The sequence below is a fragment of the Vulpes lagopus genome, chromosome 8, assembly GCF_018345385.1.
Source record: "Vulpes lagopus strain Blue_001 chromosome 8, ASM1834538v1, whole genome shotgun sequence".
NCBI lineage: Eukaryota > Metazoa > Chordata > Mammalia > Carnivora > Canidae > Vulpes > Vulpes lagopus.
The window spans coordinates 30,985,736-31,274,093 of NC_054831.1; the positions used below are offsets into that span (position 1 = coordinate 30,985,736).

The following is a 288,358-nucleotide window of genomic DNA, read 5'->3' on the forward strand; positions in this document are numbered from 1 at the left end:
ATTCTACAAGCATTAATATCATCAACATTCTAGATTCAACTCTTTTTTGATAGCTGCATAATCAGGGCCCTGGGAGAATTTATTTGTGGCTGCAGGACTGAGATCCCTGCTTTCTTACTAGCTATCAACCAAGACTGCTCTTAGCTCCTACAGACTATCCTCAAGTCCTGACTTCATGGCCCTCTCACCAAATAGCAGCTTACCTGCCTTCAAAGCCAGCAGAATTTCTCTTGAGTCTCTCTGACTTCTTTTTAGGAGTTACCTAATTAGGTCAAGCCTACCCATCATCTAGTTTTTTATTAATTGAAAACCAATTGATTAATAACCTTTTAATGGAAGTGAAATCCCTATATTCACAGTCCGGCCCACACTGAAGGAGAAGTAATTATACATCAGCACATGGGAAGCTTGACACCATCCCAGATTTCTGCCTGCCACAATCTGCCCTCTAGCCCCTGGTGATTTACAAGTAAAATATTCACCCTTTTCCAAGGTTCTGATTGGCCTCATCCTAATCGAAATATTATCAGCTCAAAGTCCAAAATCTCTTCCAAATCAGATGAAGATGAGGCTTCTTAATCTATTAATTCTTCATCAGTGGATCTGTGAAACAAAAGGGGCAAGTTATCTGGTTCCAACACTCCCAAAATACAATGGTGAGACAGATATTAGAGTTGCAGGCATTCCAGTTCAAAAAAGAATAAAGGAAAAAAAAAAAAAAGGAAAAAAAAAAAAAGAATAAAGGAAGATAGGAGTCATTGTCCTCAAATGCACAGCCACTTGCCAAAAGTGATGAAAGAGTGCTCCTCTCTTCCCTGATACAGTAGTTGGTTTGGGGTTTTTTTGTTTTGTTTTGTTTGTTTTTTGTTGTTTTGTATTACCCTCACCTGAAAGGGTTTTATGCTTTAATAGGCATAAGCACCAGCTTTTTTGGCTCAGTTATCTGTTCCCACCGCTGACAATCTCACAGATTCAAATCACTATATTCACTTCCTGATTCAGTGCTGGCACCAACCCACAAATCACGTTTCTCTCAGTGTAACTTTATATCAAAACCCCCTTTGCTCTTCCCTATCACTAGGTCTTGTATAAAATTATAGCTAGGAGTTCACACATATTTCCATAAGTCTGAATCTCAGGCTATGCCACTTAAACAGGCAAAATGCTCTGAAAGCTCTTGTTATCTAATCCTGGAACAATGAGTCTAGTCACCCAGCATACACAGTAATCAGTGGGCCACTCAGGTGACCTTCGTAGGATTAAGAAATTTAGCTTGTTACAATTAAAATGAACTGCACTCTATTATAATGAATACTCCACAAATTGTTAACTGGGTTTATTTGGAAAAATTAAAAATTAAAAATTCTTCTAAGGACATATTTTAAGACCTGCCGAAATTAGGGATTGTTGCCAGGAAAGTCTACACTGGTATTTATTTAGTGCAGAGTTAAAAATTATAGGACATCAGGAAAAATACATTCACTGTTTTAAAGTTCTTTATAACATACATTCCCACTAATATCCAGATATTACCTGCTTGGTGTTTTGTGGGAAATTACCTTTATACAATGATAACCCCCAAATATACTCCAGACAAGCTATCCCAGAGGTCACAGAAAGGCTAACATACCATGAAAAGCAGGGGGAAAAAGAAAATTAACATCCTTAAGATAGGGTACAAATGGAGAAGAAAGACCAATGATTTGAAACATGGTTGTGGGGCAGCCTGGGTGGCTCAGTGGTTTAGCGCCACCTTCAACCCAGGGCTTGATCCTGGAGACCTGGGATCGAGTCCCGCGTCGGGCTCCCTGATTGGAGCCTGCTTCTCCCTCTGCTTGTGTCTCTGCCTCTCTCTGTGTGTGTGTGTGTCTCGTGAATAAATAAAGTCTTAAAAAAAATGAAACATGATTGTGCAATGCTCATGTGTCCTCTCTTTTTGGCATATTAGCCTTCCTGTTGATGGTGAGGTAATTAGGACTGGAGTTGATGTTTGAGCAAAGGTTCAGAGACTGAAGATGCGTAAGCTAATAACACTCTGACTCTATCAAAGAGAAGTAGGAACAAGAGTGCCTGGGCACATCTGTAGTTTGCTAATTTACCTAGTGGGCAGGTACAGGTTTTACACTCTTGGAACAGATCATGTGGAATGCAGTATGAATGTCACCACTGGGTGGCAGAATTAAGACCAGTAAGTGTTCTTCTTTTTCTTTTTCTTTTTCTTTTTTAAGATTTTATTTATTTATTCATGAGAGACCCAGAGAAAGAGAGAGAGGCAGACACAGGCAGAGGGAGAAGGAGGCTCCATGCAGGGAGCCCTATGTGGGACTCAATCCTAGGACTCCAGGATCACTCACGCCCTGAGCCAAAGGCAGACACTTCAACCACTGAGCCACCCAGGCATCCCAAGACCCATGAATGTTAATGACGTAACAGCTAAAGGGTTAGTATCCAAGATCTAAAAGAACTTATCAAACTCAACACTGAAACAGCAAGTAATCCAGTCAAGAAATGGTCAGAAGACACGGACAGATATTTCTCCAAAGAAGACCTACATATGGCCAACAAGCACATGAAAAAGTGCTCTGCATCACTTGCCATCAGGGAAATACAAATCAAAACCACAGTGAGATACCACTTAACACCAGTGAGAATGGCTAAAATTAACAAGACAGGAAACAACAAATATTGGCGATGATGTGGAGAAAGGGGAACCCTCTTCCGCTGTTGGTGGGAAAGCAAACTGGTGCAGCCACTCTGGAAAACAGTGTGGAGGTTCCTCAAGAAATTAAAAATAGAGCTACTCTGTGACCCAGCAATTGCACTACTGTGTATTTACCACCAAGATACTGACGTAGTGAAATGCTGGGACACCTGCACCCCAATGTTCATAGAAGCAATGTTCACAATAGCCAAACTATGGAAGGAGCCACGATATCCTTCAACAGATAAATGGATAAAGAAGATGTGAGATATGTGTGTGTGTATATATATTTATATTTATATTTACACACATACATATGTACACACACACACAATGGAATATTACTCAGCCATCAGAAGAGACAAATACCCACCATTTGCTTTGATGTAGATGCAACTGGAGGGTGAAATAAGTCAATGCTGAGTGAAATAAGTCAATTGGAGAAGGACAATCATCATATCACTCATACGTGGAATATAAGAAATAGTGAAAGGGATTATAAGGGAAAGAAGGGAAACTGGGAAAAATTAGAGAGGGAAACAAACCATGAGAGACTCCTAACTCTGGGAAACAAAGAGTTGCAGAAGGAGAGGAGAGTAGGGAATCGAGTGACTGGGTGATGGGCACTGAGGAGGGCATTGATGGGCTAAGCACTGGGTGTTGTACTATATGTTGGCAAATTAAATTTAAATTTTTTAAAAAGACCTACGAATGTTGAGTGTCTCATGTATATTGAGTGTGTCATGAATATTTAGTGCTTAATGAATGTTAGATACCTCTTGTATGTTTAGTACTTCATTAATATTGGGTATCTCTTGGTTTTTCCAGCCTTTTCTACCTATGTTCACAAGTATATGCCCTGCTGACTTTATCTATCCACCATATATCACAGGGTAGTAACTTTATCTGTTATTTTTAAAAAGATTTTATTTATTTATTAGAGACAGAGAGAGAGAGAGAAAGAGAGAGAGAGAGACAGAGACACAGGGAGAGGGAGAAGCAGGCTCCATGCAGGGAGCCTGATGTGGGACTCAGTATTGGGTCTCCTGCATCACACCCTGGGCTGAAGGTGGTGTTAAACAGCTAAGCCACTGAGGCTGCCCTATCTGTTAACACATGAGTTTTGTCCATCCTATTTCTTTTTTTCCAGGGCAGAACTGAATATTCTCAAACAATACAGTTCTGGGCTATGAAGTTGCTATTGTACCCATGGTGATGGGGTTGCTCATAATGCAGACAAACTTCTTATAACTCCTTACTTTTATCAAGGTGAAATTCAAAGAACCATGGTAATATCTAAGCACAATATTATTTTATTTGGGACACTGTTTTACAAGACATTTACAGACATTAGATGTTTTCTTCTCACTGCAGATATGTAGCCTAATTTTGGGAAGCAGCACAGAGATTCTGAGACTGGTAGATTCTGAGATTAGTAGACTAATAGTCACAGGCTATTAATCAATCATATCTGCTTTCTATGATCCTTTTTAAATAAATCCTAAATCCTTTTATGATAGTGTAATAGTTCTTACATGGGGGATTATCCCAAAGATCCTTTGTAAATAGACAAAAATGAGTCCACTTGCACATTTGTTTTTTTGTAATATTGTTTATACTGTGCACTACCTTATTTCTTTAGAAGAATGTGTTTAAAATGCATGATTTCTGACATACAACCATCTTGCCGGCAGTTCTTAGCCTTCACTTTGCATCAGAATCATCTAGGAAGCCTCAAAAAAATATTCTTGCTTGGACTCCACTCTCAGAAATTATTATAATTTTTCCAAGTTTGGGCCTAAACATCCATATCTTAATCATACTCAGTTAATAAGCAGCATTCAGTCAGAACCAGTACATTAGACATGGGGCAATCTATCTAGACAATGTGCTATAAATTTTGGTGATATAACAATAGAGTATTGTTATCAGTACCCCATCTGGGGTAGAACCTTCTCTGTAATTTTTCTGCTATTTTTGTTAGAAGAATCTAGTGGTGTTAAATCTCCTCTTCAACAGACTTGGGTATTTTACATGGTAAGGACTACAACCAGTTTCCTTGAACATTTTCTTTATTTGTTCTAATGTGAATACTTCCAGGTTGATCTCATTTTTTCTCAGCAAGTGTTACAGAAGGGATCCTGTTTGATTAGGGTTCTTACTAGATCCTGTACTTTAGGGAAGATGATTAAGAAGGAGCTTCCTCGAGCTGAGATAATTCCCAATAAGGTGTTTTTACAGATTCAGGTGTGGGCTTTTCCTACACAATAAAAAGAATTTACCAGTCAGCCTGATCTACTCTGCTCCTGGAACCTTAAGCGAATAGAAGTTTGTATTAATATACAACTGCAACAAATTCCCACAAGCTTAGTGCCTTGAAACAACACCAGTTTATTAACTTAGAACTTTGTAGGTTAGAAGTCCAACTCAAATCTCATTGGCCAAGTCAAGGGGTCAGCCTCCTTCTAGAGGCTTTAGAGCAGAATACATTTCGGTGCCTTTTGCAGCGTCTAGAGGCCACTTGAATTGCCCCCTCCTCCATCTTTAAAGGCAGCAACAGTGGAATTGAGTCCTTTTCACATCCTATCATTCTGAACTTTTTCCATAGTCATATTTCTCTCTAATTCTGACTCTATTGTCTTCCTTTTTCACCTTTAGAGACTCTCATGATTACATTTGGATCCACCTGGATAATCTAGGCTCCTCTCCCTATTTTAAGGCCAGCTGATTAGTAACTTTAATTCCATCTGTAACTTTAATTTCCCCCTTGCCGTATAATTTAATATATTCACAGATTCCAGGGACTGGGGAGCAGGGACATCATCGGGTTGCTGTTATTCTGCTTACTATAGGTTGCCTAATTAATCTTTTGACCACAGATGTTAGTGTGCCTTTTAAAAATCCCTGAATAGGGTGGAGTGGGGTGGGGTAGGGGATTTGATAAAGGTGTCAAAAGCTACAAACTTTAAGTTATAAGATAATTTAGTACGGGGGTGTAATGTACAAACCCGACTATAGTTAGGACTGCTGTAGAGTATATCTGAAAGTTGTTAAGGGAATAGATCCTAGAGATTCTCATAAGAGAAAAATAACTTTTTCTCTTCTTTATGTGAGATAATGGATATTAACTAAACTTACTGTGATAATCATTTCATAATGTAAGTGAAATCATTAAACTGTAGATCTTAAACATATATATAGTGCTGTATGTCCATAACATTTTAATAAAACTGGAAAAAACACAAAAATTAGTAAGCCCTCAGTATATAGGAAATATATGGAGGGATTGCAAAAAAAGTTATGTGAATAAAATCAGGTTCTTGTACTGGAAATCATTGTTTCTTTTGATTAGAATTGAGCTGAAACATTAATAACAAAAGCTCTACCAATTCTCAAATTAGCTTTATTCTTTCCCCACTAACCAGCCAACAAAATCTTTAAGCTCTCAGGGAAAGGAAAAAAAGAATAACTAGCAGTAGTAAGAGCTTATCCATCCAACCAGGTCTAGAAGTGCTTGTTCACTAGTCTTGCTCCTACCCTGGCAGATACACAGAACCAAATGGTAGAGATTACCCATGAGTGGAAGTTGTATAAGCCATTCCCTTCTCCCAGCAATTCTACTACCCCAGGAGTGCCATGTTGGATGGTGCTATTTTACAGAATTGGCAAAAGAAGTCAGAAGGATATGCATATTCCTAGCATACCTTCTACAAAGACTGTAGCAGTTCATATCCCCACCAACAATTTATGATAGGAGCTTAAAAAATTATCTAAGGAGGTCTCTGACTAGCCATTCTTCATGAAAGCAGCAAAAGAGAATTTAGATTGACAGTTGGCAACGTTCTTGTGTTGCTTTGCTGTACAAAGGGATGTGGGTAGAAATAGAGTTATTGTGCATTCAGGCACCAAAATTCCTACTAACTGGGGGTGGGCGGGGTCACAAGAGGCTAGACGAGAAAGTGGGAAAATGAGGGAAACAAGTCTTTTGCATGGGTGGGGAGTGAAGTGGAAATAAACCAAAGCAGATTTTCTCCAGTTTGCCAGGTTAGATGACTTGCAGCGCCATCTTCTGGCAAAGAAGCCAAAAACTTTCAATTTCTATGCTGGTAATAAAGTTCTTTTTCTTTTCTTTTCTTTTCTTTTCTTTTCTTTTCTTTTCTTTTCTTTTCTTTTCTTTTCTTTTCTTTTCTGTTTAATTTCTTAAAAGTATGGCTAAACCAAAAACTGGGAAAAATCAGAGAGGTCTTGGGTGTTGGCGTGTTGGAGACAGGATGAGAGAGAAGGAAGCAGATTTCTTTGAAGCAATGATCTGAATCTGACCTTTGAGGTTTCTGGCAAAATCTGTGGACTCTCCACCGGCCTACATACATCACATGTACAACAGGTACAACCTAGAGTGTAACTTATGCAGTAGACAAGCTACCATCCTCCTTCAGCTTCAAATTTGGCTTCTCCAGTATTTCAGGTGTACTCCAGGTAAGGCAACTTAGCCATAGGCCTATTCTGGACAATAGACTTAATCTCTTGTTACTAGAAAACCTGTCCCTATCTTTGAAAGTCCTGCCATCTTTCAATATACCGGTAAGTAATTTACATACACATTGGATGTAAATGGGTAGAAAACCACATTACAGTCAAAAAAATTTCAAGACTTAAAAATACCTTCTTGCTAATCATCCAAAAATGTACTGGGAAAAAGACTAAATTACTTTTAAAAATGCGGTATCCCTAAGTAACAGACATCACGTTAAAAAAAAAATCCTGTTCTCTCTGTAGTACATGTGGGACCAATTTATAAAATACTTTATTCAAAATCAGCCTGTTAGTGACCTCCAGCCCTCCTCTCCCCTTTACTCCCTTCTTTTCTTTTTTTTTTTTTTTTTTACTCCCTTCTTTTCAACTCATATGTCTCCCGCATCCTGTTCCACCTGTTGCGCCTTGGCCCCGCCCCTCCGCCCATTGGCTCCGCCCCTTGGTCCTGCCCCTCCGTGCCACGCCTTCCACGCCACGCCCAATGCGCGCCGGCTTCCGCGCGCTTACGTCACACGCCCGCGCCAGTGACGCGCCGGCCGCTCCCCCTTCCACTGCATTCACTCTAGGGTTTTAGGGCGTGAGGGTGCAGGTCCTCAGCTGGGAGTCCTGAGAAGTTCCCCGCGTAGCCCCGAGTCCAGAGCCGGCGTGGCGGGGCAAAAGGACGTGGCAGGCAGGTAGCCTCCCAGTCCCAGTGCCATCTCCCCACCCCCACCCCTGAGGCCACTGGCAACCATCTCTGTGAAGTTGCAGGGGCGGTAACCCGGGCGCTCCCCCGCCCCCTCTACTCCCCCTGCCGCCGCCCGCGGTTTCCAAGCGGCTCGGAAACCAGTTTCTTGGCTCTGAGCGTGTGGACCTGTGTCACGGGGCGTTGCCGGAGGCGGGAAGGAGTCAAGTCTGAGGGGTCAGCCAAAGTCTGGAGTCTCGTTGCCCTCCTTCGGCTGGCCTGTGGCGGGTTAGATAGACTCTTTCTCTTCCAGGATGTCATTCTCGGAATCCGGGGTGCTGCCTCTGCCTCGCTAACCGCTTCAGGAAGACTGCTTCACCTAGACTGATGCTTACTGGTCCTTACCGTTACTCCCACTAACGCCCGGTGTCGTTGAGGTGAGTTAAACTTGTGGTGAGTTAAACAGTGATATGCAAAATAGTAAAATCATACTAGAAATGAGGAGACCTGACTGAGATCTGCTTATGTAAAGCCTGCAGGTTACTCGGTTTAAATGCACAGAAAATAGTAGTTTCCGTCTCATTAAAATGTTAATCCTGTGAAGAACAATATGTATTACGAAGCAGTCCTTAGACATTAGTTAAAACGCTACAGTGATAAAGGAATTAAAATAATAACAAAAATCTTGATATGGATAAGCAGTCACTTACTTTGCATATATGTTGTCCTAGATTTTAAATTACATATACAGTTTAATAAAAAATGAGTAGCAATTAACTGGTTAGCTTATAATCATGTATCTCAGTTTTACATAATTTGTATGGAAGGCATACAAAGTTTTACTACTTTCAGAGTTCATAACTTTTTTTATGCAGGTCTAATTTTTATTCTCTAAGCGCCAGCTCCAAGAAGCAGACATTTTTTATTGCCATGGTAACATCAGAAGTATTTCTGAAGGATTAAAAGTAATATCCAATATATGCTAATAGCTTTTTCTTATGATGCAGCAGTATTGTAGAGATGATGGAGGGGAGCCAAATACACAGAGAAGCAGTCCTTTGTTTCTACTTTAGATTTGTTTGGTATTAGAGAATCCACAGATCTATTTCATGTAAGATTGCTCTTTGTTCTAGGTGAAAGGTAAGGAGTCTCTTGTGGGAAAACAGGTTTTTATACAGTAAGAGTCAGCATTAGGAGTTTAGTAAGGGTTATGGAACTTGGCCACAGTTCTTTTGAGGTCATTTTAATACAATGACATTGTATTCCAAGTACATTTTACTCTAATCTCTCCTTTTTTAAAAAAATGGTTTTCTACCTCTATTTCTTTTTTTGTAAGATTTTTATTTATTTATTCATGGGAGTCAGAGAGAGAGAGAGAGAGAGAGAGAGAGGCAGACACAGGCAGAGGGAGAAGCAGGCTCCATGCAGGGAGCCCAGTGTGGGATTCCATCCTGGGTCTCCAGGATCACGCCCTGGGCTGAAGGCAGACGCTCAACCACTGAGCCACCCAGGCGTCCCTAATCTCTCCCTTCTAATCTAAATTGTGGATATGACACCATTTCATGATTATAAGTTATTTACACGTTGGTAGTTTCCAGAAGCCGTTAATTGTACAGACGTAGAAGAAAGACAAATGTTTTGAATAAAGTCTGATAGGAATTCCATTTTTGCTTTCTGCTTCTTTGAATAAGAAGAAAGAAGTCAGGGTCTTGACTCACCAAGATGGTAAATTGTCCATCTCCCACTATCTAAAATGTTACTTAATATTTGGAAAACCATGTATATGGATTGTAGCTGCAGACAGTACCATAAGCACTTCTGAAATCTGTTGACATTCCTCTACCAGTGTTTCCCTTCAGGAGAATTTGTCCATCAAATGGCTGAAACAACTGGAGACTTAAGGTTTCAGATTGGAGGGGATACAGTTTTCATTCATATACCCTGGTACTTTCTATAGTTGGTACACAGATTTTATTGTGTTAAGCATTGCTTATTGTGGCTTAAACATTTTTTAGTTAACTGTGGGGAAAGATGTCTATTACACTAGAGGCTAAGATATTTTTGTGGAGCATAGTTGACATAGTTGAAAAGTACACTGTATAGGAAAACTTTGGTCAGGGTTAGAACTTTGGAAATGGGGAGCTATTGAAGGATTTTAACTGGAGAAATTGGTTTAGCTAGCATTCTTCTGTCAGCATTTATTGCTTTTAAGTTTTGTTTTGAATGAATAATATATTTATATAGCTTAAAATTCAGAAGGAACAAAAGATTAAAAAAAAAATCTTCCTCTTAATCATTCGGTTCTCTTCCCTGAAGGCAGCCAATAGTGTACCAGTTTATAGTGTATCCCTTCAGAGGTATTACATATACAAGCAGTTATATGTGTGTGTACACATGTAGGGGTTTCATATATTTGTATGCACAGTCATATATAAGTAAATAAGTATAAGCATATACATGTATATTTCCTTTTAACACAAAAACGATAGTATGCCATATTTATAATTCTGATACTTAGAAATTAATCCATATCAATAGAAATGTTGCTTTTTTTTATTTGCTTATGGATATTTACATTTTACCATTTCAAACAGTGCTGCAGAGGAAAACTTTGTATATGTTTCATTTTCATATATTTGGAAGTATTTATAGGGTAGATTCCTAAAAATAGAATTGCTAGATCAAAATGAGCACTAATTATTTTGGTAGATACTATGAACTTTTATTTTCCATAGTATTTGTATCAATTTGTATTCTCCTCATATTCTGTTTCCTTATCTTCTCTTCAACATAATACAGTAACAAACTTTTTGAATTTTGCCATTCTGTTGGGTGGAAAATGCTGTCTCGTACTCTTTTTTTATTGAGGTAAAATATACATAAAATTTATCCCGTACCTTTAAATTGTATTTCTCTTTACAATCATTTGGTACTTTTGCTCATTTTAACGTTAATTATATTCCTTTTTGTTAACTTGTAACTTCATATCCTTTGTCTCTTTTTCCGTTAGATTGGTTTCTTTGTCTTGTGAATATGTGGGAATGTTTTATTAGAAAAACAAGGCCTTGGTGATATGAACTAATATATATACAAATATATGTATATTCTTTTTGTCGTTTGAATTTTGACTTATACTAGCCTTTGCTACACTTTTTTTTTTTTTTAAATAGGCTCAACACTGGGCCCAATGTGGGGTTTAAACTAAGGGTTGTGAGTTAAGCCCAATGCAGGGCTTAACATATTGAGACCTGAGCCGAGATCAAGAGTTGGACACAACTGACTAAGCCACCCAGGCATCTCGTTTTTACATGATTTCTATGTAGTTGTATTAATACCTTTAAAGCTTTTGGGATTTGTGTCATACTAAGCTACTGTACTCTAAGATTATAAAAGTCATTCTAATGTTTTATTGCTATAATGGTTTTGGGGGTTTTGTTTATTTATTCATTCATTCATAGAGACACAGAGAGAGAGAGAAAAAGAGAGAGAGAGAGGGGCAGAGACACAGGCAGAGGGAGAAGCAGGCTCCATGCAGAGACCCCGACGTGGGACTTGATCCCGGGTCTCCAGGATCACACCCTGGGTTGCAGTAGGTGCTAAACCGCTGCACCACCGGGGCTGCCCTGTTTTTGTTTTTTACATTTAAGTAGTTATCTAGAATTAGTATTGATGTAAAGAGAAGAAAATGGGTTTAAGTTTTTCTTTTCCACATTACTACCTAGTTGTCTAAGTACTATTTTAAAATTTAACTTCCCCCAACCAATTTGAAATATCACTGTGGTTATCACCAAGTTAAAAATATTTACTCGGTATTTTTTATTGTTTTGGGAGGTGGGGTGGTATGGTAATGAGCTACATACAGCATCATGACTGGAGCATTTTTTATGTCGACCTTCACTTAATCTCCCAGGTCATATATATGTATTGGTATCACCAACCTAGAGACATCTTCAGTTTTTTGCCAACATGAGAGAAGGGTGGTCCCCTAAATGAGAGAGGTGGAGGAGGCAACTGTGTATAACTGCTTATTACAGTCTTTCAACCAAGTCTGTTTTTGTTCTGATATTACCTCACTCTCAGAGGCACCTTATTCTTCTAATTATTGAGTTCTTTAGTGGGACTTGACTTATTTGCCACTGCTGGATTACGGTACAGCTTTCCCTAGTCTCCTACGTCAGTTACTGCTTGTTCTTTTGTCAGCTTCCAGAAATTTATTGTTGTTGCTTACTTTCCTGTTCTACCTGTTTGATCCCTTTAAGGTTGTGTTAGGTTTAGGGAAGAAGTTGAGGTAAATATGTATGTCCAGCTTGATATATATTTAACTCTAAATTGCAGTTTATTTTTTAACTTTTTAAAGATACAGGCTGAGGAAATTACTTTTGTATCTTCTTTTGATTTCCCTGAAGGAAAGGCTTTGGCCATTATCTCTTTATCATTCCTACTCTTTCTGGGTAATGGTACAATTCTATACAATGTTGAAGTTTTCTATTTTTTTTATCTACTCTTATTTTTTTTTTCTTGCATTGAGAAAGAGTTGGTATTAGAGTTGGTAGAACCCTTAAGTAGCATTCTGTTTAAATTGTTAGTGTTTTCAGAAGAAGGAACCAAGGTGCAGAGAAGTGAGGTGGTTTGCTTTTTGGTCGTGTAGCTTTTCTCTTCAAATCCATTTCTTTATATCTTACATGATGTAACTCTTTTGAAAGGTCAAATATCAAAAATGTCTTTGATTTTATGCTTTGAATGTCTTTAACATTATAGATATTAAATTGATATAATTCCTAGAGAGCTTAATACTATCAAGTTGGTATGTGATTTTCATTTGATATTGGAAACCAAAGTATAGAAAGGACAAACATTTGTATTTTCAGTTTATTAGAAATGCAAAATTAGAAAAAGATTACTATGTTTCTTCAGTTATATGTTAGGATGATTTTGTATGTGTAAGCCTATAGTCCATTTTGTCACTATTTTTAATTGGTTTGAAAAATCTTTTAGGATTGTAATTCAGGGACCCCTGGATGGCTCAGCAGTTGAGTGTTTGCCTTTGGCTTGGGGTGTGATCCCAGAGTTCTGGTATCAATTCCCACGTCCAGTTCTCTGTGTGGAGCCTGCTTCTCCCTCTGCCTGTGTCTCTGCCTCTCTCTCTCTGTCTCTCATGAATAAATAAATAAATAACATCTTTAAAAAACTTTTTTAAAAAAGGATTGCAATTCAGCTGAGAAGTCTCATGACTAGGAAATAACTAGCTTGGTCAAATATGTGTAAGACACTGAACTGTGTAAGACTGATATGTGTAAGACACTATATTTTCCCCTTTGCTTCTTCCAGTGTACTGCAGTGGTCTAGTGTAGACTTTGCAGAAAGGGAGAGTCGTGAGTTGCTCTGAAACTCATTTACCACAAGTCTTTTTTTTTTTTTTAAGATTTTATTTATTCATGAGAGACACACAGAGAGACAGGCAGGGAGCCCCATGTGGGACTTGAACCCCAGGCCCGAGATCATGCCCCGAGCCAAAAGGCAGAGACACTCAACTACACTCAACTACTGAGCCACCCAGGCATCCCTACCACAAGTCTTATTGTTCAGAAAGCTTTCTGCCCTTGACATCATTTGATGGCAATTAGAGTCATCGTTCTTCACTATCAGGAGCAGTACATCTCCTATACTATGTTGTCAGAGCCACAGTGATCTGTAATGTAGTAGGCACTAGAGTGCAATACTAGGGACTCTTGGAGCTTCCGTTTTGTTAGTGTGGTCCCTGGAAAGGAATTGGCAACTAAATTTTGAGGCAGAGCCAGATTGACTAATTTTGTTTATTTTTCTTGGCAGCAGTCACAGAATAATGATGGTTGTGAAATAATCTCATTATATGGTTATTATTTAATGTAATTTGATTCATGAAACTTAGTTTTCTAAGATGAGTTCATATCAATATTTTTTTTCTGAATAGCATGGTAATGTAATATACTCCTGTCCCGAAGAAATCATTAAATTCTGGCTGGTGCCCAGATAGCCATTATGCCAGTTGACCAAACTTGGATTTCAGAGGAGAGTATGTTTGGAATGACTTCTTTAACTTACTGATGATGCTGTATTGCTATTGTAATCATTAATTTCTTATTTCTCTTTAAGTTGCTAAAAGCCTTGTCCTATCTTACAAAAATTTTGAAATGTAATATGGTTATATTGTTTTTTAAGGTAGAAGAAGGCTGTTTCCCATAAAATTTCCTAAGGCATAATTATAATAATTATCCCATTGATTTTACCAGAGATTGGGTTCTGGACTTGGTCTTACAGGCCCTGAAAATAAATTTTGTCATTTAAGGAGATCAGATCATTGTAGAGGCAAAATAAAATTAAATCTAGTACTGATGGATGAAATGAGAACATGGATTTGTTTAATTACAATAAGAGATATGGTAAACTGTCACAGAAATTTTATATGGCCTTCATGACAAGCCCATTTTCTCCTAGAAGGGAATCATATGTAGAAAGCCTGCTTGATATGAATGGAACTAGAAAAGAGAAAGTTAGGTAAATTAAATATTTATTGGTTTTAAATTAATATAGTGAATTCATGTATCTCCATGATAAGGGGTAATCTTGCCAATAAGTAGTGCTAAAGATTGTTTTGTGACCATATCACTCTCTCTTTCCCTCCTCCTTTGACTTTTTTAAGCTTTCACTAACTAGCTTTTGGACTCTGGCTTCTGTCCCCACCTATCACTCTCCTGAAATTAACTATTGCTGAAGTTACTAATGACCCTAATCAAATACCTTGGTATGGTAAGGATCTAATTATGATACAGAAAGCAGAAATATGAAGACTAATAACATGTTTAGTAATTAATATAAAAATAATATCAGAATAAATTTGTATATTTAAAATGGAAGGCAGATAGCATATAAGGAAAGGCAGATAGCATATAAGGAAAAAGTATTATGACAGAGGAAGGCTAACATCTCATAAAGAGAGGGCTTTTACAAATTAATAAAAAGACTATTCCATGAGAAAATGAACAAAGAACATGAATGAGTAGTTCAAAAAAGAAAAAAAATACAAGTGTTCAATAAGTCAGGAAGAATTTTTCTAATTGATAAGCAAAAGAAAATAAAAACGAGACACCATTTCTCCGTCAAATGTAGTAACAACAGCAACAAATAGTGACACAGTGCTTACTTTGTGCTGTGCGCTGTTCTACAGTATAATACTAAAATTAATCCTCCCAACAGTGCTATGAGTGTGTACTGTTGTTATCCACATTTTACAGATGAACAAACTGAGGTACATAAAGCTGAGTAACTTGTCCAATGTCACATAACAAAAAAGTGGTAAAGTCGGGATTTAAATCCAGGCTTCCTGACTGAAAAGTTTTAGTGCTTGTTAGCTACTATCCTATATGGCTTCTCTGAAATTTTAATAAATAATAACTAGGGATGCTTAGGTAGCTCAGTGGTTGAGCGTCTGTGTTTTCAGCTCAGGTTGTGATCCTGGAGTCTTGGGACCAAGTTCTGCAAGGGGCCCCCTGCATGGAGCCTGCTTCTCCCTCTGCCTATGTCTCTGCCTCTCTCTCTCCCTCTCTCTCTGTGTCTCTCATGAATAAATAAATAAAATCTTTAAAAAATAACAATAACCAGTGTTAAAAGGATATCTAGAATAGGCACTTTTATACACTGCTGGTTAGAATATAAGTTAGTAGACATTTCTGTAAGGCAGTTAAGCTCTGTGTTCCAGAATTTTAACGTGTGCATATTCTTTGAACAAATAATTTATCCTAAGGAAATCCTGATAATAACTACATAAAAATTTATCTAAAGTTATTCCTGATAATAAGTACATAAAATTTTTATCTAAAGTTCTTCTGTAATAGCAAACAATGTAAACAATTTAAATATCTAATAAGACAATTAGTTGGATAATTTTGGGAAATGGATTCTTATTGAGGATAATAGAGTAATGCTGCTAATTAATTCACATAGGAAAACGTTAATCTCTTGTTCCATATACATTAAGTATAGACAGTATTTGACTTTCTGAAGCGTTCTTATAAAATTGAAATGTCACTATTTTTCTCTTTTTAGCTCATGGTTATATGTCACATGAGTAAAAAGATAAAGTTCATTTAACTTTGAGTAAAGCTTTTATTTTTTTTATTTTTTATTTTTTTTAATGAGATTTCTTTTTTTTTTTTAAGATCTTATTTATTCATGAGAATACACAGGAGAGAGAGAGAGAGAGGCAGAGACACAGGCAGAGGGAGAAGCAGGCATCATATAGAGAGCCTGAGGTGGGACTCGATCCAGGGTCTCCAGGATCGCGCCCTAGGCTGTAGGCGGCGCTAAACCGCTGAGCCACTGGGGGTGCCCCGAGTAAAGATTTTAAATATCTTTTTTTTTTAAGTAAGCAAATTACTAAAGAATTAGAATTGAATTAAACATGTAATTTTTAAGGAAGACATGTTTCATCTCTGTTAACTTTTTTTTTTTTTTTTAATTTCTAGTATATCTGTTAAGATGCCTTAGAAAAAGAATCATGGAGAAGTATGTTAGACTACAGAAGATTGGAGAAGGTTCATTTGGAAAAGCCATTCTTGTTAAATCTACAGAAGATGACAGACAATATGTTATCAAAGAAATTAACATCTCAAGAGTAAGTATATTTTTTCATTTGGTTATTCAACACATAGCCTGCTTTCAATAGTGCTCATCATTAGAGAATAAAAACAACAACAACCCAGCAACACGTAACCTAAAGTAAAAGACTGCCATAATCCCCAAGAGAACCACTAATTTTAGAATAGTCTGTATATCTTTTCAGATTTTTCCCTGTGATATCTGCTTGTGTTTATGTGTTTAACTGTTTTAAAAAAAGACAATACACCTACTGTTCTGTAAGTTAATCTAGTTTGAACATTTTTAAATGTTTTTACTTGTGGATTCAACTCAGTCTTTATTTTGTTATTTGAGCTGTGCTTTATTGGTACTGTTTTTAACCACTCTCATTGATGGTCTTTTAGATTGTTTATTGATGGTTTAATTTAATATTTTTTTCTGTCTCGTTTAAGATGTCCAATAAAGAAAGGGAGGAATCAAGAAGAGAAGTTGCAGTGTTGGCAAACATGAAGCATCCAAATATTGTTCAGTATAGAGAATCATTTGAAGGTCAGATAAATTTTGCAATAGAGTTCAAAAGAACTAAGCCATGTGACAACATTTGGGTATTTTACTTATTTATAATGTATTTTCAGGAAGGAAAGTATATTATTTCCTCCTCAATACATGTGCAAATGTATATCAGCATGATTCTAGGGTAATACCAATGTTACTGATGGGAGAGTCTGCACTGTGTAAATGAAGTGTCATTTCTTGGATTCCAACTAAATGCATGCTTTGCTTAGTGGTTCACATCTTCATTAGTGTGTTTTTGTTAAACTCATAGTCATTTTATTTATTTTTTTTTTCATAGTCATTTTCTAACATGCAAGGAGGCTTTCCCACTTAGAGTCTTTTTGCCCCAATTTCAAGGATTTTTTTATGGTGGTGGTATTTGTGGGTTTCGAAGCTGTTTTTCCATTATTGTGTAAGCCCGTTGGTGATAATGGTAGAGTCTTATATTTCTGTATCCTTAGTATCTTGTGCAAAGTGCCTGGCACATAGTGGGCACTTGGATGTTTGAATGTTTGAAGGGATACAAAACAGATTAGTACTTGCTTTGTGGCAAAAAAACTTTTTTGTTAACCTTAGATTTTAAGCAGTATTTATCTCAAAATTAATAGTAGATATATAAGGAGCAAAAAACATTACAGTTTATGTACTAAAGCTTAAACATTTTATCTTCGAATTGTTTCTTCATCCCTTTCTCAGATCCTATTTAACCATCCATGTCTCTCACACACATACACACACAACCTTTTTTTTTCTTTTGATAGTTTTATTTAGTTTTGATATGTGCATCTGGTACAAAATTCAAATGTTATATATCAAGAAAAAGTTTGTTCTCTATTTCTATCTTTGAGCCACCTGTTTTGTGTTTCCAGAGTTAACCATGTTACCAGTATCTTGTATTTCAGAAATATTTGAAGCATTAATAAGCCTCTTTATTCTGTTCCATTAATGTATTATGTTTAATTATGTTCCATAATGTATGTCTGTTTTTGTGCCAGTACCATACTGTTTTGATTACTACAGCTTTGTAGTATATCTTGAAATCTGGGATTGTGATACCTCCAGTTTTGTTCTTTTCCTTTTTGAAAAGAGAGGCTGCAAGTGCAGGGGAGGAGCAGAGGGAGAGGGACAAGCAGAATCCATGTTGAGCATGGAGCCAGATGTGGGGCTTGATCCAACAACTTTGAAATCATGACCTGAGCTGAAACAAGAGTCAGATCTTAACCTCCTGAGCCTTCCAGGCAGCCCTGTTCTTTTTTAAGACTGCTTTGGCTATTTGAAGTCTTTTGTGGTTTCATACAAATTTTAGGATTGCTTGTTCTAGTTTTATGAAAAATACTGTTAGTATTTTGATAGAGATTGCATTAAATCTGTAGATTGCTTTGGTGGTATGGACGTTTTAGCAATATTTGTTCTAATTTGGGTGTTATGGATGTCTTAATATTTGTTCTTCTAATCTAATTTGTTCTTCTAATGGAATATCTTTCCATTTTTTTTTGGTGCTATCTTCAACTTTTTTTCATCAGTGTTTTATAACTGTCTTTTTTTTAAAAAAAGATTTCTTTATTTTGAGAGAGAGAGTGAGCAGGGGAAGAGGGAGAGAGAGAATCTCAAGTAGACTTCCCGCTGATCATGAAGTGTGACATGGGACTCAATCTTACAGTCCTGAGATCACAATCTGAGCTGAAACCAATAGTCCAGCACTCAACCAGCTGTGCCACTCAGGTGCCCAATTAGTGTTTTATAGTTTTCAGAGTACAGATCTTTTACCTTTTTGGTTAAGTTTATTCCTAGATACTTTATTGTTTGTGGTACAATTGTAAGTGGGATTGTTTTTCTTAATTTCTCTTTCTGCTACTTCATTATTAGTGTATAGAAATGCAATGGATAAAGTTATGTATTTTGATTTTGTATCCTCTGAGTCCTTACTGAATTCATTTATCAGTTCTAGTTTTTTGGTGGAGTCTTTTGGGTTTTCTATTTATAGGATCATGTCATCTGCAGATAGTGAATGTTTTTCTTTTCCAATTTGGATGCCTTATATTCCTTTATCTTGTGTGATTGCTGTGGCTAGGACTTCCAGTACTATGTTGAATGAAAGTGGTGAGGGTGGACATCCTGTTTAGCTCTTGACCTTAAGGAGAAAGGCTCTCTGTTTTTCACCATTGAATATGATGATAGCTATGGTTTTTTCATATATAGCCTTTATTATGTGTGTTATGTTCTCCCTAGACCTGCTTTGTTGAGGGCTTTTATCATGAATGGATGTTGTACTTTGTGAAATGATTTTTCTGCACTTATTGAAATGATCATATAATTTTTATACGTCCTCTTGTTGACATGATGTATCATAAATATTTTGCAAATATTGAGCCATCCTGTGTCCCAGAAATAAATCCGACTTGGTTGTAGTGAATGGTTTTCTTAATGTAGTGTTGGTTTCTGTTTGCTAATACTTGAGGATTTTTATATCTATGTTCATCAGAGATATTAGCTTGTAGTTTTCTTTTTTTGTTGTATCTTTATCTGGTTTTAGTATCATGGTAATGCTGACCTCATAGAATGAATTTGGAAGCTTTCCTTCCTTTCCTGTTTTTTGGAATAGGTTGAGAAAAATAGATTTTTAACTCTTTAAATGTTTGGTAGAATTCATCTGTGAAGCTGTCTCATCCTGGACTTTTGTTTTCTGATCACTGATTCAGTTTCATTGCTGTACTTGGTCTGTTCAGATTTTCTTTTTCTTCCTTATTCAGTTTTGGGAAGTTATGTGTTTCTGGGAATTTGTCCATTTTTTCTAGATTGTCCAATTTGTTGGCAGATAATTTTTTTGTTATTTCTCTTCTTTCATTTCTGATTTTTTTATTTGTCTCTTTTCTTGATGAGTCTGGCTAAAGTTTTATCAATTTTGTTGATCTTTTCAGAGCACCAACACCTGGTTTCACTGATACGTTGTGTTGTTTTTTTTCTTTTTTTAGTTTCTATATTTTTTATTTCTGCTCTAATCTTTATTACTTCTTTCCTTCTGGTTTGGGGTTTTGTTCTTTTCTTCCTAGCTCCTTTAGGTGAAAGATTAGGTTGATTATTTGCGATTGTTTTTGCTTCTGGAGGTGGGCCTCTATTTCTATAAATCCCTTTTAGAGGAGTTTTTGCTGCATCCCAAAGATTTTAGACCATTGTGTTTTAAATTTCATTTGTCTTCATGTATGTTTTGATTTTCTCTTTGATTTCTTGGTTGACTCATCCATTGCTTAGTATTTAACCTGCATGTATCTGTTAAATCTGTTCTTTCCAGATTTTTTCTTGTGATTGATTTCTAGTTTCATATCATTATAGTCAGAAAAGATGAATTTGTTGAAACTTGCTTTGTGCCTTAATATATGATCGTTTCTGGAGAGTGTTCTATGTGCACTTGAAAAGAATGTGTATTCTGTTGTTTTAGAATGAATTGTTCTGTTAGATCCATTTGGTCCAATGTACCATTCAAAGCCACTGTTTCCATCTTTATTTTCTGTTTGGATGATCTATCCATTGATGTAAGTGCAGTGTTATAGTCCCCTACTGTTATTGTATTACTCTTGACTACTTCATGTTTTTAGCTTCTTTTCTTTTTGTCTTTGATAGCTTCCATGTTGGGTGCATAAATATTTACAATTGTTATGTTTTCTTGTTGGATTGTTCCTTATATGATTTTATAGTGATCTTGTCTCTTGTTACAGTCTTTGTTTTAAAAATCTAGTTTGTCGGGATCCCTGGGTGGCGCAGCGGTTTGACGCCTGCCTTTGGCCCAGGGCGCGATCCTGGAGACCCAGGATCGAATCCCACGTCGGGCTCCCGGTGCATGGAGCCTGCTTCTCCCTCTGCCTCTCTCTCTCTCTCTCTCTCTCTCTCTCTCTCTGTGTGTGTGTGTGTGACTATCATAAATAAATAAAAATTAAAAAATAAAATAAAATAAAATAAAAATCTAGTTTGTCTGATGTAAATATTGCTACCCCAGCTCTCTTTTCACCTCCCTCTCAATGATAAATGCTTTTCTCTCCTTTTGCTTTCAATCAGCATATGCCTTTAGTGAGTCCTAAGTGAGTCTTATCTTAAGTGAATCTCTTGTAGGCAGCATATAGATGGTTCTTGCTTTTTTTTATCCATTCCATGACCCTGTGTCTTTTGATTGTTTAGTCTATTTACAGTCAGAGTATTGATAGGTATGTACTTACTGCCATTTTTTTGCTTATTTTGTGGTCGTTTTTGTGGTTCTTCTGTCTTCCTTTCTTCTTTGTTCTCTTCTTTCATAATTTCTTGACTTTCTTTAGTGATAAACTTGGATTCCTTTCATTTTATTTATTTATTTGCATATCCATTGCTGTTTTTTGATTTGTGGTTACAGTTAGGTTTATATATAAAATCCTATGCAATTTAGCAGTCTGTTTTAACTTGATGGTTACTTAGGTTTGAACCCATTCTTTACGCTTCCCCCCGCCCCCATATTTTAGATATATGGTGTCACATTTTACTTTTTTTTTTTTTAATTTTCTGAATCCCTTGACTGATTTTTACACATATACTTATTTTACTGCTTTTGTGCTTCCCTATTTTTCTTACTCCCACTTAAGGTCTTTCCATTCAGTACCCTTTAATGTGTTTTGTAGGGCTGGTTTAGTGGTCAAGAATTCTTTTAACTTTTGTTTGTCTAGGAAACTCTCCATCTGTCCTTTCTTTTCTTTTTTTTTTTTTTTTAAAGACTTTATTCATTTATTCATGTGAGACAGAGGGGGGGGCGGTGGTGGCGCAGAGACACAGGTAGAGGGAGAAGCAGGCTTCATGCAGGGAGACTGATGTGCAACTCGATCCCAGTTCTCCAGGATCAGGCCCTGGGCTGAAGGCAGCACTAAACCAGAGCCACCCGGGCTGCCCCTGTCCTTCTATTCTGATGATAGCTTCCTAGGTGGAGTATTCTTGGCTGCAGATTTCTTTCAGCAGTTTGAATACATTATGTCATACCCTCCAGCCTGCAAAGTTCCTGCTGAAAAATGCCTTGATAGTCTTACGGGGTTTCCCTTTTATGTAATTGTCTTCTCTTGCTGTTTTTGTTTTGTTTAGTTTTAATTTAACTTATTCATGAGAGACACAGAGAGAGAGTCAGGGACATCGGCAGTGGAGAAGCAGGCTCCCTGCAGAGAGCCTGATGTAGGACTCAATCCCAGGACCATGACTTGAACCAAAAGCAGATGCTCAACCACTGCACCACTCAGTGCCCCATGTTTGTTTGTTTGTTTAAAGGTCTCTTTATTTTGGAGTGAGCATACATGTATGGTAGTAGGGTAGGGGCAGGGGAGAGAATCCTCAAGCAGACTCCTTGCTGAGCACAGAGTTGATACAGCGTTGGATCTCCCACCATCTATGACATCACAACCTGAGCTGAAACCAAGAGTCAGACACTCAACCATCAGAGCCACCCAGGCGCCCCTTATCTCGCTGTTTTTTTTTTTAATTTTTTTTTATTTATGATAGTCAGAGAGAGAGAGAGAGAGAGAGAGAGAGAGGCAGAGACACAGGCAGAGGGAGAAGCAGGCTCCATGCACCGGGAGCCTGATGTGGGATTCGATCCTGGGTCTCCAGGATCGCGCCCCGGGCCAAAGGCAGGCGCCAAACCGCTGCGCCACCCAGGGATCCCTATCTTGCTGTTTTGTAACGTTTCTCCTTATCACTACTTTTTGCCATTTTAATTATGTGTTGTGGGGTAGACCTTCTTATGTTGATTTTGTTGGGGGCTCTTTGTACTCCCTGGATCTGGATTTCTGTTTCCTTTGCCAGTTGAGGGAAATTTGCAGATATTTTATCTTCACATACATTTTCTGGTACTGTGTCTCTCTCTTCTCCATCTAGGATCCTTATAACGTGAATTATTAATTATCCTTGATTGATTGTGTCACTGACACAAAAGATGTGTCCATCTTTTATTATTTTTCCTTTCTCCTGTTCTGTTTGATTGCTTTCCATTACTCCTAGTCACTGATCCATTCTTCAGCTTCCTCTAGTCTACTATTTATTACATCTAGTGTATTTTTTTTTTCAAAGATTTCTTTATTTTAGAGCATTTGTGTGCACCAGTGTGGGGAGGGGCAGAAGGAGAGAATCTTAAAGCAGACTACCTGCTGAGTGGAGAGCTGATGCGGGGCTCAGTCTCATGACCCATGAGATCATGACCTGAGCTGAAACCAAGCATTAGACAATCAACCAACTGAGCCACCCAGACCCACAACATCTAGGGTATTTTTTTTTAAGATTTTATTTATTTATTCATGAGAGACACAGAGAGAGAGGCAGAGACACAGGCAGAGGGAGAAGCAGGCCCCATGCAGGGAGCCCGACGTGGGACTCGATCCTCGGTCTTGAGGATCACGCCCTGGGCTGAAGGCGGCGCCAAACCGCTGGGCTACCCAGGCTGCCCTAGGGTATTTTTTTAATTTAAGTTACTGAGTTTTTCATCTTTGATTGATTCTTTTTTGTTTTCTATTTATATATTGAGTCTCACTGAGATCCTCTACTCTTTTCTCAAGTCCAGTGAATATCTCTATGATTATTATTTTAAATTCTGTCAGGCAAATTACTTATCTGTGTTTGTTTAGGTCTCTTGCAGTGATTTTTGTTCTGAGTGTTCACTGAGGATGTATTCCTGTGACTCCTCATATTTTCTCTCTATGTCTGTTTCTGTTATGTTAGGGAAGTCAGCTACTTTTTTGGCTCTTGAAAGTAGTGGCCTATGAAGAAGAGTTCTTGTAGTGCCATGCAGTGCAATGTCCCCTGTTCACCAGAACCTGACATTTCAGGGTGTCTCCTAAGTGATATATATATCATACTGTTGTGGCAGAGCTGCTTTTGTTTTAAATTCAATTTCTGCAGTGCTTCTCTTTGCCTACTGTTGGCAGGGTTTGGTCCCTGTGTTGTTGGTAGGCCGGTCTGGGGCCACCTTGGGTTTGAGTTGAGTCAGACCTTGCATTTACTAGCGATGCAGGAACACCAGAATGCAGTGTGCTGTCCCTTGTGTTCTCCTGAGAACCTTTCCTTAGTGAGCAGGGCTTGGTCAGATCAGGTGTCTCTCCAGCCGACTCTTGGGGCACAAAGAGTCTGATGTGTGTAGTTGTCTTTCCCTGTCTCTTGGGCGTGAATCTCTTTGAAGGGTTGCTAGCCCCTCTTGGGACTGCTTTCAACCTGCCAGGCTTACAGTTTTGCTTTGAATGGGCTCTAGCCAGGGACATATAGGAAGGGGTAGGTCTGCAGGAGAATGTGGGTACAGGGTGCAGGGTGTTAGCAAGATTTGTGTGGCTCTGCTGTTGGAGGAGACCTGGAAGAAGGCCTGGCTTGAGGGGATGTGCCACTACAACGTGGGCAGGATGTGTTGTTAGCAAGCTAGGTGGAGAATGTTGACTGCACTGGTTCTTGAAGATGCAGCCTACCAGTTCTGCTCTGAGAGGTCTCCCAACCTCCCTGCCCCCCCCCTGCAAGCACACTCTGAGATTGGTAAACTACTCCCCCTCCCTTATGCCCCAGGATTTTTCAAAGTGCTGCTTCTGTGCTGCATTTCTGCTGAGCTTTTTGTTTTGTTGTCTCTTTAAGGGTGGGGACAGTTTGCTATTACTCTCCCAGTCTCCCCCAAAACCCAGGATGCTGATTTTTTTTTTTTTTTCAGGATGCTGATTTTTAATGTTAAGCCCTGCTGATTATAAGAACTCATGAAATTATGTCCCTCTTGTTTTTAAAGCCAAATGTTATAGGCATTCATCTTCCCTGTGCAGGTTCCCAGGGCCTGGGGTTAGGGTCTGTTTCTTTCCCCTCCATAGCATGGGTGTCCCTCCTGCAGATAATCCCATGGGTCCATTTAGCTCCTGACGCATCTCCACCCTTCCTACCCTCTTCCACGTGCCCTGTTCCCTACATTTAGCTGTGGAGTCTTCCAGTCGTTTTCCGGGTCATTTACACTGTTATCTAATTGTATCCGTGGGAGGAGATGAAGCGAGGATCCTCCTACTCTACCATCTTCTTTATTTTTTTATTTATTTTTTATTTACTTATGATAGTCACAGAGAGAGAGAGAGAGAGGCAGAGACACAGGCAGAGGGAGAAGCAGGCTCCATGCACCGGGAGCCCAATGTGGGATTCGATCCCGGGTCTCCAGGATCGCGCCCCAGGCCAAAGGCAGGCGCTAAACCGCTGCACCACCCAGGGATCTTAGATGTGCCCACGAGTTATACAGAATCTGTTAGCTCAGTCATATGGATTTTCAATCCATGACACATTAGAAGCTGTTTATCAAAAAGCGGATATAAGCCTACAGGTAACAAAAACACTACCACAAGGTGCAAGAAACAAGTACAGATGGAAGTAAGGTTATAAGCACAGAGTAGTAAGGGAAGTGAAGACTGTTCTTTGAATTGCAGTTGTCTCACTAGTAATTAAGTGGTAAGTAGTAAGTAGTGGTTTAGTAAATGTTAGAAGTGATACCTCTTCCTAATTTATGCAGAATAAGCGTAGTGTTAGTCTTATATAACAATAAAGGTGGAGGGAAATATGAAAAGTTCTTTTCTAGTCCTGTCTACCCATGGGAAGAGTCACAGAAGACTCCCTCTGTGGACTGAGACAAAAAGGGGAATAAAGTGTTGCCCTATTTATGTTATTCACAGATTATTACAATTTTTAAAAATAGAAGTAAAAGAAAGCTCCAGGAGTGTACAATCTTAGTCACTGTTAAATCCTCAGAGGTCACTGCAACATCTATTATTTGTTTAATAAGTAATTAAGAGAATGAAACAAAGCTGAAAAGTAATGGTTAATTGAAAACTAAGTTATAACCCATCTCTGACAAATTGGTGGAAAACGTTTTTATAGATGCTGTTTAAGGAAATATATCTTTAAATGAAACCAAGTTTGTCTCCATTTTGTCTGTATGATCAATGTGGATACTGCTATTCTATAAGCTGCTGTATTCTTAGTAGAAAATCAACAATAGAGCTACCTGTTAACGCAGGTTATTGTATAATCTATATGAACAGTATACCTTGATTTTGCACTCTGATTCCTTAAATACTTTTACTTTATGCTTTTGACATATGTTCTAAAAAATGTAATATTTATATTTTGTAGAAAATGGCTCTCTCTACATCGTGATGGATTACTGTGAAGGAGGTGATCTGTTTAAACGAATTAATGCTCAGAAAGGCATTTTGTTTCAAGAGGATCAGGTGAGTTAGCATGTAGGAGATTGAGTCTTATTCTGTGTTATTCAGAAGCAATTCAAGGTTTATATATGTATTTATTTGTAACTACAAATTCTTAATTGTAATTACTAGGACCCTTTGGTATCCTATCAGTCACATTTCTGTTTTGTTTTGTTTTTTATTTTTTTTCACATTTCTGTTCTAATTAGCTTCTACCTTAGTGATTTCCCCATCTCATTTCTTGTCTGTAATGATATTATATTTGTAATATATGTTATATCCTTTGTGTGTATAAATACATATATGTGTATATAACTTAATTATCCATTATAACTAGTTAACTATCCTATATTCTATCTGGCTTTCTGCTGTCAGACCATATTTCCCTAAAATATGGCTTTCCTAGGTAATTCCAGCTCTGGAAGCTTTGCACTGGTAACTGCATTAAATCAAATCTCTGTTTTGACCTCAAGGCTCTCTAATATATGACCATATCCTACCTAAGCAGTCTCATTTTTTTCTAGTATTGCCTCATGTGCACCTGTTTCTGTTTATTTAACAGATAGTCATTGAGCGTTCATTTTGTGTTAGGTGCTGTTTGTGTTAGAGATACATATTTATACATCTCATTCTTCTTCCTATGTATTTATTCTATTATTTCTCTTATTTGGTAACATTTTCCTCCCAACTCTCTTACTAATTTTCCACCAACTTTGTTTTTTTTACAGCTCAGCTAAAGTCCCAGCCTTCCCTTTGATTTTCCATAACCACTCTAATCTTCCAGGATCTTTTCCTTCTCTAAATTTCTATTGGATTTCTCATTATCACCCATTCCTAATTTTACGTAAGGGAATGGGGGAAGCACTGTGCTAGGAGTGTTGTGTTTGTTGTCTCTCTTAAAGTTTATAATCTCCATGAATTAGTATAATTTTCTTTATTTAATAGATAAGAAATTAACAGAGGTTAAGTAGCTTGCCCCAAATCACATAGTCTGCATTTGAACCTGCTTCTGTCTAACTCTAAAATTTAAATATTTGTTTAAAAACTTAAATTGTAAAATTTTTGAAAGGTTCAGAAATGGAAATAATTCTCTGCCCACTCTTCTATCCCTGAAGATTATTATTGTTTTTCAGTTCGGTGCATTCTTCTAGACTTTCTTTTTAATACTTGTACATGTACTTATATATATACATCAAGACACACATATTCTGAAATGGGATATAATATATATAGTCTACTCTATAGGTAGGGTAGTATATATAGTCTACCTTATAGGTTTGAGTAATCAAACCTATGAATAGAACAAACTGATGGTTATATGGGGAAGGGTGGAGAGAGAGTAGGCCAAAATGAGTGAAGAGCAGTAAGAGAGAGATACAGGCTTCCATTTGTAGAATGAGTAAGTCATTGGAATAAAAGGCACGGAATAGTCTGTGATACTGTAATAGCAGTGTATGGAGACAAATGATAGCTATACTTGTGAACATAGCATAATGTACAATCCAAAACACTATGTTGTACATCTGAAACTAATGTAACACTCTGTCAACTATACTCAAAAAATTTAGAAAGTAAGAAAAATGTTATTTATAAGAGAAAAATGCAGCTTTCACTTAAAAAATTATCTTGATTATTGTCACATGTCTGTCCGCATAGATCAGTTATATTAGTTTTAATAGCTTCATTATATCTTACTCTAGCAAAGCCTATGCTTTTTTGTTTTCGCTTTTACCTTCATATTCCATTTCCTTTTCATTTTCCTCCATAGGCAGCTATTTTAATGTCTTTAATAATATCTCTGTATTTTTACAAAATGGCTATCATTGTCTTGTATTTTTGAATGCATACCTGTTGTGTTATATCTCAGTTAGTTCTGCTTTTCTCCTGGTACTGTTTGTGATCCATCTGTTTTGCTTTCTGTGCATTTGTTGCTTCTGCTATATAATGCTCCATTGGTATTTACTCAAGTCTACACTTTCACTGCATTGTGCAGTAATGTGTGCTGAATAATTTCACATCAGAATTTTTTCCCCAACAAGGTTATAATTTACAACAGAGATCACAGTTTTCACTAATGTCCTCTCAGGATACTTAGGAAAACTATGTCTATAAGTAGGCATAACTAATCGATTGATAACACTGTGTAGATGGGGACTTTTAGCTTGTTGGCAATAATTTGATAATATGGTAAGGTTCTGGATCTTGAGTTATATTTTGGTTTAGTAGTATTGAATTGGGTAATGTCATATTTCTCACTTTATGTATTTCTTGTTTCCACAATCAAGCCTACTAGATCTAGTACAGAACTTCTGGTAAAACTTGGGTTTGAATCATTGTTCCTTCTTATCAGCTTGGTAATTGTTATGTTCACAAATGACTGAACTGTTTTGAGACTATTAATTCATTCGCTAATAGGGATGTTCATACCACATAGCCAACTTCACTGTTGTGGTGAAGTCAAATAGTAATGTATGTTAGTGTACAAAGTGCTATATTTTATTAGAATTTATCTAATACCTTCCGTTGCTTGAGCTTCTGTTTATTCATTTCTTTATTGAACTTTAAAATGCTTACTATTAGATTTCATAACATTCTCCTATAAAGTACACTGATACTCTGTGGGTCTGGTTCTGTAGTTGGATAAATGTTCTTGGCATATAATGATATATATGTATGTGTCTATATTATGTATTGTGTTATCCCAGAAATTATTATGGAGATCTACTCTATATGTTTTTATCCATCTCAGATTATTCCATTATAAACAATAAGAATTTGGCAAGTCTTTCTTTTAAGTTAATAGCATTTTTTCTGCTCTTCAGAATGGTGTTTTGTTAACATAAAGAAGAACATTATTTATTTTAGCTTATTCGAAATGGGAATTATTTAAAGAGAAACATCCTATTACTACTATATTCTAGTATCTGGACATTGAAGCAGAAAAACGTAGAGGCCAGAGGCTATTTTTTTGTTTTAGAATGCAGGCTAGCATGAATCTGAGATGATTTTGTGCATTTCTAGAATAGAAATGAGGAGAGAAAGACCTCTGAAACAAGGTGATTCTCCAATTACTCAAGCCATTCTCTTTGGTGTGATACTTCCTTGTTTGCATCTTTACTGGACGAAAATTCAGAGTTAGGAAGCAACCTGAAAGTCTATGACTTTTAATCAGTGGTAAGCAATGAAGTGAGCTAAACAATCTATGGATGGCCTTTGCCCACATAAATATGTAAAAGATTTCCCACTACATTTGCCTTATTTCCAAGTTTAGATACATTTCCTGATAGTCTACTCTCTTTTGATCATAGTTTTCATATATATATATATATTTTCAAAGGCAAGAGTCATCTTACAAGGGTTTGCTCTAATATTATGTTCAGTGAGAGTGTTAATTAAGCATATAGGTACCTTGAGTTTGCTCTGAAAATCTAGAGCCCTACAATATTGGGCAACTACTAAGGCTGCAAAATTGATTTCTGTCCAGAAGTTTTCATAAGGATCTTGGATTAGATTTTTTTTTAAATTTATTTTCTCTTTTATCCTGAGGCCAGTAAACCAAACCTAGTACATTCTCCAGCAGATTTCACCTGTAGTACCTATAAATTTGGGTGATTTTCTTTATTCTTGAAGGTTTCCAAATCTGCTGTCGTTTTAGGCTACTGGCAAATGACCTTGCCACCTGTGATGCTGAGACCTTCTAAATTAGGTACTAGGGCAGTTTCCTGGCAGTACAATATAGGAATTGGCTCACATATATTTCTTAGTGTGGGCTTGTCATAACTGAATGAAAGTCGTTTTCAGTTCAGGCATTCCAGGTATGGCCTTGATTGCACAGCTGATCATTTATATTGGTAAAAAGGAGTATACTTTTTTTTATTTTTTTAAAAAATATTTATTCATGAGAAACATAGAGAAGCAAAGACATAGGCAGAGGGAGAAGCAGGGTCCCCGCAGTAAATAAATGCCACCATAAATAAAATCTTGAAAGAACAAAAAAAGAATAATACCAGTCACATTCCAAACAAGTACCCACAATTTAATTTCATTTTATTCAGTTCATTCAGTCCTAGTAATTCTTATCTGGCCGGGTCTTGGGGCACTATGCTTTCATCATGTGTGTCAGCTTTTGGACTAAAAAAAATCTTAGAAATCTTGACTTAGTCCATTGTCCAATTTAAGCAGTGTCAGCTCTGAAGCTTGTAGCCAAGAGTCTATTTTTTGAATTGTCAGTAGTTCATTGTTCCTAGTACTGTCCTTTCCAGGAGTCTCTGGTAAGGAAAAAATGAGACTGAAAGTCTGTGGTTAATTTATTATAGTAACCAATAATAGAATTTCTATATTCTCTTCTATAGAAATGTAAAATTTTCTATAGGGATATTTGATAAGAGCTTGATGAATATTTTCCTTAAGGATAAATATAGGTAGCAAAGTCACTGGCATGTATCTAGAACCTTCTCATAAAGCATACATTTTCTGAAATATTTATATTAATAATTCTTAGGTAAACTTAACCCGGAAAAGGCTGAGCTTCTTTGTTGATTTGGCACATCTTACCGTGTGGCTGTTACAACAATATTGAGTTAGTAAATATATTAATAGTGTATTTTCTAATACTATTACATCCTTGAAAAATAATACTAGGTTATCTGTTTAATCAAAGTGACAAAATATCTAAAAATAAATATGGATCAAAAGGATTCTGGGAAGATGGTAGAGTAGGAAGCAGGAGAAATCTGTCTTTGCACCTACACAATTACAGTGGCAGAATCTATCTGATCAAACTATTTTGGATCTCTGGAGTATATTTTGTAGGGGTATAATTTCTAGGTGAAAGTTTGAATAATAAATTGTAGTTATTTTCAATTTTAGCTCTTAGCTAGGTAGCAATGGTTGCTACCCAATTCCCACCTTCCAGCATCCAGGCAGTCAACTTGCATGCTTTCCAGAAACAGTCTGAATGGACCTTTGGAAACCAAGGTTGACAAGGAGATCCATGTCCTCCAAATGTCAGGGATCTGTGCTCTGAATGTTAATTGCAATTTCTGATTGTGGAGGTGCAGACAAGGAGGTGGGCAGCCAGTGTTGTTGTACCTCCCCCATTGTTACAAGCCCCACCCCTTCTTGCTGAGGTGACTTCCTGGAGATTTAAAGGGCCACTGCCTTTTTTTTTTCCCTTCTCCATTTCTCCTTTTTCCATTTTTGGAGACAGACATTAAAAACTAAGGTATTCGAAAGCAGCCACATATATTAAAAAGGGAAATTAGAAAGTCACAGTGTATACCCAGAGAAAGATGAAGGCTCAGAAAAGACCTGAGAAGATTTTAAGTTTGCACCTCAGGCTGATTCTTGGCTCAGAGACACCATACGACAATTAGCAAAAATAGACAAGTTCAAGAAGAGTCTGATTTTCAGAATCACCATGTTATTAGAGTCCAGTCAACTGACTATTTTTCAAAGTCATAAGGCATATGAAGAAGTAGGAAAGTATGACCCATTCAAAGGGAAAAAAATCAGCTGACAGAAACTGTCTGAAAAAGACCTGATGGTGGATCTACTAGACAAAGACTTTAAAATATTGTCTTTCAGCTGCTCAAAGAGCTAAAGTAACACATAGAATAAGTTAAAAAAGTATGAACAAAATGAAAATATCAATAAAGATAAAAACTTAAACCAAAAATATTCTAGAGCTGAAAAATACAGTAACTGAAATGAAAAATTTATTAGAGCAATTTAGAATCAGATATGAACAGGAAGGAGAAAGAGTCGGTGAACTTGAATTTTAGACAATGGAAATTATGGAGTCTGAAGAACAGAAAAGAAAGACTGAAGAAATAAGAACAGAGCATAAGGGACCTTTGGGGTATTATCAAACTAATTTTTGCTTTGTGGAAGTCCCAGAAGGAATAGATAGAAAGGGGCAGAGCAAATATTTGAAGAATTAATAGCTGAGAACTCCCTGAATTTGGTAAAAGACTTGAATGTAAACATTCAAGAAACTCCACAAACTCCCAAATAGGATGAACTGAACAAGATCCATACCTAGACAGATTAGAATCAAACTGTTGAAAGTCAAAGACAAACAATCTGGAAAGCAACATATTAAAGTGAGTCATCACATGTAAGAGAGGAGCCTCACCAAGATTTTCAGGAGATTTCTCACTTTGGAGGCCAGAAAACACTGGGCTGACACTTTCTTAACATTTTAGGATGTTAAATGTAATCCCCAATGGTGGCTGCAAAGAAAATAGATACAGAATATATACAAAAGGAAATGAGATGAATTTAAATATTTCACTATAAAAAACTAAACACAAAAGAAAATAATAATGTAGAAAATGAGGGATAAAAGAGCTATGAGGCATATTGAAAACCAGTAACAAAATGACAGAAATCCCTCCATATCAGTTGGCCTTAGAAAAGAAGGAAATTCAGAAATATACTACAACGTACAATACAAATACAATATGGATCAACCTGAGAACATTATGCTAGGTCAAATAAACTACCTACAAAAAGATGAATATCAAATGATTCCACTTATATGAGGTACTTGGAGTACTCAAAATTGTAGACCCAGAAAGTAGAATAGTGATTTCCAGGGACTAGGGGTAGATGCAATAGGTAGTTATTTAATGGGTATAAAGTTTAAGTTGTGCAAGATGAAAAAGAGCTCTGGAGTTGGATGGGTGGTGATGGTTGCAGAACAACGTGAATGTACCTAATATCACTGAAGTATACATGCAAAAATGGTTAAGATGACGGATTTTGTATTGTGTGTTTTACTATAATTCTAAAAATTGAAAACAAAATACATAAAGGCAGTACAATTATAAGGATCCCTAGCTCTCTCCTAGGTGAGAAACCTTTGTTCAAAAAAAATAATCGAATGATAAAGTCAGCACAAATCAGAGAAAATTATTCTGGTGGCATAGACTATCTGCTTGCTGGACACATTACATAGAAGGTAAATAGTTCTTATTACCTCTTATTATTTCTAAAATCAGTCTACCGTTCTAAAAAAGAGAAAGCCAAGTTTTATTTTTCTTTTAATATCTTTAGCAATAAAAGTTTCTCAAACTTATACTTTAGTAAAATTTTAAATGTCTCATTGCACAAAGAAACTTGAGTTTTGGATTAGAGAAGGTGGACTATGGTATTGTTTTAGTGATCTAAAAGCAATCTGTAGTAATCAAAATAATGTATACATAAAACTAATTCAGACAAGCTTATAGTTATTATCATAAAGTGAGCAGGTTCACATTTTGTAACATGTATTTGAAAGCCTTTGAACAAAAAAAAAATGCCATTATCCCTGCAGTATTTTATAATATTTTATTAATATGAATTAATATGTACAAAGAAGTGAAAAGGGGAGATTAGAAGCAGGGTTATAATTTAAGGGCCTTTCCTTTCACCCAGCCTCACCTTAAGCAAACTCTAAGACTCTTCACTGGATAGACAGAGCCAATATGCCTATATGTATTCTCCGTATTCTCCTCAACTTTGTACTTTCCATCAGAATTTTGCCATGGAATCACCTCTTCTGTCTAGTTTTATCAACTTTAGGCTTAGTTGGCTATCCTTCTCTTGTGCTTCTTCATTCCTACTTGGGTAGGAATCAATAGTCTTTGCTAGGAGTCAGGAAACAATGGCCTGTGGGACAATCTCATACCACTGTCTGTATTTCTAAGTAAAGTTTCATTGAAACACAGTTATGTTTATTTGTATATAGTAATCTATGGCTGCTTTTATCCTACAGTGGCATAGTTGAGTTGAGACAGAGACAATATGGCCTGCAAAGCCTAAAAGATTTACTTTCTGGCCCTTTACAGAATAAACTTGCTGACTCTTGGTCTGTGAGCTCTTTTATTACCTTTTGCCAATTCCTGCACCTATCAGGTATATTATTGGTGTTGGATATATTTTTGTCAAATTATAAAGGAATATAGATATGGTAAATATGGTAATGAAAAACCCTATCTGTAAAACGAGGCATGCATGGTTTCTAAGATGTGTTCTAGCTTACAGATAGAACGCATAAAAATAAGACTCAACAACTTATTTTTCATCTTTTTGTACTTTTTCCTAACCCCTCCCTAGTTGAATTAATTGCTCTCTTAATGTATATATCGCGATTATAAAACATGTGCATTTTATTATAGGCATATTTATTTATAAATGCATTTCAACCACCATGTGAACTCAAAGTCAGAGAACAGTTTTTCAGTTTTCTGCTTATAATTCCTAATGTAAATATAGAAAGGAACTTAATTGTATAGCCCTCAGTAAATATGTATTGCAACTGAACTAAGAGGTTTGTTTTTAAAGAAAATTGATTAAAAAATATTTTTTGGTTATTTTAATGTAATGTTCTTTTTAAAAAGTACTGCAAAGAGTAAAAAGTATTTGCTTACTTCATTTTATCTAATGAAAATCCTCTTCTCTGAGGTGTAAACACTGTTAACTGGTATCCTCTTATGCTTCCTTTATTTTTTTCATTCCTACATACTCCATACACTCATATACAATTATATAGAGTTTAGATATGCATACCTAATGCATACCTTATGCTATGCATACCATTCTGTAACTCTTTTTTTTTTTTTAAACTTAACAGTATACATGGAAGTACTTAATTCTTTTCAGTGGCTGCGTAGTATTTCTAGTATAGCAATATGACAGTATATTTAACTATGCCTCTTGATGTATTTAGGTGTTTATATTGTTTTTGCTGTGATGAACATGCTGGGATGAACATCTTTTACCTCCTTTTTGTATCTGATACTGTATCTGTAGGATAAATTTGAAATTCCAGTTGCTCTTTTAAGTGGTATATGAATTTAAAATTTTTACATACTTTGTCAAAAGACTATAAGTCTTTTGTCAAAGACTAATAAGTCTTTTGTCAAAGACTAATAAGTCTTTTGTCAAAGACTGATAAGTCTTGCCAAAGACTAATAAGTCTTTGCATACTTATTTCCTTAGATTCTGGCCAATCTTTTGTATTATTTTGATTTTCTCAAGTTACAAAGATGTTTTAATTACTGTTATTATTTTTAAAGTTTTTTATTAATATTTTGTATATATGTTTATTGGCTTATCTTTTCTCCATCATTTGCTTTTCCAGTCTTTTCTCCACTTCTTATTTTGGCTGCCAGTATTTTTCTTAATGATTTGGAAGAGCTTTTGCATATTTCAGAATTAGCAATCTTTCAATTATGTTGCAGCTATTTTCTTAAATAATTATTACCCTTGATTATGTATTTTGCCAAATGTTTTAAATTTTATATAGTCAACATTGTCAGTGTTTTTTCCTTTGTCACTTAGGGGTTTTGTGTCATGTTTTGAAAGTCCTTCAATCAAAGATTATAGAAAATTAACTTCTGCTTTCTTTGATCATTTTATAATTTAACTTTTTCCTGTTTAAAAATACCATTGACTTGGAATTCTTTTGATGTTAGGAAAGGGGTAGAAATTAAATTCTTTTACTTTCAAGTAGCCAGCTTCAGAGAATGTGTTTATATATGGTGAATGTGGAAAGAGATGAAAGTCCGTGATGACTTCCAAATTTTCAGCCTGATTTTTTTCCTTTTGTGATTTTTATTTTTGTAGAAAAAAAAGATGTATTTAAAAATAAAGTGATTCACCATCACAGTATCATAAAATATAAAGTATTTCCATTTTTCACTCTTCTTTGGAAATTTCTGTTATTAATTCTGATTTATAGGAGATGCTTCAGTATCAGTCTCTTACATTTTATTTATTATTTTTTAAAGATTTATTTATTTAATCATGAGAGACATAGAGTCAGACAGAGGGAGAAGCAGGCTCCCTGCAGGGAAGCCCTTTCCGGGATTCTATCTCCAGACCTGGGCTCACACCCTGAGCCAAAGGCAGATGCTCAACCACTGAGCCACCCAGGCGTCCCCAGTCTCTTACATTTTAATGTTAGTGTGTACCCTGCACATAATGTGTCAGTTGGCTTGACTGTCTCCTTAAAGTTACAGTCGTTAATTATAGTGAAATTTAAAAATTATACCCTAAATTTGTTTAAGAACTTGGTTCCCCTCAACCCCAGATGTTCCTGAATGCTTTTATTGGTTAAGAAAAGACTACTATGAAATGTAAATTTTAAAATAAATGATAAATTTTATTTCCCCCTAGATTTTGGACTGGTTTGTACAGATATGTTTGGCCTTGAAACATGTACATGATCGAAAAATTCTTCATCGAGACATAAAGTCACAGGTATGTTTATTCTGTCACTAGTAACTTCTAAATTGAATAAGAATATTGGGCCAGCATTGTCTTTGCTAAAATTTTTGAACCCACACCAGTCTGCATGGATTATCTGCTTTCTTCACTGTTCCCCCTTCACTGTAATGCTAGAAATCTTTTTTTATATGCATCATGTGTTAGATCTCCTGCCTATTTCCTATATTCTCCTTTCTCTCAAAATGATGGGAAAAACTCGAAAAATAGATACATAGAAGGCCTATTTTGGGGGGATATTGTATGTCTGAAGATGACCTTATTCCTCTCTCTTACTTTGATGATAATTTGAATGTAAACTTCTAGGTTGAAAGTTTGTTCTCCTATAGAATTTTGAAGATATTGGTCATTTGTCTTTTGTCTTCTGGTGTTACTATTTAGGAATTTAAAGCCCTTGATTTCTTATCCTTGTTTTTTTCTTTGGATGACTTTCTCTCCTCATTGTTCTGAGATTTCTCAGGGTTGTGCTTTGGTGAGGTCCAGTTTTTTTTTTTTTTTTTTTTTTTTTAATTTTTTATTTATTTATGATAGTCACAGAGAGAGAGAGAGAGAGAGAAGCAGAGACACAGGCGGAGGGAGAAGCAGGCTCCATGCACCGGGAGCCTGACGTGGGATTCGATCCCGGGTCTCCAGGATCGCGCCCTGGGCCAAAGGCAGGCGCCAAACCGCTGCGCCACCCAGGGATCCCTGAGGTCCAGTTTTTATCTGAGAATGTATATATCCCCTAGAAATGTTCTGGAAATGTTGAGCAATATTTGTTTCTTTTCCTCTTTTTTTTTTAAATATAGAATATGATTCAGCTTTATTTTTTTTAAAGATTTTATTTATTTATTCATGAGAGAGAGACAGAGACACAGACAGAGGGAGAAGCATGCTCCATGCAAGGAGGGAGGGAGAGAGAGAGAGAGAGAGAGAGAAAGAGAGAGAGGCAGAGACACAGGCAGAGGGAGAAGCATGCTCCATGCAAGGAGCCCAGCCTGGGACTCAATCTCAAGACTCCAGGATCATGCCCTGGGCCAAAGGCAGGCGCTAAACCACTAAGCCACCCAGGGATCCCTGAGCGATATTTTTTTCAAAAATTATTTCTCTATCACTACCTTCATGGTCTTCTGAATTTTGTTTCTAGACATATATTGGAGCTTCTTAATCTAACCCTAAGTACCTTACTTGTTCTTTGACGTTTTATTTCTGTCTCTTAGTTGCACTCTAGGTGAATTTCTCAGCCAACTTTCCAGTTAACTAAATCCCCTTCTAATTTTGTATAAACTGATACTTACCTATTTACTTTTATTAAAATAGTGACTGTTTTTTCCTAAAATTTCTAAATGGTTTTCTGTATACAACTGTTCTTACTCTGTTTTTGTTTTTGTTTTGTTTTGTTTTAAGATTTTATTTACTAGAAAGAGAGGCTGTAAAATGTGTCTGGTTCAAGTATCCTGAATGATACAGAGTTTAATTCATGTTCCACAAACTCTTGCTTTTACTGTTTGGTAGAGGACTGGAGTTATGTATTTATGAATGCAAATTATTTGGCCAAATTACAGGAAAATTTTAAGGTCAGTTTGTTACAAAACTGTAACAATTTAATTTGGGCTAATTAGAATTTTTGGCAGAGTTTTTTTTTTGTTTTGTTTTGTTTTTGTGATGGAGGGGAAGGCCTGGGTTCATTTTTTAAATGTACTGTTGAGATATATTTCAAATATGGTAACATTCACCCACTGAAAATGTACAGTCAGTGATCTTTAGTATTTCACAGAGTTGTAAAACCATCACCATTCTCTAATTCTAGAACATTTTATCACTCCAAAAAGAAACTCTGTACTATTAGCAATCACTTTCCATTCCCTCTGTACCTACACTCTGGAAACCACTAATCTACTTTCTTTCTCAATGGATTTGGCTGTTCTGGACATTTATGTAAATGCAATCACATGTGACTTTGTGTATTTTAAATACATTGTCTTCTGTTGCTGCTGAATTGTAATAGTTCGTTATTCTGGATACAAATTCTTTGTCAGCTAAATAATTTGCAGGTATTTTCTCCAGTTTTGTGGGTTATCTGTTAATTTTGATGGTCTTCTTTGAATAAAAGTTTTTATTTTTGGTGAAGTCCACTTTATCTGTTTTCTTTTTTTTTTTTTTTTGCTTGTGCTTTTGGTGTCACATTAAGAAACCACTGCCCAGTCCAATGACATGAAGATATATTCCTATATATTCCTTTTTTTTTCTTTTTTTAATAAATTAATTTTTATTGGTGTTCAGTATACCAACATACAGAATAACACCCAGTGCTCATCCCGTCAAGTGTCCCCCTCAGTGCCCGTCACCCATTCCCCCCCAACCCCTGCCCTCCTCCCCTTCCACCACCCCTAGTTCGTTTCCCAGAGTTAGGAGTCTTTATGTTCTGTCTCCCTTCCTGATATTTCCCACACATTTCTTCTCCCTTCCCTTATATTCCCTTTCACTATTATTTATATTCCCCAAATGAATGAGAACATACACTGTTTGTCCTTTCCCGATTGACTTACTTCACTCAGCATTATACCCTCCAGTTCCATCCATGTTGAAGCAAATGGTGGGTATTTGTCGTTTCTAATGGCTGAGTAATATTCCATTGTATACATAAACCACATCTTCTTTATCCATTAATCTTTCGATGGACACTGAGGCTCCTTCCACAGTTTGGCTATTGTGGACATTGCTGCTAGAAACATCGGGGTGCAGGTGTCCTGGCGTTTTATTGCATCTGAGTCTTTGGGGTAAATCCCCAACAGAGCAACTGCTGGGTCGTAGGGCAGGTCTATTTTTAACTCTTTGAGGAACCTCCACACAGTTTTCCAGAGTGGCTGCACCAGTTCACATTCCCACCAACAGTGTAAGAGGGTTCCCTTTTCTCCGCATCCTCTCCAACATTTGTTGTTTCCTGCCTTGTTAATTTTCCCCATTCTCACTGGTGTGAGGTGGTATCTCATTGTGGTTTTGATTTGTATTTCCCTGATGGCAAGTGATGCAGAGCATTTTCTCATGTGCATGTTGGCCAGGTCCATGTCTTCCTCTGTGAGATTTCTGTTCATGTGTTTTGCCCATTTCATGATTGGATTGTTTGTTTCTTTGGTGTTGAGTGTAATAAGTTCTTTATAGATTTTGGAAACTAGCCCTTTATCTGATATGTCATTTGCAAATATCTTCTCCCATTCTATAGGTTGTCTTTTAGTTTTGTTGACTGTATCCTTTGCTGTGCAAAAGCTTCTTATCTTGATGAAGTCCCAATAGTTCATTTTTGCTTTTGTTTCTTTTGCCTTCGTGGATGTATCTTGCAAGAAGTTACTGTGGCCAAGTTCAAAAAGGGTGTTGCCTGTGTTCTCCTCTAGGATTTTGATGGAATCTTGTCTCACATTTAGATCTCTCATCCATTTTGAGTTTATCTTTGCGTATGGTGAAAGAGAGTGGTCCAGTTTCATTCTTCTGCATGTGGATGTCCAGTTTTCCCAGCACCATTTATTGAAGAGACTGTCTTTCTTCTGGATAGTCTTTCCTCCTTTATCGAATATTAGTTGACCATAAAGTTCAGGGTCCACTTCTGGGTTCTATATTCTCTTCCATTGATCTATGTGTCTGTTTTTGTGCCAGTACCACACTGTCTTGATGACCACAGCTTTGTAGTACAACCTGAAATCTGGCATTGTGATGCCCCCAGATATGGTTTTCTTTTTTAAAATTCCCCTGGCTATTCGGGGTCTTTTCTGATTCCACACAAATCTTAAAATAATTTGTTCTAACTCTCTGAAGAAAGTCCATGGTATTTTGATAGGGATTGCATTAAACGTGTAAATTGCCCTGGGTAACATTGACATTTTCACAATATTAATTCTGCCAATCCATGAGCATGGAATATTTTTCCATCTCTTTGTGTCTTCCTCAATTTCTTTCAGAAGTGTTCTATAGTTTTTAGGGTATAGATCTTTTACCTCTTTGGTTAGGTTTATTCCTAGGTATCTTATGCTTTTGGGTGCAATTGTAAATGGGATTGACTCCTTAATTTCTCTTTCTTCAGTCTCATTGTTAGTGTATAGAAATGCCACTGATTTCTGGGCATTGATTTTGTATCCTGCCACACTACCAAATTGCTGTATGAGTTCTAGCAATCTTGGGGTGGAGGCTTTTGGGTTTTCTGTGTAGAGTATCATGTCATCGGCGAAGAGGGAGAGTTTGACTTCTTCTTTGCCAATCTGAATGCCTTTAATGTCTTTTTGTTGTCTGATTGCTGAGGCGAGGACTTCCAGACCTATGTTGAACAGCAGTGGTGAGAGTGGACATCCCTGTCTTGTTCCTGATCTTAGGGGAAAGGCTCCCAGTGCTTCCCCATTGAGAATGATATTTGCTGTGGGCTTTTCGTAGATGGCTTTTAAGATGTCAAGGAAAGTTCCCTCTATCCCAACACCCTGAAGGGTTTTGATCAGGAATGGATGCTGTATTTTGTCAAATGCTTTCTCTGCATCTAATGAGAGGATCATATGGTTCTTGGTTTTTCTCTTGCTGATATGATGAATCACATTGATTGTTTTACGAGTGTTGAACCAGCCTTGTGTCCCGGGGATAAATCCTACTTGGTCATGGTGAATAATTTTCTTAATGTGTTGTTGGATCCTATTGGCTAGTATCTTGTTGAGAATTTTTGCATCCATGTTAATCAGGGATATTGGTCTGTAATTCTCCTTTTTGGTGGGGTCTTTGTCTGGTTTTGGAATTAAGGTGATGCTGGCCTCATAGAACGAATTTGGAAGTACTCCATCTCTATCTATCTTTCCAAACAGCTTTAGTAGAATAGGTATGATTTCTTCTTTAAACGTTTGATAGAATTCCCCTGGGAAGCCATCTGGCCCTGGACTCTTGTGTCTTGGGAGGTTTTTGATGACTGCTTCAATTTCCTCCCTGGTTATTGGCCTGTTCAGGTTTTCTGTTGCTTCCTGCTCCAGTTTTGGTAGTTTGTGGCTTTCCAGGAATGCGTCCATTTCTTCTAGATTGCCTAATTTATTGGTGTATAGCTGTTCATAATATGTATTTAAGATCGTTTCTATTTCCTTGGTGTTGGTAGTGATCTCTCCTTTCTCATTCATGATTTTATTAATTTGAGTCTTCTCTCTCTTCTTTTTGATAAGGTTGGCTAATGGTTTATCTATCTTATTAATTCTTTCAAAGAACCAACTCCTGGTTCTGTTGATCTGTTCCACAGTTCTTTTGGTTTCGATTTCATTTAGTTCTGCTCGAATTTTAATTAACTCTCTTCTGCTGCTGTGGGTGGGGTCCATTTACTGCTTTTTCTCTAGCTCCTTTATGTGTGAGCTTTTGAATTTGAGTTCTTTCCAGTTTTTGAATGGATGCTTGTATTGTGATGTATTTCCCCCTCAGGACTGCTTTTGCTGCATCCCAAAGATTTTGAACGGTTGTATCTTCATACTCATTAGTTTCCATGAATCTTTTCAATTCTTCCTTAATTTCCTGGTTGACCCTTTCATCTTTTAGCAGGATGGTCCTTAACCTCCACGTGTTTGTGGTCCTTCCAAACTTCTTGTTGTGATTAAGTTCTAATTTTAAGGCATTATGGTCTGAGAATATACAGGGGACTATCTCGATCTTTTGGTATCGGTTCAGACCCAATTTGTGACCCAGTATGTGGTCTATTCTGGAGAAAGTTCCATGTGCACTTGAGAAGAATGCATATTCAGTTGAGTTTGGATGTAAAGTTCTGTAGATATCTGTGAAATCCATCTGGTCCAGTGTATCATTTAAAGCTCTCGTTTCTTTGGAGATGTTGTGCTTAGAAGACATATCAAGGGTAGAATGAGCTAGATTGAAGTCACCAAGTATAAGTGTATTATTATCAAAGTATTTCTTCAGTTTGGTTATTAATTGGTTTAAATATTTGGCAGCTCCCACATTCGGGGCATATATATTGAGGATTGTTAAGTCCTCTTGTTGGATAGATCCTTTGAGTATGAGATAGTGTCCCTCTTCATCTCTCACTATAGTCTTCGGGGTAAATTTTAATTTATCTGATATGAGGATGGCTACCCCTGCTTTCTTTTGAGGACCATTTGAATGGTAAATGGTTCTCCAACCTTTTATTTTCAGGTTGTAGGTGTCCTTCTGTCTATGAGTCTCTTGTAGACAGCAAATAGATGGGTCCTGCTTTTTTATCCAGTCTGAAACCCTGCACCTTTTGATGGGGTCATTAAGCCCGTTCACGTTCAGAGTTACTATTGACAGATATGAGTTTAGTGTCACCATGATATCTATTCAGTCCTTGTTTTTGTGGATTGTTCCACTGAACTTCTTCTTAAAGGGGAATTTTAAGAGTCCCCCTTAAAATTTCTCGCAGTGCTGGTTTGGAGGTCATATATTCTTTCAGTTCCTGCCTGTCTTGGAAGCTCTTTATCTCTCCTTCCATTTTGAATGAGAGCCTTGCTGGATAAAGTATTCTTGGTTGCATGTTCTTCTCATTTAGGACCCTGAATATATCCTGCCAGCCCTTTCTGGCCTGCCAGGTCTCTGTGGAGAGGTCTGCTGTTACCCTAATATTCCTCCCCATAAAAGTCAGGGACTTTTTTTCTCTTGCTGCTTTAAGGATCTTCTCTTTATCTTTGGAATTTGCAAGCTTCACAATTAAATGTCGAGGTGTTGAACGGTTTTTATTGATTTTAGGGGGGGATCTCTCTATTTCCTGGATCTGAATGCCTGTTTCCCTTCCCAGATTCGGAAAGTTTTCAGCTAGGATTTGTTCAAATACATATTCTGGCCCTCTGTCCCTTTCGGCGCCCTCGGGAACCCCAATTAAACATAGATTTTTCTTCCTCAGGCTGTCGTTTATTTCCCTTAATCTGTCTTCATGGTCTCTTAATTGTCTGTCTCTTTTTTCCTCAGTTTCCCTCTTTGACATCAACTTGTCTTCTGTGTCACTCACTCGTTCTTCCACCTCGTTAAGCCTCGTCGTTAGGACCTCTAGCTTGGATTGCATCTCATTTAATTGATTTTTAATTTCTGCCTGATTGGATCTAAATTCTGCAGTCATGAAGTCTCTTGAGTCCTTTATGCTTTTTTTTAGAGCCACCAGTAGCTGTATAATAGTGCTTCTAAATTGGCTTTCTGACATTGAATTGTAATCCAGATTTTGTAACTCTGTGGGAGATAGGACTGTTTCTGAATCTTTTTTTTGAGGTGAGGTTTTCCTTCTAGTCATTTTGCTCAGTGCAGAGTGGCCAAAAACAAGTTGTATTGGGAAAAGGAAGAAAAGAGAGGGAAGGAAAGAAAAGAGAAAAAGAAAAAAGAGAAAGAAGAAAAAAAGGGGAAAAGGAGAAGAAAAAGAGAAAGAAAAGGAAAGAAAGGTGAAAAAAAGAGGGGGGAATTCAATCAGAAATCAAAAAGAAAGAAAGAGAAAAAATAACACAAAACAAAAATAAAAAAAAACAAAAAACACGTGGGAGTATCTTCTGATTCTGTATACTTTGAAAAGAAATCAAAAGAAGCAATCAGAAATACTTTGAAAAGAAATCAAAAGAAGCAATCAGAAATACTTTGAAAAGAAATCAAAAGAAGCAATCAGAAATTGAAAGAAAGAAAAAACACAAAAAAACAAAAAACACGTGGGAGTATCTTCTGATATCTTTGAATCAGAAATCAAAAAGAAAGAAAGAAAAAAACCCACACAACAAAACAAACAAACAAAAAACACGGGGGAGTATCTTCTGATTCTGTATACTTTGAGTCCCTTGACTTCCCCTGGAACTGGTCCGTGTCGCTGGTCTTCTGGGGGAGGGGCCTGCTGTGCTGATTCTCAGGTGTTACCACTTGGGGGAGCTGCTCTGCCCCTGCCTGGTGCAGGGCTCAGTGGGGGTTGTTCACCCCGTGAGGCCCCAGGAGGAACAGCCGCAGTGGCGGGGGGAAACTCTGGAAACCTGGATTCAGCTCCCACAGTGACTCCGGGGCTCTCCGTCTGCAGGGCCTGGAGGCTCCGGGCGGGGCCGCTGATCTGCTCAGCTGGGGCAGGAGCGTCCTCGCTGTCCTGGGCCCTCCCGGCCTCTGCCTGCCCCGGGGGAGGCCGGATCCTGGGCTGTGTCCCGGCGCCCTGTGCTCCGGCGCTTGCGCCGTTGGATTTGCGCTCCCAGCCGCGCAGCCGCCTCTGCGGAGCCGCCGTCCGAGTTCCTCCGAGCAGCTCCAGGAGCCGCGCGGCCCCCTCCGTGGAGCCGCCGCCCGAGTCTCTCCGAGCTGCTCCCGGAGCCGCGCAGCCCCCTCTGTGCGGAGCCTCTTCCTCTGCTGGAGCCCCCGCCGCCGAGCTGCTCCCGGAGCCGCGCAGCCCCCTCCGCGGAGCTGCCGCCCGAGCCCCCCCACCCGAGCTGCTCCGGGTCCCGCCGTGTGCGCTGCAGCCCTTAGGGAGCTCGGGGCGCTCTCCTGCGTGCGCTGCAGGTGTCTGTTAATGTCCCAGGGAGCCCGAGGGCATCCCCGCTCTCCTGGGTCCTGCTCTAACTCCCTGCGAGCCCCTTTCCGCCCGGGAAGGTTGGTGCAGCTCCTGCTTCTCCGGGCCGGGGCTCTCCTGTCCTGGGGACACTCGCCCCGGCCACAGCCCGGCTCCTCGGGGGGCCCCTCCCCCTTGGAGGCCTTTTGTTCCTTTATTTCTTTTTCCCCGTCTTCCTACCTTGATAGAAGCGCGAACTCTTCCACTGTAGCGTTCCAGCTAGTCTCTCTTTCAATCTCAGGCCGAATTCGTAGATTTTCAGGATGATTTGAAGGTTATCTAGGTAATTTGGTGGGGACAGGTGATTTGGGGACCCTACTCTTCCGCCATCTTGCCCCTCCTCCTTAGGGTCACTGATCTTCCTATATATTCCTTCAGGAGTCCTATAGTTCTAGTTTCTATACTTAAGAACCCATTTTGAATTAATTTTTGTGTATAGTATGTGATAGGGATCTACATTCTTTTGTATGTGTATATCCAGTTATTGCAGCGTTTTTGTAAACTAGATTCACTTTAAAGGAAAGAGTTGTCAACTCAGAACTGGACTGTAACAGTACTTCTATTTTTTTCATCTCTTTAACAGAATATATTTTTAACTAAAGATGGGACAGTACAACTGGGAGATTTTGGAATCGCTAGAGTACTTAATAGGTAACATATCAGTTTTAAACTTTGTTTTGACGTAATGTCCATGATGGTACATGTGTGATAATTTTGAATATCTTTTAGTATATTAAGCTTGTCTAATAATTCCCTTTTTGTTCTAGTACTGTGGAGCTGGCTAGAACTTGCATAGGCACCCCATACTACTTATCACCTGAAATTTGTGAAAACAAACCTTACAACAATAAAAGGTATTTAAAATGATATTCATTACATATATTTCCTTTAAATTTTCCTGTTAAATTTACTAACCTTCAGAATATTAATCTAAAGTCATTAATACACATACATATATGTAAATATATACCATACACCCATATGATGAGGATTACAAAAAAGTTATTTTACTATCTTACTAAAGGAACTTTAGAAAATTTCACTTTATTATTTATTTATTTGTTTGTTGATTTATTTAAGTAATCTCTCTTCCCCATGTGGGACTTGAACTCATGACCTCAAGATCAAAAGTTGCATGCTTTTCTGACTGAGCCAGCCAGGCACTAGAAAAGTTTGACTTTATTATTTAAATTATTAGAGTACTTTTGGTCTTTGTAATAATCACTTCCTATCGCGTTATAATAGTTAATATTTATTGAACACTTACTATATGCCAGGCACTGTTTGAATGCTTCCTATGTGTTCACTCCTTTAATCTTTATAATAACCTGTGAATTGTAGGTATACATTATTGTTTCTTTCCCTTGTAAGAAAGCCAAATAGAGAGGGGTAAATCAACTTGAAAGTAAGTCCCAGGTGTCTGGATCCCAAGCCCAAATCCCTAATAATTGAATTGTACTGTAGCTAACAGATTGTGTCAGGTGAGTGGGATGAGGAATTCTACTGAATTCCATTTACCCTTTATTTTCTCTCTTTCTAATTAAAATATCCTAGCCAAGAAATGTTGATCTTAAATTTGAAAGCACCCACTGGAGCTAAAAGGAAGAAAGTCATAGCTTTTTTTGAGAGTGGGAAGGAAGTTGTATTTAAAACCTGAGCAGTTGAGGCAGAGAATATCATCCTTTTGTGTAGGATGTGTATTTTTTTAGGTTTATTTATTTGAGAGAGAGTGAGAGAGAGAGAAAGCTCGCGCGCACACGTGAGCACGTGAGCCCGTGAGCACGTGTCTGCGCCTGTAAGCATGGGGAGGGGCAGCGGGAGAGGGATAATGAGAATCCCAAGCAGCCTGCCTGCTGAGCATGGGCCCAACTCAGGGCTCCATCCCAGGAAGCAGAGGTCATGACCTGAGCTAAAACCAAGAGTTGGATGCTCAACCTGCTGAGTCACCGAGGCACACCCCTGCCCCCTCCAAGCAATGTACTTTCAAAATGATTTTAAAGTGCAATGATCATGGACACCTGAATGGTTCAGTGGTTGAGTATCTGCCTTTGACTCTGGTCTTGATCCGGGGTCCTGGGATCGAGTTCTGCATCAGGCTCCCCGCCTAGAGCCTGTTTTTCCCTTTGCCTGTGTTTCTGCCTCTCTTGCTCTCTGTCGCTCATGAATAAATAAATACAATCTTAAAATAAATAAACAAATTACAGTGATCAATCTAGTTCATGGAATGTATTAGTAGATATTCTTAAGAGGAGTAGCATTTTTTTGAGCTAAACTAATTTTACATTTTAATGCTATTTTTGTTTCTAGTGGTTAAGTCAACTATGAAAAAATCAGTCTTTAGGAATGGATTTAATCACCCTTTGGAGAATTTTATATAAAATTAATTTTGTGGGGAACATGGTTTAAAAAGGTCATGGATAACCATCGTCAATACTAAATAAGTATTAAACTTAATTGCATTTACTTTTCTTACAAGTTGAATCTTGAAACTAAATAGATTTTGGGGGTTAAAGGGTTTATATTTGTAGTTTTTCATGAGTTTGGTTGAAGATAACCTTGAGATTTCAATAATGGATTTTATTCTTTTCCAAGAAGTTCAACTTTGGGGATCGGTGGTTTTTGTTGATTACTACCACTGTATCTCTGAACTATGTATCTTTTATTTTTTTCTTTTAAAAATGGAAATAGTATTTTTTTAATTATATAAATATGTTTAAGATAAAAGAGAAGAACTGTAAAGAAGATAGTATAAGTCCTTAAAGTAAGATCGAATAATTAATATATTTACCTTACATAATATTTTAGTAGGCTGACATCAGCTTATTTCAGATTTAATTTTAGTAAATTAATATTTTCTTGTTCGTCATTAAACCAGTTTTATTTTTATAATACTCTTTATGTTTTTGTATATTTTTTTATTGAGTTCGATTTGCCAACATATAGCATAACACCCAGTGCTCGTCCTGTCAAGTGCCCCCATCAGTGCCTGTCACCAAGTCACCCTAACCCCCTGCCCACCTCCCTTTCCCCTACCCCTAGTTTGTTTCCCAGAGTTAGGTATCTCTCAAGTTCTGTCACCCTCACTGATATTTCCCACTCATTTTCTCTCCTTTCCCCTTTGTTCCCTTTCACTATTTTTTATATTCCCCAAATGAATGAGACCATATAATATTTGTCCTTCTCTGATTGACTTATTTCACTCAGCATAATACCCTCCAGTTCCATCCACGTTAAAACAAATGGTGGGTATTTGTTGTTTCTAATGGCTGAGTAATATTCCATTGTATACATATACCACATCTTCTTTATCCATTCATCTTTCGATGGACACCAAGGCTCCTTCCATAGTTTGGCTATTGTAGACATTGCTGCTATAAAATTTGGGGGAAGGTGCCCTGCTGTTTCACTGCATCTGTATCTTTGGGGTAAATCCACAGCAGTGCAATTGCTGGGTCGTAGGGCAGATCTATTTTTAACTCTTTGAGGCACCTCCACACAACTTTCCAGAGTGGCTGTACCAGTTCACATTCCCACCAACAGTGCAAGAGGGCTCCCCTTTCTCCACACCCTCTCCAACATTTGTTTTTTCCTGTCTTGTAAATTTTCCCCATTCTCACTGGTGTGAGGTGGTATCTCATTGTGGTTTTGATTTGCATTTCCCTGATGGCAAGTGATGCAGAGCATTTTCTCATGTGCTTGTTGGCCATGTGTATGTCTTCTTTGGTGAAATGTCTGTTCTTGTCTTTTGTCCATTTCATGATTGGATTGTTTGTTTCTTGGGTGTTGAGTCTGATAAGTTCTTTATACATCTTGGATACTAGCCCTTTTTCTTGTATTTCATTTGCAAATATCTTCTCTCATTCTTTAGATTGTCTCTTAGTTTTGTTGACTTTTTCTTTTGCTGTGCAGAAGCTTTTTATCTTAACTAAGTCCCAATAATTCATTTTTGGTTTTGTTTCCCTTCCCTTCATAGATGTATCTTGCAAGAAGTTACTGTGGCCAAGTTCAAAAAGGGTGTTGCCTGTGTTCCCCTCTAGGATTTTGATGGATTTTTTTCCCACATTTAGATCTTTCATCCATTTTGAGTTTAACTTTGTGTATGGTATAAGAGAATGGTCTAGTTTCATTCTTCTGCACGTGGCTGTCCAATTTTCCCAGCACAATTTATTGAAGAGACTGTCCTTTTTCCAGTGCATAGTCTTTCCTGCTTTGTCGAATATTAGTTGGCCATAGAGTTGTTGAAGGTCCGCTTCTGGATTCTATATTCTGTTCCATTGATCTGTGTGTCTGTTTTTGTGCCAGTACCATACTCTCTTGATCACAGTTTTGTAGTACAACTTGAAATCTGGCATTGTGATGCTCCCGGCTCTGGTTTTCTTTTTCAATATTCCCCTGGCTATTTGGGGTCTTTTCTGATGCCACACAAATCTTAAGATGATTTGTTTCAACTCTGTAAAGAAAGTCCATGGTATTTTGATAGGGATTGCATTAAATGTGTAAATTGCCCTGAGTAGCATTGACATTTTTGCAATATTATTTCTCCAGTCCATGAGCATGGAATATTTTTGCATCTCTTTGTGTCTTCCTCAGTTTCTTTCAGAAGTGTTCTGTAGTTTTTAGGGTATAGATTCTTTACCTCTTTGGTTAGGTTTATTCCTAGGTATCTTATACTTTTGGGTGCAATTATAAATGGGATTGACTCCTTAGTTTCTCTTTCTTCAGTCTCATTGTTAGTGTATAGAAATGCCACTGACTTCTGGGCTTTGTATCCTGCCACACTGCCGAATTGCTGTATGAGTTCTAGCAATCTTGGGGTGGAGTCTTTTGGGTTTTCTATATACAGTATCATGTTATCTGCAAGAGGGAGAGTTTGACTTCTTTTTTGCCAATTTTTTTGAATGCCTTTTATTTCTTTTTGTTGTCTGATTGCTGAGGCTAGGACTTCTAGTTTTGTATTGAATAGCAGTGGTGAGAGTGGACATCCCTGTCGTGTTCCTGATTTTAGGGGAAATGCTCTCAATGTTACCCCATTGAGAATGATATTTGCTGTGGGCTTTTTGTAGATGGCTTTTAAGATGCTGAGGAATGTTCCTTCTGTCCCTACACTCAGAAGAGTTTTGATCAGGAATGGATGCTGTATCTTGTCAAATGCTTTCTCTGCATCTATTGAGAGGATCATATGGTTCTTGTTTTTTTCGTTGTTGATATCTATCACATTGACTGCTTTATGAGTGTTGAACCAGCCTTGTATCCCTGGGATATATCCCACTTGGTCATGGTGAATAATCTTCTTAATGTACTGTTGGATCCTATTGGCTAGTATCTTGTTGAGAATTTTTGCATTGATTTTCATCAGGGAGATTGGTCTATAATTCTCCTTTTTGGTGGGGTCTTTGTCTGTTTTTGGAATTGAGGTGATGCTGGCCTCATAGAATGAGTTTGGAAGTACTCCATCCCTTTCTATCTTTCAGAACTGGTTTAGTAGAATAGGTATTGTTTCTTCTTTAAACATTTGAGAGAATTCCCCTGGGAAGCCATCTGGCCCTGGATTTTTGTGTCTTGGGAGGTTTTTGATGACTGCTTCAATTTCCTCCTTGGTTATTGGCCTGTTCAGGTTTTCTGTTTCTTCCTGTTCCAGTTTTGGTAGTTTGTGGTTTTCCAGAAATTTGTCCATTTCTTGTAGATTGCCTAATTTATTGGCGTATAGCTGTTCAGAATATGTTTTTAAAATTGTATTTCCTTGGTATTGATTGTGATCTCTCCTTTTTCATTCATGATTTAATTAGAGTCTTTTCTCTTTTGTTTTGAATAAAGCTGGCTAATGGTTTATCTATCTTATGAATTCTTTCAAAGAACCGACTCCTGGTTTCTATTTCATTGGGTTCTGCTCAAATCTTTATTAACTCTCTTCTGTTTGGTGTAGGTTTTATTTGCTGTTCTTTCTCCAGTTCCTTTAGGTCCAAGGTTCTTTTGTATTTGAGTTTTTTCCAATTTTTTGAGGGATGCTTGTATTGTGATGTGTTTGCCTCTCAGGACTGCTTTTGCTGTATCCCAAAGATTTTGAACGGTTGTATCTTCATTCTCATTAGTTTCCATGGATCTTTTTAATTCTTCTCTAATTTCTTGGTTGACCTTTTCATCTTTTATCAGGATGCTCTTTAACCTCCTGAGTTTCTTCCATATTTCTTCTTGTGATTGAGTTCAAGTTTCAAAGCATTATGGTCTGAAAATATGCAGGGGACAGTTCCAGTCTTTTGGTATTGGTTGAGATTTGATTGTGACCCAGAATCTATTCTGGAGAAAGATCTATTCTGGAGAAAGTTCCATGTGCACTTGAGAAGAATGTGTATTCAGTAGTGTTTGGATGTAAAGTTCTATAAATATCTGTGAAATCCATATGGTCCAGCGTTTCATTTAAAGCTCTTGTTTCTTTGGAGGTGTTGTGCTTAGAACATCTGTCATTTGCAGAAAGCTCCATGTTGAAATCTCCCAGTATTAGTGTATTATTATCTAAGTATGTCTTTACTTTGGTTATTAATTGATATACTTGGCAGCTCCCACATTAGGGGCATAAATATTCATGATTGTTAGGTCCTCTTATTGGATAGATCCTTGAAGTATGATATAGTGTCCCTCTTCATCTCTTACTTACAGTCTTTGGGATAAACTTTAATTTATCTGATATGAGGTGGCTACCCCTGCTTTCTTTTGAGGACCATTTGAATGGTAAACGGCTCTCCAACCTTTCATTTTCAGGCTGGAAGTGTCCTTAGGTCTAAAATGAGGCTCTTGTAGACAGCAAATAGATGCGTCTTGCTTTTTTATCCAGTCTGAAACCTTGTGTCTTTTGATGGAATCATTTAGCCCATTCACGTTCAGATTTACTCTTGAAAGATATGAATTTAGTGTCATCATAATACCTATTCAGTCCCTGTTTTTGTGGATTATTTCTTTGGGCATCCTCCTTGTTTACAGAGCCCCCCTTAATATTTCTTGCAGAGCTGGTTTGGTGGTCACATATTCTTTCAGTTTCTGCCTATCTTGGAAGCTCTCTGTCTCTCCTCCTATTCTGAATGAGAGCCTTGCTAGATAAAGTATTCTTGGCTGCATGTTCTTCTCAATTAGGACCTGAATATATCCTGCCAGCCCTTTCTGGCCTGCCAGGTCTCTGTGGAGAGGTCTGCTGTTAATCTAATATTTCTCCTCATATAAGTTAGGGATATCTTGTCTCTTGCTGCTTTAAAGATTTTCTCTTTATCTTTGGAATTCGCAAGTTTCACTATTAAATGTCAGGGTTGAATGGTTTTTATTGATTTTAGGAGGGGATCTCTCTGTCTCCTGGATATGAATGCCTGTTTCTCTCCCCAAATTAGGGAATTTCTCAGCTATGATTTGTTCAAATATGCTTTCTGTTCCTCTGTCCCTTTTGGCACCCTCCGGAACTCCAATTAAACTTAGATTTTTCCTTCTGAGGCTTTCATTTATTTCCTTTAACCTTTCCTCATGATCTTTTAATTGTTTTTTTCTTCTTCCTCAGCTTCCTTCCTTGCCATCAACTTGTCTTCTATGTCACTCACTTGTTCTTCTACCTCATTAACCCTCGTCATTAGGACCTCCAGTTTTGATTGCATCTCATTTAATTGATTTTTTAATTTCGGCCTGATTTGGTCTAAATTCTACAGTCATGAAGCCTCTTGAATCCTTTATGCTTTTTTCCAGAGCCACCAGTAGCTTTATAATTGTGCTCCTGAATTGGCTTTCTGACAGCGAATTGTAATCCAAATTCTGTACTCTGTGGCAGAGAGTCTGTTTCAGATTCTTTTGTGGTGAGCTCTTTCTAGTCATTTTGCTCAGTGTAGAGTGTCTAAAAACAAGTTGTACTTGTTAGAAGCACAAACTCTTCTCTTTGTAGCCAGTGTTCCAGCTGTTCTCTCTTTAAATCTCAGGTCGAATTCATAGGTTTTTCAGGATGATTTGAAAGTTACCTAGGTAAGTTGGTGGGGCCAGGTGACTTGGGGATCCTACTCCTCTGCTATCTTGCCCTGCCCCCTCTATAATACTCTTTAAAGTTATAATATTTTGTAATTGAATAAAATAACAATGAATATTCATGGAATTTGCTGATTTTGTTGTTTTAAAGATTACATTTCTTTAATAAAACTTTAATTCCTTGGGCAACTGCTGTTTTTCTAATCTGGGATAAAGGATATATTTTATGGAACATATATTTTTGAAAAGCATTTTCATGCTCCTTTTGTTTCCTTTAAATGAAAAAAAATTTTAAGTAAACTCTGATACTTAGAGAAAATTTCTCTTTTTTCCCTTTCTAGTGATATTTGGGCTCTGGGGTGTGTCCTATATGAGATGTGCACACTTAAACATGCAGTAAGTAGAAGTTTCAGAAATATTTTAAAAATTATGTCCTGAAGTACGTGTAATATTTCTGTTTTTTAAAAATCATATGGTATCTTTCAGATCACCCTCTTGTATTAGAAATTCTGTCAGTTTTTAAAGTTCTCATCTTTTCTCAAGTATAAATTTAAATTGATTTTCCCATAACATATATGCATATATTACATACATACATTATATACTTGTTATTATAATACATATGTCATATTTTTTCCAGGAATTTTTTAAGATTTATTTATTTTGAGGAGACAGAATCTCCAGCAGACTCCCTGCTCATTGAAGAACTGGAATGGGGACTCAGTCCCATGATCTGAGTCATGACCTAAGCCGAAATCAAGAATTGGACGGTTAACCAACTGAGCCAGCAAGGCATCCCCCCAGAAAATTATTTCTAAATGACAAAAATAAACTTGCTATCTTTTTAATGTTACATTTACATGTGAATTTGATATTTTAACTTAACAATTTTTGTTTCATCTTAGCAATTTTTCTCAAAACACCCAGAGTATTTGGATTGAATTCTATTTGAGTTTGGAATTGAAATTAAAGAATATTTTTCAACATATTTATCAAGGGATTTTATCAGTTCAAATACCCTTTAATTAAAACTTTAATTTTGGGGCAGATGGATAGCTGAATTGGTTAGATGTCCAACTCTTGATTTCAACTCAGGTCATGATCTTAGCATGGTGATTGAAGTATGATCCAGCCCCGTGTTGGGCTCCATGCTCAGCAGGGAGCCTTCTTCCCCCACTTGAGCGTGCTTAAATATGTGTGCAGTCTCTCTCTCTCAAATAAATCTTTAAAGAAATTTTTTTTTATTTGAGACTTTGTTGAGCTGGCACATAATAAATCCAAAAGGGGCAGTTTTTGTCTTAAAGTTGGATTTTAATCCAACTTTCCATTTCAAAATTTTACTTTTTAAAAATCTTCCCTTGAGGGTGCCTGAGTGTCCCAGTCAGTTAAGCATCTGACTCTTGATTTCAGCTCAGGTCATGATCTCGGGATGGTAAGATAGAGCCCTTCAATGAAGGGCTCCTTGATGGGCATGAGTCTGCTTGAGATTCTCTCTCTGTCTCCCTTTGCACAGACTCCTGCCATGTGCCTATATGTTGGCTTGCTCTCTTTAACAACAACAAAAAATGCCGTATTAAACAATAATGTATTTTTATTACAGAAAACTTAAGAAAATAGATAAAAATTTAAAGAAGTGAATGAGTACCAAAAGCATTTCTTCCAATTGCTGATGAGTACCTGTAATATTTTGTGTCCTTCCAGGCTTTCTTCTAGATTGATTTGTGAAATGAGGGTTTTGGGGGCAGCCCTGGTATCTTAGTGGTTTAGTGCCGCCTTCAGCCCGGGCGTGATCCTGGAGACCCAGGATTGAGTCCCACATCGGGCTCCCTGCATGGAGCCTGCTTCTCCCTCTGCCTGTGTCTCTGCCTCTCTCTCTCTCTCTGTGTCTCTCATGAATAAATAAACAAAATCTTAAAAAAAAAAAAAAGAAATGAGTGTTTTTTCCTCTCTGCAGTTTATTTATATTGTATAAGTTGTGCTACAGACTGTTTTTATTGCTTCATATTATTTGGGGGTTATTTTTTCTTTGTTGTGTTTTTTTCTTGGCTGCATACTCGTTTTCTGTATTGCCTTACAAGAGTGTAGATTGCCAAAGTTGTGTGTGTTTTTTTTTTTTTAATTTATTTATGATAGTCACACACAGAGAGAGAGAGAGAGGCAGAGACACAGGCAGAGGGAGAAGCAGGCTCCGTGCACCAGGAGCCCAACGTGGGATTCGATCCCGGGTCTCCAGGATCGCGCCCTGGGTGAAAGGCAGGCGCCAAACTGCTGCACCACCCAGGGATCCACAGTTGTTTTTTTTTTTTTTAAAGATTTTATTTATTTATTCATGATAGTCACACACAGAGAGAGAGAGGCAGCGACACAGGCAGAGGGAGAAGCAGGCTCCATGCAGGCAGCCCGACGTGGGATTCGATCCCGGGTCTCCAGGATCGCGCCCCGGGCCAAAGGCAGGCGCCAAACCGCTGCGCCACCCAGGGATCCCTAGATTGCCAAAGTTATGTGCAATGGATTATTAGATTTTCAGATTATTTTAAGAAATTGGTCAGTTTTTTGACATAGTTATTTTAGGACTAAGTCAGTGTATTTTCTTTCATTTTTTTCATCTATGTTCTGTTATCATTGCTTCTGGATTTTGGAATTATTTACTCTTAAGTAGACACATGAAAATAAGTAATTCACTAACCTTCATGAAAAGTTTGTCAGCTGAGAGACCGTGAAAAATTGTTGTAGTGAAGGTAATCTATAATTATGCATTTAGAATTCCATCCTAGGTACTTGGATATTTTTAGACTACTGAATTGTAGTCAGACTTTAATATGCTGAATAATCATATTTTAAATGTCTAGGAAAGTTCAAGGCTTAGCAGAACTTTTTTGTGCTTGGTATAATCACCAATACTTAATTTACAGCATGTTTTGTTAATGTGTATATTAAGAACATGTTGACAGTGTAGAACCTGTTCTATACTATTTTAGCAGAGATGTCAAAAGCTTAATTTTATTTACTTTCAAAATGAAATCTTTAGATTTTAAACTGCCCTATGGCCGTCTTTCTTTCTTTCTTTCTTTCTTTTCTTTCTTTTCTTTCTTTTCTTTCTTTTCTTTCTTTTCTTTCTTTCTTTCTTTCTTTCTTTCTTTCTTTTCTTTCTTTCTTTCTTTCTTTCTTTTCTTTCTTTTCTTTCTTTTCTTTCTTTTCTTTCTTTTCTTTCTTTTCTTTCTTTCTTTCTTTCTTTCTTTCTTTCAAGATTTTATTTATTTATTCATCAGAGACACAGGCAGAGGGAGAAGCAGGCTCCATGCATGGAGCCCAACATGGGCCTCGATCCCAGGACTCCAGAATCACGCCCCCCGGCCCGAAGGCAGGCACTAAACCGCTGAGACACCCAGGGATCTCTGGTCTTCTCTTTCTTTTTTTAATTTTTTTTTTTAATTTTTTAAATTTATTTATGATAGTCACACACAGAGAGAGAGAGAGGCAGAGACACAGGCAGAGGGAGAAGCAGGCTCCATGCACCGGGAGCCCGACGTGGGATTCGATCCCCGGTCTCCAGGATTGCGCCCTGGGCCAAAGGCAGGCGCTAAACCGCCGCGCCACCCAGGGATCCCCGGTCTTCTCTTTTTTAACTTCAGTTAGAGTTTATGTTGTGTTACTCCTAAAATATACTATTCCCATTGATATGACTTACATTCCCCTTTGGAATATTTGCCACATTGCTTCATGTGTGGCTTTTGGGAACATCACACACTTAAAAATAATAATGAGCAGTGTTTAAAAGAAAAGAAATTAATACCTTCTTTTTTTTCCCCTAAGATTTATTTATTGGAGAGGGATAGTGCCCATGTGTACAAGTTGGGTGAGGGGACAGAGGAGAGAATCTCAGGCAGACTCCCTACTGAACTTGGAGCCTGATGCAGGACTTTATCTCACAACCCATGAGATCATGACCTGAGCCAAAATCAAGAGTCAGACACGTAACCTTTTGAGCCACCCAAGTGCTCTAATACTTTCATTCATTATATTTTTCCCAGGTACTTTTTGTTTTGTGGTCTTGTTCATTTACTGCAACAGGGGCATAGGTAGGCAGGTCTTAAGTGAAGACTACAAGATTTGTTTTCATCTTTATTATTATTATGTTCTTATAAAATCCTTAATATCTTTATTCCATCTTGCAGTGTTTTGAATAAATAAAAATCTTAGAGTAAGTTATAATGTTTTATGAGGACTGATATTCTCTTAAATATGTTTATTTATAAACAAGTGAACTTTGTTCTGAAGAAATATGCTAAAAAAGGAACATATGCTGACTAAAATATTTGTAAGGGGATTGTATTTCTGTTCTATAGGAAAAGGACTATTTCTCATTGTTTATTCCTATTTTCAATTTATGTGTGTTTCATATATGTTAATTTATTTTCTGGATTTTAGTTCGAAGCTGGCAATATGAAAAACCTGGTACTGAAGATAATATCTGGATCTTTTCCACCTGTATCTTTACATTATTCTTATGATCTCCGCAATTTACTCTCTCAGTTATTTAAAAGAAATCCTAGGGATAGACCATCAGTCAACTCCATATTGGAGAAAGGTTTTATAGCCAAACGCATTGAAAAGTTTCTCTCACCTCAGGTATGTTTGTTGTTGTTTTTTTTTTAAACTTTAGAACAGTAGGGTTATGATGCTTAACTAGGACATAACCTATGTTTTGAGGAGAGCACGTCACAATTCTGGGAGAATTAGATGCTTTTTTTCAGATGACACTGGAGTCACCTTTCTTTCCATTCTCATATTTTTCCTCTTTGGATTTGTGTTCTGGTTGTGAATCTATAGGAGGGAAAACATTCCTCCTGTGTTTTAACACTTACTGAACTTCTTATCCTTCTGATCACTACATGTGTGGTAGTTTTTCCCACACCAAGGACTTCTGCAACACAGCTGGGTGTCCTACAGTTTAGTTCAGTTCTGGCACTACCTGGAAATATAGATCATAAGATCCCAAAATCAGATGAAGGAGTGCATAGGGCAAGGTCTGAAAGAGTCTTGGGTACAGGAGCTTCTGTTCCAGTGAAACTGGGATGTGTTAGCCTTCTGGCATGTTTACCAACACAGTCCAGTCCTGTTCTTCAATATTTTATGGCAGCTTTCTTATGTAGACACGATTGATTAAATCATTGGCTCTTAGTGTTTGACTAATCACTAGTCCCTTTCCTCTCGAGGGGAGTAGTGAAGCTGAAAGTTCCAGCCCTCTAATCGTGTGGTAGATTTCCTTGGCAATCAGCTTCCATCCATAGGGGCTTTCTAGATATCACTTTATTAACATAAATTCAGGGGTAGTTGAAAGAGATTTAGGAATAAGAAAAGACACCTTTATTCTCATACCATTTAGTTACTTTAAGGGTTTTAGGAGCTGTGTTTGCCAGGAACTGGCATCAAATATGTATTTCTTATTCTAAATCACAATATCAGAAAATCATTCCTTTGTCTTTGTTTTCTTTTGTTTTGCTTTCCAATTTTTTTTTTTATCATGGTAAAATATCACAACATAAAATATTCATCTTAGCCATTTTTGAGTGTGCAATTCAGTGATATTAAATAGATTTTCACTGTTGTGCAGTTAATACCAGCATTCATCTTTACAACTCTTCATCTTGTAAAACAAACTCAGTCCCCTTAACCAGTTACTGCCCATTCCTTCTGTCACAACTCCTGGCATTCACCTCTCTACTTTCTGTCTTGGGTTTCTAACTGTAAAATTATGATTTAAAAAATAATTAAATTCAATATAGTTAACACACACAGGGTTATGTTAGTTTCATGTGTACAATATAGTGATTCAATGATTCTGTACAGTCGTGCTTATCAAGGTAAGTGTACTTTTAATTCCCTTTACCTATTCCACCCATCCCCCTACTCACCTCCCCTTTGGTAACCATCTTGAGTTGTAAAATTATTAAACATTTCTGTGCCTCACTGACAGGTAAACACAATGGCATTATAAATATATCATCAGGTGATTATAAGAATTAAATAGAAAGTGATAATGTACATAAAGTGCTTAATGTCTAGCATGTAATAAGTGCTCAATATATTCAGTATACATTAGATATTATTGATGTGTCATTTTATTATACTAATATGTATATGTTAGTATCTTAAGGTTTGGCAATTATTGGAAGTTTTGTGGGCATTTATATGTATAACAGATTGTTGATTTAAAATTTTTCCTCTAGTACTCACATGTATAATAAATATTTGTTGAGTTGAACTGAATTTTACTTTGACCAGATTTACTAAAAAATTATATCAAATCATTTCTACAAGTTTTTGATACAAGTGTGATCACTTGAAACTGGAATTATTTATTACATATTCTGTATGGCCTTTGTTAATTTAAATGATCACTGTTAAACTCCTCTGTAAATCATCCATCTAACAAAGTCATAGTTTTATTACTTTTATATGCTCATGGGCTAAGAGGGACATGTCATATATTCTCTGACTTAATCGAATATCTGCAAACAATATTCAGAAAACAGAGATGTGGATTTAACTGTTACTACCAGGAGAACACAAAATTAGTTCGCAAAAAGCCAAGTAAAATGTATAGATTGAAGGTTAATTATATAGGACATAGCAAGAATCTCTGAAACATAGGTGTCTTATAAGACTCCTTTGTTAGAAGTAACATTTTCAAGGACAGATTTATGATGCAATATACTATTGTTTTTTGGCAACCACTGGCGATTCACTGAATCTTGCTGAGGCCCCCTCCCCCAATAAACCGTAGTTAGGACATACAGTTTCAAGGTTGAAGCACTGGAATTCAGCGAGCCAGCAATGAAAGAAAATGTTCAAGCCTCATGTATCAAAATTTATTATATGCAAAGAAAAAAGGACAAATTATTAACAAGTGGAATATTTAGTATGTTTTAGTATATGAATAGCTCTTTGTTGCTATTTAGACATCACCTAGATTTCATTTTTTATGAAAATCTCTTCTTTGGTTCCTAAGTTTTATTTTCTGCTATATATCACTTATTCAGTATTCTAGTGAGAAAGTTTATAATACATTTTTAAAGGCTTTAACTTTGAAACAATTTGTGAGCTTTACTGTATAACATATGAACTACTATAATGTTCTGTAGGTTTTTAAAAAATCTCTTCTTCCTAAATTCTGTCAGCCAGAGCTTAATAGAGCTTAATTTGCAATCTTACACACCTTGAAGGAAGCTTGACAAATCATGGATAAGCTCTGATTTCTTAGGAATATAGGTGCTGTCCAATAGTAGTGCTTTCTATGATGTGAAGTGTTTTATATCTGCATTGCCCAGCATTGTAGCCACTAGCCACTTGTGGTTATTGAATACTTAAAATGTGCCTAGTGTGACCAAAGGGCTGAATTCTAAGTTAAATTTACCTAAAATTTTCATCAAAATAACTACATATGGATGGCAACTATATTGGACAACACAGCATAGAGATTTCAGAATCTTCTTGGATTCTTTATGCCCCATCTCTTAGTTCATATTTGCATTCACACAAAAAAGAAAGACTCACATTCAAACAATGACAGAAACTATCTAGTTTGGGGCACGTTGGAGTTCATAAAGCACCCATTTTCTTCCATGCAAAAGAAAGGGAAAACATGCAAATGTTTAAAAGAGAAAATATACTCTGCTCAGAATTGCCTGTGAACCACACCTTCACTTAATTTATTTTTTGGTGCAGTGGTTTTCAAGCTTTAGCATACATTAAAAAAAAAAAAAAAAACACTTGGAAGGCATTGCTGGGTCCTATCACTACAATTTCTATTTTAGTGATTCTGAGGTGGGAGCCTGACAATTTCCACATTTAATATGTCCCTGGTGATGCTGATTCTGCCAGTAGGAGACTTGAAAACTGCTTTTTGGGGGACCCTTAAGGGGACAAATGACCATCTCAGTCATGGTTTTTTGCCTGTCGGAGCTTCTGTTCCACTGCTACTGTGTGAATATTCTCTCCAGCAGGCCTCATTTCTCTTGAAAAAAGAAAAAATTAATTTGCTTTCCTTTCCCCACCTCATAAGAAAAAGCAGGTTTAAACTGAGTTAAATCATTGTTGGTGTCATAGTTTCACACTTAAAAAGAAAAAAAAAAAAAACAGTGAGTAGGGAGGAAAAATGACTTGCGGGAAATACTAATGATTTTTGGTTCTCAAAGATGTTCATGAATGCTAGGGAATAGGACCTGGAGTATTTTAGTAATAGTAAAAAGAGATACTTGTTGAGTTATGTAAGAATAATTGAATATTTTTCCATGAGTATCTTTACAATTACATATTAATAGGAGTGAAAACTCATTGGAGATACAGAGAAGATTCAGAGTAAAGTTGAAATAACTGATAGGTTAATCTGAGAAAGGGGTAATTAAGAGATTATTAGTTTTGAGGTAAACAAGGGATTTGGCTGTATATAGAACATAGAGGCTTTTCCAGATAAGACATAATTGTGTTAAATTGCTGAGTTTGTGTGGGCCTTTGTTGTTCATTAGGTTAATTTGAGAAGAGAACATGTCTGGAAAAGTAATAAAATTTATGAGTCGAAGGGAATTAGGATGAGAGGGCTTTGGTGAATGGATTTACTAAGGTTGAATAAATACAGTTTATCTGATAGCATATGTATGACTAAAAAGGGGGGAAAATGTAATATGATTAATGGGTAGGTTTTTTATTTTGGAAATTTAACATCTTTTCTAACTGTGTCCTCTTTCAATCTAAGCTTATTGCAGAAGAATTTTGTCTAAAAACATTTTCCAAGTGTGGAGTGCAGCCTATACCAGGTAAATGAAATTTAATATGAGTCCTTTAACCTGTATGCAATAAACAATATACTAATACTAATTAGTAATACTTTCTAATTATACCAGAGATATATGTAGATATAATAAGTTGGGGTTAATTGTAGATAAATTTAGCCCAGAGGGAAATGAATCTTTAAATTATTTTTGATTTATGACAGTATATAACACTTTCTGATGAATTAATAATAAAGTTTCCATTTCTTGTCTGCCTTATTTAAATGAAATCTATCTTGAAGTCTTTCATCTTTATCAGTTGCTTAGCTGATATTCTGAGCAGATTTTCATAAAATGTCTTAGTTAAGTGTAAATCTTTATATATCTTTCTTTGAAAAATACTTCATATTCTAAAATTTTTAAAAAGCGAATTATTATGAAGTCAGGTACCTTACCAAGGTTAATTTTCTTTTACTGTGGCCTGTAGCAGGAGACCATTTGTAGGATTGTCAGTATGGTTATATACTCTGTGTGTGTGTGTGTGTGTGTGTGTGTGTGTGTGTGAAGGAAATTATATTTTTTCTTCATAGGCTGATTTCATAATGGATTTTTAAAATCAGAAGTTATGTAAGATTTGAAGAGCATATTGTTTTTCAAACATAATGCTTTGCATATTCTCCATTTTGAGTTTGAGTAAATTAATAAAAATAAATACCATATTATGACAGTGAGTCCATGTTAGCTGGAAGTGGTATGGGAGTGGTAAGGCCAGCCATATTTAGCTCTTCCTAAAGACCCTTAGACCCATCCTCTCAGTGTGTGGAGATTGTCAGTCCCTGGGAAATCAATTTACTCTAAACAAAATTCACAAGAGAGACACAGCAGAATCAGCAATGTCTCTCCTGGCAGCCAGCCCTCATGAGAAGTCAAATCTTAATCAAAGCCTCATTGTCAGAGAGACCAGAATTACTCCTTGTCAGCACATTCTTTCCAGTTAGATAAGCCTACATAGGAATTAGAAAGTCATTTTATTGTAACAGGAGTTGGATGAATGAAATGTGGAATAGCATGAGGCTAAAATAGAAATTTTATTGCTGATGGGCTAATAGATACTTTATGGGCTCCATCTCCCCATATTAAGCTTTATCCTACTGGTAGCCTTTTCACTGAGAAATTACCCCCAAATCAGATTCCCCTCTTTTCTGGAAGTAATTGGGAGCTATTCAATATTTTTCTCTTGGGAATCATTTTTATACTTTTGTGACTTTAGTTCCTTCTTCAGTATGTGTACCAGTATATGTATTTCTTTGATTGTTTTAATATATTTAGCCAAGTTACAGTGTTATGATGTTGTATATATGTATTCTGATTTCATCTCACAGTTGAACTCTCAGAGGGAAATTTTTTTCTTCCACTTTTCCTAGTTCCTAGTTAATATCTTTGAGAGATATAAATAGTAGACTTTCCTTTAAATTTCTTCAGTTTAAGTGTTTTTCTTGAGTTTATTGTTCTTGGACTGAACTTTATCTAGGCTTCATTAAGAATTGGATACATAAGGGGCACCTGGGTGGCTCAGTCAGTTGGGTGTCTGTCTTTGGCTCAGATTTTGATCCTGGAGTCCAAGGATCAAGCCCCCATGTCAGGCTTCCTGCTTAGCAGGAGTCTGCTTCTCCCACTCCCTCTGTTCCCCCCCCCCGTACCCTGCTCCTGCTCACTCTCTCTCAAATAAATAAAATATATTTAAAAAAAAGAATCGGATAAATAATTGCTCTAGGGCCTATCCTTGTATATAAATTTTTATGTATCTCTGATTATTTCTTTGAAAGCAATCCATAAACATTGTTCTTGATATAGATTGCTCTCTAGAAAGTTTGACCATTTTATATTCCCACTGATAGTGTATAAAGGTACCCATTTCAGGGGACCCTGTGCTATAATGATTGTTTTAAAGTGTTTGTTTTCTGTAGGTCTGTAGGTATAGACATCATTCAGACTGTAGATGAAGAAATTATTAAAGTTGCTCAGAGTGATTGTATTAGTGTTTAACGGTTGCTCTTGAAATTTATGTGCTAGTTTTGAGAGTAATTTCTAAAACAGTAAATGTTTTTAAAAATATTTTTAACAGCTTTATTGAGTTATAATTCTATACCATTCAGTTCACCCACTTAAAGTCTACAACTCATTGTTTTTTAGTATATTCACAGATACATACAGTCATCACCCATAGTCAGTTTTAGGGATGTGCTTTTTTTTAATATGAGAAATTTCAACATTTTAAAGATGCATGGCTTTTTGCTTTTTTAAAATCCAAAATGGCTTTATTTATTTTTTTTAATAAAATTTATTTATTTATTTTTATTTTTATTTTTTTTATTTACAATAGTCAGAGAGAGAGAGAGAGAGAGAGGCAGAGACACAGGCAGAGGGAGAAGCAGGCTCCATGCACCGGGAGCCCAACGTGGGATTCGACCCGGGGTCTCCAGGATCACGCCCTGAGCCAAAGACAGGCGCCAAACCGCTGCGCCACCCAGGGATCCCCAAAATGGCTTTAATATCAAATAGTTATAATGAAGGCATGTGTTAAGGAGTGAACAGGATTTTAAAAGTCTCAAATGCTGTCAATGATTATAAAAATGAAAAAGTTATCTTGAAGAATTTTGAAATTAAAGACTTAATATTAACAACTCTAGGAAAAACTCTCTGTATCTTTTCATGTAGCTAAAAGACCAGCTTCAGGACAAAGCTTGGCTTCTGTTGTGTCTGCTCAGAAAATTACAAAGCCTGCTGCTAAATATGGAGTACCTTTAACATATAAGAAATTTGGAGATAAAAAATTGCATGAAAAGAAACCACTTCAAAAACATAAACAGGTATGATCATATTACAAACTGTATATTAGTAACAAATTTAACTTGATCTTTTTTTATTGCAGCTCAATTCAGTTATCTTGATACTCATATAAGATTGTTTTTATTAAGTTACTAAAGAACATTGCTATTCTCTGCTTCACCAGTCTTCTAAAACTAATAGAAGTCACAAAGAAATATTAGTACATATATTAAGTAGTTGGTGCAATAAAAAGAAAGTGACATCAGTGAAATCACTTTTGAACAACCTAAGCAGAGCCATTTATTTTTGTGCATAAATCAAGTAAATATAATATACTTTATAAAATGTGGGAAAATTTTGTATTTGAGAATTCACAACCAAATAAATCAGAATCATAGAGCTGGAAGGAATGTTATTATACAGTCTATAATAATTCAGATGAAAAGAGTAAGGCCTGTAGAATTTAGGTAAAATTCCCAGGAACACAGTTTGGTTGCAGGAATTTGACGTTTTTTTTATGTCAGTAGCTGCATACTTTGGCATATGAAACCTGTTTTGTTTTGGGCTACATATGCATATGCATGTAGTCCATGCATGCATATGTACCTACACATTTGTTTAGATATATATGAATAGTGAACACTGCTGTAAGAGAAATCTGAATTAAAATCTATTCATAAGGCAGTTCAAATGATTACTGTAAATTAGTCTTCAAATAAGTTGTATAAGTCAGCATCCAGTCAGGAGAAAAAAAAACACATAATAATTTGAGGAGAGTTTAATATAAATAATTAGTAACTATGTTTAGGGAATTAACTTTAAGGGATAAAGAACTCTAGAGAATATAGGAACAGCAGATATGGGAAGCAGCCACTATTCCTAGCAGTGAGACACAATACCCAAAGAAGGAATAGATTTTGGAAGATCTCCCCAACCCCACCCTTAACGGCTGAGATTCAAACCTGATTGGGTATGGTATGGCTATAACCCACTGGATGGTGGCGTTCACTGAGGTGTCATAGGCTGAGGCTGGCATTCATAAAACTTTCCACTGTAGAGCTACTGAAGCTCCTGGGAACCTGCCTAGAGTGCCAGTGAAATGTACTGGGAAGCTGCTTGGGAATCACTGGATCTACTAGGAAGCCTGCTGGAGTGCTGCAGGTGGAAGTTGCCAGTGTTGCTGAACTCTTTGGTAGTAGGCTGGGATGCCAGTTGGGTCACCAGCAGAATTTGGTGGTGGGAAGTTGGCCTTGAGGCTTGCTAAAAATCACAGGGAAGCTGGCAGGGCAGCAGCAGAACTCTCCTGAAAGCTGCCCACACAGGGGTGAATGTCAGTGTGCCCCACATGCTGCGGGTACAAGAAGAAAGAATGCCTGTTAATCAGAAACAGAAGCCATGTCCTCTGCACCTTTCAAAATCAGCTCCTGACAAAGCTTAACATCATGTTAGCAAGCAAGGAAGTGTTTATATTATCTAGCTTCTCACAAGGAGGACTATGAAGGGTGAATTTGCATTTGAGAGGCAATATGATAAACCTGCACACAAGTTTTCCCTCCCTCCCTCCTTTCCTTCCATCCTTCCATATAACACTTGTCTAGGTGTAATAGACCAATTCCAGCATATGTTTTATCCCTCTTCTTTATCACCAGAAGCCCTGGACCTCCTGACTTTTCCTTCATTAGCTGGTCTCTCCATATGGTTCTGGTTGTACCCTAATCTGACCCCCACCCTCTTGCATATCTCCCTGAACTCTTCCAGAAAGCCCTCTATAGCACATTACCAGCAAAATCCCCTGTATTCTAAACTTGTAGACATTTTCTTCATCTTTTTGCTCTAAAACCTTTCTTGTCCCTGAACATACTGTTGTACAGCTCTCTTACACGGTGACTGCTTTCTCTAATCCCTTAATACCACTGCGTCTAAAGTAGGATGAGGAAGGTGTTTTCCTTGCTTCTCACTGCAGCATTCTTCCATGCACCCTAACCATCCCCTCCCCCAAACTTTTGAGGCTTTTGCTACCAGACTCTATCACCTGTTAACCCTCTGTGTTAGGGTCATCTACAGACTGTCATTTTTAGATTTTAACACTTGACTCCTGGTCACCCTTCCACACTTGGGATTCAGTATCTTGGTGAATTCAGTATCCAAAAAAAATGATCCTTCCAATATTACACAGTCTTTAATTTTCTTGATTGTTCTCTTTCAATGATTTTGTCTACCGCCCTCGCCTGTAATCATACCATGACATTTATCATTATCAGTTATAGCAACTCTTCCATAGTTTCAGTTATAAGCATCCTATGACTTACCACTACTTTCTGTGTTTCCAGCTTATTCCTGGAGGACTCTGCCTCCACAACATCTTTGTCCTATGTGGATCCCAAGATTTTTACTAGTTATTTTCAATGTCCCTCTCCTCTCTCTCTCTTTTTTTTTTTTTTTTCCTTTTTAAAGATTGTATTTATTTATGAGAGACACAGAGGCAGTCATAGGCAGAGGGAGAAGCAGATTCCCTGCAGGGAGCCTGATGCGGGACTTGATCCCAGGAGCCCCAGGATCACGCCCTGAGCTAAAATTTTTGGTTGTTATTCATTCTTTTAAAGAACTATCCAGAAGACCCATTTTGTTACTGTGTTTAGCAAATTGATAAATATTAAAAAACCAAAAACTACAGAGAAACAATAATGGTTAACTCTTGAGAACACTGGGATGGGGGTACCTGGGTAGCTCAGTGGTTGAGCACCTGCCTTCGACTCGGGGTGTGATCCCGGGGTCCTGGGATCGAGTCCCACATCGGGATCCCTGTGAGGAGTCTGCTTCTCCTCTACTTGTGTCTCTGCCTCTCTGTGTGTCTCTCATGAATAAATAAATAAAATCTTAAAAAAAAAAAAAAAACAAAATGTGTGTGTCTTTAAAGATGTGTCTTTATTCCATGAGAGTAAACAGTAGGAAAAAAAAGAGTTTTAATAACTATTTTCTTTAGAGAAGTAATCCGCTAAGATTATCAGTAGTAGCACTAAAGATACTACAAATTAATATAATTCCTTTACCTGTTGTTCCTAAGAGTTCATATCTAACACCAGCTTATTGACATAAAAAAACATAAAATATGCTCATATAGAAAATATTCAGTGGCAAAGGTAATACCCTACCAAATAAATACTGTATTTATGTTTGTATATTGAGCACTTTTTAGAACCTGCATCCACCAGTCTCTATAATGCTACAGAATTGTGAATCTGAACTAAACTGAACTTAGTAACTTAATAACTAGACCTTGTATGTACTTTTTGTTCCTTTGTTCATTACATACCCCCTCCTCCTTTTTAAAATGTTCTTTTCTTTGACTCTTTCCTATGTAGGTGCTTGTGATATTGATACTGTATTTTGTGAGCCCTTAATACAAAGTAAAGACACTGTTTCTTCTGCCCTCAAGCATTACAGTTTAACGAAAGGGAGATAGGCTTGATAAAAAGCAAAAGGAGCAATTTGCGTGAGGACTGTTCATATTGTTAGCTTGTAGGTTAAAGAGTATAATATTGGCATTATGTCCAGGAGCGCTGCTGCATAGGTAGTGTGGTATTGATGTTTATAGTTCTCCACTGATCTAAGGGAGGTAGGAAACACTCAAATTGTTTTCTGAAGACTTTTATAACTCCTTTAGCACTTCATATGTATCTTCTAATGCTGTTTTTTTTTTTTTTTAATTTTTATTTATGATAGTCACAGAGAGTGAGAGAGAGAGAGAGAGGCAGAGACACAGGCAGAGGGAGAAGCAGGCTCCATGCACCGGGAGCCCGATGTGGGATTCGATCCCGGGTCTCCAGGATCGCGCCCTGGGCCAAAGGCAGGCGCCAAACCGCTGCGCCACCCAGGGATCCCCTAATGCTGTTTTATTAGACTCTTCTCTCTGAAGTTAGGGACCACGTTTTGCACAAAGTGGGTGTTTAATAAGATTTTTTTAAATTAGTGAATAAATGATTAAATTTCTGCTTAGACTGCATACTGCCATGGTCATCGTGTTCAGTGCTACTTTGTAGCAACAGACAGTCTCTTGTGCCAGCCCTTGAGGCTTCTTGTACCCCACCCAGGCACCACTGTACTGCCACTACCCACTGTCTAGTCAGTTTGTTGCTACTGAGGAGTTTGCTGTGCACTGGGTGACATATTTCAACAAGCCAGATATTGATGCCTACAATTGAATAAAGGGATGTGATCTGGTTCTGGAACCCAATATCATGGATGCTGCTTTGCAGGCATGTAACCTAATGATTTTGCTAATGTAGTTCACATCCTCAAGGTTGTTAAAGACAAAGTAAGACCTCATGAGGAGCTCTACCCCTGTGTCATCTAGGAACTTAGACTCATTTTAGATGAACTGGAAATCTCCACTCCAGAGGAACTGGGCCTTGACAGAGTATAAGCCCCACGGATGGGCTTCTCAAGGTTTATTCATAATGCTACTTAATTGTAGACAATCACCTGGAAATGCTGATGATAACAAATTACTTTATTCAAACAAGTTTTCCGTTATCGAGTACCAAACCATATAATGGTAACTTGGACTTTAATAAAAGGGAAATAAGTTTGAACTGAAAAGGGGGAAAAATTCGAATCAGGAAAGCAATATTCTTTAATATTTTAATAGCATTTAGTAGGGTTAAAGACAATGAACGTAGGGGTATATACATCGTTTCAAACTAGCATTTTCATTCCCTTTGTATGGATACCTACTAGTAGAATTGCTGGATCCTTTGGTAGCTTTATTTGTAGTTTTTGAGGAACCTCCATAGTGTTTTCTGTAGTGGCTGCACAAATTTACATAACAACCAGTAGTGCTCTAAGGGTTGGTTCCCTTTTCTCTACATCCTTGTCAACGCTTGTTATTTCTTGGCTTTTTTGATACTGTCCATTCTGACTAGTGCCTGTTATGCCATCTATGTGTCTCTTTTGAAAAATGTCTATGCATTACGCTGCCTGTTTTTTAATCATTACTTTTTTTGTTGTTATTGAGTTGTATGTACTCTTTATATATTTTGTATATTAACCTCTCATCAGATATATGATTTGCAAATATTTTTTGCAATTTTTTTTTTGATTTGCAAATATTTTTTCTCCCATTCATTAAGCTACTTTCCATTTTGGTGATGGCTCCTTCATTGTGCAGAAGCTTTTGTTTCCTTTACCTTTGGAGTCAGTTCCAAAAAACATTGCTAAGACATATGTCAAGGAACCTACTGCCTGCTTCTAGGAATTTTATAGTTTAAGGTTTTCATTCAAATCTTTAATCCATTTTGAGTTGATTTTTTAAATATGGTGTAAGGAAATTGTCCAGTTTTATGCTTTTGTGTTTAACTGTACAGTTTTCCCAACACCATTTTTTAGAGACTGTACTCATTTAAAGAGTTGTATATTTTTGCCTCCTTTGTTGTCAATTAATTGTCCATGTACATGTGTGTGGGTATGTATATATGAGTTTATTCCTCGACCCTGTTCTGTTTATCTTTGTGTCTATTTTTATGCCAATACCATATGTTTTGATTATTGTAGCTTGGAGTATGTAGTTGATGCTTGAACAAGGCAGGGGTTTAAGGGCACGAATTTCCCATGCAGTGGAAAATATGTGTATAACTTTTACTTTCCCAAAACTTAACTAATAGCCTATTGTTGACTGGAGGCCTTACTGATAACATAAACATTCAGTTAACATGTATTTTCTATGCTATAAGTACTATATATCGTATTTTTACAATAGTAAGCTAGAGAAAAAATGTTTTAAAGAAAAACATTTTGGGATCCCTGGGTGGCGCAGCGGTTTGGCGCCTGCCTTTGGCCCAGGGCGCGATCCTGGAGACCCAGGATCGAATCCCACATCAGGCTCCTGGTGCATGGAGCCTGCTTCTCCCTCCGCCTGTGTCTCTGCCTCTCTCTCTCTCTGTGACTATCATAAATAAATAAAAAATTAAAAAAAAAATAAAAAAAAAATAAAGAAAAACATTTTAAGAAACATACGTTTTCAGTACTGTAAAAAATCTATGAATAAGTGGATCCATGTGGTTTATATTCATGTTCATAGGTCAAGTGTAGTTTGAAGTCAGGGAGTGTGTTAGATACCTCTAGTTTTGTTCGTTCTTCTTTCTCAAGATTGTTTTGACTATTGGGGTCTTTTGTGGTTCTACACAAAATTAGAATAGAATTATCCTAAAATTATTAGAATTATTTCTTCTATTTCTGTGAAACATTTCATTGGAATTTTGATAGGGATAGCAATGGATCCGCGATTGCTTTGGGTATTATGGGCATTTTAACAATATTAATTGTTCCAACCCATGAGCATGGAATATTTTTCAATTTGTTTGTGTGGTCTTCAGTTTCTTTTATCTTTTATTCCATAGTTTTTATAGAGGTATAGTTTTTTATCTTATTGGTTAAGTTTATTCCTGTGTGTTATATCATTTTGAACAAATTGAATAGTTTTCTTAATTTCTTTTTCTGAGAATTTGATATTAGTGTATAGAAACACAACAGATTTTTTTTTTCACAACAGGTTTTTGTATATTAATTTTTTATCCTGCAACTTCACTAAATTCTTTTATTACTTATACTAGTTTTTTGGTGTAATCTTTAGGGTTTTTTTGTATATAGTATCGTGTCACCTGCAAATACTGATAGTTTTATTTTTCCTTTCCAATTTAGATACCTTTTATTTCTTTTACTTGCCTGGGACTTCCAGTACTATGTTGAATAAAAATAATGAGCGTCCTTGTTTGGTTTCTGATCATAGAGGAAAAACTTTTGTCTTTTTACCATTGAGTATAATGTGAGCTGTGGGTCCACCATAGATGGCTTTATTATGTTGAGGTAAATTCCATCTATATCTACTTTGTGAGAGTTTTTACTATAAATGATGTTAAATTTTGTCAAATTATTTTTTGGTATCTATTGAGATGATCATATGTGGTTTTTATCATTTATTTTGTTAATGTGATTTATTATATTGATAGATTATGGATGTTGAACCATCTTTGCATCCCTGGAATAAATACTTCTTGATCATGGTGTATAGTCCTTTGTATGTATTGTTATTTTGGTTTGGCAATATTTTGTTGAGTATATTTACATCTGTGTTCTTCAGGGTTACTAGCTGTAATATATGTATTTTTTGTAGTGTCCTTGTCTAGTTTTGATATCAGGGTAATACTAGTCTGGTAAAATGTGTTTGGAGGTTTTCCTTGTTTAACTTTTTGTAAGAGTTTGAGGAAGATAAGTATGAAATCTTCTTTGGATGTTTAGTAGAATTCACCAGTGAAGTCATCTGGTCCTGGACTTTTTTTGTTGTTGGGAGATTTTTGAATATTGATTCAACCCCTCTACTAATAATTGTTCTTTTTCAGATTTCTGTTTCTTTATGATTCTGTCTTGGAAGATTATAAATTTAGGAATTTATCCACTTATATCTGGCATATGATTGTTTATAGTAGTCTCAGGATTCTTTGTATTTCTGTGGTATCAGTTGTAAGTTTTCCTCTTTTATTTCTGATTTGAGCTCTTTCTCTCTCCTTTTTTTCTTGGTGAGTCTACCTGAAGGTTTATTTCATTTATATTTCACTGATCTTTATTATTTCCTTTCTTCTAACCTTTGGGCTTCACTTACTCTTCTTTGTCTAGTTTCTTTAAATTGTTAAGTTTAAAAGTGAGAAACTATTGTTAAATTGTTGCTAGTTGTTTGATATTTCTCTTATTTCTTGAAGTAGGCCTGTATTGCTATGAATTTTCCTCTTAGAACTGCTTTTAGCTGCATCCCATAGATTTTGGTGTGCCATATTTCTGTTTTCATTTGTCTTTAAGTATTTTATGATTTCCCCTTTGATTTCTTCTGTGACTCAGCAGTGTTCAGAAATGTGTTGTTTAATCTTCACATATTTGTGTGTTTTTTCCAGTGTTCTTATAGCACTGATTTCTAGTTTTGTAACATTCTGGTCATAAAAAATGCTCGATATGATTCCACTCTTCTTGAATTTTTGAGCCTTACTTTGTGGCCTAACACATTATCCGTCCTGGAGAATGTCCCATTTGCAGTTGACAGTGTGTATTTCACTGCTTTTGGATGAATGTCCTGTGTGTATCTATTAAGTCCATCTGGTCTAGTCTTTTAAGTCCAGTGTTTCCTTATTGATTTTCTATCTGTATGATCTATCCAGTGATGTAGTGAGGTGTTAACATCCCATTATCATGTTGCTGTCAATCTTTCTCTTTATGTCTGTTAATACTTGCTTTATATATTTTGGTGCTTTATACTGGGTGCATATATTTTTTCTTTTTTAAAGATTTTTTATCTATTATTCATGAGAGACACAAAAAGAGAGAGAGGCAGAGACATAGGCAGAGGGAGAAGCAGGCTCCATGTGGGAGCCCAACGTGGGACTTGATCCCGGGAATCCAGGACCATGCCCTGGGCTGAAGGCGGCACTAAACCTCTGAGCCACCTGGGCTGCCCTGCATATATATTTATAAATGTTATATCTTCATGGTGAACTAACTTATTAATGTAGTGCCCCTCTTTGTCCTTCATTATAGTTTTTTAAAATTTTTTTTTGGGGGGGGGTCTGTTTTGTCTGAGTATAGCTACACCAGCTTTCTTTTCTTTTGCATAGAATATCTTTTTCATCCATTCACTTTAAGTCTGTGTGTGTCTTCTCTTCAGAAGTGAATCTCTTATAGGCAGTATGTAGGTGTGTCTTTCTAAAACATCCATTCAGCCACTCTGTGTCTTTTGACTGGAGAATGTAGTCTGTTTACACTTAATTATTGATACATATGTAGTTATTGCCATTTTGTTCATTGTTTTCTGGCTGTTGTATAGTTCCTCTCTCTTCGTTCATCTTCTTTCTCTCTTCCTCTATGTTTTGATGACTTTCTTTAATGTCATCTTTAGATTTTTTTTCTCATTTTATTTTTTGCTTTTCCTGTAAGCTTTTGCATTGTGATATTGTGAGGGTCCCATATACATCATCCTATGTGTATGAGAGCTTAAGTTGACAGCAACTTAAATTTGAACACATTCTAAAACTCTGTTTTCCCCCTTCCACGTGTTATATTTTTGATGTCACTGTATATATTGTTTTGCTTTATGTATCCCTTAACTAATTATTATAATTTTAGTTAGTTTTACTACTTTTTTCCTTTTTTAAACTTGTTAGTATCTTTATGTGATTAATCTAATTTTTACCATTTCCAATGAGACTTTTGTATGTTTTCTTGTTATTAATTATTGCTATTTCAAGTTAAAGAAGACCCTTTAATATTTTTTTCTAAGGCTGATTTCATAGTGGTAAACTCCCTTATTTTGTTTGTCCAGAAAACTCTTTATCTTTCCTTCAAATCTGAGTGATAATCTTGCCAGGTAGTCATAGGTTGTAAGCTTTTTCCTTTTAGCACTTTGAATATGTTGTGCCACTCCATTCTGGCTTGCAGACTTCCTACTGAAAAATTGAACGAAAGCTTTCTGGGGTGCCTCTTGTATGTAACAATTTGCTTTTCTCTTGCTGTTTTTAAGATTCCTTCTTTACTTTTGACATTTTAATTATAATGTGTGTTGGTATGATTTTCTTTGGGTCCATTTTATTTGGAACTCTCTGGGCTCCCTGAACCCAGATGTTCACTTTCTTCCCTAGAATTGGGAAGTTTTCAGCCATTATTTCCTCAGTTAAGTTTTATGCCCCTTTCTCTTTCTTTTCCTTCTGGTACCCATATAATGCAAACATTATTCCACTTGATGTTGTTTCAGAGGTCCCTTAAGTTATTTTCATATTTTTAATTCTTTTTTCTTTTTGATTCTCTGTCTGGGTAGGCTTTATGACTTTATCTTCCAACTCACTCATCTGTACTTGTACTTCATCCTGTCTGCTGTTGAACCTCTCTATTGTGTTTTTCAGTTCAGTTTTTGTATTCTTCAGCTCTGAGTTTTGTTTGGTACTTTCTTATGTTTTCTTTCCTTTTTTTTTTTTTTTTTTTTTTTTTAAGATCTTATTTACTTATTCACGAGAGACACAGAGAGAGGCAGAGACCTAGGCAGAGGGAAGAGAAGTAGGCTCCATGCAGGGAGCCCAATGCAGGACTTGATCCCTGAACCCCAGGATCATGTCCTGAGCTAAAGGCAGATGCTCAACCGCTGAGCCACCCAGGCGTCCCTTTCTTATGTTTTCTTTGTCAAAGTTCTCACTGTGTTCACCTTTTCTTCTCCTGAGTTCAGTGGCATCTTTGAATTCTTTATTAGGTTGATTATTTATCTCCATATTATTTAGGTCTTTTTCTTTTTTTTTAATTTTTTAAAAGATTTTATTTATTTATTCATGAGAGACATAGGGAGAGACAGAGATGCAGGCAGAGGGAGAAGTAGGCTCCCTGCATGGACTCGATCCCGGGTCTCCAGGATCAGGCCCTGGGCTGAAGGCAGCACTAAACCACTGAGCCACCCGGGCTGCCCTATTTAGATTTTTTTCTGAGATTTTTGTCTTGTTCTTTTCTTTGGAACATATTTATTTCCTCATTTTTCTTTCTCTTTTTTGTTTCTATGTATTGGGTGAAAGAGTACCTCTCCCAGTCTTGAAGGAGTGGCCTTGTTTTGGAGTGTATCCTTCTGTCTCCCTATGTTGCTTACCTTTCTGTATTTGTGTCTGTGGAGTATATGGAGCAGCTACTTTTCCTAAACTTGAAAGAATGATCTTGCATATGATTGTCCCTGATATAGACTATGTGTGTTTGATTACTTGTGACTGTCTGGAGCTGTGGCTGATGTGGCCTGAAGGTTAATGGGCATTCTGTACTAGGGCTGCCTTGTTGGGATGGTGTGGGCAAGAGTGGACCTGTTGCTATGTGTGCAGAGGGTGCCCTGGCAGGACAGCTGAAGCTGAAACAGGTCCAAGCAAGGGATCCTACAACTCTCAATGCAGTGAGAACCCTGGCAGGACAGTTAAAACTGAACTGGGTGCAGGCTTGGGAGGGAGTTTCTGGGGACTCTAAATGCAGAGGACACTTTGTTCGGATGCTGAAGCAAACATCACAGAGTGTAACTTGGGGGGGTCCCATGTTTCTACATGCAGAGAGTACCTTGAACTAGATATAGGTTGGGGTGTTCTAGTACTCACTGCATAAAAGGTGTCCAGACAAGGTGACTGAAACTGAGGGCAGTACAGGCAGGGTGTTTTGGGGCATTTAGTTTAGGGAGCACCCTGGTGTGGCAGCTGGAGCTGAAGCAGGCATCAGCTTGGAGGTCCTGTAGCACCGTGCAACACTGGTGCCTTAGTAAGTTATCTGAGCCCAAAGTGGTCTAGGCCTGTGTGTTCTGGGGTGCTTCGTATACCTGTGTCACTTTGGTGCAAAAGCTAGAGCTGTAGTGAGTGCTGACCACTAGTGTCGTGTGTACTGCCCTCTGGCTACCTTGATGTCTAGATATGGTGTCGGTTAGAGGCCTACTGAAGGGAGGCCAGTTAGGGCACCAGTACCCTGCTCCTACTGCTAAGGTGGAGGGGGACCGTAAACTGTGTTGGTCACTAGCCCCTCTGATTTGGCCCAGAAAGAGTATTAGCAGCTCTCCTTGCCCCCTTAGTAGGGTTTTAGGGCTGGCTCTTTTATATGCTGGTTGCTCTTTTAAAGCTCCAGAGCCTTTGGGGCTGCTGTGGGGTAGTGATCCAGGGCATAATGAGGTGGGTAGGCCATTTTTGGTGTCTATACCTTAATCTGGTCTGTGCTTTCATAGTGGAGGGGAGTATAAACCATGGCACTCCCCAGCCACTTGGACCTAGACAGATTTCTAGTTGCTCCTCTGCTGCCTGACAGTTATAGAGCTGATCTTTTTTTCTGTGCCTGGGGCAGACAAGTTTGCTCCCAATCCCTCAGTACTATCCCTCCCCACTATAATTCTCAGTATTGGGGCTGAAGGTTCCCTTTTTCTACCATTCTTTGTCTCTCTCACTGTTCTTTCTATCTTTTGTTGTGTAGAAGCTGTCCAGTCAGCCCTTAGTTCTTCAGGAGAAATTGCTCCCATAAATAGGTGTAAATTTGGTGTGTTCATTGAGGAGGTAAAAGCTTGAAAAAGCTTGAAAATGCGAAGTTTATAAAACAGAGCATAACCACTTAATGGTATTATCTTGGCACTTTTTAATTGCAAAAATTTAACCTAATATTAAGTTATTACTGCTTGGCATATCATAAAAATATTTGCATGTCATAGAAACTGTTCGGGTTCCTGTAATGTTATTTTTTTTAAAGGATTCTGTTCTTACGCCACCAGAGGGAGCTCTATGAATATGTTTTAGTATTTTGGTTCTGATTTTTTTTTTTTTTTTGGTTCTGATTTTTAAAAAGAAATGCAAACAAAACATTTTTCTTAATACAGATGTTTTGTGTTACTGTTTTTTTCTCTTCTGTGTAAATATGAAAATACCTGTGTGATTTCAAAGAAACAACTTGATATTTTTATTTCACAAACATTTGAGTATCTTTTTTATATGGCAGTGGAGATGAATATAATTGATGTCTTCATTTGTTTTTCTTTTTAAAGATTTTATTTATTCATGAGGTACACAGAGAGGGAGAAAGGCAGAGACACAGGCAGAGGGAGAAGCAGGCTCCATTCCATGCAGGGAGCCTGATATGGGACTCGACCCCAGGTCTCCAGGACCATACCCTGGGCTAAAGGCGGCACTAAACCGCTGAGCTACCTGGACTGCCCTGATGTCTTCATTTAACTTAGAGTATGTAGGTGCCTTAGTTAAACGTACTCTTCTTACTGCTCACTATAGGATAATCTGTTGTTTTTTGTTTTTGTTTTTTTTTTAGGATTTATTTATTTATTTATTCATTCATTCATTCATTCATTCATTCATTCATGAGAGACACAGAGACAGGACAGAGACCTAGGCAGAGGGAAGAAGGCTCTTTGCTGAGCAGAGAGCCCGATGTGGGACAGGATCCCAGAACCCCAGGATCACGACCTGAGCTGAAGGCAGATGCTCAGCTACTGAGTCACCCAGGTGCTCCTGTGTAATCTGTTTAAAAGCTGTTTGTTTATAGTGAGATCTGTGTCACTTGTGTTAATATTTTTAAATTGTTTGATGTTGCAGTTCACAGATATTGAGACCAATGCTAGACCTGATAAGAGTTAAGCTGTGGAACCTTTCAAAATATAGAATGAAGGGCTCTATGTCCAGAAATTATGATTCTGCAACTCTTGGGGATATGTATATTTTAGAAATAGCTTTACTGAGATTTATTTCATATACTATATCATGCATCCATTTAAATTTTGGAATTAAATGGCTTTTAGTGAGTTCACAGAGTTGCGTAGCTATCACCACAATTATTTTAAGAATATTTTCATCCCCTCCAAAAAAATCCTTTGCCTATTAGCTTTCACTCCCCATCTTTCCCCTGCCCCTACTGCCGTAGGCAACAACTAATCTACTTGTCTCCATGTAGATTTGCTTATTCTGGACATTTCATGTAAATAGAATCATATAACATATGGTCTTTTGTGACTGGCTTTTTTTTACTTAGCACAGTGTTTTCAAGGTTATAACATGTACCATGTTGTAGAATGTATCAATACTTAATTCCTCCTTATTGCCAAATAATACTCCTTTTTATAGAAGGAATGTGTATTTTTACAAAGCTTCTGTATAACACTACCCACTGATTTAAATTATTTTTTAAAAAGATTTTATTTATTTATTCATGAGAGACAGAGGCAGAGACCACAGGCAGAGGGAGAAGCAGGCTCCCTGTGGGGAGCCCGATGCGGGACTCGATCCCAGGACCCCAGGATCATGACCTGAGCTGAAGGCAGACAGTCAGCCACTGAGCTACCCAGGCATTTGAATTTTATGTATATAACATATTTTGAAATATTAACTTTGCGTTTGTAATACTGTGAGGAGCATAATGTCTAATTGTATTTTTTTTTTTACATGTCAGTAACAGTGACCCCAGTGCTCTCCCTTGACTATTTTAAAATTTGGAATCACTGTCTATTAGTGATGGAAAATCTTTTTAGTGGGTCAAGAACAGAGATTTTATTTTAGTTAGAGATTAGGAGTTAGGAACTAATAATGTAGTGAAGGGGTGAGATGGTTCTGGGAACCTATTACTTGGATCTTCTTGGGTAGTAAACTCACTAGTTATTTATGGTGTGAGATTTAGTACCACTTACCACATTGGTTATGCAGCTTTAGGCTAACTTTTACTGTATAAATAAAATGAATTTGGTTTAGGGACACCTGACTGGCTCGGTTGGTATGCGAACATGTGACTCTTGATCTCAGGGTTGTAAGTTCACATCCCACATTGTGCATAGAGCTTACTTAAAAAAAAATTAAAATGGATTTAGTTTATGAAAGTCATTAATTAGAAAGCACATTATAAAAAAAATCATTTTCATTTTATCAGTTTATCAACACACTGGATAGTGTTACATAATCTAGGCATTATTTTATTGTGTTCATATTAAGTAATGTATTCATTGAAATAAGTTGCATTTCACAAGGAGGAAGTTATATTTAAATTATATATCATGTTGCTTTCTGAAAAAGAAACTTCAAATATCTTTGGAATTCTTTTAGTATAAATAAACTTGTATGTGTCTTTCTAATTCTTTTTTATTTAGTAACTTCATACTATTTGAGGGTCATTTTATTTATTCTGATTTGCCATTTAGAATTTTAGCACATATTTCTTCATATCATTTTATAAAATTTAGAAAACTGAAGCATTGGCTTTTGCTAAAGAAATGGCTGCTGTTGAAATGGAATTGTTGCCAAAGACCTTTTTAAAATGCTGAATTACTTTGATAATAATTGTAAACGATCACTGAAGTAATTTTTTAAAGTAACATCTGTTTTCCTTTGTATTGAAATTCAACAAAGGTAAATAATTTTGTACAGTGTCATATTCTTTCTATTCATTTTTTCCTACAGTAGTTGAAAAATGTAAAAACTGGTCATGATCCATAACTTAGAATTTCCTGTAAATACTTCTTACCTTTTTTGGTATCTAGAATTATATATCGAATTGTTTGAAAATTTGATCATACGTCTGGCTTTACCTTGTTTACAAAATTTGAGTATTTAAAAAAAAAAAAAAAAAACAAAAAACAAAATTTGAGTATTTAGCACAAGATAAAAGTGAAAAGACCATGTGTCAGTTATTCTTATGAACACACATGTAGAAATCCTTAAAAAGTATTTTTAAAAAGACAAGCAATTTCTCAAAAGAATAACAATTATCAAATAGGATTCATTTCAGGAATATGGGGGATGGTTCAACAGTAGGAAGATTATTACTATAATTTCACTCTATTAGGTTAGAAGAAGAAACCATGTATAAGTTATCTCAGTAGATACGAAAAATTCAGTAAAATTCAACACTAATTTTTATTTCATTTGTTTAATGACATTTTAAAATAATTTTTAAAGTAATTTCTACATCCAGTGTGGGGCTGGAATTTACTTATAACTTCAAGATCAAGAGTTGCATGCTCTGTTGACTGAGCCAGCCAGGCGCCATCACTGATTCTTGTTTTAAAAAGTTTTTGGGTTGTATACATTAAATAGTATAACTTTATATATGTTGATCATACGTCAAAGTAGTTTATTTTTTTTTAATTAATTTTTATTGGTGTTCAATTTACCAACATACAGAAAAACACCCAGTGCTCATCCCGTCAAGTGTCCACCTCAGTGCCCGTCACCCATTCCCCTCCAACACCCGCCCTCCTCCCCTTCCACCACCCTTAGTTCGTTTCCCCGAGTTAGGAGTCTTTATGTTCTGTCTCCCTTCCTGATATTTCCCAACATTTCTTTTCCCTTCCTTTATATTCCCTTTCACTATTATTTATATTCCCCAAATGAATGAGAACATACACTGTTTGTCCTTCTCCGATTGACTTATTTCACTCAGCATAATACCCTCCAGTTCCATCCACGTTGAAGCAAATGGTGGGTATTTGTCGTTTCTAATTGCTGAGTAATATTCCATTGTATACATAGACCACATCTTCTTTATCCATTCATCTTTCGATGGACACCGAGGCTCCTTCCACAGTTTGGCTATTGCAGCCATTGCTGATAGAAACATCGGGGTGCAGGTGTCCCGACGTTTCATTGCATCTGAATCTTTGGGGTAAATCCCCAACAGTGCAATTGCTGGGTCGTAGGGCAGGTCTATTTTTAACTCTTTGAGGAACCTCCACACAGTTTTCCAGAGTGGCTGCACCAGTTCACATTCCCACCAACAGTGTAAGAGGGTTCCCTTTTCTCTGCATCCTCTCCAACATTTGTTGTTTCCTGCCTTGTTAATTTTCCCCATTCTCACTGGTGTGAGGTGGTATCTCATTGTGGTTTTGATTTGTATTTCCCTGATGGCAAGTGATGCAGAGCATTTTCTCATGTGCATGTTGGCCATGTCTATGTCTTCCTCTGTGAGATTTCTCTTCATGTCTTTTGCCCATTTCATGATTGGATTGTTTGCTTCTTTGGTGTTGAGTTTAATAAGTTCTTTATAGATTTTGGAAACTAGCCCTTTATCTGATATGTCATTTGCAAATATCTTCTCCCATTCTGTAGGTTGTCTTTTAGTTTTGTTGACTGTATCCTTTGCTGTGCAAAAGCTTCTTATCTTGGTGAAGTCCCAATAGTTCATTTTTGCTTTTGTTTCTTTTGCCTTTGTGGATGTATCTTGCAAGAAGTTACTGTGGCCGAGCTCAAAAAGGGTGTTGCCTGTGTTCTCTTCTATGATTTTGATGGACTCTTGTCTCACATTTAGATCTCTCATCCATTTTGAGTTTATCTTTGTGTATGGTGAAAGAGAGTGGTCCAGTTTCATTCTTCTGCATGTGGATGTCCAATTTTCCCAGCACTATTTATTGAAGAGACTGTCTTTCTTCCAATGGATAGTCTTTCCTCCTTTATCAAATATTAGTTGACCATACATTTCAGGGTCCACTTCTGGGTTCTCTATTCTGTTCCATTGATCTATGTGTCTGTTTTTGTGCCAGTACCACACTGTCTTGATGACCACAGCTTTGTAGTACAACCTGAAATCTGGCATTGTGATGCCCCCAGATATGGTTTTCTTTTTTAAAATTCCCCTGGCTATTCGGGGTCTTTTCTGATTCCACACAAATCTTAAAATAATTTGTTCTAGCTCTCTGAAGAAAGTCCATGGTATTTTGATAGGGATTGCATTAAACGTGAAAATTGCCCTGGGTAACATTGACATTTTTACAATATTAATTCTGCCAATCCATGAGCATGGAATATTTTTCCATCTCTTTGTGTCTTCCTCAATTTCTTTCAGAAGTGTTCTATAGTTTTTAGGGTATAGATCTTTTACCTCTTTGGTTAGGTTTATTCCTAGGTATCTTATGCTTTTGGGTGCAATTGTAAATGGGATTGACTCCTTAATTTCTCTTTCTTCAGTCTCATTGTTAGTGTATAGAAATGCCATTGATTTCTGGGCATTGATTTTGTATCCTGCCAGGCTACCAAATTGCTGTATGAGTTCTAGCAATCTTGGGGTGGAGGCTTTTGGGTTTTCTATGTAGAGTATCATGTCATCGGCGAAGAGGGAGAGTTTGACTTCTTCTTTGCCAATTTGAATGCCTTTAATGTCTTTTTGTTGTCTGATTGCTGAGGCGAGGACTTCAAGAACTATGTTGAAGAGCAGTGGTGAGAGTGGACATCCCTGTCTTGTTCCTGATCTTAGGGGAAAGGCTCCCAGTGCTTCCCCATTGAGAATGATATTTGCTGTGGGCTTTTCGTAAATGGCTTTTAAGATGTCGAGGAAAGTTCCCTCTATCCCAACACTCTGAAGGGTTTTGATCAGGAATGGATGCTGTATTTTGTCAAATGCTTTCTCTGCATCTAATGAGTGGATCATATGGTTCTTGGTTTTTCTCTTGCTGATATGATGAATCACATTGATGGTTTTACGAGTGTTGAACCAGCCTTGTGTCCCAGGGATAAATCCTACTTGGTCATGGTGAATAATTTTCTTAATGTGTTGTTGGATCCTATTAGCTAGTATCTTGTTGAGAATTTTTGCATCCATGTTCATCAGGGATATTGGTCTGTAATTCTCCTTTTTGGTGGGGTCTTTGTCTGGTTTCGGAATTAAGGTGATGCTGGCCTCATAGAACGAATTTGGAAGTACTCCATCTCTTTCTATCTTTCCAAACAGCTTTAGTAGAATAGGTATGATTTCTTCTTTAAACGTTTGATAGAATTCCCCTGGGAAGCCATCTGGCCCTGGACTCTTGTGTCTTGGGAGGTTTTTGATGACTGCTTCAATTTCCTCCCTGGTTATTGGCCTGTTGAGGTTTTCTATTTCTTCCTGCTTCAGTTTTGGTAGTTTGTGGCTTTCCAGGAATGCGTCCATTTCTTCTAGATTTCCTAATTTATTGGCGTACAGCTGTTCATAATATGTTTTTAAAATCGTTTGTATTTCCTTGGTGTTGGTAGTGATCTCTCCTTTCTCATTCATGATTTTATTAATTTGAGTCTTCTCTCTCTTCTTTTTAATAAGGTTGGCTAATGGTTTATCTATCTTATTAATTCTTTCAAAGAACCAACTCCTGGTTCTGTTGATCTGTTCCACAGTTCTTTTGGTCTCGATATCATTTAGTTCTGCTCGAATTTTAATTAACTGTCTTCTTCTGCCGGGGGTGGGGTCTATTTGTTGCTTTTTCTCTAGTTCCTTTATGTGTAAGGTGAGCTTTTTGAATTTGAGTTCTTTCCAGTTTTTGAATGGATGCTTGTATTGCGATGTATTTCCCCCTCAGGACTGCTTTTGCTGCATCCCAAAGATTTTGAATGGTTGTATCTTCATTCTCATTAGTTTCCCTGAATCTTTTTAATTTTTCCTTAATTTCCTGGTTGACCTTTTCATCTTTTAGCAGGATGGTCCTTAACCTCCACGTGTTTGTGGTCCTTCCAAACTTCTTGTTGTGATTGAGTTCTAATTTCAAGGCATTATGGTCGGAGAATATACAGGGGACTATCCCGATCTTTTGGTATCGGTTCAGACCCTATTTGTGACCCAGTATGTGGTCTATTCTGGAGAAAGTTCCATGTGCACTTGAGAAGAATGTGTATTCAGTTGAGTTTGGATGTAAAGTTCTGTAGATATCTGTGAAATCCATCTGGTCCAGTGTATCATTTAAAGCTCTCGTTTCTTTGGATATGTTGTGCTTGGAAGACCTATCTAGTATAGAGAGAGCTAGATTGAAGTCACCAAGTATAAGTGTATTATTATCAAAGTATTTCTTCAGTTTGGTTATTAATTGGTTTAAATATTTGGCAGCTCCCACATTTGGGGCATATATATTGAGGATTGTTAAGTCCTCTTGTTGGATAGATCCTTTGAGTATGAGATAGTGTCCCTCTTCATCTCTCACTATAGTCTTCGGGGTAAATTTTAATTTATCTGATATAAGGATGGCAACCCCTGCTTTCTTTTGAGGACCATTTGAATGGTAAATGGTTCTCCAACCTTTTATTTTCAGGTTGTAGGTGTCCTTCTGTCTAAAATGAGTCTCTTGTAGACAGCAAATAGATGGGTCCTGCTTTTTTATCCAGTCTGAAACCCTGCGCCTTTTGATGGGGTCATTAAGCCCGTTCACTTTCAGAGTTACTATTGATAGATATGAGTTTAGTGTCATCATATCTATTCAGTCCTTGTTTTTGTGGATTGTTCCACTGAACTTCTTCTTAAAGGGGAATTTTAAGAGTCCCCCTTAAAATTTCTTGCAGAGCTGGTTTGGAGGTCACATATTCTTTCAGTTCCTGCCTGTCTTGGAAGCTCTTTATCTCTCCTTCCATTTTGAATGAGAGCCTTGCTGGATAAAGTATTCTTGGTTGCATGTTTTTTTCATTTAGGACCCTGAATATATCCTGCCAGCCCTTTCTGGCCTGCCAGGTCTCTGTGGAGAGGTCTGCTGTTACCCTAATGTTCCTCCCCATAAAAGTCAGGGACTTTTTTTCTCTTGCTGCTTTAAGGATCTTCTCCTTATCTTTGGAATTTGCAAGCTTCACTATTAAATGTCGAGGTGTTGAACGGTTTTTGTTGATTTTAGGGGGGGATCTCTCTATTTCCTGGATCTGAATGCCTGTTTCCCTTCCCAGATTCGGAAAGTTTTCAGCTATGATTTGTTCAAATACGTATTCTGGCCCTCTGTCCCTTTCGGCGCCCTCGGGAACCCCAATTAAACGTAGGTTTTTCTTCCTCAGGCTGTCATTTATTTCCCTTAATCTATCCTCATGGTCTTTTAATTGCCCGTCTCTTTTTTCCTCAGTTTCCCTCTTTGCCATCAACTTGTCTTCTAAGTCACTCACTCGTTCTTCCACCTCGTTAACCCTCGTCGTTAGGACTTCTAGCTTGGATTGCATCTCATTTAATTGATTTTTAATTTCTGCCTGATTGGATCTAAATTCTGCAGTCATGAAATCTCTTTAGTCCTTTATGGTTTTTTCTAGAGCCACCAGTAGCTGTATAATAGTGCTTCTGAATTGGCTTTCTGACATTGAATTGTAATCCAGATTTTGTAACCCTGTGGGAGAGAGGGCTGTTCCTGATTCTTTTTCTTGAGGTGAGGTTTTCCTTCTAGTCATTTTGCTCAGTGCAGAGTGGCGAAAAACAAGTTGTATTGGGAAAAGGAGAAAAAGAGAGAGAAGGAAAGAAAAGAGAAAAAGAAAAAAGAGAAAGAAGAAAAAAAGGGGGGGAAAGAGAAGAAAAAGTGAAAGAGAAAGAAAGGAGAAAAAAGAAAAGAAAGGGGGTGGGGTGGGGGAAGCAATCAGAAATCAAGGAGAAAGAAAGAAAAAAAAAGCACAAAACAAAACAAAAACAAAAACAAACAAACAAACAAACCACGGGTGAGTATCTTCTGATTCTGTATACTTTAAGTCCCTTGACTTCCCTTGGAACTGGTCCGTCTCACTGGTCTTCTGGGGGAGGGGCCTGCTGTGCTGATTCTCAGGTGTTAGCACTTGTGGGAGCTGCTCTGCCCCTGCCTGGTGCAGGGCTCAGTGGGGGGTTGTTCACCCCGTGAGGCCCCGGGAGGAAGCCACAGTGGCCGGGGCAGCTCTGGGACCCTGGAGTCAGCCCCCGCAGTAGCTCCGCGGCTCTCCGGCTGCAGGGCCTGGGGGCTCCCGGGCGGGGCCGCTGATCTGCTCAGCTCCAGGCAGGAGCGTCCTCGCTGTCCTGGGCCCTCCCGGCCTCTGCCTGTCCCGGGGGAGGCCGGATCCTGGGCTGTGTCCCGGCGCCCTGTGCTCTGGGGCCTGCGCTGTTGGATTCGCGCTCCCGCCCGCAGCCCCCTCCGCGGAGCCGCCGCCCGAGCCCTTCCGAGTTGTTCCCGGAGCCGCGCAGCCCCCTCCGCGCGGAGCTTCTTCCTCTGACCGAGCCGCCGCTGCTGAGCTACTCCCGGAGCCGCGCAGCCCCCTCCGCGGAGCCGCAGCCCGAGCCCCTCCGAGCTGTTCCCGGAGCCGCGCCGCCCCCTCCGCGGAGCTTCTTCCTCCGCCCGAGCCGCCGCCGCTGAGCTGTTCCCGGAGCCCCGCAGCCCCCTCCGCGGAGCCGCCGCCCGAGCCCCTCCGAGCTGCTCCGGGTCCCGCCGAGCGCTGCAGCCCTTAGGGAGCTCGGCGCACTCTCCGGGGCGCAGTTCCTCTGTTACTGTCCCAGGGAGCCCGAGGGCATCCCCGCCTTTTTGGGGATTCTGCTGCAATTCCCGGGGAGCCCCTTTCCGCGGGGAAGGTCGGTGCAGCTCCTGCTCCTCCGGGACGGGGCTCTCCTGTCCTGGGGACACTCGCCCCGGCCTCAGCCCGGCTCCTCGCGGGCCCCTCCCCCTTGGAGGCCTTTTGTTCCTTTATTTCTTTTTCCCCGTCTTCCTACCTTGATAGAAGCGCGAACTCTTCTCACTGTAGCGTTCCAGATGGTCTCTCTTTGAATCTCAGGCCGAATTCGTAGATTTTCAGGATGATTGGATGGTTTTCTAGGTAATTTGTTGAGGACAGGTGACTTGGGGACCCTGCTCTGCCGCCATCTTGCCCCTCCCCCCGTCAAAGTAGTTTAAAAAAAAAAAAACCTAAGAACTGATTCAAGAAATAAAAGGGAAAGTTCTTGACTTGATACAGTTATCTATATGTTTGTATGTGCACGCACACGTGTATATATATATGAAACTACGTCAAGAATTGTATTTAATAATGAACAATTGGAAACATTACTATTGAAGTCAGGAACAAGAGAAAGATATTTGCTATGATTGCCTGATTGCTTTTTTTTTTTTTTAATGCCAGAAGCCCTAGCCAGTGCAATTAAAAAACAGAAATATGAACCATAAATATTGGTAGAAGAGAAAACATAGATGTTATTTACTGATGATATAATTACTTACTTAGAAAGTTGTTGTGAAGCAGCAGAAAACGTTTAATGAATTCAGTAAGTAGTCTGACACAAATGTCACGTGCAAAAATGTATAATCAGTTACAAAATGAAATGGAAAGAAGTAGACAAATTCCCTGAAATTCTTTAAAATAGACCTAATGAGAAAGATACAACATAACTGTGAACAAAAGGAATCAAGGTCAATGGAATACTGTATATGAGTAAAAAAAAAACTAATGTCGATGGAAACAATAATATAGATAAATCCCCAAAACAATATTAATCCCCAAACAATATTAATCAACAGAAGCAAGATACAAAAGAATATGTATTGTTCATATGAATTCTATTCATATAAAAGAATCAGAAAAACTACTAAACTATTGTTTAGGAAGATACATGTAAGGAACAAAACAATAAAGAAAAGCAAGATGGTAGTTAAAGTCAGGGTGGTGTTTACCTCTGTGATAGAGGTAGGACTTGTGGAGACACATGGAGAGCTTCTGGGTGTTGGATTTTAGCCACTGGGGTATTTATTTTTGCTAACATCTTTGTGAATCTTTTATCAACTTTCCTATTGGTGACTTTATATCCCAGTTAAAAAAAAAAAAAAAGAAAAAGAGAGATGGTTATGTGAACTAGAATTCTCTATTCTAGACTAGACTAGAGACTAGAATAGAGACTAGAATAGAGAATTCCAGAAACTGACCCTTATGTGTGTATGAATTTGTTATATGATAATATGATAATATGAGGCATTTTAAAGCAGTGGGGAAAAAGAATGTATCAGCCAATAAATTGTTAGGAGGTAATTGAATTTCCTAGAGAAAAACTTAGATTCCCAGCTCATTCTATGAATAAAAATTTATTTTAGATGGATCTAAAAATAAAAATCTAACTATAAACATTTAAAAATCTAAATTAAAGATCTAAATATAAAAAGAAAACTAAGCAGCAGAAACAAAATGTAATATTGAGGTCTAAAAGTGGAACCAACCCAGTTATCTATCCCTAGAGGAATGCTAAAATTAATTATATCCATTGTATGGAATATTGCCATTGTTAACTTGATTACTACTATGTGGAAATGTCAAGGAGCACTGTTCATAGTAAAAAGCATTTTTCCATCTAATAACACATTGTTATTACATTTATGTAAGCATAAAAAGCTAAAATTCTGTGTATGGATATAGTTATGTATATATGTAAGTATGTATTAAAGTGTGTCTTGGAAGGATATTCATGAAAATATTGATAGTGGTTACCTCTAGAAATAGAGAGTGAAGTAGATTAACTTTTTACTCTTGTTTGAATTTTATAAAGTGAACATATATAACTACTTTTTAAAAAATTTATCTCTTCAATATTGGACTTTTTAATCTTTTTTTTTTAAGGTTTTTATTTATTTATTCATGAGACACAGAGAGAGAGAGAGAGAAAGAGAGAGAGGCAGAGACACAGGCAGGAGAAGCAGGCTCCATGCAGGGAGCCTGACAGGGACTCGATCCCAGGTCTCCAGGATCACACCCTGGGCTGAAGGTGGCGCTAAACTGCTGAGCCACCGGGGCTGCCCAATATTGGACTTTCAAAATAACATTCTACTTTCATATTAGAAAAACTGAAAATTAACATCTGTATCTGAGGACAGAACTTTATTTCATGATTGGGGGTGAGCCCTTTTCATAGTTTCTTTGAACTTAAGGTTTCTTTTTGTTTAACAAACACCATGTCAAACACAACAGTCATTCTTTTATTTTTAGGGATTACATATATATATATATATATATATATATAATTTTTAGAGTTTATATATATATATATATATATAGAGAGAGAGAGAGAGATTTTGTTTTGTTTTTTCCTGCTCTAATCTTTATTATCTCCTGGCTTTGGGCCATGTTCTTTTTCTAGCTCATTTAGATATAAGGTTAGGTTCTGTATTTGAGATTTTTCTTATTTCTTGAGGTAGACCTATATTGCCATAAACATCCGAATAGCTTTTGCTTTATTCGAAAGATTTTGGACTGTTTTCATTTTCATTTGTTTCCATATTTTTTTTTTTATTTCTCTTTGAATTCTTGGTTGACTCATTCCTTGTTTAATAGCTTGTTATTTAGCTTCCATGTATTTATGTTTTTTCCAGAGTTTTTCTTGTGATTGATTTCTAATTTCATACTATTGCAGTTGGAAAGGATGCGTGATGTGGTTTTAATCTTTTTAAATTTATTGAAACGTGTTTTGTACCCTAACATTCTGGAGAATGTTGCATGTGCACTTGAAAAGAATGTGTATTCTGAGGTTTTTGGATAGAGTGTTTTGTATGTATTTGTTAGGTACATCTGGTCTAATGTGATTTCTAAAGCTACTGTTTCCTTGTTGATTTTCTGTCTGGATGATCTATCCATTGATGTAAGTAGGTATTAAAAGTTCCCTACTACTATCGTATTAATGTAGGGATAATATATTTTGAAACAGTCATGGCAGTATTTGGCTTTACCTTTTTATTTTAAATTTCCATAAATTTGAATTTTATTTTAAATTTCCATAAATTTGAATTTCCATAAATTTGAATTTCTCAAAATCTTTGTCTAATTTATAGTTTTACTTTTTATCCAGGCCCATCAAATTCCAGTGAAGAAAGTGAATCCTGGAGAAGAAAGGAGGAAAATGTTTGAGGTATAAAGACATCTGTCTGCTTATTTTAAAGCTTTGCCAAAACAATTCTAAGGAACAAAATCTTATAAAACCTTCAAACCTTTCCTCCTTATTTCTTTCAAACAAATAAACCTTTAACTTAGTTTTTTTTTCTCCTAATCTCTCTGGGCATACCTGTATCATTGGTATACTAATTTTCCTTATGAAACTAGAAAAAGTAGGAATTATTATTGATAAAAATGTTCTTTTTTTCATTTAAGGAAGCAGCAAGAAAGAGAAGGTTGGAATTTATTGAAAAAGAAAAGAAACAAAAGGATCAGGTAGTTTTTTTGCTTTTATTTTTCTTCCCTTGCCAAGCTGTAGACAATAATAGTTTCAAGAGTTCTAAGAAGTTTGTCTTTAAAATTGTTACAGATTAGTTTAATGAAGGCGGAGCAGATGAAAAGACAGGAAAAGGAAAGGGTAAGAGGATAATCCATTTTTTCATGGTACATTCTACCCCCTCCCCATACACATACTTTTTTTTCCCTAAAGGAATACACTGATTTCCATTATGTTAGTAAATGTATTTCATGTATTTTATGTTAAATACTTGAAATTGTGTTTTGTTTGTTTCTTTTCCCTAAAAGTTGGAGAGAATAAATAGGGCCAGGGAACAAGGATGGAGAAACGTGCTAAGTGCTGGTGGATGTGGTGAAGTAAAGGTAGGCATTTGATACCAGTATGGTTACACTACTGTAGTTTTTCCTCCAGTTTCATCTTGCTCTTTGAAATGTGTATAACTGGCTTTTTTGGTGGGGGAGGGATTAACTTTTTACCTAGAATTCTTCATCTATTATGACTTCTTAGTTTTCCTGCATGTACTTGATATATAATTTGTATTGATGACTAATATCTGACACTGTTAAATTGTTTAAAAAGTTTGTAAAGGCTGTGATATACCATTCCTTCCAGAAGAATCTTTTTTTAAATCAAACAAAATTTATCACACTTCTGCCTGAAATCCTTCTGTTGCTTCATCTAACCTTAAAGATTAAGTTTTCATAAGATCCTTATTGGTTTGTCCCTGCCAATCTCTCTAAGCTCATTTCCATCCATTCCCTACCACAGGCTGTGCGCTCAAGCGAGGCGGAACTAAAGACCATACTTGTATTGTAGTTTTCTTACTGTGTGTAGCCTGACAAATCTCTGCTCTGTGTTTCTCATGATAGCACCACTCCCTCCCTCTACTCTCAATCCCACATCCAACCATTTACCTAGATAACAGATTACCTAGCTAACCCCTTACCTAGTAGATATGTTAATTCAAACATTGCTTTTGAGTAGATCCAGACTCTATAACCTTGGGCAAGTTACTTAACTTTTCTGAGCCTCAGCTTCTTCCTTTAAAAAAAAATTTCAAGAACAAATTCTTTCTTTGTTTTGCTTATCTGAATCTTATATTCCCTTTTTGCTCTTATAGTGTCCATTATGTATCTGGTAGGCTGAATTCTAAGATGGTCCCCCAAATATAAGGGATAACTTGTAATTCCCTTGAGTGTGGGTGGAACTCTATGAAGAGGGTGGTATTGTAGCTCCCTTGATTAGGTTATGTTACATGGTTAATAGTGATGGGATAGTCACTCCTAGGATTACAGTTGATGTTTGATGAGATTTCCTCATAGCAGATTGGAAGGGGAGTAGAAAGTCTGAGAGACATGCTACTGCTGGCCTGGAGAGAAGCATTCAATTTGCAGGGAAGTATAGGTGGCTTTTATGAATTGATAGTGCCAACAACTAGCAAGAAAGTAGTGACCTTAGCATTATGGCCACAAGGAAATGAAGGATCCAGTGGACATAGAAGAGGATCCTGAGCCTCAAATGATAATTGCAGTTCTGGCTGACACCTTGATTGCTCCCTGGTGAGATCCTGAGCAAGAGACCCAGCTAACCATATCCAGATTCCTGAGCCAGGGAAACAGTGAGATAATAAATGGATATTGTCTTAAGCTGCTAAATTTGTGGTGATTTGTTACACAGCAATAAAAAATGAATATACTTTTATTCCTCTGTATTATAATTTTAATGTATGTCATCCAGTCAACTTTTAGTCAACATGTCTTTAAACTGCTCCAATCAAGCTCATTATACTTGGTATTTAGGGATGCAATATTGTCAAATTGACTTGATTACCATTTTTATTTCTTTTCCCCAAAAGTTATGATTTGAATAAAAGTTTGTTTTATTTATTGTGTGTTCTGTCCTGCCTTTCTTGATTTTTCATATTAGGTATTATTAATTTAGTAAAAGTCACTTTTTCTAAATCTGTATTAATATATTACACTATTTTTAGTAATATAATTTAATCTTTAACATTATACTTTACCATTTTGTACTGTATTATCTTCTTTCCTCAGAAGTAGAATTTACTGATGTGGGAGATAAAGGCAGAAGAAAAATTATTAAATTTCCTTACTACCTATACTCCAAAGATGGAGTGTTCTGTATGTATCTGTTAGGTACATCTGGTCTAATGTGATTTCCAAAGCTACTGTTTCCTTGTTGATTTTCTGGCTGGCTGATCTATTCATTGATGTTAAGTAGGTGTTAAAAGTTCCCTACTACTATTGTATTAATAATGTAGGGATATTTTGAAACAGAGTCATGGCAGTATTTGATTTTACCTTTTTCTTATTTTAAATTTCCATAAATTTGAATTTCTCAAATAAGTACCTCAAAATCCTTATCTAATTTGTAGTTTTACTTTTTGTCCAGGCCCATCAAATTGAAACAGGCAGAGTGACATTCTGCTAGGGATTCAACTGCCTGGATGTTAATACTTTGCTAAGGGCAACAGGTAATCTTAGCCTAATCCCCAGGACCCTGTAAGTCTACTTCAACATATAAAAATTCCTTTGGAAACTTCCTTTATCTCTACCCTAACCATTTCAGATTTTTGTTGGCAGTCACCCCCAAGCATATGACCCACTGATATACATCAGAAAGGTCTCATGACTGAGTTTTTACTAAACAATAATAAATGACCTTTCCCAACAATAGCTAGCCCCCTCAGGATCCTGGAAACCTTGTTTCCAAAATACCCTGGAGACTTAGAGTATCCCTAACTCCCTCCTGACTTGCAAGTATATCATGGGCCACGCCTCATGACTCCACTGCAGCTCTTTCTGCCCATGGGTCTTGTCCCTTGTCCCTCTTATATAAAACCACCTTTTTGCACCAAAGTTATTTCAAAAAAATCTTTCTTGGCTGTTGGCTTCCAACCCTAACATCTTTCCTACATCATTTACTACCTCCTGAATGACAAAAAATGACTCAGAATTTGACCCATTCTAAAATAACTAACTCCATATCTTACCTGATTGGAAACCAATTAAAGTGTAGGTCTTCACATCTTGTCAAGGATTTTTTTTTTAATATTTTATTTATTTGACAGAGAGAGTGAGCAAGCGCGTGAGCAAGCGCACAAGCAGGGGGAGCTTAACCACCCAGGTGCCCCTTGTTAAGCATTTTATATCAAGTACATGGTTAGTGTTCAGAAGTCAATTATTTTTTCTTCTCCTTTTGCATGTATCTTCTATGCAATAAAATGTCTTTTTTTCCTGTGATATCTAAAGCTATATTTAATCCTGAATTCCAATTTAATCAATGTAGTTTGATAACTGATTATGACAGTTCTTCAACAGAATTACATAGTATGTGCTTAATAGATTTCTGCATCATTTTATTTCTATAATGCTTGCATTGAGGATTAATAAAACTATTTCCTGTAACTTAACGTAGATTCTTTGTTTCTGTACTTATTTCCCATGGGGTTTGAAGTATTTAACTTCTTAGGTTGTTTTCTGTATAGTTGATAGGGACCTGGAGGTTCAGTATAGCGTCAATCAAATTAAAGAGATCCCCTAAATAAAGATAAAACAAACATTAAGGGAATTTTTTTTTTTTTTTTTTTACTACTATCGTATTAATGTAGGGATAATATATTTTGAAACAGTCATGGCAGTATTTGGCTTTACCTTTTTATTTTAAATTTCCATAAATTTGAATTTTATTTTAAATTTCCATAAATTTGAATTTCCATAAATTTGAATTTCTCAAAATCTTTGTCTAATTTATAGTTTTACTTTTTATCCAGGCCCATCAAATTCCAGTGAAGAAAGTGAATCCTGGAGAAGAAAGGAGGAAAATGTTTGAGGTATAAAGACATCTGTCTGCTTATTTTAAAGCTTTGCCAAAACAATTCTAAGGAACAAAATCTTATAAAACCTTCAAACCTTTCCTCCTTATTTCTTTCAAACAAATAAACCTTTAACTTAGTTTTTTTTTCTCCTAATCTCTCTGGGCATACCTGTATCATTGGTATACTAATTTTCCTTATGAAACTAGAAAAAGTAGGAATTATTATTGATAAAAATGTTCTTTTTTTCATTTAAGGAAGCAGCAAGAAAGAGAAGGTTGGAATTTATTGAAAAAGAAAAGAAACAAAAGGATCAGGTAGTTTTTTTGCTTTTATTTTTCTTCCCTTGCCAAGCTGTAGACAATAATAGTTTCAAGAGTTCTAAGAAGTTTGTCTTTAAAATTGTTACAGATTAGTTTAATGAAGGCGGAGCAGATGAAAAGACAGGAAAAGGAAAGGGTAAGAGGATAATCCATTTTTTCATGGTACATTCTACCCCCTCCCCATACACATACTTTTTTTTCCCTAAAGGAATACACTGATTTCCATTATGTTAGTAAATGTATTTCATGTATTTTATGTTAAATACTTGAAATTGTGTTTTGTTTGTTTCTTTTCCCTAAAAGTTGGAGAGAATAAATAGGGCCAGGGAACAAGGATGGAGAAACGTGCTAAGTGCTGGTGGATGTGGTGAAGTAAAGGTAGGCATTTGATACCAGTATGGTTACACTACTGTAGTTTTTCCTCCAGTTTCATCTTGCTCTTTGAAATGTGTATAACTGGCTTTTTTGGTGGGGGAGGGATTAACTTTTTACCTAGAATTCTTCATCTATTATGACTTCTTAGTTTTCCTGCATGTACTTGATATATAATTTGTATTGATGACTAATATCTGACACTGTTAAATTGTTTAAAAAGTTTGTAAAGGCTGTGATATACCATTCCTTCCAGAAGAATCTTTTTTTAAATCAAACAAAATTTATCACACTTCTGCCTGAAATCCTTCTGTTGCTTCATCTAACCTTAAAGATTAAGTTTTCATAAGATCCTTATTGGTTTGTCCCTGCCAATCTCTCTAAGCTCATTTCCATCCATTCCCTACCACAGGCTGTGCGCTCAAGCGAGGCGGAACTAAAGACCATACTTGTATTGTAGTTTTCTTACTGTGTGTAGCCTGACAAATCTCTGCTCTGTGTTTCTCATGATAGCACCACTCCCTCCCTCTACTCTCAATCCCACATCCAACCATTTACCTAGATAACAGATTACCTAGCTAACCCCTTACCTAGTAGATATGTTAATTCAAACATTGCTTTTGAGTAGATCCAGACTCTATAACCTTGGGCAAGTTACTTAACTTTTCTGAGCCTCAGCTTCTTCCTTTAAAAAAAAATTTCAAGAACAAATTCTTTCTTTGTTTTGCTTATCTGAATCTTATATTCCCTTTTTGCTCTTATAGTGTCCATTATGTATCTGGTAGGCTGAATTCTAAGATGGTCCCCCAAATATAAGGGATAACTTGTAATTCCCTTGAGTGTGGGTGGAACTCTATGAAGAGGGTGGTATTGTAGCTCCCTTGATTAGGTTATGTTACATGGTTAATAGTGATGGGATAGTCACTCCTAGGATTACAGTTGATGTTTGATGAGATTTCCTCATAGCAGATTGGAAGGGGAGTAGAAAGTCTGAGAGACATGCTACTGCTGGCCTGGAGAGAAGCATTCAATTTGCAGGGAAGTATAGGTGGCTTTTATGAATTGATAGTGCCAACAACTAGCAAGAAAGTAGTGACCTTAGCATTATGGCCACAAGGAAATGAAGGATCCAGTGGACATAGAAGAGGATCCTGAGCCTCAAATGATAATTGCAGTTCTGGCTGACACCTTGATTGCTCCCTGGTGAGATCCTGAGCAAGAGACCCAGCTAACCATATCCAGATTCCTGAGCCAGGGAAACAGTGAGATAATAAATGGATATTGTCTTAAGCTGCTAAATTTGTGGTGATTTGTTACACAGCAATAAAAAATGAATATACTTTTATTCCTCTGTATTATAATTTTAATGTATGTCATCCAGTCAACTTTTAGTCAACATGTCTTTAAACTGCTCCAATCAAGCTCATTATACTTGGTATTTAGGGATGCAATATTGTCAAATTGACTTGATTACCATTTTTATTTCTTTTCCCCAAAAGTTATGATTTGAATAAAAGTTTGTTTTATTTATTGTGTGTTCTGTCCTGCCTTTCTTGATTTTTCATATTAGGTATTATTAATTTAGTAAAAGTCACTTTTTCTAAATCTGTATTAATATATTACACTATTTTTAGTAATATAATTTAATCTTTAACATTATACTTTACCATTTTGTACTGTATTATCTTCTTTCCTCAGAAGTAGAATTTACTGATGTGGGAGATAAAGGCAGAAGAAAAATTATTAAATTTCCTTACTACCTATACTCCAAAGATGGAGTGTTCTGTATGTATCTGTTAGGTACATCTGGTCTAATGTGATTTCCAAAGCTACTGTTTCCTTGTTGATTTTCTGGCTGGCTGATCTATTCATTGATGTTAAGTAGGTGTTAAAAGTTCCCTACTACTATTGTATTAATAATGTAGGGATATTTTGAAACAGAGTCATGGCAGTATTTGATTTTACCTTTTTCTTATTTTAAATTTCCATAAATTTGAATTTCTCAAATAAGTACCTCAAAATCCTTATCTAATTTGTAGTTTTACTTTTTGTCCAGGCCCATCAAATTGAAACAGGCAGAGTGACATTCTGCTAGGGATTCAACTGCCTGGATGTTAATACTTTGCTAAGGGCAACAGGTAATCTTAGCCTAATCCCCAGGACCCTGTAAGTCTACTTCAACATATAAAAATTCCTTTGGAAACTTCCTTTATCTCTACCCTAACCATTTCAGATTTTTGTTGGCAGTCACCCCCAAGCATATGACCCACTGATATACATCAGAAAGGTCTCATGACTGAGTTTTTACTAAACAATAATAAATGACCTTTCCCAACAATAGCTAGCCCCCTCAGGATCCTGGAAACCTTGTTTCCAAAATACCCTGGAGACTTAGAGTATCCCTAACTCCCTCCTGACTTGCAAGTATATCATGGGCCACGCCTCATGACTCCACTGCAGCTCTTTCTGCCCATGGGTCTTGTCCCTTGTCCCTCTTATATAAAACCACCTTTTTGCACCAAAGTTATTTCAAAAAAATCTTTCTTGGCTGTTGGCTTCCAACCCTAACATCTTTCCTACATCATTTACTACCTCCTGAATGACAAAAAATGACTCAGAATTTGACCCATTCTAAAATAACTAACTCCATATCTTACCTGATTGGAAACCAATTAAAGTGTAGGTCTTCACATCTTGTCAAGGATTTTTTTTTTAATATTTTATTTATTTGACAGAGAGAGTGAGCAAGCGCGTGAGCAAGCGCACAAGCAGGGGGAGCTTAACCACCCAGGTGCCCCTTGTTAAGCATTTTATATCAAGTACATGGTTAGTGTTCAGAAGTCAATTATTTTTTCTTCTCCTTTTGCATGTATCTTCTATGCAATAAAATGTCTTTTTTTCCTGTGATATCTAAAGCTATATTTAATCCTGAATTCCAATTTAATCAATGTAGTTTGATAACTGATTATGACAGTTCTTCAACAGAATTACATAGTATGTGCTTAATAGATTTCTGCATCATTTTATTTCTATAATGCTTGCATTGAGGATTAATAAAACTATTTCCTGTAACTTAACGTAGATTCTTTGTTTCTGTACTTATTTCCCATGGGGTTTGAAGTATTTAACTTCTTAGGTTGTTTTCTGTATAGTTGATAGGGACCTGGAGGTTCAGTATAGCGTCAATCAAATTAAAGAGATCCCCTAAATAAAGATAAAACAAACATTAAGGGAATTTTTTTTTTTTTTTTTTTTTAGATTTTATTTTTTCATGAGAGACAAGGGGGAAAGAAGCAGACAGGCAGAGGGAGAAGTAGGCTACCTGTAGGGAACTCAAAGCAGGACTCTATCCCAGGACTCTGGGATCACAACCTGAGCTAAAGGTAGATGCTCAACCACTGAGCCACCCAGGTGCCCAAGGGAAAGATTTCAAAATTAATACTACTATCGTATGCTTCTAATAAGGCATTATTCACAGTATGAATAACCAACTATCTTTGATTATTTACTGTCTACAAAATTTGGGACTGGTTTATCTGTTTCTGATGTATCTCTTATAAACGTGTGTTTAAAAAAATTATGAAATGTTCCACATACATAGTTTGATCATATGGTGATCATAATATGTAAGAAGTGTATCTGTTGAAAATATATTGGAATACTGCTCAGCAATAAAAAAGGAATAGCCTGTTAATACATTCAGCAACATGGATCGATCGAAAACATACTGGGTTAAAGAAGCCAGACCTAAGAGGCAGTCCAATCTATGACAGAGCAGATCAATGGTTGATGGACATAGGCTACGAAATAACCTGAAGGAACTTTTTGGGGGTAATGGATATGCTTTTGATTGTGGTAATGGTTATGCAAGTGTATGTATTTGTCAAAACTCATCCACCTGTGCTTACAATTGGTTAAGAAGGTGATTTTTGAAAGATCATATTGCTTCAGTGTTCTAGTACAATATTTTCAGCATAGCCGTCTTCAGAGATGTTAGCATACTTTCGTTTTTGCTAAAGAGAAACATTAGAAAACTCAAATTCAAGTCAAGGTGGTATTAACACCAGATAAACTGGGAGAATAACCAATCTCATAGGAGATGCAACTGCCTTTTATTAGAATTGTGATTCTTGCCTTGAGAGACACATTTTGAAGATGTGTGAGGATTCCTTTAATGGGGTTTCCTGCCTAATTATCTTCCCTATTTTTGACAACTTTGATCTCTTGCTACTCAAACATCTTTAATCAGTTATCTGTATTCGCCTCAAGTTTTGTGTTTTTTTTTTTTTTAACTCATGCTTCTCATTATCTGCAACTTACTGAGTCAAGATTTTATCTCATAGGTAGGTACACTGACATTTGTTTGATTCTGCTATTGTTCTTTGCATCTTTTCTTAGATTTCTTCCTATCACTTGGAAGCTCTTGTTCTTTTACTTGTCAGTATTCTAGTTTCTGTTCTCATCAACTTCTCCCCCAAAATCGGTTTTGAAATGCTACCACTCAACTTGAGTCATAACAGTTTGTTTTATTTTCAGTGTTGACCTCTGCATTTGAGGTTTTTGATTTCCTCTTGATAGTGAAATTCTTTCACCATGACTTGTGCAGCATTACACAGTTACTTTTAGTCTTTTCCTTGTCTGACATCTCTGTTTTCTAACCATGAGTTTTCCACACACATGAGTTCTTATGTTCTAGTAATTGTGACCTTATGTCTGCCTTTATCCAGTGTCATTTTTGGAGAGAATCCATGACTCCCTTCCCTTTTTCATTGATTGCCTTTCATTATGTCTAGGCTTGTGGCTTGGTTTCAGTGCAGTAAGCCATCCAATTGGTTCCTCTACCTTATTCTCTCCCTTTTCCTGCTCATCGTGCATAATTTGACTCACCTTCTAAAAACTGTTTTGTTACGCTACTCCTGTCAGAAAGTTTATATATACTTTCTGTTGTCTTTCATTATATGAACTCAAAGGGTTGATATAGTAGTTAGATATACCAGCCTTTTATGACCAATACCTGCCTTCTATTTGTGTTTGTTTGCATACTCACTTCCTCCTCCTGCTGTCAACACCCAAATATTATACGTACATTGCTTATTTTTACTTTTAATACCCTGGCTCATATTTAATCATTCAATCTCTCTTTGTTACATTGCTTTCAAGGTTGGGTTGAACAATATCTTTTTCCAATGCCTTTTTTTTCCCTTTAAAAAGAATTTTTACTTCTGATAAATTTTTTTTTTTCTATTTTGTGAGAGTTGCTCAGTCTCAGTACTTTCTACTTTAGAGTGTGACTGTTGCCATTCATTTACCGCAGGCATTTCTAGTTTTGTGTTTTGTTTCTTAACTTGTTTATAAACTGATTAAGGATAGATATGATGTTTTGCTTTTTTTAAACTTATATCTAGCATGTCTCAGTGGTATTTAAGTCTTTACCATTTGTTGAATTGAAGGATTTGAGGTATATTAAATGCCATCTGTAAATGTTTTTGTTAAATATAATTTTGAGTGTTACTAAAGTAGGCTCAGCTTTACTTGTAAGCTATATATATATTTAAATGTAATAGAATGGCATCATAAAATGTGTCCTAGAAACTTGTTTCAAAACTTAAGACTGGACTTTACAATATTTAAGACTTTAATGTCTTTTTATGTTTTCGTTAAATTATGCTTTATTATTGGTAACAAAGTATACTACTTTTTGAATGTTATGTTGCAGTAGGAAAACATTTTGCTGTAGGTTGTTTATTAATATGTTCAAATTAGCTAATTGCTTTTTAAAAGTCAAGTGTTGAAAAAAACCTTTTCCTGAGGGTAGTACAGGCCTTTTGGGCCTTATGAGATAAACATATGAGAGCTCTTTGTTTAATTCCTAGGCTCCCTTTTTTGGCAGTGGAGGGGCAGTGGCTCCATCATCTTTTTCTTCTCGAGGACAATATGAACATTATCATGCTATTTTTGATCAAATGCAGCAACAAAGAGTAGAAAATAATGAAGCGAAATGGAAAGGAGAAATATATGGCCGAAGACATCCAGAAAGGTATGGCTTTGTTCTGCAAAAGTTGCTTATGTTTTGCTTCAGAGAAAATAATGAAAGTCATTTTGCATGTTTAACTACAGAGGAATTTCATCTGAAATACATTCAGGATTTCGTAATGGGGCTAGCGGTCATCACTATTTCCCAAATGCTGATGCTTTTAGAAAATCTTTGAATAGACTGAAGATTATGTCTAAACAAGCCAGTATAAACAGGTTAAACTGTGGTGATCCATAAATTCATTCTTTTGCGTAATTTTGTCTTATGTCTTGTATAACTTAGTTGCTTTACTTTGTGGGTGTTTTCTGTATTGATTACACAGAATATTTTTTTGCCTTCTGGATGCATAATTTTATCAGGTGGAAAATTTGGTCTTTGATTACATTTGACAAACATGTAACTCTTGAATTCAGCCTACTTTTTGTGACTTATATGTTATAGGCTGAATATACTTATTTAAAATAACATGTGATAGTATCACTTTGAGCCAACAGATGGTTGTAATAATCTCACCCACTTGCCTCAAATGAATCAGCATATATTTAAATGAAATCACACTTTATGCAAAATTCCAAAGCATGCTTTTTTTGTCTTTTTTTTTCTTCATCACTTAGAATCCCACTTTTCTCTTTGTTGTTTTAACTTATTTCTTATATTTGTCTCTGATTGATGGCTCGCTACATCTTATTCATCAGATTTTCCTTTTCTTCCATTGAATTAACTTAATATATAGCAGTCAGCGGTTTTAATTTGCATGGTTCTTTTTTTTAAGTATGCATACATGTTTTCTTAGATATTCCCATTCCTTCTATAAAACATGTGGTTAAAAACAGAGATCATTTTATGAAAATTTAATCACATTTCCTTTTTCTTGTCATTTTAAGGGGAATACTTTTGATTATAATAAAAATCTTTATGATCCCCCTCAATTATAAAAAATGTTTTAAATGTAAGTAAACAGGGACACTGGATGGCTCGGCGGTTGAGTGTCTGCCTTTGGCTCAGGGCGTGATCCCGGAGTCCTGGGATACAGTCCCACATGAGTCCCACATCAGGCTCCCTGCATGGAGCCTGCTTCTCCCTCTGCCTGTCTCTGCCTCTCTCTCTCTCTCTCTCTCGAATAAATAAATAAAATCTTTAAGAAATAAAATGTAAGTAAGCAGAGGTAAATGAATGAGGTGAATATAAATTAACATTATGAATTATACACAGTAGGCCAAAGTATTAAGCTAATTTAGAGTCTGTTCTTGAGAAAAGAAGGCTACCAACTCATGATATGCATTTTTTTGATGAAATGGGAAAGTAGATTTTCTATGTGGCTTTTATCCTGTGGTATGGATCTAATATTTAATTTTGTTTTATTTTATATTAAATCTAAAGTAAATAAATATAGTATAAAGAAAATAGGGAAAACTATGTTATGCTTCTTCACACTGTTCAACTTCCAGAATGTTTCTTGGTTCTTTGCAAGTGGAATGACAAATAATGGACTACATTGGGCCATTTGAATCAAACTCTTATTATAACCTTGAAATATTTGCATGTATTTGAGTTTCAAATTGTCTTAAATGGCTACTTCTTCCTCTATACCACATCTTCTAATCTTTGTTTTGCATTAGTTATAGTTTCACTGTTTTAATTTTCAGTTTTTAAATTATTTGTGTTTGTAAGATCATTTTTATTTCATTTATATCAACTTAGTGGGCTTAGCAGTACTCAGACATACACATTTTCTTATGTTGTATGAAATTATTGTTCTTATTAATGATGGTAGGTATTATTGAATGCTTATTATATACCAAGATGTATTTATTTGTCACCGTAATCCTTTGAATTAGATATTATTCTTTTAATAAAGATGAAGAAATTAGGATTTACAGAGAATTAAAACTTGTGCATGGTTAGGCATCTAGTAAATGGTAGAGCTCAGATTTAAACTAAGTATATCTGAATGTAGACTTCTCTTTAAACCCTCTCTTAGAAGATTTATCAGCTTCTTGAGATACTTTTAGTGAACAAGCTAAAAAGTTACTGCTTTAGTTGGTTATAAAATTTTGAAATATTGGGTACTTTAAACACTTAACATGGTATCAGTAGCTGCATGAACTTTGATATGTACTGAGTGAATTTATTTTTATTTGAGGACATGGAAAATAGAAAAATTCGCAGAAAACTAAAGATCATCAAGTATCATATAATTTCAAAAAGCATATTCTGTAAATTACACCAGTTTTCTTCATGTCAGGCCTTGGCAAGATTGAAAACAATGTCTGCAAACATCTTAGGAGGAAGCAGTAATCACTCTGACAAAGTATAAATTCATACGGAATAGGTTATGTCAAATATACCTTTATATATTTTTTTTTGTTAGGGTTATAGGGTAGAACTTTAGTTCTCAAACTGTGTGGTGAGGCAACCTGGAGCATCATGGTGCCTTGACTATTTTATAATTTTGAAGGAAACAGCTATATCTTTTGGCAAACTGCAGACCACTACTCTTAAACAGTTTGGACCTAACTAATAAATGGAACTTCTAGGTATTTCTCTTGGCCTAGAGGCATTGTAAAAAAATTAATTAGATACTTGGTAGAGTAGATAGACTTCAGCAATATATTGTTTATATTTAGAGGGTGCTGATTAATATTCTTATGTCACCCAAATAAAAAAAATTTAGAGGCTTGTCCTCAAACCTTTATTTTTAAGGGGAGCACTAGAAAAAACATTTAAAGGATACAGTCATGATATTTCCAGAAGATATAAAGTGGAAATTGTAAATATGTGGTATGATTGATCAGGAAACAAGATAATCTTAATAGACCATAGCTACAACAAACTTGAATAAAATTTAACAGGAATAAATTTAATGTATTTTGAATCTAAAGAAGCTCCCCCACAGGGAGCCTAATATGGGACTTGATCCCAGGACCCCAGGATCAGTCACCCCCTGAGTCAAAGGCAGATGCTCAACCACTGAGCCACCCACCCAGGTGCCCCCCCTCTTTTTCCGCAGCGTGGAGCCTAACATGGGACTTGAACTCATGACCCCTGAGATCAAGACCTGAGCTGAGATCAGGAGTCCAGGGGGGTGGGGGGCACTTAGGTGGCTCAGTTGGTTAAGTTCAACTCTTGATTTTGACTCAGGTCATGATCTCAGGGTTGTGAGATCAAGCCCTGCATTGGGATCAGCACACCGAAGTCCTCTCCAGATTCTCCCTCTCCCACTTCCCACTACATGCACTTTGTCTCAAATAAATCTTAAAAAGACACTTAACTGAGTGGGCTATGTATGTGCCCCAAAAGAATGGACATTTTAATGTGAAAAAAGTAGGATGACATAGTCTTAGAATACAGATTATCCTGTGGATTTAATAAATTTGGATTTGTAGAAATTAGGTACTCATTTCTTTATATTACTGACACCTATTGAAAACTTTTTGATAGAATACCACTGGTCAGAGAATGAATCTGGCTAGTCACTATGTTGTTCTAACCCTCAGTTAGGCCTTGGAGATGCTCTCACACCTGGACACATGTCTCTCTGTAGTAGAAATGAGCCTATGCGAAGAGGCCTCAAGGCTGATTTGAGCCTTCCCTCCCTTGGTCATTGCTTGGATAGCTGCAGGGGGAGCTTTTTAGGCACCCTTCATCTCTCTTACCATTCATTACCTTTGATCCACTACTATCATCGTAAGTTTATTTTTTGAATTTGTACATGTTAATATGATCAGGTCTCAACAAAACCTTGACTTTGTGAGCAAGCCATTCTGTCTCATTAGGGTACCTTTACAACTCGCTTTTTTTTCTTTCTTTTTTAATATGTTGATTTTACAGTTTAATACTGAGTAAAATTTATTTCTCTTAATTTCAGTTCCTGGTGGAGTATATATTTACAATAGGTTAAATTAGGGAAAAAGAAACAAGTTTAAACGTGTATCAGGATTTGCTTCTCTCCTGCAAGCTCCTTGTAAATGATAAGAAAAACAATAGAAAAGCTTTGAAGCTAGTATAATTATATTCTGCTATAAGAATATAAGTGCCCTTATCTTTTATAACTAGTAATCATTGGTAAGGAAAAGACTAACTGCTGTGTGTGTGATACTCTCCTAATTCCATGCTTCATGATACTGATGGTCTCATATTTATGAATATACTATAATCCTTTTCCACTGTCAGGGTTCAACAACGTTTACAATTCCCTTAAACTTAAGCTATTCTCTTTGCGCCTCAGTGTTTTGCTTTCCTCAGAAGGATTTATTCTTTTTCCCCCTTCTCATCCTTAAGTTCCCTTTTAATATTGCTTCCTTTGCTAAGTTCAAGACTCTTCACATATTTCCTATTTTAAAAATGCTGGATGCTAACTACCTTGTCATCTCCCTTTCACATAGGATTTTTTTTAAGAGAAAGAGAACACAAGTGGCGGGGGTGGGGGGGTGACAGAGGGACAGGGAAGAAGCAGGTTCCCTTTTGAGCCTTTTTGAGCAGGGAGGATAACATGGGGCTCCATCCCAGGACTCTGGGATCATGACTGAGTAGAAGGCAGACGCTTGACCAGTAGAGCCACCCAAGTGCCCCATACGTAGAATTCTTACCCAAACATTAATACCTCTCTTCTCTCCCATTGTTCATGGAAAAAGGAAACCCAAAGGAAAATCACAAGTAGGTTTTTTGTCTTGTTTTCCTACTTGCCAAAGTGATACAGGCTAGTTTCAGAAATATTGAGAAATTAGACTTACTTATATTTCCACCATGTAGAATTACCATGACTAGGAGAAGTAGAGGAACAGATTTTAGTTCAATACAAGGGTTGTCCAATGGGTGGGCCATTGTGGGATTTAATGCATGTGCTCAAACTGAAACTATTAAACTAGAGGTTTAAATGACCATGTGTCAGGTATATCCAGATAGCAATAGAGGAATACTTTATTCAGCAAGAAGTTAGACTAATCAATACTTAAGATCTCCTCCAATTTAAATATGATTTTTTTGTCTTGTACTTTTTAGTGGGTATTGGCATTAAGGAACATTTTCTCCACACTGTCATAACATCTGGTTTTTTTGTAATTTGTATGTTATTGTCTGTCCTGGTGACTTCTTTTCCCTAATTCAAACTGAATGGCAAATTGAAACTTATGGTCAACTTTTTCTTTTTGGCTAACTTTTTCTAATTCTCTTTTCCCTATATATTGGATCCTCACTATTTGCCTGCTCCCCTCCTTATGGCTTTACTTCTCCTCTTCTCTTATCAGTAATTCTGGCTAGTCTGACTTTGCTTATATAGGTCTTTTTTTTTTTTTTTTTTTTAGAAATTCTTTTTTCTAAGATTATTTATTTGTTTATTCATGAGAGACACAGAGAGATAGAGGCAGAGACACAGGCAGAGGGAGAAGCAGGCTCCATGCAGGGAGCCTGATGTGGGACTCGATCCGGGGACTCCAGGATCACACCCTGGGCCGAAGGCAGGCTCTAAACCACTGAGCCACCCAGGCATCCCTATATAGGTCTTAATACATTTCTTCAAATAGCTTTTTTTAAAGGCTTTTTTTTTTAGAGCAGTTTTAGGTCCACAGCAAAACTAAGGGAGAAGGTACAGAGATTTTCCATATATTATCCTTGTCTTCCCATTTACGAAGTCTTCCCCTCATGAACATCCCCCACCAGAGTGGTACGCTGTTGAGGCTGATGAGCTTACATTCAGTTAGCTTTTTAATATTAGCCATGTAATAGCCATGTAAGACTATCTAGCCATGTAAGACTATCTTATAAAACTACTGAGTGCCTCTTAACCTTTGTGCTTTATGGGTGCTTTTGCTTTTCATGTCTTTTTCTCTCTATTGCATCATTTAATTTGGGAAAAGCTGACAGCAGTTCCATTCCATCAGATAGACATTATGCCACTTAAACAGAGGAGGAAGCTTAAAGAATAAACGCCCTACATTCTTTTCTCATTAACTCTGTACTACCCCAGCACTTCTACCTTAAACCATATTGATTCATTTTTTATTTCTTAGATTATTTCTTCTACCTAGATTGCTACATAATTTTTGTGATGTTTTTAACTCTAAATCACTTACAATCACGTTTCAAACTTTAAAAATATCCCTTACCTATAAAGCATGTGAGCTGTGGATGTTAAGTAATCTGCCCAGATGCCTTTATAATAAGACAAGGAGAGAGAAAAGATACTCCTTTTTCCCTCTCTTTTCCAGATGAAAAAAGGAATTTGTCTTAGAATAATTACTTTTTAACACGTTTTAATGCCTCTGTATTTTACTTTGCAAATTCCTAATTTCTTACTATATAATTGTGGTTTATATAGTGTTTATGTTATCATTACTTTATTATTAATCTAGATTACTGCTTTACTGATTTTAAGTGAAATAATTTTAGAACTCAGGAGATGGAGAAGATAGTGTGTTTAATTTATCTAAAATAGTATGTGCCTGTGAATTCTTAATAATGTTTAATAAAGGAAATGACTATTAAATAAATCGACTATTTACGGTTTATTTCCATGAATCTGGCACAAATTGTGCCAATAGTTTAGCAGTTTTACTATTTTAGATAGGAATAAGAATATGAGTATGGGTTTTTCTTTTTGGTGTACATGAAGTAGTAAACAAATGCATGTGAAAAATAAAGTATGAGAGGTCATAGAATCAATTAAGCTGATTTTATCCATTATTCTTTTAATAAGGTTTATTGCTCTCATTTTTGTATATTGAATCACCCTTGCATTTTGGAACTCTTTTTTATACATATTTATATATTTATGTCTTCAAAGACAGATATAATATTGGCAAATAGTTGACACCCTAAAGTATTTTTTAAACATGAGAGGGAAAAAGAGTCTACAACCATACTTCCTGGTATGAAGCCTGATCTCGTCTGTCCTGGGAAGCTAAGCAGGGTTGGTCCTGGTTAGTACTTGAATGGGAGAGGAAAGAGAAATAATAATGTTAAGCAAAAATCATTACAGATTTTAAGCTTGTGATTGAAAGCAGTGAGTTATATAAATTTGCTTATTTAAACAGGCTTAGGAAAAGACTACTCAGTGAAGCTAAATCTATAAATTATCTAAATAAATAGAACAGGAGTACTTTATATATTTAAATGGTTGAAAATCTATAAACCAAAACCATTATATATACAACCAGGTTTTAGTAAAATAATTCTGTGCACGTGTTGTATTAATATACACCAGTTGGGGGTTTCGACTGGCAGACATTGGACATAGTACCTTAGGATGGGAAATCAAGCATGTTTTACTTCTAGAAAAGTTAGAGGTGCAGTCAGGATACACAGCACAGGGAACAGCAACTATATGTAATTGCAAGTGGTGGTGTAAGCTTCTAGGACCCTCCAAAAGTGCCTTACCAGTAGACATACAGTTTCAGTCTGAGTGTCATATCCTCTTAAAGTTTATGGGCCCTCTTCAGGCCCAGCCTTATAGAAGGGACTACAGCTGATTAGGTCACAGCCTTGCTTGGATATATGCAGGGAGATATCTTGCATCCAGACTAGATATTGATCTTATAATTATACAGCACATAATATGACTGCTAGAGGATAGTGCATGTGCACTACAGAGGCATAAACAAATTTCTCATTCATTCTTAATCTACTCAAACTACCATGGGTAATGTGAAGTATGTTTCTGAATTTGGTGATATGGAACTAGATTAAGGGTTAGCTACCTACATATACCTGACAGTCATAATAAAAGATTCTTAACCACCTATAGAAATGATCTAATCCTAGAAAATTCCAATGATGGAAATCAGGAAGTGTTTAAACCTATTGGAAGATAGAATAGACAGTATTTCATGTATTATTCAGAGCATAACTTACTTATGGTCTTAAAGAAAGGCTGTAGGAAGTTTGTGTGCCTTTGTAGCCAAAATCTGAGTGGAAGCACAACTAATCACTTGCTTGTCTTTCTAACTCACCTCCAAAATTAACTGCAGTTGATACTATGCTATGAGTTATCTGATTATTGGGACTGGATTTTATTTATTTTTGTATCTTTCAAAATATGTAACAGGCATAATATGTAAAAGGCATAATGTATGTTAGATACAATAGAACAGGCACAGTGTATTTAAATGTTCAATAAATATTATTTTTATATATTTTTTTAATTTGAGTTTTTAAAATAAAATTTTTGTTTAAATAGGAAGTGCACACAAGCGGGTGAGAGGGGCAGAGTCGGAGAGGGAGAGAGAATCTTAAACAGGTTCTTAAATTTAGCACAGAGCCTGATTTAGGCAGAGATTAATCTCATGACCCTGATTGAGATCATGACCTGAGCCAAAATCAAGAGGTGACACTAACCAATTGAACCACCCCAGGCACCCTTGTATTTTTTATTTGTTGTCTAAGCTCAACATGTTTACTTTCTTTTATAATTGTCAGAGAAACATACAGAAATACAACCTGTCCATTTTACTTTTAATAGTTTTGATATTCAAGGAATTTAGACATTGCTTTTTAGTGTATTTTTGAAAACTCAAACTTTTTATTCATTGTTGAATTTATATTTCATTTTTGAAATTGCTATTATGCTGCTTTAATTTTACTTCAGTGCTGTTTTTCTTTTTAAGATTTTATTTATTTATTCATGATAGTCACACACAGAGAGAGAGGCAGAGGGACACAGGCAGAGGGAGAAGCAGGCTCCATGCAGGGTGCCCGACGTGGGATTCGATCCCGGGTCTCCAGGATCACGCCCTGGGCCAAAGGCAGGCGCTAAACCGCTGCACCACTCAGGGATCCCTTCAATGATGTTTAAAGAAGGTTCTTAGATAGGTACTGAGTACTGAAATAAGCTGCAGTATCGGAAGCTATTGAGAATATTCTATAATTATAGTCCAAAATAATTTTATGTGTCTGTAAGTAGAATAGATTAAATAAATGTAAAAGAAACCTTGATAAGATTTGGAGTAGTAGTATTAGTAATAGTAAAGAAAAGTGATTTAAGTAGTAGATAGAAATTTAGCGATTTCATTACAGGGGAAGGTTTTATTTCACTTTCTGCAACAAAGACAACATTTGGAATAAGGCTAATTTTTAATTTTTTGAGATATTTAATGTTCAAAATTTCTGACTCTGCTATTTGTCCAAAATATTCAGGCAAAAGGGGCAACTAGCTGTGGAAAGAGCTAAACAAGTGGAAGAGTTCCTACAGCGAAAACGGGAAGCACGGCAAAATAAAGCTCGAGCCGAAGGACATATGGTATGATTTTTTTTTTGAGATTTTTGAGCATATTAATATTCAAAGTGAAGGTCTGGAACAAGGTAGGTATAAATGAATTCTAAATCTTTACAAACATTTACTCTAAAGATTTATAGAGTATAAAGTTATGATACACCTTAACTTCTGCTATATCTTTTATACCAAGGTGAAATTCTGTTGATGGTTTGGTTAATTAGGAGTAAGTTCATAGTTGTATTCTTCCTTTTAAAAAGAGAAGTAGATATTTATATTAAAAGCAATCTAGATATTTATATTAAAACAAATGAGTTGTTACATTGCTAGGATTGTTTTTTTTCATACATGCTTTTGGTTTTAAATACTTTTAAGTAGCAAAGATTTTTAAAGGAAAAATGGGAAACATTTCAATAAATAGAAGTTTATGTATCTTCTCAAAAGCACATTAGAAGCAAAGTGTATTAAAATCTCCAGTTATGCCAGCTAACTAAATTAAGTCATGTATCCAAGAAAATAGTAACAGTTTTTAGGTAGTCTACTTAATGGTTTTGACTTGTAGAGATGCACAAATGCCTTTGACCTTTTGTCCACAGGACAGCTGATGATTCTATCAGCTTACCACACCATGAAGCGCCCTGCTAAATAGAAAATAGGTCAATTATATGATCATGTATTTTGATTAGGTTTATAACTACTGTAAGTTCATAAGTGTTATCTTTGTGAGTTTATTTGTGTAATTATTTCAATTTAAGATATTTTTTCTTTGCAATAATATCAGTGAAAGATATTTAGATTTTTTAATGGTTACCTTTCATATTTTTAACACAGGTTTGTTTTTGAACTTTGGAATTAATCTGTATCTGTATCCTTCCTGTAGATAGTAGAAGAGAACCTTCTGATTTTTCTCTGACCCCCGTATCTCCAAAGATAATAGCATCCAGAATTTTAGTTACAGATTTTAATTTAAAATATTTTAGAAAAATTATTAGGCTTGTCAAGATTTACATATTTCTTTCCTCATCATTACATACTGCTATTCTGTCCTCATTTTGTTTTTCTTTATGATGGAGAATACTCTAGCAATTCTTTTGGACAGAAACTTCCCAAGATAAATTGGAAATGTATTTATTTTGTCCTCATGTTTAATGATAATTTGTATGATGATCAGTTGGTGAATATGCTTAGCATTTGTAGGCCTGAAAAAATGTTTTGCCTTCTTTTTTGAAAAATATTTCTAGTGAGTATAATATTACAGGTTGAGATTTTTTCTTTCAGTACTTTCAAGATGTTTCTCCAATTATCTTCTGGCATATCTATTTCTGATTAGAGGTTAGCTGTCATTCATATCTTTTACCTCTACATGTAATATGTCTTTTTTCTCTACTGACTTTTAACTTATCACTGGAAGCAATTTGATTACAGTGTAGCTTGGTGTAGTTTTCTTCATTTTTATTTTCTTGGAATTCAATGAGCTTCTTGGATCTGTGGATTTATAATTTTCATCAAATTTGGAAAAATTTCATCTGTTATTTATTCAAAAAATGTTTTCTGTTCTTTTTGATTCTGAGACTCTCAGTGCCCATGTACTAGACCATGTGATGCTCTCTATAAACAGCTTGCTTAGGGTCTGTTCATTTTTTTCATTCTTTCTTCTATTTTCTATTTTGGATAGCTTTTATTTCTGCATCTTCAGGTTCATTAATCTTGTCTTCTGCCTTGTCTGATCTGTTAATCCCATGCAGACATTGTATTATATTCATCTCAGGAAATTTTTCATCTTGTATTTTTTATTTCTAAAAGTTTATTTGGGTCATTTTTATACTTTCCCTGTCTCTCTTTATAATGTTTGTGCTTTTCTCTACATTCTTGAATTTGAATATAATAGCTGTATTAATTACCGTCTCTAATAATTCAGTTATCTTTGTCATTTCTTAATGACTTTTCTTCTCATTGGGGTTATCTTTTCCTGCTTCACATGCCTGCTAATTTGTGATTGGATGCCAGGCATTGTGTATATTATTTTGGATTTTTTGGTATTTAAATATGTTGGGGCTTTATTCTGGGATTCCGTTAAGTTACTAGGAAATAGTTTGAATCTTTCATGGCTTGCTTTTAAGATCTGCTAGGCAGATCCAGAACAGCCTTAAGGCTAGAACTAATTTGGCCCCATATCTTCAAATACTGCTTCTTCTCCTTAAGATAACTCCTATTAGATGGATAGATGTCCTTTTTGTACTTCAGTTTCATCCTTTTTATCCCTTTCTCTCTTACTGCTATGTTTTAGGAATATTTTTAGGCCTGGATTTCATCTCTAATATCTTCTTTAGTTTTGTCTACTCTATTGTTCAGCTCATCTAATGAATTTCTTTTTTTCACTTAGGAACTTGTATTTTTTGTGTCCATGAATTCTAATTAGTTTTCCCTTAGATTTCCTTAATCATATTCTCTGATAATACTAGTTTTTGCAAAATCTTGTTTTTAGTGTGCTATTGGCCATACTTTGGTTTCTTCCATTTTTGAGTTCTCTATTTCATATGGTTGGCATTTGTCAAATGTTTGGTGTTCTTGACAGTGTTCATATTTGGGAGTGGCTATTTTATTGCTTATTACCTTTGTTTGAGTGGTTTCCTGGTGAGATGGGAGAGTGCTACTGACCTGTCCTCTGCAGTTTTCAGTGAAAGTAGAGAATAGATGGCACGTGTATTGATATTCTGTCAGGCAAACACCTCAGCAGTTTATTTTCTGGGCTTAGGAGACTCTCATTCATTTTCATTATAACCAGTCACTCAGAGGATTGGCCTTTTACCTCTAATCTCTCTCTGATCACCCATATATAAAGGGTAACTGACTCTGCTTTCTGGCTTGTGGAGATGAGTAATGCAATAGAGGTAACCCTCTTCTTGTAACTACTGTTGTCTGCCTCTAGACCTTCTCATGTTCTCAGCTTCCATGAGTCTGAGAGCATGCCTCGTATTGCTTACACCTTCTGTGATAGTATTCTTTCTGACATGCTTTTGCTAGTGAAGCTTCTCACTTAAAACTGACTTTGTGGGACACCTGGGTGGCTCAACGGTTGGGCATCTGCCTTCGGCTCAGGGCATGATCCCATGGTCTCCGGATCGAGTCCCACATCAGGCTCCCTGCATGGAACCTGCTTCTCCCTCTGCCTATGTCTCTGCCTGCCTCTCTCTCTCTCTCTCTGTCTCTCATGAATAAATAAATAAAATCTTTAAAAAAAAAACTGACTTTGTGTACTTTTCCTTATCTCCTGATTCCTTCTGTACTTGGGACTAGCAAGAGTTTTGCTGGTTTTTGAGTGCTGATATATATTCACTTAAAACAACTTTATTCTAGGATTTTGCAAGAAGGTAAGCTATAGTGTCATGTTGACATCTTGCAAACAGGTTTTAGTATTTTTATTTTGTTGTCATTTTCAAAAAACTTTAAAAAACGCTTAGAGATCAGGAGTGCATCTTAACAATGATTTTTATATGATCTTCCAAGATGTATTTTGTAAAACAATATAGAATTTCTTCATTCCCTAGATGACTAATGTTTACATAACACTTTTCTTTAAAAAGATATGGGCAAGAGTGAAGAATTTCTATTTTTCTATTTTATATTTGGGTATGTGCATCATATACTAAGTTTTTTCTATCTACTAATTTAAAAACAAGGCAGTTAAACATTTTGGGCATAGTAGCTTAATTTAACATGATTTAATTAAAGCTTAATCAGATATAGTTTGTCTCTACAGTAATTTATAATCTTAATATTGAATAGGAATATATACACTAGTAATGTGAGGCAGTGAATAGGAGTGTGAGCTAAAGTTAACTGTGAGAAGGCCTCACAGATTTTAAGTTTGAAATTAGAAATTTTTTGTGGAAAAAAAAAAAATAAAAATAAAAAAATAATAAAAAAATAAAAATAAAAAAAAAAAGAAAAAAAAAGAAATTTTTTGTGAATAAATAGAGATACTATATAAAATTTGCCTCTCTGTATTAGTTTTCTATTGTGTAACAAAGTACCATAAACTTAGAGGCTTAAAGCAACACAAATTTATTACAGTTTCTGTGCATCAAAATCTGCCATGTTTTTGTTTTTTTTTTTTATCTGCCATGTTTTAAATGGATCTTCTGCTCATGGTCTCATAAGGCTAAAACCATGGTGTCAGCCAACTGTGTCCTTATCTGAGGCTCAGTTAGGGCAAGATCTTCTTCACTCTTTACTGTGTTGGTAGGATTCTTTTTCTTGCTGTTATAGGATTGAGGTCCTCACTGTCTGACTAGCTTTTGACCAGGAATCAATCTCAATTCTAAGAGACTACTGTCAGGTCTTTGCCATGTGGCCCTCTTCATCTCAGCAACAGATAACTTCTTATTCATCAGACTCCTCCCATGCTTTAAATTTCTGACTGCCACTTCGACACCCAGCTGGAGAAAACTCTGATTTTAAAGAGCTCATGTGATACCACTTTATACCTGTCAAAATGGCTGGTATCAAAATAAGAAATAGCAAGTCTTGGTAAGGATGTGGAGGTAAAGAGACCTCTTGTGCTGAGTGGAAATGGAAATTAGTGTGGCCACTATCAAAAATAGCATGGAAGTTCTGCATAAAATTAAAAATAGAAATACCACTTGACTCAGCAATTCCGTATCTGGTTATTTGTCCAAAATAAACAAAAATACTAATTGGAAAAGATACATGCACCCCTATGTTTACAATAGCTAAGATATGGAATCAACCTAAGATAGATGAATGGATGCAGAAGATAAAGTATGTACACAGAGACAGACAGACAGACACACACACACACACACAAACCCTCCACACACACACATAGGAATACTACTCAGCCATGGAAAAGAATGAAATCTTAATATATGCAACAACATGGATAGACCTAGAAGATGTTATGCTGAGTAAAATAAGTAGGGAAAGACAGTAAACTATGTGACTTTACTTATATGTGAAATCTAAAAAACAAGATAGAAATAGACTCATAAATACAGAGAACAAAATGGTGATTACCAGAGGGGCATAGTGTGAGAAGATGGAAAAAAATAGGTGAAGGGGATAAAGTGGTACAAACTTCTAGTTATAAATAAGTGATGGGGATGTGAAGTACAGCATAGGGAATATAGTCAGTTATGTTGTAGAATATATAGTGACAGTAACTAGACTTACTATAGGATCATTTTGTAATGTAAATAGATACTGAATCACTCTGTTGTACATCTGAAACTAATATAATATTGTATGTCAACTGTACTTAAAAAAACAGAAGTAGCTCACAAATATCTCCTCTCAGTAAATAAATATGTAAACAAATAAATAAATGGCTCATGTGATTTGGTCAGACCCAATGGATAATGTCTCTATAATGTCAGTCTTCCCATTTAACATCACTTAACTGTGGGGATAAAAATCATCATATAAAAATGCTAGGGATTATGTAGCATTTGTCACCCTGTTGGAGCAGTAAGGGTAACAAGAAACCTTAGAACTTTTAAAATTTCTGTCTACCACACTCCCTTTGTCTGTAATCTTAGAAACTACGTCTGGAGACAGTAGACTAGGCCAGTTGTGAATGAGCTTCTTTTAAGTACTGTCTTTATCAACATGCTTGATGGTACAACATTCTACTCAGGTCTTCAAAGAAGAACTTTTTAAAAAACTGGTTTTTATTAAGATGCAGTTTAAATACAATGAAATTCATGACTGATAAGTGTGTATCGTGATGAATATGGACAAAGTAGTCATGTAACAACCACTGCCACAATCATGATATAGCATTATCCCATCATCATTTAAGTTTTTTCATCTCACAATAAGAAAAACAAAATTTGTTACTGTATGAGATGGTTCGTGTTAACTAAATTTATTGCAAGAATTATTTTTCCATATATACATATATCAAGTCATTATGTTGTACACCTTAAATTAGTACAATGTTATGTAATAATTATATCTCAATAAAATTGGTGGGAGGGGTTTTTGTGTCTTTGTAACCACACTGCCACCAACTATAGGCAACCACTGATGTGTGCTCCCTGTCAGTATGGTTTTGTCTTTTAAAAAATCTTATGTAGGGGAAACCTAGGTGGCTCAGTGGGAAGAGCATGTGACTCTTAATCTCAGGATCGTGAATTTGAGTCCCATGTTGTATGTAGAGATCATTTACATAAATAAAAATTTTTTAAAAGTAAGGATTTTATATAACTTTATCAAATACTTAGTAATGGTTTTTTGAGATTGATGTATATTAGTAGTTCTTTTTTATTCCATCGTGTAGATGCACCATAATTTGTTTACATATATGGAGTTTCCAAACTTTTAAGTTCATAAACTTATATGCATACCTGTATATTGTTTATATACATGTATAATTGGTTAGCCTGTCCTTCCTAGGGAGCCCTTCTTTCTGAATTGGCATATTCCTCCTTACTATGTGTTAACTTAGCTAGTGACTATTTTTACATTTGAGCTTCTGAATATTGCTGAAGGAAATTAAAGTTTTGATGATTAACGTCAGCTCAATTTTTGGTCTCTGGTTTCAGCCAAGCTGTCAGTCCTGTCTTCAGTAGCCGCTCCCATTGTCCACAGTGGAAATTTTCTTCCATAATTTTGTCCCTTATCTCTCATTATTTCACAGAGAAAATTGGGCTTATGACTCCACATTGCCTCGCATTTTCTGCCCCTAAAATTATATTTTTATAATTGTACCAAATATTTGTTTTCTCTAGAGTCTTAGAGAAGGATAAAACTTCCTCTGTTCAAGTAATCTCTCCCATTCCATCATATTTGATAATTAAAATATTACTAATTGTTAACATCTCATATATTGGGTACTTACTATATGTTAGGTGTCATTTAAGTTCTTATTTCTAATCTCATAACAGTTTGGCAGATTCTGTTACATTTACATTTTATAGCCTACTAAGGTGTAAAGAAATTAGCTCATGCTTTACAGCTACTAAATGATAGAACAAGTATTTAAGTTTCTAATCTGGGGGTGCCTGGGTAGCTCAGTCAGACGGGTGTCTGCCTTTGTCTCAGATTGTGATCTTGGGGTCCTGGGATTGAGCCGTGCATCGGGCTCCCTGCTCCTTTGGGAGTCTGCTTCTCCCTCTGCCCCACCCCTACTTGTGTGCATGCTCTTTCTCTCTCTCTCAAATAAATAAATAAAATCTTTAAAAACAATACATTTCGATAGTCTGACTTTAGAGCCCACACTTTCATCTGTTTACTTAAGGGCCTTCCTTATTCCATTAGTTATTTCAGACTTTTTCTGAACTTTCCTTCTTTACTGGTACCCTCCCTAGCCTTCAGATATATTTGTGTTCCTGACATTCCTATGTAGTCATCATCTTGTCTTCCTCCTCTTCATAGCCAGGCACTTCAAATAAATGAAGAGACCTGCTGTCTCTTATTGCTACTATTCAATTTTCCATTCACATACACAGCTTATTATGACATAATCATATTGGAACTTGACCATTCTTTGATGTTTGGTCTCATGAGTACTTTAGCATTTCATCCTTGCCTTCTATGGCACCATATTCTTTTGGTTTATCCTTTACTTCTGATTATTATTTCTAAATATCTTCTACAGGATTCATCTTCTCAGTCTTTAAGTGCTGATATTCTCTGGGGTTCTCTCCTTGGTTATTTTCTCACGATAAATAATATCCTGGGAGTGTGCACATGTTTTTCAGTCAGGGACCAATGACTTCAATTATCTGTATCAGTTATTCAGACTTTTCTCCTAACTTCTGTCTAGCTGCCCTCTGGTCATCATTTCCTAGGTGTTGCATTGGCACCTCATTTTTAAAAATTTCTTTTGTTTTTAAAATTATCATACAGTTAGATTAACTATATTTTTCTTTTCCAGTTCTTTGAATTTTAACACATGTATAAATTCATGTAATCACCACCACAATCAGGTTACAGAATAATTTTGTCAACCCCCCCCCCCCAAATTTTCTTGTGTTATCTCTTAATATAGTCACACTTTCCCCACTACCCTGGCAACCACTGACTATTCTCTGTTACTTCAGTTTGTCTTTTTAAGAATGTCTTATCTTTAATGTATGTGTATACGTACATATAATAGTATCTAACTTTTGCAGTTGGCTTCCTTCATTTATTTTAATTATGTTCAACCAAGTTGTTGCATATATTAATTAGTAGCTTTACCTTTTTTTTAAATTGGTGAGTAGTATTCTATTATATGGATGTGCTACAGTTTGTCCATTTGCCTATTGAGGGTCATTTGGGTTTTTTCCAGGTTTTTGTAATTATGAGTAGTGCTGCTTTGATCAGTCATTTACAAGTTTTTGAGTCATTTAAGTTTTTATTTCTCTAGAGTAAATATCCAGGGGTGGGTTTGCTGAATCATATGGTAAATGTATATTTGACTTGATTTTAAAATACGTCAAACCATTTTCTAAAATACTTGTAAAGGGGATCCCTGGGTGGCTCAGCGGTTTAGCCCCTGCCTTTGGCCCAGGGCATGATCCTGGAGTCCCAGGATCAAGTCCCATGTTGGGCTCCCTGCATGGAGCCTGCTTCTCCCTCTGCCTGTGTCTCTGCCTCTCTCTCACACGTCTCTGTGTTTCTCATGAATAAATAAATAATCTTTAAAAATAAGTAAATAAAAATAAAATACTTGTACAATCCTGCATTCTTATCAGCAGTATATAAAAGTTCCACTTGTTCTGCATCCTCATCAGCATTTGGTATTGTCAGTATTTTTTATTTGAGCCATCTAGTTCATGTATAGGGATATCTCATTGTGGTTTAATTTGCATTTCTTTAAATGAGTGTGACATTGAATAACTTTTCATGAGCTTATTTGTCATCTTTAAAACCTCTTTAGGGAAGAAGTCCATTTTGTATTGTTTTCTTATGTAGCTTTGAGAGTTATTTTCTGGGTACAAGCCTTTTATTGGAAAAGTGATTTGCCATTATTTTCTCCTAGTTTGTAGGTTAGTCTATCATTCTCTGAATACTTTTGCAGAGCAGAGGTATTAGCTTTGATGAAGTCTTAAGTTGTCATTTTTTTGTTTGTTTATGGATATTTTGGTGTCCTGTCTGAGAACTCTTTGCCTATCTGACAGTAATAAAAAAGGTTCTTTTATTTTTTTAAAAAAAGTCTTATAGTTTTACTTTTTACCTTTAGGTCTGTGATCTATGAAAAAAATGTTTTTATTAGGGTAAAATACACATAATGTAAAATTTACTGTCTAAACGATTTTAAAATATTCGATTCACTGGCATTAACATTCACAATGATGTTTTCCTTCTCTTTGATTTGTTTATTTTGCTCTTTTTTCATCTTTCAAAGTCAAAGCTTAGATAATTGAGACCTTTCTTTTTCTCTAAAGGTATTGTATGCTATAAAATTTCCCCCTAACCACTGCTTTAGTTGTATTCACAAACTTCGCTGTATTGTATTTTCATTTTCATTCAGTTCTAACTTTCTTTCAAATATTACAATATTGTCTTTGGCCCATGGTTTACTTAGAAATGTGTTGTTTAATTTCCAAGTGTTTGGACATTTTCTGTTATTTTTAGTTACTGTTTACTAGTTTTATTTATTATGGTCAGAGGACATACTTTGTAGGATTTCATTCAGTCCTTTTACATTTGTTAGGATTTATACTTTGACCTAGATATGATCTGTCTTCATGAATGTTCCACTGGCAGTTGAAAATAATGTGTATTCTTCTGTCAGGTGGAGTATACATAAGTTTCAATTAGATTCAGTTAGTTGGTGGTGTTTTTAATATTTCTTAATCTGTGCTGAAATTCTGTCTATATTCTCTTTGATACTGCAGTAGGGTGTATTGAAATCTTCAAATATAATTGAATTTTTCCATTTCTCCTTTGAGTTCTCTCAGTTTTTTTTTCCCCTCCTCCCCTCTCTATTTCCAGCTTTTTAAGAGTACTTTTAGGATTATTGGGTGAATTGGCCTTTTTGTCAAAATGTTACCTGTTTTTATTCCTTGTATTTTCTTTTGTAGAATAACAAATTACCATTACTTAGTAGCTTTAGCATTTATTATCTCAGAGTTTCTGTGGGTTAAAAGTCTGGGCACAGCTTAGCTAGGTCTTTCACTTAAGGGTCTCATTTGACCGCAATCAAGGTCGACTGGGCTACATTCTTATTTGGAGGCTCAGTTGAGGAAGGATTCGCTTCCAAGATCATTCATGTTGGTAAGACAGTTCATTTTCTTCTGGCTCAGTGAATGAGGGCCCCAGCTATTTGCTGGCTGTTGGCTGGAGTTCTCCTTCAGTTCTTAGAGACCTTCCAAAATTCTTTGCCATATGGACTTCTCTAGCATATCTACTTACTTCATTGAGCAAGTACAGTCTATGGAATGATCTATAATGTAACAGTTATAGGAGTGACATCCTATTACCTTTGCCATATTTTATTGATTGGAAACAAATCACAGATTTCCTCCCTCAGAGGGAGGGGATTACATATGGATGTCAAAAGAAACTAGAATGATATTAATATCAAAGAAAATAGACGTTATAGCAAAAATAATTAACAAGAATGTCACACACACATTCTAAGTAGCTTCCATAAGCCTTGCCTCCTGAGGTTGAGATCCTTTTATATGTTTGCATGGTGTGTCTAGCTCCATCCTTTTAATTTGCCTGTAATGATAGAGGTGGTGAATTTTTTGTACTGACTATAGTTGGTTTGTGGGAGTTTCCAAAATCCATTCTGACAATTCCTGTTCTTAATTGTGTGTTTAATGTAATTGAACTATATTATTACCTCTAGTGGATTTAATGTAATTATTGATATGTTTAGATATTTGCATAGCATTTTATTATTTTTATGTTTGTACCCTCTATTTTTGTTTTTTTTTTTTTCCAATTTCTTGCTGACTTTCGGTTATTTGAACACTTTTTATTAATTACTCAGTTTCAACTAATCTCTTCTGCTCTGACTCTTTCATATATCTTTTTAGTGGTTGCTAAGGGTTTTTTTTTTTTTTAGGGGTTTAAAAATATACTTTTCATAATAAACATCATTTTACTACTTCAATTGGAATGTAGAAATCTTTTTACCATGTAGGTCCCTTTATCTTCTCCCCTCTTGTTATGCTATAATTGTCTTATATATTACATTTACGTACATTTATTTAAATCCCTACCAACCAATGTTGTAATAATTACTTGCAACTTTAAATGTCTTTCAGAACTCAGGAGGACAGGAATACTTTGTTACATTTACACAAACATTTACCGTTTCTCTTGCTGTTCTTTCATTCCTAATGTTTCAGGTTTTCTTAAATCATTTTTATCTGTAGATATTTGTTTATCAGTTCTATTTAGATCATTCCTGCTAGCTATAAATCCTCTTATTTCTGATGTAGCATTTTGTGTGGACAGTTCCTTTCTTTTAACAGTGAAAACATGTTCACTTCTTTCTGTCCTCCATAGTTTTTAATGGGAAATCCTCACCGACTCAAATTACTCTTCTCCTATAAGTAATGTCTTACTTTTCCCTGGAAGCTTTAAGATTTTCTTTTGCTTGTCTTTAGTTTAAGCAGTGTGAGTTGTCTCTGGCATGGATTTCTTTAGGTTTATTCTTTGGGTAGTTTGCTCAATTTCTTGAACTTGTAGACTTATGCCTAATGCCATTTTGAACCATTATGTCTTCAGATATTTTTTAGCACTGCATCCTTTCTCTTCTTCTCCGGGCGTCTGATGACATGAATGTTAGATCTTTGTTTTCGTTCCATGGGTTTGTGGAGCTCTGTTCAATTTTTTTAGTTTCTTTTCTGTTGCTCAGATTGGATGATTTCTATTCTGATTTCAGGTTTTCTTACTCTTGCCCCTTTCATTGTCATTCTGCTTGTTTGACCCATCAAGTAGGTATCTTTTATTTTGGCAGTTGTTTCATTTCCTATGTTTCCATGTGGTTTTCTTTATATCTTTTTTTCCCTTTGCTAGTACTTCCTATTTAACCTTTTTTCACCACTGTTCATGATACTTTTCAAGCACTCTTAGAGTTTCTTTAAAATTTTTGTCATATGAGCACTGGGTGTTATACGTAATATAACGTATGAATCGCTAAATTCTCCTGAAACCAATATTACACTTTGTTAAGTAACTAGAATTTAAATAAAAACTTGAAACAAAACAAAGCAATAAAATAACATGCACACATATGTGCCTGGAAATAAATCCAAGAGGCATGTGGGGATCTACTCCCACATCTGTGTGATGTTTAATCACATGGCTTTTGCTGTTTTATTTATTCCATCTTGATGTATAATTATTTTTCTGTAAAAAATAAAAATTTTGTCTTATATTTTTATCAAAATTTTGGTTTATTTACAAGTCTATATTAATTTGAAAGTAATTAATTTAGGGAGGATTGTAATTTTTCTGATAGAATTATATAATGAATATAGTATGTACTTTATCAAATCCAAGATAAAATTGTAAGGCATATTATTATTTACATATAACTGAGAGAGAAAAGTGTTGCCAATTTAACTGATATAACACTTATTACTTAACTGTTAAATTTTATACTTGCTGAAATAACTTTTATATTTTTTGAAATAACTTTTATATTTAATTCTATCATTCTTATGAATCCATAAAAAGGAAAATATGAATGAAATAAATTGAAAAGGTATTCATTCTTAAATCTATTTTATATTTATAATCTGACTTCCTTTTTTTAACTTTTCCTTTTTTGACATTTCTTTTTTAAATTAGGGTCATTGATGTTCATGTTCTCTCAAATAATACTATCTTATGTGACACCAAGTATGTTGAGATTTCAGCATTTCTTAAAGGGTAATCCAGTTTTGCCTCTTAGATTTTCTCTCAAGGAGTCAATACCAGCCTGCAAGTTTTATTGCTAGCATTTTCTTGCTCTTATTAAATGGAGGTTTTCCTAGCTGAAAGTTTTCAATGGAAGGTTTTCAACAAACTAGTGAGGGTCATGTTTCCTTTTGAGCAAGCCTGTAAGTGATCTTTTATATTAAAACTTTAAGGGGATACAGTTGTCCAGTTATCACAAGAAAGAAAAACAAAATTTAGACATCACACTCAGCTGAAACATTTATGTTATAACTGATTTCTAGCCAGCACTTGATGAGATTATTACAGAGTATAAAATGCCTTTGACTATAAAATGTACCCCATTTCAGAGATGTTAAAATGTTAAAAAATATTCATATTAGAATTGATGAAAGATGATACATGCTTCTCTTCATGATTTTTCATGTTTTAACTTTTATAATTATAACATAAAAGAGAACCATTTATTCATAAATGGCAGTTTTCTAAATATCATTTCTTAAATCTTTAGTAACCAAATATTTTGAGGAATCAATATTATAATTCTTTGCAGTTTTCTTTTATTCACTTAAAAATTAAATCTAATCCTGTCATACTTATAGATGATTTTCATCTGATTTGAACAATTTTATAATATCACTGTCATCATCTTTATGAAATCCTTCATCTTTGGCAAGATTTGTAATTTCCTTTGTCATTCATCTTGTGTAACATCCAGCAATCAGGGAGAGCTTGGTCAAGAGAACTTTATGTGATGAATGCAAAAAGAACCTGGTGTTAAGTGGGGATGGAATAATATATGGGATCCAATTTTATAGTGGTCATTTATGCATATATTGGGGCTGTGACTCTTTTTGCTTCTCAATTCAATGTTATAACTACTGAAATTTTTGTTTAATCTTCAAGAAAAACATTAACATCAGTGATGTAAGGCAGCTTTACTGATAAATGATGACTATTAGTCATCATTTGTACAGTTTGAAAACATATATACATTTACCTTGTGGTTTATCCTTATAATCATTCATAAAATCTCCATTTTGCTTATGAAGAGAAGCAGTTTTAAAGAGGTTGTAACAGATGCAGGTCTCAAACCTAATATGTGTTTTCCAGTAGTTTTAGAAATCACATTATAAATAAACAAGTCTGAACAGTTAAGATTAAGTTCTGAGTCTTAAAAATTAATCCTTTGGAATTGGGAAACTGCTAGAAGTTATTTGCTCAGTATGTTTTATTAAGTGCTTTGGAAAATCATATTGAATTATAACATCATTTCTGTGGCAAAATGAAATTGAAGTCCCTATTTATGAGTAAGCACTTGGAACACAAATAATTTTAAGGTTGAATTGAAATTTAAGGAAACTGGATTTCAAAATAATTTTACATTCTTGTATATGAATTCAAAATATTTCTTGTTTGGGTCATTGAAATTTTCAAGGGTTAGGGAAACTAACAAGGAAGACTTCAGCCAGATGGTTTACTTTCCTCTAAACCATGTGAGTAAAAAGTAAAGTAACTGAGAGTCTCATCCTTACAATAATTCTTTGGGATGGGAATTATTATTCCAAAGTTACAGATTTTGAAACCAGCTCAGAGTCTTTAGTAGTCTGTATGCAGAGTCAGGATGTAAGCCCAGTGTGTTTCACTTTGGAGATTGTGCTTTTAGCTATTTTAGTATGCTCTTTGTTCCTTTTTAAATCTCATATTAGTATTTAATTTAGGTAAAACTTGTAGCATGATAATTCTGTAGCAGGGGTAGGCACACTTCTGTAAAAGGGCAAGTAGTAAATATTTCAGGCTTTGCAGTCCACATCGTGTCCTACAAAACAAATGGGTGTGGCTGTGTTCTAGAAAAACTGTATTTACAAAAACTGGGAGCAAGTTAGATGTGACCTCAGTATTATAGTTTGCTGATTCTTGTTAAAAAGTATCATAATAGCAAGTTAGTTTTTCAGTACTAAGTATATTTTTTAAATGTCCTCATTTCTTTTTTTTTTTTTTTAATTTATTTATTCAAGGGGGGGGAGGCGCAGAGACACAGGCAGAGGGAGAAGCAGGCTCCATGCAGGAAGCCCAATGCGGGACTCGATCCCGGGATTCCAGGATCATGCCCAGGGCTGAAGGCAGACGCTCAACCGCTGAGCCACCCAGGCATCCCAAATTTTCTCATTTCTTTAAAAAAAAAATTATCTTTCTCAAATTTAAGGTTTGATACAAAGAAAAGAATATATGTGTGAATTATGAAGCAAAATAATATACTCAGGAGGGTAGAGCACTAATAAGTTCAAACTGTATGTTGTGAATGTTTTTCTATAAAGGGCCAGATAATAAATATTTTAATCTTTATTAGCTATAAGTCCTCTGTCATAACTACAGACTGCATTGTAGCACAAACGTAGCCATAGACACTTTGTAAATGAATGAATATTGCTAAGTTCCAATAAAACTTTATTTATGAACACTGAAATTTGAATTTCTTGTGGTCATGAAATATTCTCTTCATTTTTTTTCTCTACCATTTAAAAATTTGAAAAGTTGGGGCACCTAGGTGGCTCAGCCAGTTAAGTGTCTTTGGCTCAGGTCATGATCTTAGGGTCCTTGGATCAGGCCCCACATCGGGCTCCCTGCTCAGCGGGGAGCTTGCTTCTCCCTCTCTCTTTGCCTGCCGCTCCCCCTGCTTGTGCTTGCTATGTCTCTCTCTGTCAAATGAATAAATAAAGTATTTTTTTTAAATGTGAAAAACCATTCTTAGCTTATGGGCCATACAAAAATAGGTGGTAAGCTGGATTTAGCCTGTGAACCATATTTTGCAAACCCCTGTCCTAACCTTTTTTTCTGCCTTCTCCCAGAGGTGATCCTTACCCCAAATTTTGGATTTATCATTACTGTGAATTTTTTAAAATACTTTTTTCCCCCTTATATATATGTACCTACACAATGTAGTATTCTGTTTTAATTTTAAAAGTTATACTCTATATAGACTGGGAGTTGTTTTTTTTTCATTCCACATTTTTCTAAAATTAATTCATGTAGTTGAGTATAGTTGTATAATATTCTATTGTATGCATATACCACAATTATTAATTCTTCTGACATTAGGTATTTATTTGGTTTGGTTTGAGTTCTGCTTTGAACAGTCTTGTACATGTTTCTGGGTGCACGTGCAAGAATTTTTCTTGGTTATCAATTTTCTTCTGTTGAGTAACTTGTGAATTATTTCCCTTGAGAAATGTTACTTTTTATTAACTCATCTTATACCATTATATATTTACTTATACTAATGGAAAAATGCCTTAAATTGTGCATTTAAATGTTAAAACATTTCATTCATTCTTTCATTCATTTACTTAATATTACACAAACGTTTATTGACTATGGTATTTTAGGTTTTGTGCCAGCAAGAGAATGTAAGATGAGCAATAAAGTAAATAGTTAAACCAACAAATAATAACAGCAGCTGTTTACTGAAAACTTACTATGCCAGGCATTATGTTAGGTATTTTATATATGTTATTTCTGTGTTAGTCTTCTAGGGATGCTGTAACAAAATACCACAAACCAGTAGTTTAAACAATAAAAAATTTATTATCTCACAGTTCTAGAGAGTGAAAGTCCCAGATCAGCATGGGTGGTTTCCTTCTGAGGGCTGTGAGGTAGAATCATCCATGCCTCTTGCCTATCTCCTGGTGGTTGGCTTGCAATCACCAGCAATCCTTAACATTAGAATCATCACTCTGATGTCTGCCTTCATTTCACATGGTGTTCTCCCTGTATGTGAGTCTGCTCCAAATTTCCCTTTTTTATAAGGATATCAGTTGTACTCTATTAGAATCCACTCTAATAATATCGTTTTAACTTGATAAAGATTCTGTTTCCAAGTAAGTTCAAATTCTTGGGTATTAAGGATTAGGACTTCAACATATGGGTGTTGAAAGAATACAGTTTAACCCATCAACAATCTCTTATAGACTTTATAGTAGTCCCATGTAACTCTGTCGAACCTTAATGATACTGGTGCTCCCTCTCATAGAGTAATACTGCATTACAAAAACCATAGCTACTAAAAAGTGACTTAAGCACAGTTCCAGAACAAGATGGCATAAACCCTCTTTTCTGTGCTCCTCCCTTTTGAATATGATTAAATACTTTGGAAACTAGTTAACATACAACTATAGTAGGATTCTATAAGCTGGAAGGAAGATGAACTAACAAGAGACCTTAGGACTTAAGGAATAACAATGTGGAGTTTCTTTTTATCTCTCATATACGTGGGCTGGGTGTTGACCATGCCTACAGCGTAGATACACCATAGACAAAAAGCAAAAACAAAAACCAAACACCTGCTCTCACTTGTCAAATTACTAGGAAAGCGGAATCTCAGGATCTGCTAGAGCAGAAGCCTCAGGCTCCCCACCTCATTCCACAACTAAAACATGGGCAGGTAACTTGGAGGGCAGTTTGACCCATCAGTGATAACAAAGCCTTGAACAATCTCAGTTCCATTTAACAACTAGGGCAGGTGATGCCATCTATCCATAGCAGTAGTAGCAGTCACAAGGCCCTTGTATCCCTCCACCAAGCAAAATAAGAAGACCCAGGCCAAGTGTCATATGCCTCCCTCTCTCTGGAGATGTTCTAGTAACAGCAAGTGGCTCAGGGAGGCACATTCATCCTCATAAGATAGACCCGGAGGGGCTGAGCAAGAGAACCATCAGAACAGTGAAGCAGATTAGAATAGAGTATTACAAGGGTTCAGAAAAGCAAACTGTTATCAGAACTGAAGCCCACAAAAGTAGGCCAGAACCTAACTGCTAATCCTAAATGGAGCTACTGCCTGCTAAAATTGAAAGTAGGGGTGCCTGGAGGGCTCAGTGGTTGAGTATCTGCTTCTGGCTCAGGGCGTGATCCTGGGGTCTTGGGATCAAGTCTCATATGAGTCTCCCCATAGGGAGCTTGCTTTTCCCCTTTGTCTCTTTCTCTGTGTCTCGAATGAATGAATGAATGAATGAATGAATGAATAAAATCTTTAAAAAATAAAATTGAAGGTATTAAGAGTTTTCTTTTTTTTTAATAGTAATTGTGAATTTATTTGTTTTTTTTTAAAATTTTATTTATTTATGATAGTCACACACAGAGAGAGAGAGAGAGAGAGGCAGAGACATAGGCAGAGGGAGAAGCAGGCTCCATGCACCGGGAGCCCGACATGGGATTCGATCCCGGGTCTCCAGGATCGCGCCCTGGGCCAAAGGCAGGCCACCACTGCGCCACCTAGGGATCCCAAGAGTTTTCTAATATAATAACTAAAATATTCAGTATATAATAAAATATCGCTTGTCATACCAAGAACCAGGAAAACCACAACCTGATTGAGTAAGGCCGCTGAGCTGCCACTGTTATCAAGGTGAATTACATACTGGAATTGTCTGAAGATTTTAGAGTTGTTTCAAACAAATACTTCAGCGAGCAATTAAAACTCTTTTGAATGAATAAAAGAAAAATATCAAGAAATAGAAGTTATAAAAATTAACCAAATGGAAATTATATAATTGGAAAATATAATAACTAAAAAACTTTTTAAAGATTTTTATTATTCATGAGAGACACAGACAGGGACATAGGCAGAGGGAAAAGCAGGCTCCCTACAAGGAGTCTGATGCAGGACTCAATCCCAGGACCCCAGGATCACGACCTGAGCCAAAGGCAGATGCTCAACCACTGAGCCATCCAGGTGCCCCTATAATAACCAAAATTTAAAATTCACTAGATAGGTAGAGTGGAGACGACAGAAGAAAGAATTATTGAATTTGAAGAAAATCAGCTGAATTTACTCCGTCTGAGCAACAGAGAGAAAAAAAGACTGAAAAAAGATTTTTCAGTCTTAATCTGTGGAACAATAAGAAGAAATTTAACATTTCTATCATTGGAGCCCAGAGGACCAAGAAAGAGTGTGGGACTGAGAAAACTATTTGAAGAAATTATTGCTGAAAATGTTCTACATTTGGCAAGGGACCTAAACCTACAAATGTAAGAAGCGGAGCAACCCCCTACTCAGATAAAAAAATATCTTCAACAAACAATATTATTAAATTTCTGAAAGTAAAAATCAAATTTTAAATATTGAGAAATGACATATTACCTAAAAAGCAGCACCAATTTGAATGATATCAGATCCCTCATATGAAACCATGAAGTACGGAAGGAAATTATAGCGTTTTTCAAGTCATTCTGAATCCTTTATTTGATAAAATTGTCCTACAAGAATAAAGAGGAAATAAAGACATTCTCAAACAAAGTGAACTTAAAAAAATCTGTTCCTAACAGAGCAAATAAAATTGCTAGAGGCAGAGACATTATATGATAACAAAAGGATCAGTATGATAAGAAGTTATTGCAATCCTAAATGGGTATAAACCAAATAATGAAGTTTCAAAATATATAAAGCAGAAGCTAACAGCTGAAAGCATAAATAAAAACCACAAGTATAGTTGGGGACTTCAACACCCCACTTCTCAGTGATTGATAGAACTGCTAGACAGAAATTAGCTATGATTTAGAATGGCTAAGTATCATCACAAGCTATCAAGTTTTAATTTACACTTGTAGAGCATTCTACCAAACAAAAGCACAGTATACTTTTTTTTTCCCAGTGGAAATGAATCTACATGCAATGAGGCATTCACTAAGATAGACTATATGTTGGATCATAAACCTTAAGGAATTCAAAAAATTAGAATTGTACAGTGTAATCTTTGAACATCATAGAACCAAACTAGAAATCTATAATAGTAAGATGACAAAATGTATAATTGAAATTTAAAACATTAAAACTAATATGAGGTCAAATAGGAAATCTAAAAGGAAACTTAAAAATTCATAGAACCCAATGAAAATAGACACACCTACATCAAGATACTGGAAAGAAACAAAACAAAATAGAAAAATAGACTGAGGGGATCCCTGGGTGGCGCAGCGGTTTGGCGCCTGCCTTTGGCCCAGGGCGCGATCCTGAAGACCCGGGATCGAGTCCCACGTCGGGCTCCCGGTGCATGGAGCCTGCTTCTCCCTCTGCCTGTGTCTCTGCCTCTCTCTCTCTCTCTCTCTCTCTCTCTCTCTCTGTGCATGTGACTATCATAAATAAATAAAAAAAAATTTAAAAAAAAATAGACTGAAAGCAAACAGAATGAAGGAAATCAATAAAAGTAGAAATCAATGAAATTGAAAATGGGGACTATTGAGAAATAATCTAATCCAAACATGACCAAGTGGGATATAGTCTGGAAATGCAAATCCTGTTTCAATATTAGAAAATCATTGTAATCTATATCAGTAGGTTAAAAGAAGAAAGTCATATAATCATATCAATTGAGAAATCTTTTGACAAAGTGCGTGACAAAAACTGTCAGTAAACTAGAAATAGAGGGGAACATCCTCAACTTCATAATAGGCATAAAAACCTTTAAATCTAACTTCATATAGATAGAAGACTAAATGGTCTTCCTCTACAATTGGGAAAAACAAAAGGACATTTGCTCTCCCCAGTTGAATAACATACAACATTTTTTGCTGGAAGTTTTAGTTACTGCAGTAAGGCAAGAAAGAGAAATAAAAGGCATACAGAGTTGAAAAGAAGGAAGGAAGAAAATGATTTCTATTTCCAGTTGATATGATTATTTGCTTAGAAAATCCCAAGGACTCTACAAAAACTCTCCTAGAACTAAGATGAGTTCTTTATAGTTAACAGGATACAAGATTCAATACATAAAAATCAACTGAATTTCTATATATTGACAATGAACAAGTGTATAAAAATATACCATTTACAATTGCTTCCCAAAAATGAAAAAATTTAATAAAACATGCATGATGGGGACTCCTGAGTGCCTCAGTTGATTAAGAATCTGTCTTCAGGTCTGGTCATGATCCCAGGGTCCTGTGATCAAGCACCACGTCATTGGGCTCTTTGCTCAGTGGGGAGTCTGCTTCTCCCTCTCCCTCTGCCTGCCATTCCCCCTGCTTGTGCACTCTTTCTCTCTGTCAAATAAATAAATAAGTAAAATCTTTAAAGAACACATGAAGCATTTATGCAATTAAAATGACAAAATGTTGATGAAATCAAAGAAGACCTAAATACTTGAAGAACATACCATGTTCATGAATTGGAAGACTCGATGTAGTATAAATAGCAAGTTATCTTAAACTGATCTATGTTTAATGCAATTCTGAATAAAGTCTTAGGAACATTTTTTATAGATATAAACAAACTTATCCTAAAATACATATGAAAGAGAAGTGTCTTAAAATAGCCAAAACAGTTTTAAAGAATTAGGTGGGAAGAATGACTCTTCATTATATTAAGACTTACTTACAGCTAGAGTAATCAAAACAGTATAGTACTAGTAGAGGGATAGACAGATACATTAATAGAACAGTATGGAAAAACTACAAATAGATCTGTACATATATATCCCACTGATTCTTGAAAAAGAAGCAATTCATGGAACAGGGATTGCCTTTTCAGTGCTGGAGAAATTAGATTTCAAGCCACAGGCAAAAAATAGAACCTTGACCTAAACCTCACACCTTACAAAATAATTAAAAGATCGTGCACTCTAGGGGAAAACATAAAACTAAAACTATTAGAAGGGAAAATTTCAGACTTCAGACTAGGCAAAGAGTTCTTAGACTTGGCATCAAAAGCAGTTTGTAAAAGGAAAACATTATAATTCTGACTTCATCAGAATTTAAACTTTTGTTCTACAAAAGACCCTGTTAAGAGGAAGAAAATATTTGTAAAACCCCTTATTCCGCAAAGGACTTGTATCTAGAACATATAAAGAATCATCAAAACTCAATATTAAAAACACTGAGAATCTAGTTAGAAAATGAGCAAAAGCCATGCTAAACATTTCGTTGAAAAGATATGATGAAATGGCAGATAAACTCATGGAAAGATGTTTCAACATCATTAGCTATGTGGGAAGAATTCCAGATTAAAACCACAGTGTATCACTACACACCTATCAGAGTGACTAAAATTAATAAGTGATAAAAACCAAATGCTGGTTATATGATATGGAGAAGCTGGGTCATCCAATCCTGATAAGAATGTAAAGTGATACAGCTATTCTACAAAATAGTTTGAAAATCCCCTTTAAAACTAAAAATAGACTTACTATACTAAAAACAGGTAATTCTACTTTTGGACATATGTCCAAGAATAAAATATATTTTCATTCAGAAATTTGTACATGAATGTTCTTAACAACTTTAATTCTTAATAGCCAAAAAGTTGGAACTCTCCAAATGTCCTTCAGTGACTGAATAAATGAACAAATTATGTTATATCCATACCATGGAATACTAATTAGGAGTAAAATGGAACAAACCATTAATTTATGCATCCAATACCTTGAATGGACTGCAAGGAATAATACCAAGTAAAAACAGTCCATCTCAAATGGTACTGTATGATTTCAATATGTAAATTTTGTGAATATATTGATGGAGAACATATTAGTAGTTGATAGGTGTGTGTTAGGTATGGGAATAGTGAATATGGCTGTGAAGTATATAGTAACGGTACAATTGAGTATCTTGATTATGGTAGTGGTCACATAAAGTTATATGTGTCACAACATTGCATGAATACACAGTATGTGCATGTATAAGTGCTGGAATCAGTTTCCTGGCTTTGATAGTGTACTGTAATTATGCAAGATGATAAAAATTGGGAGAGGCTGGATGAAGGGGCCATGAAAACTCCCTACATATTTTACCTATCTGTGAATCTATAATATTTCAAACTAAAATGTTAAAAAAAAATTGCTTCAAAGTAGCTCAGATTTTTTTACTTAAAGTTCTCAAATATCATGAAAATGAGCACTACAATCTGTAGTGATCTTCCACCCACCCACTCTTCTGCAATTGCAGATATTTCCATTCATCTTCTCAGAATTCACTCATATCTTTGCCCAACCCTGCCTATTTCTTGTTTTACTTCACCTTCCCACTCTCTAACTCCTATCTCAAAAGCTCAGGTAACTGATAAGCTAATGCCAAGATCCTTTTGAAGAAGGGAAGAAACTGAGTGGGCAGTAGTCTTTTGTCAGGCTCAAAGAAAAGACAGAGCACATTTATATAATAATACTTTTTGCTCTGGCATATGCATGAAGTAGGTTGTATTATTATGCCCAAGCTTACAGCAATTTTAAGGTATTTTGCTGTAGGTCAGCAGTGGTTAGATGACATTGACAAATGTGTGAACTGACAGAATTTGAGTCTATCATAGTTCATGTTTTTAACCATCATAATATACTGAATGCCCACCATTATATACCGATGAGCACTGCTGCAGATGATATGTATTAAAAATGGTATGGCATGTCAATGTCATTGACGAGGAGGTATGATCCTCTATTGGTGAAATGTTTGTTGCATTTTGGAAGATGAGTAGAATTAAGAAAATGAGTGAATCATTGGATAGTTTATAAACCACAAGTAGTTATCATGGCTAAAATGATAACCACTGGCAGAGATGAGAATAGGTATGGCTAGGTCACAAATGGCCTTCTCTGCCATGCAACAGAATAGAATGTGGATTATATTATGAAGCTAATGGGAACATTGAAAGATTTATGTGGTCTTTGATGTGAAAGAGGCTGTTAAAAATTTTACTCTGTATTACAGAGAATAGACTGGAGTATAGAATAGACTGAGAGATATAATGACAAATTAGGAAACTCTTGGAAGTCCAGAAGTCAAGAGAATGTGAGCTAAGGTAGAAATTAAAGGGATAGTTAGAGAGTTAGCAGGAGGTGGATTGGTAATTTGACAGTCATTTGTATTTGGCAGAATAGAGAAAGAGGCAAAGATAACTCCCAGCTTGCTGACTTGGGTGGCTGATTGTGATCAGTAACTGACCTAGGAATAAGATCATGTAGTAAAAAGAATGATGAAGTCAGGTTTATAAATTGAAGTAGTTTTGCTACATAAAAAATGGAGTTGTCCAGATGTCAGTTGAATACACGTAGATGTTCAAAAAAGAAAGGGCTACAAGGTTGATTGAGATTTGGGAATTGGCAGCATATGTTAAAGCCTGGAATGAGAAGAGAAGGAGGACCAAAGAATGAATCTTTACAAAATATTGACATTAGTGATGAGCCAAGGAAAAGAAAAGCATGTGAAAAATAGTGAAGCTTGATTGGAAGAACCCAGGAGAGAGTGCTGTTATAAATATGAAAGAGAAGAGAGGTATTTTTAATGTGTGAATTATAGAACATATTTGGTGGAATATTATGAATACTATATGGTCAATTAAGAATAATGTTTTTAAGAAAAAAACGTTTTTAAGGATATTAAATGTGAGAAGAAACTCAGAATATTAAAATTAATTAATATGCTGGTTAAAGTAAAACCAGAATAACTATAGTAAAATTCCAGTTTTGTAAAGATAAAATCTGTATGTATTTATATATATAGGTGGAAGAGAATAACCTTCGACTTTAGGGGTGTCGGTGGTTCAGTTGTAAATCATTTAAAAGTTTTCTACAGTGAACATATGTTTTTATGAAAGAAAAAATATTTACATGGATTCAGTCAAGATAATTTCCAGTGGAAATACTAATTGCAAGGTTTATTCAAAAGGGTCCATTTGAATTGTGAACTAAGAAGTCAGTGGTAACCTTAAAATTTTTCAGTCTTAGTGGAATCAGAAACCAGATTGTGGTTAGAAAGTAAATAGGAAAAAAAAAAAAAAACAAATAGGAAGAGGTCATGAATATAAAAAGTATGCTTTCAACACACTGATAAAAAGACATTAAGGTGCCTGGGTGGCTCAGGTCAGGGTCCCAGGCCTGGGGTGGAGTCCTTCATTGGGCTCCCTGCTCAGCAGGGAATCTGCTTTTCCCTCTGCCCTTCCCACCTGCTTGTGATCTCTTTCTCATGTTCTCTCTTCCTCTCTCAAATAAATTTTTAAAAAAATCTTAAAAAGCATTAGCTAGAGAAATTAGACACAGGATTTTTTAAAGAAAAGAATCTTACAGCATAGTTGTGTGCTGAAGGAAGAGAAGATGGATAGTTTGACAACATGATACTTTTTCAAAGCATATTAATAATTTCTAAAGACAGGTAGCCCCGGTGCGCAGCGGTTTAGTGCCGCCTGCAGCCCAGGATGTGATCCTGGAGACCCGGGATCGTGTCCCACATCAGGCTTCCTGCATGGAGCTTGCTTCTCCCTCTGCCTGTGTTTCTCTTTCTCTCTCTGTGTGTCTCTCACGAATTAAAAAAAAAAAAATCTTAAAAAAATAATTTCTAATGACATAATTCCATGTTTATAATCAACTATGGTTAAAAATGATACACTTGTTATTGAATATTATCACTTGCAGTATAGTAACAGGACATGCTTGAATGTAGAGTATGAGCTCAAATATTTAATACTGTGTCTGTGTATTGAGTATGTAAACAAATGTGTAGAAATGATTGGCAGAACAAAGCTTTTGATTTGGAATTTAGCTAACCTCAAAGCAGTTTTAGATGACTAATAAAAACATAGCTGGTCTCTGTTTTGAATAATTATGTATGGGGTTTAATTGCTTCCTTCTGTTCTCAATGAATGTATTGGTTATATCGATATAGGAAAATTCTAGGGTCTATCTAAGTTTATCAGCTAGAAATGATCAGTATTTGCCAAACAAAATTGAGTGGCACCTGGATATTCCTAGGTAAGATGCTAATGTAGCCTTAGTCATTCTTTAAACTTAGTACATTAAATGATGAACAGGGAATCCTGCAAAACCTGGCAGCTATGTATGGAGGCAGGTCCAGCTCTTCAAGAGGAGGGAAGCCAAGAAACAAAGAGGAAGAGGTATGCTTCCCGCATGTTCGCTACCTCCGTCACATAGCCATTTTTGAGTTTATTGCCTTCCTTTCTTGCATGGTTTAAATTCTTAACAATTATTTAAGGATTTTGTAGGTCTAGAGGGACCTGTTAATATAATTTGACTGACATGCTGTGTCATAATTTTGCCCCATAACTGATATTCAGTATTCTGAGTTCAATTTCTTTTCTTTTGATAAAATTAAAAATTTATAATGTATTTCTTTTCAGAAATAAGTTGTTCTAAATTAAACACTTGAAAGCTAATATCACACTTTCCATTAACCAGATTTTGAAACTTTTATTTCTTGTATTCAGATTAACACTTTTCTTTAATTTAAAAATTAAGCAGTAAAAATGCTGATAATTTTTTTCTTTAAATTAAAATATGTGTTTTTTTCTCTCCTTGTAGGTTTATCTGGCAAGACTGAGGCAAATAAGACTGCAGAATTTCAATGAACGCCAACAGATTAGAGCCAAACTTCGTGGTGAAAAGGCAGGTTGAAAAGTAATTTTTTAAAAATATTTATTTATTGATTGATGAGAGACAGAGAGAGGCAGAGACATAGGCAGAGGGAGAAGCAGGCTCCCCATGGGGAGCCCAATGTGGGACTCGATTCCAGATCCTTGGATCACGTCCTGAGCTGAAGGCAGACACTCAACTGCTAAGCCACCCAGGCATCCCGGAAAATAATTTTTAAAAAAGTAATTGAATGACATTATAATAGATTAAGATTAAAATTGCTGTGCTACTGGGGCACCTGAGTGGCTTCAAAAGCATCTGCCTTTAGCTCAGGTCATGATCTGGTGGTCCTGGGATAGAGCCCCACATCAGACTCCCCGCTCAGTAAGGAGTTTGTTTCTCCCTCTCCTTCTGCCCCTCCCCTCACTTGTACACTCAAACACTCTCTCTCCCTCAAATAAACAAAACCTTTTTTTTAAAAAAAAATAAAATAATACTATGCCACTAACAGAATCTGATGGAGTCAAAGTCAAAAATCAGAAAACTATACTTAGAAATAAAATAAATTTTATACATGGGATTTAAAATTGATAAGAGCATTTTTCCAGAGGAATTCTGAGAGGAAACTGTAAGTAATACACATGGCCATTTTGTATCATTTTATTTTTGTTTTTCTTCCCATTCATTGTCCATAAGAATTGGTAGTTGTGGATAGTTCACTTCTCACTGTGAGAGAAAATTAGCAGTGTTGAACAATTTACCATTTTATATTTTTAAGTGTAAGTTTATTCATATTATCTTCCACAGAGCTCTGCACTGATTCACAGCTCTGTCCTAAGTGGTTTGTCTCCTTACTTTTAGAAAGAAGCTGATTATTCTGAGGGACAAGAAGGAAGTGAGGAGGCTGACGTGCGGCGTAAAAAAGTTGAAACATTTAAGGTATAGACTAGAAAGATACAGGTTTTCTTTGAGAAAATGACAACCTAGGGTAGAAAATTGTGTCTTGCATAATTATTCTCTTGCCTAATTTTTCATTCTCCTTTCTTCCTCACTGGTTTCTGAAAAATAGTGTCTTCCTCTCTTCGTATCTTGTATTTATGGAGAGCAATTTGTTGAAATCATGACAGAAGTTTATAAAACTATTACACAAGTAACCTAAAAAGAAAAAAATGGTAACCTTAAAAATGAAAAATATAATTGTCCATTTCTGTGAAGACAAATTAAGTCTGTATATAATAACCATAGTTTTAAAATTTTTACATTTGTATTTCCATTAAAATGTGCCTGTATTTGTTTTTATTCAACAAATACTTATTGAGCAGCTGCTGTGTGTTGAGCCTTGATTTTGGTGCTATGAATATAGAGTGAGCTTCTATTTTTACTCTAGAAATTCTCCCCCCATGCCCCCAAGTCCTCTTTTTGGGCTACTAAGTAAATCTCTTTATAGACCTAAAAAAAAAAATGTATACCCTTCTTTCTGGTAACTAATTTTGTTAATTGTTTTTATTTTCAGGCCCAAGCAAGTGCACGAGCTTCTGTACTAAAAGAACAATTAGAACGAAAGCGAAAGGAAGCATATGAGAGAGAAAAGAAAGTATGGGAAGAGCATGTAAGATTTAGCTCTTATTCTTGATCCTGGTCATGTTAATAATATCCCTGTCTCCTACCGGCTAGTATGTCACCATTATAATTATGTAATTCTTTTCTTTCCCATTTTTTATTCTCATTCTTTCTCCTTCTCCCATCCCCTGCCCCTGCTCTCCCTCTCTATCACCCTGTCTTTCATATTTAAGAATGATCAATATGGAAGTTATTCTCAAGTTTGATTGGGAGTGAGAACCTAATTATTTATTTTAGTTTTTCTATTGCCAAGTACCTAATCAAAGTCCCAGCATCACTCAATGCCTGTGCTTTCCTTCTGCCACTGATTTATAAAGCTACCTTTATATGTTAATATAAATACCTACACATATTAAATTATTTTACAAACTAGAGAATGAGTCTATAATATACATGCATCAAGCTCTCTTATACTCCATTATTCCGTCTGTTCAACCATTGCCTCATTGTATTAGTACTTATGGATTTTAAAATATATATAAATTCTGATAGAGTTCTTTACTCATTTCCTTTTTACTCTTCTTTTTACAGTGTTTTCCTTAGTTAAAATCCTTTTTCTTTACCAGATACATTCCTGGGTAATTTTTGTCTTTTTTTTTTTTTTTTTTTTTCCTTTTCCTTTTTAAATTCTGTTGAGGTGTGCCTGGGTGGCTCAGTCAGCTAAGCATTTCAGTCTGGATTTCAGCTCAGATCGTGGTCTCAGGGTTTGGAGATGAAGCCCTGTATTGGGCTCCTCACTTAGTACAGAGTCTGCTTCTCTCTCTCTTTCCCTTTGTTCTTTCTCTCTTTCTCAAATAAATTAAGTAAATCTTTAAAAAAAAATTCTGTTGGAATTTTTTTGGTATTACCTTAAACCAAATTAATAAACAAATTAATTTATCCAGGAGCATATTAAGTATTTACATTTACTTATTGGGTCTTTTATATCTCTTACACAGTTTTGACATTTTAAGCTCATACTTGTTATATTTCTTGTAAAGGTTATTTCTTGATGCTACCTAATTCTGTTTGTTTCTTTTTTTTTAATATTTTTTTTTAATTTTTTTTTAATTTTTAATTTTTTAATATTTTATTTAAATTCAGTTTGCTAACATATGACACCCAGTGCTCATCCTATCACATGCCCTCCTTAATGCCCGTCACCCAGTCACCCCAACCACTTCCCCTTCTGCAGCCCTTTGTTTCCCAGAGTTAAGAGTTTCTCATGGTTTTTTTTCCTCTCTAATTTTTCCCCACTCAGTTTCCCTCCTTTCCCTTATGACCGCTTTCACTATTTCTTATACTATACATATGAGTAAAACCATATGATAATTGTTCTTCTCCAATTGATTTATTTCACTCAGCATAATACCCTCCAGTTCCATCCACATCAAAATAAATGGTAGATATTCATCCTTTCTATGGCTGAGTAATATTCCATTGTGTATATATACCACATCTCCTTTATCCATTCATCTGTTGAAGGACATCATGGCTCCTTCCACAGTTTGGCTATTGTGGACATTGCTGCTATGAACATTGGGGTGCAGGTGTCTTGTCATTTCACTACGTCTGTATCTTTGGGGTAAATACCTAGTAGTGCAATTGCTGGGTCATAGGGTAGCTCTATTTTTAACTTCTTGAGGAACCTCCACACTTTTCCAGAGTGGCTGCACTAGTTTGCATTCCTACCAACAGTCCAGGAGGGTTCACCATTCTCACATACTCTCCAACATTTGTTATTTCTTGTCTTGTTAATTTTAACCATTCTCACCAGTGTGAGGTGGTTTCTCATTGTGGTTTTGATTTGTATTTCCGTGATGACAAGTAATGTGAAGCATTTTATCATGTGTAGGTCTTCTTCGGAGTAATGTCTTTCCATGTCTTCTGACTATTTTGTGACTGGATTGTTTGTTTCTTTGGTGTTTAGTTTGATAAGTTCTTTGTAGATCTTGGATACTAGCCCTTTATCTGATAAGTCATTTGCAAATATCTTTTCCCATTTTGTAGGTTGTCTTTTTGGTTCTACTGTTTCCTTTGCTGTGCAAAAGCTTTTTACCTTGATGAAGTCCGAGTAGTTCATTTTTGCTTTTGTTTCCCTTGCCTTCATAGATGTGTCTTGCAAGAAGTTGCTGTGGCCAACTGAGGGTTGTTGCCTGTGTTCTCCTCTAGGAATTTGATGAATTCTTATCTCACATTTAGATCTTGCAACCATTTTAAGTTTATTTTTGTGTATGGTGTTAAGAGAATGGTCAGTTCATTCTTCTGCGTGTGGCTGTCAAGTTTTCCCATCACCATTTATTGAGGAGACTGTCTCTTTTCCCAGTGGATAATTTTTCCTGCTTTGTCAAAGATTAGTTGTCCATAGAGTTGAAGGTCCATTTCTGAGTTTTCTATTCTGTTACATTGATCCATGTGTCTGTTTTTGTTGCCAGTACCATACTGTCTTGATGATCACAGCTTTGTAATACAGCTTTAAGTCAAGCATTGTGATGCCCCAGCTTTGGTTCTCTTTTTCAACATTCCCCTAGCTATTTCTTTTATTTCTTGATGTTGTCTGATTGCTGAGGCTCGGATTCTTAATACTACATTGAATAATAGTGCTGAGAGGACATCCCTGCCAAGTTCCTGACCTTAGGGGAAAGGCTCTTAGTTTTCCCCCTTTGAGAATGATATTCACTGTGGGTTTTTCATAGATGGCTTTTATATTTGGATATATCCCCTCTATCCCTATACTTTGAAGAGTTTTAATCAGGAGTGGATGCTGTATTTTGTCAAATCTTTTTCTGCATCTATTGAGAGGATCAGTATGGTTCTTGTCCTTTTTTAATTGATGTGATCTGTCACATTGGTTATTTTATGAATGTTGAACCACCCTCGTATCCCAGGGATAAATCACACTTGGTCTGGTGAATAATCCTCTTAATGTATTGTTGGATCCTATTGGCTGGTATCTTGGTGAGAATTTTTGCATCTGTGTTCATCAGGGATATTGGTCTGTAATTCTCTTTTTTGGTGAAGTTTTTGTCTGGTTTTGGGATCAAAGTAATGTGGCCTAATAGAATGAGTTTGGAAGCATTTTTCCATTTCTATCCTTTGAAACAGCTTTAGTAAAATAGATATTATTTCTTCTTTAAATATTGGGTAGAATTCCCCTGGGAAGCCATCTAGCCCTGGACTTCTGTGTTTGGGAGGTTTTTGATGACTGCTTCAATGTCCTTCCTGGTTAATTGGCCTGTTCAGGTTTTTTATTTCTTCATGTTTCAGTTTTGGTAATTTGCAGGTTTCCAGGAAATTCCATTTCTTCCAGATTGCCTGATTGTTGGCATATAGTTTCTCCTAGTATGTTTTTAAAATCTTTCGTATTTCGTTGGTATTGGTTGTGATCTCTCTTATTTCATTCGTGATTTTATTAATTTGAGTCTTTTTTCTTTTTAATAAGTCTGGCTCTAGGGGTTTATCTTATTAATTCTTTCAAAGAACATCTCCTCGTTTCGTTGATTTGTTCTACAGTTTTTCTGGTCTCTATTTCTTTAGAAATAGAAATAGAAAATAGATTAGAATTGTGCTCTAATCTTTATTATTTCTCTTCTGCTTGGTTTAGGCTTTATTTACTGTTCTTTCTCCAGTTCCTTTAGGTTTAAGATTGGCTTATGTATCTGAGATTTTCCCAATTTTGGCGGGGGGAGGGCTGTACTAAGACGTATTTCCCTCTTAACACCACCTTTGCCATATCCCAAAGATTTTGAACAGTTGTGCTTTCATTTTCCTTAGTTTCCTTGAATCTTTTTAATTCTTCTCTAATTTTCTGGTTGACCCATTCATCTTTAATAGGTTGTTCTTGAAAACCTCCAAGTGTTTGAATTCCTTCCAAATTTCTTCTTGAGACTGAGTTCTAGTGTCAAAGCATCGTGTTCTGAAAATATGCAGGGGACAATCCCAGTCTTTTGGCATCAGTTGAGAACTGATTTGTGACCCAGTGTGGTCTGTTCTGGAGAAAATTCCATGTACACTTGAGAAGAATGTATCCTTTGTTGCATTATATACTAAGAATGTATACTTAGTTGATATATACAATGTATATATCTGTGAAATTGATTTGGTGCAGTGTATCTTTCAAGGCTCTTGTTTCTTTGGTGATGTTCTGCTTAGAATATCTGTCTTTTGCTGAGACTGCCATGTTGAAGTCTCTTATTATTAATGTATTATTATCTATATATCTCTACTTTGCTTATTTATTGATATAATTGGCTACTCCCACATTAGGGGCATAAATATTCATAATTGCTAGGTCTTCTTGCTTGATAGACCCTTTACGTTTGATATAGTATCTTTCTTTATCTCTTATTACAATCTTTGGTTTAAAAAACTAATTTATCCAATATGAGGATTGTTACCCCAGCTTTCTTTTGAGGATCATTTGCATGGTTCTCTACCCCCTCATTTTTAGTCTGGTGTCCTTAGGTCTAAAATGAGTCTCTTGTAGACAGCATATAGATGGGTCTTGCTTTTCCATCCAGTGTGATACCCTGTGTCTTTTGACTGGATCATTTAGTCCATTCATGTTCAGAGTAACTATTAAAAGATATGAATTTAGTGTGATAGTATTACCTATATAGTGCCTGTTCTGCAGATTATTTCTTTGGGTTCCCCTTTCACTTACAGGGTCCCCATTAATATTTCTTGCAGAGCCAATTTGGTGGTCACATATTCTTTCAGTTTCTGTCTATCCTGGAAGATCTTTATCTCTCCTTCTATTCTAAATGACAGCCTTGGTGGATAAGGTATTTTTGGGTGCATATTTTTCTTGATTACTATCCTGAATATAACATGCCAGCCCTTTCTGGCCTGCCGGGTCTCTGTGGATAGGTATGCTGTTGATCTGATATTTCTCCCCATATAAGTTAGAATCTCTTGTCTTGAGTTGCTTTTATGATTTTCTCTTTATCTCTGAAATTTGCAAGCTTCACTGTTATATGTTGGGGTGTTGATTGGTCTTTTTTTATTTTGGGAGGGTCTTCTCTATCTCTTGGATATGAATGCCTGTTTCCTTCCCCAGATTAGGGAAGTTCTCCATTATGATTTGTTCAAACTTACTTTCTGGTCTCTTTCTCATCTTAGGTCAAATTCATAGGTGTTCAGGATAGTTTGAAAGTTATCTAGCTAAATTTGGGGGACCAGATGAAACAAGGACCTCTACACTTCTGCCATCTTGCCTCCTATCTCTATTTCTGTTTTAAAAGGGTTTTTTTTAAATGAATATTGCTGATATTTCAGGAAATCATTGATTTTTGCTTATAATCAAGATGTATATCATAACAGTAATTCCTGTAGTTTATTGTATGCTACACACATTATAACTACTGCACATATTTTGCTTTGTTTCATCTTTATAACTTTACAAAGCAGATAGAAAGGGTAAAACAATTAGATGAAGTTACAATTCTAGTAAGTGTCAAACAGGGATTTGAACCTGGGGCTGCTTTGTGTCTTTATTTTTATGCACTCACCTTAATTTCTTTAAGCTTTCTTTAAGCTATACCTTTTATTGTTATTTTAATTTTTTTTACACTGGCCAGAACTTCTAGAACAACATTTAACAATAATTGGGGTAGTATTTTGTTCCTGGTTGGTTTTGGTTTTTTGTTTTGTTTCGTTTTATTTAAATTCAGTTATTTGATGTATAAATATATTACTGATTTCAGAGGTAGAGTTCAGTGATTCATTGGTCTTATATAATACCCAGTGCTCATTATATCACATGCTCTCCTTAATGTCCATCACCCAGTTACCCATCCTGTGTATTTCATTTCTATCATTGTGTCATTCTTTGGGCCTGTCATAGGGGCCTGTAAGGCTTCTGGTGGACACACTCCCCATCTCTGACTACCTCAGAATGTTCCTATCCTTAGTCTTGCCATATAATCTCATCCATTTAAATAGACATAGCATGAGATCAATTTGGAGTCATGCTCCCCATTCCAAGTGACACTAGACATAAACAGTGTTTCAGAGGGGTCTGTAAGATATGTTTATTTAACATGAAAATTTTAAGAATATCAAGGAGAATCAGGATTCCACTTATGCTGAGGGACCCTAATTTCAAGGCTACTACTCTGAGATCTTCCTAGAGTTAAGCTAACTTCCCCTAAGCAATAGAAGCAGAAGTTTCACAGGTGGTGGTGGTGGTAATGGTAGAGGAGCAGGGATCACCTCTGGAAGCTTGTACACCCATCCAGTACCCTTTCAGGAACATCCATATTATTAAAATGCAGTCCAAGAACCTCCACCCCTCCTTAAAAGTCTTTGCTTTCTAAGCCATTTAAACCAGTACAAAGGCTTTTTTTCCTCTATATGTATTTTCTCTGTTAATGGTGGATCTGTTTTATATAGTTCTAAAGTGCACAAAGGATAGCTTTTATGACTGTATTATAGAGAATACTCGTTTCTAGTATAGTACAACTTTGTATTTCATCAAGTTCTTTCAGAAATTTTTTTTACACTTAAAAACTTTATATTTAATTATTTCTCAAATATTTAAATTCAACTTGCCAACATATAGAATAACACTCAGTGCTCATCTCATGAGCCCTCCTTAATGTCTATCACCCAGTTACCCCATCCTCCCCACCCACTTCCCCCCCGTTTCAGAAATATTTTTGTGGTGACAGCATCAAACTGTGATAGTGGGCCTGACTTTTCAGGCACAACAGGCAAGTAACCCAGTTTCATTTGGGGGAATTAATTGTGTTCTTTTGGTAAGACTGTGAAACAAGAACCTGCCTATCCTTCTAGCTGAAGAATAGGCAGGTCCTCTAAAGTAGATCAGTTGAATTGTCTCCCAGGGCTTGAAGCTTGAGATTCAAAAATAACAAGACTACCATAGGATTTGAAGTTTATTTAATCCAGTAAGAGAACATGATCAAACAGTGAATTAATTTATGTTACCTAGATTCGTCCATGCAGCTACTCTAGTTCCTGTCCTTTTTGGAGGGCTTCCCTTTCCTTACAGTTCTTTTCTCTCTTCTTTTCCCTTCCTTCCCTCCTCTATTCCTCCAGAATTGGTTTGTATTACTTTCAACTGAAGAACCCTGATTTACCTTGTAAAATGCTTAGCATGGTATCTGGTTAATAGTAATACAAATACAGTCATTCTTATGTAGTGAGAAAAAAAAATGAGTCTAAGAATCAGAATACTTGACTTTTAGTCTCAGCTCTGCCAGTTAATTTGCTTGTTTGGAAAACTGACTGAATGTCTGTCGTCCTACATTTGCTCATCTCCTAAATGGAAGGCTTGGTCTCTAATACTGTTCTGTATAAGTTGCTTAGAAAAATAGTCTTTGGGGGGGGCAGGGAAAAAAAAAGAAAAATAGTCTACATGATTTAAGTACTTAAATCTAGTTTAATCTATAGAGAATGGTTTAAAGTTATTTTATCAAGTAATTTTTTCAAAAGAAGGTCTAATTTAACATGATATAGGTATAGTAGTATGGGGACTTCATATGTCTATATTTACTTACTGACCATTACCATAACTCAAGAGTGGTTAACATATTATTCAGAGTTAGAGGTTAGCATTATGAACTTCCTGAAATGTTAATTTAGTTTGGTTGTTATGTATATTGATGCATTTTCATTCAGTAAGACCACACATCTTTCATTGGATTGTCAAATGTATCTTTGATCTAACAAATGGTAAAAATCACTGCCTTAATTATTCTGATTCTTTGGCATGTAAGACCCATTTTATAAAATTTTCTCTTTGACATATTTCAGTGTAAAAATTATAATACAACATAGAACTTTAATATGAAGAATAATTTTCATGTGTGGTGATAGAGTTTACTCCAATTAATACAGTATTGCCTTTCTTGATTGGTTGATATATATACTCATATTGTAATGAAACATAAGGAAGATAGATTGAGTTTTTTAGGAGTAGCAATGTATTTAACAATTAAAAAATAAAAAACAGGGAAATTATGTCTTGATTTGCTGAGAAACTATTTTTGAGTATGAGGTCTTCCTTTTTCATTGTGTTTATCTCTTTAATGTCTATTTCATTTTTGTTTCTATCTTTGTCTTATATTTTGGATCTGCCATAAAGTTCTAGAAATCTTCCTTCAGAGTGGAGAAATACTTCCCCCTTCTGGCCACCTTGCAGTGTTCTTAATGTTAGACATCCTTATAAATATATTATGAACTAGCAATACTAGTTCATAAAAATGATTCAGAAAAAATACTTTTATATTTTTGGTTCTTCAAAGACAAGGTTTTGAAAGGTGAGATGTGAATTTGATAAAATTTAACCATGTTGTATCTTTAAGCTATATAAAATCATGTGTGAAATTGCTCTATATTCAAAATATGAAATCAGGCCATTTAATATTTTCCTGACATACATAAAATCTTTAAATCATTCAGGATATAGAAATGAAATACTGTTTATCTGTGCCTCAAGAATAGGTAAACAGTTTCATGTGTTTATAAACCTGGCCTCACTATTTTGTGAAATTTTGTCATTTGTCATTTGGTGGCACTGCTGTTTAATTTTTCAGAAAAATTAAACATACATTTGACAGATAAAATAGCAATTTTACAGTGATAATTAAAAACCTTTTATGGTGATATAAGCAATATAGGAAAGGCTTGGATTTATGAACTTAGAAGAACTCCTGAAGCAGTTTATTTTTTAAACTTAACTAATGAAACTTAGGTCAGTGCTTTATTTCTGCTGCAATTTTTTTTAAACTTTGTATTTTAAAAGAAGTGCTCAAAATGATGTAACTAGGTGGTCAATTTTAACAAAATTTTTTATGTATCCTTTTTTTGAGGCTTTAATGTTTTTATCTTCTGTGAAACGGTGTTTTTTTCATTTCTGTGTTTTTTGTCATATTGGATGAACTTTCTGAATTAAGAACTTAGTCTAGTGTTTTCTCTAAGTTGTTATTTTCTATCTCAAGATCTAGTTAACATTGACTAGCCTTAACATTCAGGTTATGAATAGTATATCCATGATGTTTATGTAGAAGGTCCAGCTCCTATTGAGTAATCAGTTAGTTGTGTGTGTTACCTGAATTTATAATAATGTTCCAACATCTCAGTAGTTACTCTGAATTACCTTTACATTTTTGTTATTAAGTAATTGGAAGACTTAATAGGGCAGTCTCCTTGTCTTTGTTCTTTGGTTTAGATTTTGTTATGTCTTTCTCTGTATGTTTTATTATTATTATATTTTATTATTATGATGATCTGTTTAGTTTAGTTGACCCAGGGGAGAGACTAGTATATGTTTGATTATGGAATATGAGCATTTAAAGAAGGCTGCTGAAGATTATTACTATGAAGGTGCCAATAACTTTGTCTTACACATTGAATCAGATTATCTTAGACTGTGTGTGCCAGTCATTAGCTATATACATGGCAGCCAGATAGATTTTGAAACAATACAAAGCAAATTTTTAATAGTAATAAGTGATATTTTCTACATTAAAAACTTCTCTTGATTTAAAGAAATGTTTCTGTAGATTCAAAGATGAATAGTATGAAGAGAATTTAGTAGAGATTTTCTATGTTTTAGCATAATCCCTACTGTACTGAATTTGATTATCTTTGGTCTCATACCCAGTTTGACTCATGGCACTTTATCAGTAAACAGATTTTTGTCTCTGTTACTTTAGGTTTATCTTAAGGTTGAAATTAATACAGAAATATTTCTTTCATATACTTAACAATTTAATAACATAAGGTCAAGATAAAGGATTTTCAATTCCTTTATGTGACTTTTGCTATTCTTTAACTAAAGATAAATTGGTTAAATATTCCCTAGAAGTTTTTAAGTTTTTCTTAAGCCAATATGTCTGCAGTTTCAGAGTGTTAATGCCAGTGTTTGTTTAAATTGTGTATGAATTATGTGTGCATGTGTATAAGCATTAAAAAGAAATATAGAAAATGAGATATAATAAGTTGGCACATTAGGATATAGGTGACTTTTTTCTTTTGTTAAGAGTTTGGTTAAGATTCCTATTATAAGCATCTGCGCAGTAATTTCGGAAATGAGTTTAAGATCATCTTCATAAGCATAAATGAAAATTACATCCTAGTCTGAGAAAGGCAGTTGGTGTTATTCTTTGGCAAAATTGGTTAAATTCATGTTATCTCTCTTGTTTATACAATTAAATCACTCTTCTGATCATTCTTTTAAAATCTTGCATTTTTTTGAATTTATAATGCCAAGTATTTGTCTTTCAGGTTTCTGCTTCTTCTCAACTTTTGTATTATAAAACCTTATGCAATGCAAAAACTTTGTTCTGATTATGCACAGATGGGAGGTTTTTGTTTTTATTTGGCATTCAAGAGATTAGAAACTTGTTTTGGGGCAAAGCCAATTTCTTCATTTTGTCAGGGTCTAAAATCATACTTTTAGTGTTTAAGCCAAATAACCTTATTTAATAGAAACTAAATAAATGTTTTCTGAACTGAAATTACTACCATTTATTAGGAACACAACTGTGCACTTTACATAAATTATCACATTTAATCCCTACAATACAGGGACAATGAGTACAGCATTCCTATTTTAGAAAGAAAAAGTTTGAAGTTCAGATAGGATAAGAAGCAATGAAACCCTGGGTGGCGCAGCGGTTTAGCGCCCGCCTTTGGCCCAGGGCACTATCCTGGAGACCCGGGATCGAATCCCATGTCAGGCTCCCAGTGCATGGAGCCTGCTTCTCTCTCTGCCTCTCTCTCTCTCTCTCTCTCTGTCTGTCTCTCTCTCTGTGACTATCATAAATAAATTAAAAAAAAAAAGAAGCAATGAAAAATCACAGGACTAGTAAGTGAGAGTTTGGGGATTTAAGTGTAGAACTGTCCTGTTTGAACTATATTTTATGACCTCCTTAAACAATGAATGACTGTTCAAACTGGCTACCCTACAAAGGCCACTCTCACCATCTTCCCTCCTGGCTTTACACAGTTAGTGCTTTCTCTGGTTTTATTTTGTTTGTTTTTCCCCAGACCATTTAGCACACATCTATCTACTTTTAGTTCTCTGTAACATACTGATTGATTTATGTTTCCCTTTCTCATATGGTTTATAATCCTGTGAGAGAAAGCATTGTATGAGCCATTTTGTTTTGTTTTTGTCTTGTGTTTGTTTGAAATTTATTGCAATTAGTTCTGGTCTACAATATATTAGGGTTTTTTTGCAACTTTACTGAGATATATTTGCAAATAACATTGTGTAGGTATAAGATGTACAACATGATAGTTTGATATATGTATATATTGTGAAATGATTACCACATTAAGTCTAGTTAATACATCTATCACTTCACATAGTTAACGTGTATCATTCAATTTGAATATCCGTTATTTAGCACTGTGCTTGGCACTTAATACATCTTTGTATTGATTAATTTGTATCAAATATTGCATATTTGTTTTCTCACAAAAATCACATTAGATTTACTTAATTAAAATAGAAAACAGGGCACCTGGGATGCCTGGGTGGCTCAGCGGTTGAGCATCTGCCTTTGGCTCTTCGCGTGATCTCAGGATTGGTGATCGAGTCCCACATCAGGCTCCTTGCAGGGAGCCTGCTTCTCCCTCTGACAATGTCTCTGCCTCTCTCTGTGTGTCTCTCATGAATAAATAGATAAAATCTTAAAAAAAAAAAAAAAAAGAAAGAAAGAAAAGAAAAAAGAAAACAGGGCACCTGGGTGGCTCAGTCAGTTAAGCGTCTGACTCTTATTTTCAGGTCAGGTCACGATCTCAGGGTTGTGAGATGGAGCCCTGTGTCAGGCTCTGTGCTAGACAAGGAGCCTGCTTGAGATCCTTTCTCTTTCTCCTCCTCCCTTCCCACTCGTGCACATGTAAGCTGTCTCTCTCTTTAAAAGAAAAAAAAGCAGAAATCATTTAAGTGAATTTAAACATTCATTTGATTATACAGTGGATAAAAATAATACATGGTTAGACAAATATTTACTGATTTAAATAAAATGATAGAATTTGTACATCCAAATTGTTTCCTTCAAAATAATTATCTAAAAAAAAAAAAAAAAACAACAAAATAATTATCTAAAGAAATACCATACTTTTCTAAAAATGCTGCTATTTTTTCAGAACCAATTGGAACTTGTTTTTATTTTCTCAGAATTTATGGTACCTTTTTTGAATATCCTGTATGAAATAAGACCATCATAAAGCTTCAAAATATCTCTATGTAGTCTTTCAAGGAGATAATACTCAGTTGTGTTAGCTTTAGATTTTTTGAGTTGTTTATAACAATATTCTCAAATATCAGTATACTTTTTCAGTGGTGCTCAACTCTGGATTAGAACAGTGTTTCTGTCTTTTTTTATATAAAGATTTAATTTTTTAGAGTAGTTTTAGGTTCACAGCAAAACTGAAAGGAAGATACAGAGATTTCCCATATATCCCTTGCCCCATAGCCTCTCCCATTAATCAGCATCTTCCACCAGAATTGTACATTGTTGCAGTTGATGAACCTATATTTATATATCATGACTCAAAGTCTATAGTTTATTTTATAGTTCACTCTTGGTACTGTCCATTTTGTAGGTTTGGACAAATGTATAATGACAGGTATTCAGCATTATAATATCATACAGAGTATTTTCACTGAACTAAAAATTCTATGTTCTGTTTATTCATTCCTCCTACCACTCCTCTCCCAACCTCTGGCAACCACTGATCTTTTTTATTGTTTCTATAGTTTTACCTATTCCAGGATGTCATATGATTGGAATCATACCAGTAGCCTTTTCAGATTGACTTGTTTTGTTTAGTAATACGCATTTAAAGTTCTTCTAACTTTGCATGGCTTGATAATTCATTTCTTTTTAGCACTGAATAATATTCCTGTTTGTACCAGTTTTTTGTTGTTGTTGTTGTTTTTGTTAATCTAGTTACTGAAGGACATCTTGGTTACTTCCAAGTTTTGGCAATTATGAATAAAACTGCCATAAACATCTATGTACAGATTTTCGTGTGAATATAAGTTCTTAAATCCTTTGGGTAAATACCAAGGAGTGTGATTGTTGGGTCACATGGTGAAAGTTTGTTTAGTTTTGTAAGAAACTGCCAAATTGTCTTCCAAACCATTTGAATTACCATCAGAAATAAATGAGAGTTCTGGTTGCTCCACATCCTCAGCTGGTGCTTCAGTGGTTTGAATTTTAGTCATTGTAGTAGATAAGTTGTAGTATCACATTATTGTTTTAATTTGCAGTTCCCACATGACATATGTGTAGCAACTTTTCACATGCCTACTTGCTGTTTGTATTTGTCTTTGGTGAGGTATCTATTCAGATTTTTAGTTCATTTTTTTAATTAGGTGGTTTGCTTTTTTATTGAGTTTTAAGAGCTCTTTTTATATTTTGGTTAACTGCACTTTAAGTCTTTCTGTCTTTTGCAAATATTTTCTCCAAGTCTGTGGCTTGTCTTCTCTTGACAGTTATCTTTCAAAAAGCAAAAGTTTTGAATTTTAGTGAAGTCCAGCTTATTTATTCATCGTTCATGATTGTACTTCTAGTGTTATATCTAAAAAGTATTGCCAACCCCAAAATCATCTGGGTTTTCTCCTATGTTACCTTCTGGGGAGTTTTATAGTTTTGCATTTTGCATTTAAATCTATAATGAATTTTGAGTTAATTTTTGGTTTAAAGTCTTTGTTTAGATCCCTTTTATTTTGGCCCACAATGTCTAGATATCGCAGCACTATTTGTTGTAATGACTCCTTTTTCCATTAACTTGTCTTTGCTCCTTTGTTAAAGATCATTTGACTGTGTTTATGGGAGTCCATTACTGAGCTATATTCTGTTCCATTGTTCTGTTTGTCTATTCTTTTACCAGTGCCACACTGTCTTTGTAGTAAGACTTGAAGAAGCTGGGTAGAATCATTCCTTGAACTTTTGTTCTTCAATACTGTGTTCATTATTGCCACCTTCTTTTGAACAACATAGATATTAGTATAAAATGAGAGTCCAGACAACAAGATGTTATAATTGTATTGCTACCTCAATAAATGTTGCAGTTGAAATGTATACCCCCCAGAAATTTTTGTTTAATTGTTTGAAGGAGAGAAATAAGTAGGGAGCAGACTTGCTATGAGTATACCTGTAAATGCCATTTCCTTATATTTAGTAATGATTCCATATCTTATTTCACAGAGTATAAATGATAAGATAAAGATGAACACATATATGAATATAACATGATATTTTTTAGTGAAGTTAAATTCTTGTTACCTGCACTTATCATTTCTTCCATGCTCTCATTTCTTCCATTCTTCCATTATGTTGACATTTTTGTAATGAGGGTTCATGGTAGGTGATTGATGTTCAAACTTTAAGAAGATTGTGCCAAACTTTCAGAATTTGCACAAGCATTTCTTTTTGAATTGTAAGATTAAGAAGTAAAATATTTTTTTCTTCCCATCAAATGTTGTAATTAAAGTGAAGGGACTGATGTCTTAATTTTTTACAAGTCAGGATTTTTTTAAAAGATTACTTAATGAAACATTGTTAATGAAATGGAAAGGAGTTAGTACTACAGGAGACATAATTATGTTTACATCTGAGGCCAGAGATGTTTCTCTCTTTTCTGATCTTTCCTCAGACCTAGCACATTGTCTTGCACAATAAAAATTGAGAAATGAAAACACTGTACCTTTAGATAGAGTCGATAAATAGTGATCCTATATATACCGTTTTATCTCTTCATACAAATATCAATTTGCAAATGTATTTAAATTCTTCATTATAGTTGGTGGCTAAAGGAGTAAAGAATTCTGATATGTCTCCACCTTTGGGACAACATGAAGCAGGTGGCTCTCCATCAAAGCAACAGATGAGATCTGTTATTTCTGTGACTTCAGCTTTGAAAGAAGTGGGTATGGTAAGTAAGTTTTCTAAAATTTAGAACTCCTCAAAGCTAAAGATTATCAGAAGGATTTAAATTTAATGAGATTACATTAATTCCTAATGTTTCATTAAGTTTTTCTAGGGAAAAAAAAACTTCTTAAGATTTTTGTGTATGGTTTACTGTGAGTATTGGAGCCTCATTACTCATGGGTTTATACATCAATACAGAGGTTTATACATAAAATACATAAAAATAGATTTAACTGATTGTCTCTCATTTTTACTCTAAAAGAATATTGAACACTTGACAGGATGAGCAGTGGGTGATATTGGCAAATTAAACTCCAATAAAAAATAATTTAAAAAATTTCAAAAATGTGAACACAAAAAATAAAAATAAAAGAATATTGAATAAAATATATACAGAAATGTACAGAAAATAATGCAACATTTTTGTACCCCAGCTCTTACAATTAACAGATATTTTAAAAAAAAAAAACGTTCATTTTTCTCTAAAATAATGTCTCTTTGGTACTTTAATTAATTAACTCTAGGAATAAAGTCCAAGACATGTTTACATTTATTTTTAAATCTTTGATGTAAATTGAACACCAATAAAAAATAAATTTATTATTAAAAAAAGAGTTACTCAAAGACAACATAAAATAAATAAATAAATCTTTGATGTAACAAATGTTAGAGGATTTAATATAATTATACTTAACCCACCAATTACTTCTTTTATCTCCTGCTTATGAATCTCTGTCATGCTATATGGATAATGAAACAAAGAACTGTGGGCAAGTAAAAAGTTTAAACTTAGAAGTATATGTCAGGTGTTCCTCTAAGACATGAAAACACTGTTCTAGGATTAAAGGAAATGGGCTCATGATGTGGAATTTCAGCCTAGAATTCAACACACAGGAGGGAAAAAGTCTATTGAATCATTTAACATATTAATCTGATTTTCTCTTGTCTTTTTAATTAATGTCTCTGCCTTTTAATTGCTGAGTTTCATTAAGTTTTTACAGTCAAGACTGATATTAGTACACCATTTTTTTATAGCCTTTGTGTTTATTTTGAAAATAAGACTGAGTATGAAAATACAAGTTTCTTGGTCACTCTCAAGAATTTCATGTAAGAGCTATTTTTTTTTCAAGAAGGTTTAGTCTCTTTTTCTTTCTGATAATGATTTTGTGTGTGCTGCGTTGTTCACTTCAACTTTAGATACCACTGTGTGGTTTCCTTCCTGTACCCAGTCTCACATCTCAACTAGCTGTTCATCTCTCTGGTTGTAGCGACTGCTAATTCCTGACTACTTTATTGGGTAAAATCCTCTTTGTCTCATTTACATGTATTTACTTTAAAACTGACCAGTATACTTTTTTGTATTTTAATCAAATATTACAAAATTTGAGGTAATCTGTGTCATGAAGTGCTTTTCTTTATGTATTGTCTTGGTAAATATTGTTTACTTAAAACCTTGAAAATTACTCTTTCTTACTCTGCATCTTTCAGGTACTTTTTTTTTTTTTTTTGCTTTCATAGCTTTCATAACTACTCATTTCTTCTTTTTGTGTGTTTAAAAATTCTTGTTGGTCTACGTCACTATGATTGTACTAATCAAAAGACAGAATTTTTATTATTGTTGGTCTAAAGGGCTCAGAACTTATTATTTCTTTGCTTATGGAGAGAAACCAATTCTCAATTATGTTTAGTAGTATGGCTTAATAGGAACATATATACATGAAACATAAAGACAGCATCAAAATAACACAGCCTAGCTAGAATTATTTTATCCACCAAAACTCCCTAGGTTTAATTAAGAGTGTATATAAGTTGAGGCACCTGGATAGCTCAGTTGGTTAAGCATCTGACTTTTGATTTTGACTGAGGTCATGATCCAGGGTGATGAGATTCAGCCCTATGTTTGGGCTCTGTGCTGGGTGTGGATTTTCTCTCTCCCTCTCTCCTTTCCTTGCATGAGTGTACACTCTCTCTCTCTCTCTTAAAAAAGGGCAGGAGGAGTATATGAGTTAATTTTCTTTTTATTTTTACCACTGACCTAAAATTACCAAAAATCAGATGCCAAAAAGGAAGAGTATAAATATGTGATCAGTAATCTAAAAATAAGACAAATAATTGAGAATTGGCCGTTCTGTTTTTAAGTCTATTACTTGATTATTTTTAACTATTTCTCATTTCTGATAATGAAGGAAGTTATATTAACATTTTACAGGGATAAAAATATTCACAAGGAGCAATTTAATGGAAAACAAAAAGTAACAAAACCAAAATTTTTAAGGTAGACATTTAAAATAGCATTTTTCTTACTCTGTGACTATCTGTATTTATAGGATAGAAGTTTAAGTGATGCCCAGGAAACCTCAGAAGACATGCAGAAGACTAACAGTGCTATTTCAGTAAGTACAATTTTCAAACTCTTTCTGTCAATCATTTTACTTAATTGTATACTTATTAAAGTTTATTTAACATTTTAACTGTTTCAGAGTAAGCGGGAAATACTACGTAGGTTAAATCAAAATCTTAAAGCTCAAGAAGATGAGGAAGAAAAGCAGTGTCACTCTGATACATGTGAGATAGTTGTTAATGAAGATGCCAAAGAGCATGAGAAAGAAAAATCAGTTTCATCTGATCGCAAGAAATGGGAGGCAGGAGGTCAACTTGTGATTCCTCTGGATGAGTTGACATTGGACACATCCTTTTCTGCAACTGAAAGTATGTATAAAATGTTAATATTCTGTGTTGGCCTAGCACACTTGTAAACTTGTAGACTGGATACTTGGAAAGAAAGAACAGGTAGAGGGATTGAGGAGAGGCTGCAAAGATTTATTTGTATGTGAAAAATAGAGAAAACTATTCATCCTTAAGAAACACAAGGATTTCGAGGAACATGGGTGGCTCAGTGGTTGAGCGTCTGCCTTTGGCTCAGGTCATGATCCCGGGGTCCAGGGATTGAGTCCTGCATCGGGCTCCCCACAGGGAGCCTCCTCCTTCCTCTGCCTATGTCTCTACCTCTCCTTATATGTCTCTCATGAAAAAATAAATTAAACCTTAAAAAAAAAAACCACAAGGATTTTTTATTACAAAATTATGTGGTATGAGAGAGAGGACTAATGATACATATTTAGATTGTATTACATTAACTCTTTCTACCAGTTGTATTACTTTAATCTGTTACTAGGAACAATTCTTGATGAGAACCAAAGTAGCAAACTTTGACAGTATCTCAGAAAGATCCCTTAGATATGTAGTCAGAGGTATCAGAAAGATCTCACTTAAAGATTCCTTTATTCAGCAATAATTATTGAGCAACTATTTTCTTTTCTTTTATTTTTTTAAGATTTTATTTATTTATTCATGAGAGGCACAGAGACACAGACAGAAGCAGGCTCTGCTCAGGGAGCCCGATGTAGGACTTGATCCCCCGACCTAGGATCATGCCCTGAGCCAAAGGCAGACACTCAACAACTAAGCCACCCAGGTGTCCCTGAGCAACTATTTTCTTGCATTGTCCAAGTTACTGAGGAAGATACAACAATAAATGAAAACATGTGCTCTTGTGGTGCTTACATTCTGAAAGGGCAGGTCTGATTGTCAACCAACTAAATTTAGTTTTAAGTAATTTTTTTAATGGACTATTTTCTTAGAATTCTTTCTTGCATTGGAGAAAAGCTCAAAGACTCCAAACTATGGTGTCTTTTATTTTGGTTACTCAGCAGTTCTTTATTGAATCTCATTAAATGCCACATATTCCTCAGCAATGAAGATACAATAATGGTTAAGACATAGTCCTCCTTAATGAGCTTAGGGCCCGGGGGAGAGGGAGACAAGGCAATTATAATTGATAAGGAATATACTAGAAATAATTTTAGGCTACTGTAAGAATATGTATCAAGACATAAATTGGAGTTGAGGAACCCAAGGAAATGATTTCTGGAAAAAAGAATGAGTCGAGGGATAAGTAGTTAACCAAAAGCTAAGCCAAGTGTTTTAGGCATAGATGAACTAGAACCCAGATGAAAGAGCATGTAAAATTCAGGGAACTTGGTATAAATCAGCATGGATGGCAAAGTTCAGAAGTCAAGTCAAAGAATGGCAAGTAAGAAGCCCTAGAAGAGGTAAGGAGGGATGATCATGAAGGGTACTGTACATTGGCTCTTTCAAACAGTATAAACTTGCTCTGAGCGCAGAGAGCAGTCTTTGAAACAAGGGTTAGCAAATGTTTTCTGTGAATGGCCAGATAGTAATTATTTTAGGCTTTGCAGGCCGTAAGGACTCTGTTGCAGCTTCTGTACTCTGTCACTAGAGTGTAAAAGCAGCAATAGACAATATGCAAATGTTTTAACATGGCTGTGTTTCCAGTATAATTTTATTTACGGGTATTGAAATTTAAATTTCTTAACATTTTCTTTAACATCATCAGTTTCTTTTCTCAGACCTTCTGTTTTTCGTTGTTGTAAAGAGTGTTCATGATTGTTTCCTAGAAATACTTTATAATAACTTTTAAAACCCTTGTTAGATAATTCAAGTATCTGTGTGATATTTGTGTTGGTTATTAGTCAATAGACATCTCCCATAAGATAATCATCTATCTTCTCTCATGAGAGTTGTACTGTATGTTTTGTGTTCCCTATCATGTAGCATAGATCTTATACATGAAAATTGGTCATTAATTACATAAATATGATGAACACAACTTATGTTGTGAGATCTCTCGAGTGATGGAGCTGTAATGATTTAGAACACCTCTGAGGCAAAAAAAAAACTATCACCAGTCTTATGGTGAAATGAAAGCAAAAGTAGAGAGGTTTAAGTAAGTTTTATATAAGATGAAAAAATCCCTGCCACATTTTCTTTAAAAGTAGGAAGAAAGAATATATGCAGAATAAAAACAGAAGAATTGGGTAATTTTGGAACTCCTAGGTGGCTCAGTGGTTGAGCGGCTGCCTTTCGCTCAGGGCGTGATTCCGGAGTCGAGGGATCAAGTCCCACATCGGGCTCCCTGCATGGAGCCTGCTTCTCCCTCTGCCTGTGTCTCTGCCCCCCCCCCTTTCTCTTTCACTCTCTCTCTCTCTCTCATGAATAAATAAATAAAATCTTAAAAAATAAAAAAATTAAAAAATAGGCTAATTTTGAATGATTTATATAGACCTTTCAAAGACAAATATATCAGGACATATGAGATACCTTATTAAAAGCACTTTTATATGAAAAGCTAGGATGAGACTGAGAATAATGTTATGAATAACACTTTGTCTCATAAGTTCAAAAATCATGTTTAACATAGCAGGCAATATATTTATGTGATAAGTTTTTACATAGTATAAACAGTGTATAAAATTTCTCCCTACCTCAGCGTATACCCCATTTCCATCTCTCTATAGATACATATTTTATACCTTTATATGTTATATATCATTTATTATATTTATTTTCTAAATAAGTGTATTTTAAATCATTTCACTACATTAAAAATTCCCTTCATCTTTTTTATAGCTGTGTAATAATAGTCCATTGTATGATCGTACATGATTTACTTTTCTTAAGATTTTATTATGAACAATTTCAAACATAGCAAAATTGAAATAATTTCACAGTGAACACCATACACTCTCCATTGAGAGTATACCATTAATATTTTACTGTGTTTGCTTGATCACATATCTGTCCATCCCCTTCTATCTAACAATTAGTGTATCTTATTTTTTGATGCAGTTTAAAAGTCATTGCAGATATTGGTACACTTTGTCCTAAGTACTTCATATATACATATCATTAAATGGAGTCAATATTTTTTAGAGTTTTTTTTTTTTTTTTAAATAGATACCAGTTGGTATCTTTTTTTTTTTAATTTAATTTTATTTATGATAGGCACACAGTGAGAGAGAGAGAGGCGCAGAGACACAGGCAGAGGGAGAAGCAGGCTCCATGCACCGGGAGCCCGACGTGGGATTCGATCCCGAGTCTCCAGGATCGCGCCCTGGGCCAAAGGCAGGCGCCAAACCGCTGCGCCACCCAGGGATCCCTAGAGTTTTTTTTTTATGTTAAATTTACATACAATGAAATGCAGATATTTTAAAAGTACATTTGCTGGAGGTTTAAAAATTTTTTTAGAGATAGCACATATATAAGCAATGGGGAGGTTATAGAGGGAGAGAGAGAATCTTAAGCAGGCTGCATGCCCAGCACAGAGCCTGACAAAGAGCTTGATCTCATGACCCTGAGATCATGACCTAAGCCAAAATCAGGAGTCGACAACCATCTGCTGAGTTTTAGCACATATAACCCTATGTAACCCAAACCCCTATCAATATACAGAAAACCCTCTCTTCCCAAACAAAAAATTTCATGCCTCTTCCCAGTTTCTGCATCTAGCCTCCCAGAGGGGACTTTTTTTCTGAATTTTTCTATCTTAGATTAACTTTCTTTGTTCTAGAATTTCATTTAAACAGACTAACAGTTTGTATTCTTTTTTGTTTAGCTTGTCTAACTCAGCATAATGCATTTTTTAAGATTTTATTTATTTATTCATAAGAGACACAGAGAGATAGGCAGAGGAAGAAGTAGGCTCCCTGCAGGGGAGCCTGATGTGGGACTTGATCCCAGGACCCCAGGATCAAGACCTGAGCCAAAGGCAGACACTCAACCACTGAGGTACCCAAGCATCCCACATAATGCTTTTTGTGATTTATCTGCATTGTGATTATCAATAGTTTGTTTCATTAAAAGAAAAAATCTCTATTTAAAATTTTTGTTATTGATAAAGTCACTTCTACTTTTTTTGCTTAATGTTAGCTGGTATATCTTTCTCCATTCCCCCCTCTCTTTTAGTCTTTCGGTGTCTATATATTTAAAATAGGTTTCCGCCTATAAGAAGTATATTTTTGGGTGTGCTTTTTTAATCCACTCTTATCAACTTTAACTTGGTTATTGAGACCATTTATACTTAATGTGATTCTTAATATGGTTCCATCTAAAAATGCCATTTTGCTATTTGTTTTTTGTTTATCTTATCCATTCTTTGTTTCTTTTGCCCTTTTGTTTTTCTTTTTCATTTTTTAAGATTTCATTTATTTATTCATCAGAGACACAGAGAGAGGCAGAGACACAGGCAGAGAGAAAAGCAGGCTCCATGCTGGGAGCCCAATGTAGGACTCGATCCCGGGACTTTGGGATCACACCCTGAGCCAAAGGCAAATGCTCAACAGCTGAGCCACCCAGGCGTCCCGTGTTTCTTTCTTTTGGATTGAGTATTTTTATGATTCCATTTTATCTCCGTTATTGGCTTATTAACTGCAGTTTATTCTTTTATTTTAGTGTTTACTCTAGAGTTTGTAGCATACATCTTTAACTTATCACAGTTTATCTTCTAGCAATTGATTATATTTCACATATAGTTTAAGAGCCTTAAAACAGTATCGATTTATTTCCTCCCAGTCATTGTGCTGTTGTTTTTATTTGTTTTTAACTTATGCTATAAACCCCATAATACATTATGATCATTTATTCTTTAAGGAGTTTTAAATAATAATAGAAAAAGCTTCTGCATCTACCCATATAGTTATTGTTTCCAGTGGTCTTCATAATATTTGAATATTTGTGTAAATCAGATTTCCATGTGGTTATCATTTTTTTCTGCCTGAAGGACTTTCTTGAACATTTCTTATAATGTAGACCTGCTGGTGAGGACTCATTTCAGCTTTTGTACATCTATAAAAGTGTTTATTTTGCCTTCCTTTTGCAAAGATACTTTTTTTGGGTATGGAATTCTAACTTTGATTTTTTTTTTCTTTTAGTACTTTAATGATACTGTACCAATGTCTTCTAGTTTCTTATTTATTGTGGTAAGAACCTTCTATCATTCTTATAGTTATTCATCTGTATGTAATATGTCTTATTTCTTCTAGATTTTTTTTAAGATTTTATTTATTTATTCATGAGAGACAGAGAGAAAGAGAGAGAGAGAAGGAGAGAGAGAGGCAGAGACACAGGCAAAGGGAGAAGCAGGCTCCATGCCGGGAGCCTGATGCAGGACTCGATCCTGGGACTCCAGGATCATGCCCTGGGCCAAAGGCAGGCGCTAAACCGCTGAGCCACCCAGGTGTCCCATCTTCTAGATGTTTTTAAATCTTTCCCCTAAGACTTGGTTTTAGTAAATTTCATTATGATGTGCTTTGGTGTCATTTTCTTGTTTCTTTTGCTTGGGTTTTGTTCAGCTGCTTGCAATTGTGAGTAGCTTTCATTAAATTTGGATAATTTTTGACATTTTTTTCCAGCTTATTTTGTTTTTTTCTAGAAATTTAAATGGATCTTCTCAGTGTTTTCCTTTTCTGTAATTATCATTACTTCTTTCTCTAGCTTATTGAACATACAGAATTCAATTATACTGACAAAGTCATCTGTCATTTTTAGGTTGGTATTACTCGATTGATTTTTTTCCTCTTTATTAAAGGTTGGATTCTTTTGCTTTTTTGCATGCTTGGTCAATTTTTTGTTTGGAAGCCAAACCATGAATTTTACCTAGATGAGTGATTGTATATTTTTGTATTCCTATAAATATCCTTGATTTTTGTTCCGAGACACAGTTCAGTTACTTGTAAATAACTTGACCCTTTTAGGTCTTGCTTTTAAGCTTTGCTAGGTGGAGCAATGTCTATGTCTAATCTCTCCTCTTTTACTAAGTCTAAAACCTCTCTGAGTAATCTGCCTAATGACTTGTGAATTATAAGACTTTTTTTTCTGGCTGGTGGGAAGAGGGATTATTTCTGACCTTTTTTAACTCCAAGTTTAACTCCTTTCGGGACATCTTTTCCCTAGATATAGTAATTTCCCATGTGTGTGCTGATCGGTATGCAGCTTAAGAATCCAAGAAGCTGGGATCCCTGGGTGGCGCAGCGGTTTGGCGCCTGCCTTTGGCCCAGGGCACGATCCTGGAGACCCAGGATCAAATCCCACATCGGGCTCCCGGTGCATGGAGCCTGCTTCTCCCTCTGACTGTGTCTCTGCCTCTCTCTCTCTCTCTGTGTGACTATCATAAATAAATAAAAAAAAAATAAAATAAAAATAAAAAAATAAAAAAATAAAAAGCTAAAGAATCCAAGAAGCTCTATGGTTCTTCCAAGTTCTCTTTGTGTAGCTTTCTACTCTTCAGTACTCTGTCCTGCCAATATTAGCCACTTTTGCCTTCTGGACTTCCAATCTATTACCTCAGCTCAAAGAGACCGTCAACTCTACCTGGTTTTCCCTCCCTACGTCAAAGGGAACTAAGTTCATATCGTTTCATATGGACTTTAGTTTTTCCAGTTTTGTTAAAGAGACTTTCCATTCCCTACTATATTGTTTTGACGTCTGTGTTAAATACCACATGCCTCTAAGTTATAGGTCTGTTTCTGAGTTTTCTACTTTTTAACTATCCTTTTAAAAATTGATTCCCAGGGACCTGGGTGGCTTGATTGGTGAAGTGTCTGCCTTCAGCTTGGGTCATGATCCCAGGGTCCTAGGATTGAGTCCCAGATCGGGCTCCCTTCTCAGTGGGGAGTCTGCTTCTCCCTCTACTGCTCCCACTCCTGCTCCCCCTGCTTGTACTTTCTCTCTCTGTCTCTCTCTGTAATACAAGAAGTTAAAAAAATTGATTCCCTACTGGGAATTATTTTTGCTTTATAAAACTGAATTTCACCTGCTAATTTGCAGATTCTTACTTTCAAGGAACTAGTACATACAGATTTGTATCAACATTTTGTATTTGAATACCATTAAAATTTTATATGACTTTTATATGCTGTAATATGTGAGATTGCACCTTGTCTATGACTGCTATTGCTAGGTACTTAGATGCTTTGTGTATTATTACAGAAGGCTCTGAAGAATCAAATCTCAATAGATAATTTCCCATTTTTTGCTCTGCTAAATTTTATTTTAAAAGTTACTCCAGGGATCCTTGGGTGGCGCAGCGGTTTGGCGCCTGCCTTTGGCCCAGGGCGCGATCCTGGAGACCCGATCGAATCCCACATCAGGCTCCCGGTGCATGGAGCCTGCTTCTCCCTCTGCCTGTGTCTCTGCCTCTCTCTCTCTCTCTCTGTGACTATCATAAATAAATAAAAATTAAAAAAAAAAATTTACTCCAGAATTATTGCCAAAAAAACAATGTCAGTTGCCTACTGAAGATATGTAAGCTAAATTCAGGGCACCTGGGTGGCTTAGTCAGTTAAGCATCTGCTTTCTGCTCAGGTTGTGATCCTGGGGTCCTGGGATCAAGCCCCACATCAGACTCTGCTCAGTGAGGATCCTGCTTCTCCCTCTCACTCTCCCTCTCCCTCTGCCTCTGCCTCTGCCTCTGCCTCTACCCATATGCCTGCTTGTGGCGCACGCACTCTCTCTCTCTCTCTGTCAATAAATATATAAATAAAATCTTTTTTAAAAAGATATGTAAGCTAAACTAAAATAAATTTTCTTAGAAATACTCTTATCTACGTTTAAACCATATGGACATTTAGGATTCGTTTTCTATTTTCTTTCATTAAATTTGTAGAAACAAAATATTAATTTCTATTTCTTCTCTTTTGTACACCCCAAATTATTGTTTAATAGTCTTAATTTTCAAAAATATTCTCAAATCAAAATTTTGAAGAAGCACAATTTATTTTTTCTATTTTTCTATTCCTTGAAACTAGAATTTAATTCATATTGTTTACTTTTTTTTTGAAGCCTAGTTAACATGCGATATTTTGTTACTTTCAGATGTACAACATAGTGATTCAACATTTATATAAATTACAAAGTAATCAAGATACATCTAGCTATTATCTATCACTGTACAAGGTTGATTTATGTAATTGACCATATTTTCTATGCTGTACATTGTATCCCCTTGTTCTATTTATTTTTTAACCAAAAGTTTGTACCTTTTAACCCCCATCCCTACTTCCTCTATCCTCCCTATGCCCTCCCCTCTGGTGACCACCCGATTATTCTCTGTATATATGTTTCTGTATTTAGTCATTTATTTAGTTTTTTGGATTCCACATATAAGTAAAACCATACATTATTTGTTTTTCTCTCTCTGACTTATTTCATTTAGCATACGGACCCTCAGTGTCCATCCATGTTGCAAATGGCAAAATTTCCTTTTTTTATGGCTACGTAATTTCCTTTGTGTGTATATATGTACACACACACACACATACACATACGTAATTGACCCTGAACAATACAGGGCTTAGGAATCCAAATCTGTGTGGTCAGAAATCTGCATATTACTTTTGACTCCCCAAACATTTAATTACTACTATTAGCCTACTATTGATTTGAAACCTTACTAATAGCATAAATGAGTTAACACATATTTTGTATTTATATGTATTATAATGTATTCTTAAAGTAAAATAAGCTAGAGAAAAGAAAATGTTACTAAGAAAATCATAAGAATAGAAAATATTCTTAAAGTGCTATATTGCATTTATTGAAGAAAGTCCACATACAAGTGGACCCAAGGCTGTTCAAACCTGTGTTGTTCAGGGAACAGTTATATACCACATCATCTTTCTGTATTCATCTATCGATGAACACTTAGATTGCCTCAATATATTGGCTATTGTAAATAATGCTGCAGTGAACATAAGGATGTGTATTACTGACTTTGGGCTTTGTTTGTTCTTTGTAGTTCCTTTATATGTAGAATTATGTATGGTTAGTTTGAGATTTTTCTTGTTTCTTGAGATGGGCCTGCATACCACTATAAACTTATCTCTCAGAATTGCTTTTGCTCCCATAGATTTTGGAACATTGTATTTTCATTTTCATTTGTCTCAAGGTATTTTTTGATTTCTTCATTGACTCATTGATTTGTTTAGACTTCACATATTTGTGTTTTACAGTTTTCTTCTGCTTAAAACAAAACAATTTTTCATTTTTAGTTTTATACTGTTGTGTTTGGAAAAGGTGCTTGGTATGATTTCAGTTTTCTTAATTGAGATTTTTTTTTGTGGCTTTCATATGCTCCATCCTGGAGAATGTGCATTTGAAAAGAATGTGGACTCTGCTGTTTTGGGGTAGAGTGTTTTGTATATATGTGTTAAATCCATCTGGTCTGATGTGTTATTTAGGACCAATGTTTTCTTATTGATTTTTCGATCTAGATGATCTATTCATTGATGAAAGTGGAATATTAAAGGCCCCTACTATTATTGTATTATCATCAGTCTCTCTCTTTATGTTTGTTAATACTTGCTTTATGGATTTAGGTGCCCCTATGTTGGATGCATTGATATTTCTATCCTCTTGTTTGATGTATGCAATCATTATGTAATGCCCTTCATAGTCACTTGTTACAGTCTTTCTTTTAAAATCTATTTTTTTCTGCGTTAAATATTGCTACTTCAGCTTTCTTTGTTTTTCATTTGCATGGAATACCTTTCTCCATCCCTTCAGTTCACTTGTCTGTATGTGTCATAGATCTGAAGTGAGTCTCTTGTAGGTAGTGTGTATATGGGCATTGATTTTTTTTTTTAATCCATTCAACCACCCTTTGTCTTTTGTTTAAAGCATGTAGTTGATTTACATTAAAAATAGTTATTGATCGATATGTACTTATTGCCATTTACTTGATTGTTTTCTGTAATTGGCAGTTCTTCTGTGTTACTATTCTCTTCTCTTGCGCTCTTCCCTTGTGATTGGTGTTATATTTGTATTTGTTTCTGTTTATTTTTTCTGTACCTATCAATAGGTATTTGGTTTATATTACAATGAGATTCATATATAACATCCTGTATATCTAACAGTCTGTTTTAAGTTGAAGGTTCAAACACATTCTAAAAGCATTACTTTTACCTCCGCAGCATTTTGTTTTTGATGTCATGTTTTACATCTTATTATTTTGTGTAGCTCTTGATTAATGATTGTAGGTCTAGATGATTTTAATATTCTTGTCTTTTAAACTTCATATTAGATATGAGGGTGGTTGATCCATGACCTTTGTATTGTTTACCTTTACCAGTAAGATTTTTTTAATTTTCTCATTTCTAGTTATAGTCTTTTCTTTTTGTTTAATGAAATTCTTTCAACATTTCATGGAAAACCAGTTTGGTATTGATGAACTCCTTCAGCTTTTCTTTGTCTGGGAAACTGATCTCCCTTCAGCTCTGAGTGATAACTTTGCCAGGTAGAGAGTATTCTTGTTTATAAGTCTTTTTCTTTCAGTACTTGGAGTATATCATGCCACTCCCTTCCGGCCTGTTAAGTTTCTGCTGAAAAAATAGCTGATAATTTTATGGGGTTCCCTTGTAATTAACTAGTTGTTTTTCTCTTGCTGCTTTTAAGATTCTCTCGTTATCTTTAATTGCTGATACTTTAATTGTAATATGTTTTGGTGTGGGTCTTTTTGGGTTCATCTTATTTGGGACTCTGTGCTTACTAGAATTAGATGTATATTACCTTGGCCAGGTTAGGGAAATTTTCAGCCATTATTTCTTCATACAGATTTTTTGTCCCTTTCTCTCTTTTCCTTCTGGGACCCTATAATGCTAATGTTAATACCCTTGATGCTGTCCCAAAGGGCCTTTAAACTATTCTCACTTTTAAAAATTATTTTTTTGGGGACGCCTAGGTGGCTCAGTGGTTGAGCATCTGCTTTTGACTCAGGTCATGATCCTGGGATCAAATTCCACAACAGGCTCCCTGTGGATGTCTGCCTATGTGTCTGCCTCTTTCTCTGTGTCTCTCATGAATAAACAAAATCTTTAAGAAATAATAAAATAAAAATAAAAATTCTTATTGCTGTTCTGATTGGGTAATTTCCTCTACCCTGCTTTCTGTATTTTTTTAAAGATTTTATTTATTTATTCATGAGAGGCAGAGGGAGAAGCAGGCTTCATGCAGGGAGTCTGATGTGGGACTCAGTCCTGGGACCATGGGACCACACCCTGAGCTGAAAGCAGATGCTCAACCACTAAGCAACCCAGGCATCACTGCTTTCCAGATTATTGATCCTTTCTTCTGCATCATCTGATCTGTTAATTCCCTCTAGTGTATCAGAAGGGGCCTTGTAGCACAAACCTCCGTGGTCACCTGAGCCAGTTCCCCGTGAGTGTTTCTTATGTGAGCTACTTGCACCCTTCTGTTGTGGCTAGGTCAAGATTATTGCAGACTGACTGGTGTACACAGCTTTCTGTGAGGTCAGACTTTGACTACTGCATGCATACTAGTGAGTGGGGCTGGCCCTCTGTGTGGCTTTTTGTGAGGTCTGGTTGCAACTGTTGCAGGTGTTCTAATACAGGACTGATCCCTCAAATTGAGTTCACTTAGGAGGGTCTCTTGGGGCCAACTGAGGGTACTCTCCACAAGTGGTAGAACAGGGAATTGCTTGGGAAGGGCTCCTTACCAGCCTAGGCTGCTTACAGAGTATGCTAGGGAAGGGACTCTGAGCTAGGGTAGACAGGTTGGGTGGGGCAAATCCACAAGGGAATGCCACAGTAGAGCTAGTGGTGCTAGCACAATAGGTGGACAGTGTCAGAAAAGGCACCCACCAGGGGCACCTGGGTGGCTCAGTTGGTTGAGCTCTTGAGTTCAGCTCTGGTCATGATCTTGGGGTTGTAGAATCAAGTCCCACATCAGGCTCTGCCCTTCTCCTTGCTGCACTCTAAATAAAAGAGTGAATGAATGAAAATGGATAAATGAGTAAATTAAATATATATACCTAGCTTTTAAAAAAAAATAAAAAAGGAGGGAGGGTGGGCGTGCACCCAATAGTGCTGGGTCAGCTAGGTAGAAGGAGGATAAGAAAAATTGTACACACCACTTCCATCTCTGGAGAACTTTCCAACAGATCCCTGCCCTTCTGACACATACTAAAGTTAGTTAGTAGATTTCCTTCACTTGTAATCCAGGCAGTTTTCAAACTGCTAGGATGTGTTGGAACTTAGAGTCAATGATATTGTGCAAATGCTCTTTAAGAGTGGAATTGCAGTTTCCTACTAGGCTCTGGCTCTCCCAAACATAAGCAAGGCCCCTTGGTCATTGAAGCTATACGTTATGGATCCTTGTCTTTCTGGTGCAGGTCTCCTGGGCTGTGGAACCTCATAGGGTCCCAGACCCCTCAGTCCTCAAAGAGGGTCTCTACAGTTGTGATATCACTCACTTGTGAGTCACCATGCCAGGAATGTGAGCCCTGACTAAATTGCATCTCCACCCCTCTACCCATCTCAACGTGGTTTTTTCTTTATATTTTTAGTTCTACCTGATCTTTTGCTAGTCTTCCATTTGTTCTCAGAGATAATTGTTCTACATATAGTTGTAGGTTTTGGTGTGTCCATAAGAAGACTTGGGTTCTTGATCTTCCTTTTTTTTTTTTTTTTTTTAAGATTTATTTACTTATTTATTCAGAGAGAGTGAGAGAGAGAGGCAGACACACAGGCAGAGGGAGAAGCAGGCTCCATGCAGGAAGCCTGACGTGGGACTCGATCCCGGGACTCCAGGATCACACCCCGGGCTTCAGGCAGCGCTAAACCACTGTGCCACCGGGGCTGCCCAGGTTCTTGATCTTCCTATTCTGCCATCTTGATCCTGCCCCCTATAATATTTTTTTAAGATTTTATTTATTTATTTTAGTGGGAGAGGGGCAGAGGGAGAAAGAGAGAAACCCAAGCAGACTTGGCACTAAGTGCAGAGCCAACATGGGGCCAAAATCCAGAGACAGACGTGTAACCAACTGAGCCACCCAGGTGCCCCTCCATAAGTATTCTGTTTTATTTTATTTATTCTTTTTAAAGACTGTATTTATTTATTCATGAGAGACACAGAGAAAAGAGGCAGAGACATAGGCAGAGGGAGAAGCAGGCTCCTTACAGGGAGCCTGATGTGGGATTCCATCCCAGGATCATGACCTGAGCCAAAGGCAGATGCTCAATCACTGAGCCACCCAGGTGTCCCCCTAAGTATTTTATTTTTTTTTTCAACAGTATGTTATTTTTTTTTAATTTTTTAATTTATTTATGATAGTCACAGAGAGAGAGAGAGAGGCAGAGACACAGGCGGAGGGAGAAGCAGGCTCCATGCACCGGGAGCCTGATGTGGGATTCGATCCCGGGTCTCCAGGATCGCGCCCTGGGCCAAAGGCAGGCGCCAAACCGCTGCGCCACCCAGGGATCCCCCCATAAGTATTTTAAAAGGGATTTATAACTATATTTTTATTGCTAATATTACTAATGCCATTCATCATTCATTCTGTTCATCATTCTCTGAAAGTCTTTTATTTTTTAAAATAGTTTTTAAAAGATTTATTTACTTGAGAGAGAGAGTACGGAGAGGGGCAGAGAGAGAAAGAAGAGATTCCCCACTGAGTTTGGAGCCTGACACAGGCTCAATCTCTTGACTCTGAGATCATGACCTGAGCCAGAATCAAGAGTTGGACACTTAACTGACTCAGCCACCTTGAAAGTTTTTTTTTTTTTTATTTTTATTTATTTATGATAGTCACAGAGAGAGAGAGAGAGGCAGAGACACAGGCAGAGGGAGAAGCAGGCTCCATGCACCGGGAGCCCGACGTGGGATTCGATCCCGGGTCTCCAGGATCGCGCCCTGGGCCAAAGGCAGGGGCCAAACCGCTGCGCCATCCAGGGATCCCCACCTTGAAAGTTTTTTAAAGCATCATCAGCATATAGGACCTTTCTTTCTTGTGATGTGTTCAATTGGATAGATCTTAAATCTGCTTTATAATACAGTGATAGTATTATGTTCTATCCATGAAATTTGTTTTTCGTGTCTTTTTCTTATAGAACATACAATGGGAGAGGTTATTAAATTAGATCCTGGTGGATCTCCAAGAAAAGTCTGGGGGAGAAGTCCTACAGATTCAGTTCTAAAGATACTTGGGGAAGCTGAACTGCAACTTCAGACAGAACTATTGGAAAACACAGCCATTAGAAGTGGTAAGCAGAAACAAGTTGTTTTTTTATACTAGAAGTAATGTTATTAAAAATCGAATTGTATTTTTCAAGATCTCTCTACTTTAAGTGAATCATTTATAATAGACTATCTTTTAATCATAATAATTTCCTAGTTGGATGGAGAATAGTTGTATTTTCTGAGGAGTTGTCTCAAAATTACGGTCTTGAATTTTGACTTGATATAATCTGGATGAGATCTTAAAGGGAAAAGGAAATGTGTATAGGGTGAGCTAGAAAAGTAGAACAGTCAAAACATTTTACACAAAGAAAGATATAGGAGCAATGCATGTGGTTTCTGGAATTAGGTTGAATAAAGATATCTATAATAAGTATGACAGACATTATCCAAGGACTGGGGAGGATGAATTGTGAGGTAGGAAGAAAACATTTATTTTCCATGAGTATTTGTGGGTCTTAGTATTACAGCTATGCATATGAAGAATGTCCATGTTTAAAACAGGTGTTTTCATATTTTAAAGTTTATTCAAATCAGAGGTTGAATATGGTTTTTCTCTTCAGATTTTGTGTCTAGACATGAATATATGTCACTCCTGTGTTCTTTCTCTCAGTCTATCTTTTTTCCCCTCTCCCTTCTTAACTGTCTTTGTGAACTTTGTGCATACTATTATTTTTGCCTTTTTCATGCAGTATTATCACTTACTTGTTTTCACTTTTGTCTGTCCTTTGAAAGCAAGGATGATCTTTTTACTTTTTGTAGCTTTACTGCCTAACACATTAGAAAAGACAGACAGCTAATAAGTGCTCCATAAATAGTTGGTAAATTGAAGTTTAAAAAAAGTAAGACAAGTCATAAATTATTTCTCACTTCCAGTTCTCTGAAGATGGATTATTTGAATATGGAGAATACTGATATTGACTATAGAATTAGAGTGATGCTCACATTTGAAACTGACAGAAAATAACATAGGAAGTAAGGTTATTCATTCACAGTATATATAAAGAAATTAGCCAGATGATAATATGCCAGTGAGATGAACCTATACACATGTTATTAAAGTGTCGAAAGCAGCTTGCTATTTTTTTTTTACTAAGGGTTAATATACTAGCTGTTAATCATTCTAGGATTTTCTTTAATATTAGAGGAAAAAGCAATTTGAAGAGAGATATAATTATTTGAAAAAAAAAGGAAGTACACAAAATGTGTGTATTTGTAATTAACTCATTCACACTCTTGTGTCTGGAAATTGTGCAGTTATATGCCAGACAAATATTCAAAAACAAAAATACTCGTAACTTATTAATTCTTATATCTTAGTCTGATCTGGTTATCAAAATGCATCAGGCTTTAGTCAGAAAAAAATGCCTCGGGGCTAAAACATTTGCAAAAATAATGGTTAAAAATTAAGAATATTTTGTAATCTAAAAGTCCTTTATGTGTTTATCCTCAATAGAACTATTACTTTATAAGCATCAGATTCTGATTCCTTTTATGTAAAATCATTATTGCTTAAATGTATGTAATTTGCTGTATAATAATACTTAGGCAATGTGAAAGCAAGTCGTTTTCTCCATATTCACATAATCCATCTTCAGAGAACTGGAACTGAGAAGCAATTTATAACACGCACATGAGAAAATGCTCTGCATCACTTGCCATCAGGGAAATACAAATCAAAACCACAATGAGATACCACCTCACACCAGTGAGAATGGGGAAAATTTACAAGGCAGGAAACCACAAATGATGGAGAGGATGCGGAGAAAAGGGAACCCTCTTGCACTGTTGGTGGGAATGTGAACTGGTACAGCCACTCTGGAAAACTGCGGAGGTTCCTCAAAGAGTTAAAAATAGACCTGCCCTACGACCCAGCAATTGCACTGCTGGGGATTTACCCCAAAGTTACAGATGCAATGAAACGCCGGGACACCTGCACCCGATGTTTCTAGCAGCAATGTCCACAATAGCCAAACTGTGGAAGGAGCCTCGGTGTCCATCGAAAGATGAATGGATAAAGAAGATGTGGTTTATGTATACAATGGAATATTACTCAGCCATTAGAAATGACAAATGCTTCAACGTGGGTGGAACTGGAGGGTATTATGCTGAGTGAAATAAGTCAATCGGAGAAGGACAACCATTATATGGTCTCATTCATTTGGGGAATATAAATAATAGTGGAAGGGAATAGAAGGGAAGGGAGAAGAAATGTGTGGGAAATATCAGAAAGGGAGACAGAACATGGAAGACTCCTAACTCTGGGAAATGAACTAGGGGTGGTGGAAGGGGAGGAGGGCGGGGGGTGGGGGTGAATGGGTGACGGGCACTGGGGGGCACTTGACGGAATGAGCACTGGGTGTTATTCTGTATGTTGGCAAATTGAACACCAATAAAAAATAAATTTATTATTTAAAAACAATTTATGATTATTCTTAATTTTTTACTTTAATTGCTAAGTATGGAATACTAATTAGCTGTTCCTACTACTATGTATTAAGCAATAAAGCTACAAAAAGTGGAAAGATCATCCTTGCTCTCAGAGGACAAACATAAATGAAAACAGATAAATGATAATATTGCATGAAAAGGGCAAGAATAAAAATATGCACAAAGTTAAGAGGGAATGTAGAGATGTTTAAGTAACTTTATCTTGGATAGTTAACAAAGACTTCTCAGAGTTTGTCATCTGCCCTCTTTAATTTTTCCCTAACTACATTTACTTAGAATATGCACCATGCTGGGATTTTAACACAAAGAAGTCACAGTTTCTTACCATTAGGAAATTACATGTGGTAAGATCTGTGTTGGAAGTATTGTGTGTGTAATGGTATAGAGCCACAGATTAGGAAGCTTTAATGTTGTCAATACTGTATAGTTTCACTAAGGTTGATAAGGCCCTTTGGGCCAGAGAAAGCCACAGAGAGAGCAAGTGATGTTGAGCAAGACCAAAAATTAAAAAGGAGCTCAGTGGATAAATAAGGGACAGAATGAAAAAGAAGACAATACACAATTCCAGTATATGCAAAGACAAAAGGGTTTAATTAATATGTGTGTAGGAGCAGCTTCATACTGTGGAAGAGAATGGGCTTTGGTTCAGTTCTGGTTTGATCCCAGATCCCCAGCAACCATGGGCAAGTTCCTCTTTTAAAAAAAAAAAAAGATTTAATTTATTTATTTATGAGAGACTCAGAGAGAGAGAGAGGCGCGCAGAGACACAGGCAGATGGAGAAGCAGGCTCCATGCAGGGAGCCTGACATGGGACTCGATCCTGGGACTCCAGGATCACGCCCAGGGCCAAAGGCAGGCGCTAAACCACTGAGCCTCCCAGGGATCCCTTTCTCTGACTTTCACATTCAGTGTTCTCCATGTGTAGAATGGAAACACTTATTAAGGATTGTTTTGTGGATTTAATGAGGAACATAAAGGACCTGCAATGTTCTTTAGTCTTCCAATCTATATGTCACTTTCTCATCAATTTGATTGTCTTAAGTTCTTTTCGTTAATAGAAGGGCTCACGTGAACAATACAACCAAAGATTTTGCATGTTCATAGCAATTTGTCTTAAAACTTTCTTCTTCTTTTTAATGATTTATTTATTATTCAAGAGGGAGTACATGGTGGAGAGGGGCAGGGGGAGAGAGAGAGAGAATCTCAAGCAGCCTCCCCACTGAGCCTAGATACCACACACACACACACCCCAACACACATACACAGGGCTTATTCTCACGACCCTGAGATCATGACCTGAGCCAAAATCAAGAGTTGGATGCTTAACTAACTGAGCCACACAGGTACCCATTAAGACTTTATTCTTGAAGGTCAGTTTGGCTGACCTATAAATCTTTGGCTTGCATTTCCATTACTTGAATGTCTTACTATGTAAAACCCCATTATATTCTGGCATAAAGTATAGCTATCAGAAATCTATGACAGTCTTACTTTCTTTTTCTTATAAATGATTTGGTCTTTTTGCTTGGATATTCAAAGGGTATCTTTCTTTTTCCTTAAAGGCTTTTTTTTTTTTTTTAAGATTTTATTTATGTATTCATGGGAGACACAGAGAGAGTCAGAGAAATAGGCAGAGGGAGAAGCAGGCTCCCACTGAGCTACCCAGGTGTCCCTTCCTTAAAGTTTCTTAAAATTTTTTTTTTCTAGTAGGTGCCTGTGTTTTTTTTTTTTCTTCTAATAGTTTTTTGTTTTAGAGTAATTTGGGGCTCATAGCAATATTGAACACAAAGTAGTTTCAGTATATCCCCCTCCTCCAACATATGCACAGCCTTCCCAGCCATCAATAATCCCCTTTCCAGAGAAGTGCATTTGTTAAATTGATGAACCAAAACTGACACATTATGATCATTCCAAATACATAGCATACATTGAAGTACACTCTTGATATTATACTTTTCATAGATTTTAACAAATGCCACCATTATGATATCATACAAAACAGTTTACTGCCCTAAAAAAATTCCTGTGTTCAACCTATTTATTCCTCCCTCCTCTCAAACTCCTAGCAACCACTGATCTTTATATTCTCTCATTAGTTTTGCCTCTTCTAGAATGTCATGGTTGAAATCATACAATATGTAGACTCTTCAGACTGGTTTCTTTAGTCAGCAATATACATTTAAGTTTCCTCTATGTGTTTTCATCATATAATACCTCATTTCATTTTAGTGATGAATAATACACAGTAGGGGGATATACCACAGTTTGTTTATATGGGTTATTCAATAGGTTATTCACCTACTGAAAAACATCTTGATTGATTCCACGTTTTGGCAATTATGAATAAAGCTGCTGTAAGCATCTGTGTGTAGGCTTTTGTTTAGACATAATATTTCACTTCATTTGAGTAGATACCAAGTAACATGGATGCTGGATCATGTGGTAGTATGTTTAGTTTTTTTTTTTAAGATTTTATTTATTAATTCATGAGAGACACAGAGACAGAGAGGCAGAGACACAGACAGAGGGAGAAGCAGGCTCCATGCAGGGAGCCTGATGTGGGACTCGATCCCAGGTCTCCAGGATCACACCCTAGGCCGAAGGCAGGCACTAAACTGCTGAGCCACCTGGGCTACCCATATGTTTAGTTTATAATAAACTGCCAAGCTGTCTTCCAAAGAGGGCTATGCCATTTTGCATTCCCATCAGAAATGGATGAGAGTTTCCGTTGCTTCACATCCTCAGCAGCATTTGGTGTTGTCGGTGGTTTTATTTTAGCCATTGTATTAGTTGTGCATCGGTATCACATTGTTGTTTGAATTTGCAATTCCCCTTAAAAAAAAAATCTTTTTTTTTTATTTGCAATTCCCAAATGGCATATGATGTGAAGCATCTTTTCATATGTCCATTTGCCATCTATATTTGTCTTTGATGAGGCATGTGTTCAGATCTTTAGTCCATTTTTAAAATTGAGTTTTTCAGGTTTTATAATTGTTGAATTTTAAGAGTTCTTTGTATATTTAAGAGTTCTTTGTATATAAAAACTATGCTTTAAGTCTTTATGTCTTTTGTAGCTATTTTCTTTCAGTCTGTGGTTTGTCTTTTCATTTTCTTGACAGTGTCTCATAGAGCAGAAGTTTTAAATTTTAGGGAAGTGTGGCTTATTCTTTCTTTGGATTGTGCCTTTGGTAGTGTATCTAAAAAGTCATTACCAAACTCAAGGTCATCTAGACTTTCTTTTGTGGTATAATTTTGCATTTTACATTTACGTTTACATTTACATTTGTGTTCGATTTTGAATTCTTTTATGTGAATGGTGTAAGGTCTGTTTCTAGATACTTTTTTGGGGAAGGGGGCCTGGCGTGTTCAGTACCATTTACTGTAGAGATTGTCTTTTCTCCATTGAATTGCCTTTGCTTTTTTGTTAAAGATCATTTGACTATATTTATATTGGTCTATTTCTGAGCTATGTTCTGTTTAATTGATCTATTTGTTCTTTAACCATTACCATACTGTTTTGATTACTGTAGCTTTATACTAAGTCTTAGATTTAGGTAGTATCATTCCCTGAACTGTATTCTCCTTCAGTATTGTGTTGGCTTCTCTGGGTCTTTTGTCTCTCCACATAAACTTTTAGAATCAGTTTGTTGTTATCTGCAAAATACTTTTCTGGGATTTTGACTGGGATTGCATTGAATCCATAGATCAAATTGGAAAGGACTGAGATATCTTGACAATATTGATTCCTATCCATGAACATGAAATATCTCTCTACTTAATTTTTCTTTGATTTTTTTTCATTGGAGTTTTATACTTTTTCTCATGGTGTGTCTTTTCAATATGTGGTTTCCAATGACTTGAAGTAGAGAAGGCTACAATTTTTTTAATATCATTTTGTGTGACAGCATGGATTGCGGTAAAGTCTTCTCCCCAGCCCCCAATTTTAGGAAAGTATTGTTGAATTACAGTTTTTCTGGCTTTCTGTTACTTAAGTCTATTTCAGGAACTTCTATTTGTATTTTTGATATTTTTCATCTTTCTTTAGTATCTGTCACTTTTTTAAATCCTTTTTTTCATTTTTAAATTAAAATTCTTTTCTTCTGTTTACCTTTTATAGATCTTAAGACATTGTGTCTTTTGTGTAGATGCTCTTGTGTTTATTCTAGAATATTTATAAGATTTTTTCTTTTCTAGTCTTTAACTCAACTGCATCATTTATGATTATTTTCTCATTGTAATTTATATTCTCTAATGTCCTCTACCATGTTCTTAATTTTACTAATAAATGTTTAAATAGTTTATAATTTTAGGTTTTTTTAGGTTTTAATTATCAATGGCAGTGATTCATAACTGAGGCTGATTCTGCTCACACAGGACAGTTGGTATTTTTGGGAAACATTTTTGGTTATCTACTGGGCACAGGATATTATAGGTATCTAGTAGGTAGAGGCCAAAGAAGCTGGTAAATCCTCCACCATGCATACTATAATAAGTGCTCTCCAAAACAAATACTTATCTGACCCAGTAGTGCCAAAGTTAGGAAACACCAGCCTTTGGGGACATTACTCTACTTCTTTACTCTGTTTTGTTCTTAAAACTCAGACAGAATTTAACAGTGACCCTCTGTTACTTATTTTTACATGAAATTAGTTTTCCTAAGATTTAAGGAGGGTAGAGCGTGTCAAAATAGCTTTTCTAAGGTTCATAGCTTAGAGCTTCCTTTTCTGTTATTTTCATGAAGTTTTTAAAAATTATAGCCTTGTAGTTTTTGAGCTCTTCTGTCTCTGCTTCTGTCCTATACTTTTCTCTTTCTTTTGTTTCTATTATCCCTGCACAGATCAATTTGGATCCTCCTACCAGCAATTTCTCCTGAGTGTGAGGCTTTGTTTTAAAAGGGAGCTTCAATTGGTTGGTTTTGAGAATTTTCAGGACCCAGACTTCCTCAACCCTTTCCTTCTCCATTGACTCCTTCAATTTACTTGCAAATTAAATGTATAAAAACTATTCGTATTTCAGCTGCTTTTATTAAATTGACCCATCATGCTTGTTTATGAATATTCGCTGGCTATTTTGAGGATTCTTTTGATCTAGGGTCTATCAGGTACCCTTCTGTTTCCCTCTTTTGTACAGATGGTTTTACTACATGAGTTTTTGAAGGCTGTTAGGGCTTTGGTCCCTTTCACGTGTAATTGGGGGTTTGTGAGGATACTTCATCACCTAAATTTGGTTTATATGCTATTCATGGGTATAGAGTTTTGCTTTCCTGATGTTTTTCTGTTTTGTGCAAGGATTCAGAAAAAATCAAAAAAAAAAAAGAACAAAATAGCATTCTTCCCAGAATTTCTCCATTTGTCTTTAAATATTTGATCCATGTATGTTGCTTTAAAACTTTTGCTCACATTTGACTCTTTTTTCCTTCTAAATATGTAACACCTACAAACCACTGCCAGAGAAAATAATTGATGAGAGATGCTCACTTATGATTTTTCCTTTTTTGTAAGGTGCTTGTGGTATTTGGGTATCAAGGTTTTGCTGACCTTATAAAACAATTTGGGGAATATTCCCTTTTTTCTAATATCTGGAAAACTTTGTAAAAAAGTTAGTATCAGTTTTTTCCTTAAGTATTTGGAAGAATTCAGCTATGAAGCTTTAGGGACCTGGAGTTATCTCTGTAAGAAGATTTCAATTATGGATTCCATTTATGTTGTAATATCTTTTGGATGTTTAGATTATTTGCAAATACTTTGCATTTAATTTGTTAATATTTTGGAGTCTTTCTAGTTGTCTTTTTGTTATTGCTTTCTAGTTTCATTTAATTGTGGTCACAGAACGTCATACCGTGTGTGATTTTCATCTTGAAAGTTTTGAGACTTGTTTTATTGCCCAACTTATGGTCTGTTTTATTCAATGTTTCATATGTCCTTGAAAAGTTATTGGGTGTAGTTGTATGTATGTATGTATGTTCTTGTCAAATTGTTTAATCAATATATTATAGTTTTACTGATTGTTTTCCATCTGGTTGTTGTATTAGTTACTGAGAGAAGAGTGTTAAAATCTCCAAGTGTATATGTGTCATTTTCCCATTTAAGTCTGTAGAATTTTGCTACTTGAGTTAAGTTGTTTAGTGCATAACAATTTAAATGCATATTAAATGCAATTTAAATGCAATTTAGTGCATAACAATGTGGTTACTTTGACCTTTTTATACATCTCCCTATTGACCATTTTTATTATTATGACATAATAAATAATTTTATTTTTAGCAACATTACTTCTTTCAAAGTCTACTTTATCCCATGTTATATAACTACAGCAAGTTTTGGTTAATATTTGCTTGTTATATATCCTTTATCTTCTTTTAATTTCTCTGACTCTTTATATATATTTAAATGTGACTCTTATCTCAAATCCAACCTGACCATCTTTGTCTTTTCATCTAAGTGTTTAATTTATTCATGCATAATGAATGATTTCATTATCATGAATGGTTTGCTCTTTCATCTGTGTACAGCACTGCTATGTTTTTTTTATCTGTCCCATCTGTACTTTGTTTCTCTATTCTCGTATTTCATTTTTTTATTCCTCTCTTTGGACTAATTAAGTGTTTCATTTTGTTCTTCCATTTGGTTTTAATTAAACATTTTTTTATTAACTCTTTTCTTGTGATTCTAGAGATTACAAATTGTATCCTTAATTCTACCATAATGCTTATTTAGATCTACCTTAATTTAATATTTATAATGCTTCTCGAAGCATGTATGAGCCTTTTAACAATATTATGCTATATCTTTTAACCCTTTTGCTTATTGTCATTAAATACTTAACTATCATATATTTTATTTAATTCATAAGGCATTATAATGCTAAACAATCAATATTCACTTTACACTTATCCACATTTTACTCTTTATAATATTGTTTATTCCTTCCTGAGATTACCTACTTCCATTTGATATCTTTTTCCTTTAAATTGCCTTTAGTATTTCCTGTAGTGCAGATCTGCCCTGTATTAATTCTCTCAGCTTTTGTTTGTCTGAAAAAATCTTTATTTCACCTCTAGCTTTAAGGAATATTTTTAGTGTATACTAAACACTAAGTAGATAAAGTTTTTTAAAGGGGGGTGTTGTTTTTACTTTATTTCATTTTTTCTTTGTACTTAAAGGTGTCCTTACATTTTTCTCCTGACATCCATAATTATATGTCATTTATGTGTCTTAATTTTGTTACTTTGAAAGCAATATGTTTTTCTTCAAGCTTTTTTAATAGTATTTCTTTGATTTTCAACATTTTTACCATGATATTCATAGCTATAGTTTTCTTTGTCTTTAACCTGCTTTGGGTTTTTTTTTTCCAGCTTCTTAAACCTGGAGGTTGATAATTGTTTTTTCAATTTGGGGAAGATTACATTCATTAGATCTTTCTATATTATTTCTGCCCAGTTATGTCTCTTTTTCTTTTTGGACTCTGGTTACACTTAGACCTTTTGAATTTGTCATTTTTGTTATGCTCTATTCTGTTTTATTCATATTTTCTTCAGTATGAATACAGGCATACCTCTGAGATATTGTGGGTTCAGTTCCAGACCAGTATAGTAAAGCAAATGTCACAGTAAAGCAAGTCAAATGAATGTTTTGGTTTCCTGGTGCGTATAGAAGTTATGTTTGCACTATACTATAGTCTGTTAAGTGTGTAATAGCATCTGTCTAAAAAAAAGCAATGTATATACCTAATTTAAAAATACTTTATTGCTAAAAAATACTAACCATCATCTGAGCTTTCATGAGTCATCATCACTGATCACAGTGCACCATAGCAAATATAATAATAATGAAAAAGTTTGAAATACTGCTATTACCAAATGCAACAGAGACACAGAGTGAGCAAATGCTATTGGAAAAGTGGCAACAGTAGATCTGCTTAATGCAGGGTTGCCGTCGACCTTCCATTTGTAAAACATGCAATTATTTGCAAAATGTAGTAAAACAAGGTATGCTGACATTTCTGATGATCTGTCATTTCACTCTGTCTTCTATAGTCTCTAACCTTCTGCTGTCTCTAAATGAATCCAGTGAGTTCATAATATCAGATACTGCCTTTTTCTTTTTTTTTAAGATTTTTCTTTTCAAATTATTTGATAGAGCACAAGCAGTTGGAGTAGCAGGCAGACAGAGGGAAAGAGAAGCAGACCCCGTGGAGCAGGGAGCCTAGTACGGGGCTTGATCCCAGAACCCGGAGATTATGACCTGAGCTGAAGGCAGACACTTAGCCACCCAGTGCCTTGATAACACATTTTTTCAGTGCTAGAATGTCCATTTAATATTATTTTATAGATTTCATTTCTCTCTTGAAAATGCCCATAGGTTTATCCCTTTGGCCCATCTCTTTTTTTTTTCTTGAATATATTGCAAAGTTATTTTAAAAGTTATTTTAAACTTGATAAATTTAATATCTGAGTTATCTATATATGTTTCTTTTATTCTTCTGTTTCTGTTCTCTCTATTTTTCTTGGTTTTCAGTCATTTTTTTGTTTTTTTTATAAAATATGCTTTATGACAGAAGTTAATAAATTTCTATAAATTGTGAGATTATAGCTATTCTAGGCTTGATGAGCCCATATGAACCATATTCTTCTTTTAAAATTTTTCTGCAGGGGTGCCTGGGTAGCTCAGTCAGTTAAGTGTCTGACTCCTGGTTTCAGCTCTGGTCATGATTTTGTGGCTGTGGGATCAAGCCCTGCTTTGCATTCCATACTCAGTGTGGAGTCTGCTTTAGCTTCTCATTCCCTCCGCCTCTGCTCCTTCCCCTGCTCACTCATGCACACGTGTGCTCGCTCTCTCTAAAATCAATGAATAAAATCTTTAAAAAATGTTTTTTCTATAGCACTTTAAAAATGTCAAATCCATTTTTAGCTTGTAGGCTGTGCAAAACCAGGATATAGGTTATAATTTTTGTACTTGTATTTAACAGTATTTGATTGGATGCCAGACATTGTGGTTGAAAACTTAATAGCCTCTGGATAATGTTACCTTTCTTCAAAGATTAGATTTTCTTCTTAAAAATAAATAATGCCATCAGATTACCTTGACACTGTTGAGGTATATATTAGATTTTTGTAAATGGTCTGTTTGATTGTTGTGGTATTTTTTAACTTATTTCAACAGGTAATCCTTATTTCTACACCTTGATCTTTCTGAGATCTCAACTAAAAGTTATGATGTTTACCAAATTTCCTTTACATCTGTGGGGCTTGATCTCTAATCTGTCTCACAGATACCACCCAACTACTCAAATCTTTCCTCAGCATTGTTCTCCTAGCTGCTATTACCTGCTGATTTTTCTTGGAGTGTTGCTGTATGCATGCATAGTTTGGGAGTTAGCCAAAAATAGAGGGGATTTTTTAATTGTTGTTTTATCTTTGTTAGAGGACTTTTGCATGGATTTAAAAGTTGCTTATTGGTGGCTCATTTCCATGATTTTGTCATTCAAGTCTGAGTCACTTTAGTAGCCTCTGACTTCTGAGCCTGGTAAAACTGTTACTTTCTGCTTGTAGCCTGTGCTGATATTTAGAAAATGCCTTCAGCGAAAAGCTGGGATGAAGTTGAGTTCATCTCACTTATTTACCTTCTCTCAGTTGTGGTCCATTAGTCTTTGCCTGCATCAGTTAACATACCAATGATTTTCATATAGGTTTTTTTGTTGTACTTTTTGTCCATAATTTCTACTTATTTTTAGTGGGAGATTAATCCAGTATGAGTTACATTATCATGGCCAGGAACAAAAGTTGCTCTGTTACATTTTCTTTAACTGTTTTTTTTTTTTCTTGACTATAATATTATATTTTCACTGTTGTGTATTGTCAAAATACCAAAAACCATACTTTAGGAAATTGAAATTACCCATAACACTACTACCCAGAAGTTATGTTTTAATTAATAACATAAATTTGTTTTTAATTTTAAATTTTAGTTATTGTAAAAGTTATCTGTGTACATAATTTAAAAGGCCAAGTAGCTCAGAAGTTTTTTTGTTTTTGTTTCTACCAAAAAAAGCAGTCCCTAGAACTTACTCCTTGTCTTATATTCTGCTTCCCAGAGTCACTCACTTTCAGCTCTTTTAACTCTTTTTTTTTATTTCTCCACATAATTATAAGCAGATACTTTTACTATTACTTCTTGATTTATTAAGCCCCCCCCCCCCCAGTTTTAGGCAATTACATTGGACTTCTTATTTTGGAAGATAAGGATTTAGCTGTCTCTCACCCATTTTTTCCCTCTTGATCTCAACATATGCATCTACACATACCATTCTTACACCCTCGAGATATGGTTAGAATTTTGGTTAAGTCAACATACAGTATTGATATTGTTATTACCATGAATGTTCTTATCAAAGTTCAGATATGTGGTACCATGACTACTTTTTTTTGCACAGTGTTTCATTATCCCTTTAGTGAACAATTATTTTTTGCTTTGTTTTTCACATACTTATTTCTAGTTTGTTGCCATACTTTCCCCTAGATATGTTTAGTTCTTCTCAGGGCATCCAAATACATTAGGTATTATATTGGTATAGTCTTGGAAGCATTTCTTTGGAATCCCTCTGACCTCCAAATCAGACAAGTTTTTCCTTTGGACTGCTATAAAGAAGTCATCCTGGCCTTTCCCTTAACTTGTCCGTTGTTAGATTTCTTACTGCTTTGTTTTTCTTGATATAATCCCACATTTTGTGTGTGTGCGTGGTGTACATGTTTAAGAGAAAGAGATAGAAACCATATGTGGTGAAAATTGCCACTATTCTGCAGTATCTAATTTTCTTCCTCCTTTTTAGTAGTAGACTCTCCCCATGCCCACCATGGGTTTGGGTGGACACATGACTGTTTATGCAGAAACTACATTTCCCATCTTCCTTTTGCAGTTGGATGTAGCCATGTGAACTGAAGAGGTTGTATTCAAAAGTAAATATTCAGATAGCTTTTACTTTTTTTCCAGCTAAATTGAAGTATGATTGACAAATAAAAAGTTATATATATTTAAGGTATACAACATGGTGGTTTTATGTAAGTATACCTTGTGTGATGATTACCACAATCAAGCCAGTTAACCTATCCCATCAGCTCAGTTAACATTGTGTGTTTGTGTGTATGTGTGGTGAGAACACTTAAGATACGCTCTTTTAGCAAATTTATACAAACCATACATTATTAAGTGTAGTTAACCATGCTGTAGATCTGAGAACTTACTTGTGTTATAACTGAAGGTTTGTTTATGCTCTTTACCAGTATCTTATTTCTCCTACACCCAGCCCCTGGCAACCACCATTCTACTCTGTTTCTGTGAGTTCAACTTTTTTAGATTCCACATAAACATGATACATACAATGTTTGTCTTTTTGTGTCTGGCTTATTTTACTTAGCCAGGGGATAATGTCCTCCAGGTTCATCCACACCATCGCAAATGGTAGGATTTCCATATATCTTAAGGCTGGATAGTATTCCAGTGTATGTGCCACATTGTCTTTACTTATTCATATACTGACAGGTTGTTTTCATGTCTTGGCTACTATGAATAATGCTGTAGTGAACATGAGAGTGCAGGTATCTCTTTAAGATACTAATTTCGTTTCCTTTGGATATAAACCCAGAAGAAGAGTTGCTTCTATGGTAGTTCTATTTTTAATTTTTTGAGGAACCTCTATACTGTTTTCCATAATGGCAGGACCAATTTCCAGTTCCACTTAACGATATACAAGGGTTCCTTTTTTCCACATGTTTTTATCAGAATTTGTTATCTCTTAACTTTTTTATAACACTTGTATTAACAGGAGTAAATTATATCTTGTGGTTTTGATTTGCATTTCACTGATGATTAGTGATATTGAGCACCTTTTCAAATACCTGTTGACCATTTGTATGTCTTATTTTGAGAAATGTCTTTTCAGTCTCTTTGTTCATTTTTTTTAATATTTTTTTTAAATTTTATTTATTTTTTCATGATAGTCACACAGAGAGAGAGAGAGAGAGGCAGAGACATAGGCAGAGGGAGAAGCAGGCTCCATATAGGGAGCCTGACGTGGGATTTGATCCCGGGTCTCCAGGATCGCGCCCTGGGCCAAAGGCAGGCGCTAAACCGCTGCGCCACCCAGGGATCCCTCTTTGTCCATTTTTAATTGGTATCCTTAATTGTAGAAAATTAGTTTCCCTTTTTTGCTATCAAGTTTTAGGAGTAGAAAGTTCTTTATATATTTTGAATACTAGCCCCTTACCAGGTATATGGTTTGCAAATGTTTTCTCTCATTACATAAATTGCCTTTTCATGTTGCTGATTGTTTCCTTTGCTGTAGAAACAGTTTGGTTTGATATAGTTCCACATTTTTAGTTTTGATTTTTGTTTCTTGTGCTTTTGGTGTCTTATTCAAAAATTCCTTGCCATGGTGTATATGCTCTTTTTAGAGGTGCACATTCAAATGTCTTGCCCATTCTTTCATTGTTACTGTTTTCCTTTAGTTTCTAGAAGTTCTTTGTATATTCTAGCTGCAAGCTCTTTGTTAATTCTGTGTGTTGTAAATTTATCTTGTCTTTTAGTGGCTTGTCCTTTCACTGAATGGTGCATGCACACACACATACACGTGTTTTTTTGAAGAACAGAAGTTGTTAGTTTTATTGTAGTCCAATTTACTTAGTCCTTTTCTTTTTTTTTAAATTTTTTATTTATTTATGATAGTCACACAGAGAGAAAGAGAGGCAGAGACACAGGCAGAGGGAGAAGCAGGCTCCATGCACCGGGAGCCTGATGTGGGATTCGATCCCGGGTCTCCAGGATCGCGCCCTGGGCCAAAGGCAGGCGCTAAACCGCTGCACCACCCAGGGATCCCAGTCCTTTTCTTTATAGTTTAAAATATAATTTGTCTGATCTGAAGATTACTATTCCAGCTTTCTTTTTTTTTTCTTTTGAGGTCCATAGGCATGATAAATGGTTCTCTACCCCCTCATTTTCATTCTGGAGGGTGTTTTTGGGTCTAAAACCGAGTCTCTTGTAGACACCATATGGATGGATCTTGCTTTTTTTTTTTTTTTTTTTTTTTAATCTGATACTGTGTCTTTTGATTGGGACATTTAGACCATTTACATTCAGAGGAAGTATTGAAAGAATATAATGTCTTTATATTACCTGTACAGTCACCATTTCTGTATATTGTCTATGTTACTTTTGGGGTGTCTCTTCACTTAAAGGATCTCATTTAGTATTTCTTGCATGGCTAGTTTAATGATCTCAAATTCTTTTCATTTGTTTGTCCTAGAAGCTTTTTATCTCTCCTTCTACTTTGAATGACAGCCTTAATGGATGAAGTATTCTTGGCTGTATATTTTTATCATTTAGCACCCTATGTATATCATGCTAGCCCCTTCTGGCCTTTCAGGTCTCTTTGGATAGGTCTGATGCCAATCTAAGGTTTCTACTCTTGTGGGTTACAGACCTCTTGTCCCCAGATGCTTTTAGGATTTTTTCTCTTTGTCTCTGAGATTTGCAGATTTCACTGTTATATGTTAAGATGTTGACCTATTTTTATTGATTATTGAGGGGGGTTCTCTGTGCCTCCTGGACTTAAATGCCTGTTTCCTTCCCTAGATTAGGTAAATTGTATACTATAATTTGCTCCAATATACCTCTGCTCCTCTCTCTTTTTCCTCTTTTTCTGGGCTCCAAATTTTTCTAACATTGCTTCACTTTATGTTATCACTTATCTCTGTAATTCTCCCCTTATGATCCAGTAGTTGTTTAACTGTTTTTCTCAGCTTCTTTATTCTCCATCATTTTGTTTTCTCTATCACTAATTCTCTCTTCACGTCATTTATCCTAGCATTTTGAGCCTCCATTTTTTACTGCCTTTCATTAACAGCCTTTTTTATTTCAATCTGATTAGATTTTAGTTCTTTTATTTCTCCAAAAAGGAATTCTCTAGTGTCTTCTGTGCTTTTTTCAAGCCCAGCTAATATCTTTATAATCATTATTCTGAACTCTAGTTCCAATATTGTATAGCCATAATGATTAGGTCCCTCGCAGTCAGTATTGCCTCTCGTTCTCTTTTTTGAGGTGAGTTTTTTCCATCTTGTCATTTTGTGCAAAGAAGAATAGATGAATGAGGGAACAAAATACTAAAATGGCAACAACTCCAGAGAAATATACACCAAACAGGGTGGGGGCTGGGGGTGACTGGGTGGCGGGCACTGGGGGGGGCGGGGGGGCACTCGATGGGATGAGCACTGGGTGTTATTCTGAATGTTGGCAAATTGAACACCAATAAAAAATAAATTTATTATTAAAAAATAAAAATAAAAATAATAAAAATAAATTAAAATAAAAAGATACAAAGAAATATACACCAAACAAATCAGAGTTTCAAAAACAGAAAAAAAAAAAAAAGAGAGAGAGAGAGAGAATACAATCAGGTGAATAAAACACAGCAGTACACTGGATCCTGTGTATTTTGGTCTGTTTGTTAAAATTCTGAAACTGCATCCCAAAACTGTAAAGAAAGAAAAACATATATATGTACAAAAATGAAATTAAATACATTGAAAAGATAGACTGTATCTGTAAAAATGAAAATTAGAAAAGACTTGGGACACCTGGGTATCTCAGTGGTTGGGCATCTGCCTTTGGCTCTGGGTACAATCCTGTGGTCCCAGGATTGAGTTCTTCATCGGGCTTCCTGCATGGAGCCTGCTTCTCCCTCTGCCTCTGTATCTGCCTCTCTCTCTCTGTGTCTGTCATGAATAACTAAAATCCTTAAGAAAAAATTTTAAAATACTTTTTTTAAAAAGATTTTATTCATTTATTCATGAGAGAGACAGAGAGAGAGGCAGAGACAGAGGCAGAGGCAGAGGGAGAAGTAGGCTCCATGCAGGGAGTCTGATGTGGGACTCCATCCCAGGTCTCCAGGATCAAGCCCTGGGCTGAAGGTGGCGCTAACCCTCTGAGTCACCTGGGCTGCCCTATAAAAGACTTTACAAAAAAGTTGATAAAATAAGAAATTGGTTGAAAGGGAAAAAAATTAAAATTGAAAAACTAAGGAATCATGAGAAAACTGTGAATTCTGTATATTATTTTCCCCTACCACTAGAGTTTTGCAGTCTGTGTGATTGATAAACTTGGTCGTAGCTGGATATTCTTGCTGATCTTCTGGGGGAGGAGCCTGATGCACTGATTCTCAGGTGTTTTTGCCCCGGGTGAAATTGTACTGCCCTTGCCAGGGAGCCAGGCTAAGTAATCCACTCTGGATTACTCTATGTGGTTTTTGTTCCTGAAGGCTTTCCAGGCCTCTTAAAACAGTGAGAATGAAAATGATGGCCTCCCAATCTCCAGCCCTAGGGCCAAAAGCTGCCCTACCCAACTACTCAGTGCGCCCTCAGAAAAACACTCACTCCTGTCTCCCTGGTTCCAATCTGCTCACCTAGCCTGTGACTGAGCATTTCTGTCTCAGGCACACAACCCTGCTTTGAGTCTCCAAACCTTGCAGACTCCTGCAGCACACAGCCACTCTGCTTCTCCCAGGGGAGGGAGGAGGCTCTTGCTGTACTTCTGCAGCTTGCTGGGCTCCTACTTAGAGAGAGGTGACCCAGTGGTGCCACAGTTTGTGGTTTATGGCAACCCCCATCTGAAAACTCACTCCTAGACTTGCTGATTGCAGCCAATTTCCCTCTCTGATGCCTGAGAACTCTGCCATGTTCAGGCACCCCTTTTCTTTCTGTGACCCTGGGGGTCCTGAGACCACAGTGTCCCTTCTAGGAGTCTGCCCATCCTCTCCACCTGAGCAAGCACCTTTCAGGCAGGGACATCCCTTATAGGAACAGTCTACAAGTTCTGATTTTCTGCTCTGCTGCTATATCCCTTTTCCGTAGCCGACTGACCGAGGCTCCTTCCCCCTATGGTTTATCTTCCGATACATCCCCTCAGATTCACTTCTCCATACCTCCTACCTTGCAGTAAGTGGTCACTTCTATTTGTTGAGTTGCAGTAATTCTCTTGTTGGGTCTCTGGTTGAGTTCACAGGTGTTCATAATGATTTATAACTAGCTGAATTCCGGGGACCAGACAAAACTTGGATCATCTTGGAAAACTGGTAAATTGATTCTTACACAATGTGTGTATTTTTGGCTTTATTTGATGACATTTTTCCTATTTCCCTTTCAGCTGTTAGTTCTAGTTAAAATAAGCTATTCTTTATTTCTGTGTATCTGTGTAAAATTTTATATGCAGACACCTCACCAAAGTATTTTTTTTTTAATCTATTAAGTTTCTTCTGGGACGCCTGGATGGCTCAGTGGTTGAGCATCTGCCTTTGGCTCAGGTTGTGATCCTGGGGTCCTAGAATCAAGTCCTGCATTGGACTCACTTCATGGAGCCTACTTCTCCCTCTGCCTGTTCTCTGCCCCTCCCTCTCTCTCTCTCTCTCTCTCTCTCTCTGTTTCTCATGAATAAATAAATAAAATCTTTAAAAAGTTTCTTCCCTTGAGATCTTAGATCTTCCAAATGTGCAGGTTATATCATCAGAGGTAAGAACTGGTGTTTTTTGTCCAATATTATTCTGATTTTTTTCTTTTTCTTCTTACTGCATTCATTAGACAATTTAAAGCAATCCTTAATATGGTATTAAGTGCCATCCTTGTTCCTGATTTTTAATAGACATGATTTTAGAGCGGAATGGTAGGCTGAATGAGCAAAAACACAGATGTGACCTCTGCCATAATTTGTTGATGAGGGTTGGTGTAGGGAAGATATGCAACACATGAGCAACACTGTAGTTTGTTTTTGATTTGACTAAGAAGAGGTAATATAGCTAAAAAATACCTGTACATAACTTGCTTCACTAAGGAAGTTAACTGAACTAGATGCAGTTCCTGAATGTTATGATAGGACTGCAAGCAATACAAAGCACTCACTTAGCTTTAGTAATAACAGTTGGAAATTGAGACCAATAAGCAACCTGTTTTTCCCCAACCATTTCAGCCATGTGTGTGCAGACATAATACACAGAAAATTGGATTCATAAGCAGAAATAAGAAATTTCTTCATGTGGGTAGATAAGTTAAAAATGTATGTGAGAAAAAAAATGTATGTGAGAAAGTGACTTTTAATGATGGACTTTAGATGGATTTTAATGAGGATGATGGTAGAGAGAAAACATGATAGGATCAGGGCATTATAGGTAATGGTTGGGTAACATTTTTTAAAGTTAGAATAGTAGAGGGAGATAAGTAGAAAATAAGATGTTAGACATTAAAAGGTAGAATATTGAACATTGAAAATGTTGAGGATGGGGTGCCTAGGTAGCTCAGTCAGGTAAACATCTGTCTTCTGCTCAGGTCATGATCCAAGAATCCTGGGATTGAGCCCCATGTGGGGCTCCCTGCTCTGTGAGGAGCCTGCTTCTCCCTCCCTTCATCCCTTCCCTCTGCCCCTCCCCCTGCTCATGCTTTCTCTCAAATAAATAAACAAAATCTTAAAAAAAAATAAAATTTTAAGGAGCTGTGGTTAATGACAAGCTCTCTAAGATATGATCAGTGGAGTAATGAGGTAGGGTGAAGATAAAAATCATTGGAGAGGAAATGAGAAGCCCAGAGATTTGGAAGGATTATTAATGGAGATCTGGTGATTAAATTAGTTAAGATAGAATTAATATTGGGGAGATATTCTGACTATGAGTTAGAAAGTAACATATTTAGGGAATGAATAATCTGGATATTTTACAGATAACTGCAATAAGTTATTCTGAGGTAAATGCATTCTCTCCTGGCATCAGTTAGAAGTATGGGAAATTTAGGGGTGCCTGGGTGGCTCAGGTAGTTGAGTGTCCAGCTCTTGATTCCAGCTCAGGTCATGATCTCAGGGCTGTGGGATCAGGCTCCTCACTCGTTGGGGAGTCTGCTTGAAATTCTCTTCCTCCCTCTCCCTCTGCCCCTCCCCTGACTCTACAATAAATACATAAATCTTTTTTTAAATAAAGTATGAAGGGATGCCTTGGTGGCTCAGCAGTTGAGCGTCTCCTGCAGCTCAGGGTGTGATCCCTGGGTTCAGGGATCGAGACCCACATCAGGCTCCCTGAGGAGCCTGCTTCTCCTTCTACATGTCTCTGACTCTCTCTGTGTGTCTCTCATGAATAAATAATAAAATCTTAACCAAAAAAGTATGGGGGTTTCTGAGCAATTAGAAGTTAATGAGCAATTATGAGAAATGAATAAAAATAATTAATGACTTAAAGTATAACATTGTGACACATAAGTGTTAGTTTTAACAAAAGGGAAAAGAAAGTAAACCATATGCTAATCATCCTAAAAATCATTATGTATGATTAAACTGAAATTTAGGTATCATATACCTTAATCATTAATCAATTTTTAATACATAACAGAACTTATTCAGTAATTACCTGTTGTAAAAATGCAATTTTTGAATTTTGCTATAAATGCTATTACAGGTAAAATTGAAGTTGTTTTGAGAATGTAGCATGATCTTTCCCTTTTTTGTTATTTCAGAGATTTCTCCTGAAAAGGAGAAGTATAAATCTTTAATTACTGGAGAAGAAAAAGTAAAATATATCTCACCTGAAATGAATTCATCAGCTGCTGTTGATTCTTCTGTTGAAACGAACAGTCCAGAGTTTAGAGAGGCATCTCCACAGATATCATTGAAACCAGAAGGAAATGTGGATGGTATTTTAATAGCTCAAAATGAGCTCTATTTAATTTGATAATACTTTAATCTATTTAATTTGATAATACTTTAATTTCTTCTGTATAAACAGGCCTTTATAAACAGAATACCAAAATATGTGTATATGTTTGTGTAATTCATCTCAAATTAGGTTCATTGTTTTTCTCTGTTCAATAACTGGTCTGGATTTTTTTAATGCCCCATAATAAATCGCCCTAAAACTTAGTGTTAAAACGACACTATTTTTATTCTATCTCATGATTCTATGTGTCAGGAATTAAGTCAAGGCTTGACTAATGTATTTTTATAATACATGTCCTTTTTGTCTCTGGAATCACTTGGTGGTATTCAGCTGGAAGCCTGGTCTGATGGATTCAAGATGGCTTCACTGGTGTCTTTGCAGATAGGCTGTGTTCAGCTGGGCCCCTCTTCCTCTTCATATAGTCTCCACACCTTTCCATACACTCTTTCTAGCAAGGTAGTTTGATGTCTTATATGGTGGCCCAGGGCTCACAGATCCTAGGCAAAAGCTACTTATACTTTTAAAAGCTAGTCTCAACTGATATTGTATCACTTCTGCCATACTTCATTGGTCAAAGCAGTTACAGGTTCAAAGGAGATAAAACAGAGCCTACCTCTCCCAAGTTAAGAGTGTTAAAGAATTTGCAGCCGCTGGTAATCTGCCATGGTTTGGCATTGACCAAAAATTATTTACATTTTTCTCCCACATGTAAATGCACTCACCCCGTCTTAAAACCTCATTTTGTTTTAGAGAGAGAGAGTGCCTCACATGGGCAAGGGTCAGGGCAGAGGAAGAGGGAAAGAGAATCCTAAGCAGGCTCCACACTCAGCATAGAGCCAGACCTAGGGATTGATCTTGCAACCTTGAGACCATGATCTGAGTCAAAGTAAAGAATCCGATGCTTAACTGACTGAGCCACCCAGGCACCCCAAAGTCTCATCTTATTATTTAATAAGGGCTGAGAGCCTAAAGCTGTTATCCAAGTCAGGCCTATGTAGAGATGAATTTTCTTGGGTACAGTTCTTTGAGTACCGTTACTCTCAATCTCAAGACCTGTAAATGAAAAAGATAAGTTACTTGCCTTCTATATATCTAACAAACAACAGTGAAAGAGAAATGAAGACTCCTTTTCAAAGACAAGGAAAATGGGGGATACGTATGATCATAGGTCCATAGAAATTCTGAAAGCCAGCCAGGCATAGCAATGTCAGCTTGCTTCCTTTGCACCAAAAGTTGGCACCCTCAGGGGCTTCTCTAAACTGTATCTTTCTTTCCTTTTCAATCCAAGCTGGTGGTGTTTCTGCAAGTTTCTTAGTTGTGTTTTTGTATGAATGTTATTAACATTCACTACATTTAACCATTCTCCTTCCTTCTCCTTTGGTCCATCTCTTCCTTCAGTTGCCAGTCCTCTTGAGATTCTTAGAAATCCTTTTAGACAAGAGGAGAATCTGGGAAACAAAGAGAGTCTGGGAGGCTCGTGTTTAAATCTTTCTGTGCCATAACAGAAAGTCTTATGTCCATACACTTGACTTCATTTTTGACCAGTAAAGCCTGCCCTAAGGCCATGTTTTCCCTTAAGTTCTTGTTGCCTGGAAGGAATTAACTTGGACTTTCTCTTATAAATTGTCCTCATAAAGTAAACAGTTCTTTCTTCAACTAATCTCTCTCTTCTTGAACTTTTTCAGAGGCTTCTTTAGAAGTTAGCTGGAACTTTTAACATTCTGCTTAGATAGCACCGTAGCTAGATCATTGACTCTCTTAGGTATGTTTTCCGTCATTCTTGTTATTCCAGGCACTGTATTTTCTGCCACTACATAAACAAGAATCTCCTTTTCTCTAGCCTCCAGAAACTTTTTTTCACTGACCAGTCTCTCATCAACAGTCTCCTTGAAGCACTTGTAACTTCTGCCTGCTGCCAAGTCCCAAAACCAGTACACATGTTTTAAACTTTGGTTATGTTAGCACCCTATTTTCAGATGTTCAGATAGGAAATTCTGTTTAAGCTTTCTGTTGCTTCAAAACAAATATTCCCAAAATCGAGTGACTTAAAATAACTTATTTTATGTCACGTTTTAGTGGGTTAGGAATTAGGAAAGTCTCTTCCATGTGTCATCAGTACCACTCTGGTATTCACCTGTCAGCTGGGTTATGCTGGAAGGGGTGAGATGATGTCATTCCCATGCAGGAGTTTCAGCAGGGCCTGTTGAGCTGGTTCCCTTTCCTTGTTTTAGTCTTAGGAACTTGGTATGTGATCTTTCCAGAATAAACTTTCAAAGTGGCTTAGGCTTCCAGAGTCCAGTGTAGAAGCTGCCAATTTTCATGAGGATGAGGGCTGGACTTGGCATAAGTATTGTGCTCAGTTAATTAGGACAATCACAATGCCAGCCCGAATTCAGGGGAAGGGAGAAGTAGAGGCCACCTCTAGATGAGAGGAATGTCAGAGACCTTGCTATATGTATGACCATCTTTAAGTCACCATGGTAACTTAGTCTTATATATTAGAATTATAGTTATTAGGTACCTTATGCCTTAAAAAAAAAAAAAAAAAAAAAAAAAAAAACTCTGGGACACCTGGGAGGCTCAGCAGTTGAGCATCTATCTGCCTTTGGCTCAGGGTGTGATCCGAGGATTGAGTCCCACATCAGGCTTCCTACATGGAGCCTGCTTCTTGCTCTGCCTCTGTCTCTGCCTCTCTCTCTCTCTCTCCCTGTGTATCAAGAATAAATAAATAAAATCTTAAAAAAAAAAAAACAAAACTCTGTTAGGCATGTAGTAGAGGCTATACAGCCTAGTACAAGTCAGCAAACATTTCTTACAAAGAGCCAGACAATGGATATTTTAGACTTTGAGGGTAATTTACTCACAAATCTAGTTTGTAAAATAAGTCATATTGGTATAGCTTAAGGTGCTAATGAACAGTTACTAAAAAATAACTAAAAGTTTTTTTTCCCCAAATGCTTACATCATAAGTAAACAAAAAAAAATCATTTGAATAAAGGATAAAAACTTTAAGGACTGGTAAATATCAACTATCTATCTAAATAGGACGGGCTAATTGGAAACTTTAAGAACAGAGAATGAAAGATTATATGGATACCAAAAAAAAAAAAAAAAAGTGGTGATGGTGGCTTAAACAAGAGCATTAAGGGTCGCCTGGGTGATGCAATTGGTTAAGCAACTGACTCAGGTCATAATCTGGCAAACTTGAGATCAAGTCCCTGCTCAGTGGGGAGTCTTAAGACCCCCCACTCCATACTTAAAGGCACTCTCTCTCTCAAATAAATAAAAAAATAAAGAGCTCTCCAATCTAAATTGGAGAGAAAAAAGAGAAGTCAGCATATGAAAACAAACTCTTCTCGTTAGTATTTTTCAGAAAATATCAACCAGAATGTTAACAAGATTAAAGATCTACAGATAAAATATTTAATTTTTTGTTATAATGTTAGCCTAAAACTAGGTAATGATAATTTATAGAACATTTATTCAAATATCTATACGTGGATTTTGCTTTGAGACATGTTTATTGTTTTTGCTTTTCAGAAGCTGATGACTTAGAAACAGAAGTTCTGCAAGAGCCAGGTGGAGCAAACAAAGATGGTAGCTTGCCATGCACGATAATTGATGTGTGGATTAGTGAGACAAAAGAAACAAAGGAAACTGAGTATGTTACTTTGTTTTTCTTAAATTTCAAAACCTGGATCCCTTTTTGTAATACTTTTTAAAAAAATACTTTAATAACCTAATACTGCATTATAACAACTTATAAAACAATTTAATTTTTGGAGAGATATAACTTTCATGTGGTTCAGAAATCAAGTATATAAAGATATAGAGTAGAAAGTCTCTTTCCCAATTCTGTCCCCATCCAGCAGATTCCCATTGTCTCCCTCTTCCAGATATTTTTAATTTATACAAAGCAAGAATGTATAGTCTTCCTCCCTTTTAAATAAAGTTATTAATATAACATATACAGTATTTTTACCTTTTTTATTTTTAGTCAGTAACCTAGGAATTTTTTCATATTAATCCATAGAGAACTTCATCTTTTTTTCTTATTTTATGGCTACTTAGTATTCCAATTTTAGTATATGTGCTGCCTAAGCGAGCACTAAGCTACTTAGTATTCCATTGTATGGATAATACAAGTCAGTAAGTCTCTTACAGTAACTTATATTGTACATTAATCAATATTTCAAATGAAGTGGCAATTATTAATCTTTTGTATAAGGTCATTTTGCATGTGTATATGTATATCTGTAGGATAGATACATTGAAGTACAATTCCTGGGTGAATTGCGTTTATAATTCAGTTATTTTTCTTCCCAGGGTTTATATTAATTTACATTCTCAGGAAGAATATAGGAAACTTCCCATCTCCCCAGCCTTGCCAAACTTATTATCATACTAAAGTTTTTTTTATTTTTGCCAATCTCATAGGTTAAAAAATAGTATCTTGGTTTGAATTCTTAGATTATCCATTTCGTTATTGGTAAAGTGAGCATATCTTTAAAATGTTTGTTTCATTGTATTTCCTTTTCGGTGAGTTCTCAGTATATATCTTTGACTCATTTTAAAAATTTAGTTGTTGGCCTTTATAAATTAGTAACAACTTTTTAAATATTAGAGATAATTTGCTATGGTTATTATGTGGGTTGCAAGGCCATTTACTTTTTGCCATGCAGAAGTTTTTGTTTTTTTTTTTTTTTAATTGTCATGTTTACCTGGATTTTAATCATCATTCAGAGATACTTTGTTCTTTCCAAGATTCTCAAAGAATTTTTCAATCTTTATTCTAGTACTTTCAACATGGGCACTTTTTACATTTAAAACTTTGATCTATTTGGAATTTATCCTGGGGTATAGATTTTGTTTTTCTTCAGATGGCTACCCAGTTGTCCAGTTGCATTTATTAAAAGGTTTATCTTTCCTGCACAGATTAAAAATGCCACTTTTAATATGTACTAAATTTTCTTTATTTCATTGTTCTTTTTTAGTTATCTTGGCTATTCTTGCTTGTGTAATATTTCCTTTGAATTTAGAATTTACTAAATTTTGCCTACCTTCCCCCCAGGAAAAATATCAATTGGCATTTTTTTGGGGTGGTAAATTCATAAATTAACATACAGAAAATCAATATGTTGTGTTTTTTCTATCCAAGAGGAATATGATGGGCCTTTCATTTGAATAAGTTTTGAGTATTTTTATAGTTTCCGTCATTGAGGTTTTACACTTTTATTGGTAAGCTTATTCCTAGATATAGTTTGGTGGTTTGGTATTTGGTCCCTGCTCTTCTGTGAGATCCTGTAACTGGTAGGTTGTATATATGAAAGCTGTAGATTTCTTTATATTGAATTTGTAACCCACTATCTTATGGATATATGCTATTGTTCATGATAAATTTTCAGTTGAATCTTTTGCTTTTTTCAGATAAACAGTCATATCTTATGAAAACAGTGATGATTTTATGTCTTTCCAGTTTTTTTAACAGTTTTTTGTCTATAATTGCCTTGGTTAGTATCTTCTATATAATGTCAAATATTGGAAATAGGGTGTATCTTTGTATTGTTCTTGACTTTAGTGAAAATGATTGTTGTTAACCCTCATTAGGCATGACTATCTGTACTTTTTAACCGAGATAGGTATTAATATTTTACCAATTTTTTAAAAAGTCAGGAATGAATTTTGTCAAATGACTTTCAGCCTCTATGGAACTGTTGTTCATATGAATGTTTTCCTTTATTTACCTGGTAAAGTTAACCTTTGAACAACACAGTTTTGAGCTACATGGGTCTTCTTATACATGGATTTTTTTTTTAAATGAATATATTGGAAACATTTTTTGGAGATTATGGCAACCGAACAAACTTGCAAGTAAACTGTGTAGCTTGGAATACTGAAAAAACAAATTTAGGTATTTTAAGAATATAGCATATAATACATATAATATGCAAATTATGTGTATATCAGCTGTTACCAGTAAAGCTCTAGTCAACAGTAATCTGTTATTAGTTAAGTTTTGGGGTAGTCAAAATTTACAGGCACATTTTTGACTGCATGGGGGACTCAGCCAGCACCCTATCCCCCCACATTGTTCAAGGGTCAACTGTATAATTAATTATATTAATAGATTACCTAATATAAACCATCCTGCATACCTTAAGTAAACTCTTCTTGGTCATGACGTATTATTTTAAGGTACTTATGTATTTTAGGATTTTTGTATTAATACTTGCAAGAGTCATCTGCACTTCCTTGGTGAGAGATTAGGAATTAGATGTGTTGATACATTGTCAGCACACATAGGAATTGGGAGACCAATTTGGAGATCTATTTGCCAACTTTGTTAGGTTAAAATGTGCAAATCCTATAATAATGCATCTTTTATATTTTGGTATGTACTCGAAGAATACTCACACATGGGCACAAAGAGAATGCATATGCAAGAATGTTTATTGTAGGAGCATCATAAAAAATAATTTGAAAGAGTAAATCACGACATTATTAGAACATTATTAAAAATGAAGTTTCTGTATACTACATTGTGGATAGTATATAGTACTTTAAAGAATAAAAGGTAGGGGATTCCTGGGTGGCTCAGTGGTTTAGTGCCTGCCTTCAGCCCAGGACATGATCCTGGGGTCCCGGGATTGAGTCCCACTTCAGGCTCCTTGCCTGGACCCTGCTTCTCCCTCCTCCTGTGTCTCTGCCCCTCTCTCTCTCTCTTCCTCTCTCTCTCTCTCTCTCTCTCTCAGTCTCTCTCTCTGTGTTTCTCATGAATAAATAAAATCTTTGTAAAAAAACAGAATGAAAGGTAGTTTCATGTATTAATATGGAAATATAACCTAAATATCAAATGATAAATAAAATGATATTGAATAAAAAAGCATTTCCAATATTAAAATAACACTATTTATTTTTATGTAAAATTCAAGGAGAAATATGGTAAGATGTACACCAAACTGTTAACAATTGATGGGCATTCAGCAGATGATGATGGGTCATTTCTAGGATGGCTTATACCTTATAGCTGTTGTAAATAGTGCTTCTGTGAATTATTGTGTACCAACTTTTGTTTGCACACCATATTCATTTGAGTGTATAACTAGGAGTAGAATTACTGCAGCATATAGTAATTCTATGTTTAACTTTCTGAGGAACCAAAAAATGTTACATTATGTTTTGTTTTATTCTTTTAATTTTATTTTTTTTACTTTATTTTTTTATTTAAATGCAAATAATTAACCTGTAATGTATTATTGATTTCAAAGGTAGAGGTCAGTGATTCATCAGTCTTATATAACACCCAGTACTCATTACATCGTGAGCCCTTCTTAAAGTCAATCACCCAGTTACCCCCTACCCCCCACCTCACTCCCCTCCAGCAACCTTCAGTTTGTTTGCTATGATTAAGAGTCTCTTATGATTTGTCTTCCTTTCTGATTTCATCTTGTTTTATTTTTTCCTCTCTTCTCTTATGATCCTCTGTTGTGTTTCTTAAATTCCACATGAGAGAGATCATATAATTTTTCTTTCTCTGATTTACTAATTTCACTTAGCGTAATATCCTCTAGTTCTTTCCATGTCATTACAAATGGCAAGTTTTCATTTTTTGAATAGCTGAGTAATATTCCATTATACACACACACACACACACACACACACACACACACACCCCACATCTTCTTTATCCATTCATCCATTGGTGCAGGTGCTCCTTTTGATCACTACATTTGTATCGTTGGGGTAAATAACCCAGCAGTGCAATTGCCGCGTCGTAGGGTAGCTCTACTTTCAACTCTTTGAGGAACCTTTATACTCTTAGCCAGAGTGGCTGTTCTAGCTTGCATTCCCAACAACAGTGTAGGGGAGGGCTACCCTTTGTCTGCATTCTCACCAGTGCTTGTTGCTTGTGTTGTGAATTTTAGCCATCCTGATTGGTGTGAAAACATTATTTATCTCATTGTGGTCTTTATTTGTGTTTCCCTGATGCCCAGCGATGTTGACCATTTTTTCATGTGTCTGTTGGCCATTTGTATGTGTTCTTTGGAGAAATGTCTGTTCATGTCTTCTGCCCATTTCTTGACTGGATTCTTTGTTGTTTGAGTGTTAAGTTTGATTAAGTTCTTTATAGACCTTATACTAGCCCTTTAGCAATATGTCATCTGCAAATATCTTCTGCCATTCTGTAGGTTGTCTTTTGGTTTTGTTGACTGTTTCCTTTGCTGTGCAACAGCTTTTTATCCTGATGAAATCCTAATAGTTCATTTTTGCCTTTTTCTTCCCTCTAGAGATGCATCTAGTAAGAATTTGATGTAGCTGAGGTCAAAAAGGTTTCTGCCTGTGTTCTTCTCTAGATTTTGATGGATTCTTGTCTCACATTTAGGTCTTTCATCCATTTTGTCTATTTTTGTGTATGCTGTAAGAGAATGGTCCAGTTTCATTTTTCTGTATGTTGCTGTACAATTTTCCCAACACCATTTATTAAAGAGACTGTCCTTTTTCCGTTGGATATTCTCTCCTGCTTTGTCGAAGGTTAGTTGACCATAGAGTTGAGGCTCCATTCCTGGATTCTCTATTCTGTTCCCTTGATCTTTGTGTCTCTTTTTGTGCCAGTACCATACTGTCTTAATGATCACAGCTTTGTAAAGTAGCTTGAAGTCTGGAATTATGATGTACCAGCTTTGCTTTTCTTTTTCAACATTCTTTTGGCTATTTGAGGTCTTTTCTGGTTCCAGACGAATTTTAGAATTGTTGGTTCCAGCTCTGTGAAAAATGTTGGTATTTTGATAGGGTTCGCATTGAATGTATAGATTGCTCTAGGTACCATAAACATGTTAACAATTTTTGTTCTTCCAATCTGTGAGCATGGAATGTTTTTCCATTTCTTTTATGTCTTTCTCAGTTTCTTTCGTGAGTGTTCTATACTTTTCATAGTACAGCTCCTTTACCACTTTGGCTATGACTATTTCTAGGAATCATGGTTCGAGGTGTAATTGTAAATGGGATTGACTCATTAATTTCTCTTTCTTCTGTCTCATTGTTAGAGTGTAGAAATGCAACTGATTTCTATGCATTGATTTTATATCCTGCCACTTTGCTTAATTCCTGCATGGGGTCTAGCAATTTTGGGGTCAGGTCTTTTCAGTTTCCCAATTGAGCATCATGTCACCTGCAAAGAGTAAGAGTTTGACTTCTTCTTTACCAATTTGGATGCCTTTTATTTCTTTTTTTCATTGTCTGATTGATGAAGCTAGGACTTCTAGTACTGTGTTGAACAACAGTGGTGAGAGTGGACATCCCTGCCATGTGTCTGACCTTTGGAGAAGAGCTCTCCATTTTCCCCATTGAGAATGGTATTCGCTATGGGATTTTTGTATATGGCTTTTCTGATATGGTGGTATGTTCTCTCTATCCCTATGCTATGAAGAATTTTAATCAAGAAAGATGGTGTAGTTTGTCAAATGCTTTTTCTGCATCTTTTGAGAGGATCATATGGCTCTTGTCCTTTCTTTGACTAATGTGTAGTGTATCACATAGGTTGATTTGCAGATGTTGAACAACCCTTGCAGCCCAGTAATAAATCCTACATGGTCGTGGTAAATAATCCTCTTAATGTACTGTTGGATCCTATTGCCTAGTATCTTGATGAGAATTTTGGCATCCATGTTCATCAGGGATATTGGACTTTAATTTTTTTTTTGGTGGGGTCTTTGGTTTTGGGATCAAGGTAATACTGGTTTCATACAAAGAGTTTGGAAGTTTTCCTTCCATTTCTATTTTTTGAAACAACTTCAGAAGAATAGGTATTAATTCCTCTTAAAATGTTTGGTAGAATTCCCCTGGGAAGCTATCCAGCCCTGGACTCTTGTTTATTGGGAGATTTTTGATTACCACTTCAATTTCCTTGCTGCTTATGGGTGTGTTCAGGTTTTCTATTTCTTCCTATTTCAGTTTTGGTAGTTCATACATTTCTAGGAATGCATCCATTTCTTCCAGCTTACATAAGTTGTTGGCATATACTTGATCATAATATGTTCTTATAATTGTTTCTATTTCTTTGGTGTTGGTTTGATCTCTCCTCTTTTATTCATGGTTTTATTTACTTGAGTCCTTTCTCTTTTCTTTTTGATAAGTCTGGCCAGGGGTTTATTGATGTTTTTAATTCTTTCAAAGAACCAACTCCTAGTTTCATTGGTCTGTTCTACTGATCTTTTGGTTTCTACCTCATTGATTTCTTCTCTAATCTTTATTAATTCCCTTCTGCTGTGTTTAGGCTTTATTTGCTGTTTTTTCTCCAGCTCCTTTAGGTATAAGTTTAGGTTGTGTATTTGAGACCTTTCTTGTTTCTTGAGAAAAGCTAATATTGCTATATGTTTCCCTCTTTGGACTGCCTTTGCTGCATCCCAAAGGATTTTTTTTTTAATTTTTTTAAAATTTTATTTATTTATTTATTTACTTATGATAGTCATACAGAGAGAGAGAGAGAGAGAGAGGCAGAGACACAGGCAGAGGGAGAAGCAGGCTCCACGCACCGGGAGCCCGATGTGGGATTCGATCCCGGGTCTCCAGGATCGCGCCCTGGGCCAAAGGCAGGCGCCAAACCGCTGCGCCACCCAGGGATCCCATCCCAAAGGTTTTGAACAGTTGTTCATTTTCATTCATTTCCATGAATTTTAAAAATTATTCTTTAATTTCCTGGTTGACCCCTTCATTCTTTGATAAGATGCTCTTTAACCTCCATGTATTTGAGTTCTTTCCAAATTTCCTTCTGCAATTGAGTGCAAGTTTCAAAGCATTGTGGTCTGAAAATATGCAGAATAATCCTCTTCTTTTGGTATGGATTGAGATGTGATCTGTTCTGGTTTATGTCCATGTGCACTGGAGAAGAATGTGTATTCTGTTGCTTTAGGATGAAATGTTTTGAAGATATCTGTGAAGTCCACCTGGTTCAGTGTATCGCTGAAAAACCTTTTTCCTTGTTGATCTCCTGCTTAGATATCTGTCCATTGCTGTGAGTGGGGTGTTGAAGTCCCCTACTATTATTGTATTATTGCTCTATTTCTCTAATTTTGTTGTTAACTGCCTTATATAATTGGCTGCTCCCAAATTAAGAGCATAACTTTTTATAATTATTAGATCTTCTTGTTGGGTACATCCTTTAAGTATGATATAGTGTCCCTCTTCATCCCTTACTGCAGTCTTTAGTTTAAAATATAATTTGTTTAATCTGAGGACTGCTATTCCAGCCGCCTTTGAGGTCTACAGGCATGATAAATGGTTTTCTGCCCCCTCATTTTCAGTCTGGAGGGTGTCTTTGGGTCTAAAACCGAGTCTCTTGTAGACACCATATGGATGGGTCTTCCTTTATTATCCAATCTGATCCTGTGTCTTTTGATCGGGGCATATAGCCTATTTATATTCAGTGTAACAACTGAAAGGTATGAATTTATTGTCACTTTATTAACAGTAAAGTCCCTGCCTCTATACAATGTCTCCTTTTTCTGGTTTATGTTACTCTTGGGCTCTCTGTTTGCTTACAGGATCCCCCTTAATAGTTCTTGCAGGGTTGGTTTGGTGGTCATATATTCTTTAAGTTTCTGTCTGTCCTGGAACCTCTTTATCTCTCCTTCTATTCTGAATGACAGCCTTGCTGTAAAGTATTCCTGGCTGCATGTTTTTCTCATTTAGTACCCTGAACATTCATGCTAGTCGTTTCTGGTTGCCAGGTCTCTGTGGATAGGCCTGCTGTCAGTTTTATGTTCCTACCTCTCTAGGTAAGGAACCTCTTGTCTCAAGCTGCTTTCAGGATTTTCTGTCTCTGAAATTTGCAAGCTTCACTATAATTTGTTGGGATGTTGATCTATTTTTCCTGATTTTGGTAGGGGTCCTCTCTACCTCTTCAACATGTGAATGCTGTTCCCCAGACTAGGGAAGTTCTCAGCGTGACTTGCTCCAATATACCATCTGGCCCTCTTTCTCTTTCTTTGCCTTCAGGCACCCCAATAATTCAGATAATTGCTTCATTTAATGCATCGCTGATTTCTTGAAGCCTCCCCTCATAGTCCATTAGTTGTTTTTCTCTCATTTCCTCAGTTTCCAGTCTTTCCAAAAACTTGTTTTTTATGTCACTTACTCTCTCTTCTGCCTCATTTACCTTAGCTATTAGAGCATCCGATTTAGACTGCTTCTCAGAGCATTTTTTGTTTCGTCCTGATTAGATCTCATTTTTGCACTAAGAGATTCTCTAGTGTCATTTATGCTTTTTTCAAGCCCAGCTAGTAACTTTATAATTCTTACTCTGAATTCCATCTCAGACATTTTACTTGTATCCATACTATTTAGATCTATAGCAGAGAGTATTACTTCTAGTTCTTTCTTTTGTTGTGAATTCCTCCTTCTCATCATTTTGCCCAGAGAAGAATGGATGAACAAGTGTGCATTATCACAAATATCAACAATGACTTAAGCAAAATACACACTAGACAAATCTGAAGAGCTCAGAAACCAAAAAAGAAAAAGAAAAAGTCAAAGACAAAGAAAAATAGAAAAAACAGGGATGGAGAGAATATAATTTCACAGAGTGGATAAAACAGGGTGATCCACTTAGTCCTTAGTGTATTTTAATCTGTGTGTTAGAAAACACTAAACTCCAAAATTATAATGAAAGCCAAATTTATATGTATACAAAAATAAAATTGGATTTAGTGAATGGAAGCCAAAAATGAAGAATAAATCTATAAAATGTAAATGTAAAAAAATGAAAGTTAAAAAAAGACTTAAAAGCAAAGTTGATAAAGTAAGAAACTAGTTGAAATGGGGGAAAATTGGAAAATTTTATACTGAAAAATAAATCATAAGAAAAAATCATTCAGTTCTATATACTGTTTTCCCCTAGCACTGGAGATTTGCAGTCTTGTTTAGTCCCCTGTTCTTCCAGCTGGTCTTCCCACTGAGGGCGGAGGGTACCTGCTGCACTGATTCTCAGTTGTCTGTGCCTGAGTGAAGTTGCACCACCTTTTGCCAGGGGGCTGAGGTCAGTGTAGGCTGTTTGCTCTGTGTGGTTTTTGTTCCCTGAAGGCTTTCTGTGCCTCTGTAGAGGGGGAAAATAGATCATAGTGTGTGCCAAATTTTGCAGACTCCTGTGGTGCCTGCCACTTCAATCCTCCAAGGGGAAGGTGGTACAACATTGATTTGTGCACTTTGTAGGGCCCTGGCAGAGAGAGTGTTCACCCAATTTTGCACACACCCACTCCACCTCTCCTGGGGGAAGGCAGAGTATTGCTGCATTTCAGTCCTTTGCAGGGACCCTACACAGAGATCAGTTACCCAGTTGGGCAGGAGTTCACAGTTCGTGGCCAACTGAGCTGAGAACCCCTTCCCAGGTTCTCTGACTGAAACCAGTTTCCTACTCCAGTGCTTGGGAGCTCTGCTGGCTCAGGCACCTGTGTTCTTTCTGTGACTCTGGGAATCTTGAGACCCCACTGCCCCACCTGTGATTCTGTCCCACTTCACCACTAAGAGAAATTTTTCACTGGAGCAGATTTCTAAAGGTTCCCATTTTGTGCTCCATGGCTATATCACTTTCTGGTAGCTGGCTTATACAGGCTCCCTCCCCCCGCCGTTTATCTTCTGTTATATCCCCTCTGTTTTTCTTCTGTGCACTCCTACCTTGCAAAAAGTGGTCACTTTTCTTTTTGTAGGATTCCAGCCATTATTTTCTTCGATCTCAGGTTGAATTTATAGGTGTTCAGGATGATTTGATAGTTACCTAACTAAACTTAGGGACCAGATGAAACAAGGACCCCTACTCTTCCACCATTTTACCTCTTCCAATTTTGTTCCTTTATTTCTTTAGAAAAGGATTCTCTAGTGTCTTCTATGCTTTTTTTCAAGCCCAGCTAGTGTCCTTATAATCGTTATTCTGAACTCTAGTTCTAATATCTTACTTACGTCTACACTGATTAGTCCCTGGCATTCAGTATTTCATCTTGTTCTCTTTTTTAAGGTGAATTTTCCAGTCTTGTCACTGTCCAGAGAAGAATAGATGAATGAGAGAACAAAATACTAAAACGCAACAACGACCCCATAGAAATTATACCAAACAAATCAGAAGAGACCTGAAACCAAAAAAGAAAATTAAAAGAAAAAAGAATATAATCAGACAGTTGAACAGAGCAATACACTGGATCCTGTGTGTATTTTGATCTGTTTGTTAGAAAGGTAGATCCCAAATTGTAATGAAAGAAAAACTTAGATATGTACCAAAAAAAATTAAATATAAAGAATATAATGAACGGATAATAAAGTAACTGTTAAAATGGAAATTAAAAGACAAAAAAAGGGATATAAACAGGTGAACAAAACAATACACTAGATTCTTTGGGTGTATTTTGGTTATTTATTTATTTATTTATTTATGTATTTAAATATTTTATTTATTCATGAGAGACACACAGAGAGAGAGAGAGAGAGAGAGGCAGGGACACAGGCAGAGAGAGAAGCAGGCTCCATGCAGGGAGCCTGATGCAGGACTTGATCCCGGGAGACCAGGATCACACCCTAGTCTGAAGGCAGGTGGTGCTAGACTGCTGAGCCATCCAGGGATTCCCTGGTCAGTTTTTTAGAAGAAATTGCATCCCAAAAATGTAAAGAAAGAAAAAAAATATATATATATCAATCATATATATATATGAGATTCATATATATATGAAAACAAAATTAAATACAATGAAAGGATAGAATGTAACTGTAAAAATGAAATTTAAAAAAGATTTTTTAAAAAGTTGATAAAATAAGAAATTCGTTGAAAAAGGAAAGAGAACAACATTAACATTGAAAGACTAAAGAATCATGGGGGGAGAAAACCCTGGATTATTATATATGCTATATGACATATCGTCAGAGTTCCACAGTTGTCCGTGATGGGTAAAGTTGGTCTTGGCTGGGTGTTCTCGCTGATCTTCTGGGGGAGGGGCCTGTTGTGCTGATCCTCTGGTGTCTTTGCCCCAGGGCAGAATTGCACTGCCCTTGCCAGGGGGCCAGGTTTAGTAATCTGCCCTGGATTGCTCCATGTGGCTTTTGTTCCTAAAGTCTTTCTGAACTGGTTTAGAGGATAGGAATGAAAGTAGCGGCACCCCAATCTTCAGCACCAAAAATTTGCAGCCCCACTCCTCAGTGCACCCTCAGGGAAAAGCAGTCAGTCCCTCTGTCTCCTTGCTCTCCGTCTGCACTCTATGCTCACCCCCGCCTGTGACTCAGGGTTTCTGTCTCAGGTGCACAACCGTGTTTTGAGTCTCCAAACACTGCAGACTCCTGCAGCATGTTCCTGTGCTGCTCCTTCCAGATTCTGCCATTTGCTGTGCCCATGCTTGTAGAGCAAGAGAGCAGTAGTCCCATCATGGTGCAGTTTGTGGTTTATGGCAACCCCAAGCAGAGAGCTCACTACTGGCCTTGCTGATTGCAGCTGGTTTCCCTCTCTGATGCCTGGGAACTCTGCACACTCCGGCACCCCCTCTTCCTTTGCCCCCGAGGATCATGAGACCACACTGTCCCACCTAGGATCCCACCTCCACTTTGCCACTTGAGCACCTTTCTGGCAGGGACATCCCTCAACAGAGCAGTCCACTAAAAGTTCTACTTTTGCACCCTGCTGCTATATCACTTTCTGGTAGCCAGCTGACACTCTTTCCCACCCTCCTGCGAGTTATCTTCCCACATATGGCCTGGGATTCACTTCTCTGCACCTCTTACCTTGCAGAAAGTGGTCATTTTTATTTGCAGAGTTGCAACAATTCTTTTCTTAGACCTTGGGTTGAGTTCATACGTGTTATAATTGATGAATTCCTGGGACCAGATGAAACTAAGGTCTCCTACTTCTCCACTAACTTTGACTCTCCTTTCTTTTAGAACATTACATTTTGAATGAAGAAAAATGTTATTTGTATGATTGGAAATAAATAAAAACTCAGAAAACCAAACATAGAAAAATTTTCAAAATTTAAAACTGAAAAAGTAAATAAAAGATTATTTTAATTTGAGATCAATTAAAAAGAATTAAGAAAAAAAAACTGCCTGTAAGCCAAACTTCTAGAAATAAGCTGCTGGTGCCTTTGTTTTTTGTTGTTTTTATTGAAGTATAGTTGACACAATGTTACATAAGTTTCTGACAACTCTGTATTTTAAATTATGTTATCACAAGTGTAGCTACCATCTGTCACCATACAACACTGTTATAATACCATTGACTGTTTCCTGTGTGTTCCCTTTAGCCCCATGACTTACTCATTCTATAACTGGAACCCTGGACCTCTCACTACTCCACCCCCCTATTGCCCATCATCTCACTCCCATTCCCTCTGGTAACTGCCAGTTCTCTGTTACTTATGGGTCTGTTTCTGCTGTTTGTTTGTTCATTTGTTGCTTAAATTCCACATATAAGTCAAATCATACTTACTTGTTTTTCTCTGTTTTATTTCACTGAACATAATCCCCCTGTCTCCATCTGTGTTGTTGCAGATGGTCCCATCTCATTCCTTGTTATGGCTGAGTAATATTCCAGTGTGTGTGTCTGTATTCATCTGTCACTGAACACTTGGGTTGCTTCCAAATCTTGGATATTGTTAATAATATTGTAATAAACATAGCAGTCCAAAAATCTTTTCAAATTGGTGTTTTTGTTTTCTTTGGATAAATACCCAGTGGTAGAATTACTGAATTGTATGCTATTTCTATTTTTAATTTCTTGAGGAAACTCTGTACTGTTTTTCATAGTGTCTGCACCTTTTACATCCTCACTAGAAGTGCACAAGGATTCCTTTTTTCTGCATTCTCACCAACACTTACCTCTTGTCTTTTTGATAATAGGCTTTCTATCAGATATGAGATGATGTCTTACTTCGTTTTGGTTTGCATTTCCCTGATGATTAGTGATGTAAAGCATCTTTTTCTGTGTTTATTTGAGACCTTTGACTTGTATTCTTCCAGTCTTCAATTTTTCTTAAAAAACATATGATAACATGAATTTAATTCTCAGTTGTATTGAAATAAAAACTGTCAGTTCTTTACCTTTGTTCAATTAATTCACTCCCTTTGCGGATTAAGACTTTTTTGTGCATATCATTCTATTTTTTTTTTGTACTGTGCTATATGCCATTTTTTTGAAACCTAACAGCATTTAATACAAATTATAGATTACTTTGCTTACTTAACAAAATGTGTTATTTATTTTATATTATAGTCTATATAGACTGTTATTCCACAGGATTTCACATAGATATCTGTTTGATCTTTTTTAATACCTGCATGGTAGTTTATAGTATTAGTATATTATGGTTGTTTTATATTCTGTGCTTTTAAGGGGCATTTTGATTGCTTAAAGTAATATTTCCCAGATATTAGCAAGTATTAGGATTAATTTGGTATTTATTAAAATAAATTGCTGGGGGCATCTGGCTCAGTGTTTGAGCATCTGCTTTTGGCTCAGGGTGTGATCCTGGGGTTCTGGGTTCAAGTCCTATATCAGGCTCCCCACAGGGAGTCTGTTTCTCCCTCTGCCTGTGTCTCTGCCCCTCTCTCTCTCTGTATCTCTCATGAATAAATAAATAAAATCTTTAAAAAATAAATAAAGTGAAACAAATTGGACATCCCAGGTGGTTCAGCAGTTTAGCACTGCCTTCAGCCCAGGGTGTGATCCTGGAGACCCGGGATCGAGTCCCATGTCAGGCTCCCTGCATGAAGCCTGCCTCTCCCTCTGCCTATGTCTCTGCCTCTCTCTCTCTGTATCTCTCATGAATAAATAAATAAAATCTTTTTTAAAAAATGAAATAAATTGCTGGGCCTTGGGTATGCCCTGATCATTTGAATTCTGAACAAGTTCTGAACAAGTTTCTATGTGTTCCTAATGTCTAAGGGCCATATTTTGGGAACCATAGTTACAGGAAGTGGTGAGGCAGGTTTTTGTGACTGATTATGATTGGTGAAGGTTTAAAAGGGTAAAAAATACAATGTCCTTATGAGAGAAAAAAAAAAATATATATATATATATATCCACATCCATAACTAAGGAAAATATTTGAAAGAGGGATCACAGGATGCTAGTGAACTTGTGTTCTTTTTTTTTTTTTTTTAATTGAAGAGTACTTCTATTTCTAGTAAATTGTATTTTTACTGATTTATCCATCTGGACAGGTTTGAAGATAGGATCACTGTTCAGCAAAATGAAGTTTCTGAAGATGGAATCCCAATGAATGTGGACCACCTTAGTGAAGTTGATAAAAGTAAGCCTCATTGCATTAGACTTGTTACTTTCTGGAAGGTTATTAACATGAATCTGTTTTATTTGGACAACATATTAATAGCATTTCTTATCAGTCACCTCAATTGTTTAAAGAATAAATAAGCATAGAGCACTAGATTCTCATTAATAAGCCTAGATTGTTTGGCAATATGGGCAATAAAACTTTTTAGTCAGTTGTTTTATCGAACATTCAAAACAGAATTGCTTACCAAAACTAAGCCAGTATACTAAGGACATTAAGTTGTCTTCTTGTTTTTAATAATATTAATTAAAATATGAGAACTCTAATTTTTCCTATCTAACCTTTAGGAACAAAGATAAACTGGAGCTAAATATGAGTGTCTAAAAAATATATTTTCACAATTCTTTACATTTGTGCCTATATTTTAGAACTTGCATTTAATGGAGGTATATAGCAAATTAATCTGCTTCCTGAAAATAAAACCTTATATCCTATCAAAAATTATATGCTAATATAATCATATATATATTTTTTATTATTCTGATAGAGTTTTTGGCTAGAATTCATGCTAAATAGTGTGCTTTTTCAATATCACATTGAGCTTAAGTACTGTATAGACATTACAAAATCTTTCCTTTATACCACAGGACCTGAAATAGATGATTCTCAGCATTCTAAATGTGGTATAGATAAATCTGTGCAACCAGAGCCATTTTTCCATAGAGTGGTTCTTTCAAAACACTTGAATGCAGTCTCTCAAATTCAGTCAATTCTGTGTTCACCAGAAGAATCCTTTCCACTTCGATCTCGCTCTGATTCACCACCGAAAAATAAAAACAAGAATTCCTTGCTGATTGGACTTTCAACTGGTCTATTTGATGCAAACAACCCAAAGGCAAGTATGCACCTCAAATAGAAAATATCTATTTTAATAACATTTCTTATTTATTGTTTTTCTTTGATAAATCATAATATTGAATTTTAATCTCTTAAACACACGTACACACACACACACCTCCAAATAAACAAAAACAAAAAAACCTTCATCATCTTTTCTGGGATTCTGAAAAGAAATTGCCATTGAGAGTACCTTTTTATAGGATCTCTTTTATTTAAGCAATCAGTCCCTCTATACATCTCCCTTTCTCACAACTCAATGCAACTTCCATTTTTCATGAGACTAAACTTAATATGTTTTAAGTGGACAGAAGTGCTATTTGCCTAATTTGTATATAGAAAGAGTAGAAGATATTCATATGCCACTTCCTGGCAAAAGATTTTCAAACTTCTTTTCTCACTTGCTATTTTTTAAAATACGTAACCAATTTTTTCTCTTTAGAAAATTACAATATTATCACTATAGAAAATTTAAAGATACAAAGAAATCACATGTTATGTTACTTTTATGTATGTAACTTTTACATATATAATACTTTTTGCCAAAATAGAATATTATGCATATTTTTTGTAATCTACTTTTCTGATATGTATTATAAAATTATTACAAATGTTACTGTTACAAATTATATTATTATAAAAATAGCATTTTGTCATGTTGTCATTCTCTCATATCATCTGTAATGACCACAAATCCCATTGTGCTATGCTATATATAATTTGTTTAATCTATTTTTATTATTGGGCCATTAGGTTTCAATTTTAATTATAGTAACCACCTACACCTATATCTTTGACAATAGCCACAATTATTTCATAAAATAAATTTCTGTAAGTGGAGTTCCAAAGTTATATTGTAAATCGCCTGATTTCCCTTTAAGAAATAGCTAATAATACCTCAATAGTATGTGAGAGTCTGTACTCTAAAGCACCAACCAGGGATGCCTAGGTGGATCAGCGGTTAGGCATCTGCCTTCAGCTTAGGGCATGATCCTGGAGTCCCGGGATCGAGTCCCACATCAGGCTCCCTGCATGGAGCCTGCTTCTCCTCCCTCTGCCTGTGTCTCTTGTGAATAAATAAAATCTTTTAAAAAAAATAAAATAAAATAAAAAAGCACCAACTGTTATCATTCACCTAAAAACTGTGTACTTAGGGAGTAATGATATTTTTAAATATTTGTGTTTTCTGTGTTTACCAGTGGGGTTGGACATTTTTCATATATTTAAGTCTACATGGAAATGAATTACCTGAATTCTTTTATCCCTGGCTGTTTTTTAAATATATCATTTTGGTTTTCAATTTAATTTTCAAATTGGGTATGTTTTTATTTTATTTTATTTTTTGGGGGGGGGTATGTTTTTATTTTAGAGTGTTTTCTTTATTTTAAAGGTAGATATTGCTAAATTTTCTCACTTGTTTAATAGCAGTCAAACTTTAAAAAGATAATAAACTGAAAACAAATTTATGATCTTCAGAGTTAGACAATAAGTTCTGTATATGGGACAAACAAGGCTTATCATATAACTCATGTATCTTCTTTTATGGTAAAGGTGTAAAGCTAGCTGTCTTTAGCCCAAAGCTTTTTTTTTTTTTCTTAATTTTATGTATTTATTCATGAGAGACACACAGAGAGAGAGAGAGGCAGATACACAGGCAGAGAAAGAAGCAGGCAGGCTTCATGCAGGGAGCCCGATGTAGGACTGGATCCTGGGACTCCAGGATCACACCCTGGGCCGAAGGTAGGCACCCAACCTCTGAGCCACCCAGACACCCCATAGCCCAGAGCTTTTTAATAACGTTTCTATGTATAAAGTTAACATTCCTTGCATAATATATTTTATTATTTGATTTTCTTTCATGACTTTACTTCAAACTTAGTAGTTCTATTACAAGTATGTACTTGGGAAGTAAGTACAGCAAAGCAGATTTCACGTAGGTGACTGTGAAGGGAGGGGCAAGGAAAAAAACCTAGAAAATCAAAGCAGTTTGTAGCCATTCAAGGCAAGGGTAGAAGGCCATATGTGCCTATTCCTTAAATCTTTGAGGTCATGAGAGTTCATCACCAGGCCAAAATGGTGACCTTGAAATATGAAAAAAACCTAAACATTATGTATAAGCATTTATATAATCTGTTAACTAAATGGAATAATTTGAAGTCTTACAAAGATTTTTGTTAAGTTTAAAATTCTTCTTAAAAATGTTGTTATGCTAGTCTTTTTTTATTTAAAAAAATCCTCCTTTAAAAAAAAAAAGATTTTATTTATTCATGAGAGACACACAGAGAGAGAGAGAGAGGCAGAGACACAGGCAGAGGGAAAAGCAGGCTCCATGAACGGAGCCTGATGTGGGACTCGATCCCAGGTCCCCAGGATCATGCCCCGGGCCAAAGGCGACACTAAACTGCTAAGCCACCAGTGCTACCCAGAAATCCTCCTTATACTTCTGAGTCCTAACCTCTCACCTTCTCAAGGATTTATTCCATTACTTTGGGGTCACACTAGCTTATATCATCAACTTTTTCTTCTTAATGGATCATTTCCTCAACATACGTATTCTAATGAGTCCAATCATAATTAGCAAACTTCTCTTAAGAACATGTCCTTCTCTAGCTACCACCCCTTTCTCTGCTCCTTTTTACAACCAAACATCTTGAGTATGTTGTATCTTTACAGTCTCCACTTCTGTTCACTTTTAAATATATTCCAATATGACTTTTAGCCTACTCCTCCATTAAAACTGCTCTTGCCAAATTCTCTGTGCCTTTTCTCTCTCTCACCTTTCTTGATTTTCTTCTTCCAAAAGAGTCATATACACTTTATTTTTAAAATCATTTTATCTCTTGGCTTCTTTTATATCATATTTTCCTCTGCACTCATGAGTCACCCTTTAGTGTCTGTTACTGGTGGCTACTACTCTTAATAGATCACCATAAAAGAATGTGTTTTTTTCTATCATCATGTAAAATATTCTGCAAATGTCAAGAATATGTCAAATTGGTTAATCGTGTTGTTCAAGCCTTCTTTATCTTTACCAATTTTTTTGTCTTGTGTCAGTTACATATCATTTGTTGAGAAAAAAAATGCAAAAACTGTCTTTTTACATTTGTGTCAATTTTTGTTCCATGTATTTTGAAACTTTGTTATTGAGTGAATAAAAATTTAGTATTGCTATACCTTCTGGATGAATTGATAGGTTTATTATTTTAAAGCATCCCTTTTTGCTTGAGAGTGTTGTTCATCGTGTGTCCTTACTGATTTTCTTTCTACTTGTTTATCAGTTACTGAGAAAGAAAAAAGTTCCAGTCAGTTGAATGCAAATTAATAATCTTTATATCTTCGTGATAAATTACACTCTTTATCATTATGAAATGACTGTATTCTTGGTCATATCACCTTGTTCTGAAGTCTGTTATGTCTGGTTCTTTTTTTTTTTTTTAAGTTTTTTTTATTTATTCATGAGAGACACAGAGAGGGAGAGAAAGACAGAGACATAAGGCAGAGGGAGAAGCAGGCTCTGTGCAGGGAGCCCTCCAGGATCACGCCCTAAGCCGAAGACAGATGCTTCACTGCTGAGCCACCCAGGTGTCCCTGTCTGGTTCTAATATAGCCATTCCAGCTTTCTGATGATTAGTGTTTATACATTAAATATATATATATTTCTTACATCTTTAACTTGTAATCACATTGATTTTATATTAGATTTTTTGTAGCTATCACTTTGTCAAGTCTTGCTTTTTAACCAATGTGGCAATCTCTTTTATTTAAAATGGACCATTTACTTTTCATGTAATTTTTTTATATATTATTGATATGATTGAGTTTAAACCTACCATTTTGCTATCTGTTTTCTATTTGTCTCATCACTTTTTCTGTTTTACTTTTATTCTTCCTTCTTTGGATTGAATATTTTTAGCATTTGATATTATCTGTACTATTTGCTAATATAGACTTTTTCCTAAGCTTTAGTTGTAATTTTCAGCTTTCAAGATACAGTTTTAGTTTTTACAGTCTTCCTTCAAATAATATTATAGCACTTTATATATGACATAAGAACCTTTTCATTGGAAAAAAAAAAAAAAGAACCTTTTCGGTGTATTTCCATTTCTACCTTCGTATCTGTTCTTTTGGCATTGTTATCGTACACCTGACATCTACATGATACAAACACCACAACAAATTTTTATTGTTTTTGCTTAAAACATTCAGTTATCTTTTACACAAAGTAAAAACAGAGTCTATGTATATTCTTTGGACATTCTGCATTACTTTGTGTAGAATTTAAGTTTCTATCTGGTATCATTTCTTCCACTTCTAAAAACTTTCTTGACATTCTTGTGCAGCTGTGTTGGTGATGAATTTCTTTTTCAGCTTTTGTTTATTTAAAAACATTTTTATTTCACTTTCATTTTGAAAGGGTATTTCTTCTAGGTCCAGAATTATAACGTCTTTTGGGTTGTATTGTTTCTGACAGCAAACACTATAAATACAGTAGCAGCTTTCATAACAGTGTTGTAACAGAGTGACTTAATAACATTGAGAATATAACACTTAAACGAAGATCACAGAAGGTAAATTTGTAATAGGTCAAAATGAAATAGTTTCAAGATGTGATCTTCTCATGATCTGACTTATGTGAGAATAGAATCTAGATTACCAAATGAAATAGCTATTTCTCCTTCCCTTTAGACCTCCCTCACGTCACAAGATAGTGAATAAAGAGTGGAGAAAGACCAGATGTGTTCTACTGATAGTTTCCTCATCTGGCTAGTGGAGGGGAAAACTGATCTCTATGGAAACTTGAGAATTTATTTTCTTGTTATAGCAAATGTAGAGTGTGTGTGGGGGGGAGGAAATATGAATATACAATTCATCAGTAGCATATGTGTTTTAAATGTCTTCTTTTAATACAAATTCTTATTTAATATCTATAATTTTTGCCTTTTAAATATTCATAATTCAATTAATATTTTAGATATACTTCTCACCGGTGTTGAAGTACAGGTGTATTTGTAGAAGCTATTTTGAGAAAGCATTGTTACAGTTTAATTGCACTAAGCAGAAGCTAAATAAAAATGTTCATTGTAGCCCATTTTGTAGTATAACCAGAATATTGCTAATTCATTATTTTATTTGAAAAGTACTACAGATGGATGAAACAGTGAGTTGACAGAATTCTTTTCAGTAGAATTTTGTGTGGCGTTCTATTAGTACAATTAGAACTTAATTTTTCACTATCTGTGTTTCTCTTCATTTTTGAGAAAAATAATTTAACCAACAACAAAAACATCTAAAAAAAAAATCTGTCAGGGAAGACTGTGAACATAAAGCATTTTTAATATAGGACAGATAGCTGTTGGATTGATGGGTGCGTAGGCTCATTCCAAGAGGAAAATTGCCAAATACTTCTTGAGGTTTCTTTCTACTGTATTATTTTGTTAGGTTAGGAAAGTTTTTTATTTTATTTTATTTTATTTATTTTATTTTATTTTATTTTATTTTATTTTATTTTATTTTATTTTATTTTATTTTATTAAGATTTTATTTAAGATTTTATTTATTTATTCATGAGAGACCTGGAGAGAGAGGCAGAGATACAGGCAGAGGGAGAAGCAGACTCCATGCAGGGAGCCTGACGTGGGACTCGATCCTGGGTCTCTAGGATCAGGCCCTGGGCTGAAGGCACCATTAAACCGCTGAGCCACCCGGACTGTCCCAGGAAAGCTTTTTTTTTTTTTTTTTTTTTTTTTTTTAAGGTTTTTTATTTATTTATTTATGACAGACACAGAGAGAGGCAGAGACACAGGCAGAGGGAGAAGCAGGCTCCATGCAGGGAGCCCGACGGAACTCGATCCCGGGTCTCCAGGATCACACCCCAGGGCTGAAGGCTGTGCTAAACTGCTGGGCACTGGGGCTGCCCCAGGAAAGCTATTTTTAATAGTGAAAGGAATAAAGTAAAATTGAGATTTTTTTACTAGGGTTAAAATTTATCTTGGCCTAAAAAGTATTGCATCTTTATGTAGAGTCCTCTTGAATTTAAGTATATAATGCATATATGTTGTATATTTTTATTGATTAGTATCTACCTGGAGAAACTGTACCATATGCATATTTTGCATACTGCTGGTTTATAATATATTCGTTCACCATTAAAATAATAAGCAAATCAAGCATAATTCTGCTGACAGTGGGAGATTCAGCAAAAGAAATACTTTCAGTACCATCATTAACTGTTTTAACAAGCAATGTGTCTTCACCATCTTGTAGTTCATAAGCACTTTTTCTTGTGCTGTAATATGTAAATTATGTTCAAATCGTGGAAAATCTATCCTCTTTTGTTCTCAAAAACAGATCGTACTGATAAAATTGGCAAAGTATATAAAGTTTCATTAATATGCTAAACATTGTGTTTTCTTCAGTCTCCTCTCCTATCTGGTGTAGGATTCTTACCAAGGCTTTAGGAATTAGTTTTCAAATCTCACAGATTCCTTTAGGATTATTGACCCAATTCTGAGACTTATGTATACAGACATTTGTTTCATTGTCCTGTGTATCGATCACATTCTAACTGCTGATAGGTTGGTGGACAGTGGCTATTTCTGTTATTCCTGGTCTTATCCAAACAAATTAAGATTTTAAACACCTCAACCATACATTGTTTTTTTCCTCAGTCAGTTCCTTCTCACCTGTTGTTATAAATGATTTTCAGTATAAACATCAAAGTACCTGTCTTTCCAGCCTTCCCTTCTTGTGAGAAAGGCTCACTTACAGTCCATTGTTCACTGAAGTAATGTTAGGCTTTTTTTTTTTTTTTGCACTAATATGAAGTTCCTTATTTAATCAATATTGGCTACCCAGCAGCTCCTAGGATAAATGATACAAAGAACCACCAATTATGTGTGATAGTTCTTTGCCAACCTTCAGACTAACTCAGTCCAGACTTTGGGAAACATATAGGAAGATTGGCCATAGTAAATTGTAAGAGGAGATAAAATAAGGGAGAGACAGTATGGGCCCTGACTGAGAGGGAGCAAATTAGCAGTTTCTGGCACTGCCTAATTTCTGACAGATTTCTAATTCCATTCCCTAGGTGCATACCCCAATTAAACATTTCTCCCTGCCTTTTAATGGTGACTTAAGTGAATCCCTGTATTTTGAAACCCACACATAACTCACAAGTTTAGTTTCCTCCCCGAAAAAATACAGAACTGAAATTCAAGAAAATTTGGTTCTAATTTTAGACAAGTCATCTCTGGAGCTACTAGCTCTTAAAAATTAGTATTAGCTCTAACTTTCTAATTTTTTATCTCATTTTTATTTTCTAGTGATCTTACTCCTACTAAAAAAATCTTACTTTTTTAGATGCTAAGGACATGTTCACTTCCAGATCTCTCAAAATTGTTCAGAACACTGATGGATGTTCCTACTGTAGGAGATGTATGTCAAGACAATCTTGAAATAGATGATATTGAAGATGAGCATATTAAAGAAGGACCTTCTGATTCTGAAGACATGTGAGCATGATGTCATTAATAAATATAAGCACTAACAGAATTTGAGTTTATATGAACTCTAGAGCTGTAACTCACCTAAACAGTTTTAAAAAATTATCTGTAACTGATTTTCACCCCTCCTTTACCTTTTTACAACATATTTAAAATATAGTCATGCAAGTTTTGTTAGGTATATTTGCTTCTAAGTAACCTAATGACTTACTCTCACTTGAGAAATGTAAGAAAATGGTTTCTCTGTGTGCTGTCATACTCACCACTGAGCACATTGACTTGTCCATGGTATATGCTTAATAAATTGTGCTTAAATGAAGGAATATTAGCAGGATAATGACTAACACCACATGATACAGGGATTGCAGTGGAAAATTATGAAATATAAACTATTCCACGTTCCTTAGGGAAAAGAGCAGAAAGCCTCTATATCTCCTGCCATGTAGGATTTCAAAACCATGGCAGTAAAAAAATAAAATAAAATAAAAAATAAAAAACAAAAACAACAAAAACAAAACCATGGCAGTGAGAAGTTAGGTAGACTAGTTGTCTTGTTTGCATATGTATGAGTACGTGTGTGTTCTGGGTGTAAATTAATTGCTTTCACAAAATTCCTTTCTTTGTGATTCATGGGGAATCTAGAATCCAAGAGGCAAATTTAACCAACATTTCTGGGAACTGTAGGAAGTGATATAGCCCCTTAGCTAGGAACCTTTCTTTACCTTCTTTGATACAAGTAAGCCCTCTCACCTCCTCAGACAAATGTTACCAATATGTGAGGGGAGGATAAAGTGTTTGAAAAGGTAGAGTGTATTCAAATCACCAGGAAAAAATGGTATAAAATACTGGGATTTTTATTATTTATTTTCTGATATTTTTAAACTTAAAGTTTCTACATTTTACCTCTTCTAATAGAAAGAACTGTGTTTGGATATGATTGATATCCAATTAAAATAATAATCTATCTGGTAGTTTTTTTCCCCTATAATATTTGAGCCAGAGCCTCTATATCTGGCACATTTTGTTTTTTTATTTCTTTCTTTTTCTTAAGCCTTGCCTCTTGTTTCTTAAATTTTTAACCAAACTATCTTTTTTTTTTTTAAAGACTTTATTTATTTATTTATGACAGACACAGAGAGAGAGAGACAGAGACACAGGCAGAAGGAGAAGCAGGCTCCACACAGGGAGCCCGACACAGGACTCAATTCTGGGTCTGCAGGATCACACCCTGGGCTGAAGGCGGTGCTAAACCACTGGGCCACCAGGGCTGCCCACCAAACTATCTTTTAAAGATTGCCACCACCACCACCCCCCCCCCTTTTTTTTTTTTTATCTTTCATAGAGTTCTGTATATTTTTGCTAGTGTTCTCAGATTTTACAGGAAGTTACCCTTTTATCCTTGTTTTCTTCTGTTTGGCTGTAGTCATAAGTGCTTTAACTTTGTGTTTTTATTGAGTCTCCTGGAGAACATGACAACATAAGAGTACCTTTATGGTTGAAAGTGCTAGGTAACAGTTTTTCCTCAAAGTTTTTATAAAGTCATCAGTTTTATCTGACTGCACAGTAGCTTGTTTGTGGCTTGTGTTCTTTTAGTTACTAGTAGATGAGAGAATTTTAAAATTTAAGTTAGAAGCTTTTAATATTAATTTAAAATTTTGAAAACTTTTTTTTTGTTGTTTGTTTGTTTGTTTGTTTAAGTGATAGTCCATACCAGGAAATTTCACTTGATGTTTTTTTTTTTTTTTTGCGGGGGAGGGGGGGTAGGGGGTTCCAAACTTCACTCAAGGTCATATAATAAGAAAATCTACTACAAAGTGAATGCAGGGCCAGACTGTTCTTTGAGTACTTCTTTATCTTTCAAAAAAGATGTTAATCTTTTACTTTTCTTATAATGCAGGCTCAGCAGCCCATTTACTTTAATATCAACAATGGTGGTCACTAATTCCTCAGGGTTGGCCATAAGAAGATTTTGTCAATAGGCCAATGTTTTATCATTGCTGTAATGGTACATAGCAGATGTGCATGTTATGTTAGTCTTGTAATTAAATATAAAGCTAAATGTTACTAATAGGATGGTCCAAAAGATTAAACATACTCTTTCTCATTCTAATTAGATGCTTTGCTTATCTATACCTGCTACAAAGTGTAGAGATTTGTACACCTAAATGCAAAATAAAGATATTTCTACTTTAAAAGTTTATTTTTTCATTAATGGAAATTTGAGTTAAGATCTTTCAGATATCCAAATTGAACACCAATAAAAAATAAATTTATAAAAAAAAGATCTTTCAGATATATTTTTATCCTCTATTAGTACTTTTAAGCATAAAGGAGTGCATGTATATTAAATTAAAGTAAAATTTCAAAATGAGACGACACTTTGGTAATGTTTTTTTTTTTAATTTCAGTGTTTTTGAAGAAACTGACACAGATTTACAAGAGCTTCAGGCCTCTATGGAACAGTTACTTAGGGAACAACCTGGAGAAGAATACAGTGAGGAGGAAGAATCAGTCTTAAAGAACAGTGACATAGAGCAGACTGCAAATGGGACAGATCTGGCAGATGAGGATGACAATCCCAGCAGTGAAAGTGCCCTAAATGAAGAATGGCACTCAGGTACATGGTCATGATCATGGGACTTCTTTTTTTCAGTTTATACAAATATTTCAAGTAGAGTATATTTTCTGATACCTGATATGAACTATTTCCAAATTTAAATAAAACTGAAGTATGCTTCTGTATCTCTGACTTTTATTCATTCTTTTTTCTTTTTCCACTGATACCCACATACATTTGTTCCATTTCTTTCCCATTAAATTTTGGAAATGCTTTTGAAGCACTTTTATAGTTTTACTAAGGATAATAGCCTAGTTTTCTTAGCATTTTATATTTTACAGGGAGCTTCCAAATACAGTGGTTAAACAGTAGGATTAAACCTTGACTTTTTTTTTTTTTGAGAACTGTTCCTTGTTCATAGCATTACCCCTAAGATGCATATAAAATTTGTGTATTTTGAGAACTATATTATGTTTAGTTTGGAAGAAGAGCTAATGTGAAAAGGAACGATTCTTCAGTAACTTCATCTTTTACTAGAATGTTCCCAAGTGTCTTGGACATGTACATGACATGAAACATATATAGCATTTATAATACTTTCTAAATGCTTTACTAAAGATTTATAATATGTAGTATGTCATATGTCTCCTGCATGCTTTTTTCATGTTTTACTCAATTCGAATTTTTTATTCTAATCTGGTTTAATGTTTATGTCTATAAAAGAAAAGACTCCCAAAGTAACATTCTTGTTAAGACATTTATATATACATTCATTTCCTACATAAATGGCAATAATTATAATGACAAAACTTTACATTAGAAGTATAAGTGCTCTGTTTCAGTGATATCACTCATCAAAATGAATATTAGTCCGTTAAAGTAAGAATTATTTTATTCATTCTTTTTAGTCATAAAGTATCTTCTTGTTTCTGTTTCTTAGATAACAGTGATGGTGATATTACTAGTGAATGTGAATATGATAGTGTCTTTAACCATTTAGAGGAACTGAGACTTCACCTGGAACAGGAAATAGGCTTTGAAAAATTCTATGAGGTTTACGAGAAAATAAAAGTAAGTAAAGTGTCAATGAAAACATTTAACTCAGGGGCATCTGCCTGGCCAAGTAGGTAGAGCCTCCGATTCTTAATATCAGGGTCATGAGTTCAAGCCCCACCTTGGATGTGGAGCTTACTTTTAAAAAAAAAATTAACTTTGAAATATGCTCTTTTTGAATTACTAGTAAAATATCAGTGATTTTTAGAGGTCAGTAGATTTATTATGAAAAATAAAGTCTCTAGATAAAGCTAATATTCATATTAATTTATATTTGAAAATTTGATACAGGCTATTCATGAAGATGAAGATGAAAATATTGAAATTTGTTCAACAATAGTTCAGGATATTTTAGGAAATGAACATGAACATCTTTATGCCAAGATTCTTCATTTAGTCATGGCAGATGGAGCCTATCAAGAAGGTAAGATTTCCTCAGTCTTTATATTTAAAGTAAATGTGCAAAAAACAGAATGACAAATGTAAATTGCTGAGCTTTTGGTCACATGGTGAAATCTATATTGAAATCATCCCAGTACTTATGAGCAATTATAAAATTAACCATGTCGTCCATGTCTCTACTTAATTCATAAGTAACATTTGAATGAGATTTTTTAAAAAGACTTCTTATCAGACAGCCCTAGAAATTAGAATACTTCCATATCAAGGATGTAGAAGTAAACTTTTAGAAGTACATGCTCTAGCAATATGTACAGTTCCTCCTAAGTAATATCAAATGTAATCTCTTTAATTCATAGTAAATGGAGTTCATTTATCGTGATCTGAATGTAAACCATTTTTATATTTGGAAAATATTTATCTACAGAATCACTCAAAATATATTAGAACTTCACTGAAAATTATTAAAGCTAAAAATGGCATTTTCCTTTAAAATAGTCAAGAGCACTAACATGGAACCAGACCAGTGGTATAGTCCTTTAACTCTGACAAGCTAGTGCTTTGACATTAACTGATTTATTTAAGTTTCAGTTTCCACTGCTATCAAAGGATGATCTCCCTTTTAATGTACCATGAATTGTTTTCAAAGTACTTATCAGGTGCTTCTTATAGCCTCGTACTTTATTACCATGGACATTAAAAGACATCTTTGCTTACATGTTACATTTTTCTTTATAGTAGCTTAGCTTATAGTATGTAGCTTATAGCTTACATCTTTGTTTATAGTTTCTTTGGAAAGTGAGACATAAGTATATGAAAGTGTAAAACTATAATATAGAAATGCATATCCTAAAATACTTTTTAATGCAGTAGGAATTAAAGAAGGGAAGCCTGGACTATGATAAGTGGAAAGAAATGTAGAGCCATAACTTCTCAGAAAACAATGAAAAATAATTAATGTGTATTAGATTTGATATTAGAAGCTTTTTTTTTTAAGATTTTATTTATTCATGAGGACACAGAGACAGAGAGAGAGAGAGAGAGAGAGAGAAGCAGAGACATAGGCAGAGGAGAAGCAGGATCCATGCAGGAAGCCCCAATGTGGGACTCAATCCCAGGACTCCAGGATCACGCCCTGAGCCAAAGGCAGATGCTCAACCACTGAGCCATCCAGGCATCCTAATATTAGAAGCTTCTTATTGAAAATAGTCTTTATTGTATAGAAGTGTTGAATTACTCTATTGTGTACCTGAAACTAACATTACACTGTGTTAACTAACTGGAATATAAATTAAAAAAATAAAATTAGTCCTTGTGATTAGATACTGTGAAGTGTTTAAAATACATAGAGGAAATCATTGAAGGTTTGCAAACTGTGAAAGAACTGACAGATTGAAGATTTTTTATAAAGTTCAGTCTGGTTATAGTATTCTGGGTAACTTAGAGAGTACTAAGATTGCAAATAAGATCTGTTTTGAAACTGTAGGTGCATTTGGGCACAAGATGGTGTATACCTGAATTTAGTGTTCATAGGAATGTAGTGTTAATATTCAGTTCAAAAAATATATTCCGGGATGCCTGGGTTGCTCAGTGGTTGGGCGCCTGCCTTTGGCTCAGGTCATGATCCCCGGATCCAGGATCGAGTCCCACGTCAGGCTCCCTGCGAGGAGCCTGCTTCTCCCTCTGCCTACGTCTCTGCCTCTCTCAATCTGTGTCTCTCATAAATAAATAAATAAATCTTTAAAAAAAATATTCAGTTCAGATAATTCAGAGCCAGGCTTTTAATAAAAATATTTGATATTTTGACTCATGGAAAATCAAATTTCCTAAACTCAAATTCAAGAATGTCTTTTATTTTGGGAGCAACTTATTATTTAAGTTGCAGACTCATTTATGTTGACCATAAAGCTCAGCCAAAAAAAAAAAAATAGTGTTTTTGAATTGGTTAAATGTAAGTAAAAATCTTCTAACAACTCTAGTAGTTATCATTAAATCAAAACTAGAAAATCTTCATGTACAGTGAGTGCTCTTACCTTATAGATTCAAAAACTACTCTATCTTCATTAGTATTCTTAACAATATAACTGTCAAAATATTAGGGTCATTAGCAACAAATAATGGATTTAATATAAGCTAGTAATTATATTAATATGTTCTTAATTATGGTTTTCTTTGGTTCACCTAATAATTAAGATTATCACAAATAGGCAAAAACAGAATAATGTTTCATATTTATGGTGGTGCTGTGAAACCTATTAAAAAAAACTTAAAGGAGCTCCTTTCTAATTTTTTGTTTAACCATAGTTGACACACAATGTTACATTAGTTTCAGTTGTACAACATAGGGACTTGACAAATTAATACTTTATGCTATGCTCACCACAAATATAGCTACTGTTACCATACAATGCTATTACAATATTGTTAATTATATTCCTTATGCTATGCCTTTTCTTTCCATGATTTGTTCATTGAACTAGAGCCTGTATCCCCCACTTCTATTCACCCATTTTGCCTGTCCTCTCAACTCCTTCTTCTCTGACAACCATCAGTTTGTTCTCTGTATTTATAAGTCTGATTCTGCTTTTTATTTCTACATATGAGTGAAATTGTTTTTCTCAGTCTGACTTATTTTACCTAGCAAAATATCTCTACATCCATCTATGCTGTCACAAAGGACACGCTCTCATCCTTTTTTATGGCTGTGTGATATTCCAGCGTGTGTGTGTGTGCGTGCATGCGCGCACGTGCACGCACACGCACACATACCAACCACATCATATCCATTCATATATGGATGAACACTTAGGTTGCTTCTTGGCTATTGTTAATAATGCTGCAATAAACATAGAGGGGCATATATCTTTTAGAATTAGTGCTTTCGTTTTCTTTGGGTAAACACCCGATAGTGGAATTGTTAGATCATTATGGTATTTCTATTTGTAAGTTTTTGAGGAGCTTCCATTACTGTTTTCCACAGTTTATTTTCTAAGAAGAGTGTATGAGGTCCTTTTACTCCACATCCTCACCAACACTTGTTAATTCTTATCTTTTTGATACTAACCATTCTGACTTATGTAAGGTTATATCCCATTATGGTTTTTATTTGCATTTCTCTGAGGATTAGTGACATTGAGCATCTTTTCATATGCCTGTCAGCCATCTATATGTCTTTGTATAAAAAGGTCTATTTGGGTTCTCTGCCCATTTTTTTAAATTAGATTGTATGGGTTTTTTTGGTGTGGGATTGTGTAAGTTGTTTATATATTTTGGGTATTAACCCTTTACCAGGTACATAACTTGAAAATATCTTCTCCCATTCAGTAGGTTGCCTTTTTATTTTGTTGATGGTGCCCTTTATTGTGCAAAAGCTTTTTATTTTAATGGAGTCCCAACGGTTCATTTTTGCTTTTGTTTCCCTTGTCTGAAGAGACAATTCTGGAAAGATGGTACTATGGCTGATACCAGAGAAATTAGTAGGTTTTCTTTTTCTTTCTTTTCTTTTTCTTTTTTTTTAAGATTTTATTTATTTATAGAGACAGAGAGGCAGAGACACAGGCAGAGGGAGAAGCAGGCCCCATGCAGAGAGCCCTATACAGGACTCGATCCAGGGTCTCCAGGATCACGCCCTGGGCTGCAGGCGGCACTAAACCGCTGTGCCACCGGGGCTGCCCAGTAGGTTTTCTTCTAGATTTTTATGGTTTCCAGTCTCACATTAGGGTCTTTAATTTTTGCTGTTAGGTGTTAGGACATGGTCCAGTTTCATTCTTTTATAAAGTGTAGCTGGCCAATTTTCCCACCAGCATTTATTGAAGAGACTTTTTCCCCATTGTATATTCTTGCCTCCATTTTCATAGATTAATTTACCATATAATTAAAAGTTTATTTCTGGGCTCTCTGTTTTCTTCCATTGATTTATATGTCTATTTTTGTGCCAGTATCCTATGGTTTTGATTACTACAATTTTGTAGTATATCTTGAAATCTGGGATTTTGATACCCTCAGCTTTTTCTTAAGATTCCTTTGGTTATTTGGGTTCTTTTGTGGTTGCATACAAATTTGAGTATTCTAGTTTTATGAAAAATGCTCTTGGTATTTTGATAGGGATTGCATTGAATTTGTAGATTGCTTTGAGTAATAACAGACATTTTGACAATATTAATTCTTCTAATCCATGAGCATGGAGTAGCTTTCCATTTGTTTGTGTCAGCTTCATTTCTTTCATCGGTGTTTTATAGTTTTCAGAATACAAGTCTGACACCTCTTTGGTTTATTCCTATGTATTTTATTCTTTTTGGTACAATTGTAAATGGAGTTGTTTTCTTAAATTCTCTTTCTGCTACAGCATTATTCATGTATACAAATGCTACTGATTTCAGGGTATTAATTTTGTATCAAGACTTTATTGAATTATTTATTTTGTATAGTAGGTTTTTGGTGGAGCCTTCAGGGTTTTCTTTGTATACTCTCATGTCATTTGCAAATAGTGACAGTTTAACTTCTTTACCAATTTGAATGCCTGTTATACCTCTTATTTATTTTTCTTATCTGATTATTGTGGCTAGAACTTTGAGTATTATGTTGAATAATAATGGCAAGAGTGAGCATAACTTTTCTGATTTTGGAAGAAAAGCTCCCAGTTTTTCACAATTGAATATGATGTTAGCTATGGGTTTTTCATATATGGTCTGTATTATGTTGAGGTATGTTCCCTCTAAACCTATTTTGTTGAGAATTTTTTATCATGAATGAATGTTGAATTTTATAAAATAGTTTTTCTGCATCTATTGATGATCATATGATTTTTATCCTTTGTTTTGGTAATGTAGCGTATCACATTGATTGATTTGTGAATATTGAACTATCCTTGCATCTCTGGAATAAATCCCACTTGATCATGGTAAATGATCCTTTTAATGTACTGTTGAATGCAGTTAGCTAATATTTTGTTGAGAATTTTTACATCTGTGTTCATCAGGGATATTGGCCTGTGTTTTTTTTTTTTCTTTTTGTGATATCTTTGTCTAGTTTTGGTGTAAGGGTAATGCTAGCCTGGTAGAATGTATTTGGAAGCTTTCCTTTTTCTTCTATTTTTGGAATAGTTTGAAGAGAATAGGTATTCTTTAAATGTTTAGTAGAATTCACCAGAACCTCTGGTTCTGGACTTTTATTTTTTTTATTATCAATTCAATTTATTTGCTAGTAATCTGTTCAGATTTTCTATTTATTCCTTATTCAGTTTCAGAAAATTATATGTTTCTAGGGATTATCCATTTCGTCTAGTTGTCTAATTTGTTGGCATATAATTTTTCAAACCATTCTCCTATAATCCTTTGTATTTCTGTGTTGTCAGTTGTTGTTTCTCATTCTTTTCTGGTTTTATTAATTTGGGTCCTTTCTCATTTTTCTTAGGGAGTCTCACTAAGAGTTTATCAATTTTGTTTATCTTTACAAAGAACCAGCTCTTGGTTTCATGGATTTTTTTTTTCCTGTTGTATATTAAGTCTCTTAAAAAAGAATTTATTATCTTCCTTCTACTCACCTTGGGCTTTGTTCTTTTTCTGGTACTTTTAGGTGTAAGGTTAAATTGTTTAACTTAAGCTTTTTCTTGTTTCTTGACATAGGCTTCTGTCGCTTTATTTTCCTCTTTAGAACTGCTTTTGCTGTGTCCCAGAGATTTTGGACCATTGTGTTTTCATTTTCATTTGTCTCTTTGTATTTTTTGGTTTCTTCTTTGTTTCATTAACCCATTGTTTGTTTAGTATCATGGTGTTTAGTCTCCATGTGTTTGTTTTTTTTTTCCAGTTTTTATCTTGTGATTTATTTCTAGTTTCATACTCTTGTGGGTCAGAAAAAATGCTTGCTATGATTTCAGTTTTTATAAATTTACTAAGGGTTGTTTTGTGGTCAGATATAATCTATTCTGGGGAATGTTCCTTGTGCACTTGAAAAGAATGTGTATTCTGTTGTTTTGAGATGGAATGTTCTGTATATCTGTTATGGCCACCTGATTTAATGTGTCATTCAAAGATACTCTTTCCTTTGGATTTCCTGCCTGGATGATCTAGCCATTGATGTAAGTGGAGAGTTAACGTCCCCTACTATTATATTACCAACAACTTCTCTGTGTTTACTGATATTTGCATTATGTATTTAAGGTGCTCTAGTATTGGGTACCTAGATGTTTACTATTGTTATATCCTCTTGTTGGATTGATCCCTTATGTAATTGATCCCCATTATGTAAATGCCCTTTTTGTCTCTTGTTGCAGTCTTTATTTTTTTTTTTTTGCAGTCTTTGTTTTGAAGTCCATTTTGTCTAATATGAAGTATTGCTACCAAAGCCTTTTTCCCCGCTGCTTCCATTTACTTGATAAATGTTTTTCCATCCTTTTACTTTCAGTCTATATGTGTCTAGATCTGAGGTAAATCTCATGTAGGCAGCATATAGATGAGTTGTGGGGTTTTTTGGTTCATTCCATCACCCTATGTCTTTTGATTAGACCATTTAAGTTACTTGCATTTAAAGTAATTAATTGATATTGATGTACTTATTGCCATTCTGTTGCTTTCTGATTATTTTTGTAGTTCTCTGTTCCCTTCTCTTGCTCTCTTTTTTTGTGATTGATGAATTTCTATGTTTCGCCTTTTTTTCTCTTTATTTTTTGTGTATCCGTTACAGGTTTTGGGTTTGTGGTTACCATGAGGATCATATATAACATCCTAAGTATATAGCAGTCTATATTAATTTGATGGTAATTTAATTTCAAACATATTCTTAAAAAACTTTTTCCCCACTTCTCCACATTTTATGTACATGCTGTCATATCGTATGTCTTTTTCATTATTTTCTTATGTCTAATTATAGCTATTTCTTTTTAACTTGAAGAATTGCCTTTAACATTTCTTATAAAGCTGGTTTAGTTTAGTAGTAATAAATTCCTTTATCTTTTTTTTTTTTTTTTTTTTTTTGTCTAGGAAATTCTTTCCCTCAAATATGAAGCATAATCTTGCCAGGTAGAGTATTCTCTATTGTAGGTTTTTTCCTTTCAGCACTTTGAATATATTATGCTACATTCTCTGGCTTGCAAAATTTCTGCTGATAAATCAGCTGGGAACCTTACTGGTCTTCCCTTGTAGGTAACTTTTTTGTTTCTCTCTTGCTGCCATTAAAATTCTTTTTTTCATCCTTAACCTTTGACAGTTCAAGTATTATGTGTTCTGGTGTGGACCTCCTTGAACTCCCTGTGCTTCTTGGACCTGAATGTCTATTTCCTTTCCCAGGTTAGGGAAGTTTTTAGCTATTATTTCTTCACATAAGTTTTCTACCTCTCTCTCTTTTTCTTTTTCTTCTTCTCCTTCTCCTTCTCCTCTTCTTTCTTTTTTCTTCTTTCTTTTTTCTTCTGGGACCCCTATCAAATGACTGTTTGCTTGATGTTATCTAAGAGATGCCTAAATCTCTCCTCATTTAAAAAAAATTTTTTTTTTCTCTTTGCTGTTCAGCTTGGGTGCTTGCCATTACCCTGTCTTACTGATTACTGATATGTTCTTCTGCATCAACTAATCTGTTGATTCTTAAGCGATCTGTTTTCCCTTAAAGAAGTATTAAAGGACTATAACATCACTTTGAGGGGAAAATGTCAGAACTTATATATCAAAATAAATAATAGTTTCTTCAAAGTAAGGTTATGAATTTATTCTAATGAAGATGCTCCATTACACAAAATATCTTGGAACTTTTGGAATTTCTCTCACAGCTATATACAGGTTCTTTTGATGGTCTCTCTTTGTATGAGTCTTTATTCTGGGTACATTTCGTTTTTTTGGACAAGTTTAAAGTTTCTTGAAGTCAAGTTTAGTGAATGAAATGGGAATCAAGATAATTTGTGGTCTTTTAGTTTTAAGGTATCTTACCATGAATTAATGAGCCTAATTTTTAAAGTGAATTTGTAAACTGAATCAAGAATTCTGTTCTAGAATATTTGCCAAAATTAATCTGATTACTTTAAAGGTATGATTTGTATGCTAAAGTGATTTGAGGATTTGAAATGTTTAAAATGTTGCTTAATTTTAGCAATATAAATTTCCGTAAGTTTTATTTATATTCTATCTTGTCAAAAGTTTAGCATTTCACTTAAAAATATATACAGTACAAGGTAAAATTAAGTTTAAAAAAATGCTTGGGAAAGTCAGCATATCAGGCAAAAGAGCATAAGTAATTATTATAAGCCAAGAATGAGGTGAGAATACAAAGTTAATATTCAAAAGGTCTCTACATTTTGTGAGAATAGGTCATAAATTTGGTGCTTATCTTTCTAGCAAAACAGGAAACCTAATTAATTACATGAGTCACTGCTCTTGAGACAAAACATGTCACTCAGAAGACAGCTATTTTTGGTATTAAAACAGAGGAACAATTTTCCCATGATTCTTAAAAGGAGGACACAATCATATAGTGTCCCTCAAATTTTAATAACATATGGATCCCTTTAAAGGGGAAAATTGTTTTTAGACTTGAAGAATCTAAGTCCATAGGCTTCAGTAAAAAAATCAAGTCTTAGTCTTTCAAAATATGTCAGTTGTATATTACTACTATAAAACAGATGTTTTTCCTCTAAATTTTGAAATACTATATTTGTTTTCAAAATTAATATATAAAATATAAACATTGGTACTTGAGTATTTTTTATTTTATTGAAATCTTAGACTGTTTTATAAAACAGTGCTATTATGGACTAAAAATTATCGTCAGTAAATTTTACAATATTTGGATTTCACAGGCGTCTTTCTCATAATATGACGTGTAATTTAATGGCATGAAGCCAGAGAATGACTCCACTTAAGTAAACCTATGAAGAATACCAAACTAGTTATATTCATATTCAGACTGTTTATCCTTTGGGCAGTTCTCCATAAGTATTATTTCAATACTGCTTTTTGTAAGTAATTAACAATGTGCTTGGAATTAACAATATTTGCTTGACAAATATTTGGAAAACCTTTAGTTGGTATTGCTCTTTAAGTAGGGAACTGTAAGAGTTAACTGAGCCACGAGGAAAAAGCCACATGTTTTTGGATAACTGAGTGGCTTCAAAAGAATACATGCCTACAAGAAGGCTACCTCTCCTACAAAAATCAGGCTAGGCTTATATAGTCCTCAAGAAGTGATAATGAGGAGAGGCTTTAACATTGCAGCATAGGAAGATCCTAAGCTTACCTCCTCCTGCAGTCACAACAAATGCACAACTGCATATAGAATAATTCCTTCTGAAGGGTACCTAGAAAGTGGATGAATGAAGCTGCCATAACAAAGGACAGCACTGAGATAGATAGAAGAGGAAGAAATATGATCTCACTACAGAAAAAAACCCACACCCCAGGCACAGCACTTCATGGTCAGGAGGGATCTCAAAGGTACAGAACTTTTCCCCAAGTAATGATTGATTCAAGCTCCACATCAGGCACCCCAGCCCTTAGATCCTGCATAGGAGATACAAGTTCCCCAAACACCTGCCTTTGGAAGTCAGCATAGAGCTATAGAAAAGGAAAACCTATGCTTGAAAGACCTTGAATGCAGACTGATTCAACCCAGAAATTAGCACAAAACATGAGATAAAAAGCACATAAACCATAAATGAAGAACGCTTACTGATCTTGGAGCAACTGCTGGATCTTCCCAGGGATAGAGACACTGATAGCATCCATTTTTACTACCTTGTTCTGCCATGCTGATCCTAGGACTGGCAGGAGCCATTATGGAACCCTTCCTATAGACAGCTAACGCCAGGGTTTCATGAACCATTCAGAGCTCTGTGCAGCCCTGCATCTCAGCTGGGCCTCACTGCTATGTGGGCCAGAGACAAACCACTCCCACCAGTGTATCCACAGCAGTAAGGTCTCACCACAACAGGAGGATACATGCAGCCCACACAGGGCCTCCTTGGAAGCAGGGGTGGGTGGAGGCTTGGGTGGGGATGGGGGATTGTGCTTCTGGGCTGAACAGAATATCTCCTACATAAAGTTTTCCTTCAGACTAAGAAGTATACCTAAACACCTAATACATAGAATCAGATAGGCAAAATGAGGAGTTGGGGGACTATGTCCTAACAAAAGAATAAGACAAAAACCTCAGAAAAAGAACTGAAAAAAATGAACATAAATAATCTATCTGATAAAGAGTACAGCATAATAGTCATAAAAATGCTGACTGAACTTGAGGGAAGAATGGATGAACACAATGAGAATTTAAAGAAAGAGACAGAAACTAAAAGTACCCATCAGAGAGAAAGAACACATTAACAGAAATGAAAAACATGCTAGAGAGAATAAATAGCAGACTAGATGATACTCAGAACAGATCAGTGAACTATAAGACAGGGTATTAGAAATCACCCAAACTGAACAGCAAGAAGAAAAGGAAAATAGTTTAAGGAACCTCTACAACAACATCAAGCACTGTAATATTGCATTATAGGGGACTCAGAAGGAGAGAGAGAGGGTCAGAAAATTTATTGGAAGGAATAATAGCCAAAAACATCCCTAGCCTGGGGAAACACATCTAGATCCAGGAAACACAGTCCCAAACAAGGTCACAAAGAGATCCACACCAAGATACATAATAATTAAAATGTCAAAAATGAAAAATAAGGAGAAAATCTTTAAAGAAGCAAGAGAAAAAAAGTTACATTTAGGGGAACCCTCATAGACTATCAGGTGATTTTTCAGCAGAAACTCTATAGGCCAGAAGAGAGTTGCAGGACATATTCAAAGTGTTAAAAGGAAAAAAATTAACAACCAGAAATACTGTAACAGAGAAATTAGTATTCAGAATTGAAGGGGAGATATAAAGTTTCCCAGACAAACTAAATCAGACACTACTAAATCAGTTTTACAAAGAAATATATTTTTTAAAGATTTTATTTATTCATGAGAGACATAGGCAGCGGGAGAAACAGGCTCCCTATAGAAGCCTGATGCGGGACTCCATCCCAGGACCCTGGGATCACAACCTGAGCCAAATGGAGATGCTTAACCATGAGCCACCCAGGTGCTCCCCAAAGAAATATTAAAGGGTCTTTTTTAAGCAGAAAAGAAAAGGTAGGCCATAACTAGGAATAAGAAATTATATAAAAGAAAAATATCACATGGGTAGAGGCAAACATATAGAAAAGGTAGCTAATCAGTGACTTAGCTAGTTTGAGAATTAAGACAAAATTAATAAAATCAGCTAAATTTATAATTACTTATGGGATACACTAAAGAAAAAGGTGTAAAATAAAATATGACATAAAAAGCTTAAACATGATGTAGGGGGAGTAAAAATGTAGTGCTTTTATAATACATTCAAAATTAAATACCCACCAATTTAAAATAGACTGACATATACATAAGTTACTATATATGAACCTCACAGTAACCACAAACCAAAAACCTATAATACATACACAAAAAAATAGAGAGGGCACCAAACTTAACTCTAAGGAAAACTATCAAATCAAAAAGAAGAGAGCAAGAGAAGAAAGGAACAAAGAAGAACTACAGAAACAAGAAAAAAACAAAATGATAATAAACATATACCTATGTATAATTGCTTTAAATGTAAGTAGACTAAATTCTCCACTCAAAAGACATAGGGTGGCTAAATGTATATTAAAAAAAAAAAAAATCCCATCGGTATGCTGTCTACCAGAGACTCACTTCAGATCTTAAGACACACACAGACTGAAGGTGAAGGGATAGAAAAAGATACTACAAATAGAAATGAAAAGAAAGTTGAGGTAGTAGTACTTTTCAAATTAAATAGACTTTAAATAGACTTATAGACTCTTCTATAAGAAGAGACAAAGAAGGACCCTACATAATGATAAAGGGATCCATCAAACAAGAAGATAACAGCACTTGTAAATATGTATGCACCTAGCATAAGAGCACTGAAATACATAAAGCAAATATTAGCATGCAAAAGGAAAAATTGGCACTAGTACAATAATAGTAGGCACTTTTAAGATCCCACTTATGTCAATGGTTAGATCATCCAGACAGAAAATTAATAAGGAAATACTGACTCTTGAACAACATACTAGACCAGATGGACTTCATAGATACGTACAGAACATTCTATCCAAAAACAGAACATTTTTCTCAAGTCCACATGAACATTCTCCAGAATAGATCATATGTTAGAACACAGAAAGTCTCAGTAAATTTAAGAAGATTGAAATCATGTCAAACAACTTTTTCTAATCACAGTGGTATGAAACTGGAAACCAATTACAAGAAGGAAACTGGAAAAAAAACACATACTTGTGGAGACGCCAACATGTTACTGAACCAATGGATCAATGAAGAAGTGATAGAGGAAATCAGAAAATACCTTGAGACAAATGGAAAAAAAAAAACCATAATGCTCTAAAATCTATAGGAGGTAGCAAAAGCAATTAAAAAAGGAGGGTTATAGCAATACATGCCCATTTCAAGAAACAAGAAAAAGCTTAAACAATCTAACCTTATACCTAAAGGAACTAGAAAAAGAGGAACAAATAAAGCCCAGTGTTAGTAGAGGAAAGAAATAATAAACATCACACGGAGGAAATATAATAGAGACTAAACAATAGAAAAGATGAATGAAACTAAGAGTTGGTTATTTGAAGAGATAAAGTTGATAAGTCTTTTAGCAAGACTCATCAAGGAAAAGAGAGGACTCAAAATCAGAAATGAAAGAGAAGTTACAATCAATACCACAGAAATACAAAGGATCATAAAAGACTATTACAAACAGCTAAGCAGATTCACAGGTAAACCAGGCTAATTCACAGGTAATTCTACCAAACATATTTTTTTAGAAGATTATTGAAGAGGAAAGAATGAGTCCAAGCTCTTTCTATGAGGCCAGCTTTACCCTGAGACCTAAATCAGAGAAAGACACTACAAAAAAATGAAAGAAAATTATAGGCCAGTATCCCTGGTGAACATAGATGCAAATCCTTAACAGAATATTAGGAAACTAATTCAACAATACATTAAAAGGATCATAGACCATGATCAAGTGGGCTTTTTTTCTGATGCAAGAATGGTATAGTATTCACAAATCAGTCAACATTATATACCACATTAACAAAACAGAGTATAAAGTATAAAAATCATGCTTATCTCAGATGCATTGAAAGCACTTGATAAAATTCAATATCCATTTATAATATAAACTCAACAAAATGGGCATAGAGGGTAGATACTCCAATATAATAAAGGCCATGTATAATAAACCCACAGTAAACATCATATTTAGTGGTGAAAAGTCGAAAGTTTTTTCCTGTAAGATTAGGAACAAAACAAGGATGGCCACTCTCACCATTTTTATTCAATATAGTATTGGAAGTCCTAACCACAGCAGTTGGACAAGGAAAGAAAATAAAAGGCATACAAACTGGAAAGAAAGAAGTAAAACTAATTTTTCCCAAACGAAAGGATCCTATATAGGGAGAACTTTCAAGCCTCCACCCAAAAACTATTAGAACTAATAAATGAATTCAGGAAAGTTGCACAATACAAAAATCAATATACAGAAATCTAATGTGTTTCTCTCTCTCTCCCCCCCCCCCTTAGTTTCAAGTTTTTATTTAAATTCTAGTTAGTTAACATATAGTATAATATTTCAAGAGTAGAATTTAGTGATTGAACACTTACTTATTACACCCATTGCTCATCACAAGTTCTCTCCTTAATATCATCACCCATTTAACCCATCCCCCCCACATCCCCTCCAGCAACCATCAGTTCTCTGTAGTTGTTTTATGGTTTGCCTCTCTTTTCCCCCTTTGTTCATCTGTATCATTTCTTAAATTCCACATATGAGTAAAATCATATGGAATTTGTATTTTGGTGACTTATTTCATTTAGCATAATACACCTACATCATTGCAAATGGCAAGATTTCATCTTTTTTTTTTTTTAAAGATTTTATTTATTCACAAGAGACATTGCGGGCGGGGAGCGGACAGAGACATAGGCAGAGTGAGGAGAAGCAGGCTCCATGCAGGGAGCGGTGACAGAGGACTTGATCCTGGGACTCCAGGATCACTACCCGAACTAAAGGCAGACACTCAACCACTGAGCCATCCAGGCATCCCTATCATTTTTTTTTTTTTTATGGCTGAGTAATATTACTGGAAGTCCTAGCTTCAGCAGTCAGACAGCAAAAAGGAATAAAAGGCATCCAAATAAAAGGCATCCAAGCTGGGAATGAGGTCAGACTTTCACTATTTGCAGATGACATGATACTCTATATAGAAAATCTGAAAGATTCCACCAAAAAATTGCTAGAACTGATACATGAATTCAGTAAAATCATGGAATACAAAGTCAACATACAGAAATCTGTTGCATTTCTCTACACCAATCATGAAGCAGCAGAAAGAGAAATCAAGGAATCAATCCCATTTACAATTGCACCAAAAAACATGAGATACCTAAAAATCATATCAAAGTGGTAAAAGATCTGTACACTGAGAACTATAAAACACTTATGAAAGAAATTGAAGATGTTGTGTTTCTATGCACTAATACCCAAACTAGCAGAAAGAGAAATTAAGAAAACAATCCCATTTATAATTGCATCGAAAAAGAGTAAAATACCTAGGAATAAATTTAACCAATGAGGTGAAAGATCATACTTTGGGGAAAAAAATAAGACATTTATGAAAAAAATTGATGGGAAAAAAATTGACACAAATAAATGAAAAGATACACTGTTCAAAATCAGTTGGAAGAATTAGTATGTTAAGAAAAAATCTGTATTATCCAAAGCAATCTACAGATTCAGTGCAATCCCTATCAAAATAATCCTAAAATTTATATGGAATCACAAAAGACCTTGAATATCCAAAGAAGTCTAAAGAATGAAGAACAAAGAGGTATCACACTCCTTGATGTTAAACTATCCTACAGAGCTATAGTAATCAAAACTAGCATAAAAACAGGCACATATTACCAATGGAACAGAACAGAGAGTCCAGAAATAAACCCATGCTTATATGTTCAATTAATCTACAACAAAGGAGGCAAGAAATTACAAGGAAAAAACAGTCTCTTCTCTAAATAATGTTGGGAAAACTGGACAGTTACATGTAAAAGAATGAGACTGGACCACTTTCTTACACCATATATAAAAATATACTTAAGACGGATTAAAGACTTAAATAAGACCTGAAGCCATAAAACTCTGAGAATAAAACATAGACAATAAGCTCTTTGATATTGGTCTTAGCAATACTTTTTTGGATCTGTCTCCTTTGGCAAGGACAACAAAAGCAAAAAATATACAAAGGGTACCACATCAAACTAAAAAGCTTTTGCACAGCAAAGGAAATCATCAACCAAATAAAAAGGCAACTACTGAATGAGAGAAGATATTTAAAAAAGACATATTCATTAAGGGATTAACATTTGAAATACATAAAGAACTCATAAAACTCAATAAAAAAATCGATTTTAAAAAGTCTGAGGACCTGAATAGCCACTTTTCCAAAGAAGACATAACGATAGCCAAAGGAATATGTAAAGATGCTCCACATCACTAATCATCAGGAAAATACAAGTCAAAACCACGATGAGATATCCTATACTTGTCAGAAAGGCTGTTCTCAAAAACACCAGGAAATAGCAATCGTTGGCAAGGAGGTAGAGAAAAGGTAACTCTTGTGCACTGTTGGTGGGAATGTAAGTTGATGCATCCATAATGGAAAACAGTATGGAGGTTCCTCAAAATATTAAAAATTGAACTGCCATATAATCCAGCAATTCCATCTCTAGGTATTTATCCAAAGAAAATGAAAATACTAATTTTCAGTAAGACATATGACTGGCTCAGTCAGTAAAGTATGCTACTCTTGATCTCAGGGTTATAGATTCAAGCCCCATTATGGGTGTAGAGATTACTTAAAAATAAAAAATAAAATACTAATTCAAAAAGACATCTGCACTCATATGTTCATTGCAATAATATATGTAGTAACCAAAATATGGAAGCAACCTAAATGTCCATAAATAGATAAATGGATAAAGATGATGTGGCAAGTATACACAGTGGAATACTACTCAGCCATCAGAAAGAGTGAATTTTTGCTATTTGCAACAACATGCATGGGCCTAGAGGGTATTATGAAATAAATCAGAGAAAGATGAATGCTATATGTCTTTACTTATATGTGGAACCTGAAGAAATAAAAGAAAAATAAAAGAAACAGAACATTAACAAAAAAAAAGACACACAGATACAGAGAACAAACTGGTGGGTTGCCAGAGGGCAGGGAAGGTGGGGGGATGGATGGAATAAGGGAAGGGATTAAGAGGTACAATCTTCCAGTTACAAAGGAGACAAGGGATATAATGTACAGCATAGGGAATATAGTGTATTGTAACAGCTTTATACAGTGACAGAAGGTAACTAGACATGGTGGTGACCATTTTGTAGTGTGTATAAATATAAAATCAGTATGTTGTACACTTGATACTAATACAGGATTATGTATCTGTTAGTATTCAATCTAAAAAAAAAAGAAGCAGTATCAGAATTTCATACAAATTTTGTATCACACAAATAAAAAAGAGAATGAGGACCCTAATGTTATGTATCATAAAGCCTATCAGTAATTCCTTTAGCCTAGAAAGAGTGTAAAGCAGTTAAAGTCAAATGCTTACCCTGGAAACCTTTTAAAAAATATCTTACTGAAACCCCTAAAACATTACTCTTATTAATATGTAAATATTACATATATTAATATATAAACTCACTAAACTGGTTGTAAAATGTATATGGAACTATATGAATAAATATGTTTTGTATTGTTAATCCTAAAACAGTTAAATATTAGACAGTGATTGGATTTAGAATAACTGTTCTAAAATCATTCTTGTTGGAAATACTTAGACCTTAGATCTAGTTGTCTTATAGATTGTTCTCTTAGGCCACATTAGGAGATAATAATTAAACCATGTCATCTGCATATGTTACTTACACACTTTTATTTTCTGTTTTAGGGGAGGGGGAGATTAATGAAGGGAGAGGACAGATAAATTATATCTAGTTCACCCAAAAGTGATATCGGTTCATTAAGAAATCAGTTAAATCAGTTAAAAAGAAGATTGTCCTAAATACATTTCTGTTTTATTTTATGGAAAATGATCTGAGTCCTCAAAAGATGGCTTCCTTTCTTCAGCTGCCCAATACTGTTAGAGTATAGGTTTGGTAAGCATCTACAATGGCAGCTATTGGTAAAATTAATGCCATTTAGTCCATAGCTAAGTACTATCCAGAGTCAGAAGTCAAATAGAACTAATAAAATCTGTAAATTAGTTTATATTATTCCTAAAAAAAATTCCTCCACAAGAAAAGGATTGTAACTGTGGTCAATAGTAGAATGGCAAAGGCCACCAAGTCCTCATATAGAAGAATATTGATCTTGGCAGTCCACACTTGCAGACCTTCCTTCCACATTTATTTTAGATAGAATGTTGTGCTCTGCTTATGTAATGAAGTTCCCTATAGCGGTTAAGTGAACTAAATTTTCATCTATCAATATGGATAAGCCCCACAAATGTGATGACTGGAATAAGTAGAACAGATTACCATTAATATAATGTTTAAAAGCAATTTTATTTAGGTGTGCATATATGCAATAAAAGTTAAAAACCATGAGAGGAAAAGATACACATCAGTTTAGGATACTGATAATGTCCTTGGGCAAAAAGAAAGGACAATATAATTGGGAAAGTGTACTTTCTCTCTGTAATGTGTTTTTCTTAATAAATAACCCAAATCAGTATAGCCAAGAATTAACTTTTATTAATTCTAGGTATTGGTACATGTGTCTTCATTAATTTTCTCTCTGTACTTTTCTATTTGCAACATTTTGAAATTGTTAAAAATAATTATAGTACAGAGTGATAAGTATAACATTGGAAGCAATAAAATAAGTGTCGCATGGGGATCCCTGGGTGGCTCGGCGGTTTGGCGCCTGCCTTTGGCCCAGGACGCAATCCTGGAGTCCCGGGATCGAGTACCGCATCGAGCTCCCTGCATGGAGCCTGCCTCTCCCTCTGCCTGTGTCTCTGCCTCTCTCTCCCCCTATGTCTATCATGAATAAATAAATAAAATATTTAAAAAAATAAGTGTTGCATAATGTACTGATCCCCAATATTGGAAGAAATAAAAGGTGACAGGGTAATTCTTCTTAGAGGAGAGGACATCAGGGTTAGATTTTGAAAGATCAATGGGAATTTATCACAAAATCAGTATGTATACTTAAACATAGAAGCATGCAAAATGTATTAGGGGACCTATAACCAAGTCAGTGTTACTAAAGCATATATCCTAGGGACAGTTGGAAAAGATAGGTAATGAAAGTAGCTAAGACTAGAAATATTTTAAAGGTAAGATCATGAAAGGATTTGCAATCCATATAAGGAACATAGATTCTATTCTCAGGTAGTGGGGATGTGTAGTGGAGAGTTGTAAGCAGTGCAGGGACATGACTTGACATTTGGATGGTTAATTTATTTATACCTTATCCATAAACTAAAACTCTGTGCAGCCACTGAAACTGACATGGAGTATATCCATGATTTCTTCTTTTTCAACATATTGTGAAATTTTCATCATAAAAGTTGAAAGAACTTTACAATTATCACCCACATACCCAGCAGCTAGATTCTGCCATTAACATTTTATAATCTTGCTTTATCACTTGTTTGTTCTTCCATCCATTATGTGCTTGAATGAGGAAATACGCAATTTAAGAAGATTTGCATAGAATTCTTAACAATGGTCATCTTTGGCTTATAGGTGATTTTTGTTTTGCACTTTATTCTTCATTGTACTGTTTAAATATTTTATACTGAGTGTGTGATATTAAAATTAAATAACTATACTTAAAACTACATTAAAGCTGTTTTCCTATGGTGTGTAAAAGAATGAATTTTTTACTAAGTAGATACATACAGTTTGATTTGCAGTGAAGTGAACTAATTTCCTTTTCTTTTCCACAGATAATGATGAATAATCTTCAGAATATTCTTTAATTCTCAACTATATGAAAGCATTTATGTTTGGCTCATCAGAAAAACAAGCTGCAGTGGGAAATGTAGCAATTTTCTACAAATTATCAGATTTAAGATGGGCATGCTGATTGCATGAAAAAGATGGAGAAACATGCCATTTTTCAATTAAGATTCTAGTATTTTATCTATTTTATTTTGTTCATTGAGTTCTATAGTAAACTCCCACAGAATATATACTTTATTAAATTATCCAACCAAAGCATAAGAGACATTGATCCAGAACTGGACTTAATGGTTCTAAAAAAGATTTACCAATGCAAGAAGGTAACTTTTACTTTGAGCAAATGTCTTTAGATTAAGAAAATTACTTAAGTTATGAAAGACTTGCCTATTTTCAACTAAGTATTAAAATTTTCATTTAAGTATTTAAGCATGACTTTTTCTTCCTGTGTACATGTTTTCGTAGCCAGCAATTTGGTATTAAATAATCTTGTCAAGGGCTCTATTTAAATCCTAACATTTTGAAGATGGAATTTTTAGCTTAAGGTTTATATTCTCTGTCCTTTCTCAACGAGTGTGTCTCTTGAACTAGCTCAGTGGAACAGGCTGTAGAAATCAGTCTTAGAAATCATTGAAAAATGTGATTATAGAAAAATAGCAAAATTATATTTCCTGGTATTTAAAAAGTTCATTAATTACTTGTTTCTTTTTAAGGACCAGAATCAGGAATATTATATGGAAAAATCAGTCTATAAATTATAACATTGACATAGCATATATCACAGAGTTGCCCCTTTTTGTTTTTAACTGCCTCTCATGTATATTCTTCCAGGGCAATATGGAAAAAGGAATTTTTTTTAATTTTGACATTGTGGCAGTTTGGATAACTAGTATTCCAAGGGGGAAAATGTTTGCCTCTTTTATTTCCATTATGATCAGTAAAATGATGGTCAAACAGCTTCAATTGGGATAGGCTAGGTATTACCTGGTTTCATTGCAGATATCTAAAGTCCAGGTGCTTTTAGTAATAACAGCATAATTTTTGAAGCCCAGAGGTACATAGCAGGCTGATTGACATAATCTATAATTTGAACAGTAAAATCTTATCTTGCAGCACTATCAGTACTATGCTGAATTTATTATGTATATTACTTCTAACATCCAAAAGTAAATACTTGATTTTTATATGTTTATTTTATGATATTACTATTAAATTTTTATTCTCTACCTGAAGTACACTATTAGTTGTCTTTTATTTATTTGCACTTTTCTTAATAGAATGCTTTTACAATGAGCTGAGAATACTTTTGTTTGTTTGATCTGATGATTTCCGTTACTTTTTTTCCAAGGAAGAATTTGAATTCCATACTTAAATCCTCTGCAATCCTGAAAAATAGGAATGATTTTTTTAGGGAATTATTATTTTAGCCTATTACAACTATTAGAAAAGCAACAAAGGATATAATACAGTAGAAAAATTGTTTAACCATATTTCAAAAGATGTCATTTATATATACAAGAATATATACAAGAATAGGGATGACAAATAGGATTTGTGCCATCTCCAGTCAATTGGTAGTGACTCTGGATTGTTATTATGGAAAGATTGTGCCAGTGGAAAGAGGACTATTATTCTTTAATAAGGTTTGTTATAGGTGTTGGAGGTGAAATGGGGAAGCACCTATAGATTGATGAAAATGTTAGAGCTAGTAAGGGCTATGAGAATAATTTAGTATTACTTCCATTTAATAGACAAAGACATTTGAATTGTAACATGAATGGAGTCACTTATAAAAGATCAGAGTCAGACTAGTTCCAGGTCTAACACTGTGCTTTTAGCAGCACATTGGTTTTTTTTAATTTATTTCCTCTGGAGAGTGAAAAATAATAGATTGAATAGGAAAAAGTATAATTAACATTAATGTTTTAAGAATTCAGCAAAGATTTTCTGTTCCTAGGAATAACACACTATTGTAATTAAACTCCTTGTTGAAAATTTTTAAATGCTAAATAAAGGGCTTTTCCCTCATAAATTAAAAAGTACCCTACCTCTTATCACTTCTTAATGATGCACTTGAAAGATTATGTGTATGTGTGTGCCTTTAATATACATCCAAAAATACAAAAAGTGTCAGAAGATGAATTGCAAGGCCCAAGGCTCAACCCAGGGATTACCGAGTTAGAAAAGGAGAGTTTTGACCAGAAAGTATCCAACACCTTACACTTTGATATAGTGGCTCATGGAGCAAAGGAGGTAAAAGATGAGGCCAACTGCCCATCTAAGGGAGAATCCTGTAGGAAACCCTACATTAAGGTGGGGCTCTAGAAGTTTACATCTTCACAATATGGGAGAACTAGCACTAAACCCAACCCCAAATTCAGGGACTGTAGGAAAATAAAAGGACAAAAAAAATGTCTAAGAAGTCATGGCACAAGCCAGTCTTTAAGTGGTTTTGTATTTTGAGCACCAAATTCTGAGTGGGCCACTTAACTTTATACTCAAACATAATTTAAAATTGTTCCCAACTGGTAGTGCCCCGCCCCTGAACCAGACAGAAGCCATTCCAATACCTTCTGAGGAAGACATTTATTTTAATCTTGAAAAGCACCAAAAGTAAATTTTGAAGACAACAATGGGCATGGAGTCAGAGAAAAAGTACACAATAAATCAAAGCAATGACTCGAAGATTGGGACAGGATCTTCTCAGACTTTAGATGTGAAGTTATCAGAGATGTGTTTTAAAATAACTATATTGGGATCCCTGGGTGGTGCGGCGGTTTGGCGCCTGCCTTTGGCCGAGGGCGCGATCCTGGAGACCCGGAATCGAATCCCACATCGGGCTCCCGGTGCATGGAACCTGCTTCTCCCTCTGCCTGTGTCTCTGCCTCTCTCTCTCTCTCTCTCTCTCTCTCTATCATAAATAAATAAAAATTTAAAAAATAAAAAATAAAAAAATAAAATAAAATAACTATACTTACTGGGTTTAAAAAATGATCAACAAACTTGAAAATAATTACAGGGAAAGAAACTAAAGAGTTTTTTTATACATATTTGAAGAGCCAAATAGAATTCATTTACGTGGAAAATAGCAATAGCCAAAGTTCTAATACTCAGTGGACATGCTTGGCAGTAAACTATGCATGGCAGAAAAGAGAAAGAAATGAAAGAAATTATCCATGTATAGCACAGAGAGAAAAATATGGAAAATACAGAAGTAAGAGATAGATTCAGTAAGAATGTCTAATATATGTTTGATTGGCGTTCTAGAGAAAAAGGAAGAAAGAGGTAAAGTTAACTGAAGGGATAAAGGCTAAGAATTTTTCTTATCCATAGATTGAAGAACCCCAGTGAATTTCAAATAGGAAAAAGTAAAAGAAATTCTTTTAGTGTCTTCAGAATCAAAGTGGAAATCAAAGAGAAAAATCTTAAAAGAAGTTGAAGTTAAAAAGCATACTACTTTCAAAGGAATGTTAAAAGGTAACGGTGGCTTTTCAGCAGTAGTAATGGAACAGTGGGATGTCATCTTCAGTGGGCCAAAGAAAACAATCATCATTTAGAATTATATTTGTAGCAAAAAATATGTTTCATGGATAAATAAAAATGAATTCTGACTCCCACAACTGGCCATGATGAAGTAAAGGGAGATTTGCTTTCCAACCATTAACAACTCAACACTGGACAACATACATGAACCAGTGTTTTTTGGAGCGTGAGCAACAGACAACAAAGGTCAGTGTTCCATGAAAGAAGGGAAATGAATGAGATAAGCCATGTGATTGCCCAAATCTATTCCATAGAAATAACATGGGATCCAGGGAACCCATACAAAAGCCAGGATTCTCTCTAAGTTGAGGAAATAAATTTAGAGAGGTGAAAGCAAAGGTAAACATCCAAATAGCCTATATCTAATGATGAAATCTAATTTTAGTTTGAAATTTTCCCACAAAGAAAGCTTTGGGCGTAGGTGGCTTCACTGATGATTCTAACATTTCTGAAAGAAATCGTACTAGTTCTACACAAGCTGTTCCAAATGATAGGAATGGTGGGAACAACTTCCTACTTTTTCTAAAAGCACAGAATTACCTTGTTCTCAAAACAAAACAAGAAAGGAATTATAAGAAAACTATATGCTCATAAACCTTGTGAATGCTGATGAAAAAATTACAAAAATTTTCTCAAGTCAAACCAAACAATGTCCAAAAAGGACAATGCATCATAACCAAGTGGAGTGCCAGAAATGCAAAACTGCTTTAACATTTAAAATTCATCTTCTTTTCAGACTGAACAAGAAAAATCATACAATCATTTCAATAGATCCAGAAAAAATATTTTAGAAAATCCAACATCCATTTCTCATAAAAGTTTTCAGCAAACTAGAAATAAAATGGAAATGCCTTAATCTGATAAAGGTCATCTTAAACAAAAACAACTAACATACTTGTGAAAACAGTTTTTTTCCTAAATGGAAAAAGAGCAAGTATTTCTGCTCACATCACTTATCTTCCATTTTATGCTGGAGGTTCTAGGCATTGCAGTAATGCAGTAAAAACAAATGTCTACAGATTGAAAAGAAAGAAAGAAAAATTGCCTTTATTCACAAATTATAGGGATCCCTGGGTGGCGCAGCGGTTTGGCGCCTGCGTTTGGCCCAGGGCGTGATCCTGGAGACCCAGGATCGAATCCCACATCGGGCTCCTGGTGCATGGAGCCTGCTTCTCCCTCTGCCTGTGTCTCTGCCTCTCTCTCTCTCTGTGACTATCATAAATAAAAATAAAAAAAAAAACAAATTATATGATTATCTCAAATCCTAAGAAAGCTACACAAATGCTATACGAATTAAAATTCAAGCAAGATTGCAAGATACAAAGGTCAACATTAAAAATCAATTCTATATACTAACAAGGAACAATGAGAAACAAAATTTTAAGATACCATTTATAATATTAAAAATTATGAAATCCAGATAAATTTGACTAAAAAGATGTGGAAGATCTGTGCCCTGAAACTACAAAACATTGCTGAGAAAAACCCTAAATAGGCAAATATACATGTTCATGGATCAAAAGATGCAACATTGTTAAGTAGAAGAAAACATAGGACAAATCTTAGTTACCTTGGGTTTGGCAAAATTAAAGTATTAACTATAAAATAAAAAGTAAATTTGAAGCACAGGAGCTCAGCAGTTTAGCACTGCCTTCAGCCCCAGGACATGATCCTGGAGACCCGCATGGAGCCAGCTTCTCCCTCTGCCTGTGTCTCTGCCTCTCTCTCTCTGTGTCTCTCATGAATAAAGTCTTTAAAAAAATATATTTCATTAAAATTATAAAATTTACTTTTCAAAGGACAATGTTAAAATGAAGACTAGCCTTAGAGATGTTGCCAAACACACCTGTTGAAAATGTTATCTATAGTATATAAAGCGCACATGTAACTCAACAGTTAAGACAATCCAATTTAACAATGGGCAAAATGATTGCATACACCATTAAATAAATAGATGAAAGTTCATGAAGAGATGTTACCATTATTCATTAGGGAAGTACAAATGAAAACCACAATGAGATAGCGCTGTACACTCTAAAATGACAAAGAGTGTTAACAATGTAGTGCAGCAGAACTCATACACTGCTGGTGGATATGTAAAATATCACTGGAAAAACAAAGCATATGAATGTTCATATGAAATGTATTCATAATAGCCACTAACTAAAAAAAATAAAAGCTAGATATCCGTCAACAACAGATAAATGGAGAAACTGTGGCATATGTACGAAATGGAATTCTAAGCAATAAATGTGAATGAGCTGTGAATACAGCATATTCGAATCACAACAATGGGCCGTTGAAAGAATAAAAACAACATACTGGGGGATCCCTGGGTGGCGCAGCGGTTTGGCGCCTGCCTTTGGCCCAGGGCGCGATCCTGGAGACCCGGGATCGAATCCCACATCAGGCTCCCGGTGCATGGAGCCTGCTTCTCCCTCTGCCATGTCTCTGCCTCTCTCTCTCTCTCTCTGTGACTATCATAAATAAATAAAATAAATGTTAAAAAAAAAACAACAACATACTGTATGATTCCATTCACCTAAAACTAGAAAAGACTGATTTACAATGATAGAAAGCAGACCAATGTTGCCTGGTACTAAATAGTGGGAAGGAATAACTGAGAAGTGACAAAAAAGAACTTTTTTGAGTAGTGGGAATTTGGTTAACAAAAATTTACATTTGTCAAAATTTATTATACTATACACTTAAATGGGTTCATTCCCTTCTATGTAAATAAATCTCAAGTTGATTTTGGAAAATAGACATCCTAAGAAACATTAAAATGCAACTCATGCTTAAAAGGCCAGAGTAAACAACCAAGTTTTTTAGATAATACAATTAGGAAACAAGGACTCTAAAGTAGTTACTATAAGTATATTCAAGTGTTTGAAGGAAAATACCATTGGGATTAATGAACAGACATAGAATTTTTACATATTAAGGTTTCCAACTTATTTTATGACTCTGTATTACCCTGACACCAAAACCAGACAAACAGTGGAGTAAGAAAGAGAGGGAAGAAAGGAGAGAAAAAGACTGAAAAGAAGGGAGACAGAAGGGGTTGGGGGGACAAACTATAGACCAATGTCCCTCATGAACTTAGATGCAAAAATCCTTAAAATTTTAGCAAATCAGATCCAACAATGTATAAGAAATTATACAGCACTACCAATGAGACTTAATTCCAGGTATGCAAAGCTGGTTCCAACAATTCAAAAGTCAAACAATATAATCTATGTCAGTTGGCTAAGAAAACTACCAATTCATGGTAAAACTTAGCAAGGTAGAAAGGAACTACCTCATCTTGGATAAACAGCATCTACTAACATGCTTAATGGTGAGCCACTATAGGTTCTATTTTAAGATCAAGAATGAGGCTCTCACTAAACTTATTTAACATAGTACTTAAAATTCTAACCACTAGAATAAAGGCAATAAAAAGAGAATAAAAGGCATGTATACTGGAAAGGAAGAAATACACAAAACTCCTGTAACTCCTGTAATAAATGAGTTCAGCAAACATGCAGTATACATCCATACACAAAAATTAATCTTATCTCTATGTATTAATGAATATGCAGAAACTGAAGTAAAAGCAATACCATTCATAATCACTCCAAAGTGAATGAAATACTTCCCAAACCATATATAGAATTGACATCCCTATGATGCAAATTATAAAATGTAGATGATAGAAGTCAAAACTTGAATAAGGAGATTCATACTGAGCTTGTGGATATAAAGATTTAATAGTAATTATATCAATTTTCCTTAAATTGATCTATATAGGTTTAATGAGATTTTTATAAAAATCTCCTTAAGGGGGATCCCTGGGTGGCTCAGCAATTTAGCGCCTGCCTTTGGCCCAGAGCGTGATCCTGGAGTCCTGGGATCGAGTCCCGCATCAGGCTCCCTGCATGGAGCCTGCTTCTCCCTCTACCTGTATCTCTGCTTCTCTGTGTGTGTGTGTATGTCTCTCATGAATAAATAAAATCTTTTTTAAAAAATCTCCTTAAGGTTATTTTTGGAGACAGACAAGCTTATGATAAAGTTTATATGGAAAGGCACAGCCCTAGAATATGATCTAAGAATATAATCTTGACAAAGAATAAGGTGAGATGACTAACCCTGCTTAAGCTAAGAATTACTATGTAGCTACAGTAATTAAAATAATGTAGTATTGGCAGAGATAGACACATAGATCAATGAAGCAGAATAGAGAAGCCAGAAATAGACACGCATGTAAATGTCCAACTGATTTTTGACAAATATGCAATGACAGGGGCACTTGGGTGGCTCAGTTGATTAAACATCCAACTCTTGATTTCAAGCTCAGATCATGATCTCAGGGTTATGAGATAGAGCCCTCATCAGGCTCAGACCTGAGCACGGAATCTACTTGGAATCCTCTCCCTCTCCCTCTGCCCCTCCTCCTCTCTCTCTCTCTCTCTCTCTCTCTCTTCTCTCTCAAAGCTTTTTAAAAATGCAACAGCAATTCAGTGGGGGAAAGATAGCCTTTCAACAAATGCTGGAGAAAATGGAAACCCATAGGAGAAAAAATGAAACAACCTAAACTTGACAACTTAAAAAGATGGATGATGGACTTAAGATGGACGATGGACTTAAATGTAAAACACAAAACTATAGAACAATTAGAACAAAACAGAAGAAAATCTTCAGAATTTAGGTGTAAGCAAATATTCCTTTGCCTTGACTCCAAAAGAATAATCCATAAGAGAAAATTTTAATTACTTGAAACTGATCTTGCTCTGCAAGTATATGAAGTGGATGAAAAGATACAGACTGAGGAAAATATTTACAAATCATTATATCCAACAAAGAATATCTATACTATATGAAGAACTCTCAAAACTCAACATAAAAGTCAATCTAACTAGAAATAGTTTAAAGACAGGAACAGATACTTCACCAGAAAGAATGAACAGATAGCAAATAGGCACATGAAAAGGTGTTTAAAAAAAAAAAAAAAGGTGTTTAAAATCTTTAGCCATCAAGGAAATGCAAATTAAAACCACAATGAGATATCACTACACACCTAAAAAAATAGCTAAAATAAAACAAAAAATAACACCAAATACTAATGAGGGTGCAGAGAAACTGTTGCTCATAAACCATTGATGCAAGTTTTCACTTTGGAAAACAGTTTAGCAGTTTCTTATAAAACTAAGCATGCAACTACCATATGACCCAAATATCTCAGATATTTATCAAAGAGGCCTTAGTGGCTTAAACTTACATTTTTGCAAAAACCTGTACAGAAATGTTCATAGTAGTTTTATTTGTAATAGCGAAAAGCTATAAATAGCCTAAAGATTCTATAGCAGACAAGTGGTTAAACAAATGTGGTATATTTACACCATAAAATACTACTCATAATAAAAAGAAGCACACTACTGTTAGAAATAACATATGAATCTCTAGAGAATTATGATAAATTATTTAAAACGCCAATCCCAAAAAGTTAGATACTGTTATGACTCCATTTACATAATATTTCAAAACAACGAAATTTTAGAATGAAAGAATAGATCATCAGTGGTTGTCAGGAGTTAGAGATGGGCCAGGAAGAGGGAATGAGCATGTGAGACATCATTATGGTGACAGAACCAATTCTTTATATTCTGGTGATGGATACACAAACTTGCATAAAATAAAATATAGAACAAAATACACATGTGATGAAATTGTATAAAACTAATTACACATACAAATGAGTACAAGAAAAATTGGAGAACTCTGAATAAGATAGATGGATTGTATCAATGCCAAAATCCTGGTTGTGATACTATATCATAGTTTTGCAAAAAGCTAACCTTTGGTGAAACTGGATAAAGTGTATGTAGAATCTCTACTATTTCTTTCAACCTTTTATGAATCTATAATTTTCTCAATATTTAAATTAGAAATTAGTTATTGTAACTATATTACATATATTTTGAAAGATGAGTATAGACATGGAAGAAATAATGAAGCACCGGATGAAACTTACAGAGATGCAACCCACAATAAGTGAAATGACAAATACACCAGATAGGATTAATGGCAGTTTAGACATTACAACGAAAGGATTATGGAACTGAAAGCATAACAATAGAAACTTTCTAGTAGTAAAAAAAAAAAAAAAAAAAAAGAAAATAGAATAATAGAACAGAGGATCAGTAAGCTTTGGAACAAATTCACATGGCCATTTAATATGTGTATAGTTAGAATCTCTGAAGAAGAGGAAGGAGAAAAGGAAGAGGCATAAAAAATATTTGAAAAACTAATGGCTGAGCGACACCTGGGTGGCTTAACCGTTGAGTATCTGCCTTCAGCTCAGGGAGTGATCCTGGAGTGACAGGATTGAGTCCCATATCAGGCTCCCTGCATGGAGCCTGCTTCTCCCTCCTCCCATGTTCCTGCTCTCTGTGTCTCTCATAAATAAATAAATAAAATATTTTAAAAAAAAAAAGAGGGGGGGATCCCTGGGTGGCACAGCGGTTTGGCGCCTGCCTTTGGCCCAGGGCGCGATCCTGGAGACCCGGGATCGAATCCCACGTCGGGCTCCCCGGTGCATGGAGCCTGCTTTTCCCTCTGCCTATGTCTCTGCCTCTCTCTCTCTCTCACTGTGTGCCTATCATAAATAAATAAAAATTTAAAAAAAAAAACCTAACGGCTGAAAATTTCCAAATTTGATAGAAACTGTAAATACAAAGATTCAAGAAACTCAATAAAACTCATGCACAAGAAACATGAAGGAACACAAAGGAATAACCCGATCAGATTTCTTAAATCCAGTGACAAAGAATCTTGAAAGCAAAGGGACAAAAAGACATGTTACATTAAAAGGAACAAAGATAAGGGTAACTGAGGAGTTTTTGTTGGAAATAATTCAGCAAGAAGATAGTATAGTAACATTTTTGAAGTACTGAAAAAACAGTCAACCAAAATACCTAATTTCAAAGCAAAAATAAAATGAAAACAGTTGAGATACACAAAAGCTAAGTGAATTCATCACCAGAAGATCCATATACAAGAAATGTTAAATGAATTCCATTAGGAAGAAGGAAAATAAAACTAGATTGAAATATTAGCACAAAATAATAAAAAGCACCATATACAGTAAACATAAATATATATATACATATACATTCGTTTCTTGTTTAAATCTCTTTAAAAGACTAGCAATGTACTGTTGTGTTTTGTTTGTAACACATGTAAAAGGAAAATGCATTAAAACAATAACACAAGAGACACCTGGGTGGCTCAGCAGTTGAGCATCTGCCTTTGGCTCAGGATGTGATCCCGGTCCCAGGATTGGGTCCCACACTGGGCTCCCTGCATGGAGCCTGCTTCTCCCTCTGTCTATGTCTCTGCCTCTCTCTGTGTGTCTCTCATGAATAAATAATTAAAATATTTTAAAAAAAAATAACACAAGGAGGAGGAGCTAAGATGGCAGAGTAGTAGGAGGACCCGAGGCTTGCCTCTCCTGCAAACACAGATAAATATCAAATCATTCTGAATACCCAAGAAATCAATCTGAGGACTGACAGAACAAATTTCACAACTAGATCTATGGAGAGAAGAGGCCCATGGAAGGTAGGAGGTACAGACATGGTATGGGAGAACTGGATCATCAGTGCTATGAAGAGGAGGGAGCCCTGTTCATAGAGAGAGGTGAGAGAGAGGAGCACACAGGGATCACATAATGAAAACACTTTCCCAAAGCCTTTGACTTAAGAAAACATGAGGGGCTAATTTTCATGGATTTTTGCAACCAGTGGGACTTGAAGATTGAAGATTGAGGTCTGCAACATGGCTGGTGTGGAGCCCTGAGGGGACTGCAGTAGAAAAGGCAAGCAGGTAACCCCAAGATAAGACAGTGCGATCTGTGGATTTCCTGAGACACACTGGGAGACACAATTGCCCTTCTTGGAGCCCATCTGAGAAGGGTGGCATTGCCCATCTGAGAAAGGTGGCATTGCCTCTGTAGGGACAAAGGACCTAGTGAGTGCCATTTCCCTACCTTGCCCCTCAGCATAGGCAGAGACATCTTTGATGGTTGCTAACCTGGACATTGGCTGTTTGGTGTGCTTTGCCATACTCCTGCACTCTGGTTCAACTGCCTTTCTGTGTCAAGCCTGCATCAAAACCAGCACAAGACCCTCCCCACCAAAGACCACCACAGGTCCTGGCTATACCAGTTCTCTAAAGTTTGGAATTTTAGAACCCAGCTGACCTGGCTAGGATAGAGCCCAACGTGCACTGCACAGCTCCAGGCAAAGAAGCAATCTGAAACACACTTAGGCCTCCCACAAGGGGAAATTATTCATTTTTCTGGGAGGGCTTCCCTGACAGCAGCAAATAGAAACTCTCCTTTCCAGGGACAAAGGAACTGGTTGACACCATTTCCCTCCCCTGCCCTTCAGCATAATCTAACTTTAGTAAACAGCACAGCACCAACACTGGCTGCTTAAGCTGCTTATAACAAACCCTGCCTCCCTGTGCTGCTGGTACTGTTTTTTTCCAGTAAGTGTGCCTGAGAACCACTGCATCAGGCCCCTCTCCCAGAAGACAAGCACCGCCCCTCCCACACACATATACACATACACACATCATACCTGCTGAGCATACAAAGCTTCAGCTTTAGTAGAAATAGCATCAAGTCTTTTTTAACAAGCAGACCAGAACATACCTAGTTAACTCACCACACTCTGGCCAAAATCCAGACCACTCCCCACTGCAAACAAGGAGAAACTCTGCAGAGGGCTGACCTGAGGGGTAGAGCAGTCATAATACCATAGCAGAGTGCATGCAGCATACACTAGGGACACTTCTTGAAGCACCAGGCTCTGGACATTATATGACCTCTTCATAAAGCCCTTACTCTCAGAAGCAGAAAACGTAACAAGCTTTCCTAACACAGAGAAGAAGACCAAGACCTAGACAAAATGTCAAGACAGAGAAATTCATTCCAAAAAGAAACAACAAGAAAAGGTCCTGGCCAGGGATCTAATTATAATTGATATACGTAATAGGTAGGCCTTATCCAGAATTTAAAGCAACAATATAAGAATACTAGCTGGCCTTGAGAAAACCAGAGAAGATACCAGGGAGTCCCTTATCACAGAGATTTTTTTAGAAGCTAAAAAACTAATTAGGCTGAAATGAAAAATGCAATAACCGAGATTTGAAGCCAACTGGATATCATGACCATAAGGAGGAAGAATCAGAGAAATGAATAAGTGATAAAGTTATGGAAAATAATGAAACTGAACAAAAAAAGGGAAAGAAAAATCTTATTATGAAAGTAGACTTGGGAACTCAATGATTCCGCAAAGCATAATAATATTAGTATCATAGGGGATCCAGAAGAGAAGAGGGAAAAGGGGACAGAAGGTTTATTTGACCACACTATAGCTGAAAGCTTCTTTTTGGGGGAGGAAACAGACATCCAAATCCAGGAGGAACAGAGAAATCCCATCAAAACCAACAAAAGTAAGACAATGCTAAGACACATGGTAGTTAAATTTGTAAAATATGAAGATAAAGAAAAATCCTAAAAGCAGCAAGGCAAAAGAAGCCCATAAATTTCAAGGGAAGACCAATAAGGCTAGCAGCAGGTCTCTCCACAGAAACTTGACAGACCAGAATAGAGTAGCATGTTATATTCAACATGTTGAATAGGGAAAATCTGCATCTAAGAATACTCTATCCAGCAAGGCTATCATCCAGAATCAAGGACAAATCAAGGGTTTCCCAGACAAACAAAAACTAAAGGAGTTGGTGACCACTAAACCAGCCCTGTAGGAATTAAAGGAAACTGTTTGAGTGGGAAAGAAAGACCAAAAGTGACAAAGACTAGAAAGGAATAGAGAAAATCTCCAGAAATGATAAAACAAGTAATATAATAGCACTAAATTCATATTTGTCAATAATTAGTTTGAATGTAAATGGACTAAATGTTCCAATCAAAAGACATTGATTGATTGGAGCATTTAGTCTAATCAAAAGACACAGAGTGTCTTAATGGATTTATAAAAACACAAGACCCATCTATATGCTACCTACAAGAGACTCATTTTATACCTAAAAGACACATACAGATTGAAAGTGAGGGGATGGAGAACCATTTATCATGCCACTGGATGTCAAAAGAAAGCTGGAGTTGTGATACTGATACCAGGCAAACTAGATTTTAAACCAAAGACCAACAAGAAATGAAGGCACTATATCATAATAAAGGGGTCTATCCAACAAGAATATCTAATAATTGTAAATATTTATTCCCCCAACTGGGGAGCACCCAAATATTTAAATCAATTAATAACAATCATAAAGGAACTCAATGATAATAATACAATAATAGTAGGGGGCCTAAACACCCCACTTACATTAATGGTCAGATTATTCAACCAGAAAATCAACAAGGAAATTGGTTTTCAATGACACACTGTACCAGATGGACTTAACAGATATATTCAGAACTTTAGTCCTAAAGTAACAGAATACACATTCTTTTTGATTGCACATGGGACATTCTTCAGGGTAGATAGCACACTAGGTCACAAATCAGGCCTCAACAAGTACAAAAAGATTGAGATCATACCATGCATATTTTCACCCATAACATTATGAAACTTGAAGTCAACCACAAGAAAAAATTTGGAAAAACCACAAATACAGGGAGGTTAAAGAATATCCTACTAAAGAATGAATGGGTCAACCAAGAAATTAGAGAAGACATTAAAAAGTACATGGAAACAAATGAAACTGGAAATTTGATGGTCCAAAACCTTTGAGATGCAGTGAAAGCAGTCACATAAGAGGGAAGTATATAGCAGTACAAGCCTACCTCAAGAAACAAGAAAAATCTCAAATACTCAACCTAACCTTACTCCTAAAGGAGCCCCCCCCCAAAAAAAAACCCAAACAAACAAACAAACCCAACAAATGAAATCTAATGCCAGCAGAAGGGAAATACTAAAGAATAGAGCAGAAATAAATGATATAAAAACAAAGCAAACAATAGAACAGATCAATGAAACCAGGAGTTGGTGCTTTGAAAAAATTAATGAAATTGATAAACCCCTCATCAGACATATCAAATAGAAAAGAGAAAGGACCCAAATAAATAAAATCATGAATGACAGAGAAGAAATCAGAACCAACACCACAGAAATAGAGTTGTAAGAGACTATTATGAAAAACTATATACTGAGAAATTGGGCAATCCAGAAGAAATAGATAAATTCCTAAAAACATATAAACTACCAAAACTGAAACAGGAAGAAATAGAAAACTTGAACAGATTGATAACCAGCAAGAAAACTGAATTGTTAGTCCAAAATCTCCCAACAAACAACTCCTGGGCCAGATGGCTTCACAGGGGAATTCTAACAAACATCTAAAGAAGAGTTAATACCTATTCTTCCAAAAAATAAAAATAGAAAGAAAACTTCCAAACTCATTCTACAAGACCAGCATTACCTTGATTCCAAAACTAGAAGACTTCACTAAAAAAGAGAACTACAGGACAATATCCTGGATGAACATGGATGTAAAAATTCTCAATGAAATACTAGCAAATCAAATCTAATAGTACATTAAAAGAATCATCATGATCAAGCGGAATTTATTCCTGGGTTGTCAAGGTGGTTCAATACTTGCAAATCAATCAGCTTGATAAGCCACAATAATAAGAGAAAGGATACAAACCATCTGATCTGTTCAATAGATGCAGAAAAAGCATTTGACAATGCACAGCATCCATTCTTGATAAAAATCCTCAACAAAGTAGGGATACAGGGAATATACCTCAACATCATAAATGCTAGATACAAAAGGGGAAAACTGAGAGGTTTTTCTCTATGGTCAGGATAAGACAGAAATATCCACTCTCACCACAGTTACATAACAAAGTACTGGATGTCCTAGCCTCAGACAACAAAAAGAAATAAGTGGCATCTAAATCTGCAAGGAAGAAGTCAAATTTTCACTATTTGCAGATGAAATGATACTCTATGTAGAAAACCCAAAAGACTCCACCAAAAAATTGCTAGAACTGATACAGAAATTCAGTAAAGTCACAGGATCCAAAATCAAGGTACAGAAATCTGTTGCATTTCTACACACCAATAATGAAACAGCAGAAAGAGAAATCAAGAAATCAATCCCATTTACAATTGCACCCAAAACCATAAGATACCTAGGAATAAACCTAACCAAAGAGGTAAAGGATCTGTACTCTGAAAACTATAGAACCTTTAGGAAAGAAATTGAAAAGGACACAAAAAAATGACACAAAAAAATGGAAAAATGTTCCATGCTCATGGATTAGAAGAACAAATATTGTTAAAATGTCTATGCTACCCGGGCAATGTACATATTCAATCCGTATCAAAATACCACTGGCATTTTTCACAGAGCTGGAACAAATAATCCTAAAATTTGTATGGGACAAGAAAAGACCCTGAATAGCCAGAGGAATATTGAAAAAGAACACCAATGCCAGGGGCATCACAATGCCGGATTTCAAGCTGTATTATAAAGCTGTGATCATCAGAACAGTATGGTACTGGCACAAAAACAGACGCATAGATCAATGGAACAGAATAAAGAATCCAGAAATGGGCCCTCAATTCTATGGTCAACTAATATTTGACAAAGTAGGAAAGAATATCCACTGGAGAAAAAAAATAGTCTCTTCAACAAATGGTGTTCAGAAAATGGGACAGCTATATGCAGAAGAATGAATGGACCATTCTCTTACACTGTACAGAAAAATAAATTCAAAATTAAAGACCTTAATATGAGACAGGAAACCATCAAAATCCTAGAGAAGAACAAAGTAACCTTTTTTTTTTTATTAAAGATTTTATTTATATATTCAAGACAGACACAGAGAGAGAGGCAGAGACACAGGCAGAGGGAGAAGCAGGTTCCATGCAGGGAGCCTGACATGGGACTCGATCCTGGGTCTCCAGGATGACACCTTGGGTTGAAGGTGGCACCAAACCACTGGGCCACCAGGGCTGCCCCAAAGTAACCTTTTTGACATCAACCATAGCAACTTCCTATTAGACACATCTATGAAGGCAAGGGAAACAAAAGCAAAAATGAACTATTGGGACTTCATCAGGATAAAAAGCTTCTGCACAGCAAAGGAAACAATCAACAAAACTAAAAGGCTACAGAATAGGAGAAGATACTTGCAAATGACATATCTGATAAAGGGTTAATATGCAAAATCTATTTAAAAACTCATACAACTCAACACCCAAAAAGTAATCAATCCAGTTTAAAAAATGGGCAGAAGACATGAACAGACATTTCTCCAAAGAAGACATATAGATGGCCAACAGACACATGAAAAAAATGCTCAACATCACTGATCATTAGGGAAATACAAATCAAAATTATAATGAGATATCACCTTATACCTGTCAAAATGTCTAAAATTCACAAAGTCAGGAAACAACAGATATTGGCCAGGATGCAGAAAAAGGTGAAACCTCTCACATTGCTGATGAGAATGCCAACTGAGGCAGCCACTCTGGAAAATAATATGGAGGTTCCTCAGAAAGTTAAATATAGAACTACCTTTGATCCAGCAATTGGACTACTGGATATTTACCAAAAGGATACAAAAATACTAATTCAATGGGGCACATGCACCCCAATGTTTGTAGCAATATTATCAACAATAGCCAAATTATGGGAATAGCTCAAGTGTCCATCGACAGATGAATGGATAAAGAAGAAGTGGTGTGTGTGTGTATATATATATATATGTATATATACACACACACACAATGGAATATTACTCAGCCATCAGAAAGAATGAAATCCTGCCATTTGCAATGAGATGGTTGGAGCTAGAGAATATTGTGCTAAGTGAAATAGTCAGTCAGAGACAAATACTATATGATTTCATTCGTATGTGGAATTTAAGAAATGTAACTGATGAACATAGGGGGAAAAAGAGAGAGGCAAACCATAAACAGAATATATTAACTATAGAGAACAAACTGAAGGTTACTGAAAGGTAGGTGGATGGGGGGATGAGTTAAATGTGTGATGGGTACTAAGGAACACAATTGTGATGAGCACTGGGTATTGTATGTAAATGATGAACCTGAAACTAATATTATGTTATATGTGTTATATAATATTATATGTTATATATGTTATATAATATGTTATATAATATATATATAATAATATATGTATATGTTATATAAACTAATAGTATGTTAACTAACTGGAATTTAAATAAAACCTGAAACAAATAACAACAAACAATAACACAAAGGTTTGGAAAGGAGAAATGAAAGTGAACTATTACAAGAGTCTTATATGTGAAGTGGAGAGAATATGACTTGAAGTAGACCATGATAAATTAAAGGTGTATAATATAAATTCTAAAGAAGCCACTAAAATAACAAAAGTAATTTCTAGCTGATCAGCCAGCAAATGGAATTGTAAAATCACTCAATCCACAAGAAGTTAGAAAAAATTTTTAAAAAGGAATAAATGGACCAAAGAACACATAAAGCAAATAGAAATCAATAATGAGATTATATATTTTTAAAGATTTATTTATTTATTATAGAGCGAGGTCAGGCAGGGGTAGCAGGTGAGAGAGAGAGAGAGAGAATTTGAAGAAGACTTTGTGCTGAGCACAGAGCCTGACACAGGGCTCAATCCCAGGACCCTGAGATCATGACCGGAGCTAAAACCAAGAGTTAGACACAATAAACTGAGACATCCAGGTACCCCACAAGATATTTTAAAATCTAAGCACACTAATAATAAATTAAATGTAAGTTACATAAATATCCCATTTAAAAACAGAGATTATCAGGTTGGATAAAAAGGTAATAACAACTATATGCTTCCCAGGAGAAAGCTCTTCATATATAAAGACAGAAAACTAAAAAGAAGTATCAAATGATTATCTGAAAAAATATTTGAGAAAAATGTATCACCAATTCCTAATAAAAACTAAGCAACTAGAAATACAAAAATTTTCTCAACTTGATAGAGGACATCTATGAAAAACCCTATAGCTAACATCATACTTAATGAAAATTTTAATGTATCTTTCCATTTGACATTGTACTAGAGATTGTACTTAGTACAATTGGGCAAGAAAAGAAAATAGAAGTTATCCCAATTGGAAGGAAGAAGTAAAACTTTTTATTTCAGACAGTGTGATTATCCATGTAAAAATATGATAGTGTCTACATAATAGTTCCTAGAATCAGTAAATGAATTTAGAAAGTTTGCAGGATTGAAGGTAATATAGAAAAATCAACTCCATTCCTTTATTATAGCAACAATCAGAAGTTAACTTTTTAAAACTTCCATTTAAATTGCATACCTTAGTTGAAATACTTAAGGATACATCTGACAAGATATGTGAAACAACTATATACACTGAAAAGTACAAAATGTTGCTCAGAGAAATTTTAAAAGACCTAAATAAGTAGATAAATTGTGAATCAAACTATTCTCATTCCTATTCAACATTGTACTGGAGGTCTCAGTGCAACAATGTAAGAAAATAAAAAGTTTTAAAAAGAAAATCATCATTATTCACAGATAAAATCATTATATGCATAGAAAACCCGAAACATCTCAATATATTTAGAATTAATAGAGTAGTCAGTTTCCTAAATACAAAGTCAATAAATAAACTTTTTCTTTTTTTTAAATAAATAAACTTTCATTCAAATTATAGTTACTTAGCATACAGTGTAATATTAGTGTCAGGTATACAATATAGTCATTCAACACTTCCATACAATACCTGGTGCTCATCACAAGTGCATAAATTATATTTTTATAAATCAGTAAGAAACATTTAGAAAATGAATGCTCCCATTTATAATAGCATCAAAAATATCAAGCAACAAAATATGCTCAAACCTCCAAAGGGAAAACTCTAAAACATGATTGAATCATTAAAGAAAGCATAAATTAATGGAGTACCATATTCATGAATTAGAAGATTCAAATTATAAAAATGTCAGTTCCTACCAATTGATATATTGATTCAATGTGATCACAATCTAAATCTTAAGTTCATCCTTCAATTTATAAGAAAATAGAAAAGGCCAGATATAGCAAATACACTTTTGGAAATAAAAGGATAGATGGGCTTGCTGAATCAGATATCAAGAATTATTATAAAACCATAGTGATAGGGATCCCTGGGTGGCGCAGCGGTTTAGCGCCTGCCTTTGGCCTGGGGCGCGATCCTGGAGACCTGGGATCGAATCCCAAGTCGGGCTCCCGGTGCATGGAGCCTGCTTCTCTCTCTGCCTCTCTCTCTCTCTCTCTCTGTGACTATCATAAATAAATAAAAATTAAAAAAAAAAAAACTTAAAAAAAACCCATAGTGATAAAGATATGAATTAATAGTGCAGAGGAAAGTAAGTAGACCAATAGAACAGAACAGAGAGCCCAGAAACGGATTCATCCATCTATGGATACTCAAAATGTCTTAGAAGTAGTACTTGTGGACTGTGGAGAAGTACAATCTTTTAAATGGTGCTGGGACAATGGAGTATCTATAAAGACAAAAGAAAGAAAAAAAAGAGCAAAAGTGAGAGAGAAGCTTTAAAGGAAACAACACTAGATGCTCACTCCTTGTAAAGATCAGTTCCAGGTAAAATACTCATTTGAAAAGTAAAACTAAAGTTTTTCTTCTTAATTTTTTAAATTTAAATTTTAAGTTTCAGGTGTAGAATTTAGTGACTAATACTAAAGCTTTTAGAGGTGCCTGGGTGGCTCAGTCATTTGAGTATCTGGCTTTGGCTTAGGTCATGATCCCAGGGTCCTGGGATTGAGCCCTGCATCTAGCTCCCTGCTCAGAGGGGGACTGCTTCTCCCTCTCCCTCTGCCTGCTGTTCTCCCTGCTTGTGAGCTTTCTCTGTCAAATCAAATCTAAAAAACAAAACAAAACAAAACAAACCTCACAAAACTAAAGCTCTTAGAAGTGACTATCTTGTGGACTTCAGGGTATGGAAGAATTTCTTAAAACCATTAACTATAGGGGCAGCCCGGGTGGCTCAGTGGTTTAGTGCCGCCTTCAGCCCAGGGCGTGATCCTGGGGACTTGGGATCCTGGGGACTTGGGATCGAGTCCCATGTCAGGCTCCCTGCATGGAGCCTGCTTCTCTCTCTGCCTCTCTCTCTGTGTGTGTGTCTCTTACGAATAAATAAATAAAATCTTTAAGAAAAACATTAACTATAAAGAAAAGATAGATAAGTTCAGGTATATCAAAGTTAAGAGTTTTTATTTTTCAGAAGATACCATAATGGAAGTGGAAAGACAAGCCATAAAGATTTTTTTTTACTAGCATTTAGAATACATAAAGAGCTCCTTTATGGCCAATAAAGATAAGAAAAGATGGTCAATCTCATTGGTAAACAAGGAAATGTAAATTAACCACAATGCAAAGCCATTTACCCATAAGATTAGCAAAAATTAGGTAAATCCAATTCTTGGCAATCTTGTAGGGGAAAATCAGTTCTCTTACTTGTGACAGAAGTATAAACTGGTACAATCATTTTGGAAAACAATTTGACATTATCTTGTAGAATGTTGAATATCTTATGACAAGTATTCCAGTCCTAGGTATATAACCACAGAAATGTGTGCACATCTTCACTGGGATTTATGCACAAGAATGTTCATTGCAGGATTGTTCTTAGGAGCCCCAAACTGAAAGCAAACCAAATGTCCATCAACATTAAAATGGTTTAATTATACTATGTTCATATGAAGCAATATTACACAACATTAAAAAATGTGAATGAATCTTATGTCAAGAGTTCTGAATGAATTAGGCAAGGTTAAAAAGAATGTATCCGATAGAATTCCATATATTTAAAGTTTTAAACAGATTTAGGGATGCAATCATAAAGGGTAAAATCATTGAGAAAAATAAGGAAATAAATTATCTTAAAAGGGAGGAAATGTTGTAATTAGGGGATACAAGGGCCAATGGTGGAGTGGTAGCTCCTGGTTGCCTCAAATGTTCTAGGCAAGGAGTTCTAGGCAAGTGGCCTAGGAGGTGATGACAGATATTTCCTTTGCAACCATTAGATAAAATATACAGGTAAGTTTTGTACACTTTTTGCAAGAACTGCTTTTATAAAAAGAATTCTACTCAATTTTATATTATAGCATTACTAATTCACAGTAGGGGGTCATAATAAGACCTTTAGAAAATGTTTTGCACTCAACTATTTACCATAAACCTGATAGGGTAAACCAGTAAAGATTATCCTAGATAGTATACATAAATACATAGATTTCTAAAGAATTCAAGAGTACTTGAAATAAATATTCTATTGTTTAAATGAGTGTTAACAAAAGTCAGTACCTATCCACATTAGTGTAGTTTTATACACTTAAATGCTTCTTATCCCTTCCAGGATATAGTCCTTGACAGACACATCTCTATGGGGCTGCTAGAGTCCTGTAGAGAAGTTTGGTTTGCAGAATGGTAAGGATACTTGATGGGCTTCCTGCAAGCAATGCAACGTCCTAAGCCCTACTCTGAAAAGTACTTTTGACTCCTTTTTATACTGGTTTAAAAATACCTTACTTCACAGAATTTTTATAATCCCATTTCATTCAAATCCCACATACTCCCTGCCTATAGACCTAACTATTGTTGAACCAACCCATTTCCCTTGAAAAACAATAAAGCCATACTCTTGTGTCAGAAAGACAAGAGGAGTAAACCTCCAATTCAGAACTATCTGGCATCAGGAGTCTTATCTCACTATTCTCTTGTAGTCTCTTGGCATCTTCTGACAGGCAGCACCTCACCTCCAAGGTCATTAAGAACTTTCCTCGATGGATCTGGGTACTTCTGAAACCCTGGCTTCAAATGTAATTCATAGGCCCTTAAAAGGCTGCCTTAGACTTTAATTCTACATGATCTTTAGCTTCATTCCCCACAAACAACTCCTACTTTAGTCTGTGTCTCAAAGAGGGAGGGAGAATCTGATTGGCTTTGAATCTAGAAATATAAATAAGATATCGAGTATTATCCTGTGGCCTTAGGTAAAACATCCATCCCTGTCCAATCGACTATGATGAGGAAATGCTATATCAATATAACATGGCCATTCATAATGTGTAGAAGCAATGGGCAGAGGCAGTTGGAGTACAGGGTGGGGGGATGGGGGTAAGCAAGGAACAGATAAAATATATTTTGAGTATAAGCAGGTTTTCAAGAAAGACAGTAAGTTAACTTTTTGGCTTATTGAATTTGAGAGGAGCCAGGTGAAATTGTCCTGTTGGTAGTTAGATGTATAGGAGTCTGCTTTGAATGTGAGCCAAGGTCTTGGATTTGTTCAAAGGATTACAAGGACAGTCACATGTGAGTGTATGATCACATATACTGACACTAGAGAAACAAATTACAGAATTAAGAACATCTTACTCTAATCAACAATATTAATCATGTTCAGGCAACAAGATTTGGGTATACATACTTACGCTTGTGATTATAATGTACCAAAATGCAAAATAAGTGGTTGTATATGCTAATTAAATTTTCTTGCTGGACAAATAGTGAGAAACTCTGAATCCCAGGCTTGTTTCAGCCACTTGATTAACTCAGTTGACCTGTTAACCATCTGCCAATTGAGATGCTCCCTGGTGGTCTAGTGGTTAGGATTCAGACGTCTCAACTGCCAAGTTAGTTCCAGGATGATTTTATCAAAAGAGAAAATATCTGTGGGAATGTTTGATAAACTGTAGCTCAGTGAAAATGTTAGCAAATTTATCTCTCTTTTAAAAATTTATTTAAATGCACTAAAGACCTTTGCTTTTTTTCCTCATTTGAACGTTTGTTTCTAGATAAAAGACTGAGATTCTGAGGAATTAGAGAAACATTACCTTTAGCCAGGAGCAATGAGGAATGCTATCTTTCTTAAAAACATTATCCTGGGGCACCTAGGTGGCTCAATCACTTAAGTGTCTTGACTCTTGATTTTGGCTCAGGTCATGATCTTCGGGTCCTGGGGTCAAGCCCCACAGGGGTCTCTGTGCTCAGGAGGGGAGTCTGCTCAAGGATTCTCTCCCTTCCCTTCTGCCCCTCCCCGCCAAATAAATAAGTAAATCTTTGAAAAATAAAATTAAAATATTCTCTTAAAAATTGGCATCACATATTAAGGCAGACACATTAACTGCTCTTCTGAGTGGTGAGTTATTAAAAATATATAATTCTATCTCCAGAGGGAAAAATTGTAGATTATATTTACCTGGTAAAAATAAGTTTAATACAAAATACAGTTTCTTAAAATTTATCTGATACTCTATATCAAGATTTTGAAATGTATGTTTAATGGCTTTAAAACAGTTATAATTATTTAACTATACTTAAATCATGGTCCCCAATAATTAGAAAGGAAATCAGGCATAATGGAGTTGTTATTTATGATAATTAAAGTAATTTTATAAATTATTCAAAAGAAATAATTTTAGAGAATTAACAATAAAATGTTGGTTCTGTGTGTTGAATCATGATTCTAGGCAAGATTACAGAATATCTTAGCTTTCAATGTAAATTTGCTTTTGCACTTAGTTCCTTTGTTGTGGAAATTCTAAACCTTGAATATGTCCAGGGATAGAGTAAGCAACACAGTCTTTCATTTATCAAAGCTTCACCATTAGCACTGGAACTTTTTTTTCTCATTTGAAAGGAAAGCAGGACTCTCATGTGTATAGTTTATTTCACTTAGGAGGCAGATCATCTTACACTTCCCAAAAGGCTTTAAACATTCAAATTTCACAGCCATTACCAATCTTACTTTAAGGTAAATAATTTAACTTTCTTACTAATGTGGATTATCTGAGATCTGTGGCTCCAGATAATATGGTTATAACCAATTTCAAATGATTTAGATGTGCAGAACTGCAAGAAATTAAGAAATGTGACCTGTAAATATAAAACCACCTATTATGTCCAGCAGAAGAGCACTGAGACAGATAGCCTGTTCCCTAAGGTTACATATAGACTTCAAAGATATTAATTCTCTTATTTGCTGCTTTAGCAATCTGTACTATCCACAATGGTTTTACATAGAATGGTAGTTTTATCTATTTGTGAAGTGGCAAAGTATTCCAGGAGGATAAGTTTCTACTCTTTTCATTGTTACCACGTCTTTAAAGTGAAATCAGAAATAGATTAATAGGGATTGATGGAACAGAATAGAGAACCCAGAAATGGACCCTCAATTTTATGGTCAACTAATCTTCAACAAAGCAGAAAAGAATATCCAATGGAAAACAGTCTCTTCAACAAATGGTGTTGGTAAAATTGGAGAGCCACATGCAGAAGAATGAAACTGGTGCACTTTCTTACACCACACACACAAAAAGACTCAAAACGGACGAAAGACCTAAATGTAAGACAAGAATCCATCAAAATCCTAAAGGAGAACACAGGCAGCAACCTCTTTGACCTTGGCCACAGCAACTTCTTGCAAGACACATCTCCAAAGGCAAGAGAAACAAAACCAAAATTGAACTATTGGGACTTAATCAGGATAAAAAGCTTTTTTACAGCAAAGAAAACAGTCAACAAAACCAAAAGACAACTGATAGAATGGGAGAAGATATTTGCAAATGACATATGTGATTAACAGCTAGTATCCAAAATCCATAAGGAACTTATCAAACTCAACATTCAAACAACAAACAATCCAGTCAAGAAATGGTCAGAAGGCATGAACAGACATTTCTCCAAAGAAGACATACAAATGGCCAACAGACACATGAAAAAGTGCTTCACATCACTTGGCATCAGAGAAATACAAATCAAAACCACAATGAAATACCACCTCACCCCAGTCAGAATGGCTAAAATTGACAGGTCAGGAAACAACAGGTGTTGGTGAAGATGTGGAGAAAAGGGAGCCCTCACACTGTTGGTAGGAATGCAAGCTGGTGCAGCCGTTCTGGAAAACAGTACAGAGGTTCCTCAACAGGTTAAAAATAGAGCTACCCTACAATGCAGCAGTTGCACTACTAGGTATTTAACCAAAGGATACAAACATAGTGATTTGAAGGGGCACCTGCACCCTAGTGTTCATAGCAGCAATGTCTACAATAGCCAAAGTGTGAGACGAGCCCAGATAGCCATCAATAAATGAATGGATAAAGAAGTTTTTTTTGTTTTGTTTTTTTTTTACTAAGTAAAGTTAGTTTATTTTACCTGCAGCTCTTCCAATATAAACTGAACGTAAATGCTGATACTGAGAAATATTAGGAAGAATTAAGGGTAGATGGACATCAAGATGTCAAAACATCATGCCTTCTAATCCATCCTCCATGAACTTCTTATAAAGTGCCATAAATTTGGCCACAAATGCTTCCAAATGATAAATGGCTTTGCTACCCAGCTGTAGACGATGTTCATAGTAAGCTGCCATCTGGGCCACTTCCCCTTTCAGCTGTCCATCACAATTATGCAAAAGTTCTGAAAGAAGGCCCTTCATTATTATTTCAGGAGGAATACAATGAGTTAGAAGCTCATAAAGTCTTCCACGAACTTCAAGGAGCCTTTGTGGAGTCTGCTGACTGACAATAGCATTGGCAGTCTCCCTCAGATACACCTCCCAATCTGTTTCAGGGATTTCTTGATCAGCAGTAAAAGGATATTGTTGTACTCTGCAGGCTTCACACATAAGTAGGGCTTTTCGGAGATTCCTGCAGGACTTCTCTGCAAGTCTATGAGCCAGTTGTGAAGGAAGATTCAGACCTTCCTTCTTGCACACAGTAGATAATACATGACAAATATCCTCGATGCTGGGAGCAGGCACACGAACTGCCAGGCACCTACTACGAATAGGTGGTATTACTTTAGATGTAGAATTGCAACACAAGATCAATCTGCAAGTGGACATATACTTTTCTCTCAGTATATATATATATATACTGTCAAAAGAATGAAAGCTTGCCATTTACAATGAGATGGATGGAATTAGAGGGTATTATGCTAAGGAAATAAGTCAGAGAAAGAAAATTATCATATGATCTCACTCATATGTGGAATTTAAGAAACAAAACAGAGGATCATAAGGGAAAAGAGGAAAAAATAAAACCAGATGAAATCAGAGAGGGAGACAAACCATAAGATGCTCTTAACCATAGGAAACAAACAGGGTTGCTGGAGGGGAGGAGGTAGGGAAATGGAGTAACTGGGTGGTGGGCATTAAGGAGGGCATGTGATTTAATGAGCACTGGGTGTTATATAAGACTGGTGAATCACTGACTTCTACCTCTGAAACTAATAATACACTATATGTTAATTAATTGAATTTCAATAAAAAACTTTTAAAAAGTAATCTTAAAAATAGGTTAAAACAGAAAATAATAAATAAAATCAATGAAATCGAAAGCTGTTGTTTTGTTGTTTTGAGAAGATCAATGCAATTGAGAAACCTCTACCTAGGCAGAAAAAAAAAAGAAATATTAATGTTAAAGATGCTACTGTTGAGAATTCAGAAGGAAATGAGGAGCATTACAGAGAAATTCTAAATTGCCTTAGAAGTCTAAATCACTATGAACAAAAGAAATGTGGACATTAAGAATGTTGCTGGCGTAAGTTCAGAACAACGATGAAAAACATTATTGGAAACTGGATGAAGAGAGGTCCTTATAATGTAGTGGTGGAATTGAGTACAATTGTGCCTTACAGTGATGTGAAAAGCAGAACCCATAAGTAATGGACTTGGATATTTAGCTGAGGAGATTTCCAAGCCAAGTGTTGATGGTGTTTTCTGGTTTCTTCTTTCTGTTTATAGTAAAATGTCAGAAGAATGAGACAGAATTAGGTAAGAATCATAAAGCAAAAAGGAAATAGGACTTGGTTTAGGAAGTTCTTGTCCTATCTAGATGGCAAAGGATGGTAAAATCCAGAGATGGCTGCTGAAAGCATTGGCATAGAAAACAAAATTTTGGAAGTTTGGCTTTACAATCCTTTGCTGAGACCCTAGAATTATTAAGGATCAGAACACGAGAGATTAAGGATGTACCTCACAGGTTTTCTCAGTGAACCAGAGCACCTCTAGGAAGATTAAGAGCATTGTCTCTTAGCCATTTTAATAGAAACCAAGTATAGTGACTATCTACATGAGATATGCAAAGCAGAGACCCTTGTGCAGGCCCGAAAGAGAAAACCGAGTGAGAGGCAGCCTGGAGAACATGTTCCTGCAGTGCCCGAAGCCCACCCTGCAGCAGATCAGCCACATTGCCCAAAAACTGGGCCTTGAGAAGGATGTGGTCCGAGTGTGGTTCTGCACTCGTCGGCAGAAGGGCAAACGATCAAGCAGTGACTATCGCAAGGAGAGGATTTTGAGGCTGCTGGGTCCCCTTTCTCAGAGGCACCAATATCCTTTCCTCTGGTGCCGGGACCCCATTTTGGTACCCCAGGCTATGGGGGCCCTCACTTCACTACACTCTACTCCCCAGTCCCTCTCCCTGAGGCTTTTCCTCAGTGTCTGTCACCACTCTGGGTGCTCCCATGCATTCAAATTGAGGTGCTGGCCCTTCCCAGGAATGGGGGCCAGAGGAAGAGGGAGTGCTAGGGAAGAAGAACCTGGGATTCCTACCAGGGCTTTCGGATTAAGTTCTTCATTCACTAAGAAAGGATCTGGGGACACAAAGGGTGTGGAGGCAGGGAGTTTGGGTGAGGGGGACTGGTTGCAGGAAAGGTGAAGTTCAAGGATGCTCTTGTTTTTAATTCCAACATCACTCATCACTTTCTTAAATAAAGAAGCCTGGGACACACACACACACACACACACACACACACACACACACAAAGACTTGAGCTGAGATCAAGAGTTGGATGCCTAAGTGAGTGAGCCACACAGGTATCTCTGAATTTAATTTTTTAAAGTAAGCCATTTGAAAGAATAATGTCAAGTAAATAGAGGTATAAATGATATAAGTTAACAATTATTAGATTGGCATAAAGATGACTGCAGTTTGGCACATGCTGCTTGGTTATCTGTTTTCATTTTGGGGTACATTCAGGTGTTGAGTTTCCATTTAGTGGTGGCCACTTCAATCTTCTTTTTCCATGCCCCCTTATGATTCCAAAACAGGGCTAATTCCCTTATCTCTGTAAATGCCTCAACACTATGCATATTGCAAAACTTTGCACTTCCTATATTGCATAAAAATTATCGATTTGACATTCCTTCCCTAACGACCTTGTGAGGTTCTTAGGGGAGTGACTGTGTCATACTCATCTTTGCATTTCTAATGTCTGGCTCCATGCTTGGCTTACAGTAGGTATTCAGTACATGTTTGCTGAATGGATTAATAAATCTTTTATAGCCTGTGGAAACTCTAGAAAATAAATTTTATCTTCAGTATAAAGTTTGTATCTAGTATTAATTAGACAAAAGCAATTAAAATTATAAACCACCTCTAGTGTGCCAATAGCTTATTGAGCTTCATCAGATAACTTTTACATTTGGCACAGAAAAGTTCTTACCTGAAAATGGAAACTTAAAACTTTAGTTGAGAAAAGCATTCTTGATTAAGAGCACTTGATTAAAAAGAGCTCATTAACGAAAAACAATACTATTTTTATAATGACTAAGCTCCTTTTATCTTACCCTGATTTGGTTTCACGCTTCAACAAATAGCACCTTTTGGCAGTCATGGCTTCTTGCATTGCCAAATGCAGTATTTGTGGCTGGTTGTGCCCTTCCTTGACGTCACTCTGGAAGAGGTCATCAGCTAATTAGCTGCATAAGCTGGTCACCATGATTGCTTCCAAACTCCAAATGGTGTAGTCTGATGGAATCACAATGACTTTTAAAAAAAGAGTTGATTTTTTTTTCTTGATAGCACAAAAATGCTTCTTAGAATATTGAAACTTAGGACAATTATAATGGAATGTATCTGATTAAAGGTGACCTATAGATACTCAGGAGAGCAGAAAAATTTGCTTAGATAGGATGAATACTCAGCTTTTTCTCCAAATCAGACATGGAAAAAATATCTGTTTTTCAGATTTTAGCCTCTCCCTCTTTAATTCCCATCCCCTAACAACATAGTTGACCCTTAAACAACGTAAGGGTTAAGGACACCAATTCCTGCATGGTCAAAAATCTGTGTATAACTTTTCACTACCCAAAAACTTAACTACTAATAGCCTACTGTTGACTGGGAGCCTTACCAATAACATAAGCAGTCGATTAACACATATTTTGTATGTTGTATATATTATATACTATATTCGTATAATAAAGTAAGCTAGAGAAAAAAGAACGTTATTACAAAAATCACGTGTAGCAAATACACTTATGGTACTCTATTGTATTTATTTTTAAAAATCCATATTTTAAAAAAATCCATATTTAAGTGGACTCAAACAGTTCAAACCTGTGTTAAGGGCCAACTGTGTATCTGTTGTTCTTCCATATACTACCCACTGCTTTTTCTCACAGACTTCATATGTCTTCTGGGCTTCTGTACTCCCATCTCTTTACCATTTTACTCTGAAGAGTCAGCATGTTCACTCTGCTCCTTGCTTGCTCGAGCCCCTACCTCCACCTTTAGGAGATTTGCATTTCCTGTTTACTACTTGTGGAGACCATGCCTTTGTTTTCCAAGGAAATACTTAGTCAGTTTGAAATCTGTCATTCATATTTATGTAAATCTCTGAATCATCAAACTTTTAATCTTCTCAGATTGAAATTGCTCAAAGAAGCAATTCTGGAGGCACCTGGGTGGCTCAGTCGGTTAAATCTCTGACTCTTGATTTCAGTTCAGATCATGATCTCAGGATTGTGAGATCTAGCCCCTCATGGGGGGCCCAGTGGAGAGACTGCTTGAGATTCTCTGTCCTCTCCCTCAGCCCCTCCCCACCCTCTGTGTCTTAAAGAATAAAAAAACAGTTCTGTATGGATTTTATGCTCTATTACAGACTAGACGGGGAAGCATCATAGAAGAAGGGAGATTAGTTCTGAAGGGGTCCCTGAATAAGAGCATAAGTATTTTAGATCTTATTTCCTTGCACTGAATTTATAATATAGAGCTTTTAATTTTAAAAATTAAAAAAAAATTTTTTTAAGGATTTATCTATTTGAAAAAGAGAGTGAGTGCATGAGCGGGGGGGAGGGGCACAGGGAGAGGTAAAAGCAGACTCCCTGCTGAGCAGAGAGCCCCACAGAAGACTGTATCCCAGGATCATGAGATCATGACCTGAGCCAAAGGCAGATGCTTAACCAATTGAGCCACTCAGGTACCCTGAAGATTTAAAATTTTAAAAAGGTCAACTAATCCATGATTTTAGACAAAGGCTGTTACGAAATACAATATAGTCTTTAAGGAATAAAACACAGAATAAAGACTTGAATAATGGACACAAACTTCATAACAGAATTCTCATATTTATTTGAAATATGTACTCACCTAATCAAAATGTCACAAGGAATAACTCACTACAGTTGAGCTCCATATTTGAAAAAGGGACTATATTGGGATCCCTGGGTGGTGCAGCGGTTTAGCGACTGCCTTTGGCCCAGGGCACGATCTTGGAGACCCGGGATCGAATTCCACGTCGGGCTCCCTGCATCATGGAGCCTGCTTCTCCCTCTGCCTGTGTCTCTGTCTCTGTCTCTCTCTCTCTCTCTCTCTGTGACTATCATGAATAAATAAATAAAATCTTAAAAAAAAAAAAAAAGGGACTATATTAAGTTCCCTCTGGTTTCCCTTGGGTGTCCAGCCTGGTCCTTCAGAAATTTGTTGAAATGGGTTTTACTAATATTCTTGAGGCAGTTAATATAATTAAGAGGCCTCTTCAGCTCAAAGACTTTTGCACAAAATAGTAATATACTCTGGGGAAGTAACTCAGACTTGATGAAATTTGCTCCTCAAAGAAGTGATTTCTACCAACTAGCTTGGTGACATGGTTCAAGTTACCTCTCAGTTTTCACATCTGTAAAATAGGACTGCCTTGAAGTGTTGTTGAAGTTAAATGAAATAAACATGCAAAATGCTTCGTTGAGGTTAAATGAGATAACATATAAAATGTGTCCAGCCCAGAATGAGCACCCAATATATATATTTCCTTTTATCTTCTTTCATATTGTATCTTGAATAGTCCCAATGCACATGTGACATGGTTGCAGACACATCAACAAAATAGAACAAGTGAAAGATATTACCTAATTCAGGCACTCTAAATAAAGCTACTTACTGTACTAAAAGTACCCTACAACCCCTTTTTGTTGAGATTTATGCTCATATCATTAACTATACCTTATTAGTGAAAGACCTTTGGAAAAATTTATGCTCCCATCTTAGTATTTGAAATAGATACATTTCTCACAAGCAACTAGTTTGTGTTTTTCATGACCTATGAATTGTGAAATTGGTCATATTTCTCTCTGTGAGCTAGTAGAAAGCTTAGAATCAAATTTGTTGCTTTAAGTTTAGCATATAGTATAAGTATATAGAAATTAATGGTATATATTCTTGCATTAACATCATTCCTATCATATCTCTATCAGTTTTTTCTCTTGCAACATATTTTCACCTACATTTAATTAATGTGACCTTGGTATATTATATATTTCTTCATAAGCTGTCTTAAATCCTGGAAAGAGAATAGGAGACACAGAAAAAATATATATATATACATATATATATTTATAGATATATCTCCAAAACGTTATCAGTTGCTACAAATAGCTTCATTCTCCTCTAGTTTGGGCACATCCTTGTCCCAATAGTCTACAGCCTATTTAAGTTGCACTATTAATAGCACACATTATATAAAATAATGTAGGGAAGGGAGAAAGAAACTTTCAACAAATGAAAAATATAAACATATATTCATTTAGTAAAAAAAAGAATATAAGTAGTATTCACTGTATGTATTGTACAGAAAAGCTATCAAGGAAGCTAAATTTTAATCAATATAGAATCTTTGTATTTTGTGAAAATTTACACACATAAAAATAGACTTCAAAAGTGTTCATTTCCTGATTAATATTTGAGTAATAACTCAAACATGGTTATAACTTATCAACAGAAACAGAATTCTGAGCTGCAGTTTGCTCTTGATAGAATGTTATGTTTTATTGAGATTTATGAATTCATTATTCTTGCAGATGATTTAATTATATAGTATTGCCTGTTTCACATACAAGATTTCAATAAGCAAAACTTCCACCATCACATGGGTTCAAAGTGAAACATAAAAGCTGTGGTTAGGGATCCCTGGGTGGCGCAGCAGTTTGGCGCCTGCCTTTGGCCCAGGGCGCGATCCTGGAGACCCGGGATCGAATCCCACATCAGGCTCCCAGTGCATGGAGCCTGCTTCTCCCTCTGCCTATGTCTCTGCCTCTCTCTCTCTCTCTGTATGACTATCATAAATAAATAATAAAAAAAATTAAAAAAAAAAAAGCTGTGGTTAAATTACATAAATAATAACTTCTTGAAGTACAAAAGCCACATATATGATACCTATCTCCAGAGTGTCTGCCTACTTGGAATAAAATAGTCAACATTCCTTTCTAAATGTGCAAAGTAAAATTTCTTTAAAATTTTCTCCAGAATTGAATAGCACAGGGTTCTGCCTTTGTTTTAAAATACTGGATTGCCAGACACATTTCTATGTCTTCTTCTAGAGAAGTATTACCACACATTAAATTTACTTCTGTGAATAAAACAGTGCACTGGAACCCTTAAAGAGGAAAGGTGGAGTGAACCATGAGATACACAATCTGAACACCCTCCTAAAACAGAGGAGAATGAGGGCCAATAAGATGAGATTAATTTCCCAAGGCCACACTGTAGCATCAGTATCATTACTTACAGATTTTATGAGAGAGATTCCTGTTGAAATCTTGGTCAGAGATGATAATGGTTTGAGGACTGTGTGAGGCATAATCTCTATGAAAAATTTTATCCTATTATAAGCCCTCTAGCCCCCGTTTCTGACATCCTCACTCCATGGAAAATATGGTGGACCTCGGATTCAAATGTTATGGACCTACAACGAGAATAACATTAGTAGTATCTTATTTTTCAGAATGCTATCAAATATTTCGTTTAGAATCACTGAAGTTTTTTTTTTTTTTTTAAGAAATTTTATTTATTCATGCATGAGAGACATAGAGAGAGAGGCAGAGACACAAGAGGGCTCCACACAGGATGCCCCCGACATGGGACTCAATCCCAGGTCTCCAAGATCCCACCCCGGGCTGAAGTTGGCGCTAAACCACTGAGCCACCGGGGCTGCCTGAATCACTGAAGTTTTTGAGTTGAATGGTGACTTAGACAGCTAGTCTAGGGGTTCTCAATCTTGGCTACATAGTGGAATCACCTGAGGAACCTAGAAATCACTGATGCTGCCTCTGTCCTTACAGATTCTGGTCTGATCGGTCCCATGTGTGGTCTGAGCATTAGGATTTTAAAAAATATCCCAGAGGATCCCAATGTACCAGGAGGGCAAAAACTTCTGATGTAGTCTGACTACTCTCCAGTTCTCCTCCGAGCTCATTTTGTACAAAGAGTCGGAGACTTGCTCATCACCAGCTGGTTATGATGGTTAGTTTACAACTTCAGTTTAGCCCTGTGTTCCTGACTAAGAAGCACATACATGAGAGAAGGTGAGATTTCTACCAACAGCACTTCTCGAGGCTGCCAGGACACTGGGAAACATCTTGTCTTTGGGGATCCTGAAATGACACACAAGACAAGCCTCCATTATTGGATCAAAACATCTCTATGAGTTTGGCATGAATTACCTTCATTTTATAGAAGATGTGATTGGTGCTCAGATAAATGTTCATAAACTCACATAGTTATATTAGGTTCTATGAGAGCTTTTTTTTAAAAAATTTTGTATTCATTTATGATAGTCACACAGAGAGAGAGAAAGAGAGGCAGAGACACAGGCAGAGGGAGAAGCAGGCTCCATGCCGGGAGCCGGACGCAGGACTCAATCCCGGGTCTCCAGGATCACGCCCTGGGCCAAAGGCAGGCACTAAACCGCTGCGCCACCCAGGGATCCCTCTATGAGGGCTTTTGAATAAAATTCTATTATAATTACCTCTAAAGTACATTCATATTATTTTGTTTTATTATTGGATATCATATCCTTGTCTCAGTACTTAAAATTTATTGATTCCCAGCCTCACTCATGAATTAAATGAAAAAGATTCTTAAAATAAAAAGATAAATGTATTATCATATGAAGGGATAAACACTTTTACCCTCATGATCGTGTATGGTTAACAAGGTTGTGTTTTTTTTAAGTCAATAATTTATTTGTATGACATCCATATAAGAGAATTTTTCTTAAAGTAAAATCTTATAGGAAATATAAAATCTAGTGGGAAATATTGGATTAACATGAGTAAAATGCACAAGATCATGTGTAAAAGGATCATACGCAAATAACTGCATTTGTAAATCCTGTTCTGAGAGTGGGAGGTAATTATGGTTTCACTGAGAAGGCTTGTCTGAGTCAGCATTGACCTATCAGCCCATTGGCATTTGGAATCCTGTTGGCAGAATGCCTCTCACCACTGGATCTGTGGCCAGGGCCCCTCACTGAAGCAGGGTACAAAGGAACAATGCCGTTGGTTGATTGGAGGCAGTGAGTACATAAAAAAGCACCACCCTTGACTGTGTAACTCATAGTGACTCACATTCTGACCTTGGAGGACACAGTCACATATTTCACACTGTTGCTTTGAACATCTTTTAAAATCATAAACCTAATGATTATTGAAAATGTGCCACTTGGGGCAGGCAACCACTTTCTCAGCTTTCCAGTCTCCTTCCAACTGCTGGTCAAATCCCAAAGCTAGTAGGCTTGTTCCTCTTTCAGCCTCTTCAGAAGCCCCTGGCTGGTGGACAGTCCTTGTGCCTGCTGTGTTGGGTGACTGCAGTGGGTCACAGTCTTGGAGATTTGGCAAACTATCCATAAAACCTGCTACCCTCATCCATTGTCCTTCTATAATAAAGGTGAGAGTAAAGGGGCATAAGAATTGTCTCCTTCACTGATATGATTGGCTTCCAGAATATAACAAAATGTATTTATACGTAGATATATAGATCTGTAGATAGCTATACAATAGTAAATTCTCTCTCAATCTGTGTGTATATCCCTCTCTCTCTCAGCAAAGAAAAAAGATTGAAAGTAAATATGCTAAATTGGTAAGCACTTTTTTGTCTTTGGGCAGCAAATGATTTTTTCCCACTTCTTTGTTACTCTGCTTTCTAAATGTCCTGTGATAATTTTATTTATATTTACAAAAATAAAATATAAAATATTTTCCTGTTAAGTATAAACCATCTTCTCCCTTTGGTCTGTGGCAAAAAAAATCTAGTTAGCTCAAGCACTAATTTACCTTAAAACCAAGAAAATGGGTTACTTAAAACCCTATTTCTTCACAGATAAAATGAAGAAATGAGTTAGCTAAGAAAGCATATTTTGAGAAAACTGAAAAGGGTAGTAAAATATTTCTGGTTATAAAGAGACAACAACCAGACAGGGATCCTGGTGATGATGGAAATGTTCTGTCTTGACTATATCAATGTCAATTTCCCAGTTGAGATATTGAACTATAGTTTTGCTATAGATTGTATCATTGGGAAAAATTGAGTAAAGGATATATAGCATCTATACATATTAACATTCTACAACTGCATGTGAATCTACAGTTATCTCAAAACAAAAAGTTTAATTTTTAAAAGTCACTAAAAGGCATTGCTCTGCTATTTCTTAGATGCATTAAAAGCAGAGAGGCCTTCATCATTTTACCCATCTCAGAGTCATTCTGGAGTAAATATTTAATATTCTCTCCTCATGATTTTCATGATAAAATTTTTTTTGTTTGTCTTTTAATACTTTAGGACACAGAAATACATTTTCAAAATAATTTCCAGTGAATGACTAGAAAAGTATTTTGTCAAATGAGAACATGTGTTGTTGAGAGCCAGTTCTCCATGGGTGTTTTGCATTTCTGCATGTCTTGTTAACAAGACACTGACTGCTCTTGTTCTGGAGGATCTCTTCAAGGAAGTTTGTTTAGTAAATAACCTTGGAAGATTGTCTCCTTTCAGAGCAAAGGACAAGACTATTTATTGCCTGTTTAAAAATATGTAGGTTCCTTAAGCTCAGAGTTCCTTCCAGTATACAACCCACTGTGTGAGCAGGTGTCATCTGGACCCCTTGGTGTCTGTCACTCTGTTGGACTTGGGGCTCAGGGAACTACTGCAAAAAATACTGATAACTCCGGCTGCTTCTGTTGTTCTGAGTTATAAGTTGTCCTTTGCCTCTGACTCAAGAGTTTTGTGTCTTCATCCAGAATCCATGAAATTGTACCAGTTTAACTTGTTAGATTGCAAGTAGGGTAAAATCTCAGACCCTTAAGAGTTCTTAACAGTTTTGGTGATGAGGATGGGATACTGAGAGAAGTAGCTTTCTGGATGCAGGCCTTGAAAGCTAGTTAATGAGATCTGAAGAAAACCTATGGGAATTGGCAGGAAGCAGGCTGATGCAATTTTAAGCAACAAGGTAATAAATGGTCTTCTGTTTTATTTCCTGATAATGAGGGAAAATTGGGAAGGGGGTACAGACAAGAGATAGCTGCCTGTTTATTGCTAACCATCCTCCCGATGTAAGATTTCCTTGCCCATCTGGCAGTGAGCCTCAAGTCTACCTCATTGTACAAGAGGAGAATGTGAGATGTGGTCTTAGTAATGGGGCAATGGTTGTCTCATATTAAATTGATAGCTTCAAAGAAGGTCATAACTATGTGAGCCATGCTTAAGTCAAAAGAGGATACAAACCCCATGGTCCCAGAAAACAATGTGGCTGCGGTTGTGGCTGCAAAGTCAAGGGTTCCCAAGGCTGTGACACATGGTACTAGCCACGAAGGTATCACTACCTGATATAGAGCACTGTGAGGGCCAAAAGCAATGAAGTTCATTGGGTTGAGCAATGAAACACTGCTGCATTGTTTGAAACTGCAAGGAAATGAAAAGCCTTGTTTAGTGGACAGAGCCACTGTATTAGTCTGTTCAAGATGGCATAACAAAATCCCACAGGCTGGGTAGATTCAACAACAGCACTTTATTTCTCACAATCCTGGAGGCTGGGAAGTCCAAGATCAAGGTGAAGACTGATTAAAAACTTTTTTCTTTTTACTTTTTCACTGTCTTTACATGGCTGGCTGAGAAAGAAAGATAGCTCTAAGTCTCTCTTCTTCATTTTATCAGGACACTAATCCCATCATGGGGTCTCCTCCCTCATGATCTTATCTAAATCTAAATACTTCCCAAAGGCCCCATCTCCAAATATCTTCACACTGGGAATTAGGGCTTTAACATGTGAATTTGGGGGAGACACAAACATTAAGTTTATACTGGCCACTTTCTACCTTCATGTCCCCTGATCTCTTCCTCTTCCTCTACCTCTCTTCAATCACTTTAAGAAGAGAAACAACTAGAGGTGGTTCCTCTACATACATATAATGGAATATTCTCAGCCACAAAAAAAGAATGAGATCTTGCCATTAACAATAACATGGATGGACCTACAAGGTATTATGTTAAAATAAGTCAGAGAAAGACAGATACCATATGACTGTACTTATATGTGGAATCTGAAAAACAAAACAAATGAGCAAACAAAAATACAGAAACAGATTCATAAATACAGAGAACAAACTGGTGGTTGTCAGAAGGGGGTATGGGAGATAGGGAAAATAGAGGAAGGGGATTAAGAGGTACAAACTTCCAGTTGTAAAAGAAATAAGTCACAGACATGATAAGTACAGCATAGAGAATACAGTCAATAGTATTACAATAACATTGTATGGTGACAGATGGTAGCTACACTTATAGCGATGAGCATTGAGTAATGTATAGAATTGTGGAATCACTATGACGTATACCTGAAACTAACGTAACATATGTGTCAACTATATTTTAATAAAATAAAGAGAAGAGGCCATACACTCCAGCCCAAGTATACTAGGGATCTAGGGAAACAGAATAACTTGAAATGCTATGGCTTTGTTAGATATAAGTGTCTAAGTTAATCTTCTATCTGGTCCTGAGGAAGGAGGAACCTCACAAGTCAACTTATGGAATTTGGGCAGTGGGGAAGAGAAACTATAGGACCTTGAGCCAGGGTCCTTTAGGCCAATTCGGTGTACTGTTATTGTGGATGCACTGACCAATGTATCACTGTTATTAACATACTTGTATTATAAATGTCCATAAAATCCAGAGGGGATTCTCCTAATAGAAAAGAGTCACATTTAGAGAAGTGATAGTGGAACATCTACGCTGCTTCTTAATCCACCTCTCTGACCCACCTGGGTGGTCTGACAGAAACAGTATAAAACTCTAGGAGAGAACAGTCTTGATTAAAGAGTTTAAAGGCAGCAGCGATTATAAGAGATGCAATATCTCAATATAATAGTCCTGCCAGTAAAAAAAGCTAACAGGAGCTGGAGACCTATAGTAGATTATTGCCAACTGAATTCAGTTGTTGATCCCATAGCCCCAGCTGTTCCAGACATTGTGACTGTAACTGGATCCATGGCACAGACCAGTGGCACTTGGCATGCTATCTTGGACGTGCTAATGCCCTCATTGCCATTCCACTGGTACCTAAGAATCAAGAATAGTTCCCATTCATATTGCAAGGCTTCCAATATGCATTTGCAGTATTCCTGCAAGAGTACCTAAATTTCTGCCACTTGCCAATAATGGGTGTTTCAGAATTTAGTGCAAATGGCTCCACCTGTGTGTCCAAAGCTTTCATTACAGGGATGATGTCTTTTTGATTGGCAAGTAAGAAGCATCAGCCTCAATGGCTTTGACTATGATATTATTATATTTCTGGCAACAGATGAAGCTGATAAACCCTGAAAAAATTCAGGAACTAGCTCACCAGGTAAAGTGTCTTAAGACTATGTGGGCAGATATACAATGCTCAGCCACCGCAATAGGGAAAAACTGCTGTGTCTACAGCCCTACCACAACTACCATCAAAAGATGCCCAGATCCTTCATGGACTCTGTGAGTATTGAATAAAGTGTGTGCCTCACTGGGTATTCAACGTATTCCTTTATATCAGGATATTTTGAGGCTCCAACAAACAGACTGCATTAGAAGTGTCCAACGGGCCACCTGGTGGCTCAGTGGTTGAGTGTCTGCCTTTAGATCAGGTCGTTATCCCTGGGTCCTGGGACCAAGGCCCGCATCAGGCTCCCCTGGGGAGCCTGCTTCTCCCTCTGCCTATGTCTCTGCCTCTCTCTCTCTGACTCTCATGAATAAATAAATAAAATCTAAAAAACAAACAAACAAACAAACAAAGAAGCTGTCCAGCAAGCTGTGACACACTCTTCACCTTTGGGGGTATAAATCTTCTGAGTTTTATATCCCTATGACTGGTTATTTTGCTGGTCACAGCCTCTAGCAATAGGAGGCAGCCTCTATCCAGTCAGTTTTTAGGCTTTTGGACTTGTCATCTGCATGACTTGGCGACCATGTATACCCATTTTGAAAAATAGCTCTTAGCTTGCTACTGGGCTCTTCACGAAACTGAATGAGTGGCCCATGGAGTCCTCGTGACTGCCCATCCTATGTTCCTATTTCAGGTTGGATCAACTTTGACTCAATGTCTAACAAGGTGGGAAGGGCCCAATGAGCCTCACTTGTCATGTGGAAATGATACATACAAGGACACAGCTGGCTTAGCTCACATGGCATGTTGGCTTTACATGAAAAAGTGGCAGCTATTTCTTTGGGGGCAACTTCATCCTAATGCTACCACCTGAAGCAAGTTACTGGCTCAGTGAGGTCCTCAACTCACAGTGCTTCCCCTAGGTTGGCTCACTGATGGGTTAGCTGAGCCAATATCTGATGGTGTCCACTGGGTTGCTGTGTTTGTTCGACTTTAACACCAGCTATACAGGAACAGAAACAGATGTAGTTTTTCTACTCTGTGGGCAGAAATCAAGGGCATTTTCATAACTTGGGCTGGTAAGCTTCTTAAGGAAACTAGTTATATTTTTACTGACTCTGTTGTCGATAACTAGATGCCACTTTAAATACTACAGAGTGTTGGATTAAAGACACCTGTCTTTGGGGCTGTGACCTGTGGAAACAAATTATAGCTATTGATTGAACCGTCTGGGTGATTCATACAGATGCCAACACTAAGGGCCATTCTCTGAAGAAATTAGCTGAGGTCAAGCTGCCAGTTGACACTGCAGCTCCCAGATCACCACCATCGCTGTCTGGATCTATCGTCATATTAGACATGGCCGCACATCCACCATGTGGTACAAAGCAGAGGATTCTGTTTCTAATACAGAATCTAATACATGCTAGGCCTGGGATTTCTGGCATAAGTTGATCCATTTACCTTGTCAGGAGGAAGATCACATTACATTACTTCTGTAAACTCCTGGCAGATTGAATAAGCTGAAACTTTGATCTTCTAAGGGCAATTGGTGATGCCTCAGCATTATTGACACTTGTTCAGGTAATAGTATTGTTCTTGTAGTCTGAATAGTTGGGTCTACCCACACTACTGTGGCTCTTGGAATTTATCTGTGGCAACTTTTTGGATTTCTGGATGTTTAAAGTCTGATGATAGTGCATCTCCTATCATAAAAAACTGTTCAACAGAGTGCCGGTAGTTAAGATATTCAGTGGACCTTCCATGCTCCCTACAACCTACAGGCATCTGATGTTATTAACCAGTGGAATGGCTTCTTCAACACTCAACTCAAAAAAAGATTTCTGCCTCAACTTATCTCACATCATCCAGGTTCCTAAACTTGTCTAAGGCAGTTTGCTAACTGAATTGGCTGTCCTCAGAAAGTGATCCTCTCCCATTGGCTGCTTGGTAGGTAATATCACGCTAAAAGTGGCAGGGAGATCTTTTTTGGAAATTTAGGATTCTACCCTGAGAATTCTTGGAAATGCCACATCTTTCTTTGCCCTAAGAGAAACCCTATGTTGGCATGGCCTGTACGCTACTGGGTGACACCCTGTCCAATATGGGGCCTCAGGAATTCAAACCCAATTCTTGTTCAGGTACCTGCTTTCTCTTTTTGGATGAACACGTCCTAGTACATTAGGATTGAGTACACAACTCACTGAATCTCCCTATAGCAGTTCACATGGGATAGTGGAGGATATAGTGGGTCTCTGTATGTTTTATACAAATGCACTTGTATCTAGTCTTTCTAGGCAAAAGGTCTGGGTGCATGTAGGAGAGGATTAGAAAAAAAGGTATAACTACTGGAATGGACACACTTTTTTTTTTGTGGTGGTAGAGTCTGGGAAGGAAATACTCCAGATCTTGGCAAGTAAAAATATGACAGAAGGAAGGACAATAATTATCTTTATCTTTCAAAATAACCCAGAAGCTTCCCCACAAAAGAAAGTGTGCTAGCACACTAAGTGCCTGCCTTTTAACTGGCTGCTGGGTCTATCCCATGCCAGACAACTCTGACCAGCATTTGAACTCTATTCCCTTTAACTCTACCATAAAGTCCAACAGAAACAGTGGGGGGAGGGGTAATTTTTAGTTCGTTCAACAGAGCCTAACGTGGATCAGGCATTAGAAAAATGTTTGCAGAAATGTATTGAAATAGAAGAGAGGGAAGATGGTGGAGGAGTAAGGGACAAGAGTTTCCTCTGGTCCCAAAATTCAGCTAGATAGCTATTAAATCATTCTGAACACCTGCAAACTCAACCAGAGATCTACGAAAAGAATTGTTGCACCTCAAAAAATAGAAAAGCTTCCACTTTCTGCAAGGTAGTTGGTATGGAGAAGTGAATCCAAGGCAATATTTGGGAAGATGAACCTCAGGCAAGGCAGTCCATCAGCTACCTACCAGAAAGTGATATAGCAGCAGAGCACAAAATCAGAACTTGTAGAAGTCTGCTCCTGTGAGGGACATCCATGGCTGAAAGTGCTCACTCAAGTGGCAAAGTGGGGGTGGGATCCTAGGTGGGACAATGTGGTCTCAGGATCCTGGGGGCACAGGAAGTGGGGGTGCCTGAGTGTGCAGAGTTCCCAGGCATCAGAGAGGGAAACCAGCTGCAATCAGCAAGGTGAGGAGTGGACTCTCAGCTCGGGATTGCCATAAACCTTGAACCGCGACACAGCTGGGTGACCAGTCTAAGCAGGAGCCCAACAAATGGCAGAATCCCTGAGACCTCCCATTCCCCTCCCTCACACCCCCCCACACACCGCCCTGGGAGAACATGGGAGAACAATTTAGGAGCACACTGTGGGAGTCTGCAGGGTTTGGAAACTAGAACTGGGTCTCATGCCTGAGATAGAAATGCTCAGTCACAGGCTGGGTGAGCCCAGAGTGCAGATGGAGACCAGAGATAGAATGAGGGATTGATTTTTCCTGAGGGTGCACTGTGGGGCCTGAGCTTTTGGATCTCTCTGGGGCTAGAGATCGATATGCTGCCCTTTTTTTTTTTTTTTTTAAGATTTTATTTATTGATGAGCAATAGAAAGAGAGGCAGGGGTGGGGGGCGGGCGGTGCAGAGACACAGGCAGAGGGAGAAGCAGGCTCCATGCAGGGAGCCTGATATGGGACTCGATCCTGGATCTCCAGGATCACACCCTGGGCTGCAGGCAGCGCCAAACCGCTGTGCCACCGGGGCTGCCCTATGCTGCCATTTTTATTCCCATCCTCTAAAGCTGCACAGAAAGCCACAAGGAGCAATGCAGGGCAGATTACTTAGCCTGGCCCCCTGGCAAGGGCAGTGCAATTCCGGCCCAGGCAAAGACACCTGAGGATCACTGCAATGGGCCACACCCCCAGAATATCAGCAAGAATGTTCAGTCAAGACCAATTTTACCGATGTTTAAAAACCACTAATCTCCAGTGCTAGGGGAATATGGCATATAGAATTCATGGGGTTTTTTTCTCAGCATTCTTTAGTCTTTCAATTTTAATTTATTTTCCCTTTCAACTAATTTCTTATTTTATCAACTCTTTTTTTTAATTTAAATTCAATTTGCCAACATATACTATAACACTCAGTGCTCATCTCATCATGTGCCCCCCTTTAATCTGTCAGCCAGTTACCCCATTCCCTCCTGCAACCTTTTGTTTATGCCCCAGAGTTAGGAGTCTCTCATGGTTTGTCTTCCTCTCTGATTTTTCCCTAGTCAGTTCCCTCACTTCCCTTATGGTCCCTTCCACTATTTCTTATATTCCATGTGTGAGTGAGACCATATAATTATCTTTCCCTGACTGACTTATTTCACTTAGCATAATACCCTCCAATTCCATCCATGTCAATGTAAATGGTGGATCCTTTCTGATGGATGAGTAATATTCCATGGTGTATGTCACATCTTCTTTATCCATTCATCTGTCAAAGGACATTGTGGCTCCTTCCACAGTTTGGCTATTGTAGACATTGGTGCTATGAACATTGGGGTGCAGGTGTCCTGTCATTTCACAACATCTATACCTTTGGGGTAAATACTCAGTAGTGTAATTGTTGGGTTGTCGCATAACTCTATTTTCAACCTCTTGAGGAACCTCCACACTGTTTTCCAGAGTGGCTGCACCAGCTTGCATTCTCACCAACAGTGGAAGAGGGTTCTCCTATCTCCACATCCTCACCAACATCTGTTGTTTCCTGACCTGTCAATTTTAGCCATTCTCACCAGTGTAACGTGGTATCTTATTGTGGTTTCGATTTGTATTCCCCAGTGCACAGTGATGTGGAACATTTTTTCTTTCTTTCTTTCTTTCTTTCTTTCTTTCTTTCTTTCTTTCTTTCTTTCTTCTTTCTTTCTTTCTTCTTTCTTTCTTTCTTTCTTTCTTTCTTTCTTCTTCTTCTTCTTCTTCTTCTTCTTCTTCTTCTTCTTCTTCTTCTTCTTCTTTCTTTCTTCTTTCTTTCTTTCAAGATTTTATCTATTTATTCATGAGAGACAGAGGGAGAGAGAGAGAGAGAGGCAGAGACATAGGCAGAGGGAGAAGCAGGCTCCATGCAGGGAGCCTGATGTGGGACTCGATCCCAGATCTCCAGGATCACAACCTGAGCTGAAGGCAGATGCTTAACTGCTGAGCCACCCAGGCGTCAGCATTTTTTCATGTGCTTGTCAGCCACGCATAGATCTTCTTTGGAGAAATGTCTGTCCATGTCTTCTGACCATTTCTTGACTGGATTACTTACTGTTTGAGTATTGAGTTTGATAAGTTCTTTATAGATCTTGGATACTAGCCCTTTAGCAATATGTCATTTGCAAATATCTTCTGCCATCCTGTAGGTTGTCTTTTAGTCTTGTTGACTGTTTTTTCTGCTGTGCAAAAGCTTTTTATCTTGATAAACTCCCAATAGTTCATTATCACTTTGGTTTCCCTAGCCTTTATAGATGTGTCTGCAAGAAGTTGCTGTGGCTATGGTCAACAAGGTTGTTGCCTGTGTGCTCCTCCAGGATTTTGATGGATTCCTGTCTCACATTTAGGTCTTTCATCATTTTGAGTCTATTTTTGTGTCTGGTGTAAGAGAATGGTCCAGTTTCATTTTTCTACATGTGGCTGTCCAATTTTCCCAATACCATTTATTAAAGAGACTGTCCTTTTTCCATTGGACATTCTTTTCTGCTTTGTTGAAGATGAGTTGAGGGTCCATTTCTGGGTTCTCTCTTCTGTTTCATTGATCTATGTGTCTGCTTTTGTGCCAGTACCATACTCTCTTGATGACCACAGCTTTGTAAGGTAGCTTGAAGTCTGGAATTATGATGCCACCAGCTTTGCTTTTCTTTTTCAATATTCTTTCGGCTATTTGAGGTCTTTTCTGGTTTCATACAAACTTTAGAATTGTTGGTTCCACCTCTGTGAAAAATGTTGATGGTATTTTGATAGGGATCGCATTGAATATATAGATTGCTCTAGGTACCATAGACACGTTAACAATTTTTGTTCTTCCAATCTGTGAGCATGGAACGTTTTACCATTTCTTTATGTCTTCCTCAGTTTCTTTCATGAGCATTCTATACTTTTCAGAGTACAGCTCCTTTACCTCTTTGGCTAGGTTTATTTCTAGGAATCATGGTTCAGGGTGTAATTGTAAATGGGATTGACTCCTTAATTTCTCTTTCTTCTGTCTCATTGTTAGAGTGTAGAAATGCAACTGATTTCTATGCATTTATTTTATATCCTGCCACTTTGCGGAATTCCTGTACAGGTTCTAGCAATTTTGGGGTCAAGTCTATATAATTGCTACATGATTCCCTCTAAGGACCACCTTTGCTGCATCCCAAAGGTTTTGAACAGTTGTGTTTTCATTTCCATGAATTGAAAGTTATTTCCATGAATCTTTTAAATTTTTCTTTAATTTCCTGGTTGACCCATTCATTCTTTAGTAGGATGCTCTTTAACCTCCATATATTTTAGTTCTTTCCAAATTTCTTCCTGCGATTCAGTACAAGTTTCAAAGCACTGTGGTCTGAAAATATGCATGAAATAATCCCAGTCTTCTGGTACTGATTAAGACCTGACTCGTTACCCAGGATGTGATCTCTTCTTGAGAGTGCTCCATGTGTACTGGAGAAGAATGTATGTTCTGTTGTTTTAAGATGGAATGCAATGTATATATCTGTGAAATCCATCTGGTCCAGTGTGTCATTGAAAGCCCTTGTTTCCTTGTTGATCTTCTGCTTAGATGATCTGTCCATTGCAGTGAGTAGGGTGTTAAAGTCCCCTACTATTATTGTGTTATCAATGTGTTTATTTAATTTTGTTATTAATTAGTTATATAATTGACTGCTCCAATGTAAGGGGCATAAATATTTACTATTGTTAGGTTGTCTTGTTGGATAGACTCTTTGATTACAATATAGTGTCCTTCTTCATCTCTTATTACAGTCTTTGGTTTAAAATCTAATTTGTCTGATATGAGGATTGCTATCCTAGATTTTTTTTTTGAGGTCCATTAGCATAACAAATGGTTTTCTACCCTCTCACTATCTGGAGGTGTTTGGGTCTAAAATGAGTCTTTTGTAGATAGCATATAAATGGGTCTTACCTTTTTATCCAATCTGATACCCTGTGTCTTTTAATGGGGCATTTAGACTATTTATGTTCAGAATAACTACTGAACGAATATAGTCTCTGTATATTACCACAGTCTATTACTTACCTGTACCTGTACAGTCTGTATATTGTGTATGTTCTTTTCTGGTCTATGTTACTTTTGGGCTCTCCCTTCGCTTAAAGGATCCCTTTCAATATATCTTGCAGGGTTGGTTTAGTGATCTCAAAATCTTTTAGGTTCTGTTTGTCCTGGAAGCTTTTTATCTCTCCTTCCATTTTTTTTTAAAGATTTTATTTATTTATTCATGAGAGACACAGAGTCAGAGAGAGAGGCAGAGACACAGGCAGAGGGAGAAGCAGGCTCCATGTAGTAAGCCCGACATTGGACTCGATCCCAGGTCTCCAGGATCATACCCTGGGCTGAAGGCGGCACTAAACCACTGAGCCACCCAGGCTGCCCTCCTTCTATTTTGAATGACAGCCTTGCCTGATGAAGTATTCTTAGCTGAATATTTTTCTCATTTAGCACCCTATATATATCATGCTAGGCCTTTCTGGCCTCCCACATCTCTGTGGAGAGGTCTGGTGCCAGCCTAAGGTTTCTATCTTTGTAAGTTATAGATCTCATGTCCTCAGATGCTTTCAATATTTTCTGTTTCTGAGATTTGAAGATTTCATTATTATATGTTGAGATGTTGACCTATTTTGATTTTGGAGGTGGGTTCTCTGTGCCTCCTGGACTTGAATGCCTGTTTCCTTTCCCAGATTAGGTAAATTCTGTACTATAATTTGCTCCTATATACCTTCTTGCCCTCTCTCTTTTTCCTTTTCTTCTGGGTTCCTAATTATTCTAACACAATTCACTTTGCTTTATGGTATCACTTATCTCTTTAATTCTCCCCTCATGATCCAGTAGTGGTTTATCTCTGTTTTTCTTAGCTTCTTTATCCTCCATCATTTTGTCTTCTCTATCACTAATTCTCTTCTGCCTCATTTATCCTAGCAGAATCATTTTTGATTGCTTCTTATTAATAGCCTTTTTTATTTCAATCTGATTAGATTTTAGTTCTTTTATTTCTCCTGAAAGAGATTCTCTAGAGTGTCCCATTCTTTTTTAAAGCCCAGCTAATATCTTTATAATCGTTATTCTGAACTCAAGTCCTGACATCTTACTTATATCCATACTGATTAAATCCCTGGCAGTCAGTATTGCCTCTTGTTCTCTTTTTTGAGGTGAGTTTTTCCATCTTGTCATTTTATCCAGAGAATAATACACAAGAGAACCAAATACTAAAACAGCAACAATGACCCCAGGCATTATATACTGAACAAATCACAAGAGACTAGGAACTGATAAGAAAAAA

The 288,358-nt window shown here is 35.9% G+C and overlaps 2 protein-coding genes and 1 pseudogene across 2 annotated transcripts; 2 read left to right on the top strand and 1 right to left on the bottom strand.

Moving 5' to 3' along the window:
- The first annotated feature begins 7,754 nt into the window (after positions 1-7,754).
- On the top strand, positions 7,755-242,361 carry NEK1 (NIMA related kinase 1). The gene is made up of 39 exons (XM_041767197.1): positions 7,755-7,908; positions 8,212-8,335; positions 16,400-16,548; positions 16,964-17,060; positions 26,199-26,296; positions 36,437-36,520; positions 45,637-45,704; positions 45,821-45,907; positions 53,384-53,438; positions 57,471-57,671; positions 61,798-61,858; positions 64,532-64,683; positions 89,690-89,749; positions 89,989-90,048; positions 90,143-90,190; positions 90,358-90,432; positions 93,864-93,923; positions 94,163-94,222; positions 94,317-94,364; positions 94,532-94,606; positions 100,474-100,637; positions 109,764-109,866; positions 135,470-135,553; positions 135,978-136,061; positions 136,890-136,967; positions 137,542-137,637; positions 152,415-152,546; positions 154,870-154,935; positions 155,023-155,251; positions 169,303-169,455; positions 190,413-190,589; positions 194,153-194,273; positions 208,799-208,887; positions 209,517-209,764; positions 217,126-217,277; positions 219,677-219,885; positions 220,766-220,896; positions 221,170-221,302; positions 240,318-242,361. Exons 3-39 carry the CDS (start codon positions 16,432-16,434, stop codon positions 240,329-240,331), a joined length of 3,969 nt encoding a protein of 1,322 aa, XP_041623131.1. The 5' UTR covers positions 7,755-7,908; positions 8,212-8,335; positions 16,400-16,431; the 3' UTR covers positions 240,332-242,361.
- A 23,738-nt stretch (positions 242,362-266,099) lies between these two features.
- Positions 266,100-266,816, bottom strand: LOC121497606 (replication factor C subunit 3-like). Its single transcript, XM_041767353.1, has one exon. It carries the CDS (start codon positions 266,811-266,813, stop codon positions 266,208-266,210), a length of 606 nt encoding a protein of 201 aa, XP_041623287.1. The 5' UTR covers positions 266,814-266,816; the 3' UTR covers positions 266,100-266,207.
- Positions 266,817-267,527: 711 nt separating this feature from the next.
- On the top strand, positions 267,528-268,447 carry LOC121497681 (annotated as a pseudogene).
- The last annotated feature ends 19,911 nt before the right edge of the window (positions 268,448-288,358 follow it).

Excerpts from the sequence above, each read along its gene's own strand:
- NEK1 (XM_041767197.1), top strand. The coding sequence starts at position 16,432 with ATGGAGAAGTATGTTAGACTACAGAAGATTGGAGAAGGTTCATTTGGA. Across the intron at positions 94,607-100,473 it reads GTGGATGTGGTGAAGTAAAG|GCTCCCTTTTTTGGCAGTGG; the intron begins GTAGGCATTTGA and ends TTTAATTCCTAG. Across the intron at positions 137,638-152,414 it reads AGAAAGTATGGGAAGAGCAT|TTGGTGGCTAAAGGAGTAAA; the intron begins GTAAGATTTAGC and ends TCTTCATTATAG.
- LOC121497606 (XM_041767353.1), bottom strand. The coding sequence starts at position 266,813 with ATGTCCACTTGCAGATTGATCTTGTGTTGCAATTCTACATCTAAAGTA.